Source organism: Micromys minutus (genome assembly GCF_963924665.1).
Source record: "Micromys minutus genome assembly, chromosome: 1".
Taxonomy (NCBI): Eukaryota; Metazoa; Chordata; class Mammalia; order Rodentia; family Muridae; genus Micromys; species Micromys minutus.
Window position 1 is genome coordinate 15,883,155 of NC_137969.1, and position 226,105 is coordinate 16,109,259.

Here is a 226,105-nt window from a genome sequence, read left to right on the forward strand (position 1 = left end):
CACTTTTTTTTTTTTTAATTCTTGCTGCTTTTGTAGATGAGGCTAGAAGTTCCCAAACCATTTTTGAGTCAAAGGCCATGAGAGGGTTGAAAATGGATTCTAAAAGCCAGTTCTTCTGAAAGTGTGTATCATTGACCGTAACTCCCATTGGTCTCGGCTATGATAAAGAGGAAGAAAAAGATACCAGTTTGCCAGGAGCAAATTTTCCAGCATATACCAGCATACTTTTTAAGGATACTTTTTTGAGGCCCTGGGTTAGTAATATCCAGTTTTAGACAAAGAGAAAGAAAGGGAAAGAAAGGGGGCATTTTCTTTCACTGGAAAAAAGAAAAGAAAAAGAAAGTCACAGTTAATGAGTGGCGACGAGCAGAGAGAGAGCTAGAAGCAGGGATTCCCAGTTCTCTTATTTCACATTTATTTTTCTTGTGCGGCCATCTTTTCTATGTGCTGCCATTGTTTTCCTTGATCATGGGTATGACATACTTCACAAAAACCACTTCAAAATCTCCTTAGTATCACTGAGAAGTTAAATTTCAAGCTTTTTGTCACTTCGTGCAACAGAAGAAGAGCCAGGTTTTAATTCACATTGATTAAAAAGTGAAAGATTAGCTTTAGGTGCTCTTAGTATTCTATTATTTCATGTCATTAAAAGCAAATGAACAAGTTAAGATAGAAACAGGACTTCTGTATTTAGTCTCATCAACAATTTGGATAAAAGGAAATGTTGGTTATTCATGTTAGTGTCAGGATGCTAGCAAGGCTTTGGGAGGTGGTGTAGAATTAGCACCTTAGATTACAAAGAGGTTTGGAGTCTCCATAATGGCAGCTATTGAGACATTGTTTTTGCCTTGTGTTTGTTTTGTTGTTGTTATTTAAAACAATTTCCTCTCCAATGTTCCTCTCCAATGTCCACTTATTGACTTGCATGAAATGTAATGATTTTTTAAAACAATCATTTGAAGTAATGATTGTGTTTTTTGTCTTCACCTTTAATTACATTTGTTTATGTGTCTTGTGCTCATATGTGAAGGTCAGAAACTCACAGGAGTCGGTTGTCACTTTCTACCATATACTTAACTTAAACTTGTCAGGCTTAGTGGCAAGTTTCTTTACTCTGAGCCATTTCATTTGACCTCTAACAGTTTTTAATAGTCTTCAGGTATCAGTGAGAAACCCTTATGAGTTCAAGTGATTATAAACTAGAATATAGATTTATATTGCTCTTCAAAACAATCTTTATTTTTTTTTTATTTTCTGGATTCGTTCATGCACAGGATCATGCGTCATGTCTCATGTTCAAGCTACAAGCTCTCTGAGGACAAGATGTATGCCAACATGTCTCCAACCTTTCCAGAGCCTGTACAGATCCACTCAACACAAAGCAAACCTCTTGGTTTAGAATCACTGTCTAACATGAGTTTTGATTACTTTCCTGATGCCACTCAAACAACATAATCTAGTCTCCTGTTTTGTGAAATATTGGTGAGGGTTCTGTGGCTAGCTTGTCCTATACCAGAATGTGAAATATGCTTGACTATGCACACACTTGGCTTCTAGATTTGAAATCATTAGAGCTCCTTGGCTTGTGTAGCTAACTCATGCTTATAACCTACCTTGTTTCTTAAGTTCCCATCTTCTTATTTCTTCTTAATGAATTAATTAATCAAGAAAGAAAGAGGAAATAAAGAAGAAAGAAAGGAAGGAAGGAAGGAAGGAAGGAAGGAAGGAAGGAAGGAAGAAAGAAGATATTTGAAGCCCCTAGTTCTGTGGGCAACAAACATCCTGGTTGCATTGTTCCACCCCATCGTCAATCCTCTACAATAAAATAATTAAAGAATCTCTCCAGTTAAGATTCACATGGGACCATTGGTATTTTGAAGGTTTATGAACACAGAAGCTGTCCTCTTGTATCCCTGCTAATGTTAAGACACTGGAAACCTTCACTTCTTCCAAGTACTTTGTTTCCCTCTACTCCTCTGTTCCCGGTGCTGACCTCACAGTGGCTGACTGCACTCAGGAAATGTTGGTCAGTAAGGACTTCAGTTGAGTCACTGCTTGTTTATCCTTGCTTTACAATTGAACATCTGGACTTCTTAAGGAAGCTCTGACAAAAGTAATATCCAGGAAATTATTCGGTCAGTGTAGTCTTACATTACCCAGCAGGAGACATATAAAGGTATAGATTTATGTTAAGGCAATACATGATAGACAGGGAGAGGAGGTGGGGAAAAGGAGAGGAAACAGAAGAGGAGAAGTCAGGGAGAGGGAGGAAGAGGAGGAGTCGAGAGAGGGAGGGGAGAACGGCTCAGGAACAGGAGGACTGTTCATGGCAAGTGAGAGGGTTTCTTAGGAGGGGAATAGAGAGTATAATGGTAAATCTGCCCAAAATAGACCGCAGTTTGTTTTACTAATCACTGAGTCATGTTTTCATTGAATGGGTTTATTTGGGTTGAAGAGAAAAATGCAACAGATTGGGGACGGGTTGAAAAGAATATTGCAACATAAAGGAAAGGAGAAGGAAAGAAGGAAGGAGATAGAAAGGGGAGGAAAGAAGAAAAATTCTTGTGGTTAAAAAAAAAAAAAAAAACCCAACCAACAGTACAATAATAATTCCACAATACATAGAGAGATTACATTTCATATTACACCTTAAATTCATATAACTTTTATTTGACCCTCAGTACCAACGTGTGGAAAGTAAAATTGCTGTCATTTTGCTGCAGAAACAGTGAGAAACTGCAGGGAATATCTGCAACAGGTTTTCACAAGCCTTAACTCCCAGATGGGAGACAAGGTGATTTCTAGTGCCACAAAGCAGACATTTGGGTCTGGCCAGCGACAGCTGCTTGACAACTGTTTGTTGGTTAGAAAAATTAGATGCATATTCAAAACAAAACAGTGAAAAGAATGACAGCTCAGTGTTTTTATTTTCAGTTTTGCTTCACCTGGATTTACCTAAATGTGTTTGAACAGTGGACACTACTTTTCAAGGATTATCTTCAAATAAAGAATAGTCTTTCATGGATCAAATTCCAGGAAATGTCGCCATGCACAGTGAGTTGCGCCAAAGAAAACCCACATTGCTCTACAGGTTGGAAAATATTGTTCGAATTCTCTAGCACATTCTGAGGTCCTGAAGGCTCTCAGATTCATTCAGTGGCCTGAATAAATTTTAGCCAGAAGGATTAAAGAAGAAAGTAGAGATCATAAAAGATTTAAAAGTTCTGTTATTTCCTGACATTGTGGGCATATTAACCTGCTAAGTAGTTTGGAGAATATCATGGCTCAAAGTTCCCTCATAGTCTATTTTTCTCACACAGAATGAAAATCAATTTGCCATCTTTATCACATTTTCAAGGTACAAATACAACTCTTTAGCTCAAATATCAACAGATTTTCTTAGAGTTTAGGAACAGAAAGCAATCTCGAACACTGCTCAGTGACCTAGTTTTATAAGCACAGAAAGGTTCAGGAATTCTAAAACGTTTTGAACTCAAAATATCTGTTTTATATTTTGGAAAGCAACTATTTTTTAAAAGTTCCATTCCTTCAGAAATGTTGACAATGGCCAAATTATGGAGTCATCTTTAATGCTTATCAATAAGTTAAAGGAGTAAAAAAAAAAGTGATATATGCAGACAGACAGACAGATAGACAGAAGGACAAAGAGGGATGGAATTGGGGAGATAGATAAAAGGGAGAGAGAGAGAGAGAGAGAGAGAGAGAGAGAGAGAATTGTTTTTATTCAGCCACAAACAACAATGAAATCATAACATCTTCAGGAAAATGGAAAAAACTCGGATTATCATGCTAAGTGAAATAAGCCAGAGTAATAACCAAAGCAGTCGCATGTTTTCTCCTATGTGGAATCAAGAGACAAATAAAAGAACATAAAAGAGGAAACAGAACTACTATGGCTGTGGAAGGGGAAAGGGGGAAAAGAGATGAAGCTTAAGGTAAGAGAGAGGGAAGAAGTAAATGTAATCAGTGTGTAATATAAGCATATACAAAACTGCCAGAAAAAAAACCTGTTACTCTCTGTGGGTCATAAATGCCAAAAAAATTGTTAACCATGATCTTATTCATATTTAGTCATCTGTTTTTTCATGAGCAATTCAGATAACTCTGGTTTCTCAAAAGAGGTGTCACAAGTAGTTATGATTATTGATTCTCGCTTAGTATGAAAAGTATTAAGAAAGAAATAAACAAACATCAGAGTATCTCCCAATAGTCTAAGAATGTCCTCATCTTTGGGCTATAGAGATAGCTGCATCTGTAAATGCCAACCATGCAAGCATGAAGACCTGAATCTGAATCTCACGCACCTACGTAAACAGTTGGCATGGCAACAAGCCCCTCCTTTGCCATCATTCTTCTCATTTATACATTCTCACACACATATCACCACCACATTCTGCTCATTCATATACTCTACACACACCACTACCACCACCACCATCACAACCACCTTCTGCTCATTCATATACTCTACACACACACACATACACACACACACACACACCACCACCACCACCACCACCACCACCACCACCACCACCACCTTCTGCTCATTCATATACTCTACACACACACACACACACACACACACACACACACACCACCACCACCACCACCACCACCACCACCTTCTGCTCATTCATTCATTCCCACATACACACCACTACCACCACATTTTTCTCATTCATACATTCTCACACACACACACACACACACACACACACACACACACACACACACACACACACACGACCACCAACACCACTACCTTCTGCTCATTCATACATTTTCCCCACAATACCACTACCACGACATTCTTCTCATCCATACATCACACACATACCACCACCACCACCACCAGCACCACCACCACATTCCGCTCATTCACACATTTTCTCTCCCCACCCCCAGTTTCTGAGACTGGATCTAACTGTGTATCACGAGCTTTCTTTCAACTTGTGATCAATTTCCATGCCTCCTCCTACTGAGGGTTGGAAATATAAACACAAGCCACCATACCCAACTTGAATTTCTCTTTTAACATTTCAAGGGAACTACAGAATCTTTATGCTAACAATATAAATGTTATTTGGACTTGTCAGTCTATTATCTCCCTATAACATAACCCAAATGTTAGTCAGAAGATTCTTTTCTTTCTTTACACTCTACCTCCCCAGAAAAGTATCTGCTCTCATTACTGCAGCGATCTAGGTGGATAACAGTCTTGACTCCTTTCATGCACTCCTATATTTAACCTGATGACTCCAGATATTTCTGTGTGAATGTCACACTAGTGTGCTTTCATTTGTCGTGACTAAAATGTCAGTCACTGTTGACCCACTGTAGCCTCTGCTCATCACCTTCCGTCTTTCTAAGTAAAAGAAACAAAGTCCCACTTCAAGCAGGAAATGAACTGATTCTAAGACTCCGTGGCCTAGAACCCTGGATCACTAGGATCTCTGGAGGAGCAGCCTCAAGAGAATTAGCAGAAACCAATGGAAACTACATCTCTACTATAGACCCAGTCTGCCAAGGAAGCCGGCTTTCTACCATGCAAAGTGAATGCTTGCTTTTGTGTCTCTAATTCCATAACTCTGCCACAGATAAAGGTCTCTGACTATCCAGTGATTCTTTCCATCACTGAGCTAAAATTCCAGACGAGAACATCGGACGGGCTGGGTTAGGGCACAGACTTACCTACTGCGTGCAGACGTTTAGAGAGGGATGATCTGCTCGGAGCATATACTTGCACCTATTATGGGCAAATACAAGGATATTAACAAGTTTACTATACAGTAGAGCAGAACACACACACATGCACATGTACACGTGCACACATCTTACGATGGAGTCTGGGAAATTCCTACGATTTGCTATCCACAAGTGGGAGGCTCAGAAAATCCAACAATGTGGCTCCATTCTACATCAGAAAGCATAGGAACCAGGCATTGGCAGTGTAATTTCTAATCCAAAGACAGGAAAGACCAAATTTCAGGTCTTAGGCAAGTGGACACATGAAATTATTCTTTCCTTTTCTTTATTCTCCTCTATTACTGACCTTGACAGACTAGATGATCTCAAAGACCAATCTCGTATCACATTTCAGGTCATCTGCTTTACCAAATCCATGGGCTAAACTGTTTAATAACTGTTTAAGAAACACTTTTAATTACATACCCAAAAATAATGTTCAGATAATACAACTAAGTCAGACCGACCCATGCAATTACCAGTAACAATAGAACCTTGTCGTTTTAGATGATAAGCATTCAAATTAATTCATGTCTACCTTTCCCCATGACTAATTTTCCCTCTTGACCACCTTCCTTTTGTTATTCTCAAATCTGCTTGCAGCTGGTTGATGATGCTACTATATACTAGTCAAAACATGGAGAGTAAGTAATTAGTTCCAGTTATTACAGTTACAACCCATATACCTAAGACCCAAGAAACACTGTAGAAGAAGGGATGATACTCTGAGAACCAGAGGAAAGGGATGCCTGCTACAAGATAATACCTTCTAGACATGACTGGGACTTCATTTTTTGTTATCCCCCCACACACACTCCTTGCTATGTGCATAGGAAAGTATGATATGGAGAGGGGAAGTTCTATGTCGTTCACCAATTTGAATCAAAGCACCAGTATTGTAGATAGCCAACACTGATTAAACAGATGGTTGTATCTTCTGACCCTCCTCTGTTCTGTTAGCACCCAAAACATTTTGAGATATATATATATATATATATATATCCTTGTTAACACTCTTAAAACAGTATCTTGTCATCCAGACTCTCCACCACTATTAGTGTGGACTCTTTGTGTACCTCTTAAAGACATTATACCAATGTGGCAAAGCACTGAAATCCAACTTTTTCTCTGTTCTTCTGCTGAGAGTCCTGGCCTATGTCTACTCGGAAAGAGTATTCTTCCTTTCTTGGGTATTTTAGATAGAATAATAAAGGCCCTTTCTTGACTGAATTTATTTCCAGTCTTGAGTCTATGCACTATTTTACATGTTGTCATGGCATGAGATATGTTTCCTTAAAAAGATAAACTGAAGGCTAAGCCCCACAAATGTGACCTTATTTTGAAAGCGTTGTTTCAGAGGTAACTAGCAAAATATTATAAAGACCATCATGTGAAGCCAGAGACACAAAGAAAGAATACCCACGATAATGAAGGTGGGTACTGTAGTTAAGAGATCATGAGCCAATCATCTTCAGAAACTGATAGCAGAGACCTCAAATCCAGGAGAGGTAAAGCAGGACTCCCCTTGAAGTTTCACACTTAGTATAGTCCTGTCAGTGACTTGCTTTGCTGACTTTTGGCTTCCAGAACTGGGAGATGTTATGCCACATCAAGATATTATGTTATGCATCTAGAGAATATCATCCTGAGTGAGATAACCCAGTCACAAAAGAACAGACATAATATGCAGTCACTGATAGTGGGATGCTAACCCCAGAGGCTCGCACTGCCCCAGAAACAACTCACAGACTGTGTGAAGTCCAAGAAAAAAACAAAACAAACAAAAAAAAATTCATGCTCAATCCTTACACACCAAGAACACATTGACAAATTCCGGGTTACACCCTGTATTACATATACTTTTTGCTCACTGTAAAAAAAAAAAAAAAAGAAAAAAAGAAAAAAATTTATATTGATTGATATTTTCTACAACATTCTTTTCTTTCTGTTAAACTCTCTAAAATGTTTTTCTAAAGTCTTGGACAACCAGGGGACTATTGCCTGCAAATTTTTCACTGCCTTATTTACCATGTGGAAAGAGTTTGGTTAAATTTGGTGTACTAGAAACACTGTGCTTCTCCTTTAGATGTTTTGTGTACTATTGTTCTTTATAGGAAACCATATTGTGCTTTTTATTGTTTCTATGTGCCCTTTTACCAATAAAAGATGGTCTATAAAAAAAAGATATTATGTTATACCAGTTTTTGAAAACGTATACATGAGCCTATTTTCATATTTTTCACTTTGTCACGTCATGTTGAGAAAGGAGTGGGGGGAGACACAGAGATAGGGTAAGTGTAATACCTTGCCCAGCATGCTTAGCGACCATCTCTCTTGCTACTACATCCTTCTTTTCCCTTCATTGTTAACTAGAAATATTCAATTGCAAAACAGAAAATACATGGAATTTGAGAAAATCATCTCTATGCATCCAGGGCTACCTGACTGGGGTGTGTGTGTGTGTGTGTGTGTGTGTGTGATTGTACAAAGAAACTTGTAAGATAATTTTTTTCTTTATTGTATCTTACTTTTAAAACATGTGTATATGTGGACAATGAACTATGTATGCACAAGCATATACAGGGGCTCATGGAAGACAGAGAGGGTTTAAGAGCTTTAGCTATAGATGGTTAATAGCCACTTAACTTGGGTTCATGGAATTGAACTTGGGTCCTCTGAAAGAACAGCTTAAAAGACATCTTTGAAAGAATTTTTAACTGCCAGGCCATCTTTCCAGGCCCCTGTGGAATTACTATTAAGCTCAATAGTTTAAACATTATGGAAAAAGAAAACCTTGTTGTCTACAATGTGTAACCATTCATTTGCAATAAATTCAGAGATTTATATAGTAATGGCTGTCAAAATGTGCTTTGGAATTCTGTGGATAGTAAGTTAATTGTTGAGCTACAACTCTAACATGAAACATCTCATAACAACAAAAACTTCTCTGTAAAATCTTTCCATTTCTCTAAATTTTTATCCCAGAACTAACTAATAAAACAGGAACTACAAAGAGACAATATGGAATATCAGTCGAGATGCGATTATAAGCCTCGTTGGTCATCCAGCACTAATCTCCCACCAAGAGAGTGAGAAGATGATTTCAAGTAAATGAGACAGTGAGGTGAAGTTATATACTTGAGAGTGGATACTCTACTTCTGCCGTATGAACGTGCATTTCATAGATATTATGAGATCATGGAATTACCGAATGCATCATTTTATAACAAAGAAAACTTCAAGTGAAAAAAAAAACCAAATGAAATTTCTTGGAATAGCCATTCATTTGGCTTTATTACATGAATGAAATCCATGACCTTTGGCCCAAAGAACTTTTGAAATTATTCATCTTTGCTAAGAAGCTTAATCAAAGGATTTACTTTAAATGCAAATTTTTTATCTAATAACCACTTTAAACTTTTTAAGGAAGAAGAGCATCATGCTTTTGGATTTTATAGTGTTCACAAAGTCAGGCTAAAGCTGAAGCCAGTAGGCACCATCCAGCAAGAACAGAAGAAAGTGGCTACCTTTTCCTACATGCTTTTGGCCAATGTCTTTGACGTAAGAAGCTTGATACACATTTATTTTTTTAAGCGTGATGATGTGTTGTATTTTCTCCTTAAGTCTATAGCAACTGTTCTTGTTCCTAAATTTTCCAACCATCCTGAATGGTAGTTTTAGAGAAAAATAAATAAATAAAATTAATATGTGTATAATGCAATGTACAAAACTGAATGTTTTCCACATAGTTTCTGAATTTAATAGGAGAATTAATAGAGGGCAAATGATGTGTATTTATACTCGTGATTCTAAAACATATCAAATATTTGGAATAAAAAGCATAAACACCTCTAAAGTAACAGATCATTTCCAGCACTGCTTTAAAATACTGTTTTAAAAAAATGTGTTATGTGTTTACCACAGCACAAAAAGTAGAGCTGACAACCTACAGAAATCATGCTCTCTTTCTGAACCAAGCTCAGGTCATCAGGTATTGAGAAATTACCTTCCTTGCTGAGTTGTCTCACAGGTTCTTCCTACCATCACCTCATTTACTTATTGCATGTTACCACCATATTCCTCCTGCTTTATATAAGGGACTTTGAGAGATTGTCGCTTTACTCTTATGTGACTGAGCTCCTTTCCTCAAATGTGTGATTTTATTAAGAATAAGAAGCCTGTTGTTTTCCTAGTGTTCCTCTCCAATGAAACTGAGCAAATGATTCATGGGAAACTATGGCAATTAAACACAGCTATGGGTACCCATGGGAAGCTGACAATTCTTTCTTCCCTCTTCTCAGTACTTGCCAGGTTTCTTCATAAGTGGACTATGTATTGTATCTCACTGTCTTCGGTCTTGGCCGTGTAACTTAACTGTGGCAGTGGAATGAAGTGGATATGACTAAGGAGAAAGACCTCCTATGGACTCTGCTGTCTTGCCTGTCTTCGGGTACTTCTGTAATCTCCATGATGAGAATGAGCCCCATTAGTCACAAATCTCACAATGAGACATAGGGAAAATGCATATACCAAGACTTCTAGAACCTATAAAACCAACAGGTCCAAGCTGAGAGAGAGAGAGAGAGAGAGAGAGAGAGAGAGAGAGAGAGAGAGAGAGAGAGAGAGAGAGAGAAACAGAGACAGAGACAGAGAGAGAGACAGAGAGAGACAGAGAAATTTGGTGTTGTCATAAGTCAGAGCTGTTGGGAGCTAAGTATTATACATCTGAATTATTGAGATATGTAAACCTCTACACTCCGGCATACCAGCTCAACTAAATGTAGAGGTTGCCAAGTGAAAAAGCCAGTGTTAGAAAAAGTGCTATACTTCCCAAAAGGGGGGGTGTCCTAGTTGATAGGGTGGTACTATTGGAACTTTAATAAGTAAATCTTAAGACTCCTTGGGGTCATTGAGAACATGCCTTTGAATGAGATTGTAGGACCTGAGCTCACTGTGTCGCTTTCCTGGTGGAAAGATCAGCATTTCATTCAGCAATGTATTTCCATTATGAACAGTCTGTCTCAAGCCAAAAATGATGGGTACAGTTGATTACGAACCACAACCTACAGAACAATGAGTTAGAATAAATTTTTCTCTTTACAAGTAGATCAATCATGTGTATTTGTTTCAATGATAAAATGCTACTAGTCTATGAAACAATATTTTCTCCAGTTTTTATAATGCCTCCTTATTAAGCATATGCATATGTAAAAGAGTTCTCCGGCTGTTTAAGGAAACTGTAAACAAGAACGTGAGAGAAAAACATTTATTTCAATAGAAGACAGAAGGATCCCAGAGGAAGCAGCCGAGGATAAAGAACTTAAATGTAAAACAAGTTTAATGGCTATTCTCACACACATTTAAAAGGAAGACATAACATAAATCAAGAATGTGATGCTCTAAAAAGAATAATCATTTCATAAGCAATGTATGTATGAATAATAAAACCATGTTTCTGAACGAACAAGAGTCATTGCAATAATGTAGAGTACAGATGATTCTTTCACAGTGTAGGAAAAAGGACAACTATGAAAAATATGAGAGAAAAGGCTTTTAAGCCAGAACATGAACCCCTGATAAGAGTGTAAAATAGGAAAAGGAGGGAGAGATTTCAAAATAAAAGAGAATTTCCCAAAGCAGAACTATATGATTGTTTAAACTGAAAGACTGTTTTCAGTCTTCTGTGAAACGTATGTTATTTACTTTCTTCTTGATTCGGATATAGTATTAAATTTTAAATAAATATTTTTAAAATTCCAGAGATTTTCTTGTTAGATGGTTTTGCAAGTGAACAAAACATTTAGATGACACAAAACTTCCACCAGGGGTTCAGGATGCTAACAGACATCAGCAAGGCAAACCTCAAAGTTCTAAGTAAACAGTTTTGCAAAGTAAAGGTAGAATAAAAATATTTAAAATAGAAAGACTGAGAACATTTCATTTCCCAAGGCAAACATTTCAAGACATTCCTGCAGGATATGTTCCCACTACATGAAGGGGTAAACCAGGAAAAGGGAGGCATGGGATCAAAGAGTAATGGTTCCTGGCAAGCTTGGCAAAGGCAGGAAGTATTGCCTGGATCATCTCCCTGGAAGACAAAGAAAGCTGCCAGAAGACTATTCTGGGGAAGAGCAAAGTGGTGAGATTTGTATCCTCAAAAATTATTTAAATTTTGTTAGCATTCATAATGCATAAGGATGACAAGGGAATTATCAACCTAGAGGAAATGACAAATAAACCTCTTGACTTTTCAGAGAACATCGACAGATGATGTAAGCATCTATTGTTCCCAGATTTTAGGATCAAACTAAAGAAAGATTAAATCGTGTTAGGGAAGGGATGTTGAAGGTTATCTGATGGGAAAGCACAGAAGCGGAGAGGTGGAACACAAGTGGGCACAAAAGAGCAAGCGGAGAGGAAAGGTAAGGGTGGGCTTAAAAAATAATAGTCAAAATCAAAGCAAACAAGCAACCATAAACAACCTTGTCCTGCTAAGTGGAGAGTCAAACGTATGTGTTACTGGTGAAACAAGTCCTAACTGTACATTTCCTTTTTTAAAATTTTATTGAATATTCTCTGTATTTACATTTCAAATGTTACACCCTTTCCTCCACTCTCCTCCCTCCTCCCCCTCAATTTGCTTCCATGAAGTTGCTCCCTCTCCCAATAACCCTCTCCATCTCAGTGCCTTGGCTGGTTGATGATGTTCTTCATCCCATGGGGTTGCAGACCCTTTCAGCTCCTTCAGTCCTTGGTCTAGCTCTTTCATGGGGTCCCCTTGTTCAGTCCAATGGTTAGCTGCAAACATCCTCATCTGTATCTATAAGACTTGGACAGAGCCTCAGAGGAGACAACCATATCTGTTTCCTGCCAGAAAACACTTCTGAGGAACTGCCAAACTGATTTCCAGAGTGGTTGTACCAGTTTACAACCCCACCAACAGTGGAGGAATGTTCCTCTTTCTCTGCATCCTCGACAGCATCTGTTGTCACCTGAGTTTTTGATCTTAGCCATTCTGACTGGTGTGTGGTAGAAACTTAGGGTTGTTTTGATTTGCATTTCCCTGATGACTAAGGATGTTGAGCATTTCTTTAGGTGCTTCTTGGCCATTTGATATTCCTCTATTGAGACATCTCTGTGTACATCTGTACCCCATTTTTAAATAGGATTCTTTGATTCTCTAGAGTCTAATTTCTTGAGTTCATTATATATATATATATATATATTGGAAATTAGCCCTCTATTAGATGTAGGATTTCCATTGAATGTTTTTAGCTCCTTTGTCAAAGATCAAGTGACCATGGGTGTGTGGGTTCCTTTCTGGGTCTTCAATTCTATTCCATTGGTCTACCTGCCTGTCTCTGTACCACTACCAGGCAGTTTTTAATCATAATTGATCTGTAATGCAGCTTGAGGTCAGGGATGGTGATTCCCCCAGAAGTTTTTTTATTGTTGAGAATGATTTTTGCTATCTTGGGTTTTTTATTATCCCAAATGGATTTGCAAATTGCTCTTTATAACTCTATGAGGAATTAAGTTGGAATTATGATGGGGATTGCATTGAATTTGTAGATTGCCCTGGGCAAGATGGCCATTTTTACTATATTAATCCTTCCAATCTATGAGCATGGGAGATCTTTCCATCTTCTGATGTCTTCTTCAATTTTATTCTTCAGAGACTTGAAGTTCTTGTTTTACAGATCCTTCACTTGCTTGGTTAGGGTCACACCAAGGTATTTTATATTCTTTGTGACTATTGTGAAGGGTGTCGATTCTCTAATTTCTTTCTCAGCCTGTTTGTCTTTTGAGTAGAGGAAGGCTGCTGATTTATTTGAGTTAATTTTATATCCATCCACTTTGCTGAAGTTGTTTATCAGATGTGAAAGTTCTCTGGTGGAATTTTGGGGTCACTTAAGTATACTATCATATCATCTGCAAATAGTGATATTTTTACTTCTTCCTTCTCAGTTTGTATCTTTTTTACCTCTTTTCGCTATCTGATTGTTCTGGCTAGTACTTCTAATACTATATTGAATAGGTAGGGAGAGAGTGGGCAGCCTTGTCTGGTCTCTGATTTTAGTGGGATTGCTTTAAGGTTCTCACCATTTAGCTTGATGTTGGCTACTAGTTTGCTGTATTTTGCTTTTACTATGTTTAAGTATGAGCCTTAAATTCCTGACCTTTCCAAGACTTTTAATATGAAGCTATGTTGAATTTTGTAAAATACTTTCTCAGCATTTAGTGATATGATCACTTTTTTTCTTTGAGATTGTTTCTATAGTGGGTGACATTGATGGATTTCTATATATTGAACCATACTTGCATCCCTGGGATGAAGCTTACTTGATCATGGCGAATGGTCTTTTTGATGAGTTCTTGGATTTGGTTTGCAATAATTTCATTGAGTATTTTTGTATCAATGTTCATAAGGAAATTGGTCTAAAGTTCTCTTTATTTGTATGGTCTTTGTGTGGTTTAGGAATGAGCATAATTGTGGTTTCGAAGAATGAATTGGGTAGTGTTCCCTCTGCTTTTATTTTGTGGAATAGTTTGGAGAGTATTGGTATTAGGTCTATTAGGTCTATTATGAAGGTATGACAGAATTCTGCACTAAACCCATATGGTCCTTGGGTTTTTTTTTTTTTTGTTTTGTTTTGTTTTTTTTTTTTTTTTGTTATGTTTTGTTTTGTTTTGGGGGGTTTTTTGGGGGAGGTTTTTGAAGACTGCTTCTATTTCTTTAAGGGTTATGGGGCTGTTTAGATAGTTTATCTGATCCTGATTTAACTTTGGTACCTGGTATGTGTCTCGAAAATTGTCCATTTCCTCTAGATTTTCTAGTTTTGTTAAGTATAGGTTTTTCTAGTAGGATCTGATGATTTCTTGAATTTCCTCAGTTTCTGTTGTCATGTCTCTTCTCTCATTTCTGATTTTGTTAATTTGTATACTCTCTCTGTGCCCTCTAGTTAGTCTGGCTAAGGGTTTATCAATCTTGTTGATTTTCTCAAAGTACCAGCTCTTGGTTTTGCTGATTCTTTTTAGTTCTATTTGGTTGGTTTCAGCTCTAAATTTGATTATTTCCTGCTGTCTACTTCTCCTGGCTATATCTGCTTCTTTTTGTTTTAGAACTTTTAGTTGTACTTTCAAGTTGTTAGTGTATGCTCTCTCCAGTTTCTTTTTGGAGGTGCTCAGCGCTATGAGTTTTTCTTTTAGTACAGCTTTCACTGTGTCCCATAATTTTGGGTATCTTGTGCTTTCATTTTTGTTAATTTCTGAAAAGTCTTTGGTTTCTTCCTTAACCAAGCTATTATTGAATAGAACACTGTTTAACTTTCTTGTGTATGTGGGCTTTCTGTTGTTTTTGTTGTTATTAAAGAATAGCTTTAGTCCGTGGTGATCTGATAGAATGCATGAAATTATTTCTTTCTTCTTGTATCTGTTGAGGCCTGTTTTGTGACCGACTATATGGTCAGTTTTGGAGAAGGTGCCATGAGGCTGAGAATAAGGTACATTCTTTTATTTTAGGATGACACTTTCTATAGATGTCTGTTAAATCCATTTGGTTCAGAACTTCTGCTATTTTCACTGTGTCTCTGTTCAGTTTCTGCATCCATGATCTGTCCATTGATGAGAGTGTTCATCGTGGTTTGCTAGTGCTGTTGTGGAAACAGAAATTAAACACTTCTCACACCTCTAAGGCTCAGCAGAGGTGGTGTCACTCTGAAGCTTCTTTTGTTCCTTGGCTTGTGGAAGGTTGGTCTTTCACAGAGCCCCTAATGATCTGTTGTCAGTGGGCTCACATCCCAGTATTTATGTGATCAAATTTCTTCTTCTTATAAAGACGCCATCCATATTGGGCCATGGCCTATTTAATGACCTCACTTTGACTGAACTCTTATCTCTGAATAGTCATAGTCTGAGGTACTTGGACTATGAACTTCACATGAACATGGGCAGTGTTTTAGCTATAGCAATCACAAATTTATTTTTGATATGCACAAAAATAATGTTATAGTTATTGTACTGGGTTGTTTTGTATGACTTGACACAAGCTAGAGTTAGTCATCAGAGAGGAAGTAGCCTCAGTTGAGGAAATACCTAAATGAAAACCAGCTCTAAGGGTTTTTGTCTTTTCAATTAGTGATCAATGGGGAGGTCGCAGCCCATTGTGGGTAGTGCCATCCTTGGGCTGGTGGTCCTTGGTTCTATAAGGAAATAGGCTGAACAAGCAAGGAAGAGCAAGCCAGTACAGTAAGCAGCACCCCATCATGGCCTATGCATCAGCTCCTGCATCCAGGTTCATTCCCTGTTTTAGTTTTTGTCATGACTTTCTCCAATGATAAACAGGAATGTGAAAGTGTAAGCAAAATAGAATAAACATTTCCTCCAAACTTGCTTTCTGGTCATGATGGGGGTTTTTGCAGCAATAAAAACCATAACTGTACTGGCTGATTTTGTGTTGTTAGCACAGAGAAAGGACCCTCAGTAGAGGAAATCTCCATGAGATCCAGCTGTAAGGCATTTTCTCAACTAGTGATCAAGGGGGGGGGGGGGAGGGTTAGGGTTAGGGAGAAAGGAGCAGAGGGAAAGAGGAAGGGAGGAAGAAGCTAGTCTGACAGGCTTCCTCCTTCCTCTGTTTTGTTACTTCCAGGTCCCCAGCCTATTGGAGAGTAACACAGTGACAGCTGCTGTCCCCATACTGATCTTTGGAACCACCTTCATGGCCTCATTCAGTATACTAACTAACAACATTCTATGTGTCCTTTTTTTTCCTTTTTTTTTAAATTGGAATTTTTTTGCATTTACATTTCAGATGTTATCCCTTTCCCATAATCCCATCCTCCTCCCCCTCCCATTGCCTCCATGAAGGTGCTCCCGAACCTGACCAACAGCAGGTGACCAAAGTGTTTACTGAATTTTTATGCGATAGGTGTTGCTTTCTGACTAAAATACCTTTTATAATGACATATAAATCTGAAATAGTGACCTTTTGAGATTAAAGCACCAAGATTATACTGATGCATGCTATGTTCATGTAAAAGAATAGTTTTAGAATTGTACATGAATTCTAATCATATTAAATTATGCAAAATGAGACCATATTACACTCCAGTTCATTTTCTAGTTCGGTTTGAATTGAGAAAAAGCCATTCCAAAATACTGACATTTGGAATGTATTATTTTAGTTTTTTTTTTTTTTTCCATCTTTCTCAGTAAGTACTTGGGAAACCACTTAAGCTGAAAGTTGTGCATAATTCCTGATGTACCAAGCAAGCATTACAATCTAGGGTTACATAATAAAACACAACCTTTTTTTAATATACAGAAAAACACACATGAAGGCTTTTGAATTTTGGACTTTTTGTTTTGTTTATTTTGTTTCATTTCGTTTTCCTCTCAAAAGCCAGTGCTTGCAAAACTGACATGTCTTGGGATACAGGTATGGTAAGGGTGAGTCTGCCTTAGTATCTGCGCATTCCCCCAGTGTATGATGCAATTCTTTCATTAACTGTGTATGAGTAACTCGATGCCTCTACCTCTCCCTAGTCTTTGTAGAATTTCTCCGGGCAGCTATCTAATGCTACTAAGCCAAATTCCTTCTTCACTTGTTCCTGCCAAGTAGTACCATAATTGTCATCACGATATGTCATCTGTTTCCCATTGCTGTCACTCAGGCAGAAGGAAAGCTTCGGTGCCACTTGCCATTCCAGTTCCGTTCTTATTCTTGAAAAGTAGAAAACACGCAAACACTTCTTATCCCATTACGCTGGGAATACATTAGCATTATCCTTCTTGATTGGAGAGAGAAAGCCAAGCAGAGAAGGGGAAGGTTTTGAAGACAAGAACTGGTTGAGGGATGGATGGAAAATGAGGACTCTATCTAGTAGTTTATAATGGCTTCCACAGTCCAGAACTGCCCAGCCCAGTAGAATAATCTCTGTGCATAGTGACTGTCAAATGTGGCCAATCTAAGTTGAACTCTCTATAATTAAAAATACACATACATTTCAAGCACTATATAAAAGAGAATGAAAAACATTTCATTAAACTTTTATACTGACTATATGCTGAAATGGTGCATTTTTAGAGGAAGGAGATTAATTAATTCTTAAAATTAATTTCACTCCTACTTTCTAATGACAGTACTTGAAAATTTAGAATTCCAGATTGACTTTTTGTCTTATATTTCTGCTGAAGATGAACACTCCTCACATATCAAGTACAATGCATAGATGTTGGAATGCTCAGTGGTCACAAGCATTTTCCGTTTTGAATTGTTTATCTGGAGAAATAAGATGTTTTAGTTACTGTTGCTGAAATAGATAGTCTGGCCTGACAGAAATAACTTACTGGAGGGAAACTTTAGTTTAGCTTACAGTTGAAGTGACAGTACATCATGGCAAAGAAATCACGGCAGCAGGACCTCAAGGCAGCTTGCTACACTTCATAAACAGTGAGGAAGCAGAGAGTGATGAATGTTCACTCTCAGCCCATTTCCTTCTTTTTATGTAGCTTGAGGCTCAAATCCAGAGGATGGTGCTGTCCCCTTTAACGTGGGTTTGTCAGTCTCAGCCTAACTGAGACAATCCTTCACAAGCATGCCCAGAGCTAGCCTGTTTGAAATAATCCCTCACAGTTGTCTCTTAGGTGAGTCCAGAGACCATCAGGATAACAATACTATTTTTTTTTTGGGGGGGGGGAATGTTGTTCCTTTTTTTCTGTCTGGGTCTCTATATTCTTTTTTTTCCTGGTAATTATAACCTGAAATCTCCTCACCCCCTTGATTCTTAGTCCATGTTCTTTGAACAAAGATGATCTGTGATACTAGAGCTGAGCATATGATTCTGATTTAACCAATCAGGTTATTCCCTTCCTGTAACCACAATAATTGTCTCAAAAAATAGATAAAATACCTTAAATGAATTGGAATTGGCTCTATCAATTTGAGTAGTTACATCAAAAGTAGTGTTGTAAATCTAGGGGGTTAAGTGAGCAATGACTCATGGCTGCCTTTGCCGGAATAGCTCAGAAACAAATAAGTCAGAAGAGAAATAACAAGAGTAAGCAGAAGATTCGAGTTAAAACAGGTCCATTTCAAGTTCCTGGGTCCATGGTATGACTGAAGCCACCAGTTAGGATATTTTCCCCTAAAATTTTAATAAATTCCTATTTTTGATGAAAAAATTAATTTAACTTCAATTTTTCAGAACTGAGGAGCCTGATTAATCTGGAGGGATCAATACACAATTAAGTAAACAGCCTGAATGTATACACTTCAATACTCATTCAACAGATTTTGCATATGTTCAAGTAAATGCAATGGGTGCTGATGGAAGGGATCAGAAGGTTGTTTATTAACATTATTCCCCATGTATCCGTGCAGCAAGCACTCACTGAATTCCTTCTGTGTCAGGTGCTGCCAACAGGCACGGGATGAGGAAAGATAAAAGTGACGGATCATAACCATCTCTTTTTACTTTCTAAATTACCCAAGTATCTTCTGTTCTTGATCTCCCCAGGAGTCATCCAACATTCCACTTCCCACTGCTTGTTTGCTTAATTTTCTCTTAGGAAGTTCTTTCTCGGGCCCCCTCTATCATCCTTCCTGCGCGTGGACTTGTTTTTTTTTGGGTCTGTTTTTGGCATTCACCTCTGCCTGTTCTTCCTCAACGTTCGGGTTCTTTGAGCTTTCTCTTGAATTGTTTTCTTTGCTTTATCCCTAGCTCAGGCTGACATTGAACTCACGATTCTTCCGTCTTAGCCATCCACTGTGGAAAGCAAAGGCACATACCACCGTCTAGGCTCCTCCACTTTGCTCTAAAAAAGCGCCTCACGGTAGTATTCTGAAAGGGAACTTCTGGCAGTCAGTGTTCTAATTCAGACAATGGACTATTGATGTAACACGTCTTAGAACTTCAAGTTAGTGATCATTTTCTGACACAGTTTCAAAGAAATTGCTTCATTGTCATCTACCAAGAAGCCCATTTCTCTCGGGAAGTTTCTGGAATCTTCTCATTATTAATAGGATATAGCATTTTCATTCTAATACATTTCTCTCAGCTCTGGAAACCTTCTTTTCACTATTTCCTTGGTAATACCCTTCCTTCAACTCATATACGGCCTTCCTGAAATTAACAGCAGTCAGATCTGTATTGATCTTGAAAATTTTCTAATCTCCTGTGATTTCTTACCATGTCCTTTCTTTTAAAAATGCTGCTTCGAAGAAATGTCCTCATCTTCATCTCTCCATGCTTCTTCTGAATGTTAAATTTTCATCGGACATAGTTTTAATTTCCACAGCTTTTGGCTTTCTCATTGTTCTCTGTTGCTATAGCATCTCCATTTAAAGCCGTTCTTGTTTTGATGATACAAAGTCTTGGCCCTTTGATGATGTTAACCATAATAGAACTTGTCTTCTGTTCCCTGTAATGTCCCCATTCTTCTCCGAATTCTTTTATCGGTTGCTTTGTTCTCTCTGGGCCTTTCAAGCTAGATGTTTTCTGCAAATGTGTATGACTGAAGTCTTTCACTGCTTAGGGCAAGCTCTGTGTAGGTGAGAACGATTTGATAACTGCGCGTTGTTTGGCTTTACTGAAGTGTAATCAGACCAAGGCCAGCTCTGCATCAGAGGGACAGCCAAATGTCAGTATCTGTGAGTCTTTTCTGCAAATCTGTTGAAGCTGCCTCCAAATGGGTCTCTAGATTCCCAGTGAAAGGTACAGACCTAGTTACATGTTTTCTGGGAACAAAATTGAAGGAAAAAAAAAACCTGCAAATTTTTTCTTCAGTATCTGTGTTCAGTGTGCATTAGCTCCGTTCTATACGATGCACAACAGCCTCAAGTTCATAGACATTCTGTGTGACTCTTTCAGGAGTAATTTGAGACAGAAGGCTAAATCCTGTTCCCAAAAGCATTAGAAAATAGCTGTCAGATCCATAAATGGTGCACAGTTCTGCTACATCAAGGCATTCAGCATGTAAAATGACATAAAATGAAATTATACCCTAGTTTATATAAGACATTTTAATATGAAAAAGGTTAAATGTGTTAACTCTCTACTTTAAAACGTAACTTCTATTAGTATGTGGTCATGTCCCATTTCCACTCCTGTCTCGATACTGGGAATGACATAAGTTGGGTTAGGGGTCCTTGGAGTCATATGGCTATGATCCACAGCAGGGGACAAGGCGTGGCAGCATCCAGGAAGTGGTAATGTTCTGTGGCTACTTGTTCACATGACTAGTGGATGGGTTGATGGGGAGCAGAGAAAGCAGGCCAACACCAGGGGCAGGTACGACCTCCACTGACTTGACCTTAGTGACAGCTTCTGCCTGCTAATCCCCACCTCATACGATCTCCACAGTATTCAAAGTAGCTAGTGCCATATACTACAAACCGACCATTAAAAATAGGAATCTATAAGAGAGACTTTGGATTTAAACCATAACCATAAGGATAGTGAGTTTGGGCTTTGAATTCATAACCTACGAGGTGGTTGAGTGTATAATATGTCCTCAGATAATTTTAAGGCACGGAAAGATATGATTAAAGTCTGCGAGGAAAAGTTTGAAAACAGTGTTTTGCAAATACAGAAAGTAATCATCAGTCAGCTGGGAGTGCTGAGCAGGCCCATCAGAGAAGGGCTCATGGGAGACAGCAGGGAAGAGGCACAGCAAAAAGACCATTTGGCTGAATGAAGCTTAGGTGGTTGGGGGCGTGACGAGATGGTAGATGTATATGTTTGTTCATATCATTAAGGAAATACAGTGGGATCATCAGTAGCTCCCTCTGCCTCCTCCTCCCAGAAAAACAAAAACAAAAAGCAGATATAGCTCAAATTCCTGAATTCTTTCTAAGCAGCTTTGTCATTTTGTTGTTTGTTTATTTGTTTATTTCCTTTTCTCTAAGGAAAAGTAAGAGTTAAATTTGAGAAGACAGAGATTCAAATAGTAGATTCACCACTAACTAGCTATATAATTCAATTAATTCAACTGGTCAACTAATTTAACTTATCTGTACCAATTTATATTTTTTCTCCCTAATATGAATATATCAAATACGCTCATTTAAGGTTATGGCAAATGAATTAATAAAGAAAATTATATGGAACAACTGATACCTTTTATTAGAGCCAAAAAATGTCAAGAACCAAGTCTGCTTTTGCCATCTTGCAATTACAAGCCTAGTACTTGAGGTACAGCTCCAGCTGTGTCCCGTGAATTGTCCATAAACTCTCTGGCCAGTGCCATCCTCACACTACCAGACGTAGCTCTAGTCACACACAGCCCGAAAAAGCTTTTTTAATGATAAGTCTTCGAAACCCAAATTTGCATTCAGTATTCCCATACTCCCAGGCCCGGATAAAGACTCACAGCTCCTGTGCCCACCTAGCCTGAGACAGGTTGGCATCTCATATCACACACATAACCAAGGGAAAAAGTCCTCATATCTAGGTCACATTGAAAACACACCAGCAATATTTAAGGCCAAAATAGTACATTTTCCCTCCGAGTTCATCAGTCTTACAGAAATATTCTCCAATGCAATTACTCGGATGAACCCCAAGATACAGAATTTAAAAGAACCAATTATAAATTTGATCAAACCTTCAAGGTGTCTATCGAAGGCAGGAACAAACAACTCCTTGAACTGAAAGAAAATAGTTAACAGTAAACACCTTAGTGATGTCTATGTAAATAGAAGTATACAAATGAATGGAATGAAGACAATCCAGGATTTGAAAACTGAATTCAGTAAAGATAGGGGAATACTGGGAAGCAGGCATTTGTACACACTCATGCACATGTGTGCATAATGACAGAAATTAAAGAAGGAAACTGAGCTCTGGTAGGTAATCTCGTAAGGTTTTGGACTTGCATAAATTGCTCATTCTCTCAGGATCCCAATCTCCCTATCTATAAAACTAGGCGTTGACTTGGATAATCTGTATGTCCGCTACAGTAATAGTTTAGGCATCATAGACCTCATTTTTATTTGACTTTGATACCGAGCCATACAATTTGACTAAATTAGATAAAATTGTCATTATAGGGCTTCTAATACATTGCGATTTTATTAAAAGACTGAAAATGAAAGAGATACCAATGCATTAGTCCATGGGAGTGATTTCTAATGGACACAAAATGTAATGATCTCTCAGGTTCTATTATCATAACTGGATGCAATAGAGAAAAGATGGCAACTGACATTATATTCAAATCCCAATCTCAGAGGTGGATAACTTTACTTTTTAAAAACACTGGGAAAATATCCAATTTCAGCATTGGGGATACTGGCAGTTCATCAGCGAGGTAGACATTAGATGACTAACTACATGGTATTTATTATGACAATGATAACGGAACATCACAGTGATGTCTTTAAAACATTCTGCAGTTGCAGGGATTCTAGGGTTCAAGGACTATACTTTTTGAGAAACCACCCTGAGACGACAGAATTGGAGGAGCTCTTAGGCCTGTTCTTATGTCTATGCAGGTTAGCCTTGGGACAGGAAGGAGGTAGATATTACAATCTAAGAAACACATTTCATCGCCTTTATGCATCTGTTTCTCCATTGAAATTTTGTCCTTGTTCCTACAAAATGTACAGGAAGCTGTTGACACAAAAATGCATTTGGGATGTATTAAGAAAACAAAGGTGTCTTTACAATCCAACTGCAGTACTGATAACAAATGAGTTAGATGTATACATCTGATATGATACTGACCATGGACTGTGCTCTTATAAGATAAAAGGAAACTAGGAAATCTTTTGTTCATGAATTCAGATGGATCTAAGATACTTGCATAATGTTTAAAATGACATATGTGGTGATGAGAAATGTTGTGGACAAGGGCTAAGGTCCAGGTTCTAAATAACTGAATAATCAAATTTCTCCCTGATTTTTCTCTTTTAGTTGTACTTTTAATTGTGCATTATTCACAGAGCATAGTGTGCTAATTGGGCACAAGTATACAATGTAGAGTGATACAATCAGCTTGTCTCTGATTCCTTTCAAATTTTCAATCAGTGCAACATACTACAGTCCAGTACTAAAGGAAATAAAGTATGATTGTCAAAATAGTGCTTATCAGCACTGTAATGTTTGCTGTGGTTAATTAAGGCATACCTTATACTTCATAATTACAGGTATTATATAATGCACACACGTGTTTACATTTTATTAAATTGTAAAGTTCTTGTGTTATATATTAATACATTTGCAATCGAATGGTATTTTTACAGTCCTACCAGCATGCTAGATTCTGTAGAGTTGTAATAACGCTGAAGGATGTTTCTCGCTTTAGGTTAGTAGTTTTAAAAACATGACTAGTGACCTGCAGCTTTACTCTTCTAGTGTGGGAATAGATTGCAAACTGCTCAGTTTAATCTACGTTGCATCACGCTTTCCTAAAATGTGCCTTAAATTGGATGGTTAAAGAGCCAAATGGATAATACATTAGTGGTCGGCCACACAGACATCAGATGTGTACTGATGTACTTTTGGTGCACCCTAGGGAAACTGGGTGGATATTCATGACAGTTTGGTTTCAGCAGTGACACCTTTATGAAGTCGGTTTGGTAGTATCCTTCCACTCACATCTTGGGCTTGTTTATTGTATTTCCTTCGACCACCAGAAGAATGGCAAGCAAGTGTGAAAAACATCTGCATGCCAGTATTTACGATCTTGTGCATCACGTGCTGGCTTTACATAGATAACTTCCGGCACTGGCCATCCCAGACAAGATTTGCAGAGCTTCCCCAGATCAGCTCAACAGCCCATCTGACCCATACAGTTAAGAGTAGTAAAGAAGGATTGTGCTTTTAAGGCACTGTTAAAGATTGGCTTGTTACATAGTAACAGATGATTGCTACAATAGGTACAAGAAGGACATGGCACAAGACTGTCTTTTTACAGTCTCAGTAGCTTCATATCACATAATTGCTATGTTAAAGTCTGTTGCAGGTGAATTTTTGGTGTAAAAGACAATATTAGATATGGCCCTCTTTCTCCTGCTGGCTTTATAGATATTCTAATTATTCATCAAATCAATAAATAACAGTTAATTTTCAACTGAGTATCAGGAACATTAGATGCTTAGACTGTAATGGCTGTTACGTTTATGGGGGTGGTTATAATGGACTGTTATGAAAGGTTCCATGCTGTTGTCAATGAAACTGATTCCCAAAGTTATTTCCATTTATATGTGCCATTGTATCTAGTTATGATTTCCCCCTTTTCTCAAAAAGTCTAGTGATCTATTCTATTCCTCCCTGTATTTTCTCTTTATTTGGGAGAAACACTTAATTCTCCCTTTCATGTGACTTACACATCTTCCTACTGTGTAGCATAATATATTCTTCATATTGACACCGGGCTTGGCCATGTTACTTGTTTTAACCATTGAGACCTAAATGTGATCCATGTTGAGACTTAATGGGCCAGGGTGGGGGGATATCCATCCTCTCAGAGGAGAAAGGGAGGAGAGGGACTGTGAGGGGACAGAGATCTGGATGTGAAGTGAATAAATAAAAGCTGCTATGAATGGGGCTTTTAGCCCTCATGCTGCTGTTTGGAACCCTGTGACAGCCACCATCTGAACAAGTCAGGGTAGCCCCTTGAAGAGTAGGAAAGCTGGTTTCTGTGATCCTGGCGGACAGCCATCCCACAGAAATGAAAGTCCCTTTACCTGCTAAACCACCTCTTGGGCCCATAGGTGATATTTTAAGCTGTTAAATTTTGGGTGGTTTGTTAGGCTGCAGTAGTTATTTAACCCGCCTTTCAAGTTAGCATGAACACATACTTTCACTGAGAATCCACTTTAGTCGGAAGCTTCTCAAAGCTGGGCCATGCTTTTGTGTCCTGTCTTTGCATCTTGTCGTGATGTCTGATGAGTTTGTAGATGGAACCATTCCATCTGCCCACTCTAAACTATGGAGACAAATCATTCCTCTTTGAAATTTCGGTTACCGAAACAGCATCTAGGCTATCTCTATTCTACATGTAATCTTACTCTAGCCTCCCAGAAGGTAGGTCGCAAACATGTATTGGTAAACACGAGGAGTCAAACTTCACATTCAAAAAATTTTTGATGAAGTTGTAATGCTACATTTTTAGTACGGAGGCAACCCTGAGCAGTAAACTATTCTAAGAAGAAAAAAGAATGACAGATGAGGAGATACCACAAAATAGAGGGTACTACAGAAATGAGAATTTGAGTTCCCAAGAATTGAAATATTTTTCTCCACAGAGGTGAACATAAATGCCCAGTAATGTACAGTATTTCTCTGTAAACTCTGGATTGCTTACAAGCTTTTGGTCCCCTGTGGCTATACAGAAATAAATGTAGAAATGGCTCTGGTGCAAAAGTTTTTTTTTTTTTTTTAAGGTAATTTAAGGTATATCCTCAATCAAAAGATTCTCCTCTCCCCAAGGAAATTTTCTCTCCCACAGTGCAGGATCTATCAGTAACAATTACAAAGTGCTAAATCCCATGCCAAGTTAGGCAGGAGAAAGAAAAGTCAAGGCACCAAAGTCTGAGTGAGTCATCGTCCTAATAAAGTTGACATTTTGAGGAGTATGTGAGATGTCCTTCCCGGAGTTTTCAACCAGTTATACCCATTATATACGGCCAAAAGCCTCTTCAGCGGTCCCGGATCTTTGTAACTATTCTCACTTTTCAACATCTCTTAGCTTCACCAACTGATGTCCCTGCACATCTTTCCTGGATCCAGGGGGAATGACTGGCGTGCGCTTTCGCTGAAGGTAGATGACATTGACCATGAAAACTTTCTGGCACTTAAAGAGCTGCTTGGTCGGCTGTTCAAGACAGAGGCAACTCTAGAGGCTTTCACCGAACTCCCCTCGCGGAACTAGAGAAAGATAAAGTTAGGCCAGGGCAAGGATAGTCCTGCCCAGCAGGCGTTTGGGGCCAAGCATTTGAAGTCTGGGGTTAGGCTGTCAGCTGGAAAAGTGCGAACTGGATAGGAGAGCGCTCAACGCAGTGGACTACAAAGCCCAGAGTGCACAGCGTCGCTCTCTTCAGCTTCCCGACGGGACTGGCGCGCGATGGAGGCTGGGGAATGAAGTCCGGCCTTCCAGAGCCCCCGCGCGAGGGCAGAAGGGAGGCGTTGCTAGTCGGCTCCTTCAGCACGCGGGTTCCTGGCTGGCCTCGGGGTTTCTCGCTCCCGCTCAGGGTTTTCGTGGACGGCGGGAGCAGTATGGCTTGCCTGAGTAAACTCCGGGGGGAGGAGGGGAAGGGAGTGGATGAGGAGGCGGGGTCAGCGGAAGCGGCAGGTTGCTTCCTTCTCTTCGCGTTCCCTCCCGCCTCTCCCTGAGGGAGCGGTGGGAAGGGGGAGGGGAGGGCAGGAGGAAGGTAGTGACACGTGTCAATCAACCCCCCTCCGGGGGGCGCGCGCTCCGGGGCTCGCGCCGAGGGCTCGCGCCCCTGCCTCGTGCCTGCGCCGCTCGTATGTAAATGAGGGCGCGTGACGCGGGACGCAGATGGACAAGGGAAGAGAGAGAATGGCCGCTGCCGCCGCTGCTGCCGCCGCCGCCGCTGCCGCTCAGTGCCGGAGCCCTCGGTGCGCGGCGGAGAGGAGAGGATTCCGGCGGGAACTCGACTCTTGGCGCCACCGCCTCATGCACTGTGTAGGTAAGAGAGACACGGGCCGGGCCGGGCTCCGCGCCGCTGTGCGGCTGCCGGCGGAGTTTGTGGCTGAGGGGTGTAGTTGGAGCTCCGGTTCGGGTCAGTTCAATGGGGAGCGATGGGAGCGGCGGCGGCGCGGCGGACCCGGCGGCGCCTTTTGTCTCGGGGCTCCCTGCCCGGCGCGGTCCGCGCCCCGCCGCCCGCCTGCCCGGCTCCCGGCTCCCGGGGAACTGTTAGTTCGGACCCCACTCTCCGAGCACCCCGCGGAAGCAGCCCGCCCGCTCGCGCTGCCCCGCAACTCCGCGGCGCCCGTGGCCACCCGCCGGTGCCCCTGTCACCGCGGCTCTTCCCCACCGGGGCGGAGGGGGACCCCGGAGCGGCGGGCCGGTCCGCGCCCCCGCCGGGCGCTCACACACCCCCTTCCTGCCGCCGGGGGCTGTAGGGGAAGACGCTGCCTAGTTGTTGGGACGCGGGACCAGGGGTTGCGGGGCGCTCGCGGGGCTGGGGCCGGAGAGGGCCGAGGGGCGATGGGGGGCGGCGCCTGAGGGGCGGGGGGCGGCCGCCTCTGCCCTCTCGCGCGCGGCCTCGGATCTGTGTGTACCCCTTTAAGAAGGAGCCGCTCGAGCGCTGACGGTTGGGATTTGAAGTTCTTCCTCCCTCTTTGGAAGTCTGGACGGATGGGGGGTGTTGCTATGGCGACGGCACCCTCCCCACGCCCCCCCCCCCTTTTCCTTGAGGACGCCCCGACGACTCTAGTCCTCTTTCGCTGTCATGTGATGGACTCGCGTAGCCCTCCCCACCTCCCATTCCGGGTTCAAAAGCAACCCAGTTTTCCGTTTTGGTGGGGTCTGATTGGTTTTGCTTCAAACTTCCGCGCTCCGGGCTGTCATTCAGTGGGCTGCTCTGGGTAGCGGGAAGTACTGGGACTCCCTACCTCGTTGCGGTCACCGCTTTTCCCTCAACAGTGAGACGTGTCCCCACAGCTGTTCCCCGGCAGGTTGGTTCGGTGCAAGAGAGGGGCTTGCGGAGGGTGTGCTTCGGAAGGGGTCACAGGGTCGCCTTTGAAGAGGTGGGAGTGGAGGCTGGCCGGTGTTAGGAGTGGGTGGTCGCGTGGTGGTTTTCTTTTCTGAGGAGTAGGTGTCAGCATTTGGAGTTGAGTATAGTAAGCTTAGTTCCTTGGGAAGACAACTCTCTTCTACCTTGTTTTCATCTGTTCTTGCGCCACCTCGCGCCCTGTCCCCCCATGCTGCCCACCCCTCTCAGATTTGTTTGGGTAGAGCCCAAAGGTCTGTCTGTCTTGTTTTCACTGATCATAGTAAAGGAAACCAGAAGCAGCTTCAGTTCAGTAATGTGCTGTACAGAATAGGATGTATATAGGAAAACGGAAGGGTGCTCTGGTTTAGGAACATCGGTGATGTTTAAGGAGTTTAGTCTTAAGATCAGTGTGTTACCTCTATAAAATGTTTTTAGGGTTGATCTGTGGCAAAGTTATTAGGAAGGGGGTGTGTGGAAAAAAAAAACAAAAAACCTCATACTAAATGTGTCCGTACTTGTACTTCATGAATGCAGAGTGGACTCGTTTTGACAGTTACTTATGTTTAGATCTGCTCCTTTGAAAACCCGCCTAGAAATTGTCACCTTCCTTCTTGTGGAGTCCAACAAATAGCACTGACTGCATCGTAGTACCGGCTCACGGAACTGTTAGGCACCCAGAGATTTGAAGATGACCATGCTTAAGTTTTGTTTTACAGTATTTGACGATTTTTTTTCCTCATGACGTGTCACTAAATATAGTCAGTATGTCTTTGAAATAACAAAAATGTGTACTTTTGAAAGTCAAATTTTAACAAAGTGAAACAAATTAATCTGATTTAGTGGGAAATGAGGTAAGATTTTTGAATATTTAGTATTCTGTAATCCGTATTATACTTTCAGTGTTATACACAATTATATTGTACGGTACATGAGAACGTTTTCCTGGGCAACAGCCATATTTGAAAAATTGTTTCACAGTCCCAGTTTTTGTCTAGAGACTTGCTGAGATCCATTTGGTGTATTGTTTTCTCATTGCTATTTTTAAGTAACAAACCCTTCTAAATAGAATACACACCTGTTGGTTGGGGAGTGGTCTTGTTTAATTGTTGTGTGGATAGGTGATAAAAGCCATTTTAAGCTACCCTTTGCTATGATACGTACTTTGTAGAAAATCTTCCTGCTCCTTATATGTATGTGTGTGATGTATGTGCAGTATATAGATGTATAAATATATACATTTCTATATTTAATAGTCAGTGCTCTTATGGATTAAAATACCTTTTTATATAAGACATTCTTCTGGCTATTGAGAAAGAAAATGATTTAAGTCTTGGGTTTCAGTAAGAGTTGGAAATCATAAAGTATATTCAGCTTACACAGCTGAATTCATATTCAGTTATACAGATAATTGACATTAAATCTCAAATGAAGGTTTTTGAAATCTCTTGTTAAACAAATATGATTCATCTTTTTGTTATATATATTGTATAAAAATTTTGGGAAGAAAGTTTATCTTATCCAGTGAATGATTATAATGATCGAGAAGGGAAAGTGTTTGAACCCATCTAGAATATTTTCTTTATAGTTGTGGGACTCATGGCCTTTCCTTAGATTTATTCCTCTGATTCATTTCTGGTTTTGTTTTAAATTAAACAGGTGTCCTTCAAGTTTCATCCCAATTGATAGCTTTGTTTATAATGGGCTTTTTATAATCTTTGTATGCTAGAGTATACTTTACTTTTGAATATTCTGTAACAAATGCTCAGTGCATATTGGATATGGGAATGTTATTCTAGTGTTCAGGATTACATTGAGCATTGAAAGACACAGTTTCATATTTTATAGAGTGTATAATTAGTATTTACTAACCAGGATGACACTGAACATTATTCCTTATGGAATAAATAATTAGTATCTAATGATTTATAAAATTAAAAGCCAGCTAAGTATAACAAAATAAATATATTAATACTGTTTAAAACATTATTTGGACTTGAAAAGTAATTAAAATATTTAAGCTAGGACAGGCCAGTTCTTTAAAAAAATTAATTTTGGTATAATTTGAATAAGAAAATAATAATTACACTTGATTTTGTAAACCAGTTGTTTCATATCTTGTTGTATTTTCATTTTTCTTGTCCTAAAGTCACACACAAACACACAAGCATACACACAGATACAAACACACACACACACACACACACACACACACACACACAGCAATTTGAGAGTAATTTGGACCTAAGATTTTCATTATTCCAAAAAGCAAGGACACTCACCGTCCAGCATATATTACCTAATTTATACTTCATTTTCAAATTTTATCTATTTTCTCTATCCATCTCTTGTCTGAGATAATGAAGTGCATTTATTGGTTATCATGTCTCTAGTCCTTTTTAATTGGGAATATTTCTTTAATTTTTCTTTGTATTTCTTTGTTTTGACATTTAAAAAAAATACAGAGCATTTTTTTTGATGATGTCCCTCAAAATGGAATTGTTGTTTTCTCATGATTAGATTGTTATGCATTTGGTAGGAATACTATTGAAGAAATGTTCTGTTTTTCTCAGTACATCGTATTTTGAAGTTCAAAGTGTTTGTGTGTTTTAACCTTAAAATTTGGTTAAGATATTTACTATATTTCTCCCTGAAAATTATTCATCATTTTGTAACGAATATGCACCTTATGGGAAAGTGTTTTCAAGAACAAGGTATTGCCATCGTCTCATCAAAATTTAGCATCTGTCAGTATTCTGGTTTTGCCCCTTCTTTTGAAGGATTGATACTTACTCAATTATACTTTCTGTGATTTCATGAATTCTTATTCAAAGATAAAAATATATCACCGTCATTATTTTTTGATTCTCCAATTATGGCAGATTTAACTAAACTTAAAGCTCCCCCCCCCTGTGTCTGTGTGTGTGTGTGTGTGTGTGTGTGTGTGTGTGTGTGTGTGTGTGTTGTGGTGCACACATGCTCATATTTGTAAACGAGATAGTCCACATTTCTATATTTTATTGTCCCAGGTTTTGTATTAGTTACTTCACCAAAATGACCTTTAATTTTTTTTTTTTAGAGGAAAAAGTAAATTTAGATACCAAACTAAGCAGAAGGTTCTGGATCTGTTTTTAATTAATCCCTGTTTTTTGTATATATATACAAAATCTTATGATTACAAAATAAAACAAGGAAAAGATTGGCTTAGAAACATTCTATAAAACAATGGTGTCTTTCCTATAAAAGACTCGTTCAGTAGTAATTGGAACCAAATATGAAATGTTAAATCTTCTGCTCAAAGATTAAATTGTTAATCTACCTCATTAAAACACATACAGTCTGTTATCTTTTTATTAAAAAGACTGATTTTTTTTTGGCCTTTTTTCTTTCTTTCTATTTTACACTCCAGGTTTTAGTCTCCTCCAGGTCCACCCTCTCACTGTTCCACATCTCATACTTCCCACCACCCCTGTCTCCAGGAGGATGTCCTCATTCCACCCCAACCCTCCCCAAAAGACCTCTAAACTCCCTGGGGTCTCTTGAGGGTTAAATGCATCTTCCCTGACTGAACCCAGACCCGGCAGTTTCCTGCTGTATATAAGTGTTGGGGGCCTCATATCAGCTGCTGTATGCTGCCTGATTGTTGATCCATGTCTGAGAGATCCTGGGGGTCCAGGTTAAATTGAAACTGCTGGTCTTCCTATAGGGTCACCCTCCTCAGCTTCTTCCAGCTTTTCCCTAATTCAATGACAGGGGTCAGCAGCCTCTGTTGATTGGTTGGATGCAAATAGCTAACTCAGCTGCTTGTTGGGTCATAATAGGTCCCTTTTTGTGAGCACTCCATAGCCTCTGTAATTGTGTCAGGCCTTGGGGCCTCCCCTTGAGCTGGATCCCACTTTGGGCCTGTCACTGGATCTTGTTTTCTTCAGGCTGTTCTACATTTCCATCCCAGCAGTTCTTTCAGACAGGAACAATTATGGGTCAGAGTTTTGACTGTGGGATAGCAACCGCATCCCACACTAAATGCCCTACAAGAAGATGGGCTCTACAAGTTCCCTCTTCCCACTGTAGGGCATTTCACTTAAGGTTTCTCCCTTTGAATTCTGAGAGTCTTTCACCTCCCAGGTCTCTGGTATATTCTGGAGGGTCCTCCCAACCTCCTACTTCCCCTGAGGTTGCCTTTTGCATTCTTTCTGCTGGCCCTCAGGGCTTCAGTCTAGATCCTGTTCCCCTCTCCCTCCCTCCCTTTTCCTCTCAGGTTCCTCCCTCTCTCCCTCCCTCCCTCCCTCCCTCCTTCCCTCCCTCCCTTCCTCCCCACTTGTGGTTGCTTTCTTCTCCCTCCCAAGTGGGACTGAGTTGTCTATACTTGGGCCCTTCAGCTTGTTGGGGAAAAAAAAATATCATTTTTGTACTAATCCATGTAGATATTGTTGAGAACTTGAGTTACTACTATTTATGTTTTAGAATTGGGGATTTTACATTTGTGGTACATCTCAGTTTGAAGACTATTGAACTGTAACAGATGGCAAGTGCACTTAATTGCAGTTTGGTTTTCTTGGTACCAATTACTTTAAAAACCTCTTCATAATAAACAAATGTACTCTTTTATTTGTTTAGTACAGAATAAACATCATGAGAAAATAAGCTCTGGAGCTCGAGTTTGGAACCTAGTGGCACTATCTACCAAGGTTTGCTTGTTGTTGTTTTGTTTTTTTGTTTGTATTTTATCTTTCAGTTGTTTTATCAGTAATTTGGGAAGAGCTAGGTTGCTAGAGACAGTTTGTTGATTTGTGCTAATGCTTATCTCCTGTATAGAAAGCATTCAATAAATGCTAACTATCATCAGCGATGTTTTTCCCTGTGTTCTTGAATGCTTGGGCTTTATAATTTTGTCAGTAGACTTGGTGGAAATGATGCTGGATGATTTAAAAAGATTAAGGAGCATGCTAAAGTAAAAACAAGAGTTTAAATTAACTGTATTTTTTAGTTTTCTATAGCTATAGTGTTACGAAGTTTTAAAAGTCAAGTAATTTAGTATTGATTTTTTTGTATGATGAGAGCATTTGCCATTCTACATTCTAAGGAATCTTTGGTAGTAGATATAAGGCATTAGTTTGTAGCTCATCAAAAACTTTATTACTAACTGGTTGTGGTGCACACATTACCTTTAGTAACAACATTCTGGAGGCAGAGCAGAGGAACTGTTTTCAGGTCAGTCTTATGTACATAGCAAGTTCTAGATCAGCCAGAAGTTCATAACAATAATCTGTGTCCAATAAAATAAAATAATAACAGTAACAATAATGATGAGACACTATTGTATTAAATCATCTTGAGGTTGTTTTTTGTTGATATGAAGCTTTCTGTTAGTCATTTTGATGTTTTTCTTCTGGTTTCTTTTTGTGTGCTCTTCTGTTATTTTACCACAGCATTCTCCTTTATCACTGTTAGCATCTAAATCACAGAAGAGTGAACTTCCTTAGAAATTTGTATTAATGGGTCACTGACTGTTTTTTTGGGGGGCAGCTGTCAAAGAGTGTTGGCTGTACAACTTGTTTCAACTTGTCCATTTATTTTAAGTAATGGCAGTTGTGATACCCATACATCAAACAGTTGGAATCTGTTGAATAGGTTAAAACATGTATCAAGATTATCTTTTTTTTTTTTTTTTTAAAATAGACGTTTTGGATACTTTTGCATTTTTTGGCAAATATGTAGATAGGCTTCAGACAGGTGTGTGTGTGTGTGTGTGTGTGTGTGTGTGTGTCTGTCTGTCTGTCTGTCTGTCTGTCTGTCTCCCTGTCTTTCTTTCTGCCTGTCTGTATTTCTGCCTATGCCATATGTGCTAGTGTCCACTGAGGCCAGAGTAAGGCGTGGAATCCTGGAGTTAGAGGAGATTGTGAACTTTATCTGAAGAGCAGTAAGTGCTCTTAACCACTTAGTCATCTTTCATCCTGCAGAATCATAGGCCTTGGGCTGGCTACAGGTGTCCCACCTTCCCAAGCTTGGCAGCACATGCGATTAGTTTCTGTTATGTGTCTGCATATTCCTCTGACCTTCACTACCAGCCTTTATTTCTGCCTCAGTTCACTCTTAGGAGTGGCAACAAGATACATGCTTTTTGTTTTGGTCATATATGTATTTTTCCTTTAATAAGTCTTAAGTTAAAAGTATCCTACTTTGTGTGTGTTCATAGTCTTCTTTGATAATATCCTTTACTTAAGATATACAGGTTACACTTAAAGTGGCTAAGCATAAGATTCTATATTTTATGACATAAAAGTGGTACATACTTGGCAGATATCATTCAAATTTTGAATTTTGTGTCCTATGACAAGTAATACACAGTATGATATTCCTGATGTGTCAGGTGGTAGCTTGAACCACAGCTTCAAGTTAGCCACATATTTATTAGTGTAAACAATTGACATTTTTGCAATGTGCTTCTACCATAGTATCCAATAAGTTACATGAAATATCCCACTATTTGTTATTTAAAATAGGTTTTGAATTTTTTTTTTTACAACCGTGGGCAGTGAAAGTGTCCTAAGCATGTTTAGGCTAAGCTGTGATCCGGTTGGACAAGACGTATCTACTGTACATAGACTAGCATGCATCACGCACAAAACATGTAATTCTACAATATTGAGAATCTTATTACAGTACATATTTAGGATTACATTTGTAATCAATGAATTATTTGCAACAATGTAGCTTTTATTTGTTACAACATAGATAAGAAATGGTGATGGGTTCAACCCAGCCTGCTGCTACTACAGAAATGTAATTAAGAAAATATGCTTTTCTTTGAAGAATAGCACATTGTTCTTAGTTAAGCTAAATAAAAATTTTGTAAGAATTTTTGTGTTTGCTACAAAATAAAAGAATAAAATGAATCTTCTCTGTCTCTCTCTTTTCTGTATCTGCTCTGCTTTTGTAGTTGCCAATAACTTCATCCTGCTTACATTTTTCCTGTTTGGTTTCTTTAATCTGCTGCCAAGTTATTTTCCTTGTGCTAGTTCACGGATTCAGTTTTTGTGATAGTGCAAGCTCTTGGGCAGATTCAGATAAGGTTTTGCATTACTGATTTTACTTTCTCCTGTGTGACTTTTAAGTTAAAACATACGGTAAATTATTATGCAGCTGCTTCGATTTCATAGTTGACTAGGTATTCATGTCTCTCATTCGTCTTTGTTATCAAGTAAAAGCTCTTACCCATATTTAGCTATTTAGTCAGAGATTATCAGACAGCTTCTTCCATATTGGTTAGACCAACGATCCTCTTCATCTGCTTTTATTTATTACATATTTCTCCAAATTCTTGGGTATCTTTGTAGCTATATCTAATGCCTTGGATCCTTAGTCACCTTTAAATTTTAACTTGGCCCTAGATTCTTTTATGAATACTACCTTGATATATTTCTCTATTAGTTCAAATTGGATTTTTCTACTCTAATGTGTGCATGCAAGGTGTGTCTATATTGGAAGTAACTTTGTTCATTAGACATCATGTTTCCCACACTGATGATAGACAGGGGACTAAATCTTCATAAATGGTAGAAAGGGCTAGATGGAACACTACCTTCTTAGCACTTATAATCAGGTATTATTCATCTTTTACAGGGAATGTTATGGGACTGAGATAATACCATTCCTCTTGTGTTTGCTATTTTTTGGCTTAATGAAAAGTGTTAAAATATTTATATAGTAGTATTTTGGTGCCAAAGATATTAGTTAAAGAACTATATGAGCAAAAATATATTTAAATCTATGCAGATGAATAAGAGGAACTAGGGACATAGGATAGACTATTAGACAGTAAAGGATTTGGCACCACTTTAAGATATGTTAAAATTCTTTAGGTGGAGAAAGGAACCTCACACTTCTCCCAGTTTTATACTGAAAAGTAAGGCAATTAGGTAGATATGCAGTAAACCAGAACAGACAGCTAGCACTATTCGAGAGGAAAAAAGACTTCCAGATTACTGTACATATGTGAAACATGGAATGTGCAATATTTTGGCAACATGAGGGTTCCAGGTGAATTTTAGTGGAGTGATGGAGACGCAACTGTATCGTAACAGGTTAGATAGTGATTCAGATATGTCCAAGTGAAGATAATGTACTCATATTGAATGGGACATGTTTTAAGGACTGTCGAATGTCTCCATGGGTAAAAACACTTTACATATGATCCTGATGACCTGAGTTCCGTCCCCAGTGACACCTATCTCATGATCCCTTTTCTTTATCTTGTTCTGAGCAGGTATATATATACAGGTATGTGTCTATGCATAGACACATGAGGATAGCAAGCATGCATGTATGTGCATATGATGTAGAGTTTAGACATCAACATTGGATATCTTCCTAAGTTGTTCTCCTTGGTTTTTGAAAGAGGATCTTTGTAAATTCGGAGTTTCCATATCTTGTTAAACTAGCTCCAGAGATTCTTCTGTTTCTGCCTTCCCTGATCTCTGTGATTCCAGACATGAACCCTGCTTCCAACCACTGGTGCTCCACCTTGACATCACACTGAAGTCGTCATGCTTGTATACCAAGCACTTCACAGTCTGAGCCATCTCCATAATTCTTGCGTATATTGAGTTTAATAAACTTATTTATTTAACAAATAAATCTCGATAAACAGAATATTGAGATTTAGACATTAAGGAATGGGATAGACTTGGTTTGAATTATTGAATGAATATCAATTCTAAATTTATCTCTCTAAGAAATTTAAAGAAATATTTTCTTAATCAAGTTAATGATTAGATTTATGACATCATTCTGTTATACACTTTAAAGGTATGATTCCTCCCCAAACTTACTTTTCTCATACTTTTCTCAGTTTACCATCAAATCTTTTGAGTCCTATGTGCCAGTTGTTGGAGGTTATAATTCTGCTTTTTTTCCAAACTGGGTTCTGAATCTCCACAGACTAAAAAATACAGAATCAAAATACTAGCCTTAAGTAGGGTTGTATTGAAATTTGACTTAGAACTGTGGTTAAAAATGTGTCATTGCTAATGTGGATGAGAGAAGCTCACAAGGCCTCAACTTTACACAAAGAACTATAGGAAACTAAGGAATACTGATAGAGGGAGAAGTAGTCATGCACAGGGAGAGCACAATAATTCCTTATTCAATACCAATGGTCAGTCCTAAGAACATACTTACAGGTAACATTATACAGACTGAGCAAGTTGTATTTATGTATTTAGGAATACATACACCATCACCACCACCATCACCACCACCAACAACAACAAAGAAAAAAGAGGCCATGAATTTGAAAGAGAGCCAGGTAGGAGTGATTAAGAAAATTTGGCGGGAGGAAAGAGAAGGGGAGATGATGTAATTTGTAATCTCAAAAAGTAAAACATTACCAAAAATAATAACAAAGTTAAATTTAAAAAATGAGCGTTGTACTTCTTACCCCTCAGCTTCTTAAACTGAACTAACTTACCAACTTATGAGAAGTACAGCTGGGCTAGCAGGCTTCTTTTGAATATAAGGAGGCACAGCTACCCTAATGAGGCAGATGAACAAAGAGGGTTGGTCCTGTGTAGAAAACAAAGCTGTTGTCAGTGTTAGTTTTTTGGTTTTTGGTTTTTTTTTTTTTTTTTTTTTTTTTTGGTCTTCTTTAAGAAGACCAAATAAAATATAAGGAACAGAAGTTTCTTCCTAAATATTTTCCCTAAGAATGTGAACTTTGGGGCAGGGAGAGTTCTGTTTTATGTGAAATGCAAGTCCGTGGGGGTGGAGTTAAAATGCTTAACTTTTACTGTAGGTTTGTATTTATTTAGATTTTGTTTATGAAGACTGAACTATGATTAATGGTGCTGAGTATTAGACAGACATGTTATAAGCTAATGGAAAGAGAGGAAGAACAATTAATTAATTGAAAGGTCTGAAATGACTAGGTTCCATGGGAGGGAAAGCAAGGATTGGGAATCTTTAACTAATTGGGAATAGTTAGTAAATATTAGGCTAAGCCAAGTCAGAGCAGTAGTCAGTTAAGCAGGCTTATGCAGCCTTTCCTCTAGTCAGTGATAGATATACTAGAGAAACACACTGTAATGTGAGCGTGCTACAGGTATGTTCTGCCTGGATAGTTTACTCCCAAGGGTCACCTGGTCTCTGCTGGAGTTAGGCACCTCTGCTGTTGTAATACAAAAGTAACAGTAAAATGAATAAGCATGTTTGGTTGTGTTTCAACAAAAACTTATTTTTATAAAAAAGTAAATTTAGCTTTATAGGCCATAGTTTGCTGATCTTAGTTTCAAAGATGCAATTTAAACTGATTTAGGGACAAGTTGAGAGGGTAGTACAGGCAAACACAAATGACAGATCCTGAAAACATTTAGCATGGGATCCCTGAGTGTAGGGTGGGTGTGGAGCGGGAGTGCAAGTATGAATTATGATCTTGACCAGGAAGAAATACGAACCTTTGATAATTTTTGTTAACATGTAATAAGCGTGATCAAATAAGTCAGTTACTTTTCATTTTGAATATTCATTGTTGATAAGTTTTAGGTTTTTTAATTTTTGTTTGCTTTTTTTTGTTTACAATAGTTTTAAAGACACTTAATTGAAGCAGGTATTTTAAGTCAAAACTAGGAAAATGGGCAGTCTAATGTACTAATAAAAACATTTGATATTCAGATTCCTTTTTTTACTTTAACTTTTAACAATTTGAAAATTTAAACAGGGTGAAAGATGGAGCCCAAATAATCATTTCTCCTGTGACTAGAAGCCAAGTTAGAATAGAGTCAAAGGGGCTAAGACACTTGGGGGACACTCATATACCATCTCTTCAGGCTTATTTTCCCTTGGTGGTTCTCCCCTAAAGCAAGAGAAGCAAAACTAGACTCTGCCTGTTCAGTGACTCCTTTTAAATTCAGTGATCAGAGAAGCCATGTCCCTTGTCTATGGATGAAGAAAGGTTCAAATCCTTTTCACTGAAGCATCCTTTCTGGTAGAAACCAGGAAGAAGGAGAAGGTTGTAAAACCTCTAATACTTGGGTTTTTAGGACTTTTTTTTTTTTGCAAAATCCTATCTGTGGATAATTATACCAGAAACAATGCAACTATTACTATATAGAATACAAACTTACATATTCTGGATATTTAATTTTTTTTAAATTTTAGTATTCTGAAAAACCTTGTTTTAAAATTTCTTTAATGAATAAATATTAACTACGCCTATATTTTTCGTTATTTACTTACTCACTTTACATCTTTCCTGCAGCCCCTCTTCCTCTCCTCCCAGTACCATCCTCACAAGTCTCCTCCTTGGGTACCACCTAGCCCTGGGACAACAAGTTGCAGCAGGACTGAGCATATCCTCTCCCACTGAGACCAGACAAGGCAGCCTAGGTGGGGAAAGGGGATCCAATGGCAGGCAACAGATGAGGGACAGCCTTCCCTCCAATTATTAAGGGACCCACATGCAGATCAAGCTGCATATCTGCCACAAATGTGTAAGGGGCCTAGCTCCAGCCCTGCATGAAGTTTGATTGGTGGTTCATTCTGTGATCCCTCATAGGCCCAGGTTAATTGGCTCTCTGCAGGTCTTCTTATGAGGTCCTTGACCCCTTTGTCTTGTTTAGTCCTATGGATTACCATTCCACACAAGTCCCTGAGATCTGCTTGATGTTTGGCTGTGGGTCTCTGCATATGCACCCATCTGCTGCTAAATGAAGCCTCTCAGGAGACATTTATGCTAGGCTCCTGTTTGCAAGCATAGCATTAATAGTGTCAGGGTTGGCTCTCTCCCATGAGATAGGTCTCACGTTGCACCAGTCATTGGTTGGCCCTTTCCTCAATCTTGGCTCTATCTTTATGCCTGTGTATCTTGTAGGTAGGACAAATTTTGGATTGAAGATTTTGTTGGAAGGTTGATGTCTATTTTCTTTCCTTTCCTTCACCTACAATGTCTATTTTATTCCCACTTGTGAGTGGGATTCATGCATCCTCCTTGAGGCCCTCCTTATTACTTAGTTTCTTTAGGTCTAAGAATTGTTGCATGGTTATTCTGTACTTCACGGCTAATGTCCACTGATAAGTGAGTACATAGCATGGGTGTCTGGGTCTGTCTTGCCTCACTCAAGATGTTATTTTCGATTCCATCCATTTGCCTAGGAATTTTGTAAAGTTATTGTTTTTAATAGTTGAGTAGTACTCCATTGTGTAAATGTACCACAATTTCTGTATCCATTCATCTACTGAAGGACATCTGGGTTCTTCCCAGCTTCTGGCTATTATAAATAAGAATGCAAAACTTTCAAAGCTAATTTTAAAGTTTTTTTTTCATTTTTCTTGTGTGTGTGTGTGTGTGTGTGTGTGTGTGTGTGTGTGTTTGGCTGTATGTAAGCATTTAGCATACTTTCAAGACTGTTTTCAGAGCGGAGTTTAGTAACATTGTGTGTGTGTTTCTACAATAGGTTGCTATGACTTTTTTGAGATGCCTTGAGTGTTAGTTATCCCCCCACATTTCCTTCTCTGACTTGCCCTCCTATCCCACTCCCCATTTATCCATCCCCTATTTCATTATTTCCCTTTATCTCTTTATACCAGTATGTTCTGTATCCCCTCCCTTGAAATACCATCCCCATGGCTCCTCCCTGATTTCCTGACTATTTCTTTTTCACTGTAGTCTATACTACTTGCTGTTTAAATGGTCTCTTCATAAATAATCCTAACTCTGTAGTACTTGAAGAGTTAATATGAATATTTCATTCTTGTTTTGGAATAAAAACAATTTGCCACAGTATGCCAGACTCTTCAGTATCCATGTCTGTACATCTTTATTAGCCATCTATATTGTCTTTCTTTCATATTACATTCATTACTTCTACCACATCTTTTCAATTTTTATATAACTTTCTAAATTAATCAAAACTAGTAATTATAGATTAGTTATAGATGGATTCCTTAAAGTCCTATGTCTAGAATGTGTGGTATCTTCAGCAATAGGGTCTTACCTATTCTGGAAGGCAGTCTCTGAAAGTCGCAGTATTGTTTTGAGAGTTTCTTGGATTCCCTTGACCAACAACTTGAATTGACATTTTCTATGTCTGGTACTGGGGTTTTTGTTAGGTAATCTATGGCTATGAGGAGGAGCATTATCACCATGTGTGACATAACTTCATTCAAAATGTAAACCTACATATTATATTTGTATTTTTAAGCAATATAAAATAATGTTTCTTTGTTAATGTTTATTAATGTTTCTGTGGCTTTTCCAAGTGCCCTTTGTGTTACTTCTGCCTACCTTAGCTTGTGCATTGTTCCCTCATCCCTCACATTTGTGCCATTTCCCACTTCATAGCAGCTATGTCTGACTGCTTTCATTCCCAGAATCTCTCTAGCACTTGGCCCTTTTTAACTTTCCTGATTTTAGCAGTTTCTCCAGGTTATGTACTCACACTCTAAAGATCCAGAGCTAGGACCAACAGCATTTTCCACTCTTATCTGAGTTACCTCACTTGCTAGTCCATGTACTAGTTTCATCCATTCACTAGTTTCATGATTTCATCGTTATTTACAACTGAATAGTCTTCTATATTGCATCTGTACAAAATCATTATTCATTCTTAGTTGAAGAACATTTAGGTTGCTTCCATTTCTTGGCTCTTGTGAATAGAGCAACAAAGAATGTGGCTGAGAAAGCATCTAACCTCAACTTTTAGTCTATTTAAGAAAAGTGAGTCTTTTGTATATTAGATTATCTACCCTTTTCTTCCTAGGATTGGAATCACACTCAGAACAGCTTTTTACATTCTAAGTGGAGGACAGACTGTACTTTTAACAACCAGACTAAAGTGTATTTTTGACAAATAACCTGAAGTGTACTTAGCTTAAGTATAATGGAAAAGAATTAATGGTGGATGTTATGTTTTTAAACAAAACTAATATACTCATCTAATGATGTAAACACTACCAGTTGTTTGTCAGCCCACATCTTAGTTGCGTAACATTGGGTATTCTGAAGGAAAAGAATGGATTCTACATATGGTTAAGATTGATGATGGTACACTCAGTTTGCTCTTGCTTGACTTGGGCAAGTAGATTTTTTTTTTTTTTACTTCTTTGTCTCATGTTACCATTTTTAACTAAAGTAAGATTTACAAAATGGACAGGTAGCTTTTACAGAGATATTTACAATGAACTTTAGATTAAAGATAGTTGTATAAGTGAACAAGTCAAAGCTATATAGGAATATTATGGGGTAATAGTAATGCAACTCTAATATTTGAAAAAGGATAAAAGAAGCATAAAGATAGAAATCTAATGATTTATGCATGATTTTCATTAATAATGAACCTTATCTTAAATGTATATCATACTGGGCAAAATTCTAAGATGGTTATATTAGAAGGCACAGTTGACATTTAAGAAGCATATTATCCAGGTGATCCTGATATAATCAAATGAGCCCTTTAAAAGCACAGAATTTCCTCCTGCTAGTGGAAGAAAGGTAAATGAGATATTTGCATTTTGTATGGAATTGCTAGATAAACTATGCCAGATGGTGGTACTGGGGTAAACATATAGGACCTTGAACAGGCTAGGCAAACATGTCATCACTGAGCCAGACTTACAGTTCCCAAACATTTTTGAATGTTGTCTTTTTAAAACATTTGAATATTAAGGGTATATAGTCAAATTTTTACTAAGTAGGGATTCAGATTCCAAATTTATAGAAGATACATAAATGCTGCACATAGAATTGTGTATCATCTACCACACTATTACTTAATAAATTTCTCTCATCAGAATATCTGGTCCTTAAGATTATCTGTCTCCAGCTCCCAAGTTCTGTTTACTCTGGGAAAATGAAATAAAAAGAAATACTTGTGATTTTAAAGATACATTATTTAGCAGAAACTCATACTGAGCATTACATGTAATATTAAAATTGGAGTTTTATGTCCTTCCTAAATATCTGTCTGCCACCCTGCCCACCCACTTGCTAACTAGCTTGCTATCTCAAGAAATTTGAACAGAGTCCAAATGGGAACACCAGATAGGATTTGGGACTTGGGACAGCTTGGTATCTGACCTGAAATCCTTGTTAGCAACATCTAGAGCCACCCCCCCCTTCCTGCTGGCCTACAAGTCATTCTACATATTATGTAGAGAATATAGGAGGTGGAAATTTATAGGATTTATACATGGAACCTTAAAGTATATAAAGTTCCATGTATATTTATACATGGATCCCCAAGACTGAAAACAAACCATTATTCAGTTGATCCACAACATTACTAGCTGGGGTAACAGAAAACAAAGGTCCAAATGCCCACCCAATAAAAGCAAGTCTCGATAGCCATACAGAGAGACACTTCATACACTAAATCTAGATTATATTTTAATATCACATTAAAAATATACAAACAAACATAAATAAAAAAACCACTAAGAACATGAATAGTCAAGATGGTATATCTCACTGAAAGTAGTAACCCTAGTTTCCCAAGAAAAGCAAATTGGCTGATGCACAAGACATGGATTTCTATTGCAGTAAATATTAAAAGGATGGCTTATTTTTTATTGGCCCCTGCAGTCTCACTTTTCAGATGCTGCTCTATGCGGAGCCTAGCACACAAACACGTCACCATACCACTTGGCACTCCAGGTTGCCTCTAAGAACTCAGGTGCAGTTCACTGCCCCTGTTGTTTCTGTCCCAGGTGGATACCACATCCCTGGCACGTTTTTCACTCACTTCCCCTTGGTGTGTTGTTGCCAAGCCTTAGACATACACATCCCAACTTTGTGACAGGCTTTATGCATTCTGCCACTACACCCTTTGAACTCAAGTAGTCACATCAAAGAAAACAACAAACTCTGACCCAATAGGTATAATATAATTTGCTAACCTTTATAAGTCAAATGATCTTGTACAATTCCATCCTTTATAAAACATTCAAACAACCTTATTATGAAGAGAGGAACTGAGAGAAACATCTCCAAAAAAATCTGCCTCCATCTTTGTTCCTCCTGGCATCTCCTCCTCCTCTCCTCCTAGCCTTTTTCCACCTACCTCTTCACTGTTCAATCAAGTATCACCTTAACTTCAACTCACAGACTTCAAAATAGCAATTATAAATATGTTCAAGGAACTCAGTGGGTATGACCAAATTCCTGAATGAAGACCACAGAAACACACAGTTTAATGGAATAATAAAAACGATTGAGGTATGAAAATAAAATTTAATAGATATAGAATCTTTGAAGCAAAGTCTAATTGAAATTTGAGAGGAATTTTAATCTATAAACATGGTTGTTCTGGAAAGGAATCACATTCCAAAGACCTTCTAGATCTATGTGATCTGGATGGAATAAAGACATGCCCTTAGCACACACCTTTAATTCCAAACAATGAAGGTAACTTTGGTATGTAGAAAGAAGCATGTTTGAAAGTCTAGTTGAGGGGCAGACAAAGTGACAGATCATGAGTCAGAGATAGGATATGCCCAACTCTCATGAGAACAGAGAAGAAAGAGAGGTTACTCAAGAGAACTGCAGAGGAAAGGGAGGCAACTTAAAAGAGCAGCATAAAGCGGATGGAGGGGGGACGAGAGGGAGGAGTGGGAAGAGGCAGTTTTATTGGTACAGTTTTTCATAGACAAGTTGCAGGTGAGGACAGAATGATCCAGAGACAACGTGGGCTCCAAGCAGATGCAGCAGATCCGCATGTCCCTCCGAGGGAAGGCTGTGGTGCTGATGGGCAAGAACACCATGATGTGCAAGGCCATCAGGGAGCACCTGGAGAACCACCCAGCTCTGGAGAAACTGCTGCCTCACATCCGGGGGAACGTGGGCGTTGTGTTCACCAAGGAGGACCTCACTGAGATTAGGGACATGCTTCTGGCCAACAAGGTGCCTGCTGCTGCTCGAGCTGGTGCCATCGCCCCATGTGAGGTCACTGTGCCTGCTCAGAACACTGGTCTGGGGCCTGAGAAGACCTCTTTCTTCCAAGTTCTAGGTATCACCTCTAAAATCTCCAGAGGTACCATTGAAATTCTGAGTGATGTACAGCTGATCAAAACTGGAGACAAGGTAGGAGCCAGTGAAGCCACACTGCTGAACATGCTGAACATCTCCCCCTTCTCCTTTGGGCTGATCATCCAGCAGGTGTTGACAATGGCAGCATTTACAACCCTGAAGTGCTGGACATCACTGAGCAGACCCTGCACTCTCGCTTCCTAGAGGGCGTCTGCAATGTGGCCAGCGTCTGTCTGCAGATTGGCTACCTGACTGTTGCCTCAGTGCCTCACTCCATCATCAATGGGTACAAGTGGGTCCTGGCTTTGTCTGTGGAGACTGAGTATACCTTCCCACTTGAAGAAGAGGTCAAGGCCTTCCTGGCTGATCCATCTGCATTTGAAGCTGCTGAGCCGCCCCCCCCCCCCCCCCCAAGGCTGAAGCAAAGGAAGAATCCGAGGAATCAGACGGTGATATGGGATTTGGTCTCTTCGACTAATGTCTTCAATGCAGCCAAGTCAGCTGCTTAATTTGAGAAAGATGGAAATAAAGGCTTCTCTTAAAAAAAGAAAAGAAAGTTAAAAGAGAAAGAAAAAATATTCCATTTTAAAATCATTTGAGAAATTTATGTTTACCAACCAAGGTCTACAAAGGATAGAAGAAACAAGAGTAAAAGGAAGATTAAGTATACCCAAGAGGATACAATACATAGATAAATTGATAAATAATCCCAAAAACATTTCACCAAAAGAGATAGAAGAAAGCTACAACAACTGAATGATATAAATACTTCAGTAGTAACTTAATATTAACAGACTTGATACCTCAATAGAAAATTCAGACTAACAAATTAGGAAAAAAGAATCTTTTTTTTTTTTTTTGCTCTAAGAGACATACTTTACCATCTGGGACAGAGTAAAATTAAAAAAAAAAAAATGGAAAAGGGTAGTTCAAGCAAATGGAACTAAGAACCAAGCAGCCATAGATATCCTAATATCTGAAAAAAATAGACTTGAAATCAAAATTAGTCAATAGGGTTAGGGAAGGGTACTTAATTTCTAAAAGAAAAATCCACCTAGAGGATATTCTAAACAATTTATGTGCCAAACACACCCCACTCAGTTTCATAAAAGAAACATTAAGTTTAAAATTACATAGAAATAGAAGGTGATTTTAATTCTCTATCCCTGCCAGTGTCTAGATAGGACATATGGAGGAGAGGGGGAAAAAACCAAACAAAACAAAAAACCCTAAATAGAAACTCGAGAATTAAATGACATATATCAAATAGGTCTAATAGATACCTACAGATCATTCCACTCAAACCCAAAAAACACACCTTCATAGCCTGTGAAACATTCTCTAAAGTTTACCACATGTTAGCACACAAAGGTCTCAACAAATATAGGAAAATTGCAATAACATCCTGTGTCTTGTTTCTACACAGGGACTAAAGCTGCTTATTAACAACAATCAGAATGGTAGAAACAACATTCCTGACTGAAAATTTGTATCAAGGGAAAAAGCAAGAATGATGTTTAAGAATTTCTAGATTTGAATGGAAATGAAAACACAACATATTAAAGTCTATGGGTCATGTTGGAGTAGGTCTAATAGTTAAGTTTATAGCACTGAATGCCTACATAAATAAAGCTGGAAAGATACCTTATTAATAAGTTTGTGACTCACTTGAAAAGCTTTAGAAAAATCAAAACCATCCAAAATGAAAAACAAAAACAAACTCAGTGTTGCAATTAATAAAATGGAAATAGATGATATAATTAATGAAATTAAAAGTTGGTTCCTGAAAAAATTAACAAAAATTGATGAACTTTTTGCCAAATAAACTCAAAGAAAGAGAATGCAAATCAATAAATGTAGAGATGAAAAGAAAGACATTGAAGCAGGGCCTGAAAGTTCAGACATTTATAAGGTCATACTTTAAGAATTTATATTAATCCACTAAACTAGAAAACCTAAAAGGAAGAGATAAATTTCTAGATGTAAATGAAATATTCTATTCTAACTAATCCCTATAAAAGACACAAAAACCTGGTATTTTATTTATAAGCAGTAAGCCTAGGTTGGGCAGGATATATACTATTCTCACATATCCAAACCATATACTATTTGCTCTTTGAGTCTTGCTCCGACTGCTTTTGTTCCATCAGTCTGTCTTTCAGGGTACATTTCTCTGGGCTGTGTGCTCTTGATCCATCCTCCTGTCTAATGGAGACCTCCTGCTTTCCTTTTTTCCAGTCCTGTGCTCTCTCTTGAGACCCCTCAGTCAATTCTCAGGTTCTGCCTTTCTCTCTCTACTGCCCAATCACAGGTTCTAGCCTTTTATTAACCAATAGCTTTAAATTCAGGATTAAGGTCTACACAACAAAGGCTAGTATACATGAGAATTCAGTCATCTGGGGGCAACCAGATCTTGGGGTTCAGAATTTACCATCTATATGCATAGCATCAGACCAAACCCCATATTATATATATAATCAAAGCTAAATCAAGAAGTAAATTAAGTAAATCTTAATATTTAATAAGACAGAAATTATAGTTAAAATCTTCCAACTGAAAAAAGCCCAGGGTTAGATGATTAAGCACAGATTCCTATCAGACCTTCAAACGTAACACTAGTACTTCTCAAGTTATTCTGTAAAATAGAAACTGAAGAATCATTTTAATTTACTTTTTACAGAGCCAAAATTACCCTGATACTCAACAACAGAAATATTGTCCAATATCTTTGATGAACACAGATTCAAAATTTTTCTGTAAAGTACTTGAAAACTGAATTACGTACATATTAAAAAATTATTCAGTGTGACCAAGTTGGCTTCATCTCATTACATAAGTAGAATAAAAGACAGAAACCATATGAAACCATCTAATTAAATACAGAAAAGACCTTTGACACAATCTGGCATTCCTTCATGATTAAAGTCACAGAGTTACAGAGACACTAGAGATACAAAGGACATACCTCAATTTAATAAAGGCAGTATGCATGCCCACAGACGAGATCACACTAAACATAAATAAACTCAAAGCTTTTCTTATAAGAAGCAGGAACAAGATAAGGATGTTCACACCATTACAGTTTAGTATAGTGCTTAAAATCTTAACTAAAGCAGTATGACAAGTAAGAGAGATTAAAGACATACATATAGAAATGGAAGAAGTCAATATACCTTTAATTACAGGTGATATGAATTATACATAAAATGTTCTAAAATCCCCACTAAGAAACTGTTGCTTCTATCTCAATGAATCTGGGCTGGTGAAACAAGATGTACAAATACTCAAAGAGCTCTGGGGGAATCTCCAACATACTATGCTTCCAACACCCATACCCCTTGGTACACTAACCTTTTGGTAACTTGGCTTCTTCCCCTCCTTGGTCCCGAACTAGCCATTGGAGCCTTGCTTCTTTCGGCATCCTGCCTCATCCAGTTTCTAAAGCAGCAGATGAGTAACGCTGCAAAGATACTCAATCAGGTTCAGTTTCAAACCGTTTCCAACAGGAGACAGTTATTCTGATACACCTCTCCTTTATAATAAGAAAAGGAGGAGTTATGGGGCAATAGATCATGCTAAGAAACTTGATAAGGTTGAGTGGGTTCAGAAGTCCTGACACTTGAAACCAGATGACTTGGCTATACCATTCTTTCTTAGTGCTCCTTTCCCCTCCAAACTGTACATTTTGTTTTCTCCACTTGGTTTTTCCTTTTTCATTGTAGATTTGCATGTGAGCTATTAGTAACAACCATCCCATAGAAGTTAGCCTCAGGCAATTTCTTCAAACATGGGCAGAGTGCAGGCTTGATTCATTGCCAGAATGTCACACAAATGTCTGGTAGCCCAGAACACACTGTAAATATTGGTCTCTTCTGAAAGTGCTTCAGCACAATCCATTTGGAGTACTACTGTCTACCAATATTCTACTAGAATGGCCCATTAAGCACTGCTTACAGCATTCATCTATTTTTATGGTCTTTCAAAAAACATGATCAGGTTCTTCAAGAAACAGCCTATTCTCTGGTACCAGTTTCTGCATTAGTATTTTCTATTTTGTGATAAAATGGTATGACGAGTTTCAGTTTGTTCAATTTCAACTTGAGGAAGAGTTTATTTTGACTCATTATTGTAGATCATCAATCCTCTACACTAAAATATACCTCTCTAAACAGTGCCACCAACTGTTTAAATAGATGTCTGAGCCTATGTGGCGTATGTGGGTGTGTGTGTGTGTGGGGGGGTGTTCATTTTGTTGGTTCATTCAAACCACTAAAGAGCTTAATACAGACAACTTCAACCAGTCAGCATGTGGAGAATAAGGGACTGTGGAGTGCTCAGCTAGCTCTAAATAGGACATTTGTATCATACACCTCTAGCCTAACTCTCACCTCTAGTTCTTAGGAATCAATATGGAAGAAGAAATGGAAAGATATTAAGAGTTAAAGGTAGTATTCATCTGCAGTTAAACAGTGTTTTCTGACTCACAGCAACTAGGACTACATGCACAATACTTGCCCTATATCAAGTTAACAAGAATCTCAGATGGGGGGGGGGGGGGCTTATGAAATTACACTGAGGAACTACTAGCAGTTGCCATTGAAAGATAAGAGTAAGCTTTCTTTTTTTAAAATCACACACACACACACACACACACACACACACACACACACACACACACACACACACACACACACTGTAGCTGTCTTCAGACACACCAGAAGAGGACATCAGATCTCATTACAGATGGTTGTGAGCCACCATGTAGTTGCTGGGATTTGAATTCAGGACCTCTGGAAGAGCAGTCAGTGCTCTTAACCACTGAGCCATCTCTCCAACCCCCAAGAGTAAATTTTCTTTAGGGATGTGGCCTCTGAGCAACTGCTTATGCTTCAATTGGTGCCCTTCCACCTATGAACATACAGATGGCTTTGAGTGAGCTTAGGGGATTTAAAACTAAAAAAGTACATGAAAGTTGGAGGGAAGAGTAGGAAAGGGAGATAGGAATTGGACTGTGAGGAAAGGAATAGTGGATTAGAGCAAAGCACATATTAAGTGTTTTATGAATATTAAGTAAAATATTTTAAAACATAAAAATAAGCAAAAAGGTAAAATTTATTAGATAAGCTAACTCTAAGTAGTATGTAACACTTGAATTAAGAAAACGGTAAAATGTCAAAGATGATTTTAGTATCTTAGGGAGTAGTAATCTTTGACCTAGTTAGGAATAAGTGTACAGAAAGATGGAAAGTCTAAAATCAAGTCCATGAAGAAAAAGTAGATTGACTGGATTTACAGTCAAAATGCTTGTGCTTGAAAATGAAGTCCATGAGCTTGAAACAAAACGTTTGTATAGCTGACCAGGAATTTTTATTCCCCCCCCCCCCCGAAAATTCTTACAACTTCATAGGAGAAAAAAAAGTCAAAACTGATCAAAAGGTTTGAATATGTATTTCACTAGAACATACATAGATTGCTAGTATTGTTGAACAAGAAAATAAACTGGACATCGTTAGTCACTAAGGAAACAAGGCAACCTTTAGCACCCTTAGAATGACTAATAAAATACAAAAATCTTGGTGAAGAATTGTTGATCTGATTGCAAAGTTGTATCTCTATTTTGGTAAAGAACTTGGCAGTTTTTCAAAATGTTAAACATAGGATTAAATTACCACAAAACTCACTGGGTTCTTTGCTGTGTAACTATTTGGTAAAATGAAGATATTTCTGTACAAAGATTTGTGCAGTATTCATAGCCACACCATTCATAAAAAGTCCGATAGTGTGAGCCACTTAGTTCCATTAGCTAGCAAATTGCTAAACAAATGTGGCATGCCTATACAATGAAATACTGTTTCCTAATAAAGATATAACAACATGCTATAAAGTGATATAATCAGGAATAGAAATAGACACTGAAGAACACATAAGGCATTCTATTAACATGAAATATCTAGATAATACAAATTTACAATGATAGAAAACAAGTAAATTTATTTATAGTAGTGAACTTTGTTTTAGGTTACAAAAGCATTACATCTATAAGATGATAGTTTAAGGTGAAATCTTCCTAAGAATATTTGTCATTTCTGGGATAAAATCCAACTGAGAGGAAAAAAAAAAATACTGGAGAGAATATTTTTTAGTTTTTAGCTCATGTTGTGTTAACAAAGTTAGCACATCAAGTGAAGCAAAATTTGTAGTTCACATAAGAGGTCTGGCTCGTGCAAACTACAGATTCCAGTTTAACAATATTTGTATGGTTTGTCTTTCAAGCCTTGTGTCTTTGACATGAAATTGTCCCTTTAACCTTGAATATTTACTTTTTTTTCCTTGTTTTGTCAATATATGTATATTTTTTGTTTTCTTTATTTCTTGGACTTCATACAGTCTGTGAGTTGTTTCTGGGGGAGTGCAAGCCTCTGGGGTTAGCATCCCACTATCAGTGACTGCATATTATGTCTGTTCTTTTGTGACTGGGTTATCTCACTCAGGATGATCCTCTCTAGATGCAGCCATTTTCTTAAGAATTTGGTTAAGTCATTGTTTCTGGTGGCTGAGTAGTATTCCATTGTGTATATGTACCACAATTTTTGTATCCATTCGTCTTCTGAAGGACATCTGGGTTCCTTCCAGCTTCTGGCTATTATAAATAGAGCCGCTATGAACATTGTGGTGCATATATCTTTGTTGTGTATTAAAGTGTCTCTGGGGTATATGCCCAGAAGTGGAATAGCTGGGTCTTCAGGTAGTACTATATCCAATTTTCTGAGGTATCGCCAGACAGATTTCCAGAGTGGTTGTATTAGCTTGCAACCCCACCAACAGTGGAGAAGTGTTCCTCTTTCTCCGCAGCCTCGCCAGCATCTGCTGTCATCTGAGTTTTGGATCTTGGCCAATCTGACTGGTGTGAGGTGGAATCTTAGGGTTGTTTTGATTTGCATTTCCCTGATGGCTAAGGATGTTGAGCACTTCCTCAGATGTTTCTCGGCCATTCGGTGTTCCTCAACTGAAAACGATTTGTTTAGCTCTGTACCCCATTTTTTAATAGGGTTATTTGATTCTCTGGTGTCTAGCTTTTTGAGTTCCTTGTACACCTTGGATATTAGGCCTCTATCTGATGTGGTGTTGGTAAAGATCTTTTCCCAGGCTGAGCAACTGGTGAGTGGGAGACCTAGGCTGCTGGGGAGCAGAGGGATCTCTGCGGAGTGCACACGGAAAGGGCACCCCCTGCCCTGACCAGCCCTGTCCTCCCCGATCCAGTGACCGGGAACAGATCTTAGGAACTTCTGTTCCTACCCGGAGACGACTTCAGGACGCAGAGCAGAGCCTGGCCCACCTGCCAGCCGGAAAGGTGGCTCGGAGAGGCTGAGCATCTGTGACCAGGAAAAGATCTTAGGAACGTCTGTTCCCACCCGGAGGCGACTTCAGGACGCAGAGCGGAGCCTGGCCCAGCTGCCACCCAGAACCTGGGCTGCCGGGGAGTAGAGAGATCTCTGCGGAGTGCACACGGAAAGTGTACCAGGGACACAGACCAGATACAAGGGAAAGGCAAGAACATATCACTGACAACAAAATGGCAAGAGGAAAGAGAAAGAATATATCCCAAGGAAACCAAGACAATCTAGCAACACCAGAACCCAGCTCTCCGATAGTAGCAAACATCGGAATTCCAAACACTCCAGAGAAAGAAGACACAGACCTGAAATCATGCCTCAAGACGCTGATAGAGTTACTTAAACAAGAAAGGGAGGAAAAGCAAAAAGAGTCAGAAGCTTTTAAAGAAGAAACAAGAAAAACACTCAAAGAACTCAAAGAACGAGACGAAAACAGAACCAAAGAAATAACGGAATGGAAGAGGGAAATTAAAACAGAAATTGACACAATAAAGAAAGCGCTAAAAGAGATAACCCTAGAGTCAGAACACCAAAAAAAGAAATCAGGAGTCACAGAAGCAAGCATTTCCAACAGATTACAAGAGATTGAGGAGAGAATCTCGGGGGCAGAAGACAACATTGCAAACATAGACAAAACAGCCAGAGAAGATGCAAAAAACAAAAAGCTCCTAACCCAAAATGTCCAGGAAATACAAGACACAATGAGAAGACCGAACCTAAGGATAATAGGAATAGAAGAGGGAGAAGAGTATCAACTAAGAGGCACAGTAAATATCTTCAACAAAATCATAGAAGAAAACTTCCCTACCCTCAAGAATGAGATGACCACGAGCATAAAAGTAGTGAACTTTATGTTTATAAAACCATTAAATATATACAAACATAACATGTTTTAACACTTCGGAATTTATGGTAATAAAGATGGCCAAAGAGTCACAATTAATGTCTTGATATAAAATTGTTTCTCTATTATACTATTCATTAAAAATGAATTGTCATGGGTTAAAGAACTACTTGTTAAAATCAAATTCATACTGACACATAAATTGTTTTACCTACAAAAAGAAAATCAAAAAGCGAGACAAAGTTTGATTATACATATGAGTATAAAACATCTGTATGAAGAATATTTGTGCTTTTTGAAGTTGGTAATTATTACTTAAGATATATGAATACTGTCTTGGAATTCTTAAAAGGTTCAAAGCCTAAGTGCTAAAAGGACATTCTGAATATAGAATATGTGAAAATACTACACTATACCTCAGTAATAGGAAACTTCGAACTAAAATGGCAATTGTATAATTCTATATTTGATAAATTTTATATCAGCTTTAGATGATCGTTTAATAAAAAACAGGATGTCAAACTTAAATTGACTTAATTTCATATCCCAGAACCTTCTAGTTCCTCTTACAAATTTCTACCTGGAAGAAAACTCTTAACACTTGAACACAGCAAGCATTTATGAAATAAATGAAAGCGAGTTTGGCTGTCTAGCAAATTTGTACCTTGTACTAATTAAGAAATTTCAAGCCACAGTATTAGTCTAACCCACGTTTTAGTTTCCTTTTGCTATTGTAACAAAGATCACAGGTTTGGTGGCATAATACAGTATATCTTACATCTTATAATTCTAGTGGTTGGAGCCTGAAATGAGAGTCACAGGCTATGTTCATTTTCTGTATCTCAATCATTTAGAGGCAGCCAACTATCAATGGCATTGATCTCCTTTACATGGTAAGGAGCCACTAGTAGCTGTTAAGTTTTATAACACAATTTCATACTTAAAGGAATAAATGATAGTACTAAATATTTTCAAAGAAAAAAACTAATAAAAAGCAAATATTTGAAAAGAACTGAACAAAATTTGAATGCACAAAATTCAAACTAACAAACCAGAGAGAATAAACTTCCTTCTCTGACTATGAGGAAGTAGTAAGATTTGGATTATCTTCTGCAGACACCTAGTAAACTAGAACCCATGAAAACACACACACACACACACACACACACACATACACACACACACACACACAAATTATTTTTAACCTTTGCTTATTGTATGCTTATGGGTTTCTGCATGTGAGTGTGCCATGGTGCACACATATGGACAGAGAAAACTAGTGGTTTTGGTTCTTCTCTTTCACCATGTAGGCTTCAGAGATACAGCTCAATCAATAGCTCAGACTTTTCAGCAAATACCTTTGACCTCTGAGCCATTTCACACATCTTGGAGCAAATATTTACAGAAAATTTGCAACAGTGAAAAAGAAAGGACAGGGAGTTGTGATGCATAGGTTAGGAGGGTATGATATAAACAAAGTATAATTGCATATGGGAGAAAATGTCACACTGAAACCTATTAAATTGAATAGTAATTTCAAAATTCTAATTTAAAGAAAAGAAAATCAGGACTATGAGTCATGGACCCTGAGAGACAGAAAACTAAAAGGACCCGGTGGTCTCACTGACTTAAGACTAGCAGTCAAAGGAGTAATGAAACAAAGTTAACTCTTTGAAAAAGATGAACAAGGTTGATAAATCTTAGTAACCCAAAATGGAGAAAGACCTTTATTTATAAAACTTAGGACATGTTTCAACAGATGTACAGATATAGGATATTTTGAAAATGTGGATTTCAACAGATTCAAAATCTACAGGGAATGGATAAATTACTAAACATGTGGCCTATAAAAATTAAACCATTAGAATAAATTCAGTCTAACAGATTTACAAAGAACAATGATATTTAAATACTAATAATTTTCCAACAAAGATAAATCTAGAACTGGATGGTCTTATTGCTGAATTCTGTTAGACCTTGTATTGATTAACATTGTCAACTTCATAGACTCTGGAACTCCTTGGTGATAGATAACTTTCTGGAACAATTGTAAGGTATTGTCTAGTTTAAGTTAAATGAGGTTGGAAGACCCTCTATAATTGCCAGAATGAGCAACTGAGTAAAAGTGAAAGGAGAACTGAACTCTTAGAGTTCCTTTCTGCTTCCTGACAGCAGGTGTGCTGTGAGTAACTGCCTCAAGCCCCTCTGCCATGACTTCCTTACCATGATGGAATGTATATACCTTAAATCTGTGAATGAAACAAATCCTTCCTTAAGTATTTCTGTCAGCATGTTTTATCATAGCCATAGGAAAGATAATATAAACCTGGGCCTACATTAGTTACAGTTCTATTGCTGTGAAGAGACACTGTGACCAAGGCAACTCTTAGTTAACATTTTGTCAGGTATATTTTATTTACATATCAAATGTTATCCCCTTTCCCGGTTTATAATTTGCTGAGTAGTACTCTATTGTGTAAATGTACCATATATTTTATACCCATTCCTTTGTGAAAGAACGTCTGGGTTCTTTCCAGCTTCTGGCTATTATAAATAAGGCTGCTATGAACATAGTGGAGCATGTGTCCTTGTTATATGTTGGAGCATCTTTTGGGTATATGCCCAAGAGTGGTATAGCTATGTTCACTTTTCTTAGGAACCACCGGACTGATTTCATGAGTGGTTGTACCAGCTTGCAATCCCACCAACAATGGAGGAGTGTTCCCCTTTCTCTGCATCCTCACCAGCATCTGCTGTGACCTGTGGTTTTGATCTTAGCCATTCTGACTGGTGTGATGTGGAATCTCAGGGTTGTTTTGATTTACATTTCCCTGATGAATAAGGATGTTGAGCATGTCATTAGGTGCTTCTCAGCTATTCAATATTCCTCAGTTGAGATTTCTTTGTTTAGCTGTTTGCCTTTTTAAAATACAGTTATTTATTCTGTACAGTCTACCTTCTTTGTATTTATTGGATATTACCCCATTATTGCATGTAGAATTGGCAAAGATCTTTGTTGTTTTATCCTATAAACAGTGCTCTTTGCCTTACAGAAGCTTTTCAATTTTATGAGATCCCATTTGTCAATTCTTGATCTTAGAGCATAAGCCATTAGTGTTCTGTTCAGCAAATTTCCCCAAGTGCCATGTGTTCAAGGCTCTTCCCTACTTTCTCTTCTATTAGTTTCAGTGTATCTGGTTTTGTGCAGGAGGTCCTTGATCCACTTGGGCTTGAGTTTTGTACAGGGTAATAAGAAAGAATGATGCCATCTGCATTCTTCTGCGTGCTGACTGCCAGTTGGACCAGCACCATTTGTTGAAGAGGCTGTCCTTTTTCCACTGAATGGTTTTAGGTTCTTTGTCAAGATCAAGTGACCATAGGTATGTGTTTAATTCTATTCCATAGATCCACCTATCTTCCTGTCTCTGTACCAGTACCATACAGCTTTTGTTGTTGTTTTTATCACTATTGCTTTGTAATACAGCTTGAGGTAAGGGAGGTGATTCCCCCAGAAATTTTTATTGCTGAGAATAGTTGTTTGATATCCTGGGTTTTAGCATTTCAAATGAAATTGCAAATTGTTCTTTCTAAGTCAATAAACAATTGAGTTGGAATTTTGATGGGATTGCATTGACTGTAGATTGCTTTTGTCAAGATGGCCATTTTTACTTTATTAATCCTGCCAATCTTTCTTCAGACACTTGAAGTTCGTGTCATACAGATCTTTCACTTGCTTGGTTAGGGTCACACCAAGGTATTTGATATTATTTGTGACTATTGTAAAGGGTGTCGTTTCTCTAATTTCGTTCTCAGCCTGTTTATCCTTTGAATAGAGAGAGGAAGGCTGCTGATTTGTTTGAGTTAATTTTATATCCAGCCACTTTAATGAAGTTGTTTATTTGGTTTAGGATTTCTCTGGAGGAATTTTAGGGGTCACTTAAGTATACTATCACATCATCTGCAAATAGTGATATTTTGATTTCTTATTCTCCATTTGGATCCCTTTGACCTCCTCTTGTTGTCTAATCACTCTGGCTAGGACTTCTAATATATTATATTGAATAGGTAGAGAGACTGTGGGCATCCTTGTCTGGTCCCAGATTTTAGTGTGATTGCTTTTAGTTTCTCTCCATTTAGTTTGATGTTGGCTACTGGTTTGCTGATTATTGCTTTTATTATGTTTAGGTATGGGCCTTGATTTCTTGATCTTTTCAAGACTTTTAACATAAAGAGTTGTTGAATTTTGTGAAATGCTTTCTCAGCATCTAATGAAATGATCTTTTTTTTTTTTTTATTGAGTTTGTTTATATAGTGGATTACATTGATGGATTTCCATATGTTGAGAAGTCTCTGTGTAGCTCTGTATCCCATTTTAAAAATAGGATTCTTTGATTCTCCGGAGTCTTAATTTCTTGAGTTCCTTGTATATATTGGATACTAGCCCTCTGTCAGATGTAGGATTTGTAAATATCTTTTCCCAATCTGTTGGTTGCCCTTTTGGCCTTTTGACAGTGTCCTTGGCCTTAAAGAAGCTTTGCAATTTCGTGAGGTCCCATTTGTCGATTCTTGATCTTAGAACAAAAGCCATTGGCGTTCTGTTCAGGAAATTTTCCCCTATGCCTATGTGTTCTAAGTTCGTCCCCACTTTCTGTTATATTAGTTTCAGTGTACATGGTTTTATGTGGAGGTCTTTAATCCACTTGGACTTGAGCTTTGTACAAGGAGATAAGAAGGGATCGATTTGCAATCTTCTGCATGCTGACTGACTGCCAGTTGAACCAACATCTTTATTGAAGGAGCTGACCTTTTTCCATTGAATGTTTTTAGCTCCTTGTCAAAGATCAAGTGACCATAGGTGTGTGGGTTCATTTCTGGGTCTTTGATTCTATTTCATTGGTCTACCTGCCTGTCTCTATACCAATACCAGGCAGGTTTTTTGTTTGTTTGTTTGTTTGTTTGTTTTGTTTTGTTTTGTTTTGCTTTGTTTTTAATCAAAGTTGATCTGTAATACAGCTTGAGGTCAGGGATAGTGATTTTCCCCGAAAGTTTTTTTATTGTTGAGAATGGTTTTTGCTATTCTGGGTTTTTTATTATTCCAAATGAATTTGCAAATTGCTCTTTCTAACTCTATGAAGAATTGAGTTGGAATTTTGATGGGGGTTGCATTGAATTTGTAGATTGCCGTAGGCATGATGGCCATTTTTACAAAGCTGATCCTTCTAATCTATGAGCACGAGAGATCTTACCATCTTCTGAGGTCTTCTTAAATTTTCTCAAAGAACCAGTTTTTGGTTTTGTTGATTCCTTGTATAGTTCTTTTTGTCTCTGGTTGACTTCAGCTCTGAGGTTATTTTCTGCCGTCTACTCCTCTTGGGTGTATCTGCTTCTTTTTGTTTTAGACCTTTCAGTTGTGCTGTCAAGTTGTTAGTGTATGCTCTCTCCAGTTTCCTTTTGTGGAAGCACTCAGTGCTATGAGTTTTCCTCTTAGCACTGTTTTCATTGTGTCCCATAAGTTTGGGTATGTTGTCCCTTCATTTTCTTTAAATTCTTACAATGTCTTTGATTTCTCTATTTCTTCCTTGAATAAGCCATCATTGAGTAGAACATTGTTTAGCTTTCATATGTCTGTGGGCTTTTTGTTGTTGTTATTATTATTATTGGAGACCAGCCTTAGTCCATGGTGATGTGATAGAATGTATGGAATTACTTCGATCTTCTTGTGTCTGTTGAGGCCTCTTTTGTTTTAGGATGACATATTCTATAGATGTTTGTTAAATCCATTTGGTTCATAACTTCTGTTAGTTTCACTGTGTTTCTGTTCAGTTTCTGCATCCATGATCTGTCTGTTGATGAGAGTAGGGTGTTGAAGTCTCCCACTATTCTTGTATGTGGTGCAATATATGCTCTGAGATTTAGTAGAGTTTCTTTTATGAATGTGGGTGCTCTTGTATTTGGAGCATAAATGTTCAGGATTGAGAGTTCATCTTGACAGATTTTTCCTTTGAGGAGTAAAAAGTGTCCTTCCTTGTCTTTTTTGATGACTTTTGATTGAAAATCTATCTTATTCAATAATAGGATAGCTACTCCAGCTTGTTTCTTGGGACTATTTGCATGGAAAACTTTTTTCCCTAATCTTTTACTCTGAGGTAGTGCCTGTCTTTGTTGCTGAGATGAGTGTCCTGTATGCAGCAAAATGCTAGATCCTGTTTACTTATCCAGTCTGATAGTCTATGTCTTTTTATTGGGGAATTGAGTCCATTGATATTAAGGGATATTAAGGAATAGTGATTTTGTTTCCTGCTCTTTTTGTTATTTGAGGTAGAGTTATGTTTGTGTGCTTTTCTTCTTTGGTGTTTGTTGCAAGAAGATTAGTTTCTTGATTATTTTTTTAGGGTAAAGTTTTTCTCTTTTTGGCAGAGTTTTCCATCTATTATCCTTTGTAGGGCTGGATTTGTAGACAGATATTGTGTAAATTTGTTTTTCTTTTGGTATATCTTGGTTTCTCCATCTAAGGTAATTGAGAGTTTTACTGGATATAGTAACCTGGGCTGGAACTTTGTAACCTGGGCTGGAACTTTGTTCCCTTAGGATCTGTGTAATGTCAGTCCAGGACCTTCTAGCTTTCATAGTCTCTGTTGAAAAGTCTGGTATAATTCTGATCGATTTTACCCGTCCTTTTTTTCTTACTGCTTTTAGTATTCTTTCTTTGTTTTGAGCATTTGTTGTTTGTTTGACTGTTACATGTCGGGAAGAAATTCTTTTCTGGTCCAGTCTATTTGGAGTTTTATAGGCTTCTTAATATGTCTGTGATCATCTCTTTTTATAGGTTAGAGAAGTTTTCTTCTATAATTTTGTTGAAGATACTTATTATGCCTATCAGTTGAGATTCTTCACCCTCTCCTACACCTATTATCCGTAGATTTGGTGTTCTCATTGTATCCTGGATTTCCTGGATGTTTTGGGTTAGAATCTTTTTGATTTTTGCATTTTCTCTGACTATTGCGTCAATGATTTCTATGGTATCTTCTGCCCTTGAGATTCTCTCCTCCATCCTTTGTATTCTGTTGGTGATGCTAACATCTATGGCTACAATATCTTTCCTAGGTTTTTCAACTTTGGGGATGTTTCCTTTTGTGATTTCTTTATTGTTAATATTTCTGTTTTTAGTTAACTTCAGGGATGTCTCCTTTTGTGATTTTTTTTCGTTTTTTCTATTTCTGTTTTTAGTTAACTTCAGGGACGTCTCCTTTTGTGATTTCTTCATTGTTTCTATTTCTGTTTTTAGTTCCTTCATCTGGTTGTTTGTGCTTTCCTCTAGCTCTTTAAGTGATCTTTGTGTTTTTTGTGTTTCAACTTGTTTGCGTGTATTCTCTTGGTTTTCCTGTACTTTTTAAAGTATGTTCTTTATGCTCTTCTCAAAGATCTTTATCATCATTGTGAAGTATGATTTTTAAGTTGAAATCTTGCTTTTCTGGTGAGTTGGGATATCTACTGTTTGCCATGGTGGGAGAACTGTGTTCTGGTGTTGCCAGGTTGTCTTGGTTTCCGTTTCTTAGAGTCTTGCGTTTGCCTATTGCCATCTTGATATAGGTGATCCTAGGTGATCTTATTGTCTCTTACTGGAGCTTGCCTCTCTTATAGGTCTGTGGGCCCATGGTCTCCCAGAGGGAGATTGTTCCTGGGTGTTCCTCTCTCAGGCTAGGCTGTGGGTTATGGCAGAGCCCAGTCCTGTTATTCCTGGGCCGGTTCTAGCCTTGGGCTGGAATTGTGCACTCCCAGGCAGTACTGCTGCTTGTATTGTGAGAGTTCTGGGCAGCCTCTCCAGGGTGGACAGTGGGTAAAAGAAGTTGACTCACCCTTCCACTTAGGATGAAGAGTGCTCCTGCACCTCTTCCGAGCTTCCCTCAACCTGTGGGTGGGCAGCCTCTAGTCCTGATGAAACTGGGCTGGGTCTGGCCTTGGGCTGGAAGTGTGCACTTCTAGGCAGTACCACTGCTTGTATCTTGAGAGTTCTGGGTGGCCTCTCCCTTCTATTTAGGATGGAGAGTGCTCCTGCAGCTCTTCCATGCTCCCAGAGACCTGTGGATGAACAGCCTTTTAATTCAAGAAAAGTTGGGCTATCTTCATGTTGCTATAAGGGAGGTCACCTAAGGATGTCAGACCACTTTTGCCAAGTTTTTGTTGGTCTACCACTTAAAGAATTAATAGATAGACAGAAGATCAACAAGCAAAAGTCTTATATTATTGAGGATGTAATTGAGAAAACAAATATATGTTAAGTCTAGTGAACAACAGTGCAAGAACCTTGCCAGTGAAGACTGTGTTGGGGTTATTTGAGACTTTGATTTTTAAGGGCACACAAGTTGATACGGGGTCTTATGGTAAACCAAATAACAGACTATAATCATGTTGTGGGTACACAGAGATTACTGATTTGACATTAGGATATGTATTGTGGGATAAATTTTCTCCTGTCAATCATGTCAGTAAAATGTCATATGCCATTCATCTAATCAGAGTTGGGATAACTGACCATTTTCGGGGCTTTGCACTTGGCAGTGATTTTTCAGGATTCTGAAGAGGATCTGGAAAGACTGGGGTCCTTTTTCCTCCTGATTGGAGGAGAGGGACAAGCAATTTGTCTCTTTGTATGTAACATAAGGAAGGGATAATGAGAATTGGCCATGGTCCCCAGTTCCTGACTTCCTAGCTAGTCATCCTTTGTCATTTGTAGAAGAATGAAATTAGATCCACTTCTCATCTATACAAAAATCAACTCAAAATTAATAAAAGACCTTAAAATAAAAGTTAAATATTTGATACTACTAGAGACAACCATGAGGGAAATGCTTGAAAGTATAAGGACAGGCAATGGTGTTCTGAATAGGACTCCTGTATGTAGCTCAGGAATAGAATTGAGAAATTGACTATCATGAAGTTAAAAGCTTTGGCAGTAAAGGAAACAGTTACCAGAGTGAAGATAGAACCTGCATGAGAGCAGAAAATCTTTGGCATCTGTTCTTCTGACAGGGGATTAATATTCAAAACATAAAGAATGCCAAACTTAGACACCAAATAAATAAAATTCAGTCTATAAATGGCATATAAACTGAACAGATACTTTTTGATAGAAGTAAAAAAAGGTCATCAAATATATAAAAACATGTTTTGACATCTCTGTCTTTCAGAAAAATGCAGATTAGTACTACATTATATCATCTCATCTCTCAGTCAGAAGGACTATATCACTAATTTAAAAAAATGTTGGTGAGAATACCCTAAAAGAGAAACCATTATGCACTGTTACAAAGTAGGTGAATTGTTCTAGACACCATGGAAAGCAGTTTGAAGTTCCCTCAAACAAACAAACAAACAAAACACCACTGAAATAAAGCTACCATGTCCTTTATCTATACATTTCTTGAATGTGTCAATCAGCATAAAATACCCTACGCACATATCTGTATTAATCAGTTAACAAAACTTATAGAATGATTCTCAATTTCTCTCTCCATACACAAAGAGAGAGGTGAGTCACTGCTATCAGAACTCACTGCTTGCCCACCAAAAGCCAAACACTCAGAATCAGTTTTCTTCCTGAAACCCCGGGCCCTCAGGTACACTGGAGAGATGGGTACCAATCACTGAAAACAAGACCACGTATAATCACGGACAACAAAATGGCAAGAGGAAAACGAAAAAACTTAAACAATGGAAACCAAGACACCTTGGCAACATCAGAACCCAGCTCTCTCATCACAGCAAGCAGTGAAATGCCAAACACTACAGAAAAAGAAGACTCAGACCAGAAATCATACCTCAAGATGATGATGGAGATTTTTGAGAAGAGCATGACTAACTCAAACAAGAACAGGAGGACAACCATAAACAAACAGCTTTTAAAGAAGAAACACAAAAAACACTCAGAGAAATCAAAGAACTAGAGGAAAACAAAACCAAACAGATGAAGGAATTGAAAATGGAAATAGAAATAATAAAGAAAACACTAAAAGTGACAACCATGGAGGTGGAAAACCAAAAAAAGAAATTAGGAGTCACAGATGCAAGCATCTCCAACAGACTACAAGATATGGAAGAGAGAATCTCGGGGGCCGAAGACAACATTGAAAACATAGACAAAACAGTCAGAGAAGATGCAAAAGCCAAAAAGTTCCTAACCCAAAATATTCAGGAGATCCAGGATACACTGAGAAGACCAAATGTAAAGATAATAGGGAATAGAAGAGGGCAAAGAATATCAACTAAGAGGCACAGTAAATATCTTCAAGAAAATCTTAGAAGAAAACTTCCCTACCCTTAAGAATGAGATGACTGTGAGCATAAAAGAAGCCTACAGAACTCCAAATAGAGTGGACTAGAAAAGAAATTCTTCCTGACACATAATAGTCAAAACGCCAAGTGTTCAAAACAAAGAAAGAATATTAAAAGCAGTAAGGGGAAAAGGTCATGTAACATAAAGGCAGAACAATCAAAATCACACCGACTTCTCAACTGAGACTATGAAAGCTAGAAGATCCTGGACAGATACCATACAGACCCTACGAGAACACAAGTATCAGCCCAGGCTGCTATACCCAGCAAAACTCTCTATCACCATAAATGGAGAGACCAAGATATTCCAGGACAAAACTAAATTTATACAATATCTGACCACAAATCCAGCACTACAAAGAGTAATATGTGGAAAACCCAATACAAGGAGAGAAACCACATCCTAGTAAAAACAAGAAAATAACTAAGCAACAAAACCAAAAGAAGAAAGACACACAGATGCAATTTTACCTCTAAAAGCAAAAATAGCAGGAAACAGTAACCACTATTCCTTAATATCTGTTAACATAAATGAACTCAATTCCCCAAAGAAGATATAGGCTATCAGACTGGATACATAAACAGAATCCAGCGTTTTGCTGCATACAGGAAACTCATCTCAGATACAAAGACAGACACTATCTCAGAGTAAAAGGTTGGGAAAAAAAACCTTCCAAGTAAAAGGCCTCTGGAAACAAGCTGGAGTAGCCATTCTAATATCTAAAAAAGTAGATTTTTCAACCAAAAGTTATCAAAAAAATATAAGAAAGGACACTTTTTACTCATTACAGGGAAAATTTATCTGGAGGAACTCTCAATTCGTAAAATATATGCTCCAAATACAAGAGCACCCATATTTATAAAATCAACCCTACTAAAGCTAAAAAAATACATTGCACCACACACAATAATAGTGGGAGACCTCAACAACCCACTCTCATCAATAGACAGATCATGGAAGCAGGAACTGAACAAGGACACAGTGAAACTAGCAGAGGTTATGAAGCAATAGGAATTAATAGACATCTACAGAACATTTCACCCTAAAACGAAAGAAAACACCTTCTTTTCAGCACCTCAGGGCACCTTCTCTAAAATTGACCATATAATCGGTCACAAAACAAGCCTTAATAGATATAAGAAGATTGAAATACTCCCATGCATCTCATCAGATCACCATGGACTAAGGCTGGTCTTTAATAACAAGGACAACAAAAAACCCATATACACAAGGAAACTGAACAATTCTTTATTAACTAATAACATGGTCTAAGAAGAAGTAAAGAAATTAAGATTTTTATAGAGCCTAATGAATATGAAAACACAATATACTCAAACCTATGGGATGCAATGAAAGCAGTACTGAGAGGAAAACTCATAGCTCTGAGTGCTTCCAAAAAGAAACCTGAGACAGCATACACTAGGAACTTGACACCACAGTTGAAAGCTCTAGAACAAAAGGAAGCATATACACCCAAGAGGAGCAGACGGCAAGAAATGATCAAACTCAGAGCAGAAATTGACCAAATAGAAAGAAACAGAACCATTCAAAGAATCAACAATCCAAGAGCTGGTTCTTTGAGAAAATTAACAAACCCTTAGTTAGATTGATAAACCCTTAGTCAGAGTAACTGAGAGTAAAGAGAGTGTATCCATATTAACAAAATCTGAAAGGAAAGTGGAGACAATATAACTGAAACTGAGGAAATTCAAGAAATCATCAGATCCTACTACAAAAGCCTATACTCAACAAAGATGGAAAATTAGGAGGAAATGGATGAATTCCTAGACAGATACCAGATGCTAAAGTTAAACCAGGACCAAGTAAACCATCTAAATAATCCAATAACACCTAAAGAAATAGAAGCAGTCATCAAAAGCCTCCCAACCAAAAAAAGCCCAGATCCAGATGAGTTCAGTGCAGAATTTTATCAGACATTTATTGACGACTGAATTCCAATACCCTCCAAACTATTCCACAAGATAGAATCAGATGGAATACTACCTAACTCATTTTTCAAGGCCACAATAACCCTCGTTCCTAAACCACACAAAGACCCTACAAGAAAAAAAGAACTTTAGACCAATCTCACTTATGAACATTGATGCAAAAATACTCAACAAAATCCTTGCAAACCGAATCCAAGAACACATCAAAATGATGATCATTCACCATGATCAAGTAGGCTTCATCCCTGGGATGCAGGGATGGTTTAATATATGGAAATCCATCAATGTAAGCCACCATATAAACATACTCAAAGAAAAAAACCACATGGTCATCTCACAGGTACACTGAAACTATTAGAAGAGAAAGTAGGGAAAACCTTAGAACACATAGGCACAGGAGAAAATTTCCTAAACAGAATACCAATGGCTTGTGTTCTTAGATCAAATATCGACAAATGGCACTTATTGAGATTGCAAAATTTGTGTAAGGCTAAGGACTCTGTCAAGAAAACAAAACGACAGCCAACTGATTGGTAAAAGATCTTTACCAACCCCACATCTGATAGAAGCCTAATATCTAAGGTATATAAAGAACTCAAGAAGTTAGACACTAGAGAATCAAACAATCCTATTAAAAATGGGGTACAGAGCTAATCAAAAAATTCTCAATTGAGGAATATCGAATGGCTGAGAAACATCATCAGGGAAATGCAAATCAAAACAACCCTGAGATTCCACCTCATACTAGTCAGAATGGCTAAGATCAAAAACTCAGATGACAGCAGATGCTGGCGAGGATGAGGTGAAAGAGGAACACTCCTTCACTGTTGGTGGGATTGTAAACTGTTACAACCAGTCTGGAAATCATTCTGGCAGTTCCTCAGAAAATTGGACATAGTACTACCTGAAGACCCAGTTATTCCACTTCTGGGCATATACCCCAGAGACACTCCAACATACGGTAAAGACACATGTACCACAATGTTCATAGCAGCCCGATTTATAATAGCCAGAAGCTGGAAAGAACCCAGATGTCCTTCAGTAGATGAATGGATACAAAAATTGTGGTATATTTACACAATGGAGTATACTCAGCTATCAGAAACAACGACTTTATGAAATTCTTAAGAAAATGAATGCATCTAAAGGATATCATCCTGAGTGAGGTAACCCAGTCACAAAAGAACAGACATAATATGCAGTCACTGATAATTGTATACTAACCCAAGAAAGCTCTGAACACCCCAGAAACAACTCACAGGCTATTTGAATCTCAATAAAACAAAGGCCAAAAAAAAAAAAAAAAAAAAAAGAAAGCCTCAGTCCCTTTTAGGAAAAAATAAATGTATAGCACCCTCTCAGAGTGTGGTACACCTGGACCTTAAATCATTAATAATCCAAGAGCTAAGATAATAGCCTTGTGGCAATTTTTGGTATTCACAGATCATTACGCTTAATCTGTACTCAACAAGAAATTGTTTCCATGTTACATTCTGTCCTTCATGTACGTCATGCTTATGGTAACTAGCGTGATTTCAATACATGTTATCAGACCTCTAAATGAATTAAGTACTGACAAAAATATTCATATAATGTCATGCCAAAATGCTTTCAAAAATCTGTATGTGTATCCCTCTTTTTATTTTAAATAAAGTGGTAAGAAAAAAAATCACAAGAATTCTCTCTAGACCACTTAATAATATTTTTTCCCTTGGAACTTGAGCTGCATAGTTCCAGTCACTTTCAGCACCATTCTCTTTGTAGTGTGACCCATTAAGACCCATCCAAAAGCATTCAATGGGTTTTCTAGTTCAAAGTCAACATTCAAAGTCAAGCAAGCAGCATGGTCAGGCCTGTCACAGCAATACCCTACTACTATTGGTATCAGCTTCTTAGTTACTGTCTTGTTGCTGAAAAGAGATGCCATGGCCAAGGTAATTTTTATAAAAGCCTTTAATCTGGGTCTTGCCTACAGTTTCAGAAACTTAGTCCGTTATTGTGGCATGCATCATAGCATCACAGAGGTAGACTTTGTACTAGAGAAGTACTTAGAGTTCTACATCCTGTATGCAGAAAATGGGAAGGAAAGAAAGAAACATTGGGCCTTTATATATTTCAGGAAGTTTCTACTATACTGGGGGGGGGGGTTTCACACTACCCCTCAAATTCCCCTCCACTATAGCTGTTTCTCCCTGCATTCCTTCTCTCAACTCATCTTCCCTCCACACTTACCACCTGTTCTCCTGTTCCAATTCTTCTTGCCCCCAGTCTACCCTATGTGTTCCTTCCTAGTCCCTTTCTCTTTACCTAACCTTGTTGGATTATATAGCTTGATTACCATTTATTTCATGGCTAATATCCACATATAGGTGTATAATACCATACTTATCTTTCTGGGTCTGAGTTATCTCACTCACAATGATTTTTTAAAAAAAAATCTAGTTCTGTAAATTTAATGATGTCATTTTTTTTAAGCTGCTGAATAATACTTAGACTTCTTGATCATCACTCAACCAAGGATCCTCCAGTTCCATCTGCCCAGTGATGAGGTTGTAGTGTGCTGTGACACCCAGCTTTTTATGTGAATACTGGGTCTACAGCATATCAGGCCTGCTGTTTACAAAGCACTTTACCCTCAGAACCATGTCTTTATCCTAAATTCAACTTTAAATGCAGTAAACATTATATTTTAAAAGTACAGATTTTGAGCATAGCTTAATAATAAAAATCTAAATACAGGTAATAAATAATTTTATGCTGATAGAAGAGGAAGAAAATGGGATAGTCAGTTCAAAAGTTTGTAAGAATGGAGAAAATAAAGTAGAACTTAACAGAAAGAGCAAAAATAGATTAGATACTGAGCTTAAGCTCAAAACATTGGTAATGTAAATATAATTTATGGAACTCAGAAAACGTGGTACAGTTTGAAATAAAAGTATGTTGTAAAATGGCAACTGAAAAGATAGTTATGTAAAAAGTAACAGAATGTACTAAAAGTATGTAGTCTTAATTAGTTGATATGTTGTGAGGCCCAAACTGCCAAAGCAAATTATGGTTTCTAGTAATCAGAACTGTACATTATATACTGTGTTATATGTGATGAGGAGTCTTTGGAATGTGTAACACAAAATTTCTTAGTTGTCAAAAGAAATAGAGAAACCCACAACTTAATGGAAGAATTTACATACTTTACTCAACAATCGATAACACCAGACCAACATAAAAAGGAGCCAGGTTATATATTAGTTTAAAATTAGTGTTAATGTAGTGGACAAATATGGAACACTGCATTTAACATTTTGTAATAGATATTCCTTTCAGGCGCTTTGAAATGTTTGTATAGAAACAGTGCAAGCAAAGTTTAAAGGGTTGGAATTAAATTAACACTTCCTTTGACTAAAATGCAGTGAAGTTACTAACTAGTTTTAAAAAGAGACAACTGTTCTTACTTAGTTGGAAATTAGGAGATAGGCTTCTAAATGTCCCATGGCTCTAAGCAGATACTATTATGAAAGTCAGAAATATTCTGATTAATAAAATGTACACCTGTAATGTTGTAGGCTACTTAGAGGTATATAGCTTTAAATGCCTGTGTCACAAAAAAGAAATGCTGAATTTGATGCAGTAAGTAAATGGGAACAAAACGCCTGACAAAGAGAACAGAAAGAAATAAAAACAAAAACAAAAACTAATGAATAAGGATGTGAGCCAAATAAGGTCTGGAGAGGTGATTCTGCATTAAGAGCACTGACTGCTCTCATTTCTTTTTTTTTTTTTTTTTTTTTTGAGAAAGTGTTTAAATGCAACAAGTTCACAAGGAGACAGCAATGACATCAGATGATATTGTAATAGGTAGCCATTACTCACACAGTTCAATGAATCCATTGTTTTAAGATCTTATTATTCTTTTTTTTAAATGACTTTATTTTACAAAACAAAGATAAATGTACAGATTTTAAACATTTTTTGCTTAAAATTATACTTTTTTGTCAGTACTGTTTTTTCAGACATTAAAATAATTTTTACATAAAACCATGTGAATATATTTTTTTTAGTCAGTACTTGATTTTTTTCAAGGGCTTGACAGTATGCATTGAAAACCTAATAGTTACCATGAGCATAAAGTACATGCAAAACAAAAGGCAACATGGAAATAGTCAAAGTCTTCTTGTTTTGTAAATATATGTATATTTTTTTTTGTTTTCTTTATTTCTTGGACTTCATACAGTCTGTGAGTTGTTTCTGGGGGAGTGCAAGCCTCTGGGGTTAGCATCCCACTATCAGTGACTGCATATTATGTCTGTTCTTTTGTGACTGGGTTATCTCACTCAGAATGATATTCTCTAGATGCAGCCATTTTCTTAAGAATTTGGTTAAGTCATTGTTTCTGGTGGCTGAGTAGTGCTCCATTGTGTATATGTACCACAATTTTTGTATCCATTCGTCTTCTGAAGGACAACTGGGTTCCTTCCAGCTTCTGGCTATTATAAATAGAGCCGCTATGAACATTGTGGTGCATATATCTTTGTTGTGTATTAAAGTGTCTCTGGGGTATATGCCCAGAAGTGGAATAGCTGGGTCTTCAGGTAGTACTATATCCAATTTTCTGAGGTATCGCCAGACAGATTTCCAGAGTGGTTGTATTAGCTTGCAACCCCACCAACAGTGGAGAAGTGTTCCTCTTTCTCCGCAGCCTCGCCAGCATCTGCTGTCATCTGAGTTTTGGATCTTGGCCAATCTGACTGGTGTGAGGTGGAATCTTAGGGTTGTTTTGATTTGCATTTCCCTGATGGCTAAGGATGTCGAGCACTTCCTCAGATGTTTCTCGGCCATTCGGTGTTCCTCAACTGAAAACGTTTTGTTTAGCTCTGTACCCCATTTTTTAATAGGGTTATTTGATTCTCTGGTGTCTAGCTTTTTGAGTTCCTTGTAAACCTTGGATATTAGGCCTCTATCTGATGTGGTGTTGGTAAAGATCTTTTCCCATTCTGTTGGTTGCTGTTTTGTTTTCTTGACGATGTCTTTAGCCTTACAGAAACTTTGCAATCTCATTAAGGCCCATTTGTTAATATTTGACCTTAGAGCTTGAGCCATTGGTGTTTTGTTCAGGAAATTTTCTCCTGTACCTATGTGTTCTAAGGTTTTCCCTACTTTCTCATCTAATAGTTTCAGTGTATCTGGTTTAATGTGGAGATCTTTGATCCACTTACACTTGAGCTTTGTACAAGGAGATAAGAACGGGTCTATTTTCATTCTTTTGCATGCTGAGTGCCAGTTGGACCAGCACCATTTGTTGAATAGGCTGTCCTTTTTCCATTGAATGTTTACTGCTCCTTTGTCAAAAATCAGGTGACCATATACATGAGGGCTCATTTCTGGATCTTCTATTCCATTCCATTGATCCACATGCCTATTTCTGTACCAGTACCATGCAGTTTTCAGCACAATTGCCTTGTAATATAGCTTGAGGTTAGGGATAGTGATTCCCACAGATGTTTTTTTGTTGTTGAGGATGGATTTCGCTATTCTAGGTCTTTTGTTATTCCATATGAAATTGCACATTGATCTTTCCAATTCCATGAAGAACTGGGTTGGAATTTTGATGGGGATTGCATTGAATCTGTAGATTGCTTTTGGTAGGATGGCCGTTTTTAAGATGTTGATTTTTCCAATCCATGAGCATGGGAGATCTTTCCATTTTCTGAGATCCTCCTCAATTTCTTTCTTTAGAGGTTTGAAGTTCTTGTCATACAGGTCCTTCACTTGCTTAGTTAGAGTCACACCAAGGTATTTCATAGTTTTTGTGATTATTATGAAGGGTACCTTTTCCCTAATTTCTTTCTCCACATGTTTGTCCTTTGAGTATAGGAAGGCTACTGATTTGTTTGAGTTAATTTTGTATCCAGCCACTTTGCTGAACTTGTTTATCAGCTGTAGGAGTTCTCTGGTGGAATTTTTGGGGTCACTCAAGTACACTATCATGTCATCGGCAAAGAGTGATGTTTTTATCTCTTCCTTTCCGATTTGTATCCCCTTGATCTCCTTTTGCTGTCTAATTGCTCCAGCCAGGACTTCCAGTACTATGTTGAATAGGTAGGGGGACAGTGGGCAGCCTTGTCGAGTCCCTGATTTTAGTGGGATTGCTTCAAGTTTCTCGCCATTAAGTTTGATGTTGGCTGTTGGCTTGCTGTATATTGCTTTTATTATATTTAAGTATGGGCCTTGGATTCCTGTTCTTTCCAGGACTTTTAACATGAAGGGGTGTTGGATTTTGTCGAATGCTTTCTCAGCATCTAGTGAGATGACCATGTGATTTTGGTCTTTGAGTTTGTTTATATGGTGGATTACGTTGATGGATTTACTTATGTTAAACTATCCCTGCATCCCAGGGATGAAGCCTACTTGGTCATGATGAATGATCATTTTGATGTGTTCTAGGATTTGGTTTGCAAGGATTTTGTTGAGTATTTTTGCAGCAATGTTCATAAGTGAGATTGGTCTGAAGTTCTCTTTCTTTGTAGGGTCTTTGTGTGGTTTAGGTATGAGGGTTATTGTAGCCTCAAAAAATGAGTTGGGTAATATTCCATCTGATTCTATCTTTTGGAATAGTTTGGCGAGTATTGGTGTTATATCTTCAATAAAAGTCTGATAAAATTCTGCACTGAACCCGTCTGGACCTGGGCTTTTTTTGGTTGGGAGGCTTTTGATGACTTCTTCTATTTCTTTAGGTGTTATAGGGTTATTTAGATGGTTTACTTGGTCCTGGTTTAACTTTGGGATCTTGTATATGTCTAGGAATTCATCCATTTCCTCCAGATTTTCTAATTTTGTGGAGTATAAGTTTTTGTAGTAGGATCTGATGATTTCTTGAATTTTCTCAGTTTCAGTTGTTATGACCCACTTTCCTTTCTGATTTTGTTAATTTGGATACTCTCTCTTTGCCCTCTAGTTAGTCTGGCTAGGGGTTTATCAATCTTGTTGATTTTCTCAAAGAACCAACTCTTGGTTTTGTTGATTTTTTTCAATGGTTCTTTTTGTTTCTATTTGGTCTATTTCTGCCCTAATTTTGATTATTTCTTGCCATCTACTCTTTTTGGGTATATCTGCTTCCTTTTGTTCTAGGACTTTTAGCTGTGCTGTCAGGTTGCTGATGTGAGCTCTCTCCAGTTTCTTTTTGGAAGCACTTAGGGCTATGAGTTTTCCTCTCAATACTGCTTTCATTGCACCCCATAGGTTTGGGTATGTTGTGTTTTCGTTTTCGTTGAATTCTAGAAAATCCTTAATTTCTTTCTTTATTTCTTTTTTGACCCTGCTATCCTTTAACAGAGCATTGTTTAGTTTCCATGTGTATGTGGGCTTTTTGTTGTCTTTGTTGTTGTTAAAGACCAGCCATAGACCATGGTGATCTGAGAGGATGCATGGGAGTATTTCAATCTTCTTATATCGATGGAGGCTCGTTCTGTGTCCAATTATGTGGTCAATTTTCGAGAAGGTGCCATGGGGTGGTGAGAAGAAGGTGTATTCTTTTAATTTGGGATAGTATGTTCTGTATATATCTATTAATTCTAGTTGGTTCAAAGTCTCTGCTAGTTTTGCAGTGTCCTTGTTCAGTTTCTGTTTCCCTGATCTGTCCATTGGTGAGAGTGGGGTATTAAAGTCTCCCACTATTATTGTGTGGGGTGAAATGTATTTTTTGAGCTTTAGTAGGGTTTCTTTTATGAATGTGGGTGATTTTTTATTTGGAGCATATAAGTTAAGGATTGAGAGTTCCTCCTGACAGATTTCCCCGGTAATGAGTAAAAAGTGTCCTTCCTTATCTTTTTTGATAACTTTTGGTTGGAAATTTACTTTATTCGATATTAGAATAGCCACTCCAGCTTGCTTCTTGAAGCTGTTTGCTTGGAAGTTTTTTTCCCACCCTTTTACTCTGAGATAGTGTCTGTCTTTGTCTCTGAGATGAGTTTCCTGTATGCAGCAAAAGGCTGGATTTTTTTTATGTATCCAGTCTGATAGTCTATGTCTCTTTATTGGGGAGTTAAGACCATTTATGTTAATAGATATCAAGGAATAGTTGTTTCTGTTTCCTGCCATTATTGCTTTTTTGGGTTGAGTTGTGTCTGTGTTTTTTTTCTTCTTTTAGTTTTCTTGTTTAGGAGTTTTCTTGTTCTTACTAGGCTGTATTTTCCCTCATTGTATTGGGTTTTCCACCTATAATTCGTTGTAGTGCTGGGTTTGTGGTCAGATATTGTGTGAATTTTGATTTGTCTTGAAATATCTTTGTCTCTCCATCGATGGTGATTGATAGTTTTGCTGGGTATAGCAGCTTGGGCTGGCACTTGTGCTCTCTTAAGGAGTGCATGATGTCTGTCCAGGCTCTTCTTGCTTTCATAGTCTCTGTTGAGAAATCGGGTGTGAGTCTGATTGGTCTGCCTTTATATGTTACTTGACCTTTTTCCCTTACTGCTTTTAGTATTCTTTCTTTACTTTGGGCACTTGATGTTTTTACTATTATGTGTTGGGAGGTATTTCTTTTCTGGTCCAACCTATTTGGAGTTCTGAAGGCTTCTTTTATGCTCGTGGTCATCACATTCTTGAGGGTAGGGAAGCTTTCTTCTATGATTTTGTTGAAGATATTTACTGTGCCCCTTAGTTGATACTCTTCTCCCTCTTCTATTCCTATTATCCTTAGGTTCGGTCTTCTCATTGTGTCTTGGATTTCCTGGACATTTTGGATTAGGAGCTTTTTGTTTTTTTGCATCTTCTCTGGCTGTTTTGTCTATGTTTGCAATGTTGCCTTCTGCCCCCGAGATTCTCTCTTCGATCTCTTGTAATCTATTGGAAATGCTTGCTTCTGTGACTCCTGATTTCTTTTTTTGGTGTTCTGACTCTAGGGTTATCTCTTTTAGTGTTTTCTTTATTGTGTCAATCTCTGTTTTAATTTCCTTCTTCCATTCCTTTATTTCTTTGATTCTGTTTTCCTCTCGTTCTTTGAGTTTTTTGAGTGTTTTTCTTGTTTCTTCTTTAAAAGCTTCTGAATCTTTTTGCTTTTCCTCCCTTTCTTGTTTAAGTAACTCTATCAGAGGCATGATTTCAGGTCTGTGTCTTCTTTTTCTGGAGTGTTTGGAGTTCAGATGTTTGCTGTTATGGGAGAGCTGGGCTCTGGTGTTGCTAGATTGTCTTGGTTCCCTTGGAATATACTCTTTCTCTTTCCTCTTGCCATTTTGTTGTCAGTGATATGTTCTTACCTTTCCCTTGTATCTGGTCTGTGTCCCTGGTCCTCCACTGGTTGAGGTGTCAGATGGGTCGAGCCCTGTTTTATGCCTCAGAGTCGCCGGGTGTGAGCAGAAGTTCCAAAGTTCTGTTTCTGTTTGCTGGATCAGGCAAGGCAGGGCAGGGCAAGGCAGGGGGTGCACTTTCCTTGTGTACTCCACAGAGATCTTTCTGCTCCCCTTCAGCCTCTATGAGCCGCCGTTCCGCGTGGCAGGTAGGCCAGGCTCTGCTCTGCGTCCGGTCGCCTCCGGGTGGAAACAGAAGTTCTAATTTTCTGTTCCCAATTTCAGTCGCCCAGCTTCTATGAGCCGCCTTTCCGCCTGGCAGGTAGCCAGGCTCCGCTCTGCTTCCAGAAGTTACTGTTTATTTTTGACACGTTAAGTATTTGGGGTATTTTATTTTATCTTCGCTTTTGCCTTTTAATGTTTTTTTTTTTTTTTTTTTTTTGTAGAGAGCTCATGTTTGTATTGATAATAATAATATGCATCTTTAAATGCATCACAGTCTTTTTCAAATAATATATTTCTTAACTATGAAAATTGAATTTGTGATGTAGACCAGGCTAGTTTTAAACTCACAGAGCCCTGCCTTCCTCTTCCTCTCAAGTGCTGATATTAAAGGTGTGTGCCCCCATGGACTCCCTTGAGCTAGAGTAAAGGGCAGTGAGGCGGCTCTCAATGAGGGTTCTGGGATCGGAACTATGGTGCTTTGTAAGAGCAGTGTATGCTCAGAGCCACTGATCTGTCTCCCCAGCCGATTTAAAACATGCTTTTGACATTGTGTGTGTGTGTGTTTGCCTGTGTACACTTGTACATTATCCTAGGGATGAAGCCTAGAGCCCAGCACATGCTCACTCCACCACTGAGTTGAATCTCTAGTTTTATTTTTACTCTGTATTTACAAATAGCATCTCATTTTGTTGCCAGGCTAGTTTTGAATTCACTCTGTAGCCAAGGAGGGCTGCTGGGTCCTCGGTCCTCAGAGGCTGCAGGAGAGCTGGTCACGTGTCTCCTCTCCTCTTGGGGCTTAGCGGGAGGGGGAGTGTCGGGCAACCCAGGTCCCACATCCTCAGTGCCACTGAGTCAGGAGTCTTGTCGAAGCAGGATCTCGGTTTATTGCATCAGCCCCATGCTTATATAGAAAAGGGGTAGGGGGCCGGGCTCTGGGAGTGGTATGAGATGACGTAGTGCAAGATGACGTAGTGTGAGATGACGTGATGTAGGATGGGGTGGGGCTGTGTGGCTCCAGCAGTAACTGGGCAGAGGGGGTTTGAAGCAGGTCCTGCAGTCACTCCTGTGTGGAAGTGATCTGTCCAAAACAGGTCTCTAAACTTGAGTCAGGCTCAGGAAGCTGCATTAGGCCTCGCATCCAGGTCCAGCCCAAGAGAGCCCAACAGAGGGCCTTGAATTTGTGATCAAGAGATGTGGTCCCTTGACTTTGGATCAAAATTATCCTCTTTTATTAATAACTTAGTCATTGGCATTGTGTCGTTAGCGTTAGAAAACAGACTTAGGACAGAGTGGCTCCTTCCTCTGTCTCCCCTTTCTTCATGCCTGCCTTCCCACCTTGGTTCATTTCAAGTGGATGAGGTTTGGCCATGTAGCCCAGGCTGCCCTCCAACTCCTGCCTAAGTTTACTATTATTTCAGGTGTGCACCACAACTTCCGGCTGTTTCTTTCCTTAAATTACCAGTAACTGTGGACATTGTAGACAAAAGTCTTGCTTGTGTCCCGCTCCTATCAGCTGCGGGATTAGCTCCCTGTAAAACCTGGGTATGTAAGAGTTCCGGGTAGACTGAATTCAGGAAAGCACTCTGAAGTTGACAAGTCTCCATTGCATGGAATCCCCTTCTCAGGGGCGATTTGACTCTTATATTTGAAAGCACTGGTCTCTTTACTTGTATCCTTGACCTTGTGGTTGCTTTCCCCTCTGCCTGAGGAGGGAAAACGTGTGCTTCTGCTGAAATCGCACAGGGTCACTTTGAGCTGATCGGAGCTGAACAGAGCACATTGCTTTCTGCCCTTCTGCCCTCTGCTCTGCGGTGACTGTTTTTTCACGGTAGCCCACATGACCCTGAGTCTATGAGAAAGTTTATTAATGCTTAAAGTTACTGCTGACAGCAGTTGACATCTCTGCCTGTAGGACTTTTACTTCACTTTAGAGCTACCTGTCAAGGCACGGAGGAAATTATGATTGAGTCTATGTACCAGAAAGGTTTGCTGCATGACATCAAAAAGTACCTTTTCTTTATGCCAAACGTCATTGCAGCTGAGTGTTTTCACTAGCTGTTACAGTGTGAGTGGTGTTCACAGCAGATTTAGTTTCCAGACCAGTAAGCATGATAAACTAGAATTTGTTCACTGAAAGATCCTGTGAATGAGAAGCTAATTATTGAAATTATTGTTGTTATTGTTATTACTATTATTATTATTATTATTATTATTATTATTATTATTATTAGAGAGAGAGAGAGGGAAAGAAGGGGGGAAGGTTTTACTAAGGAATTCAGATGGCACCTTAGTTTATTCAACTTATTTAGTAGCAAAGAGTAATTTATATATTGTCTTTAAGAAGCAAACACTCCCAAACAGGAAATCCCGAAGAGGATAGCATGGGTTGACTGAAGAGAGATCAGATGTAAGTTGCCATATCATTCAGCCCTAATAATCTAATTACAAGTTCTTTTAGACTTTCAAAAAAATTATTGACTCCCCACCCCACCCCCCAAGGGACAGTGCTAAGGGCTACCCCAGGGCTGGCTGGTCTAGTCTAGGAGCTACCCCAGGGCTGGCTGGTCTAGTCTAGGGGCTACCCCAGGGCTGGCTGGTCTAGTCTAGGGGCTACCCCAGGGCTGGCTGGTCTAGTCTAGGCTTGGTCCTACAGAGCATGTAAAGGTGCCGTGCAGGCAATCAGTAGCACATACCTTTAGGTGTTCAAATCAGAAACCTGGGAATCAAAAGGGACTTCTCTCTACTCTTCATATTTAACATACGAGTATGAGCATTCTGTTCTCTTCTGATAGCCCCAGAATATCTGCACATCCTTCGTGCCCTCAACGGTTCCAGGTGGACCTGGTCAGCCTCTGTGATTTGATGGACCATGTCATAACCTGTCTGCTTCCGTCGGTTTCACCTCAGACCATTCAATCCATTCTAGTGGCATCTTGTGCCAGCTACTCACAGCTCCCTGCCACCACAGGAGTGACCTTCGAGCTCCCTCCCATAGTTCCTCAAATCCTGCAGAAACATACTTCTGTCTGCTTCCCCTGCCTCCATCTACTCTGCCTTTTGGCTTTTTGTCCCTCATTGTCTCTGCGTTCCTTCTCTTTGGGCCTCTGCATCTATCCCCCCTCCTCACTCTCGAATCTACCTAGTTTTTTCTGATCTCAGCCATCCTTGGCTTGAATGTTTATCTTTCCTCAAGCCTTACCTGCCTGGCTCTGTGATGCTGGGGAGAAATATATAGCTCCCTATCCCTATATTGGGGTTTACCAGAAGATAACGCTTGTAATTTCTGTTCACTGTGTTCCCCCACTACACTGCCTGGTCCTCTAATAGCGGACATGTTGCAGCCAGTTCAGACTGGCTCAGGGGGCAGATGTCACACTTGTTTTTAGTTTCGTACATCACTGTAATAATTAGACACTGACCACAATAAAAGTAGTTATACCCCTGGGTGGTGCATTCCAGTGAATGCCTTTAGTTAGAGCACTCAGAGAGGCAGAGGCCGGTGGATCTCTGAGTTCAAGGCCAGCCTTGGTCTACAGACCGAGTTCCAGGACAGACACAGCTATACAGAGAAATCCTGCCTTGGAAAACCAAAAAAAAAAAAAAAAAAAAAAAAAGTAATTATACCATGGAAACTAAGAAATACTACCATGAATGTGTTGTTATCCGTTAATTTATATACTTGAGTAGTCAATTGCTAAACATGCACCAACATGCACTGACTGTATCAGTAACTGCTTATCCTAGGAATTAGCACACTGTAGCTGTTCTGTTTGGGTAAATGGATACATGGCAGTGTTCTGTCTGACACCCATGGTTGCTCCAGTACAAACCTCTGTCTACAGATTCCAGTGCTGTCCCTCCTGTAAAAAGGCAGCGCTACTTTGTGTGGCTTCTTTGCCCTGCTTTGGGTACCCGGGTGTTCTCTCAGCTTCTCAGCAGCAGACATGAGAAACTCTCCAGGTGAGCAGGTATCTGAATTAAGAGCCATGTTCCCTATAGGAAATCATCAGCGATGCTTCAACCGATCCATGTTTTCCTGGTTCCAACCTTGTCCTGTCCGCTTACTGCAGGAATAACCTCATGCAAGTCTCTGCACGTCTCTCCGCCTTATTTCCTCTTTTTATGTAATAAGCACTAGTAGTAGAACCAAACCCAGAGGGCTTTCATAAAAATCTGGGAAGGACTCATCTGGGAAGGGTGGGCATGAATGCTAATTACTTGGTAAACGTCAGCTACATTTATTACACCATCCGCTCTGTTAGACCAGAAAGGCCCAGAACCAGTGTAGAACTTCTAATCCCCAGCCTTTCAGACACTACAGCCTCGAACTGCAGGTTAGAGGGACCTGGGGCTTGGGTTGGACCTCTTATGCTTGTTCTAATTTTATTCATTTTTAAGTATGGGTCTGTGTGTGTGTGTGTGTGTGTGTGTGTGTGTGTGTGTGTGTGTGTGTGTGTGTAGAACACAGAAAAGGGTATCAGATCCCCTGGGACTGAAGTTACAGTTGTGAGCCACCATGTTCGTGCTAGAGACCAAACTGTGGTCCTTCTCAAGAATGTCCAGTGTTCTTAACCACTGAGCCATCTCCTTTCAATAAGTCCTATCAGCCTGCATTCCAAACAAGTCTACCTAGCTACTCTCCTGTACAGCCACATTGTCACCATGGGCCCACCTGCCTCCCACTCTCACTCAGAAGCCACCTTCTCTTATAGCATTTCTTTGGGCAAAGGACCCAACATATTGGCTCCTACCTCTAGCCCTGCTTAGCCTTTTTTCTGCTTTATTGTTTCTCTGTCTCACATAGTGTTTATCATACTGTACCTATTAACTTTTTTGTTTGTTACATTTAAATTTAAGCATGTGAGGACTTTTTCCTTTTTAAACTCTAGCTCGGAGCATAGCGCCCAGCATGCGGTACAACTCAGTAAAGATTTATTGGATGAATGAATGATACACTATCTAAAGTCCAGCTAAGAGCCTGCTTACACTGCCTGTTCCTCTCCTCTTAATACTTAGATGCTTTCTCTACAAACTACATCATATTGGAAAAGCTTGGCATCCCTAGAAGCGATTATTGAGCTCTTTCTGTGTTAAGCATGTGGTTACACAGTTTTGTAGTCCCATCAACAAGGAGTGACTGTTTCCCTCTTCAGACATTCTCACCAGAAGTTTCTTTCTTTCTTTTTATTGGATATTCTCTGTATTTACATTTCAAATGTTAGCACCTTTCCCCCAGTCCCATCCCCCCCCCCCATTGCCTCCATGAAAGTGCTCCCTCTCCCAACTACCCTCTCCCACCTCACCGCCTTGGCATTCCCCTACATTGGGAAAATAAGCCTAACTGGACCAAAATCTCTCTCTCCGTTGATGCCAGAGAATGCTATCCTGGCATATGCACCTGGGGCTCTGGGGCTCTCCATGTGAACTCATTGGTTTCTCGCCAGCATTCTTGACTCACATATTAGGTTGTGCTTGACAGTACTTTCTTTAGCTTGGGTTAATATATGCATTTCAGTATCCTAATTACTTTACAATCTTAATTTCACAGTCACTATATAATTAGTATATTAGCTAGTTCACTTTATTTTTTAATTGAACAACTTTATTTAAAAAAACAGACATAAATGTATAGATTTTAAAAGCATTTTTGCATAAAAGTATATGAACACATTTTTGTCAGTACTTGATTTTTTAAAAGGTTTGATAGTATGCCTTAAAATCTTACTAGTTACAATGAGCATAAAGTACATGTAAAACAAGATGTAACCTGGAAATAGTCAAAGTTTTCTTGGTGTGTAAAGATTAAGCATAATGGCTTTTCATTTTCTTTTCTTTTCTTTTTTTGGCCTTTGTTTTTTTTTGAACTTCATATAGCCTGTGATTTGTTTCTGGGGTGTTCAGAGCTTTCTTGGGTTAGTATACAATTATCAGTGACTGCATATTATGTCTGTTCTTTTGTGACTGGGTTACCTCACTCAGGATGATATTTTCTAGATGCATCCATTTTCTTAAGAATTTCATAAAGTCATTGTTTCTGACAGCTGAGTATACTCCATTGTATAAATATACCACAATTTTTGTATCCATTCATCTACTGAAGGACATCTGGGTTCTTTCCAGCTTCTGGCTATTATAAATAGGGCTGCTATGAACATTGTGGTGCATGTGTCTTTATTGTATATTGCAGCTTCTCTGGGGTAAATGCCCAGAAGTGGAATAACTGGGTCTTCAGGTAGTACTATGTCCAATTTTCTGAGGAACCGCCAGACTGATTTCCAAAGTGGTTGTACCAGTTTACAATCCCACCAACAGTGGAGAAGTGTTCCTCTTTCTCTGCATCCTCTCCAGCATCTGCTGTCATCTGAATTTTTGATCTTAGCCATTCTGACTAGTGTGAGGTGGAATCTCAGGGTTGTTTTGATTTGCTTTCCCTGATGACTAAGGATGTCGAGCACTTCCTTAGATGCTTATCAGCCATTCGATATTCCTCAACTGAGAACTTTTTATTTAACTCTGTACCCCATTTTTAATAGGATTGTTTGATTCTCTTGTGTCTAACTTCTTGAGTTCTTTGTATACCATGGATATTAGGCCTCTATCAGATGTGGGGTTGGTAAAGATCTTTTCCCAATCTGTTGGCTGCCGTTTTGTTCACTTTAAACTGGGTGAAAATAATAGTTATACTATGATAAGTTGTTGATTGACATAAAGTTTAGATGTTTTGATCATTAAAAAAATAAAGCTTCTCTAGCAGCTAATATGCTTTCTCTCTTTGAAAACACAGGTTTTGAGAGTATTTTAGAAGGGCTTTATGGACCACGGCTACGAAGAGACCTCAGTTTATTTGAAGGTAATTAACATTTTTTATTTTCAAGTTAAAACCTATTCTGATTAATAAAGTTTTTCTAGCAAAACTATATATTAACTGTAAATATATGAACACTTTGAATTTGACAATGTTTTAAATAAATAAAACAGCCAATATTCTTCATTATATATTTTATAACATGATATGTATTATACAATTTTAAAGGCATAGTAGCTTAAAATAGAAAATGAAATTTGTCTTCAGCTTAGTAATTTAGTTTTATTTTTATGTGTCTAGTTTATAAATTTTATATCCTAACCTATTTTTAAGTAGGATTTAAATTTAAAAATGACACAGACATCAAATCAGTTAAACTAATGAAATTATTACGATATGTACTTCAGTTGAAGTAAGTACGTGTTCTGTGAAATGTCTGCTAAAAGCTGTTATTCCAATTTTTATTTTAATTGGAAAAAGTTCCCATATAGTTTATATTGTTCAGCACATTCCTTACCCCTGTGCCAGTGACCCTCCATTTTTATTTCCCTTCTCACTCCTGTTAGTCTCCTTGTTCCCCTAGACAGGCAGTTTTGCATTATTTTATTTTTAAATTATTTGAAAGTACATTATATAAATTCTAGGAATGACAAATGAAAGAACATACAATTTTGTCTTTCTGAGACTGGGTAAACTTACTCAAGATAATTAACTCTGATATCCATTTTCTTTTCTGCAAATGACATAGTTTTGTCCTTTATGGCTGGAAACAACTATAGTGTGTATACCTACCACATTTTATTGTACCTCTATTATTGGGCACCTAGGTTGGTTCTCTAACTTACTGTGGAAAGTGCTTCAGTAGTCATTGATCTATAAGTATTCTTGCGATATCTTGATACGATTTTGTTTCTGTTTTGGTAAATATCCAAGAGTGAAGTAACTGAGTCACAGGTAGAGTGAATTTTATTTTGAGGAATCATCCTACTGACTTCTGTAATGTGTGGATTACTTTGTATTCCCACCAGCAATTTTGTCCATATCCTCATCAGTATCTGTTCTTCCTTTTTTTGAGATTTATTTTTATTCTTTTTAATTATGTATTCTGCATGTGGGTATGTCCACATGAGTGCAAATGCCCTCCAAGGCCAGAGCACTGGAAAGCTGGAGTTAGAGATGGTTATCAACCTCCTGACATAAGTGATAGGAATCAAACTCTAGAAGAGCAGCAAGTGTTCTTAGCTGTGCTGCTGTCTTTTTAGTCTGTTACTTATTTTTGTAATGACTGCTGTTTCGATGAGGAAGGTGGAATCTCGGTGTAGTTTTGATTTACATTTTTCTGATGGCGCATGAGGCTGAGCATTTTAAAGCATTTTATTGGATATTTGTGTCTCATCTTTTGAGAACTGTTTAATTAGTCCTTTTTTCTGAGAACTTTCATGTTTTGCACACTAACCCTCTGAAATAGACAGCCTGCGAAGACTCCCTCCCATTCCACTGGGCCCTTTGACTTATTTGCTTCTTTTACTTTGATGGTGTCCTATTTTATTGTTGACTTTATTCCTTAGTGGTTGGACTTCTGTTTCACTACGCTAGTCAGGTTTTTCCCAAGACTGAATGGATTTTTCTGATTTCTTAACATGTTCTTTACTGGTTTATATATAATAATTTTATATTCTGCCACTTTTTAAAAACTGTTTATTAGGTATAAGCATTTTTCTGGTGGAGTAATTAGGATTTTTTTTTTATAGTCACACAATCTGAAAATAAGGATATTTTTCTGCTTTCTTTTCTGTTTGTATCTCTTTTATTTACTTCTCTTACTGCTCCTAAGACTTTAGCCAACATTTTGAACAAGAGTAGATAAACTGGACAACCCTTTTCCATTTCTAATTTTAGTGGAAATTCTTAGAGTGTTTTCCTGTGTGTTATAATATTGTCTGTAGGCTTATCATTTACAGCTTTTATTATGTTAAGTTACTTCTAGTCCTGGTCTCTTTGGGACTTTTATAGTGAAGGGATGCTCAGTTTTATGAAAAGACTTTTCTGTATTTATTGAGAAGATCACATAATTTCTGTTTTTTTGAATCACAGCTATTTATTTTTTATTTTGGTGGAGCTTAGGAATGTCTAGTTCTGAATAAATCATTATAAAACCAATTCCCATACTGCCACTGGCTCCATTATCTCAGTGTACAATGATTTCAGCAGGCTACTCTCTCCTACTCTGCAGCCTTCTCCCTATAAGCCCTTTCCGTGGAGACCAAAGAAGAGATGGGTCCAAACACCTATCACTTGGATCCAGTGTTAATAAGAAGGCCCCCGGGTGATTAACTCTTGTCTCCCTTCTCATCCTATAGCCATAGGTGAGACCTCCATTCCTCAGGACCTCAGCATGGCTGTTATTCTTCTTTCCTACCCCAAAGACTTGGGGTATGGGATCATGCTGTGCTAGAGGGCATGAAAACAGGCCTGGCCTTCCAAAGTCAAGCTTATAGTAGATGAGAAGCTAAAAAAATACCTTAAAGTATATTTCATTTCTTTCACAGTTCTCGAACCCTAGAATCATTTGCATGGAAATATTATACATTTTCTAGAATGAGATGTGGGAAGGAAGGGAACCCCAGCCCTCTATCCAACAGCTGAGTCCGTCCAGTGCAGGATGATAGTTTGGAGATCCAGACCTAGGAACAAAGGAAAGTCAGGGTTTCTGCATGTACATGGGAAACTGGTGTGGCCAGAGTGTGCTGCCTGAAAAAGAAAGAAGCCATTTTAAAATTAAAAAAAAAAAAAAAAAAAAAAAAAAAAAAAAAAAAAAAAAAGACTAGATACCTGTCTTCTGCCTCCTGCCTGACCACCACTTCTGTAACTTCACAAATTCTCTGATCTGTTCTTCTGATAGTACCTACTCTACATAGTTTTTCTAAATATCCCAATTGAGGTACAACACTAAGATAGGACCCCATTGTTCCAACTAAGGTGGCAGTGATTTGGGACCTGTTCCTTGGATGTTAAACCAAAAGTGCTTCTTCAGAAATTATTGTTCTTAGCCTCAGATTTATTCAGAAAGGTCCTCTTCCCAGATTGACAATATTTAGATTTTGACTAGACAAGGAGACCCTATGAACCTGTTACCCAAAGATAATACCCAAATTCTTGATTAGCCAAGAGACACCCTGATTGATTGGAAGACACACTATTATTAAGGTTCTATTTGTCTAAAAAGTACTCCAGCTAGTCTGGATTGGTCACAAAATGTCCATGGTTGAATGGCTGTGTCCAGAGTCATTTCCTATTGTCCCTCCAGGATTTCATGGACAGGAGGGATAGATCCAGGGTGGTGAGATAAGGTGATGCCATCAAGGTGGGCCCAGGACAAGAAGCCTCTCTTAACAGGTAATGAAGTGGTGTTTGTAGCTATGTTAGACATGGACAAGGCATCTATCCTGTCCCTGTCCAGCATGTCACATTCTGCTGCAATCAAAACGGAGCCTATGCGTAGCCACAAATGGGACATTTTCCTCTCCTTGACAATTTCACCCTGGAAGAGGTCTTTAAACTGTTACATACAGTTAGCAGCAATAACATAGGCCTTTCATATTGGAGAACATGAGGCCTGCTCACTGGGTGAAGCAGCCTGATCAGAGTTAATGATTAGGTATTCTGAATGTGATTAATATGCACTATAGTGAGAACTGTTGTATCTGTTCATCATTGAGATTGCTCTGTAATTTCTTTTTTCTCTTTTGTCTATTTGGTTTTGTAATTGGTATTATTGACTTCATAAAGTAAGTTTGATAGTATTCTTTTCCTTTCTGTCTCAGAATAGTTTGTGAACCATTTGGTGGTAGTTTTTTTTAGCATTACACATAGTCTGTGTGGACCTAGACTTCATTTAGAACAATAATTTGTTTAAAATTATTATTACTGATTCAGTACCTCTTTGTTTGCTGTATGTCTTTTCAAATTACTTCATAGGTTATATGTATTTATTTCTTTTACATTTTCCAGTTTAGTCAAATATATTTTAAAAATATGTCCTAGTTGTTTTTATCCATTTAATTGGTATCTGTCCAAGTTACTTTTTTTTTTTAAAAAAAATCTCAAAGTCTATTCATTTAAGTCTTTCTCTTTCAAAGAGTTGGCCTAAGTGTCTTAGTTAGGGTTTCTATTGCACTGAAGAGACACTGTGACCACAGCAACTATTATAAAGGAACAAATCTAGTTAGGGCTGGTTTAATTGGGGAGGTTTAGTCTGTGCAGGAAGCATATAGGCAGACATAGGCTGGAGAAAGAGCTGAGAGTTTTACATCTGAATCTACACGCAGCAGGAAGAGAGTGACATTGAGCCTGACTTGAGCTTCTGAAACATCAAAGCCCACCTCCAATGATACACTTCCTCCAACAAGACCACATCTACCAAAAGATCATACCTCCAGTAATGCCACTCCCTGTGAGTGTGTGTGCAGAGGGTGCATTCTCATTTAAACTACCACACTAAAGGGTATTCAATCTCCACCAGGGCTGGAGAGATGGACGAACAGATCTGTTCTGCTAAATTGACATTAGGTATTAAAATAAAGTAAGAGAATATCAAGAGCAGAGGGCTAGTCCACGGTATGTCTTATGAATGCAGTTTGACCTGTTTGCCCAGTGTTAAGACCCTCACATTCCCGCCTTGATTCTCAGATGCCTACCATATCCCTGGGCCTTCTTTGTCTCAGATGCTGGTTATATATACCAAGGAATTTTTAGGTGCTGTTCTTATCTCCAGATTGTACTTTGGGAAATCAGGTTATAGATGCTGGTTTAGTAAATGGGCCTTTCTTCATAAGTGTAGTCACAGATGCTGGCCATACCTATAGGCAGTACTTCAGGACTATGTTTAGGAATACTGGCTTTGCCCTTGAATAGTCATTTTTCCCCAAGGTTGGGTCTAGGTCTTTGAAACTTTAGTGTGTTCACCTGAAGACCTAGATCTCTACCTCTGTAGCTGATGAATAGTGTGTGGTTTCAGTTTTGTCCTGTTTCCAAACTATTCTGCTGGCCTGGTTTCAGTTTATAGTCTTCTGATACTTTTGCTGAGCTTGCTCAGAATATAGATCATAGATCTCTTTTTAACATGTTCTTACATGGTTGTTCCAGGTGAGTCCTGAGTGCCAAGAGGTTTTCTTGCCATCTCTACTCTCTGTTAGTGCCAACGAGCATCTCTAGTTTGGCTCTGTCTTCTTTTCTGCTTCTTAATAGTCTCATTAGTGTAAGTATAGTACAGATTTTCTAAGTCTCTCTGTCTTAAGCCCTGGATCTGGCCATATGCTCTTGGCATTCCTTTCACTGCCAGCCGGGAGCTCCCAAAACTAAAACAGTCCTGCCTGGATGGACGTTTAGCTTTTTTATCCTACTTTATAATTTTCCTTATTTTACTATACTGTTGAAGTTAGAGATAGTTCATAGTCTTTTAAACTATGCTTGCCTGTTAACTCTAGGAATTATAGATTTTAAGTGGATAATCTAGTGAGTTTTGTCAGATATATGTCAGTTTTTATTTACTTTTCTTATTTATATGGATTTGTTTCTGCTTGGAAAGGAACACACTTGGCTTGGTGAATTGATGCACTGAATTTGCTTGCTCTCCTCTCTCTCTCTCTCTCTCTCTCTCTCTCTCTCTCTCTCTCTCTCTCTCTCTCTCCCCCTCCCTCCCTCCCTCCCTCCCTCCCTCCCTCCCTCCCTCCCTCCCTCCCTCCCTCTCTCTGTGTCAGGGCATCTCTTCTGGTATAGATTATGGGCTTTACTGAGACAGTGTTTAGATAAAATTTCTAAAGAAAAACAATGGCTAGCTGTCAGGAAGCAGGTTGTTGGTTTTTGTCTTTTGGTTTTTTTTTTTTTTTTTTTTTTTTTTTTCTCTTGTTTCTTGTTTCTATTGAGTTTTAGGATGTCACTTGTGTCTGTAATGATATATTTAAAAATTATAAATTCGGCCCTTCCTAGCATAGGTTCTGAAAACTGTAGAGTCTTTTATTGTAATTTGTCTGGGGAGGAAAGTCCCTCTTGGTAGTACTGGCATTAATGATTTTGGTAATGAATAATAATAGGAAAAGTGTTTCTATTTAACAAAAATGTATTTATTTTTTATTTAAAGTAGATTTTTTCACATAATGTGTCCTTATTACACTTTCCCTCCCTCTGCTCCTCACAGTTCTCTCCACTTGCTCTCCCATCCAGATGTGCTCCTCTTCTGTCTCTCATAAGAAAACTAAGGTTTCTAAGGTGTAACAAAAAAAAAAAAAATGAAATAAAACAAAAGTTAACACATCAAATTACACAAAATAGACAGAAGGAAAAGAACCAGAAGACACAAGAACCAGAGAGCCCACTCATCCCTACATCTAGGAATCGCATAAAAACAGTGGACTGGAAGCCATAACATATGCACAGAGAGCCGGTGTAGACCCATGCAGACCCCTGCATGCTGCCTCAGGCTGTTAGTTATATGATCATGCTGATTTTGAAAGGCTTGTTTTAGTATTCTCCTTCCCCTCTGGCTCTGAATGCTCTTCTGCCTTGTCTTCTACATGGTTCCCTGAACACTGATGGCAACATTTGAAGGGGACATTCCATTTAGGGCTGAGTGTACCAAGGGCTCTGACTTTGCATAGTGTCTGCATGTGAGATTCTGTATTTGTTTCTCTTTGCTGTAAGAAGAATTTTGTCTTTGACTGCTGAGCAACGCACTGAACTATGAATATGGCAGAATGTCAATAGGAGTTACTTTATAGATTTTTTTTTTCTAAATAAAAATGGTATTTAGTTTTCCTCATAGGTTCCTGGGCTATCTAGTCTCAAGTTCTTGGTTACCTAATCAGTTAGGTATAGGTTTCATTTCGTGGAGTGAGCCTTAGGTCAGATCAAACACTATTGGTTGGTTACCCCCACAGTTTTGTGTCATTGTTGCACTAGCATATCTTGCAGACAGGACACTATTGTAGATTGAAGGGTTTGTGGCTAGGTTGGTGTTTGCATTTCACTTTTAATAGTACACAGAGTACTTTCCTGTACCACGTCAGCATGCATGGGTAAGACCTTATGTAGGTACTAGCTAGACTTCTCCATGTTCAGTGAGCTGTATATGTCTTGGCAACAGCCTGGGTTGTTTGGAGATTCCTATGGGACCCCTTTGGCCAACAGCTCAATCAGATGTACCCAATCCCAGGTCCAGAAGTTTCATGATGGCAAAGAGATGACCAGTTGGTGCTTTCTCCCTCATCATTTGGTGATTTCATTTAGATGGCCTTCATATATGTATATATTTTAGGAAGCTTCTGCTATTATGTTTCCATACTATCTCTCAGATGGCCCTTAATTTTAGCTGTCTCTCCCTGTATTCTTTCCTTTGCTCCCCTCCCAACTTGGTCTTCCTGCACCACTTTCCATCCATCCAGCCATCTGTCCATCCATCCATCCATCCATCCATCCATCCATCCATCCATCCATCCATAACTATTCTATTTCCCTATCCTGACCAGATCTATCCCCCCCATCCTCTAGTAAGTTACCCTATAACTAGCCTCTGTGGTTCTATAACATGATTATTATTGACTTAACAGCTAATATTCATATATCAGTGAATACATATTACATTTGTGTTTCTGGGTCTGGAGTACATCACTCAGAATGATTTTTCCCCCTAGTTTACCCATTTATCTACAAATTTCATGACCCACCCCCCTGCAAGTATCCATTTTTCTGTTGAGGGATGTCTAGGTTATTTCCAATTTCTGGTTGTTATGAATATATCATCAATGAACAAGATTCAACAAGTATTTCTGTGGTAGAATGAAGCATCCTTTTGTTATGTGTCCAATAATTATATAGCTGGATCTTGAGGTCAGTTGAATCTATCTTCCTGAGGAACTGTCACATTGATCTCAGTAGTGGCTCTATGAGTTTGCACTCCCACCAGCAATGGAGGTGTGTTCTCATTGTTTCATGTCCTCACCCACATGAGCTATCACTTGTGTTGTTGTTCTTAGCTGGCAGTATTAGAGAATCTTACAGTATTTTTGACTTGCATTTCCCTGATGGCTAAAAATGTTAAATTTTTCATTAAGTGTTTATCAGTCATTTGAATTTTCTAATTTTAGAATCATTTTTAGACCTGTACCACATTTTTAGTTGGCTTGTTATCTTGAGTCCTAGTTTTTTGAGTTCTTTATATATTTTGGATATTTGGGCCCTAATCTGATGTTTAATTAATAAAAATTGTTTCTAATTCTGTAGCCTGCCTCATTATCCGAACAACAGTGTTCTTTACCAGGTCGAAGCTTCTAGGTTTCATGATGTCCCTTTTATTTTTGTTGATTTTAATGCCTGTGCTATTGGTGTTCTATTCAGAAACTCTTACTTTGCCATAGACTTCAAGGCTCTTCCCCACTTTGTCTTCTATCAGGTTCAATGTATCTGGCTTTATGTTGAGGCCTTTGGTCTATGTGGACTTGAATTTTGTGCAGGGTGGTAAGTATGGGTCAGTTTAGATTTTCTTCTACATGTAGTCATAGCCATCCACTTTGACTAGCACTGTTTGGTTAAGATGCTGGCTTTTTTCTAATGTGTATTTCTGGATTCTTTATCAAAAATCAGCTGGTCATATGTGTGTATGTATGTCTAGGTCTTCAGTTTGATTCCATTGATTAATGTGTCTCTTTTTCTGCCAACACCATGCTGTTTTTATGACTGTAGATCTGTAATACGACTTGAAATTACTAATAGTGATACCTCCTACATTTTTGTTTTAAAATTCTTGATATTTTTAACTATACTAGGATGTTTTGTTTATTTTTGTTTGGTGTGTGTGTGTGTGTGTGTGTCTGTGTTCTGAAAACCAAACTTGTACTTTCAAGATTTGTGAAAAATTTTGTTGAAATTTTGATGGGGATTGCATTGAATCTGTAGATTGCTTTTGGTAGAGTGGCCCCTTTTACTGTATTAATCCTACTAATCTATTGAGCATAGGAGACCTTCCCAGCTTCTGATATCTTCTTTAATTTCTTTCTTCAATGTCTTGAAGTTCTTGCCATGCAAGTGTTTCATTTACTTGGTTAGAGTTACTCTAAGATACTATTTATTATTTAAGGCTGTTGTTCCCTGGTTTCTTTCTCAGTACATTTGTCATTTGTATATAGGAGGGCTGCTGTTTTTTTGTGAGTTAATTTTGTATGCAACTACTTGCTAAATGTGTTTATCGCTGGGTCACTTATATATATTATTATTACATCTGTAAGTAGGTATACTTTGATCACTGTTTCTTCCTTTCCAGTTTGTATCCTCCTTAGTATCCTTCAGTTGTCTTACTGCTCTAGCTAAGACTCTAAGTACCATATTGAATAGGTATATAGAGAGTGGACAACATTGCTGCTTTCCTGATTTTAATAAAATTGCTTTTGAGTTTCTCTTCATTTAAGTTGATATTATCTATATGTTTGGTGTTAATTGCCTTTATTGGGTAAAGGTATTTCCTTTGTATCCCTATTTTCTTCAGAATTTTTAATCACAAAGGCTATTGAATTTTGTCAAAGGCCTTTTCTTCATCTAATGAGTTGATCATGTAATTTTTGTCTTTTGGTTTATTTATGTGCATAGATTACATTTATTGATATATGTATGTTGAACCATCCCTGAATTTCTAGAATGAAGCCTTTTTGATCATGGTGGTTGATCCTTTTGATGTATTTTTTGATTCAGCTTGCAAGTATTATATTGAGCCTTTTGTATTTATGTTCATAAGGGAAATCCATCTGTAATTCATTCTCTCTTAACCCCTCCCTCTCTTTCTCCCATTGGTTCTTGGTGTAATTTGGCTATCAGGGCAACTGCCCTTGTAGAGAGATTTGGGCAGTGTTACTTCTGTTTCTGTTTTGTAGAATATTTTGAGGAGTATTGGTATTGACTCTATGAAAGTCTTATAGAAGTCTGCGCTTAAACCAGCTGGTCTTGGACTTGTTTTGATTGGGAGAATTTTAATTTCTGCTTTTATTACTCTTAGGGTTATAGTCTGTTTAAATTTGCTTATTATCTTGATTTAACTTTGCTAAGTCATAATGTATCAAGAAAATTATTCCTTTTAAAATTTCCAGCTTGGTGGATATGATAGTTAGGGTTTTGCTGCTATGAAGAGACACCATGACCAAGGCAACTCTTGTAAGAATAACAATTAATTGGGGCTGGCTTACAGGTTCAGAGATTCAGTCCATTATCATCAAGGTGGGAGCATGGCAGCATCCAGGCAACATAGTACAGTAGTAGCAGAGAGTTTCACATCTTCATGTAAAGGAAGCCAAGAGGAGACTGGCTTCCATGCAGCTAGGATGAGGGTCTTTAAGCTCACGCCCACAGTGACACACCTACTCCAACAAGACCACACCTCCTAGTAGTGCCACTTCCTGGGCCAAACATATTAAAACACCATAGTGGATTATAGGTTTTTTTAAGTGTATCTTTATGATTCTCTGGACTGTTTTCTCATAGTGTTCTTGACCCCTCTGGCTCCTACAGTTGTTCCTAACCCTCTTCCTTGGGACTCCCCAGATTCTGTCTAATGTTCAGCTGTAAGTCTCTATATCCTCTCCTATCAGTTGTTCTGTAAAACCATGGCCATGGCCACATTACCCTGAATTCACCCGGTCTTATCTCCATTTAGTTTTTTTCTGAATGACTTGTATATTGGCAAGAGTATAATATTGAAATTTTCCACTATCAGTAAGTGAGAAATTTAAGTGGAAGTGTATTTCTTTTCTTTCTTTCTTTTTTTTTTTTTTTTTTTTTTTTTTTTGATATTTTCTTTATTTACATTTCAGATGTTATTCCCTTTCCCATTTCCCCCCTGGAATTCCCCTGTTCCTTCCCCTATATGAGAGTATTCTCCACCCACCTACTCCCTCCCATCTCCCCGCCCTGGCATTCCCCTACACTGGGGCATTGGGCCTTCACAGGGACAAGAGCCTCTCCTCTTGTTCATGCCTGATAAGACCATCCTCTGCTACATATGTATCTGGAGCCATGGATTTGTCCATGTGTCCTCTTTGGTTCTTTTATGACCCTTAGTGCTATTGTGTTTGGTGCCTAGATATTAAAAATTGCAGTGTCTTATCTTGAATCTTTCCTTTGATGAATATATAGTGTCCTTCCCTGTCTCTTCTGATTAGTTTTGGTTTAAAGTCTGTTTTGTCAGATATTAAAATAGCTACACCTACTTGCTTCCTAGGTCTATTTGTTTGGATTTTTTTTTTCAATCCTTCTACTTTGAGCTAGTATCTATCCTTGATGTTAAAGTGTGTTTCTTGGATCTAACAGAAGGATGGATTTTGTTTTCTAATCTGTTTTGTTAGCCTGTACCTTTTTATTGGGAAATTGAGACCATTCATGTTTAGAGATGTCAATAATCACTGTTCATTGATTCCTGTTTTTTGTTGTTGTGATGGTGGAGGGGGTATTGCTGTGTGTGTGTGTGTGTGTGTGTGTGTGTGTGTGTGTGTGTGTGTGTGTGTGTTCTTGTGTGTGTGTTCTTATGTGTGTACACATTTTTCATGGTTAACTTCTTTAGGCTTGAGTTTTCCTTCTAGTGCCTTCTGTAGGACTGAATTTGTGCGTGGATATTGCTTAAATTTGGTTTTAACATGGAATGTCTTACTCTCTCAGTCTATTGTGAGTGAAAGTTTTGCTAGTTATAGTAGTGTGTGCTAGCATCTGTAGCACATCTGTCCAGGCCCTCTGGCTTTTAGACAATTTAGGTGTAATTCTGATAGGTCTGCCTTTATATGTTAATTATTTTTCCCTGGCATCTTTTAATAGTCTTTTTGGTTGTGTACATTTAGTGTTATGAATCTTATGTGCTGAGGGAACTTTCTTTACTAGTCCAGTCTATTTGGTGTTTTGTATGCTTCTTGTACCTTGATAAATATTTCATTGTCTAGATTACAGAAATTTTTAAGTGATTTTATTGAAAATGTTTTATTTTCCTTCAGTGTGTGTTTCTTCTCCTTTGTGTATTCCAACTATTAGATTTTGTAGTGTCCCAGATTTTCTTAATATTTTATACCGAGAGATTTTTAGATTAAACTAGTTCTTAACTGAGATACCTATTTCTTCTATTGTGTTTACAATGCCTGAGATTCTTTCTTCCATCTCTTATATTCTGTTGATGAGGCTTCCCTCCAAGATTGCTGTTTAAATTCCTAATTTCTCTGTTTGGTTTATTTCAGGATTTTGTTTTGTTTTGTTTTTATAAATTTACAGTTTCAATTCTTGTGCTGTTTTATTTATTTCCTTCCATTGTGGTTTCATAAATTTATGTAAGGAATTTATTCATTTCTTCTTTAACAGCCTCTATCATATTCATTGATGCTATTTTAAGGTCTTTTTCTTACGCTACAGCTGTATTGTAATACTTAGTGGCCTGTTGAGATAGGGTTGCTGGGCTCTAGTAGGGATATTGCATGTCTGTTACTGATTATGTTTTTATGTTAGAGTCTAGGCATCTAAACTTGGCAAAATTGTAATTCTAAATGGTTCTATCTGGTTTCTTTCTTTCTTTCTTTCTTTCTTTTTTTTTTTTTTTTTTTTTTTTGTTTGTTGGTTTCTGTTGCCCCTCTCTGATTTTTAGGAGATTGTGGTGATTGTATGTGACTTGTTTAAAAAATTCTTCTCCAATCCTGATATCTGTGACCATTGCAAGTTCTAGGTAAAAAGCGTTTCTGTGTATTGGGTTCTGACACTTAAAAATGGGAATGGGCTTGGAGGGGCAAGGCTGAGGGAGTCCATTACAGGTAGGAAAGCAGAGTGGGAATGGGGTCAGAGGATACTGAGAGCTGGGAATGAGACTAGGGGATTGGATTGAGAGAGAGGCAAAGATCTTCAGTTAGCCTCTTGCTTCATGGCCAAAGTGGATTCCCAATGAATACCTGTGAGAGTCGTACCTGGGATAAGCATAGAGTGGAGCCGAAGTTTGGAGGGGAAGATCTGTGTACCCCACTGGAGATGGGGACAGAGAGGAAGAGGGTACTACAGCAGGTGATATGCTGAGGAACTGGGGATTACACTAGGGTTGGATTTGGGAGAGGAGAGAGAGAACAGTGAAGATCTGTAATTAACCTGTCTACCCCCTAACTAGGATGGCTTGTGGAATCCTAGGAAATGCCTCCAGGACTTACGGGCATGGATAAAGCAATGAGTGGAGAGAGAGCAGTTAGGATTGGAAGGTCTGTATGTTCCGTTGGAGATGGGAGAGGTGCAGCCAGTGATCTACAGAGCTGGGGATGAGACTGGGGGTTAGATTTGGAAACCTAGAGGGACAGGTGAAGATCTGCAGTTAGTCTGCTCACTACTCTGGCAGGAATGGTCTGCAGGTTCCTGGTAATACATTTCTTACTGATTATGTTTGATCTTCATTTGAACAGCAGTGTCCAAGGGATATCCTAATTGTTTATATCATAGCAACATTGCTATCTTGAATTCAAACTGATAAACTTTTTCCCACATGTGCCAAAAATTATGATAATTTGTAAGGTTCCCTTAATGTTTCTTTTTAATAATTTCCATTTGTCTGTTTAAGGGTACCTGGGAGTAAATCACATATGCCACTACATACATGGGGAGGTGAGAGGATAATTTGAGGTAAAAATTCCCTTTTTCACTTTTGAGATTGGATCTCTTTGTTGTCTGCTGCTGCGTTAGCTAAGCTGGCTGCACCATGAGCTTCAGAGGATCCTCTTGTCTCTGCCTCCCGTCTCATTGTAGGTATACTGAAATCACAGACACTCAACTTTCTGTAGGTTCTGAAGATTCAGCCTGAGCTCCTCATGCCTTGTGTTGTGAGCCACCTCCCCAGCCTACCTCCTTTAGATTAACATATAACATACTGTCTTTTATAATGTCACTTTTATGCATTGTGTTATGCATTATACTTTGCTTATATTCAGGAATTTCCACTACCTTTCTCCCATATGATTTTTGGAAATTGAGTACCTGTATTATTTCTGTATTTGATTATAATCAGCTGTTACAACATGCTTATAAATGTTTAAGGAATAATCATCATATTTTGTTTTGAATTATTCTAAAGAACAAAAATTTATTATCAAATTGTAAAGACTTATTTTTAATGATAAAACCTTGTGTTTATCAAGATTAAGTTAGTATACTTTGGGGGGGGACCCTGTATATTATCAGCACAACATTCCTGAGTTTATTAGTGTTAAAAGTTTAAAAGATAGTATTTATACAGTAATAACTTTTTAAGGGATTTCCAGAAAATAGATTTGCAGGCGATTTTATTTATTTATATATATATATATATATATATATATATATATATATATATATATATATATATATATATATACAGGGCTGTTTGTTACAGGTTTTTAAGGATAGTTTCCATTTTTGCTACAATAATGGGCTGTTGAATAATTTTGTGTTAGTAATTGAAATGTATTTAGTTATTAAGAGTTATGTTGACTAAATTAACAACATAAGTGGATTATTGAGTTGAAAAATAAAATTGTTGTTAATGTGGTATGTATGTGTTTTATTTCCTATTCCTTCGACAAAAGCAATTTAAGGAAGAAACTTTCTTGGCTCATCCTTGTAGCTTACTGTGTAGTAACTAGCTGCTGTTTCTGAGTACAGTAGCCACGCATGCACAAAAGACAGTATTTCACAGCACTCTTCCCCATTCTCTGTCCTACAACTCTTTCCACCCCATCTTCGTGATGTTCCTTAGCCTCAGTGGAGGGGAGTTGATATAGATGTCTCATTTAGGGCTGAGCACCCAGTAGTCACTCCAACACTTTAACTTCTGACCACTGAATTAAGGTGTAGAGTAAAGCTTCCTTGGCCAAATTGAGGACAGTACAAATCTGTTTATGTAAAAGCAAGTATTTTGAAGGCAATTTGACAAGATGTACCTGTAACAAGACAAGAGTAATAGGTTCCTCTGTAGGACCTAGGACCTTTTAAGTTTACAGTAGCAGACACAAATTCCCTCTTTCAAGAAGACTTTGAAATCCAATTAAAAGGTAGCTGGTTACCCAGACAACACACTTGTGCCAGTTCTGAATCTGTAGATATATCTTGCCTGGTGGGTCAGTATTGTAGCTGTCAAGTTTGCTAGTAATGCGGTTGACAGCTTTTCCTTCCTAGTGCCCTTAAAGTACTTTCCAGCACTCTGAAAACCAGCCAGCAGAAAGGGAAGTTTTGGGTCAGTTCCAACTTGATTTCTGTATGTCTTAAAACCAAAGTGTGTTGAATTTTCAACAATAGGATATAAAAGTATTTTATTGAAAATGTACTATGAAGAAGAGATACCAAAATGGTAATTATTTTTTAGATTGTAGATTAAGAATGATTTTATATATTTTCTCTGCTGAAAATAAATAATTTAAAATACAAAAATATTTTTGAGGGATCATTTTGTAGTTTTCTTGCAAAGACTCTTGATTAGAGACAAGTTTATAGCTAAGTAAATTAAAATCATTTTGAATTTTTTATTGCTATTGATCATATTGCCTAGTCTAGTTCTTATTAGATGAACTTTACATGTAATTTTATAGAATTTTAGAACCATAAAGGAAATTTTATTTTATTGGTGTTTTCAAACTTATTCTCATTTTATGTCAGGTCTTTATATTCTTTTAAGTAATCCTGGTATGGGGATGGGTCTTAACACAGGTATACAGAGGAATTCCATTGTTTCCTATCCGGCTTTCAAAGCACCTCTTGTTGATGCCAGATGTATTATTATCTGATGTTTTAAGGTCTTTGGGGTCTTTAAACTTAGAAATCAAAACTGTGGTGTATTCCTCAACCTTCATTTCTTATCAGCTTCCCTTTTAGGGTCATATTTGTAATTAGTGTTAAACTTGATTGTTTTCTGCTAACCCAAGTGGAATGATGAGACTTGTAGCCTGATCTGTTTTGTATACATATTTGCATAAATACTTACATTCCTCTAGAAATTGTTTGTTACACACATTAGGTTCCTGCATGCTGTCGCTACCATTGCAGTACACAATGCTGCCACTGTCCTCTCTGTCTCCTCTACTCGACCTTTCCTTCGCCTTCCTTCTCCCAACCTGTAGGAAACATTCTACATTTTAACTGTCTCTCAGGTTTGGCTCTTCTCAAAATGTCACATAGTTAGATTGGGTTTGTATGTAGTTAACAGTATGCATTTGTGGATCTTTTTTTGTGGCTCAGTAGTATTTTTTTATGTGTCTCTTAATATTTTTGCCTAGTGAGAAGCTGCCTAGTGTTTGCTTATATGTTTACTTACTGAAGCATATTTTGATCACTTTGAAAATTTGGCAACTTTAAATAAGGATTCTCTAAATATTTATAGGTTTGGGGATAAAAGTTTTCAGTTTTCTGTAATTAGCATAAATGACTAACAACATCATTGGTAGATCATTGGGAAGACTATGTTTGTGTATTTTAGAAACTGCTAGCCTTTTTTTAAAAAAGTGGCTGGTCTAACTCAAATTCCTGCCAGCAGTGAATGCCCTTGCTGTCCCCTTAGTGTTTCTAGTCCTACTAACTAGCCTTTGATACCTGCGTTTGGGTTTTTTCTGTTCTAATAGGTCTGTACTGGTATCTTGTTTGCTCAGTATGTAGATCCCTAATGACATTTGATATTGACTACTTTGTCACACACATATTTGAATATTTGTATCTTCTGGGTGGGATGTGTTTGGATTGATCTTGGTATTTGGGTAGTGATAGAACCATAATGAGGAAGTATTTCTTTTGTTTCAGTTTTCTGGAATGAATGGTAGAGAACCATATGGGCTGGTGTTTTCTAGTAGGTGTTTATTTCTTCGTCTATTTTTAATAGCTCCAGCCACCCTGAGGTTATCTGTTGTTCTTGCCTGAGCTTTGGTTGCCTTGCTGTTAGAGTTGATCATTTCCCTCAGGTTATCAAATTTCTCGACATAATGTCATTTGTAGTATTACTTTATTCTTCTAATGTCTCTAACTTATTAAGGAATGACATTTGTTCTGATACTTGTTTTTTTTTTTTTTTTCCTTTTTTTTCTAATTAGAGATTTATGGATTATATTATCTCTTCAAAGTACCAGTTGGTGTTAATTTTTAAAAAGGCCTATACTACAAGTTGGGAGGATATGTAGCAAATGTTGCAATCACTATCTTCCAGTAGTGCAGTTTGTAGATGAAATTTTTCCCCCTTGGTACTTTAGTTCTTTGATTTTTTTTTTTTTTTTTTCTGGGCAAAATGGCTTTATTAGTGTGGCAGGGTCACAACAGACTTAGGAATTAGCATTGGGGCCCTTCTTCTTGCCAAAAGTGGACACAACATTGACAAAACGTCGGTTGTACTGCATTCGCCTCTTGGCCTGTCTTCTTCTTCTTCTTCTTTTCCTGTTTGGCCACCTTGGGAGTCTGACCTCTCACTTTTCCAGCACGAGCCAGGGAACCATGAACTTTGCCTCCCAGCATGCTGCCAGCTACTTCCAGAGCGGTCAGGGCCTCTACACCGCACTGGCCTAGGGTGGCCTCATCCTCGAGCGGCGAGCCTGCCAGAAGCACGACTTGATCTTCGGGGGCAATGCCTTCCAGTGAGGCCACCTGAGCCTTGATCTGGGCGACCGTCTCCTGGCTGGTCACCTCAAGGGTGTGTAGTTTCTGGGCGCGATCAAAGAGCTGCATGTTGGCTAACCCGCGGACGCCGATGCCGCTACCGCGACGTTGGAGTCAAGAAAGAGCTGATTTTTTTTTTTTTTTTTTTTTTTTTTTTTTAAATACAATGTATTGTGGTCATACTCTTTCCCTCTCCCAACTTTTCCCAGATTCTCCCTCGGCTTCATGAGAAAAAAAAAAAAACTAAGCAAACAAAACAAAAAACCAAAATAAACACAAAACCAGAACCAAAAATAAATAAATAAATCAAGCAAGCACAACTTTGTGTGTGTGTGTATGTGTGTGTGTACAGTCGAGAAAAGGATAACTTTCAGGAGTGTTAATTCTTTACCTTTTTGAAACAGTCTCTTGTTTGTACTGCTGTACATCATACTCCAGACTAGCTTGCCACAAGCTTTCAAATGGCTCTCCTGCCTCTACCTCTCATCTTCCTGTAGGAGTGGTAAGATTACACTTTCATGCCACCACATTGACTTTTTTTTTCAAGAATCAAACATTTTATTTTGAATATAAGATGCATACTTGCAAGGAAGACAAGGCTGGCTTTGAATTCACCAATATTTCATGAACCATAGAATTTATTATTTTATTCAGTATATGTTTGCTTAATATTTGAGAGTGCTGAATTTTGGTAATATAACTACTAATCAAACCATCAATATCTGTATCATGCCCAGTGTGATAATGGCTGTGGTTTAGAATGTCTTAGTATGATAGAGGAATGAACTTATTTTTTTGTTTGTTTGTTTTCTTTCAACTTTATTTTTTTTAAAAAAGAAAAACATATACAGATTTTTAAAGGCATTTTGGCATAACACTATATGAATGTTTTTGTCAGTACTTAATTCTTTTAGAGGTTTGATAGTATGCTTTGAAATCTTACTAGTTACCATAAGTTTAAAGTACATGTAGAACAGAACATAACATGGAAACAGAGTTTTCTTGGTGTGTATAGATTAAACATAATGATTTTTGAATACCAAAAAATTGCCACAAGGCTATATTCTTAGCTCTTGAATTATTAATGATTTAAGGTCCAGGTGTACCTACCACATTCTGAGAGGTTGCTATACACTTTTTTTTCTAAGAAGGACTGAGGCTTTGACTTTTTGACCTTTTTTTTTTTGAGCTTCATATGGCCTGTGAGTTGTTTCTTGGGTATTCAGAGCTTTCTGGAGTTAGTATCCAATTATCAGTGACTGCATATTATGTCTGTTCTTTTGTGACTGGGTTATCACACTCAGGATGATATTTTCTAGATACATCCATTTTCCTAAGAATTTCATAAAGTCATTGTTTCTGATAGCTGAGTAGTACTCCATTGTGTAAATGTACCACAATTTTTGTATCCATTTATCTACTGAAAGACATCTGGATTCTTTCCAGCTTCTGGCTATTATAAATAGGGCTGCTATGAACATTGTGGTGCATGTGTCCTTATTGTATGTTGACTTTTTAAATGTGGCTTCTGGGGATCAAACATGAGTTGTGAGATGTGTCTTTTTACCCTGTGAGATATCTCTCAAGCCCAGGAAGGAACTGTTTTTAATTGTTAGATTTTTGACAGTTTTTGTATGTGAGGTTGTCTGTAGAATAATGAGCATGTAGTCTTAAGCAGGCATTTAATTTTCTATAAAATAATGTTATCAATACATGTTTGGTATATGAATTTAGAAAAACACATCATTTGGTAATTCTGTTATATGGAGTTAGGTTTTGTAACATTTTTCTCTGTCTGTAAATTAGGTAATATAATCCATATTACATGCATAAGGTGATTGAAACAAAACTCTGTGTCCTGAAAAGTCACAGCTAGTAAATGTGTTTCCAGTCCAGATCTCCAGTCTTCAGATATCTTTACATTACTCTGTACTGGGTCTTATGTTCCCATTTACTGCTCTTTGCAAATGTATGTAAGTATTAATACTATTTCTGTGCTACTGACAAGATCTTTCTGTACATTTTTATGATCCTCCACTCTGTGTTTGGAGTAATGTAGAAGGGAACTCTAAGAGTGACCCTAATAAGATTGTTCATTATACCAGGGACAGGACACTTTTATTTTCTGTATAACTTAGAAGAGATACATCTTTAGCTCTATTGAGCCTTTTAAAAGAATTTTTGTAGCACACTGATGGTTTTCCTATTAGCCATTGTGTAGTTGTCTAAGATAGTAAAAGTTTTGCATGTAAAGTTGTGCGTGCAGATTTATTTAGGGAAAAATTGGAAGGACCTTCTGTTATCAATGATTTAAAAATTCACTCTATCTACTACATGTAAAGGACAGTGTCGCCATGCCTTCTTAACATGTCCTTAGCAGACAGGTGTTTTTGTGTTCCAGAAACTTTTTCAGTATATTAGAACTGGTAGACTCTAAGGAATATCATTCAGAAAAAAAAATCCATTTTAAATGTTTTGTTTAAATGTGTCCCATAGGTCATATATCATAGATGTACATGATGTCTTGATTCTATTACTCCTGCCCATTTTATCCTCACTTAACCCTCCCAAGTCTGCCCAAGTCTTGAGTTATTTATTTGAGCAAAGTGGAAAGGACTTCCCCTCAGCCAGCACCCACTAAGTGCCTTTAGCTCTTCATGGAAGAATAGGGCCTAATAAGCCCCTCTGCATTTATCATAGAATGTGGATGAGTCCTGTCTTGTGCAGGTAACCACTGCCTCTGAGCTCATAGGCCCAACAGTTGTCTCAGGTCCAGAAAACAACACTTCTCTTCGTGATCCAGCTCTTAATTCTGTTTCCTCTTCCAAGATGTCCCTGAGTCTCAGAGTGTAGAATGGGATAGAGATATCCTATAGGGCTGAGCATTCGACCGTCATTTGTTTTCAACACTTTTTGCCCACTTATGAATCTCTGTATTAACTGTCCACACTGTAAACAGGAGTTTCTCTGACCAAGACTGAGCAACACTAGTCTCTACATGATTTGTATTGGATGACAAAACCTGTTTTGTTTACTCCATCTTTTTTTTTTGTAATCAAGCTGTTAGAAATAAAAAGGGTCTGACCTTAATTTTGATTTACAAATTGGATTGTTCCTTGGTTTTGTAGAAATAATTCTATTTTCCCAAGTTTGAGTATTCTCAATACCTTTGGTCCTTTCTTCTGTTTCTCTATATTTTCTTTCATATTGTGCAAAATTTATTCCTGTCTTTTCTCATATCTATCCCTTTGGTCTCACTGTGATAATGAAAATTAAAAAATAATGATTAGTAATCATTAAATCTTTGAAGTGATTAGATGATACTTAGAACTATATTGTTAGAAAATTTTAACCTATTACCAGCTCATAATTCTTGATATTTTGTCTCCATATGGCCTATTCTGTTTTTTGTGGGGTGTATATATATATCAAGAGGTTAACTTGAAAGGTAGACTTTCTCCCATTATTGTTACTAGTTAGGTTTTATTTTGTTTTTTCATTTTTTTTCTTTGCCATTGCTGTGGAAGATGGTGATTTTGCTGGTTTTAATAAAGTTAGTATATTTAATGAATATTTTCCTTCTTTTAAAGACTGTGAACCAGAAGAGCTGACTGACTGGTCTATGGATGAAAAATGTTCATTTTGTAATCTACAGAGAGAAGCAGTCAGTGTAAGTGTTAGTGCCATGAAGTTATTTTTAAAATAATAATACAATTGTAACAGAGTTCTTTTTTTTAACTTAAGTTGTTCTGATAATTTGTGACTCAGTGAAAATTTAAATAGTTCATTTTGTTGAATGGAGTATGTCCAACATTTAATTTAGTTTTTTTTTTTTAAAGAAACTTTTTTTTCTTTTTCTTCCCTTCTATCTTTCCTGTTTGTTTTTGGTTTGGTTTTCTTCCATATTTATTTCTTACTACTTTCTGATTCTTGAGCTTTACTTTAATGTCAGGTTGGTATTTATGTATCCAGGGTGAGCGTGGAGACCTAGCTTTATATAAGAACACATTGCAGTCTTGTTTCTTAGCAGTCATATGTTTATAACCCTTTCACTACTTTTAAAGTTTTTGGCTGTCAGAAATATTCCCCGTGTTAATGATGAAATACGTGCCTACTGTCTTAAAGGACATAGATGTGTGTAACCAGCACTTCTTGTGTGGTAAGAAATTCTGATTCCTAATCTGTTTTAGTGAGCAGAGCTAAGAAGAATTTGAAAACCTTTTAAGCTCCCCAGCTTTGCTAAACTCCATTGTATGCATATAGTAAACTTCTCAGCAGTGCCTGCCCACCCTCACTCCCAACCCCAGATACACACAGATTTTACCAAACTTTGGTAAGGAATAAGGGTATTTTGGTCCTCTATTAGAAGTATATTATTCCCCTGAATCCTATCGCAACTTTTATATTCTTTTGTTATAATTTGAGATTTTATGAAAGGCAGAGCAATTAAACATTAAAACAATTTTTACATATTAATTAGACTTAGATTTAACTAAAAAGTAACTAGGTATGTTACTTTCTTATAATTTTAGGATTGTATACCATCTCTTGATTCTTCACAGTCAACGCCAACAGAGGAACTATCATCTCAGGGCCAGTCCCACACTGATAAGATTGAATGCCAAGCAGAAAATTACCTAAATGCACTCTTTCGAAAGAAAGGTAATACTGGCATGCTTTGTCATTTAAGTTTTGCAATGTTTAGACTTTTCTCATGGGAGATTTTTTTTTTATGTCAGTCCCTACTTTATTGTTAACTACTTCCTTCTTTGTCTTACTAGATTATCAGCTCTCTAGTGCTAACCATTTGTTTTTAGCTTCCTGTTCTCCTTCATGGGTACCTCTCAAAATATTTTTGTGCTTCTCACTTTTATTATTTTGGCTTTATTCTTAAGTCTGTAAAGAGTGTTGGACAATAAAGTTATAGATAGGTTATATTACAGGCCTATCCCTAACAATGTCTCTCTTACATCATTTTCCAGCTGGGGTACCACACTAGTATTTGTCAGCTTGAGTATGCATGCTTGACATTATGAAGTCTGTTCCTTATTCGTCTCTCTCCAGCGCCTTTCAACCAAATGGGTCTTATTCCTCCACTTGTTATATATCCATAAGGAAAAGTAGTTTTTTATATATAAACTGCTTGGGAAGATCATAGTCTTTGGCTTTTGTACCTAACCATGTAGGTTGTCTGTCCTAAACCCCTAGATAGAAGTTTAGAGGAAGGAACATACAGGTTTGGGTGGAGTGTGGTTACCTTCTTTATCTTCAACTTGTAGAGATTGAGAAAGCACTTCTGTATTCTTCTTAGCTTGGTATTGATTCTATTCCACTGCTCTTGATATTTAGGTTCTAGCATATATTTTCTACTAAATTGAAAACTTCATATTTTAACAACATAAAACAGTAATATTAAAAGTACTGTTCACTTTTGAATCTTTCACTTAGTTAATTTTTGAAGTTCTTTGTGTTCTATTAGGAGAATCCTTATTACAAAAATCACTAGCATAATTAAAAGACCTAAAGAACTGTATTTTCTTTTTTTACTTTAACTTCATTTATTTTATGCTGAATTTATTCCCGTGCCATGAGCTTTTGCTTCTTCAGTTTCTTCTGGGATATCTTTTTCAAGAACTGTATTTTTAAAAAATTAAAGTAACCAAAATGAAAATAAAAGTCTTTCCCCATGTGTTACTGGAATAGTGTTGGAGAGTTCTTATTATCTTTGAATAGTGTATTTCTTCACAGGTCTTAAAGAGCTAATGTTAAAATATTATTTTCTTAGAAGATTTATACTGTGCTCATTTAGAGAAGTTGTTCTGCCAGTGTGTGTACAATTCTTAAATGTTAGACCTGAATCACTGAGAAAGTTAACACACATGCAGTATAATTTTGCTTACTTCAGATTGCACTATTTTTTCCTTTTGAGACGTTTGTACTGGTAGGAAGTAAAATTGTCAGTATGAATAACTGTCAGTTTTTTTTATAGTATGGAGTTTTAGCCTATTCTCCATTGCTTTTAAAAAAGAGTACTCAGTAAAAAAACTTGATACTATTTCATCTGATTCAAGCATCTGGGTCTCCAAGAGGTTTCCTACCAATAGTTGGGTGAGTGTTGCTGAATATTTAGTGACCTCTCAGTTTGGGAATTTCTTAGTTTTCTTCAAGGTCTTGAAAACTGTGGAGATTTTAAATGAAAAAAATCTTATTAGTATAGCACTTTTGCCTTGTATCAGGTCTTATCCTTGGTCATTTCTTTCTGTGTGTAATATATCATCATTTTCTGAATTTACCTAGGGTTTTATTGTTAGAATTTTTGTTTTAGTATTTTTCTTCAATAGAACCATTTTATAAATTTTCAGTATGGTTTAACCAAAATGAGGACAGGAAATAATACCTTTTAATGGTATTGACTTTGTTAGCTAATTAGTTTGTCACTTTTGAAAGAATATAATTAACTATACTTTGAGATAATAGACAATAAATGTGTTTTTAAAGACAGAAAATACATGTTCTTTAGAGTAGCAACTAAGATTTTGATAAAGCTTTTGTTTTCTGAAATTTTCCTTAATTTGATTATTTTTAAGTATTCTGAATATTGACAGCAGTAATATTGATACTTTGCCACTTACTGAGAACAACAGGTTTTTATTGATCATCTTATTGAAATGTAAAGTAAGACTTTAATACTCTATTTGAACTTATTTATTGTGTTTCTAACAGTATTTTCAGAATTATGTTAATGATAAATATAAACTTAATATTTGGGTTAATAATGTCATCCAGTAAGATTGAACATTAAAGCCTTTTTATGCCTGTTACTTTTCTCATTTCAGTGACAGAAGTACTTGAGAGAAGGCTTATTTGATTCACTGTTTTAGATTTCAGTCCTTCATGGTAGGCTGAAGCAACTTGAGCTTTCAAGTTCTGTATAGGAAAACGAGGCACAGCTCCTAACACAGCAGCCAGACAAATTCTGATACCAGCAATGCTAGTCCCCAGGCAGGAGGCTTTCAGGTTAGCATTAACTTGTGTCCAGAGTGTACTCAGCAATAGGAACACACTTCAGCCGTTTGGAGGCAACAGTGGACAACAGCAGTAGTCTTTGGTTTTTGATTCTTTTAGATAGCCCTGCCCAACAACCCAAAGGGGCTTAATCTGAACCTCACGAAGAGCACTGTCAGTCCAGATGCAAACGCTCATTTAAACTGTGTATGCATGTCTGTACACAGACACAAGGATCATGTATAAACTCACATATTTGTGAGTTCTTGTAATTTTCTTTTTCTGTCATTTCTGTCATTGTGACATTTACTGTCATTTTACTTTCCCCTTCTTTTTGTATTAGGTTTTTTTTTCCTCCTCCCTAATTAAAGCTTCTTCTGAAAAAAATTTTTTGAATGAATGAGTTTTTAATAAAATAAATTATGTTCAGTTATCTAAATTTCTCTAGGCATTTAATGGTATTCGTGCTTTGTTTTATTTAAAGAAGTAAAGTATTTAGTACCTATATATAGTATGACTATTAACCCATGGTTTCATTATATTTTGTTTTGGTAGTGCTAGGATACAAGCCCAAGGCCCTACCTATGCTAGGCAGGCAATCTACCAATGAGCTGTATCCCTAACCCTTGGTCAGTTTGTTTGTTTGGTTTTCTTTTCTTTTCTTTTTTAACTTTCTTATTTTTTAGATTATATTTTAAATTATGTGCATATATGTATATACACATGTATTCAGGTGTTTTATGTGTATAAACATCTTGTAGATGTCCTAGATCTCAGCAATTGGGTTTTTAGCTTTTGTTTCTGTTTTAAGACAGGGTTTCTTTCTCTCTTTTGTCCTGTGTGTCGTGGAACTCACCCTGCAGACCATGCTGTCGGACCCACCTCTGGTGCTGGGAATAAAGCTTCCTCACTGCCCAGCTCACTTTGTGTCTTCAGTTTCTTTATGGCAGCCATGCCAGCAGAAAGGACTCTACGCCACTCCTCTTGGGCTGAGTTCTGCCACCACTTTGCAGTGCTCTAAGTGAACACCATTGGAAGTTACATTGAGATAAATGGGATCAATACAATCATACTTGGTAGCTCATTTTTATCACATGAGTTTTGTGGCCAGCTATAGAATTAGCATTTAATGGCACAGTTTATTAAGTGTTAGATTATATGTAAGACAGAAAGTTCTAGAAGACTGGTACTGCAGGACTCTTCTTGTAGTAAGGGCTCAGTTCAGTATGGTAAAACAAGGTTCAGCTTTACTAGACCTGCCTACTCTATCAAATAAGCATTAGTATTATTTAAGTGAAAACTAAATATAGGAGAGTTACAAAGGATCAAAAACCAAATTGTTTGCTAAATATACTCTGTATTATGTCTGTCATAGTTTTGTTGGAGATAAGAGTCTTACTAGCCCAGACTGTCCTGGAATTTACTTTATGGCCTAAAATAGCCGTGAACTCCTACTTTAGCCTCTCAGATGCTGTGATTACAGTTAAATTGCCATTACTGGCTTTATATCATGTCTTACTAATTAGAGACTGCATTTTTAAATTTGCAACTAGTGCCTAGAATGTCCTTTACCTCACCAGAGTAAAGAGATACTTAATTTTTTCCTTGTAGCATATTTTTTTTACTCTCAGTATTAACTGGAAAACATAGAGAAATTTAAAAATATAGTAACTTTTCCGTATAGTAAAATGAATTCTACAGAGATAAGCTATAATCCAAAGAAATTATGGGTCACCGAAATTATGACACCACAAAATCAAAGTGCAGGTCGTTTCTCCTTAGCGATAGGTATTTTGCTCACCTGAGAATACACACTCCAGTCTGTTGAGGACCTTTTTGAAAAATGATCCATACAGCCACTTGTGGTGGAGCACAACTTTAATCCCAGCACTCTGGAGGCGGAGGCAGGCAGGACAGCCAGGGCTCTGTTACACAGAGAAACCCTGCCTGGGGGATTGGGGTGGGAAGGGAGAAAAGAAAAGAAAAAAGTGGTCCATATAAAGTCAGACATCATGAGACCATGATTGTAATGATCTTTTAATGTCTAGTAATGTGTATTTTCACATGAAACTTACAGTCTGGTCTGGCAATAAATACATTTTATGTTAAGGGTTTTGATGGTAATCAGTTGAACTCTGTGATGGGGCACAATGGTAGAAAACTCCTGGCATGAGGAGGATCCTAGCTCAACTGTCAGCCCAGTAACAAAGGGATAGGTGAGGGACAGCTATAGGATATGTGCCCTACAGTAGTATGATCTAACAAGACAGGTTCTTGAATTCAGTGTGTCTCCAATTTCCTCCTGCTGGATTTTTAGGTATGTACCATAACATCCAGCCAGATAGCATTTTTCTGTCATGATTGAAATGGTCTGTGTTTTTCAGTACAGTAACCTGGAAGCAGCTTTCTGGTCAGCACTTAAAACAGTAAAAATTAAAGAATTGAGTTTTTATTCAGTTGCCTACGGATACTGCTCATATTAGGCAGCACAGCTCAACAATCAGAAAGCTCTGACGAGTAACTCTCCCTGGGGATTATTAAACCTCACACTGAAGTACATTAGTTTATAATTAAAATACATTTTAAACAACTCATCTTAAAGATTGAAAAAACAAATTAATTTGAAAATATTAATGATATATCTAATATAAACAGGCTGTTTAGCAGTAATTAGATAAAACCAAATATCTAAGTTTGAGTCTTCATGAGTTATTTGAGACTGATAATTATGTACTTTGCACTTTTTTGAACTTTTAAAAATTATTAACTTATTTAAATAACATTAGTTCATAATCCACTTTGCCCCAGGATAGAAATAAACAACTATTTCTGATATTATTCATTTCCACATGAACAATAACAGTAGACCTATATGATTGCTTTTCTATCTTTCAGAAATAACTATTGTTAAAAGTTGAGTCTTTCCTGGCTCAAATTACATTTAGAAACCCCCAAATCATTTCAGGGTAAAACAATAGTTTTCCATCAACTCTAGGTTTGATAAAAGTTTGGAAAATCATATTCCTGCATCCATCACAAGCTCTGCACCACCAAGTGTAAGTGTGCTGGAAATCCTTAGCATCATAGTAGTCACAAGATACTGAGAAGTTCTATTGTGTGTGTGTGCGTGTGTGTGAGTATGCGCACGCATGCACGTCCTATGAATATTAGTGGAAATGTTAAATATAAAAAGAAGAATCTTTCCAGTGTTTCTGGCCCCTGAGCTATAGGGGGTAGGATGATAACCCCTTAAGTTAAGAAAAAGGGTCTTTCATGTGTGTCACACTGGTTCTGAATGCTTAGTCTCTTGCTTTAGCCTCTAAGTAGTTAGGACTAAAAAGTAACAGATCATGACCATAAAGAGCCTTAATGCTTGATTTTTTTTTAGTAACTTTATTCATACAGATGAAAGGCAAGCTTTAGTTAAGATATAGCTTTCTGTCCTTGATCTTTTTAAAAATACTTGACAAACTTTAGTTAAGATATAGCTTTCTGTCTTTGCTCTTTTTAAAAACACTTATTAGTAATTGTTTGCCTTTAACTGGAGTCTTACATCATTCAGAATTGAAGATGGGAAGTTCAGAAAGCAGTGTTTGGAAGCGTGTTATTGGCAGATACTCCATAGACAAGAGTATAATATAAGTACAGAAATCACTGAGTATTAGACATCACTGTATCCTTTCTGCTGCTGCAGCGCTCGAACAGTGCACATGGGTTTTGCTGTTTTGCTTTTTTGTTTGTTTGTTGTGAGCAGTATGTGAACAGTATTTTAATTTCTGTAGTAGTTACTAAACTTGTTTAGAATAGACATTCTTAACCCTGGGTTTTTTGTTTTTATTTTTTATTTTTTTAATGTTATTTTTACACTCTAGATTTTTTTATTACACTCTACATTTTATTCCCCTCCTGGTCCATATCCCATACCCCCTCCCAACCCCCATCTCCAGAAGGATGTCCCCGCCTCACCTACCCCTCCAGACCTATAAACTCCCTGGAGACTCCAATCTCTTGAGGGTTGAGTGCATCTTCTGTGAGTGAACCCAGACCTTTGCTACATATATGTTGGGGGTCTCCTATCAGCTGGTTTATGCTGCCTGGTTGGTCATCCAGTGTCTGAGATCTTAGGGGTCCAGGTCCTCTTACAGGGTCACCCTGTTTCTTCCAGCTTTTTTCTAATTGAACCACAGGGATCAGCAGCTTCAGTCCATTGGTTAGGTTCAAATATCTGCATCTGACTCTTTTCAGCTGTTTGCTGGGTCTTTTTGAGATCAGTCATCATAGGTTCTTTTTGTTAGTGCTCCATAGCCTCAGTAATGGTGTCAGGCTTTGGGGCTTCCCTTTGGGCTGGATCCCCTTTTGGGCCTGTTGCTGGACCTCTTTTCCTTAGGCTCTCCTCCATTTCCATCCCCGCAGTTCTTTCGGACAGGAACAGTTGTGGATCAGAGTTTTGACTGTGGGATGGCAACCCAACCCTCACTTGAAGCCCTGTCTCTCTGCTGGAGATGAGCATTACAAGTTCCCTCTTCCCACTGTAGGCGTTTCATCTAAGGTCCTCCCACCCTTTGAGTCCTGAGGGCCTCTTACCTCCCTAGTCTCTGGTACATTCTGGAGGGTCCTCCCAATCTTCTATCTCCCTGAGGTCTCCTGTTTGCATTCTTTGTGCTGGCCTTCAGGGCTTCAATTCTTTTTCCCCACCCAGTGCCAAATCATGTTCCCCGTTCCCATCCCGTTTCCCTCCAGGATCTCTTCCTCCCTCCCCCCTTATGGTTGATTTCTTCTTTGTCCCACTTGGGACTAAGGTGTTCTCACTTGGGCCCTTCAGCTTGTTGACCTTTTTGAGTTCTGTGGACTGTATCTTGGGTATTCTGTACTTGTGTGTGGGCGAGAACATGCCTTGCATGCATGTTCTTTTGGGTCTGAGTTACCTCATTCAGGGTGATATTTTTAGTTCCATCTATTTGCCTGCAAAACTCAGGATGTCCTTATTCTTAGTGGCTGAATACTATTTCATTGTGTAAATGAACCACATTTTCTGTATCCATTCTTCTGTTGTGGGACATCTGGGTTGTTTCCAGCTTCTGGCTGTCATAAATAAAGCTGTTACGAAGTGTAACATGTGTCCCTGTGGCCTGGTGGGGCATTTTTTGGGTATATTTCTAAGAGTGCCATTGCTGGCTCTTTAGGTAGGTTTGTTTACAATTTTCTAAGGAAGCTTCAAATTGATTTCCAGAGTGGTGTACCAGTTTGCAATCCCAGCAACAACGGAGGAGTGTTCCTATTTCTCCACATCCTCTCCAGTGTGTGTTGTCACCTGAGGTTTTGATCTTCGTCATTCTGGTTGGTGTAAGGTGGAATCTCAGAGTCATTTGATTTTCATTTCTCTGAACATTATGTACGTTGAGCATTTCTTTAGGTGCTTCTCAGCCATTTAAGATTCCTCTGTTGAGAATTCTCGGTTTAGTTCTATACCCCATTTTTCTGATTGGATTGTTTGGTATTTTGGTGGTTAGCTTCTTGAGTTCTTTATATATTTTGGTTATTAGCCCTTTATTGGATGTGAGGTTAGTGATGACTTTTTTCTGACAGTCGATTTGGGGTTGCCAATTTATCTTATTGACTATGTCCTTTGCCTTACAGAAGTTTTTCAGTTCCATGAGGCCCCATTTATTTATTCTTGATCTTAGAGCGTGAGCCATTGGAGTTCTATTTAGGAAATCCCCTCCTATGCCAATGAGTTCAGGGCTCTTCCCCACTTTCTCTTCCATTAAAGTCAAGTGTGCGTAAGTGTGTGATTTTATTTCTGGGTCTTTAGTTCTGTTCTATTGATCAACCTGTCTGTGTACCAATACCATGCAGTTTTTATCACTGTTGCTCTGTAGCAGAGCCTGAGGTCAGGATGGCGATTCTCCAGCTGTTCTTTTATTGTTGAGGGTTGTTTTCGCTATTCTGGGTGTTTTGCCTTTCCAGATGAATTTGAGAATTGCTTTTTCCATGTCTTTGAAGAATTGTGTTGGAATTTTGATGAGGATTGCATTGAATCTGAAGATCATCTTTGATAGGATGGACATTTTTACTATGTTAATTCTGCCAATCCATGAGCATGTGAGGTTTCTCCATTTTCTGAGATCTCTGATTTTTTTCTTGAGAAGCTTGAAATTATTGTTGTACAGATATTTCACTTGTTTGGTTAGAGTTACCCCAAGATATTTTATATTATTTGTGGCTGTTGTGAAGGGAGTTGTTTCCCTAATTTCTTTCTCAGCCTGTTTATCGTTTGTATAAAGGAAGCCTACTGATTTATTTGAGTCAATTTTATATCCTGCCACTCTGCTGAACTTGTTTATCAGCTGGAAACATTCTCTGGCAGAATTTTGGGGTTGCTTATGTATACTATCATATCATCTGCAGATAGTGATACCTTTGTTTCTTTCTTGCCAAATTGTATCCCCCTGACCTTTTGTTGTTGTTGTCGTACTGTTCTAGCCAGCACTCCGTACTATATTGAGTAGATATGGGGAGAGTGGGCAATCTTGTCTAGTCCCTGATTTTAGTGGGATTGCTTCAAGTATCTCTCCATTTAGTTTGATGTTGGCTGTTGGTTTGCAGTAAATTGTTCTTATTATGTTTAGGTATGGACCTTGAATTCCTGATTTCTCCAATACTTTTAACATGAAGGGATGTTGTGTTCTGTCAAATGCTTTTTCTGCAGCTAAAGAAATGATCATGTGATTTTTTTCCTTTGAGCTTGTTTATGTAGTGGATTATGTTAATAGATTTTCATATATTAAACTAACCTTACATCCCTGGGATGAAGCCTACTTGATCATGGCAAATGATGGTTTTGATGTGTTCTTGGATTCTGAGAGCAAGAAATTTATTGAATTATTTTTGCATTGATACTCATAAGTGAGATTGGTCTGAAGTTCTCTTTTTTGGTTGGGTCCTTGTGTGGTTTAGGTATCAGAGTAATTGTAGCTTTATAGAATGAATTAAGTAATGTTCCCTCTGTTTCTATTTTATGAATTAGTTTGAGTAATATTGGTATCAGGTCTTGTTTGAAGGTCTGATAGAATTCTGAACTAAATCCATCTGGCCCTGGGCTTTTTTTGGCTGGGAAGTTTTTAATGACTTCTATTTCTTGCAGGATATGGGCCTGTTCAGATAATTGACCTGCTCTTGATTTAATTTTGGTATATGGTATCTGTCTAGAAAACCATTCATTTCATCTAGATTTTTTAATTGAGTATAGGCCTTGTTTTTAAGTACAACATTGTACTTGGTTTTATGTCTTTCCTACAAGTAGCCCAGCCAAAGTGCAACTCATGCAGTGTTGAGCACTATTATTTGTTAGAGTAGGTAAGTTGACAACTGCTAGACCATTCTCTCAAAGGTGATGCTTTTGTTTCCTTAGCGGAGCATGAGGTTTCCTGTTACTCCATGCCCACTGCTGCTATCCTCATGAGTGTGGATGTTGTGAGCAAATTTGGACACTTGTCTTTTTAAAGTGTTTGCTTAAGTTACTGGGCCATATTTAACTGAGTTGCCTACTATCCTTGGTGTAGATATTCTTTATAAATTTTCAACAGAAATTCTTTATCACATAATTATCAATGTTCTGTATTTGCTAAATACTGATTTTTTTTCTGAAGGAATTTTATGTATTGTATGTACTTAGTTGTTGGGTAAATTAACATTATTATGCTTAGTATAGGCTAGTTTATGTTCTTCATTTAGTAGTAGAGAAATTAGCTACTTAGACCTACAGAAAATGAACATGATCGGAGCTCTGAAGGCTTAAAGAGGCTTGACAAATTTACCTTTAGAGTAAAAAAATTATAAATCATATATTTTAAATGTTTTGTATAACAAATTAAGCTTTTGACACATATATAAAACAATTGTAGTTGTAAGATGATTATGGGATTTATAAGGTCAACATGGTCTAGATAGGAGTAATCCTTCCATAGAGTAATAAATAAATCACCATTTGCTCTCATGATAGCTACAGACCTGGGCCATAGTCTCTTCTGCTCTATCATCCTTTAGTGAAAATACATACCTAGGATTACCAGCAGTTGGTAATGATAGATAATACACATATCCTTTCTATATATGTGAGTGTATTTCTTACTTGTGAAAAAAATTATGTGTACTTTGTCTTTTAGTATTCTTTGAATCATACTTGTTAATATAGTTCGCTGGGAATGTCTTATATTTTTCATTAATCCCTTTATCACATGAGATTTTGAGCAAGGGAAAGGGGAAGTTAAAAGGTTTATTAATGTGAGTGATGTAAGTAACCAACCTATTTTTACATTCTACTCTGAAAAAATGTTTTAAATGGTTAAATTAATACTACCATTCACCATGAAGTGTTACTGCAGTCTGCTGGTGTAAATCATGATTGTAGAAAATGACCCATCGCTTTTAGAGTTCTTTTCAATTCGTGTAGTGTAGTAGGAATTTTAATGCTTCTTGTGTTAAGTGTACCTACCACACATGCTAGAAGTGTATTTGTAATAGTTATCAACACTTTGGAGCCCTCCAGTGATCTAAAGTCATGTGTATGTTAACATTAACATACAAGATAGATAAAAAAAAAAAAACAGCCTAATGTATATCTCTGGATTGTTTGGGAGAATTTAAAGTTTAAATTTTTTACATCATAAAAATTATTTTAAATTCTATCAAGGTCAGAGGATAACTTGAAAAGTGGGTTTTCCTTCTGGATCCTGGGGATCAAACTCTTGGTGTCAGGCACTTTTTACCTGCTGAACCCTCATGCATAGGGTTCATGCACATACATCTACACACTGGCCCTCAGGCAATAACTGTTAGCCCTGTGTGTAAATTATGCAAGATCAAACATACAGCAGTTGTGAAATTAAAGTAAAATAGTTGGTACCTAGTAACCATATTGATACATTGAATGTATTTGCTTGACATAATGTGTACTGTAAGTTGTTCCCCTGAATTCATGGTTTTACTTTCTGGTTCAGTTGCACATGGTCAAGCACGATCTAAGAATAATAAGTGAAAGATAATAGAAATAATACATGAGTATTAAGTAACCTCACTGTACTGCATTACTACAGAAGAGTATTTGGCATTAAGAGAGCCAGGAGTAGTAGAAACAAGCCTTAAGTGAAAGTGAGTGTCAGGGGTACCTGCCTCGCCCACCGGGCTCTGGATCCCCGAGTTCCTAGACCGGGCCAGCGGGAGCGCGCACCTGGTCAAAGCTGCGAGTAGCGTCCTTCGTCGCCTCGCCGAATGGTGACGAGACAGTAAAGAACAGGTCCAAAAAAGGTTCAAAGAAAGCGAACAGTGGCGGCAGCTGTGGGGGCAGCAAGTTGCCCACAGTTTGTTATGAAATAATTACCTTGAAGACTAAAAAGAAGAAGAAGATGGCTGCTGATATATTCCCCTGTAAGAAGCCAGCCAACTCCAGCAGCACCACTGTCCAGCAGCAGCACCAGCACAATCTCTGTAACAACAACCTCATCCCGGCCCTCAACTGGCAGGGTCTTTATCCAACCATCAGAGAAAGAAATATGGTGATGTTCAATAATGACCTGATGGCAGACGTACATTCTGTGGTTGGGCCACCAGGTGGTACTCAGTGGTTGCCAGAACACAAATACGTCTTAGCAGTCGGGAGCTCGGTGTTCCATGCAGTGTTTTATGGAGAACTTGCTGAGGACAAAGATGAAATCCGAATTCCAGACGTCGAACCTGCCGTCTTCCTTGCCATGCTGAAATACATCTATTGTGATGAAATTGACTTGGCTGCAGACACAGTGCTGGCCACACTGTATGCTGCCAAAAAGTACATAGTTTCTCACCTTGCCAGAGCCTGTGTTAATTTCCTGGAGACCAGCCTAAGCGCCAAGAACGCCTGCGTTCTCCTCTCTCAGAGCTGCCTGTTTGAGGAGCTGGACCTGACACAGCGTTGCTGGGAGGTGATAGATGCCCAAGCTGAGGTAGTGCTCAATTCTGAGGGATTCTGTGACATCGACTTCCAGACACTGGAAAGTATCCTCCTCAGGGAAATGCTGAATGCCAAAGAAATAGTGGTTTTTGAAGCAGCCCTGAATTGGGCTGAGGTGGAATGCCAGCGGCAAGATCTGGCCTTGAGCATTGAAAATAAACGCAAGGTCCTAGGAAAGGCACTGTACTTGATCCGCATCCCCATCATGGCCCTGGATGACTTTGCAAATGGTGCTGCACAGTCCGGGGTATTAACTCTCAATGAAACCAATGACATCTTCCTCTGGTACACCGGATCCAAAAAACTGGAGCTGCAGTTTGTGAGTAAGGCCTGCAAGGGCCTGGTCCCCCAGCGTTGTCACCGATTCCAGTCATGTGCCTATCGGAGCAACCAGTGGCGCTATCGGGGTCACTGTGACCGCATCCAGTTTGCAGTTGATAAGAGGGTGTTCATCGCAGGCTTCGGGCTGTATGGCTCCAGCTGTGGCTCTGCAGAGTACAGTGCTAAGATTGAACTCAAACGGCAGGGCGTTATCCTGGGCCAGAACTTGAGCAAGTACTTCTCAGATGGATCCAGCAATACCTTCCCTGTGTGGTTTGAATACCCAGTGCAGATTGAGCCAGACACCTTCTACACAGCCAGTGTGGTGCTGGATGGCAATGAACTCAGCTACTTTGGACAAGAAGGCATGACGGAAGTTCAGTGTGGCAAGGTGACTGTCCAGTTCCAGTGCTCCTCAGACAGCACCAATGGCACTGGTGTACAGGGAGGGCAGATCCCTGAGCTCATATTCTATGCCTGAACTTTTCTCTTATGCAGCACGAGGTGCCCACATGGGCCCTCCTTGCCTGACGCTTAGCTCATCTGCAGACGTGTGGTCAGCACAGGTAATTTGTAATGAATGAAGCAGTAGGCAGTTTCTAATGTCTTTGAACCTTTTCATTATGTACAGGCTAAAATGCAACATTCCGCTTTTAACTATATGCTTAGAAGAGCCAAGTTCTTATTCGGGCTTTGTGGATTTTGAGTTGCATCTGCACACCTAGGGAGATCATGTGCTTTTCCAAGTGCCCCCCAACCTCCTACTTCTGTACCTCTGAAGAAGATTTTGGATCAACTTGAATTTCCTTTAATGAATGGGAATTTGTATCCTAAAGTAGTATCATTATTTTTAAACAGAACCATTTTCTCTCAATAAATAAAAACGAAAACAAAAAAAACCAGGTAAACCTCAGTGTACAAATTTGAAAGAATATTTGCTTTTTAACAAGTAAACTTAGAAAGTAAACAGTAGACCAGTCGTCATGTTTGGCTCTGTTCTTTTTTACATTTTTTGCTTTTAAATTCTTTGTGGCATAAGTCCATATATGTGCTACCCACTGAGCAGCTCTCACCCTTGGTGTAAGGAATTAGGTGTTTGTTTAGTCCACGACGTCTACTACAAGGCCGACTTATATTCTTTCAGGTTAGAAGACAAGATACCAGAATGCAGACACTTCTTTCAGAAGTGATGAAGTTAGAAAATGTCATTGTTGATAGGAAGAAAGGTTGCAGACTTGTTAATTTACACCACAGTAGGTTAAAGGGAAGCCTGAAAATGCCCGTTTACCAGTGAGAAGCAAACACAAGTCAGAAAAGCCACTCTTGCCTGGTAGTTTTGGGCCCCCCCACCCCCCGCAACATACACACAAATACACACTCACCTGCATTATTGGCTTGTTCTTAAGTCTTACTACATAGGAGTCCTGTTTCTCCTCCGCCTCCCCTGTTAAAAGAGGACCACACAGTCCTTTAGAGGTATGGAGTAACGGTTTTGTAGCACTACTTGTCAATGTGATAAAGTGCTCTATATGCTTTTTCTTTTAAATCCAAAACATTCCTTATCTGATCTTTGACCATAGACGATCTTATTTGTTGGTTATGAACAAGCTTCTGGACTGCTAGAACCTGGCCTCTGGCCATCTTGAAGTGCCAATATATGACTGCAGGGTATTTGAGAAATGGTTTGGAGTGACACTGGGTTATACCAAGTATTGACCTCATCAGCATCACATGCAGTTCTTATTTCTCCATGATAACATAAGCAAAGGGGAAAGCTCGCAGACAACTTCTTTCTCATGAAGGCTCGTGTTGGCTCAGTGCCTGTGGCCCTGGTAGTGTCCAGTGTAGTCACTTAAATCTTAAATATCCATGTGTTTCTGGGCAGCTTTTCTGCTCAGTGTGATCCTGACATGGCTCCCACCAACCAGAGTGTGGTCCCTGGCCTCCTCCTTCTCCTGCTCTGTAAGCCAAAGTTAGCTTACCTGGAACAGGGGCTAGTCCTGGGGTGTGTGTGCCTGTGCAATATGTGTATGCAAGTGTGCTTGCCAACTCAGGAACTGCCTCCTCCCTGCCTGGCTAGTGGTGGGTGTGTCAGAAGTAACCCCCCCCCCCCCCCGCTGGTGCCAGCAAGGCTCAGTGAGTGACTGCTGCCACTCACTGGGCTTCTGGGCCATTTCTTCACCTACAGATATGGGCTTGTGACCTTTGGCCAGCTTACCTGGTGGAGGAGAGCACTGGATTATGGGAAATGTTTTAATCTTTTTGCCATTACATACATCTGTTAACATAGGTGACCAAACGCTGTTATTGATGACTAGAAGAATATTCCTAGGACAACTTTGCAAAGTGATCTTGCAATTGCTCTCTAACAAAGGGAATGACAGGTTGTAGTTTTGGCAAAGCATCAATGAGATGAAGGTACATAGTCAATTAAAATTACTTCAACAAAGGTTTTTGCTTTACAGTTATGGTTAAACATTTCAGTAACTCATAGCTACCATACAGATTGGTATGGTACATGCAAAGTGACTGGAAGGCACTTACTTTTAAGCCAGAGGAGAAGGAACTTTGTTTAGCACAGATTGAGTCCTATGAGATAGTTGGGCTGGGTGTGATAGCGTTAAAGGGGCAGTGTCTACTCCTAACTCGCTCTTACTGTGACTGAGACACCCTCCATGTGGCTGGGCAGGTGCAGATCACTGAGGATGGAAGAACTTAACTTTATATTAATTATTATTATGTTTCCAAAAAGATATATCCACTTTCTGACTTGGCCTATGCCAGGAACTGTGGGTAAGATTGAACAGCTATACCTAAAATAAGAAAGTTTATGTTCTGAACCTATTCTCCTGTATGCATTTTTCCAGCAAAATGAAAGATAATGCGCTTGCCTTGGTTTTCTTTGGTAATTTTGAACTTTGTAGTTTGTAAGAATAAAAACCATCATTCTGACAGGGCTGGCAGCTCTAGTGTATAAACACAACTTCATTAAGCAGAAAACGCTGTAGATGCTTTGCCCAGCATACTGGCAGTCTTCATCATTGTTCATACTGGGGATAAGGGTAACTAGGCTAGCCGTTCTAATGCAACATTCTTTAATCATATCTTAAGATAGTATTTAAGTAAATGGTCTAATTTCTACATAATTATTGCACCAAACTGTCTTTTTTTTTTTTTAAAGGTGTTTAAATAAGCTCATCTAATTCAGGACACTGTAGTTGATCGTGCATCAGTGTGCTTGACTTTAGCAGCTTACAGCATTATTTATGAAGGAAAATATATATGTACCTCATGTTGAATGTTATTGTACTATATTTTTAATGTAACAGTGCAGATCTTGTTAGACACATAAATGTGTATAATTATGTTAAATGCAAATAAAATAAAATTGGTTCATAGGAAAAAAAAGAAAGTGGGTGTCAGAATTAGTCAGTGGGATTATAAATGTGTTTAACATATACTATGTTATATTCTAATTTTTATATTAATTGTTCTGTTTCTTTTTATTTATTTTTTTAGTTTACTACTATACCACGTTGATAAAGTTTTTAATCATAAACATGTATGTATGAGCAAAAACAAAAAAATAAAACCAGTTTACAGGGTTTTATAACTTTAGACATCTAAAGGGAATCTTGGAATACATCACATATGAATAAAGGAAAATATTCCATAGATTTTTGCTTGTACTAATCAGGATTCTTCCACAATATTTTATGTTAATTATTCCATTCCAGCTGAGAAAAAGTAATAGAAACATTGTTATAGTTTGACTTTCAAATCAACACAAGTAACAGAAACATGCACAAAGTGGGAAATGATGAGTCAAGGTGATATGCTGTTTTACAATGCAGGTATCCTTTAAACACTTATGATCTGAACCCAGGAAATAAATTCAAATAAGTGCACATATTTATTGCCTTTGAACCAAATAAGTTCAGATTATACAGTTTCTTTTGCCTTCTCAACCTGCCTTTCAAACTGTATGAACCCAAGAACCAAATTGATTTGAGTTTGATCATATACTATGATTTATATTACTGATACCACATGTCTTGCTTTAAGAGATAAGCTGGTATTGGGAGCTCTGTCACTATCCCCGACATGTTCTTTCTCCTTTTGTTTTTCATTCTCTGTAGAAATACAGTTATGTTAAATACTATTTATATTTGGTAGATCTAAAGGTCTTGTCCTGTAAAGCCAAATATAATGATGATGCCTGTAATCTTAGCACTTCTGAGGTGCAGTAAGAAGGATCAGGAGTTCAGAGTCATCCTTGGCTGCACAGGGAGTTTGAAGCTAACTTACACTACCTAAGACCCTATTCCAAAAATATCTATAAGACATGTTCATATTCATATGGAGTACATGTATATGTACACCTATATTCCTATATTTCCCTACCTTTTTGTTTTGTATGACTGACAAATAGTCTTCTATTGGTGCCTGGTTATTTTGCACTATACTCCCTATTTGTGTGTGTGTGTGTGTGTCTGTCTGTCTATCTGTGTATGTGTGTATACACACACATACACACACACACACACACTCACAAAATTGTTCAGTCAGAAGTCATAAATGACCATGCTTCTCAGCCCTTACTGTCATATCTTTGTTTTAAAATATAGAGGTAGGGAGATTGCTTAATCATTACCTACCATGTAAGCATTAGCACCTGATTTTAGATCCTTACAATGCATAGGAAAGCTGGGTGTGTAAACCATGGAGATATTCAGACTGGATGAGCTCCAGGTTCAGTAAAATCTATGTCTTTAAAAAATGATATGGAAAGTGATCACATGATACCCAGTATCAGCCTCTGATCTCCACACATGCATACACGAACAAATACATGCATCAGACAACCAGACATACACAGACACAAAAATGAAAATTTGATGCTACATATTGCCAAGGTATAGGTGAACACTTGTACTTATAAATCAAAATTAATACAATCTTTCTGTGTAGTCAAATATATGAATACCCACATTTTGTGTAACTCACATATAGTAGAGACTCACTTCATAAAATGGATCATTTTTACATTATTATATATTAAGCTTCATTTGATTCCTTTTTTACCAATTTCTAGTTAATTTGTGTTCTAAAAGTTTATTAATTTGGAACTTTTGACTAGTAGTTGTAGATGAAAATAGATGCCAACATGAATTCTAATGCAGCAAAAGTCTATACTGGTCATCAATGGTGAATTTTTATTTGCTGTCATAATTTGTCTACTGAGAATTTGAGTTTTTTATCTAGAAGAATAAGAGTTTATTTCTATTCTCTCTCTAGGTAATACTCCAATTCCTTCCTGTCTTTTCCTAGACCCACCAAAGTGTCTTATTTAGTATAATTTACTCCTTCCTCGGGTAGTATACTGCAAAATAACCAGACACCTATGTTGAAGCCACTTGTCAGTTATCTAAAATAAAAAGATGAGGTGAGTTGTCTTATAACTCAGAGGTGCTGCATTTGTTGTCCGTAGAAGTGCATACCATGTTTATCCCATGAACTCCCATGGCTGAATGACTCGTTGCTTGAAGAATTATTAAGGAGCTCCCTTTCCATTTTTTTCCTTATATTCATTTTTAAATTTCGTATACGTATACTACATTTGCATCATTTCTCCCTCTTCTCTCTTCAACTCCTACCCCTAAGAAACATTGTCTCAGCCTGAAGACAATAGAAACCTTAAAATATGTTCATGCCATGTTTAGTGAATGCTTTTCAGTATGAAGAAAGAAGTTTACTGGTATTCTTGCTAGTGGCTGGAAAGTGTTGGATGGAACTGCTGTGCGCATGCTGCAGTGTGAGTTAGAACTTGGCTTGCACATAGCATCATATGGCACCTTCTCGATTTACCTGAAGTATACTGGAACTGTCCAATAGTTCTCCAAATTATAATTTCTACATTATAAAGATTAGCCACCTAACTATAGGATGAAATAACTTGTGATAGACTCTTTCTTAGAGCTTTAATTTTAATACTTATTAGTGAGTAAAGAGAATTTTAAAAGCTTTTTCAAACTACATATTATGAGGAGCATTGTGCGTCTTGTCTTTATTGTGAAGCAGTGTTTCTCTACCTGTGGTCACGAACTCTTTGAAAGTCTAATGATTTTCATAGGGGTTGGGTCACCTAAGATAATCAGAAAACACATATTTCCAATGGTCTTAGGAACAGAGACACCACTCCCCTGTCCCCAGACAGATCCGCTACATGTAGATAAGCCACATATAGCTATCTGGACACAGACAGCCCAAACATATGCAGAGGTATGTGCTAGGGCTGACACCATAAGGTACTTTGGCAGACCAATCACAAGTGTGTAGAGGACAGCTATTGTGTTGAAAGCAGCAGTATTATAGGTTAAAATACACTGTAAATTACAATTGCTGAGAGAATGTAAAATCATTAACTAATTAAAAATAATATCTGTACCATGGGAACTTATTTTTTAAAGTCCCATTGTGAATGCTGCCCCCTTGTGAAAATTACAGGTATATAAAGGGGAAAAAAAGGAAAGGTAAATAAATCATAGGAAACAATAATGAACTATACTGACTGAACTATACCATATATGATCTTTTGTAGTAAAGCTATTCTTATATATTATTTTCATTAGAAAACCATCCCATTACAGTGGATCGTGTAGAAAAGAACATTAAGAAAAGAAAATATAGTAAGAATTTTTTCACAGTATGGTTTGACCTCAATAATTACAGCTGGAGTTGAGAAACCATAATGTGGTATTTGATGTGACGTTGAACAAACTAAAAAAGCTGGTTTGATAGCAAGCATCTGAGCTTTGCTGGCAAGGATGCCAGCTATTTTAGAAGCAAAGGTGATGGATTCAAGAAAACCAAACATGACACAAGTGGCAGGTACCACAAACAAAATGTAGCAGCTGTGGAAGCTTCATATTTGGTGACACTCAGACTTGTTAGAGCTGTGAACTATCATACTACTGGTGAAGATTTACTGTTAGCAGTGGCCAAAGACATTGTTCAAGTTATTATTGGAGATGAATTTGTTACACTGTTTAGTGCAATTTCCTTATTTAATGACACCATCTACTGAAGAATAGATGGCATGTCTGCTGGTATTCTTGGTCAGGTAATCCAAGAAATTAAATATATTCTTCTTCCAATATTCAGTATCCAGCTTTATCAATCTACAGACATTTTAAATTGTTCACAATAACTGATTTATGTAAGTTATATTAATGATGGCGACTCTAAAGATGAATTTCTTTTTTGCAAATATCCAAAAACAGTTCTGCATGTGACTTATTTAACACGGTTGGTTTATTTTTGAAAGAACACAAGATCTCTTGGGGAAAGGTTTCTGTCTTAGCTATGCTAGGATGGTGATCTGGATTTCAGTGTTTGGTACTGAATGGATCACCAGAAGTTATCGGAACTCTAATTTATTGGCACATATTACCAATGAAGACACTGCCACAAGAGTTACAAGCTGTAATGAGAAGGACCATCAGTCAAAGTGAGTTCTCTAAACAGACCACTGTTTTCAGAACAGTGCAATGAGTTGGATGCACCAAACAAAGCTCTGTTGTTTCACACAGAAGTGAATGGTTCAAGATGAAAAGTTTTGAAATGTGTTTTTGAGCTTTGTGATGAACTTAAAATGTTTTTTAATGAGAAAGCAAGGCCGTAGATTGAAACACTTTTCAGCAATAAAACAGAAGCACTGAAGATAGCTTTACTTTGTTGACATCTTTACCATCTTAATAACTTAAATTTATCACAAAATGCAACATGCCTTGATTTGTTTGAAAAGGTCCAAAAATTTTTATTCCAAATGAAAACTTCAGGTTTGACCGGTGGGGGGGGGGGGGGGTAGGGGAGGGGATAAAAATGAAATTTACATGTATCTGCTTTAGCGGCTTTCTTTAAGGAGCATGATATTAAACCAGACAAAAGGATTATGATGGTAATTTTTGTGAAAAACCACTTGCACATGCTTGCAGATGAAATTTTATTGTATTTTCTAAATCTCCATGACACCCATTTGCACTTCCAGGAAGCTCTTTCACAGTGAAAGTTGAAGGTGTTCCTGAGACAGTATAAAAGAGTTCACTGAGCTTATTAACAGCAGTGTAGGAAGAACTGATTTCTCCCCAGTGCTAGTTACAAACTTCTGGAGCAAATATTTCCAGTCATGTCCTGTTCTGTCTGAGACCGTGTGTTGCAATGCCTTCTTCCATTTCCAGCACCATGTCTCTGTGAAACAGGGCTCTCGGCTTGTTGGTTATCAAGGTTAAATATATAAGTAGACTGGTAGAAAATAATCTTCATTGTCCTCTTGCAAAGTCTACCCCAAGAATTCTTGATCCGGTCAGAAAGAAGTCATCTCATCTTTTGCACTGACATTAGATTTTTACACATGTTTTGTCACAAATGAAGCAATACAGTTCACTGTTGTTATATTAAGACTGTGAACCATCCTGCTTCAAAACAAATTTTTTTATTTATTTGTAATTAGAAATAAATATTGCACAATATATAATTACATGCTGTTTTGTGATTAATCACTGTGCTTCAATTATGTTCAATTTGTAACAGTGAACATATATCCTGAATATCAGATATTTACATCACTATAACAGTATCAAGATTAAAGTTATAAAATGGCAACAAAAATAATTTTATAGTTAGGGTGTCACCACTTCAGGAACTCCTAAAGGGTTTCAGTATTAGGAAGGTTCAGAGACCCACTATTCTAAAGTTTCTCTGGTGCCACCTATTGAATGATATTTTAAGAAAGACTGTGGTGGGGTATAGATTTTCATTTAATCTTTAATATTTTATATTTTCAGATGGGGGTCTCACTGTTTTATTTATGCTGGCCATCAACTTTAAATTTTTTACCTCAGTCTTCTGAATATTAGTACTAAAGGCATATATACCACCATACCTAGTATAATCTGCTTTTTTTTTTTTTTAGTGTAAATTTAAGTTTGTAGATGGAGCTGAAAGATCAGTGTTCTCATATTTTCCCCACATTCTTTAAATTTTCAGTATAAACATAATATATCTTGTATAATTGATAAATAATTGATGAACATTATAGTCAAAAGTAACATGGGGATGAAAGAGTTTATTTCATTTTAGAGTTTCAGGTGGCTGCCCAGCACTGAGAAAAGTCAGAGCAGGAACTCAAGCAGGGAAGAAACCTGAAGGCAGGAACTGATGTTGAAGCCACTGAAGAGTATGTAGCCTTGGCTGCCCTGGACCTCACTCTGTAGACTAGTCTGGACTTGAACTCAGAGATCTGCCTGCCTCTCCCTCCGAGTGCTGGGATTAAAGGCATACAGTACTATGGCCTGTGTTTCCTTGCATGTTTTGGCAGATTGCTTTCCAAGAAATCAATCTATTCCCAACTATTAGTAAATTTTGAGCATGAACTTAGTCATAATTTTTATTTCTCTTTTTAATTAATGGGCATCTACAATAATAATTCATTTTATTTTTGATTCTAGTAAACTTGTATATTTTTTCTTGACTATCAAACTGATTATTTTTTCAAAGAACTAAAGAAACTTGGTTTTTTAATATTCTAAATTTTTTAGATATATTTATTTATCTTGTTTTTATGTATATGAGTACACTGTTGCTCTCCTCAGACACATCAGAAGAGAGCATTCCAGTGTGGTTGGTGGGAATTGAACTCAGGACCTCTGGAAGAGCAGTCAATGCTCTTAACCGCTGAGCCATCTCTCCAGCCCTGAACTTGGTTTTTTGTTTCTTTGTTTGTTGTTTTTAAGGTGTAAAATACAAACAGTTTATTTATTTATTTATTTATTTATTTATTTATTCCCTTTACATTTTGATCATGGCCCCCCTCTCCTCCTAGTCCCCCTTCACGCAGCTCCTCTTCCATCCCTTTATTTTCTCCTTTGAGAAGGGGGAAGTGCCCCCCTGTATCAACCTGCTCTGGCACATCAAGCTACTGCAGCACTAGGCAAATCCTCTTCCTGAGGCCAGACAAGGCAGACTAGTTAGGGGAACCGAGGCGGGGATTCAGAGGCAGGGCTAGCCCATTCTGCAGTTGTTAGAAGACCTACATGAAGATGAAGCCGCACATCTGCTATGTAACGTGTGGGTGTGGGGAGGGTGGTCTAGCCCATGTGTGCTCCTTGGTTGGTAGTTCAGTCTCTCGGTGCCTCCAAGGGTCCAGGTTAGTTGATTCTATTGGTCTTGCTATAGAATTTCTATCCTCTCTGGGGCCCCTCGGTCCTCCCAACTCTTCCACAGAGCTCCCCAAGCTCCCTCTAATGTGAAACTATGTTCTTTATTCCAGTATTAGGCAGTATAAACTTTTGATGACTTTAAAGCAAGTGAAGTTCTAAAACAATGCGAGTTTTCCCCTTAATCCAGTCCTTGCTCTCATTGTTTCTATAAGCTCTTTAGCCTTATTGACACTAGAGCATAGGGGCATAAAGAAGTGGAATACAAAGGTGCTTCTTTCAGGGTAAATGAATGGCCCAAGAGTTTTACTCTGGGGTTTATCACATCTGAATGAATTGTGAATTTACAATATAGGGAATATGGAAATTATGGTTTTAAATGAATCATCAGTTTGGGAAAATGCTTAAGAATTTTGAATGGTGAATTTAAAATATCCTTTAATTAAAATTTATTATCAAGGAAGTCTTTTGTTCTAAAAATTAATAATATTAGAACTGTAAGAGTCTCACTAAAACAAAATGCTGGGGCAAAAGCAAAATAAAACTACAAATTAGACAAGAAAGAAATCTGTATCCAAAGGAGGAAGTCCTCCTTGGGAATTTATCAGGAAGGACAAATGAGCCTTCTGGGTGTTCTCATCTTTTCATCTTGTTTGATCAGGTTTTCTTTGCTACTATAAAACTAGGTTAGCCTCCCCAAAAACTTTTGCAGAGTCCCTTGTTCCTGTGTCCTGTCTCCTTACAGACCCTACTGGTTACAGATGCTTATGTTACTGTGTCCAGGGTTTCTATTCATTCTGGGCATCTGAACTCAGGTCATTAGGCTTGTTTAGGAAGTGCCTTGACAGCTGAGATTCTAAGTACACACAGAAATCTGAAGTTTATTTTATAATTATGGGTCAATCAACTCCAGGAACCTGATATAGCAAAGCAGACAAAGAACACATCCAAAATTAATCTCAAAATGTTCCCAAATACAAAGTTCTCTGGAATGTTTGCTTTCCCCCAAATAAATAGATAATATACAAAAATAAAATCATTGCAAAAGTATAAGAAGAAAATAATAAAGAGCAAGACCAGACCATCAAAGACTGAAATAGAAAAATGAGAAGCTTTGGGCCTAGAGTGATGGCTCAACACTTGTTCTTGAGAAGTAACCGGGTTAGATTTCCAGCCCCCACATAATGGCACAAAACAATCTGTAAATCCAGTTTGGAGTACCTGACATGCTCTCTAACCTCCATGAGCATCAAGCGTGCGCATGGTATATTGCACATTCATGTGGGCAAAATACTGTGTATATAAAATAAATAAAAACAAAAAAAAGAGGACTAGAGCCAAGATGGCGGACAGTGAGAGTCCGCCACCGGCTACCCCATCAACGGCTCCGATTTCTTTCGGTTTCACTTGCACGTCTGTTCGGAGGCGACTGGCAGACCTCGGAGAGGGCAAAGAACAGGCCCCAGAGGAGAAAGATTTCTTGAAGACCGTGGAAGGGAGGGAGCTGTAGAGTGTGAACCCTCCAGAAGCCCCCAAGGAGCTGGTTATCCCATTGATCCAGAATGGCTCTCGCAGGCAACCACTGTCCAAGAACCCTAAGCCATCCTCAGAAACTAGCACCGTGTTGATGTCAGATGGTGTGTTGTCCCAGGCCGTGAAGGAACTCATTGAAGAATCCAAGAAGTCTCTGGAGGAGAGGGAGAACGCAGGTGTTGACCCCACGCTCACTATCCCCATGATCCAGAAAGGATGTACTCCCAGTGGGGAAGGAACAGACAGCGAACCTCAGGCTGAAACAGTGCCAGAGGACGCCGACTATGAGGCAGCCCCTGTGGAGGCCTATGGGCTGGCCATGTTGCAAGGCATGGGATGGAAACCTGGCAAGGGCATCGGCAATACTTTCAGTCAGGTAGTGAAGCCCCGAATCAACTCCATAAGGCCAAATGGCTTAGGGCTGGGTGCCAACCTGATGGAGGCTCAGGCATTGGTTTCCACTGGTTCTCACTACCCACTAAGACCAGATGGGGATCGCGAGAAAGCTAAGGAAGGCCAACCTCAAGGGCTGATGCATGGAGGAGCTGTGGTTGTCCTTTCTGGCCCCTACCGCGGCCTCTATGGGAAGGTAGAAGGCCTAGATCCTGACAATGTACGGGCCATGGTTCGGCTGGCAGTAGGCAACCACTTTGTGACTGTTAGTGAGTACTGCCTGCAGCCTGTTTCCCAGCAGGAGTTTGACAGCCACACCTCCAAACCAGGCCATGTGAGCAAAACTTCCACAGAGCAGCAAAAGAGAGCAACTGGAACAGCCTCATCTTTGAAGGCCCTGCAGAATGGGGAAGACTCAAAGAGGAGGCAGAAAGATTCAGAGAAGAAGCGGAAACACTCTCCTGACAGACAAGATGGACCTGATCCCAAGACTGAGAAAGCAAGCTCTAGAAACAAGCACTGGTTGCACAGGGACCTACGTGTGCGATTCATTGACAAACTGCACTAGGGTGGCCGCTATTATAACACCAAGATGACAGTTGAAGATGTCCTGAGCCCAGACACGTGTGTGTGTGTGTGTGTGTGTGTGTGTGTGTGTCGGACGGATGAAGGCCGAGTTCTGGAAGGTGTGAGAGAAGACATGCTGGAGACCCTGGTTCCTAAGGGAGATGGCCACCGTGTGATGGTGGTGCTGGGACCACATGCTGGAAAGGTTGGACTTCTTCTGAGTCATGACAGAGTACAGAGTCACGCTTTGGTCCAACTTAGGAGAGAGAATCGGGTGGTGGAACTCTACTATGACGCCATCTTCCAGTACATGGGCCCCAGTGACTCAGATGAAGACTGACACATGGACCACTGCCCGTCACTCAGGCTGTCACTACTTTTGTTACAATCTATAACAGATGCCAGGGAGAAGATAGGAGATAATTTTTCTGTCCTTTGTGATGCAAGGATGGGGATGTGACTTAGATAGAGCAAACTATTCACCAAAATTTAGAGTGTAATAACGTTTTAAATAGTGGAAGGATGAAATTCAAACCAGCATGTGAACTGTAAATTTGGGTGGGAACTGAGATAACAGAAGTGGAAATACTTCAATTCTTAGCCTCATTTCCCTGCTGAAGGTCCAGGACAAGTTAAATTACCCATTCAATACATGGCTCATCCTTAGAAGATAAAAACTATGAAGTCTGTCCCCAGACAAACTATAGAATCTGCTGCATCTCAAAAAAACTTCCTAAGTTTGGATCTTGAATGGCCTTCAATGGCCCATATTTTTTTCTAAGATTTATTGTATTTTGTTGGTGTTATTGTTGTTTTATGTGAGTGAGAGAAAGAGTATGTGATTGTGAATACAAATGCCTCGGCAGAGAGAGAATATGTGTTATCAATACAAATGAACTCTTTTAGAGACCATGAATGTTGAGTTCCCCTGGAGTTGAAGTTACAGGCAATTGCAAGCTGCCCTGCATGGGTGCTAGAAACCAAACTTGGGTCCATGGGAAGCGCGGTAAGCACTCTTAACCACTGAGCCACCTCTCCAGCTCATATGCCTATATGGTAAAGGATTCTTGCTCAGGATTGTGCTACTAGCACATACTTTTGAACTTTAAACAATACAGGCCTGGCAGAGATTACTTAGGTTATGACTTAGAACCTCCAAAACTGATCCAAATGAGACCTTTCCTCCTTAAAATTTAATTATGGCTGATAGTTTGTCAGAGGTAGGGGAAACTAACTGTTGTGCCCATTGACAACTCTAGTAGGGACATGTTTCATCCTTGACCCAGGGAAGAAATCCAGGATTGTCCCTGAGCTGATGATGCACTGAAGAAAAAGAGGGACTTTTTCACGAATAGAATGGGTTAGTTTCAATTTCCAATGGAGCTAGTCACTTTTACTCCCAGAATGTTACTTAGGTTAAAAAGTATATATGACTCATACAACTTCTCTGCTTGCCCTAGGTGATTATATTCTTTAAAAAAAGTTGAGGATTATGAACCATTTTCCTGCTTAATGGTTGTAGAAGAAAAGTCAGAGCCTTAGACACAATTGTTTCTAAATCATCCCTAAATTTTACACACACACACACACACACACACACACACACACACACACACGATGTTTGACTTAGATCTGGGCCACAGGTTAAAAAAAAAAAAAAAAAAAAAACCTAACTTGTCAGCACACACTGAAAAGAATCAAAACACTCTAGAACAGGTTGATACTGGTAAATGTGGCTAGAACTAGGGCTCAGTATTGGTATATTTGCCTCGCATATGTAAATCCCTGGGTTCCACATTCAGTACCATCAGGGGGAAGAAGGAAATTGCTGTCTCTGTTGAAGTCAAACTGAACTCTTTCTGGCCAAATTGAACAGAAAAAGGGACATGAGTTACACCGAGTGCGGTGGCCCATATCTGTAATCTAGCACTTGAGAGGCTGAGAAAAGTTCATGAGTCCCAGGACTCTGAGCTTCACTGAAATAACCTTTCTTCAAAACCTAACAGGAAGTATGCTAGGTGTAGTAGCACACACCTTTGATCTTAGCACACAGGAGACAAAAGTAGGCAGACTGGAGAGATGGTTCAGCAAGTTAAGAGCACTGACTATTCTTCCAAAGGTCCTGAGTTCAATTCCCAGCAACCATATGGTGGCTCATAACCATCTGTAATGGGATATAATGTCCTCTTCTGGTGTGTCAGCAGCAGTGTACTCATAACATAAAGATTAAATGTTTAAAAAAAAGGTAGGCAGACCTCTATGAGTTTGAAGCCAGCCTGGTCTACATAAGCTCCAGGCCACCCAGAAGTTATAGTAAGAACCTGTCTCAAAAAAACAAATAAGGATGGTGTGGCTTTTTCCCTTCCTATTATCCCTTTTATGTCTCTCTTATCTAATTGCTATAATCTAAGACTTTATTGATACTTTATGAAATAAGATAGGAGAGAGTGAATATCTCATTCCTGATTTTAGAGGAAATGCTCAGTGTGTGTATTTAATATAATGTTGGCTATAGATTTATTGTATGTGGCCATTATTATTTTGACATATTTCCATGCATTCCTACAGTCTCCAGAGCTTTTATCACAAAAACATGTTGGACGTTGTCAAAGGGGTTTTCAGCATTCACTGAAATAATTCAAGTTTTATTGTCCTTGAGTTTGTTTATATGCTCTATTCCATTTACTGGTTTATGTATGTTGAAACACCTTTGCCTTTAGGGAATGAAGCCTACTTGTTCATAATCTTCTCCATATGTTCCTAGATTCAGTTTGTAAACATTTTGTTAGAAATTTTTTAACATATTTTTATTGACTCTCCAGGAATTTCACATCATACACCCTGATCACACTTCAGTCCTTCCATGTTTGTCCTACTTTGTGACCTCCCTGCCAAAACAAGTTAAAATAAAAATAACAATAATTTAAAATTAGAAAATAAAAAAAATGAGAGTTTCTTTAAAACAATAAAAAGTTAAGAACAACAACAACAACAAAAATATGGGTTAAAAGCTAGTACAGTGTGGGGCAATAGAGATGGTTCAGCAGAGAGGACCTGGATTTTATTCCCAGTACCAACATGGTGGTATTTCCAAACATCCGTAACTCTAGTTCTGGGGATATGATGCCCTTCTGATCACCCTGAACACCAGGCATGCTTTGATGTGCATACATTTATATAGACTAAACACTCATACACATAAAAAAATAAATAGAGCGAGGTATAGCGTCACACAGTGAGGTTCAAGCCAGCCAGAGATACAAGTAACCAAGCAGAATATTAAAAATAAAAATCACTACAGTGGAATTTAAAACATAAACTTTTACACAATATGTTGCATATAGTAAGAGTTTCTGAAAATCTGAAATTTGAAGAAGCCATGAATATTCAGCTGTAAGTTGGAAATGTTAATGGCACTAAGAAAGGTCAGGTAGAACAAATGCTTAAGGAGAGAGAATATTTTCGAAGAAAAACTGATATTTAATGAGGAAAGTATAAATGAAAATATCAATTATTTAATCTGTTAAGATGGGTTATCAAGTATCATAAAAATCACTACTTAAATATTCTTCACATAGGTTTCTGCATAGATAAAAAACTAGACAAAAATAAAGACTGCTGGGGGGTAGAGATAATGCTCAGTGGTTAACGTGTTTGCTGCTCTTGCAGAAGACCTGAGTTTCATTCCCAGCATTCACAACCACCTGTAAATCCAGCTGTAGGGGATGTGACATTCTCTTCTGGCTTCCATGGGTACCTGCATTCCAGTGTACCAAACTACACAGAGGCATGCATATACACAACTTTAGATAAGTAGGTCTATAAAATGTAAATAAGTTCTGAGACTGACCATTCATATATAATGTTAGCACTGAACATAATGAATTTCAAATACAAAGGGAAATATTGCCCATCAGCGAATCCATGACAGTTCTGAATCTGTGAATCAAAAATGATAGTGACTAAAAATAACATCCAGAATGTTAGGAATGAATGTTTGCCATAAAGAGTTTGATATTTTTATTAAGTCCCAACAGATCATTATTTGAAAAGGTACTGTGGCCTATAGCCTATTTCTTTAATTTACCCAGGAGTTTGAAAATACAGAAAACTTGCAGGAAGATTGCAAATTCACATCTAACAGTTACATCGTGAGACTGTCTCACAAAGAAATGAAACTATCCCTTCCTCAGAGCAAAAAGCCAACACAATGTTACTTACGTTGTGTGGATTGAAGTAGTTGTCTTCTGTGCTTAGTCAAAACTTTTGATGCTTTTAATATCAAAGCTTGTTATGTGTTTTTTTTTTCCCTGCATTTATGGTGATGGTGCTTTTTTGTGTATGGTACATTATGTTAATAAATAGTTTTATAATAACTAAGTGATTCTCATTTTTTAACCCAAGCTCCAATTCATGGGATAATAAGCCCATATCGTTCAGAGTCCTTTTTATGTATTGCTGAACTCTATTTGGTACCATTTTGCTGATATATCCAGCGTGTGTGTGTGTGTGTGTGTGTATACATGTGTATGTAAACCTTAATTTTTTTATAGTATTATATGAATGTTTTGTCTGTCTTCCTATAAGATCAATAGCCTTACAGGATGAGATAGAAGTACAGCTGCTTTCGACTTAAAGAGTTTAAAACAGTTGGAATTAATTCTTATCTAAATGTCTGATGGCAAAGTAGCATTGAACCCATCTGTTTCTGCATTTTTTTATCTTTACTTGTTTTAAGACTTTCTATTGTTTCTTGAGTCACCTAGTCAGCTTGTGTTCTTCTATGAATTAGATTATTTTGCCTAGGTTTTCTAATTGAAATATCATTTTATAGTATTTCCTAATATTTCTGTATTCTTTTAAAATTGGTGATGTTACTTGTCATCCCAATTTTAGCAATTTTGAATTTTTCTTGTTTTTTTTTTTTGTTATAAGTCTTGTTAATGTTTTACTGTTGTTTTTCTCTGTTTTTTTGGTTTGTACCTTTTAGTATTACTGATCTCTATTTTTCCAATCTGTATCTCATTGATTTCTCCACTGGCTGTTTATTTATATTCTGCTTGCTTTGATTTAGATTTTAGTTTATTTACTTTTAATGTGGGACATGAAGTTACTGATTTGGAACAGCTCACACTTCTGAGGAAAGAAAGAAAATAGACAGAGTGAGGTCAGAACCAAGCAGGTGACAGAATAAGACACTACATAAAGAGTACCAATATGAGCTATGTCAGTACAAACTAATGTCTAATAGCACACCTCCACAGTGTGCTGTCGATCACCTAGGCTGCCCGTTACAACATTGGAGTGGACCACACAACATTCAAGTGTCCAACAGTACAGGAATCTGCAAACACACAAAATATGGGGTTTTTTTGGGGGGGGTGGTTAACTTTGAAAAATGAAGAGATGAGGCAAAAACTTAGTAAGTCCATCTTGGGTAGGAGCAGTAAACCCTTTTGTAGGTGGCAACATTCTTTTCTAGCCAAATCACACCTTTAATTTATATGGAGGACTGCTTTGTAGACCGTCCTTGCCACAGCTGCTTATGTCCTAAAGCAGCATGCTATTTATATATAACCGGACACGTCATCTCAGATGTCGCTTACCTATAAACAGAGCTTAAGCTTCCTGACAGAGATCTTACGTTGTGCTTTTTGTTTTTGTCTGTTTTGTCATGGTGTGTTGTTGTTGTTATTGTTGTTATTTTGAGTTATAACAGATTTGCACAAGTGATTTGAGAAGCATATTATGTAATCAACAGCTGAGAAACATATCTCTGTCTTTCCCACTTCACCTGTACATATTCCGTAGTAAAGACACAAAAGAGACAAAACATGATATAGTAAATAAGACAGAATTTAAACTTAGCTTCAAACTTAGGTGTAATTCTAGTTGTACATTGAATTGTTTTTGTTTCTTGTATGATAAATTTTATTGAGAATTGGTGAATGATACTGATCAATAAACTGCACAGCAGTTATCAAAAATACTTAAGTTGAAAACTACCATCTTATATAAACAGATAATGTGAGGCAACATTCAATGTTTAATAGTGAGGAATTTTTATAGAAGCCATTCATTTATGAAGGTAATAATTAAGAAACGTGTTTGTAACTTCTGTGTCCAATAAAGAAACTATTTATTTTCATAATTAGGAAGCATGTGATAAGACCATATCTTTTAATAACAACTAAATACTCAGTGGAGTTTGTATGTTGTCACCTCAGGTGTGCAAACTGACTTTCCACTTGACTCTGATGTATAATGTCACTTCTGATGACAGATCACACTTAACTGAGCTGTTTATATATCCGAGACAGTTAAATATTTTAGCTACAACTGTATAATTTCTGCACCATTTTATGGTAAAGCCCTCTTATGACTTTCCACTGTCTATTATTGCTATATTAATAAACATGAAGACAGAAAACATAGGTGGTATGTGGCTAGCTTAAATTCACAAAGGTTGCTAAGAGTCCCACCTGTAGCTAGATCTTCCAGTTCATAGCAGACAGTTATAAACAGAGTGAAAGCGAAGACTAAAGTCTTCTCTTACATTCCCATGGTCCCTTCTCTCAAATGTTTCATAAGTGAAAAATATTTGCTTTGAAATAAATACTGTATTATGCAGTATTTCCACCAGATCTGAACGAATATCTATGGTTAGATAATATGTTGCCTCAAGTTGAATTTTGTTAACAAAAAGTAATAAAGGACATGATAGAAGTAGGATTTTTTCCTTTTCTCCCTGTAAATTCTATATTTTCAAACCCTCTTATGTTATAGTCATGACCATATATGACTTGTCATGCTGGGATGGCTGTCCTTTGTTTTTCCAGGTATTCTAACTAATTCTGAACTGAAATGGGGAGCACTGCCCCTCTATTATCAGACAGCTCTGGGCAGAACTTTATGTATGTAGTGCTAGTCTGTGTAAGGAAGTGTCTCTAGAAGTAGGTCTGTTTCAAAGAAGCCGGAAACCTTCCCAAGTGTGATTATCTATCCTTCATGGCTTTTCATTCCTTCTACCTCTGAAGGCCAGAGAGACCAGAACTGTATGTAAAAAGTTACGGCTAAACAGAGTATCTTGCTGGTACTCAGCTGATTTATAGATGACCTTGTGAGTAACCTATATTTGATACAGTAAAGTTGTTTAGTTGATCCTCCTCCTTATTTTACATTTTGCCAGACTGGAGTGGGGGTGATGAATGCAGGCCTGTTTGAGAGCTTCACTATGGCTGTCTCTGATCAGCATGTCTTGTATGGTCAAGATTTCAGTAGTAAATAATACTGCCCTTTTATAGGACACAGTTGAATGGCACTTGCTGCAATTTTTCTTTCATAAATGAAATACCATAATAATTCTAGACAGCTTGCTTTCTTCACTGGCTGTACAAATTTAAAGAAGCAATGTGTCAAGATAATAGCAAATCTTGAATCTTGATGGCCACTATCTAGGTCACTGTATTTGCTTGCTGCTCTCTACAGTAACCATTGTTCTGTGTAAAAAAAAGTAAATCTTTGATGACAATTGAATGTAGTACACGAAACATATTTGATAGGATGAATGTAAAAAAAATAACTTGGTAGAGTGTTCTAAAGCTCAGATGTCTTCTTAGTCATTGATGTATATTATATATTGTATACCTTTGGCTCACATACAAGATTTGTATTCAAATACTAAATGTAGTTTTAATATCTAATAAAATGTTTGAATGAACATTTAATTGTGGAGGTAAGTCCTGCTCCTGTGCCTGATTCTTTGATCTGTACTTTTGTATTGGATAGTAATAAAAATTGAAGTTACTCTTGGAAGAATAATTACTATTTTTGAGTCACAGAGACTACTGGTCACTGCGTACTGCTACTAGATACTAATAATGTCATTTCTTTGTAAAACCCTCAGGTTCATATTTGTCTTTTAATGATACATTTATTTCTTCCCCAGATCTTCCTCAGAACTGTGATCCTAACATTCCCTTAGTTGCTCAGGAATTAATGAAAAAGATGATACGTCAGTTTGCAATTGAATACATCTCAAAAAGCGGTAAAATTCAAGACAATAGAAATGGTTCAATTGGAGCAAGTCTCGTATGTAAAAGTATCCAAATGAACCAAGCAGAGAACTGCCTTCAGGATGAGCAAGAAGGCCCCTTAGACCTCACTGTGACTCGGACGCAAGAGCAAACTGCTCAGCAAGGTAAGTTGTTTGTTTACCACGTAATACACACATTTTGTTCTAAAATATTTAAACATGAATATGTTTTGTGTTCATAGGGAAAGTTACCTTTTCCCCTCGTTTCATTTATACAGCATAGACCAGAGAGATAAAAATATACAAATTTGTGATGCAGTTTTTAATAATTTGTCTTTTATTTTTACTTGTGTATGTATGGTGGCAATGCACATGTGTGCAGGTGCTCAGGAGGGCCAGAAGGAGTCAGAATCTGTAGCTGGTATTACAAGAAGTTGTGAGCCTGCTGGGTGGTGGGTGCTGGGATGTCTCCCCAGTGCTCTGGGGAGCATGCTCTCAACTACTGAGTGGTTTCTCCAGCCCCCTGTAGTACATTTTTAATAGTTTATAAAAAGAAATTTTGAATGTCTCTTGTTTTTTTTCGAAATGGAGTACACAGTAAGAATCTCATTGAGCAACTTAAAAATCAAGTATGTGTATAAAGAGATACTATGAGAAGGAATTGTTTTTCTAGTAGACAGTCAAAAATATTAGCATTTGCTCTTCAATTTCTGAACTGAGATGAGAAAGAAATAGATAATTTACCATTGGGATTTTTTTCTTTATTTTTTATATTAATTTGTTTTTTATATATGAATGTTTTCCCTATGTGTATATCAGTGTAACACATGCAAGCCACGTGACTTCAGAAGTCAGAAGAAGGTGTAGGACCCTCTGGAAATGGAGTTAGAGATGGCTGTGAGCCACCATGTGGGTACTGAGGCTCATACCAGGTCATTTTTAGAGCATCAATTGCTCTTAAGCCACTGTTCCATCTCGCCACCATCCCCCACCTCCCAGGTTTGTTTTTTTATGATATAACTAGAAAGGGTTAAATTGTACATACGGAGATACCTTTATTCGTTGAATTTATAGAGTTTATTTGTAATATATCTGTGTCTTCACAGAAAAAAAAAGCCTATTTAAGAATGTGGGAAGATTCCACATAAATGTCTATGTGGAGATGAGGGAACAGTAAGTTTTTATTCAAACGATTTAGGGATTATACCACTTCTTGGGAAAAAAACAAGAACAAAATAAACAAAGGGTAGTGTCATTCCTGATCTATCCCATGCTTGATCAGAGATAAGATACAGGTAATGATCCAGTGATGTTCACAAAAGATGACTCAGACTGAAAAGATTGAGTAAGTGGTATTGAAATGATTCTAGAATGCATTTATTTGTGTTAGAACTCAAGAGATGAACACAGCAATCTGTGTAGAAGAAACAGTTTCTGTAGACTCATCAGTACTGAAAGATGGAAGTAATCCACCTTATTTGAAACCTGATTTTAGACTGTATTAGTTATGCTTATGAGAAATATGAAATTATTAGGCTATAAGAAAGGTAAAATATGTGACATAAGAAAAAATTTGTATCTTTTGACTCGGACACTGTGAAGCATGGGGATTTACGTGTTTATTTGCTATCTGTGCTGCGTATCTCCACTCCTTTTATAGAAGCAGTGTAGCATTCTATAGGCTAGAACATGAACCTTGGTATCTGACAGACTTATGGTTGCAAATAGGAAAAGATGGCAAAAGAAAGTAAAATTGAAACTTATGAATGTAAGTTCAAATCTTAAATAAATCTCATCAAATTAAATACAGTAAGATATTGTACAAGTCCATAATCTCAGCACTTAGAAGGGAAAGGCAGGGCCAGCCTGGACTACAAGAGCCCTATCTTGAAAGAAAAAGTAAAATCATAAGCAAATACCAAAAAAAAAAAAAAAGAAAAGAAAAGAAAAAAAAGAAACCAATAGACTGTGTAAGACCTAACAGAGAACATTATAACACTTTTTGATAGGCAAAAATAATATTTCAAAGCAACTTATATCTCAGCTGATTAGGAATGCTTTGCATATTTAATGTCCGGTCAGAATTTTACTAGTTTGTTGGTTTTACTAAAATGAAACTATTTCTTGATCTTAAAATTGACAAGTAAGTCTTAAAGAGACAAGAATTATATAATCAAGGCAATGAGAAGCTTGCTTTAAGACCCATGAAGGACTTTAAGTACAGTAATTAAAAGTGGGTCTTGTTAATCAGAATATAAATCAGTAAAAGCTCAGAAATTTCCTAGGCATTGCTGAAATCTCAGTAAAATGCAGGAGTCAATAGAAATCACTGGGGAAGATGTCCTATTCTGCAACTGGTTACACACCCAGAAGGAGGTTGACAATAGGTCTCTACCTTACGCTGCCCATAACAATGGTATGGGGTAAATATGAAAAGCACATTTGCTGTTCAGAACCAGACAGAATAGAATTTTGACTGATGAAGTTTCTAGAACATGACTTAGATAAGAGAATGCAGTTTTCATCACTTGTAACCTTGTGAACTTTGCAGCCTAACTGACCATCAATCATTTTGTCTTGTAATTAGAAAATTAATATCAATAAAGCAGTAATTCTATCATATAAACTTTAATATTAAGTTACAGCACTGTCCTTGTTGTTTCTGTTGCTCTGGTAAACATGATGACCAAAAGCAACTTAGGCAGAGAGGGTGTATTTGGCTTAAACACTCTGATTATTCAGAAAAATCAGGACAGGAAGTCAAGCAAGAGAAGAGGCAGGGACCATGGTTGCTTGTTTTCTGTGGCATGTTCAGTTTCCTTCTTAAATAACCCAGGATCATCTACCCAGAGTTATACTGCCCACAGTAGTCTGAGCTCTCCCAGATCAATCATTAATCAAGAAAATTTCCCACAGACATTCCCACAGGCCAGTCAGATTGAGGAGATTTCTTAGTTAAGGTTTTCTCTTTCTGAGGTAACACTAGTTTATATCAAGTTAACACCCAAGATTAGCTGTCATAATTACACCCTTGTCAGTTTGACAACCATTTGCTTTTCCTTGCATTGCACTTAGTTTCCATATGTAAGCAGTAACCAGGATATAATTCAGCCTAACATAACTATCCAATGTATGACCACAAGTGTATTATATATGTTAGAGTAGGTGGCAGCACCCTTTGAAGAATACTTAGTCTTTTAACTTCACATAACTTAAAAATAATAATACAGATTTACAAAAACCACTAATTATACCTTAATCAAAGGTACATTCCACGATAAATAGAGGAAAGAAAACAGATATTGGCTTAATATATGTGTATTTGTGCATAAACATGTTCTTAACAAAGTAAGACAGAAAAATTCATTATTTCTGCAGTGTGTCATATGGCTTTCCTCTCCTATACATTCTGTATTTTCTCTACCCTCAGCAAGCACCTTAGCAGCTCTTCCTTCCTTTACTGGAGGGGTGACCCATCTTCATTCTTGAGGGCTCATCTGTGCCCTTTGTCATCCTGCATAGATTGTTTCCCACTGACTTTATTCATAGGGCATGGTAGCATCAAGAGACACCATAAAGGATCGCCTACACTCCAGAGTAATCTTCCCTACTTTCATTATAGAGGAGCACTCCAATTTCTCCCTGTAGTCTGGATCAATCACCTGTTCTAACACCTTTTCTTTTCTTCCCTCCTTCCCTTTCTCACATTCTTTTCTCCTCCTTCTTAAATATTTCTGTATATGTATGGGTGTTTTGCCTGTATATATGTCTATGTATGATATGTGTACTTTTGAAGAAGTCAGAGTGAGCATTGATGGCCTTGGAACTTGGATTACTGATTGTTTTTAGCCACCATATACGTGATCAGAACCTAACCCAGGTCTTCTAGAGAACAGCAGGTGTTCTTACAAACACTAGGCCATCTCTAGTTGCTGTTGTTCCTTTCTTATCAGTCTGTTGACTTAAAGGACAGCAAAAGCCCCAAATGGCCAGTAGGGAGGCTTAGTGTCCAGTTCAGTGGAATATTTGTAGTGTTTCCTAGTAGAAGTATTCCCTCCTCTAAAGCCAAAACTTCTAGGCCAGGAAAGTTTAGGAGCAAGAAGCAAAATTATTCTAGTGAGTCACTGGGGATGATGAATGGAACTCCTGTACCAATTAATCCTAGCTATAGGAGAAATAGTACCATATATTAGACAGTGACTCAAAGCATATACTTGCCTTCTAGATGGTTCTCCAGAGCTCCAGGATATTGCCATCTAAAATAGTGCTGTCATTAAACAGCGTTTAATGTTCCACCGTTCTATTAAGCCAGTGCTTAAAGATTAGAAAGAACATGGTATGGCCAGTGGAGTCCACACTGTCATGTATACTGACACATTTTGATGGCTGGAAAATTAGTTCCTTTGTCAAAAGTGTTGCTGTGTAGAATACTGTGCTAATGGATAGTGTTTTGGACAGAGATGCATTATATGAAGGTAATGAAAACCCATAACCAGAATAAATATATACTTCAGTAAGGACAAACATTACCCTCTCCATGAAGGAAGTGGCCTGGTGCAGTTTACCTACCACTGGCTGGCCATGCCAAGGAATGGTACCATATTAGGGGCTCAGTGTTGATCTCTGCTGCAGGATGATTTGGCACTTAGCAGCAGCTCTAACCAGGCCAGCCTTGTTGAGTGGAAGTCCATGTTGTTGAGGTTGTGTATAACCTTCATCTCTCCACCATGGCCACTATGCTCATGGGCCCATTGGGCAGTTAACAAACAGGGATACTAGGCAAAGGCTGATGGCACAAAATGGGTCATCCTGCCTACTTGGTTGTTAAATTCCTCTATTAAAGCTTAACCTTTTAAAAAGTGTTTGCTTGGAATAGAAATATCCTCATGTTCTTTGACCATTTAAAGAGGTCTAAGCATGTTCCTCGAGTGTCTTTCTCACCAGTTTTCCAATCATGCTTCTTTCAAGTCCTTTAGCCACACAATCAAATGCAGCAAAAGCACTTTGCATACTTTCCATCACAGAAAAGAATTACAGCTTTTCATATGTTTGACTTTATGAAACTAAAAGTATGTTCTGGCAGTCAGTTAAATATTCATGATTAGCAGCTGAAACCATAAAACTTCCCCTAATAGTTCTGTAAGAAACAGTGCAGAACCAATGACTTCCTAAGCAATTAGGTGAGGAGGAGAGAAAAGGTCCTATGTGGAGAGGTAAAGTATGACGAGAGAGGTGAGAAGAAAAGGCCATGAGGCATAGTAACGATACTGACATTACTGTGTTTAAGCAGTGATGAGGACAACTTTTATTAGTGATAATTTTTACAATTTTTGTACACTGTATTTTTTCTTTGTAGATAAATTTTTTCTTTGTCCAGACAATATTTCTTTTTATTTATAGTCATTGTCCGTCATATAATGAGTCATAATTTGTTTTGTTATGTTTAATATTTATGATAGATAATGTGGCTTCAAAGACTTTTGAACTTGTGTTCATAACGAAGTATGAACACAATGATTTGCGTTGTATAGTAACTAGAAACCAATAATACTGTGAGGAGCTAAGACATGTTTTTTCACTCAGTATTCAAATTCAACTAATCATTAATGATTATCTTGACATTTCTGAAGAAAGTTTTGATTGCTTCCCTTTTAAAAAGGGAATTGGTTAAAAGTCACTTTCAGCTCGTTGAGTGAAAGTGCTAACACCTTTTCCCAGGTGAGCATTACTGATTAGTGAACAAACTTCACTGAACTCAGTACTACTCATTAGTCAGTAAGGATCTCCTGTATAGAATGCTATATTCTGGTTATATGTGCTGGCTGTTCCCAGCATTGAGTAAGCCAATGCTCTGCTAATTAATGAAGGTAATCATGAATTACTACCACTTTTATGCCATTATTTTTTTCTTACAACTTTATTTAATGAAGAGAGATACATATACAGATTTTTAAAAGCATTTTGGCAATTCTTTTAGAGGTTTGATAGTATGCATTGAAATCCTATTAGTTACCATAGCATAAAGTACATGTAAAACAGAACGTAACATGGAAACAGTCAGAGTTTTTTTTTTTTTTTTTTTTTTTTTTTTTTTTTTGGTGTGTATAGATTAAACATAATGATCTTTGGATACCAAACTTCAGGTTTCTCAGAAAATTGGACATAGTCCTACCTGAAGACCCAGTTATGCCATTATTTTAAGAGATGAATACTGTAGAAAATCTGTTAAGTAGTTTTGCTTTATTAACAATAAATGTTAAATAGATTCTAACCCATACCACTCAAATAACTACTGAGAGTTTATGTCTTTAGACTAGGCAAATCACATGAAAGTGACATAGTATAGAATTGGCATAAATGATACTCTATAAAGTTGTGTAAGACTACTAGGTAGGAGATGAAGCTGAAAGTGTAGAAGTTAACAAGGCTAGTAGAGTGCCATCTAACAGCAACAGACGCTGAAAAGAGATGAGAAATGACCTTAGAAGAGTAGAAAAGAATTTTGTGTTACAAAAGTGTCAATAATTTCGGGGAAAAAAATGAGATCAGTTTGGAAACTTTTTTTTTTTTTTTTTTTTTTTTTTTTGTCAGAAGACCTGAGAGGACATTGATGCTGAAAAAATTGTTCAGAATTGTCATGGCTTAAATTTTCAAACATCAGTCTACTTTTGAATTTGTCTTTGGTGGTATAATATGTACAATTAATTATATGTTCTTATTAACAACTTATGTTGACCTGCTTTTACTTTTGAGTATTTTCAGTAGGGTTTGGTCATAGGCAATTAAATTCTGATATTAAATGGAAGTCTGCTACTAGTAAATAAAAAGTATTGTGTTTATTCTTTGGGTAATTTTTAAACATACAGAAAAACATTGTATAATAATCATGTACAAGTCACTTAAAATCAGCTAATGTTGTAGTATTGACTCACGTATTTGTAATTTATTTTCTCATGAAGGACAAATACATGTCTCATAATATGTTTAAGATCTCTTTAAATACTTTTAAGTTCTCTGACTAATTTGCCGTTATCACTAATTTATGCATTTATGTGGGAAGTAGTTTTTTTGTGCTTTAAAAATTCACATAAATTGCATGTTAAATGCACAATTTTTAATTATGAATATTTGGAATACCTATTAACATTGAAAATACACATGGATCATTGTCTACCACTTTGACTTTGAGGTGTTAAGTTAGAAAAGGTCCTTATAACTTGAACATAAGATGACATACTTACTAAGGTGCTTCCTACAGCATTCGGACAGTATCTAAGACAATAGATACCTAGAATGGAAAACTAAACATGGATACCTACTAACAGGTGAATGCAAAGTAAACTACCATATATTAAAGAGAATACAGCGTTACTTATTCAAGTGTATCATTGTGAGAGCACAGTGAATAGATAGTTCTTATCTACTGAGTTAGTCATTAGTACTTTAGATATGTACATCCATAAAAGTGCAGTAACAGTAGGTGGAGCTACCATTTGACAACATACAAATTATCCTTGGGGTCCAGAAAATGCTCTGCCTCCATTTCTGATCTTCCCAATCTGTCCTCCTTACCCATTGTTCTTACTACATTTCTCTTTTTCAGTTTAGACAGTTCAAGGAGTGAAAATTTTCTCCAGCTCTTAATCTACAGACTTGATTCTTGAAAAAGTAGTAGAAGCAAAATGTTTTAATATAAATGGTAACTCTTAAGAAAATGGGATATTCTGTGTGGATTTTTAAAATGTATCTAAAGGATAGAATAAGACTTAGAAGTAGTTCATCCAGTTTGAAAACAGGTATAATTTTACTTTCTCTATGTGATGGTGTTGAAAAAGAAGAAGAAAGCTTAATGACCCCAGCTAGAATGTCACTGCTTACTACACTATCTATGAAGGACCTCTCCTTTGAAGGATTAATGGATTTAATTAAACACATCAGAACTCTATAGACAAATTTAAAATTATACAGACGTACTAATTTGTTCTTAAACTTTGGCTAACAGAGTTCTGAGGAAAGTGGACCCCCTCCCCACTTTTTAAAACCTAACTTGAAAGGGGGTCAGGCAGTAGTCAACATCTTTATAGAAAATGCTATAAAAAGTTTTTAAAATAGTAAACCTTCGATTTATAATGAACAGAAATGAGATAGTAAAACAAAAAGTATTATTTATTCATTAATTTTAATGAATACTAATTTAATTATCTTAAAGAATTATACCCACATGGTGACTCATCACCATGTGTAACTCCCATAGCAGGCATGTGGTGCTCAGACATACATGTAAGCATAATATCTGTAACTCTAAGATTTGTTTTAAAACATAATTTTTGCTCACAGGAAGAAAAGCTAAGTCTATAAGTACACAATAATGTGTTGCAAGATGCTGCTAGCACGTGGGCAAGAAGCCTTTGCTTGCAGAGATCTGTGCCTCGGGAACAGCTGTACATAAAGTTAAGCAGATGTAAAGAAGATCGTAGACAGAGGGAGTGCTCTTCTGCAATTTAAGAAATAACTGCATCCTGTAGCATTTTTGAAGAACTAAGTACAAGTGGTTAGACACATGAAAAATATAAGATTTTAGTGAAAACTACGCATAAAATTAGGCTGAGTGGGTAAACTTGTCAAGGTACTTGGAATAATAATTTTTATGTAGCAAGAACTTTGTCTCCTTTACTTTTCTGATCTAAGTGTTCTAACCTGTAGCTCAACACTAAGGTGTTTTCAGTTTTGTTTATTTAGCAGATATTTTCTGATCACTTTGGCCAGGCAGAGTGATGTATTACTGAATAAAATAGATTTGCTAGTTGTATAACCATAGCAACTAGAAGATGACCTGCTAAATGGTGAATGATACTGTAACAGTGCTGTAATGGAAACCTAGAATGATGACAACTCCCCCCCCCCCCCGTCCAGCTGAGGCCCACAGTGACTGAGTGATGTATAAGATCTGAGAGGGTGGGTGTGATTCCAAGGGGAGAAGAGTAGGACTCCTCTAAGAAAAGAAAGGGGCTGAAGTGAGGAACCTTCGTGATGAAAAACAGCATGGAACTTTCCAGGTAGATTTCCCTATTCCACAGACCTGTGGTTTACTCAGCACAGCACCAATACTTTATAAAGATAAAACCCTGTCAGTCTGCTGGGATCCTCCAGTAATGTGCTGTGTCCCTCACAATAATACTCAGCTTGAAGCCATGGCCACTGTGTGGCCCTGTATGTCTTCTTCCTGCATTTCTTTCCTCAGTTTTAGCCTCCTTACTCTTTTCTGACTATCCTAGCCCCTGTTTGTTCCTCTAAAACCTCAAGTAATTTTATAAGGCAGTCCTTCTATACAAACCATTTCATCTGCTTAGTTGGTATTCCTCACCTTGTTCAAGATCCTATTAGATAACAGTCCTACAACAGTAATGTAAAACTGCCTCCTATGCTAAGTGTCTTAGTTAGGATTTTACTTCTGTGAAGAGGCGTCATGGCCAAGGCATGACTCTTAAAAGGGAAAACATTTCATTGGAACTAGCTTAGTTTCAGAGGTTCAGCTCGTTACCATGGCAGGAAGCATGGCAGCATCCAGGCAGATATGGTGCTGGAGGAGCTGAGAGTTCTGCATCTTAATCCAAAAGCAACCAGGAGGAGACTTTCTTCTGCATTGTGTGGAATTTGAGCTGTAAGAGCCCTGGAAACCAGCTCACGCAGTGACACACACAAAACCACGTCTATTCCAATAAGGTTACACCTCCTAATAGTGCCACTTCAAATGAGCCAGGCATATTCAGACTGCCACAGCTACGTATGTTTGTCCACACACGTAATCCTAGCCCTCAGATGTTTTTAAATATGTGGGCACATGAGCTTAATCGATTAACTCTCAGGCTGACCCACTATCACTTGCTCTGCAGTGTCTTCCTAAGCCACTGGCCGTAGCACTATGTATTGTCTCATTTGATACCAAGCGCCTTAAGAATGGGCACTTTGTGTAGTTTTTTTTGGGGGGGGGGTGTTTGCTTTCCTGCTGCCACTCTGTCCCATTGATTTTACACAATAAGCATGTACTGCATGATTATTTGTTTCTACAAAAGAGGTTATGAATATGGTGTTTTATTCGTTCTATTCTTTGTCCCCCTAGACATTTAATTGCTTATGTGTGGATTGATTTCGTGTCCGTGAAAGCTAGTAAATTTTCTTTAGTCTTGTTAGGCTTTTAGTTTTAAGGGGGTATATATTTTTCTCTCCGTGATTCCTTTCCAAAGGCTTACCTTTTTAGTTTTTGAGCAAATAGATGTTTGTTCCTGGTATTATTTATTGTTGGATTTTAAGTTAATAGTGCATTTTGTGCTGACCTCAACTTGTTAACAATTTCTGAATTATTTATATTTTTTAATTATGAAAATTCAATATTATATTTGTGGTAACTACATTTTAATAAAAAATACTGAAAAGTGTGTTTCATAGCAGTTGGCTTTCCTGGTTCTATATTGTTGTATATAGTATCTTTATCTAGTCTGAGATATAACATAGGCACAGGTTCAACTGTTGTGTGTTCCAGCAGTTTGAAATAGTAACGTAGGTATTCATTCTCATGCCTAACATTCTAGTCTTTCCTTTATAACTTGGACTTCTTCAGATCTCCCAAGGTGCCAGCCTTGAGAGAAACCAATCATGGATGAGCTGTCAAATTGACATAACACTGCACAATGGTGGGAAAGTGACCAAAGTTCATTTTAAACAAGTCATGTATTTGATTGTTTTCTTATCCCACCTCGCAGTAACAACTCTTCTGTGCTTTGTCCTTATGCAGTGCCTTCCCAGTCATGTCCTAAAATCAAACCCGTGTGGAATTCATATCATTCATACATAGAAAGATAGGGCAGGAAATGTAAGGACTAGTGTTCTGTGCAAATATAAAGTGTTTTCTCTTGCAATAATTATAGGGGATGGAGTGTTAGATCTCTCTACAAAGAGAACCAGCATGACATCTGAAGAGTCATCCATATGTGATCCTTCTTCTGAAAGTGCTGTGGCTGGGTAAGCAATATCTAGGAAATATAATTCAATATTAATATAAATGACCTCTGCAGAGAACACTTAATTCTGTGCTGAGTAGGACTGACATAGCTTTCTCAGAATTTTTGTCACTCATAAGTTTGTCTCTCTCATACCTTCATTTGTCCCTTCTCTTTCTTTTTTCTTTCTGTTAAAGAAAAGTTATCAGAACAATCACCAAACTTCAATTCATGTTACTAAAATGAACTATCAATTTAATCATGGGATACAAATTAAGAAGCAGGACAAGTAAGAAAACTTGAAATATTCAAGAGGCAATTTTAAGGGAAATAAGTAACTTCAATAGTTTTTAAAATTGATGAACCATTTCTAAAACTGCTGTAGTTACTAATTCTAAAACTAGCATATAGCTTTACAGGTTTGCTTTAGTGTGGTGACAACTTAGCATTTATCTAGTGTCACCACAAAAAAAGTCCTTTCATGTCTTAAAACTGTCAATAAATTAACTTAATAAATAATTACTAGTGAAATGCTGTTCTGTTGGATTTTTGGATTTTTGTAACTTTTGCATCTTCTCATTAACTGCATAGAAATCTCTTTTTTTTTTTCTCTCTCTCTCTTTTTGGTCCCACTTAAATCTGAGATGAATTTCTTCAGCTAAGGCTGTAATAGAGCTGGGGTCACAGGTGTAACAGACTTAGATCACAAAGCTGCATTTGAAATGTAGTAACACTCTAAAATGAAATTGTTCATATACATCCTTTTTCAGATTTTAAGTTTTCATGTAGAGGACAAATGAGTCTGTGGAACTGAGATGTCTGTTTGGAAGTTTTCTTGCTGCTGCAAATTTCCTTTAAATGGGTTGACTCTTTTATTACTTGTTTAGCGGTAACGTCACGTTTCTACTAACAAAAACTCCTCTAGGGTTTGGGTATTTTTATAATGGAACTCTAATTGTAAATAAAAATTATAAGTGTTGCTCTGCAAGCAGCTTTCAGAGGAAAAGCAACATCATGAGAATATTTTTACAAATACTCGGTTAGGACTTTATGTTCTTGGAAGGTCTGCCCATTGGGGCCACCGTATCATTGACACATTGTCCTACCAGGACTGTAGCGTTTGCTTTATAAGGAGTAACTACCACATCTCAGAAACCTAAAGTACAATGAGCAGTGATGTTACCTAAGCAAGGAGTATAATAAAGGAGTGGACCCTCCCCTTCCATAGCTGTGTGAGACTCTCATACATCAGTTTACCATCGTTTCATTCCATCCATCCAGGAGACTACACAGAAACAGAGAGGACTATGTGGAAAGAAGTGCTGAGTTTGCAGATGGTTTGCTCTCAAAAGCTTTGAAAGACATTCAGTCTGGAGCACTGGACATAAATAAAGCAGGCATACTTTATGGCATACCTCAAAAAACTTTACTTCTCCACTTAGAAGCCTTACCAGCAGGGAAGCCTGCATCTTTTAAAAACAAAACTCGAGAGTTCAATGATAGTTACTCATATAAAGAAAGTAAAGAAACTTGTGCTGTGCTGCAAAAAGTAGCCTTGTGGGCAAGAGCTCAAACAGAGCGCACAGAAAAAAGTAAACTCAACCTACTTGAAACCTCAGAATTAAAATTCCCAACAGCTTCCAGTTACCTCCACCAGTTAACTCTACAGAAAATGGTTACTCAGTTCAAAGACAAAAATGAAAGCCTTCAATATGAAACTTCAAATCCCACTGTACAGTTAAAAATTCCTCAGCTACGAGTAAATTCAGTTCCAAAATCACAACCTGATGGTTCTGGTCTGCTGGATGTCATGTATCAAGTTTCCAAAACCTCTTCAGTCCTTGAAGGATCAGCACTCCAAAAACTGAAAAATATACTCCCTAAACAGAACAAAATAGAATGTTCTGGGCCTGTAACTCACTCAAGTGTTGACTCTTACTTTCTACACGGGGACCTCTCTCCTTTGTGTCTTAATTCTAAAAATGGAACAGTTGATGGAACCTCTGAGAACACTGAAGATGGACTGGACAAGAAAGATAATAAGCAGCCCAGGAAAAAACGTGGCCGCTATCGACAGTATGATCATGAAATAATGGAAGAGGCCATTGCAATGGTAATGAGTGGAAAAATGAGTGTTTCCAAAGCACAAGGAATCTATGGGGTACCTCACAGCACTTTAGAATACAAGGTAAAGGAAAGATCTGGAACACTGAAGACTCCTCCGAAGAAGAAACTACGATTACCAGACACTGGGTTATATATGACAGATTCAGGGACTGGCAGCTGCAGAAACAGCAGCAAGCCTGTATAGATTACTGTTAGAGAACATGTGTGCGTGTGTGCGTGTGTGTGTGTGTGTGTGTGTGTGTGTGTTTGTGTGTGTGTGTGTGTGTTTGTGTGTGTGTGTGAGTGTGCATGCCTGTTTGTGTGTGTGTACGCAAGGGTATATGTGTACAGGGGTGTGGGAGTCTTTGTGTGTGTGTGTGTGTGTGTGTGTGTATCTACATACACACGTGGAAATTACAAATGCTCACTCTGACAGGAGACATGAAATTTTACAGTTCAAAAACCACTTACATGCCTTTTGAAAAAGTTTTATTCAGGGTTTTCACTGTGGACAGGATTATAGAGTTGCTTATTAATTCTGATAGTTTGTATTTAATCCTTGTATAAATAGGTGAAAAAAAGATTCAGGTTTTCTTTAGTAGTCAACAGCATAACACGTGGGGAAACAAGTAATTGTCAAGTGGAACCTTTTTATTGGTAAAAAGATTCTAGCCGTTCAGTTGGACCATCTTATGATGGAGAGATGATATCACTATAGGTTTGTGAACACTCATGTAACAAACCTACAATGACTGTGAGTATGTCAAAGAACCAATCAAAGTTAAGTAGTTACCTCTGTACCAAGAGTAACTGATAGACACAGTATTAATACACTACAGTGCAGTCTATGAAATACAGAAGGCACTAAAGTGCATCCGCCAGGATAGCAGAGAAAACCTTAAAGGATATGTATAGTAAAATTTAATATTTATCATTTAATTGTTGAGTTAGCAGGAAGTTGGGGTTATTAAGTATATAATTTAAATTTTTAAAAAAGCTGACATAGTTAACCCCAGAAGCTATAGAATCCTTTAATATAAGATGGAATACTAAAACAAAAAGTAATTTAAATTTAATTATTAAAGTAATTTAATTTTGTTTTTCATTTGAAAAATAAGCTAATGTGTAAGGTTAGAAAAGAAAGTTGGAATGCAACTTAGAGCATGTTTATAATGTGCACAGAACAAGCTTGAGAATGGTCATTTTGGTTAAATGTGCTGGTTAGTTGATGTTATGACTACTTTAAGGATTGTGACACACTCCTACTGAAAAACCTCAGTGTAACTTTTAATATATTTGCTGCTGTGACATTTCAAAACATTTTCAGTTTATCAAGATGAATTACAGATTTCATTTTGGTGGGTGATACATTATCATTTTGCTAATAACCAAACTTGCAGTTTGTTCAGGGTCTTGAATAGATTTACAGATATTTAACACTGATGCTGTTTTGAACTTTCAGTAATGTAAACTCTTTACTACTTAGATATTTAGAAGCTGGGCAGTGCATTTTAACTTTTACTAGACTCATATAAAACCAGTAATTTTTATAAAACAGTTTTAAAACTATGGGTCAGAGTATTCATGTGGGTTTATGAAGTATGCAGTTTTGGTAGTAAAATGTAATAAAGCATGTACCTCCATGTAAAGAAAGGAGATTTGCTTTATAAATGAGAGTCCTCTCTTATACCCCTTTTCTCTATTAGAATTCAGGTTCTGGTCATGTTCCTAAGCCACTTTTTATAAATCCAAAAGGAAATCTTACAGCTGAATTTAAATATAAGTGCACCTTGTCAAATACTTGTGTTGCTACACTTGTGTTTGTGTGTGTTTAATAATCACATGAACATGTGATTGTTCAGCTACTAAACTTTAAAACTGCTTGCATGTATTTAAAGAAACTGAAGAATGAGAAAATGTATGACCAGGTAATTACTTGGTTTCTGAGATCTGTACTGAACATTTTCAGCTGTTAGTTTTACATTACCTGCATACTAGGGTATGAATCCTCTTGATCTTTTTCTTCCCCCAAGAAAATATACTTAATAGATTACAAGACAGCATTTGTCAGGGTCATCTTTCTTTTTAAAGAATTAAGCCATACTTTGTGAGGACCGGAACATGGATTATTTATTATATTTCCCCCTCCTCCCATTGAAAAACGAAGTTAAAAAGTAAATACTTCAAAAACAATTTTCTTGACCTCTTTATACAGAATTTTACTTGCAAAACTTTGGGAGCTCGATTGCATTACATAATATTTATATTGTATTGAGCTTTTTTATTCCTCACACTATATTTACATTGATAAATTGATTGAGAAGTTTATAGTAAAGGGAAACTTACAGAACACTTTTATATCATTTAAAAGATGACCTGACCAAAAACTTTACAGGATTCATGAATCAGGGATCATTTTGCTATTGACTTCACAGTGATCAGTAGTTTTATAGGTAATATTATAGTTAATTTGCAGCATTTTAGTACTTATTATTTATTTTTGGTCAAATAGTAAATTAAAATATTTTTTGATAGTTTATAGGTAATGATCAACCCATAACTTTTAAAAGAAACATAATGTTTGTATTACTGAGTTGACTTTTTAATTATACAAACTAGGAAAGGCAGGGAAGTTTATGGGTTCCCCTCTCCCCACTGGTTCCATTGAAATGTGCTTTATGTTGAACTTTTGGAATCCTTTATAAATTTAGTTACCAGTTACTTCTTAATTGACAGTTTCTGAAAAATCCAGTTTAAGCTGACTTTTAATGAATATGAAAGCAACCCTTATATGCTTTCTACTTATTTGAATGTTCCTCAAGTATTTTATATTTAAAATTTTAAAAAAGGAAGGAAAAGAAAAAAAACAGTGCCTCTGTTTTTAGAAAACTACTGCTCAGTAAAGTTGTTTAAACCATTTCTGGTAGCTGATGACAATTTTATATTAAACTGTATACTGACTTTAGTGAAACTGATTTCTTTCTTAGTTGTTTACAGTGCAGATACTTGTGGGGTTTTTTTAATTGCAGTATTTCCATTGTCGCAGTAATTTAGTAAAACTCTGTGGCTGCCTTGATTTTGACAGATTTTGTTAATATAAACTGATTGTTAGGCAATTAGTTATATTTATGCATAAATCAATTGCACTATAATTCATGAATTATTTATTACAATATTTTCTAATGAATTCATGTATCTGTCTTGTGTTGTACATGTACTGTAATTTTGTTCCTACTTTGTGTTGTTATATATCTAAATCTGATTGTATGAATTTTAATTGTTCAGTTAACGTGTTTCTAGGTTGTAATTTGTAGTAAAGCACTTCAATGCTTTTGCACTTAAATTTACAACACTGTCGGTGTGTGGTTAATTTACTCATTCAGTAAAAGTAAAGTAAAACTTGACTATGCGGAATTCTTTGACTTTTTGTAAGGAGGCTGTTCTCACCGCCACCCCTATTGATTTTGATTTGTTTAAATAGTATTAGAATTTGACATTTCCAAAGAAATATTCGACAAATTTCTAACAAAAGGGGGCGTAGAAACAAAAAAATGCTGTTTGTGCTTATAAATAAACAGGGAGAACTAGAATTGATCTAAAGAAAAAACATGATAGCCAATTAGACTAAGGTAGCCTATAATCTCAGTATTTAGGAGGTAGAGGCAGGTGGATCTCTGTGAGTTCTAGGCCAGCTTAGTCTACATAGTGAATTCCAGCCCCACCCAAAGCTACATTGTGAGACTGTCTTAAAGTTGTAGTTTTAGCATTTTTATGTAATTACTTGGGAATAAATTGTGGTTTGGAGATTCACACATATATCTGTTCACTCATGTTTTTCTTAAAAGGAAAAAATGAGGGGGGAATAAAACCTTGAAATGAAATAAGTATATTTTGAAATTTTGTATTTAATTAATTTAGTTGTCCTCCATACTGTCAAAGGTAGAATCCAATACCTGGAAATCTGATCTATTAATCTATTGTTCATATTATTGGGTTAGTATCAGCAACCCTGGAACTTTTTAATATCCAGTATCAAAGCTAGCAGACTGAATAAGAAAACTCTTTAAAACAAAGGTTTCCTTAGAATGTCAGAAAAGGTAGATAGAAGTCGGTGGTTTTCACAGTTTTATAAAATTAATCGAAGTGAAATAAGCTGTTTATATTACTAAACACAAACTGCTTCTTATCATTTTTATGTTGAGACTTGCACCTTGGGCTTTAGACATGGTAATAAATTAGCACACTCTCCCAGGTCCTCACTACTTCTGTACAAATCATTTCATTAACGGAAAAATGCCTTTGAGCACTTGAGGAACTTCGAAGACAGGATACTAATCTTTGAGATAGAGTATAACGTTCTAAAACCTTGCAGGCTCTCCCTTTATTACTAGTTAGAAATATGCTTAACAGGCCATAACATGACTTCAGGAACTCTCTGAAGTATACTCCTCAGGGTATGTTGGCTACTTTTTTTTTGTTTGTTTATCAGAAGTCATAAATTTGAGTTGCTGGAAAATGATATAATTATCTAATATTTGGTAGTTATCATTTCATGTTGCCTTTGCTCTACATTTTAAGAATAAGTTTTGATATTGAATATTGAATTATTTATATCATTTTACACTCTACAATTACAAAATTAATTTTAAAAAATAATTACTGAAGAGACTGATACTGCAGTTATATCTTTTGTCTAGTTATAGCACTGAACGTAAAAGATTTTATTTATTTTGGTGTATTTTTGCTTTGTGTGATCCTTTATGTCAAATTGTGTGTTAGTCTTACTAAAACATTGTTAAATCTGATAGTTATATTTCTCCGTGAAGTTTTGATTACATGCTCAGAACTTTTTTTGGTATTTTTAGTACTCAGACAAAATAATTGTATACAACTCGATAAATTATTTTGTAGTATCTGTAGATTCCAATGTCAGGGAACAATATAAAAATACAGATTTCACTGCTTATTTTAAAAGAAAGTTTTAATTTTTAGTATCATGAACATACTAACCCTTATTTTAAAAAGTACATTCTTCTTTTAGATCAGTTTTGTAAGCTGTATATCTCAATTCCAACCCTAAATAACATTTTTGCCAACTAGAAACAAATGAAAGGCACATGGAGTTAGGAGAGGAGGGCTATTCCCACTACAGAGTTTGGTGATGTTTCATTAAAATGGATACTTTTCTGAAACAGAATTCCTTTAATATATTTTATTCTTCTTGCTACTGGTATTGAATTAGAAAATTTGAGCGTCTTTGTTGTTGATTAGCAAACGTGGGTCTTAGCTAAAGCTAGATGTGTGTTAGTTTCTGTGGTGGGGCATTGTCCAGCACCTGAAATTTAGTATTTAGGTAAGTAATACCTTTAGTTTTCCTGTGCTTTTCCATGGTTTTTAAAACCAGTTAAAAGTAGATTTAATTTTTAAATAGCTTTCTTTTTCTTTTATATTCTTACTAGGTTATTATGCCTTCAGCTTAATCTCAGAAAAAGATACTCTCTTATTTTTATGGAACTTAAATTTGATAATTTTCTTCATGATTATGCAAACTTTTTATATTAAATATCCTTTTTACTATGTAGCAAAGTATTTTAAATAAAAATAAGATTTCACTCCTTATCTTCCTTATTTGAACTAACAAGGACTGATTATATAAAATGGCAAACTGTCCTACTTTACAAAAACTTTTATTCCTTCTGAAGCATTTTTTATTAAAGGTTATTAATATTTCCAGAAATGTTAATATTGCCAATGTATTGATACAATAGTAATAATATACAATCAACTGCTTTTGTATTGCAAAAGGCTTTGCTTTGACTCCTGTACTTTGTTATAGAAAATTATTTACCAGTGCTTCATTCTGTTTCTGCTAAAAAGTAACCAAGATGTCCTTGCAGTTCCGCCTATAGGAGTCAGGAGTCCAGCAATATCACGCTGTCAAGAATTATAACTCCTTATGGTATTTTTGCTGTAATTCATTTTTTTTGTTTGATTTTTATTTTTAGTTCTACTGTTGATGCAAAGTCAGAGGAAGCTACTAAAATGGAAAAAGGAAAATCAGCATTAAGCAAAGTTTTGGAATCTTTGTGCATACATCACCATCAACAAGTTTTGGCTATGTTGAAATTTCTAGTCCAAGAGCAGAATGCTGCTTCTCTTTGCTGTTGTAATTCATCATGTGATATGTCTTCAGAATCTCAAAAGCCCCTATTGGAGGATGGTTGTCATGGTCTGTTCTGTAGCTGTGAATATAGACTGGCAGAAAGAGGGTGTTTACACAATGAGAGACAAAGCCCTGGGCTAGCACCTCTGCCAGTCTGTATTAAAGAATTACATTGTTTGTCTTGTCAAACTGTAACTGTTGAACACATTCAGACAGTAATGAATAGAGGGATTGAAAACGGTTCTAGTCCACACAGGTGCTCTTGTGGACAGTTAGCAAAGTTTCACTCTACAAACTCAGCCTGTTACAGTCCTCTTTTGTCAGGGGAAGTTTGTGATCTTTCAGTCAGTCTTCAAGATGCCTGTAGATCTCGAAGTCCCTCGCCCCCACCATTATCACCTGTGGAGACTGGAGGATTTGAGAAATGGAAAGACGTCGTCTCAGAGCTCTCCGCCTTAGAGAATAACAAACTTGAAGCAAGCATTAACCAGCCTCCATGTCTTACACCAGCAGAAATAAACATTCACAAATGTGGCCACGACAGCAAAATACATCAAACTAAGAAGTCTAGTAACTCTGATTCTGTGCTCTTGGGTGCCAGCGGTAGCTATGCTACAAATCATGAAAAGGGTGAAACAGCAGTCATTTTTCAAGATTTAATGGACCGTATCAATGAAAAACTAAAATCAATAGAGACCACAGATATATCAAACCTCATAAAATTATCTAGTACTGATTGTGATTCAGACAATGATTTTAAGTTGGGAGACTTAATAACATCTCTCTTGCATAGCGCAAAAGCCAGTGATTATAGTTTTATGGAATTGCTGAGTCAACATGATAAAAAGGTAGAAAATAAATTTATTCAGACAAGGTTTCGAAAACGTCAACAAACATTATTTGCAATGCACAACTCGCCTGACTCACCTGTGATCAGAAGGCAATCTTTACAGATAAAAAGAGAACTTGCCAGTTTTGATGAAAACTTTCTGAGAAAAAGGTACAGTGAAAAAAATTCAAGGAAATTGTCATACAATGATAAGTTGCTTTCAGTGAACAAAGAATTTCAGCCTTGTCAAGAGCCTTTAAAAAATTCTAAAAGCTTGCAAAATGAAAATCAAGCAGAAACATTGTTTACACCAAATGACATAGCACCATCACTTCAGATACCTCTTGGGAGTTTAGAAACTAACTTGGCTCTTGATCACTTTTCAGAAAACTTTAAAGCAACTTCATTTGAGAAAATGAGCCAAAGAAAATCACAGGAGAGGTCTATAGCTGAGAAACTAACTGTACAAAATAATAGGGAAAATACAAAACTAGGAAATACTCCAGCCCTTTTGAGAATGGATGCTCCTCTTCTGAGCAGAACTAAACGAACTATTGTGCCTCCAGGGTGGTACTCTATATATGTAACAAATGATTCTGTGTCCAAAAAGTTCCTTGAGGGCAAAACAGTATCAGACTCTGCGCATAGAAAAGATCCAGTCAGAGATCCAACTGAAAGTTTTCAAAATATAGACTTAAATAAAATTGCAATGAATTCTAGTTTGCAAGTTGTTGTGGAGCGTTTAGAAGACACAATAAGTATGGCTCAAAGGTCTTGGACTAGTCAAGAACTATCTGAAGGATGTAAAGCATCCAAGAAGTTGATAGAAACAGGTGATAAAGATGAAAATGCTGGGAGAGATCTGACTTTAAGTAGAATGGTTTGTAAAAATCAGAGTTCATCAAAATCTGTGTTAGCATCTAGCAATAAAAGAAGTCATGGCATGTCTGTAATGGATTTGACCATGACACTTGATAATCCAAAGACATCACCCATTTTAGAGAGAGGTAGCTCAACAACCCACAGTGTTGAAAGTTTGCCAACAAAATGTGAAGGTATAGAAAGTTCGTTTTCTAACTATTCTAGTCCTATCAAACTCATGTTTTTATCTGAGATTAAAAGCAGTGAAGGAATCAAATACACTTTAACTTCAGTCAGCACATCGAAGTCAACTGCTGATTTTGATTCTTACAAACATAAAACTCGTCAGATGATTGGGAAAAAAAGAGAAGTAAATGAAGACATGCCAAACACTAGCTTTGAAGATTATAGTTCTAATCATCATGCTACTTATGTGCAAAATGAATTGAACCAATTTAACTGTGTACATGAGGCTACACCATCATCTGCAGAGTTTACTGACAGTTTAAACAATGATAAGCCACAAGAAGACCCTAAGGGAAAGTCAAGTGGTGCTGTTGACTTACCATTTAAAAGAAAGCCAGGTAGACCTAAAAAAATTGGTCCCCAAGTTGTGAAACAGATTAAACGGCCAATTGGAAGACCACCAAAACCTAAAGCTGGTCAAACAGATGTCAGTGTTTGCCAAAATGAATCTTTTAACCTTAGAAAGGAAAATCCAGAGTCTTTCATAGTCAAAGATGGTGTTTGCAGAAAGAGTATTATTGTCACTGTTGTTTTTGGAAGGTCAAGAAGAACCAAAAGATGTGTTTCTGAAGGAAGCATGAACATCAGTAACAACTCGCTGAACGGTGATGTCACTGACTTTTCAGTTAACTCTAGTGGTCTCAGAAATACTAAGGCTCATGAAATTGGCTATAGTGAAAGTCTTAGTGCTGAGTCAAGATTAACAACTCAAAGTGGGGTTTTTTATTCTGACTTTGAGTATGTTAGACCTATCAAGAGCAAGTCTATGATAACTCAGACATCCAAGAACATTATTCGACCAAACCAAAAGCCTTTGTCAATTGTTAGGAAACCTGGTAGGCCTGCAAAAGTGAAAATTTCTGGTATATCTGTGACTGTTAATAGAATTTCACCTCAGGAAAGAGAAGTATGTGTTAGCAGCTGTTTACCTCCTTTAGATCAGGAGATAATGTTAGAGAAAACTTGCCCAGAAGAAAAGCTTGACCAACAGTGCAGTAATGTGGATAACATCAAACACACCAGTGTTGACAAACTTAAGAATAAATCAAATAGTACCATTACATCTATACCTCTGAAGCATTCTATTAGGGCTAGAAAACCTTCTTTGCATTTCTTACATTCATTTGCATCTTCTGGCTCACTTACTTACAAAAATGCTCTCCGTCATAAATCATGTAAACTTCATTTGCATAAATGCAAAAATCCAAAGAAAACATACAGGCAGTCAAGTTTTAGACTAGCTCCCAAAGGTATCCCAGGATCTAGATGCTCAAAGAAAGCAAAAAAGTATTTGGAAGATAAAAAATTAATGCCTGTTTCTGAAGTATCCTTGAACCCTTTGATTTCATCCAACCCTTTACTAAGGTGGTGGGCTACTTCTGCTTCAAGTGATTCCTTGTTAGAGGAGTTAAACAATAGATTTGAACAAATAACAAATGCATGGGTGCAGGTGAGTAGAGATGAAGCTCAAAATTTAGTTAATAAAACAGAATACACTAAAGGTGATCATTTCAAAGCAGCAAGCCCTTTGGAAACTTGTCTTCTAGAACTTGAAGTTTCACCTGTAAAAATGCTTTTTCAGAAAAAGTATAATTTGAATGAACTCTGTACATGGTTTATGCAAACTACAGAAACACAATCCCTTTCACTAGTTAGAAAAGCAAATGCTCGAAACCCTTTGGAAGTGATAAACACCAAGGGCGTTAAGTTGGGGGTGAAATGCTGTGGATTTAATGCCAGCCCCTTCAGGAAGCACTTTAAAAAATTTGCAGTCTCTTCTCCTTCAAAACCAGCTGGGAAATTTCATATACTACATAAAATGGTTGGCTCACCACTCTTAAATGTGAAACGTAATTTAACATTAGCGAGGTTGAAAAGGACTGAGCTTAAGAGTTTGCACTGTGAACGGTGGAGAAGAGAGGAAAGGCCATACAACCACAGAACAGTTGATTGGAGCTCAAAAAGAAGGAATTTAAGATTATTCTGCCAAAATCAGTCTTGGACTAACACGGAAGGGCAGACAAATGCAGAAACATCACTCAATGGGAAAAGCACAGTAGGTAACCAGTGGGCCTCGCCCCCGGAACCCAGAGTCACCTTTGCTAAAAAGAGGGTGGCTGTACATGACTTCATAACACAGGCTAGTTTAGAGAGTAAATTTAAGTCAGAAACAAAGGAGAATGGAACAGGGTGTGGCCAAATTGAAAAGGGACAGACACTAGAAAATGTATCCTCCCATAATTGGAGGTCAAAAACTTTAAAAGACTGTAGGATATTTTTGAGGAAGATCAACTGTTTTGAACACAGAAATACTTTTAAGCTGAATACAATAATTTATTCACCTGAATCTGTTGACAGTGGAGGTAATCACGCACAACCAGAAGAATCAAAGCGTTTTAGTTTAAGATCCCATTCTGCAAGGCAGAATAACCTTAAAAAGCAAGATGAAGAAAGAGAAAATCCCAAAGCAAATAGTCCTGCAAGTGATAGATTGACTGAACTCAACAGTAGTCAGTTAAGTAAGCATGTTAACTTTGACAAGAATCCCAATAATTCTGAGGCTCTTAGCAAATTAAACAAAAGAAAAAGACCACCATGGAAGACCACAGAAATGTCAGCAAAAAGACATAAACGACAGTCTTACAACAGTGGAAAAATGGCAAACCATTGTACAAAATCCCAAGTAGGTAAGTTTTTCTCTCCTTAATTTTAAAGTTTCATTGTAGGTGCCTTGAGTAAAACATAAGCTAGTAGGTAGAAAATGAGCTAATTCAGTTCTAATTTATTTCTAAAACATTTGAGTAACTTTATTTCTCGGCACCTAGTATGAAACTCATGAAATTAGGTGCTACCAGATGTAGTGCACTTAACCACTAAGTTTCTGACATTCAAACACAAATACATTTAGAAGGGACATGAAGAGCATCGTGAAAATAGGCCATGAATATATATTGATAGGTGACTGTGAGCAGCTAACTAAAAATTGACTACTGCAGGCTAATACTTGCTTATTCTCCTCAAAAATGCCAACTATGAGGATATACAGAAAACAACTAGGGTTGTCTCATTTAGAGACTGTAACATTGTAATCCTAATCCTCCTCATTAAACTGTTACTCTATTTGATACTGTTTTGAAAGGGTACAGCAAGAAAGTGGTATAATACATTTCTTTCAATGATCAGCAAGTATATTAAGTGGACTTCTATGAATCAGAACCCACTTGTGCAGATATAAAGAGGAGAATTCCCATATGTAGCTCAGCAAGTCATTATTAGGGTCTTTTCACATTGAGAATGGAATCAGAAATTAAGTGGTAGTGACGTACCCTATGAAATTACACTGACATAGCTTCGGAACCCTGGGAGATTATTGGATTATTGCCCTTTGAATGTAGTAATAATATGAGTGTGGTAGTTTCCCGGATAGCCATTTTCCACTGCTTATTTGGTAGGTACTGAACAGTGCAGGGTATTACATAGGAGACTTTACAGATTCTGTCTTCACCGTGAAAGAATGCCAAGCTATACATTTAGAAAGAAAAATATTTTAGGGCTTGTGTTCATTTTTACAAGTATTAGTGTCTTACTAGAGTCAATAACATTAGGTCTCATTACAGTAAGTTGAAAAGTTTTATATAGACTTTATGTGTATCCCCAACCCCAGTTCAATTAACTGAATAATTTTAATATGCATAATTCAGTACTTTGTAACATACAATGATTAAAATTTTAAATACCTGGCATGAAATTAATAAGTGCTTAAAGGAGGTCAAAGTAGAATCTCCATTACAAAAGGTAAATGGAAACTATAAAGAATAACTTATGTGTGATCAAGAAGGCTAAAAATATAACAGAATCTTTGTCAGAAAAAATACCTAATAACAAATTTTAAGCTTATAATTCACCTAAAGTATGTAAATGAGTTTCACAAAGAATAAAATATTGTTTCATTTTACTTCTGTTTCATTTTCATCTCATGCTGTTACAGATTTCTCGAAGTAATTTGCATTAATTCCTTTGACAACAGAACCGTATTTTATCCTTGAAGCTTCTTACCCCTTGTATTTTCCTAACAACCAAACACAATCTTTCTTCTAATATTATTATTCACCCCGCCAAATGTAAGATTCCTAAAATAAGATGAAGTATGTTTAAATATTACTTTTGCAATTTAATTTTAAAAATCCTTTGTGAATATTTTAAAAATTAGTAACATATAAAGAATTGTTTTTCACCTTTTCCATTTAAAATTTGCTAGTGCTGTTCTGCTTGAAGTTTATTCATCTTTACTGATAACTTTCCTTCTTTATTTTTAACATTTTTTAAATCAATGAGATTGTTATTTTTCCAGTTATATTTATAACAGTATTTGTTATGTTTATGTGATTTTTAAATGTTTCTTACAATGTTGTTGTGTTCCTCATTATTTTTGGTAGTCCATGCTTCTTTTTGCCTTTTTGGAAGTAACACTAAAACTCATCATTAGTTTTATATGTGTTTTTGTTTTTCATAAATACTTAGTGACTGAAGACATAAGACTGTTGACTACAGGACTTTTCCAAACAAATTCTGAGGACAGTGTATACTATAAATTTTGGAATATTTCTATTGGTAGAAAATAATTGTTTCTATCATGAATGTCTTGCATTTGTACGTATTAACTGCCCAAATGTGATTTAATGCATAAGATTTCACTGCAGTTTCTGTACTCTGTGTTACATGTAGACATGGGAAGAAGGTACGTGCAGTTCTGTGCTATTGTCTTTCTCCTTTTGAAGGAATGGCTACACTATATTCTTAATGTGGAAGGTCTAGGAAGTTTCAGTTCATCAAAGTGAGAAAATGTGTACACATTAATATAAAGTTATTATTATATATTGTAAGCAGGATACTTCATGTTCAAAGGAAACGGTGATTAATGCCATGGGTTTTTCCCTTAGGAAGCACAGAAAGGTAAAACTTACTGAAGGCTAAGTAATGTGACCAGGGAGAAGTTACCTAAAGGAACATGAAGGAGGGACATGGAATTTCATATTTATTCAACATTGTTGTTTACATAGCGAGAATTGTAAGACTCTCAAATACTAGAAGCTAACAAGTGGTTGGAGGGGCTCAGGGAGAACAGATTACATGCAGAAAATGTAGGTGATAATGCTGGCTTATTTGGGACATTGAATAATTTGTAAGAGCTAAGGTACAAAATAGAGACTCTGCAGTGGTCAGTCAGAGATACAAAATCTCAGAAGACAGAATCACTGGAGAGGCATTGTTCAAATGCTGAGGCAACATCAATTAATTGGGGGGGGGGGGTGTTAAGCCCTAACAAGAAAGTAAGAAAGATAATTTTTACAGAAGTCCATGAAGTAAAATCACACCTCTTTTTTCCTTCTCTTATATAATACATCCCAACTGCAGTTTCCCCTTCCCTGGCTCTTCCCAGTCTTCCCCCACCTCTCTTTCAAAGATCCACTCCTCCCTTCAAAAACAAAAAAACAAAAAAGAAAAAAAAAAGAAAAAAAAAAAAAAAAAAAAAAAACAAGTGCAGGCCTCCCAGAGGCATCATCCAAATGTGGCATAACAGTTTACAGTAAGACTAGGCACAAACACGTATGTCAAGGCTGGACACAGGAACCCCAGTAGGAGGAAAAGGTCCCAAGCCCAGGCAAAAGAGTCAAAGACAGCCCCGACTCCCACTGTTAGGAGTCCCACAGGAACACCAAGCTACAGGACCATAACTTACACAGAGGACCCAGCTCAGACCCATACAAGGTTTGTGATTGTCACTTCGGTTTCTGTGAAAGTCATTGTCTTAATAGACTAGGGGAATGAGGGGAAACATCCAGAATTTTGCCTTGAGCATCAAGAACATTTCAAAGAGTTTAGTTTTAGCTTTAAGAGTTTAGATGAAGCTAGCGGAATGTCTATAAAAGATGTTAAAGAAGCAGGTAGGTAATATGAGTCCTGTACAGAGATGGGGCTTGAACTGAGACAGATTTGGAAAGTCAGAAAAGTCACTGGAGTAGGAGAGACTCCTCAGTGTAAGATTGCAGGGTACTAGACTCAGAGTCACCCCAGGATGCAAAAACTAGGTGTGCATTTAATGAGAGTGATGAAAGTAGTCAAAGGAGAGAAGCAGGCAAAGACTGGAGGAAAATGTCTTTTAAACGCAGTGTGCACAAGTCAGCCATGATGAGCATGGAAGTGGTTCTCGTAATGCAGCAAGAGGCCATCCTCGTGACAGAGAGCACCTGTGTGGACAAATAGTCCTAAAAGCCAGCTTCAATGCCAGATGCTAGTGGTCAAAGAGGAAGTGAAAAACATAACTGCAAAATAAAAAGCAACAGCTGTGAGTGATCAGGGGTTAGAAAGGTAGGTGCCATCTGCTAAAATTAAAGTGAGCCTACAGTGTCTAATGCCAAAGCCAGTGAGTAGTAAAAAGGCTGAGCTGGAGGGAAGTCCTGGGACTGGTTACTGACTATGGATCTGGGGTGGGGCAGGGGTGGGTAGAACTTGTTCCTGACCAGAAGTTCCTACTCCTCTTAAAACAACATGGGGAAATAGTATGTTGGGGAAAAAAAAAAGTCAGTAATCCATGGTGGGAATCTTGAGATACTCAAGTTCTTGCTTTATGAATCAAGAGGGAATCTGGGTCTAGGGAATGACTCAGGAAAGTATCTACTGTGTAAGCATGCAGACATAGGTTGAGATCTCCAGACCCCATGTTAAATGTGGCCAAAGATGCGCACATCTACACCTAAGCATTAAGAAGACAGAGAAGAGTGAATGCCTAGAGCTCACTGGACTCCTGTCACATTAGCCAGATTATGAGTTCCAGTTTCAGTGAGAGATGCTGTCTCAGAAAATAAGGTGGAAAACTGTTAGAGGAAGGGACCCCGTTTTGACCTCTACTGTCACATGCATGTGCACAAGCATGTACACCCATCCATATCCCATGCTCATACTACACAAACATGTATATTGCACACAAATATTCAGTGTGGTAGGATTAGGAGACATGAGGTTTGAATAGCTGTCTCCATAATCATAGTACTGAATAGTGCATTTCATCTCAGCTGCCAGAGTGTGCAGGGTTCATCGTGTGTAAGTGAGAAGGCTCAAGGAACCAGTCCAGTGTGAACAGCATTCTGTAGACCATAAGGAGCCCTGTGAGCAAACTGAATCTCTGCTACTCTCTAAAAGTATAAAATGGACGTGAGAAGTGGATAAGGAAATGAGCATCCAATTAAATGTAGTTCCATGTGTAATACAGTGCTAGAGCTTGAACACTGCCCAAGTACATAATAGGCACACTACCACTGAGCTACAGCCCCACCTTTAAAACAGGCTGTGGAAGGGCCAGGTTCTGAGGATTTTAGGTAATATTGGCCCAGATAATCTGTAATTACCAAAAAATAGTAATACTGACATTTGCTAATGTCCATGTTTCTCAACGCTAGAGCAAATATACCTCTTCCTAGTTGGTAAATATCTGGGTGTACATACACTAACTCCAGATATATGTGAGTAACTTGGAAAGATTATACCTCCTATGGACTTGGGAATACTGTAGACTCATTTAATTTATCATAAAAAATTTCTTCTATAAATATTCAAGAATTTGGGTTGACACGTAACTTTTAAAATATTCAATTTGTCAGTTTCTATTTTGTCTTCTATCCTGAGAAAGTGACTGAAGTTTTTTATGTATTTTGTGTTCTGAATGCTGCTTTCTACCAAAAAAAAAAAAAAAAAAAAAAAGAAAAAAAAAACCTATCACTTCTGTGTGACTTTTAAATGATCGACCTCTTGAGCTACCTGAGACCAGGGCTAAAACTGTAACGCACTCTCTCGTTCCCTTAGGACATTCATACATTCATTCACTCTGATGATTGAGCACAAGATGTTCTATCAGATTCGTGGGGCTGAGGTACCTCATTACAGGGTAGTATTGGACGTTATCATGGTTTATATTGTTCATCAACACAATTGTCACTTAATGGAAAACTCTTAGGTTCATAGTGGATTGTCCTAACTTTAATCTTGGTAGAGAAGTATTCCTACGTGGCTCAGTCATGTGAGCTGCACTTTCTATACAAGCTTCCAAAGGGGGATTCCAAGGGACATCAGCTGCAGTGACACTCTCATGGTCACCCTTAAGGTACTCTCCACCAAATATGACTGGAATGGATTGATTTTTCCTCTCATTTCCCCTAAGGCACAGTTCCTTCTCAGCACCTTAAATTGCATTTCCTAAACGTTGTCACTTTTTCTATCCATATTTGAAAGCACTCCTTTTCTGATAAGAGTTTCAGAAAAGAATGTGGCTGTAAAGATAAGTTATATGCTGTATTTAACTCTGTTCTGCTTAAAATAGAAAAAGTCCAAATGACAAGGGCTTTGTAACAGGCCACAGTAAAGAAATGCTGTGTCAAAAACCATGAAGAGCAAAATAATCACATTCTGGTACCCAATTTTGCTGTTTAGATATTAGCTCAGGTGACTTTACTATTGTATTTTTGATAGATTATAGCTAGAAAACATAAATTTATGGCTAGTTAAGGGGGGGGGGAGATCAAAATGATTTTTGTTCACTCCCAATTCTGCAGCTACATCTCCCAAAAGCAGCTGCTTTAGCTCTGTGACTGTCACAAAAGCAGTGTGTATCCATTCTTACCCTGCTACATGGTGCTGGAGGTATCATGTTTTCCATTTTATAGATCCGCATTATCTCCCTTCAGACTGTTAGCGTTGTTTTCCTAGCTGAGGTAAGTTCAGCAGTTGTCCTCCTCTCTGATGGCTGCTGCTGACATGTGGGAAGCTAATTCCATCGTCACATCTGCCACATAGGGTCTTGTTGCCCCAATCATGCTTCAAGTGGTCTCCACCTTTGGTAGGTTTTTTTGTTTTGTTTTAATTTGACTTTCTTGAGACAGAGATGCTGTGGTACACAGGCTAAGTTGAAATCCTGCCCATGAAGTGACTGTCGTCCAGAACATGGCCATTGATCTTCACTTAAGAATTCAGTATTTTGACTGTGGCCATGACAACAGTAAGATGCACTGACTGTTCTTCCATAGCACCCGAAATTCCCAGCACATGCATGAAAGCTCAAACCAGCTCTAACTGCATTCCCAGGGGGTCTGACACACTCTTCTGCCCTCTGTTGATACTGCACATAAAATAAATAAAATACCCTCCCAAGAGAGGAGAGGAAGGAAGAAAGCAAGGAAACCCAAATTTGGGGGGGGGGGGGGGCTCCCAGTGTTCCCTTGCAGAGTGCTCAATAACTTGTCTTTTCCTACTCTGATCTAAGAGTAATAACAGTACAAAGAACTCAGAACTCTGTCCAGCTACCCCACTTCCTGGTTCCTTCCCTTGATAGACCATAACCTGTTTTCTTCACTGTGCCTCTGAGCATCCTGGTCTCTCAACACTAAACCTGATGCAGTTGCTTGTCAGTGCTTTACACCTCCACCACTCCCAAAAAAAGCCAAAACACAGTAGGTGTCCAAATGATGCCTCTCCATCTTTTTTTGTTTATATTAGTTTAATTTTCTGTCAAACATTGGCTTCTTCCCCCTCCTAGTTCTTGGCAACACTGGGAAGTTGATTGTTTATGTTGTCTCTCTGATAGAAGAATGTAGAAAATCTTGGCCCTTGGAAAACTGAGGACGAACCCAACTTTGAGGACAGGCTGGGCAGCATAGCAAACTCAAGACCTAGTCCCCAAAACAAGTTTGTCTTCTATTTGCTAGCTTGTATAATAAATGCATGGGAAACAATGGAAGGTTAAACCAAATGCAGTTTCTACTTCTGTTTTTACATTTACTAAATGAGGCAGACATCATGCAAATGTGCAGAACTCATAAGCTCTCAATTACTGTGTGGTGCTATGAGAGTTTACTGTGCAAAAAATATGTCTGATCTAGAAAATGCCCATTACTTAATTTCAAGGATACAATACATACTAATTAGACCAAGCAACAGATAACTAATGATTTTCCAGGAAGTGGATGGGAAAATAGATAAAGTTCTGCTAAGTTACAAACATAAGGCTTGGCCAGTGTGTTTCAAGTCTAGAGAAAGAGGGGAAAACATGATACTGGATATGGTTAGATCTGAAGAATAGATGAAGGATCCTCAGTGAGCCATGAACAGATTTAGTTTACACTCTAGAATCATTTGGGGAAGGGGGGAGTAAGGAGGAAAGGATTTATTTTGCTTATGTTTCCATATCACAGTTCATTATCAAAGGAAGTCAGAACAGGAACTCAAACGGCAGGAACCTGGGAGCAGGAGCTGACACGGGCCATGGACAGGTGCTACTTACTGTCTTGCTCATCATGGCTCATTTAGCCTGTTATAGAACATTGGTCACTAACTCAGGGACAGCACCACCCACAATGGGCTGGGCCCTGCTCCATCAATCGCTGATTAAGAAAATGCCCTACCGGCTTGGTTGGCTATAGATCTTATGGAGGCATTTTTCTCAACTGAGGCTCCTTCCTCTGATGACCCTAGCTTGTGTCATGCTGACGTAAAACTAGCAGTTCAATATTCAGACAGACATCATTCAAAAGAATGTCAACTAAAATAGAACTTATGAATCTTATTTATTGCATGTTATTTGTTTATTTACCTGTGTGTGGTTGTGTGGTCATGTGTGCATAGATGGTACACATGAAGAGCAGAGGACACCTTGTGGGAGTGAGTGCTCTCCTTCCAATGGACTCATACTCAGGACATCAACTGCCTGTTGGACCTTCTTGGCTCACCTCCAGATCCATTTAAGTGTTCTAAAAGATCCCTGTTCCTGAGGATAGCGTGGAGGCTCCATGTGCTGAGGGCCCTGTGAATGACCCTGCTGTTCCAGTTTACTCTCGCTGAACTTCAGTCTTGTCTGTTCCTTAAAGAAGTGTCAGTCTGCAACACAGTTGTGGGTCTTTCTGTATATTCTTTCAAGTCTCACTTCACACATTGTATAGCACTGAATTGGAATCATTAACTGCTTTGTTAAATTGGTGGTTTTCTAAATTGTGGAATGAACATGATCCCTAAAAAAAAATCCCTGTACTGTAGACTCTATTTTGTAATGATCATCTGGCTTACTTTTCACTATGTGTATAGTATATCTTTTCTGTAATTTTATTTCTTATAATTATGATTTTATATTTACATGGGTTTCCCTTAAACAACATATGGCTGAGGCCTAGTCTTTTCCCCCCAATTTGATAATATCTGCCTATTACTAAGCCACTTACATTTTACATTATTAATATGATTCAGTTTAAATCAGCTGAAACATTTGCTTTTTCTATTTTAGCCTAATATTTTCCCTCGGGGTCCATATATTTTAATAGTCCATTTAGTCTCTTAATTCACTCTTTTTAAAAAGTGGTTGCTATACTGGGCCTGTTGACACAAGCTTGAAAGCCCAAATACCTGGGAAACAGAGGCAAAAGGATCCCAAGTATGAGACCTTCCTGGATAACTCAGTGATGCTCTTTCTTGAAATGTTGAAAAGAGGACTGGGGATGTATCATAGAGTACATGGGTGTCACCCCAGATTGCATCACCAGGGCCACAAATAAAACGTAAAATGGAGCACTTAGGTTTACACTGTATATCATTCTCTTGCCTTCAAATATTATACCACTTCATGAGTAAGTTTTATTACATCTCCACTTCCTCCCCAAGTCTTTGTGCCGTTGCTGACATTTTACATATCTATATATGAATTATACAAATACTATTTTTAGAATGCTAATTCCACTGTTCCTGCTTTTTGTTTAAACACTATATTGCATTTTCTGTTGCTATTAAAAAAATAATACCTGAGGTGGACACTTTTTTTGTCTTGAGTAAAAGCTAGAGACCAAGCAGCCCCGACTGTTTAGACTTCGTCAAAGCAAGGGCCCCAAAATCAGAGGCAGAAAGTGAAATGATTACTTATGGCAGCTGGGCCTTGTGAAAGCTGCATGAATCCCTCAGAGGATAGGGTCATCCCACTGGACAACACAATGGAAGGTTCTACCACCTTCAATTCCATGGCACTTCTAAAGACATGAACCCTTGGGGGACACAAAAACCACATCAGTCTGAAGCATATAGTCATCTTCCAAGCACATTAAAAATTTAAGCTTTTATTTTTGTGAATTTTATTTTTGTGCTTTTTCTTTTTCTTAAACCAAGATTTCTGTTCAAATTCATTCTTCCTGTGTCTTTCTCTCAATTCTCCAGTAGTCCAGTTCTACCGTGTTATTTCCCTCATCCTTTTAGGTGACATTCCTTTTCAGAATTATGTGGTTCCCGGATGCTATGATTAGAAATTTTTCCATCTTAACACTCACATAGACTCTTAAAAGATCCAAAATCTGATAAGTGGGGTTGCAAATTATATCCAGACCTGAGAGGCTTCATAATTTTCACAGCCTTGGGAAAGATTCGTGCCCTGATCTCTACATCACCATGTGTCTAAACACCTAGAAACACTCTATTGTAGTTCCAGAATATACACTAGTAAATATTCCTGTTCTCAAAAAATTTCTCTCAGCAGCTCTCAACTGTCTCCTGTACTCTCAACTCTATCTATGCCTCCTGTGTTCCCCTCCCAACCGTGCAGCCTGGAAATCTGCCAGGTGGCAAACCAGTTGTAGGGCTTTGTCTTTATTCAGGAATTATTTGTCCTGCCCTGCCCTGTATATTTTAACTTTTGGTTTAAGCTGTTTCAAAGCAAGAAAGCAAATCTGGTTCCTATTTATTGTGACTAAAGCAGACATCCCAGATAAGCAAGCATTTGTCTAGTTTTTATGTGCTAGCTGCTGGAAAGAAATGGTGAACCAAACATCAAGGATCTCTACTCTCCTTGTATTTGTTGTATTCAATGGAAGAACAAAATAGAACCATGAAGCAGTGGTAGGATGCTGAACTCTAGAATGAATTTCTTAGGGGACAACTTTGGGTTAAGAGAGAGGGAAATCTTTTGTGACACTGGGGGTTAAGATTACAAACACAACAGAACGGGTAGGATCTTGAAGGAGAACTTGCAGAGTGAGAAGCAAAGCCTGGAACTCAACTTTGAGAATCCCAACCTTTATCTTCCAGATAAGTGGCTTGCAGTGGGAAAGGCAGCAAAGTAGCTTGTCTGGTCTTAAAGGCCTAACTTTCAGAAGGGAAGATTGGGCAGCTTAGTCTGGTTGACACAAATACTACAAAGTTAATGGTTTAAACAGCCATTTGCTTTCAGTTCTGGAGGCTGGGGTCCCACAAGTACCAGCAGGATTTGGTTTCTGGTGACTGTTTCCTGGATTACAGAATAGCAGCCTTACTGTGTGCTCTTACATTGCAAAGAAGGCTCTGGTATCTCTTCCTCCAAGGAGGATAATAATATACTCTGTACAACTCTGATTTATCTTAATTACTTTCTAAAAACCCTATCCCTGGGGTGGAAACACAGCAGGGACCAACAGGATTGAATGGTAAGAAAACAAGATGGTACTTAAAGATGATCAGGGGTGACTTGAGTAAGAAGTACTATTTTCATGGAGTACTGGAAGCCAGATAGGTTTATCTACTGAAGACATGAGATTATAATACCAAGCACAGGATTACTCATTGATGGCACCTATGTCTAAAGGATGAATGAGGAACGTGAGTTACAGTAAATTCTTATTCAAGGTTAAAACTGCACTGATTCAAACCATGATGGTAACAAATGATCTTTTATGAAATACCCAGGAGCACCAACACACACACCCAACCCCAAGTAGCTACTCAGAGTCTGGTTGGCAAGACTACCTCACTACACTCACTACCTCACTCAGCTGGCTTATCTCTGGTTCGTGAGACTTGCATACCCTCCCAGTAAGTTCATCTATCAGCTGCTATCACCATTGCCAACAAACCACTTAACAGCAGTCACCCTAATGATTTGGTTATAGGGTGGACAAAGGGTGAATTTAGGAACAGGTAAAGAAATTTAGCTATGAGGCCATTCAGTTTGCCATAAGAGAAATAATATTAAGATCAGTAATAACTCCTGAGAAAGATGGAAACATAGTACAAGAACATTCTAAGTCATGGCAGAACCTCAAACTAGAATTTTAACCCAAACTTTGTTTCTAGAGCCTCTTTAACACACCAAACCTAATATGTGCTATCCATGTACATATTTGGGTTTGGGGGCATCTACTGGAAAGCACAGTTGCGCTATTAGGAGCCACACCTTTAAAGAAAACCCCCCTCAGAAGCCATCAACTGTCCATAGGTCCTCAGTTATGTGTAGGGATTATCTTTTTTTTTTTTAATATCCAGTCACACCCAATCTCCTAGGCTTTACCAGAAATCCCTAGACTGTGGGTGGAAACAGCATCCCGACACCTAGGATCAAATGGTTTATATGGGGGCTGTAACCTCAGAACAAACATCTTTATCAAAGATTCTCACCCAAAACAAACACCTGGCCTTTGTTTGGGAGGGGGCTAACTCTGGCATGGTTTCAATTCAGCTAGAAGGTCCTGGACCCAGATAGACAACTGTAGTTGGATATTCACATAGTCCAGAAGAAATTTTTCCAGCAGAGGATAGGGGGAAACAGTCCCCACATGGCCAGAAAAGACCTGGGCCACCACCTGGGGACTCAATTTCTGGGTTCAGCACTATCTGCTAGTTTCTCTGCCAGTGAAATGAGCCAATTCAAGCCAGATTATGTTAAATGCAGGTTTATTGGGAAGCTGCTCTTGGGTAATGTCTTAGGGTTTCTATTGCTGCACAAAACATCATGACCAAGAAGCAAGTTGGGGAGGAAAGGGTTTATTCAGCTCACACTTCCACATTGCTGTTCATCACCAAAGGAAGTCAGGACCGGAACTCAAGCAGGTCAGGAAGCAGGAGCTGATGCAGAGGCCATTGGAGGGATGTTCCTTACTGGCTTGCTCAACCTGTTTTCATATAGAACCCAGGTCTACCAGCCCAGGGCCCTCCCCCTTTATCACTAGTTGAGAAAATGCCTTACAGCTGGATCTCATGGAAGCATTTCCTCAAGGGAGGCTGCTTTCTCTGTGATAACTCCAGCTTGTGTCAAGTTGACACAAAACTAGTCAGTGCAGATGAGTTCACTGGCCCCAGGGAAAGAGGCCAGAGAAGTCACCATGGTGAGAGGAAAGAAAAAGGAAGTCTGCACATAGAAAGAGTGACTGCAGAGGGAGACCAATTGTCTGGATTATATAGGGAATGGCAGCCCAAACCCCTAGGCTGTGAACAGGACTGGGGGCAAGGTATGCCAGGTAGGGACTGAGGGATGCTGGGAGAACCTGGAAGCCAAGTCTGTTTTGGGACGTAATATACCCACCTCAGTTCCCTGTCCCAGGATCTAAAAATCAAACATGAACCACTTCCCCTTCATGCTACCATGTTGACAGGCTTGATTTTCTGTGGAAAAACACAGTGAGTACTGCAGTCTTGTCATGTCCAGAAGATGCTGTTTGACTCTGATCCTCCCCGACCTCTGGCTTAAAATTCTTCCCTCTCCACTTTCATGATGCCTGCTGAACATTGCAGAGGTAAGAGGTGATACAGATGTCCCATTTGTGGCTCAACACTCAACAGACTATTCTTTGCAGTTTAACTAGTTACAAATGCCTGTGTTAATCACTGTCCACTTCACAAATCGACATCTCTGATGTGGTCTGAGAGCTGCAATAATCAAAGGGTATAAAAGTAAAAATTTAGAAAGCAGTTTGAGATATCCATTTACCAGAACAATAATAGGTTTGTCCTGTGAACTACCTAACCATGGGTTCTTGACACAATTTATACTAACATATGCTTCCTCCTACAAATGAAGTCTTAAATCCAACCAGCAAATCCATAATATATGTGCCATTTATTGTCCATGTGCTTATCCCGCCACACCAGTCATTGAATCTCACAGGGCTCACAGCTGGGTAAAACTGTTGATAACTACCCACTGCTACCATCAACACCCTGTGCCTTACATAGCACATTCCAGTAAGAGCAAGCAAGAGGAGATTCATGGTCAGTACCAAGATGATTTCTCCATGTTCCTTGGCCAATGAGTGGTATTCAGGAATGTTTATGGTCTTACCATCAAGTTCTGGTGGGCACAACCAACAGCAATGACAATAGCCTATGTGGTTTGAGGAAGGGAGGGGTAGTTTAAGATAACTCTTAGAAACAGTTTAAGGAGGGAGCATCCCACACTGGCACTGGACTTTTTATTTGGCAGCCCATGGCTTCTAAGAACATATTCCCTATGTAGCATAACGCCAATTCAAATTACATGAACACATGTATGTGTGCTTATAAAATAATAGGTTTCCATAAGTTTTTTTTGAACGATCTTTAGTATTGCTTATCCTCAGTACCACCGCCATCTCTAACCTACCCTCCTGCCCCTCTTCCCATCTGTCTCTTGATAACACCTGTGTTCTTCTAGGTCCCCTCCTCTAAAACACTTCTCCCTGCACCAATAGTCTTTCTAGCTTCTCCAGTCCTACAAATACTCCAAATTAAAGACATAAGTCCAAAAATTTCACAGTAAGATCCACATAGGTGTCTGCTTTTCTGGGTCTGCTACTTCACTTGGCAGAAAAGAAAAGTAGCACTTTATTCTAGACTTGTTGTGAGTTTCTTTACTGTCAGTACTGTGGTTTACTAGTATGACAGGCTTTGTGCCACCTTTATACATGAACATTTGAAACATATTTCTAAAACGTGCTTGAACTCGAGTTCACTCACACCACTTGCCAAACACAGCATTCTTATTTTCAGCCCCCACCCAGTAACACAACAAAACAGAAAATAAGATCCTCTAATAACAAAAGAAGTGGGTTTCTGTAGCTAGAGATGATAGTTTAGATGTACAGGGGACATATTCCTCTCAGAGGACCCAAATTTAAGTTCCATATGCAAATCAGGCACCTCACAAAGAACTGTAACTATTTCCAGACAATCTGATAACATCTTCTGAAAGACAGTACTCACATATGCACTGTACTTATCTGCACAAACCCACACAAAACACATACATAATTTAAACAAAACAAGATTACAGGTAATAAAAATATTTTTATTTTTCTTAAAACTGGTAGCAATTCTTATAGTAAGAAAAACACCACTGTCTTGGATAAAAATAAATACCCAGGTGCCTCAGTCTAACAAATAAACCAAAAATTTTAAATTTAACATTTCAGGTAATTGTCATTTAGATCTGTCATTTATTAATTGAAATTTTATGTAATTTCAACTTTTTTCCCTAAAAATAAAGTAGAAAAGGACTGTCTGGAGGGAATTAAAAAAAAAAAAGACAAGCACTGAGACCGTCAGCCAGTATTGGCAAAACATAGTAAAGGAAGAAATCCAAGGAAGGATGGGTGGGTGGGTGGGTGGGTGGTGGGCAAGAAAAGAAGAGCTGTATGTCATCGGTAAGCAGGATGCTGACTGTCCTGTAGGTGCTGCCTGTGTTCCTCTATTACACTGGCCGCTAGAGAAGACTGGATGGACAATGCAACCCTCCTACCAAACAGGCCTACTTTTTGTCTAGTCTTAGTGATAATCGGTCCACTAGAAAGCTAAACAGACGAAGCAAGAGAAGAGGAAAATGTTTCTAATTCCACACTAGTCACAGTATTACATCACTCCTATTTGTACTTAACTTTCAGAGACTCAATGTATCACTGATGAAGAACAACTGTTCTTCATTGGTTTATATCATTGCCATATCTGCCTTTTCCTGAAATTAAAATTATTGCCATGTATATGAGCTTAGATCACAGCAGAAATTAACAAATGTTCATTCTCTTAAAAGTATTTCTGATGCTAAAGGGTTGAACCTTGTCACTAAGTTAAATGCCTTTCTTATGTAAATTAATGCAATGCACTTGACTGATGGCTTTGTATTGAGGTACCTGAGTGCACATGACATGATTACACATGATACAGTTCATCACACTCACTTCACTAAGACAGCTATAGAACTAGTGGTGTTCCAAAATTTTCTACAAGGTTGATAATGTAAAATGTAAACTTAAAATGCCTTACACTTTTTTTTTTACAGCATGCTACAAATGAAAACTGATGAGAAAGTGGATCTGTCTGATGGGAACACAGCAAGCTGCCCATTGAGCCCCATTAAGATGTGCCTTAATCGTCCTATTGAATGGAATCTAACAGCAGCATCTCTAGCAAACTGTACAGTCCATAACCAAAATCTCAAAAATGAAGACAATTAGTCTGCAGTCCTTGCACTGGTCTTTATTTTCTATGTCAATATTCTTTCTCATGAAAACCAAGTGATACTAAAATATTTCTGGTCTTGTGATGTCTTTATATTAGGTCATTAGCATTAATCATTTTATTATAACTGTTTTTACATACATTAAACAAGACCATTGTGGGATTTTGCAACAAAAGCAGATTTTGATGTTCTCTTTTTATCGGTGAATTTTTTAATGCCCTCGGCTTAAATATGTAATTGCCCAGTTCTATTTCTGTGCAGTTTTCACATATAACAAATTCTGTAATTTAGAAAGCTAGTATTGTAAAGGTATGTGATAATGACCTAACCCATGAACAGTTGTGTAACAGGTGGATGCTAACTACCTCGAAGCAAACTGGGAAAGGCAAAGGTATCAGTTAGAAGTTTATCTCTTCTAAAGTTATATATGTATAGAAAAAAGATTAGCTTATCAAATAGCATGTTTTCATTCATTTAAAAAAAATGGGTTTCTGTAATTTAAACCTCTCATCTGTGGGCCATAAGAGCAATGGCACAATTGCATGTTTACTCTTGAGCAAACCTGTGCCTCAATGGTAAATAAGAACACTGGTTAAGTTCAAAATTTTCAATGAAAAAATAAAAGGTAACTGTTTTTATACCTGTAGATTTTATTGTATTTTAGCAGTTTGGTCCTAAGTTTACAGGGATATCCTGTAGAAGCAGGACAATATTCCTTAGTAATGCTAATGATGCTATGTACACCTGCAGCCACAGCTATTGTCTAAAATCAGAGTAGTAAAACTACTACTAATAGGTCAGTGCTTAAAGGCAGAGAAAAGCAAATTTTGGAAGTGTCTACGTGATCATTGCTTCTTTCCTCTTGGCTACTCTGCACATGTATGAATGAGATGATAGTTCATTCCTAGCGGCTTTCCCTTACACCACACTAATGTGCCATTTTAGCCCTGCTTACTTCCTATTCCCCACGAATTTAAGACAGGGATTTAACAAGAGCTATAACAATATATGAAGCACAGGAGAAGACATAAAGCCAAGAGATGAAGAACAAGTGTTTTTCATTGGTTTCTATCAATACCATATCTGCCTTTTCCTTTTGCTTAATAAGCATTTTTGCTTTGTCACTTTGACTCCTTTTCTGAGTTCTATAAAGCACATATTATGTATATAGAACAGCCTTTTGGTTCTAAAAGCCAGCAATATTACCTTTCACTCCATCTCAGAACATCTGTTAAAATAAATGGTCCCTGATAAATAAATTCAAAGAAGCAGAAGCACAATTAATAAAAATTTATGTTAGGACATTTTTATCCAAATGAAAGATGTTTCTTTGGGTATTGCAGAAATAAAAGAGGACTACTTTTATACAGTGTGAGTTTCAAAATATTTATGTTTCATAACAGTAACAATTTCAAAAGACAGTTGAAATAACAATGAAGAAACTGCTCATAATCAGTATATAGATGACTTCTTAGAAAGTTTATTTACCATTAGTATTGTTTATTTAAAGTGGAGTATATTTTGATGTGCCAAGACCTAATGTACCTTTCATGATTAATGTGTGTGTGGACCCCTCCCTAGTCTAGAATCATTCATAAACTGGTGTTCATATATGGAAGGATTTAAGAAGGGGAATTACACATTGAGGTAACATTATCAACAGGAATGACACGAGTCTCAAAGCCATTCTTTAATGTAAATAAGAAGTGTTTTGGTTCATTACACTGGTCCTCAGTGGTCATAAGCAACCTTCTGAGTAACTATATGTACTTCTGCCTTCAAGTGCCATTTGTTTGGTATCTGACATATCACCTACATTAGAGCTAATCTAAGCTTCTCAAATATAAGCTACTGGGCTAATTATAAATCTTTCCAAAACGTCATAGTTTCATAGGGTTCACCTAGAGACCCTATTTTAAAGCAGGTTTCTAGGCCCACCTAACACTTTGATATAAACTGATAGATCACACTAACAGATGCTGAAGGCATGTGGCATCATTCATGTTTCCAAAAACAGAGCAGTCATTTCTGATTTTACCAAAATAACTATTAAAGCAAAGATATAAGCACAACTTCAAAGGACTCCATCCTTATCAGCTCTCTTTACTTGGATCTTCATTAAACTCTGCAAGCTTGAGTTTACTTTTCTGTAGCGCAGCTGTTTTGGCTCGTCTGGGTAATCTCCTCTTCATTTCTGACGGTGGTTCATAATCACTAAACAAATGTTAACAATGCATTCATTTAGATATAAGCTTTAAAAATCAGAATATTTATAAATAAAACTTTTGGTTTCTGACATTCCATTATTATGTAATAGATAGCCTGAGTCTAATAACTAAGCTTAAAACTACAATTTCAAGCAATAACCAAAAAACAATGGCTGGATGGCTGTCCTGCCAAGTGAATCAGAAAACCTAACTAATCCGGTAGTTTATAATCTACTGGTAATACCTGGTGTCATACATACAGGGAAAGAAGCAAAGCACCAAGCAGTGCTTCAATTACAGTGAGGGCTGTAATTACAGAGACCATACAATCACCCTGAAGAAGGATTTAGAATTCAAGTAAAAAAAAAGTACAATGTTATCTTAATTTAGTACATTACTAAAACATTGTATAGTCCCCCACAAAAGAACTTTAACCAAGGCTTAATCCAAGGAAACATGCAGGGTCCAATACCAATGACTAAACAAATGCAATACAGCTACAAACTCTTCAAGCTCAACCATAGCCTGACAGTGACTGACAAAAAAAAAAAAAAAAAAAAAAAAAAAAAACAAAAAACCTGTTACCACAAAGCACTAATACATTAACATTACAAGCAGAATTGTTATTGAAAGAACGCAAATGTTATCTAAATCAAGATAAGAGTCACATATATAAGGTCATATAAACAGAATACATGGAAATATATTAAACTACTACTAAAGCCAATGCCAACTAATAAAAATATAAACCTCTTCATAATTCAAATGTTCTAGATAATTTTAGACTGTTTACCAAGATCACAGATAAATTATATTGTTTTTACTATCTTGTAATATACATTTCTCTCAGAAGAAAATCACAATATTCTATTTCTGAGCAAAATGAAACTGATTGGCATCTACTATGCCTTACAGAAATACATAACATACCTTTCAGAGTCAGTCCCAGCAGTCGGGCGTCTCCTGTTGGTCTTAGATGAAACTGGCGCTTTTCTACGTCCTTAAAGACAGTATAACTTATTGGCAAAATTTGTAATTGTTTCATGTTTTTAAATCTAGTTTCCGAGTCATCTAAATCTTTTACTTTCAGCACAACAATCTTTCTCAACACATTTCCTTATTCCTATCCACTCTGATGCTCACAATACATAGTGGAGGGCAACTACTAAGATGTATGTAAATCTCTTTGGATGAGCAGTACAAACATGCGGCAAAGAAGCTATTTTTAGGTCACCACATGTGGTGACAAAAACATCTCAGGCTGGGTGTATAAGCTCATCTGATAAAGTTCTGGCTTTCTTAAAGATAGAGTTTAAGTGCCAGAACCCAAATAACAGTGAGGTGTGGTGGCACAAGCTTGTAATCCCAGCACTGGGAAGGCAAAGACAAGCAGGGGGGCTCTGCCTAGATTCCCTAGGTGGCCACCTAGCTTGGAGAGCTTCAGAACAGTGAGAAACTCTTCTCAAATACAAGTAAACTGTGACTAAGGAGTTACATGAACACTTATGCACACATAAATGAATGATCACACATATATAAAAATTTTCTCTTACAGCAGAGGTAGAGTTAATATGGAAAAACTAACAAAATATTAATTACAAGGGCAAGCTCAATCAATGAACGGTTTCTAAATGGAACTGTATTTTTATTATATACATATTTATCTTTGAAGCACTACACTGCTTAGCTAGTCTGGCCTCAAACTGATGGACTCAAGCTATCCTCACACGGCCTCTGGAACAGCCGTTATTAACTAACGTTATCGTGCCTGGCTTCAAAAAAAATTTCAACAACAAGTTACAGTTTGCTTGTAAAATACTTAAATTTATACACAGAAAAATCAAATGTGTTCATAAATATAATTCAGTGTTTTAAAATAAATAAGAACCTTTATTCACCACGGTTTACTTGTTCTACTCTACAAGGATGAGAAGGACTAGGGACTCTGCTCAGTGGGTTTGCGTAGTGTGTACAAAGTCTGGTTTGCTCAACGAAGTAAAATGGAGCACGGTGATACAACACCTATATTCCCAGCTTATAATCAAGTTCAAGGTCAAAATATTGACCTTGAAGCTAGCCTAGGATATTTAAGAACCTATTCTGAAAAAAGAGACATAATAAATTTGGCCTGCAATGCCCTTCATTTATAAGGAATGAAGTATAGCATATATACATTAAGTTCAGACTATAAAAATGGAGTTTTCATACTTTATTCTGTCACTAAAGTAATCTGATCAAAATCAATTGTTCCTCTGACAATTTATTTGAAAACTGTATATCCTATTCATTGTTATATATTTCCCCTCATATTTTATTTATTTGCTTTCAATAATGTATTTATCCCCAAGAAAACATCCAAAAATATGGAAGTAATTTGAAACAATATGCAGTAATTGGTGTTTAAATAACTGGTTTGTTACGAAACAATGTTATGGCCAGATTCTATTCTAGAAAAGATTAAATATACTTAGAACAGAGCCATAAAACTATTTTCAATAATTAAAATCATATGTGGCTCATGGGTGGGACTATTAGTGTTCTTGATGGTAGGTCTGCCTGGATGTACTTTCTTATTCTTCTGTAATAAGCATGCATTGCTTTTGTAATAAGGAATTAATAAAACAATTTAAAAAGCCTTGAATTTCAGATGTTTTTCAAAATGGCCCCCTACTATTAAACATGTATTTATTCTAACAAATATTCTACTGTTGGATACCCCTTGGAAAACTGACTGGAGAAAAATGAAATTAGATTGGGGAAAGGAAGTAAAAAGAAATACAAAAATTCAGAAGAAGAAAAAAAATGTTCATTCACACAAAAAATACTAATATTTTTTAACACTACTACTAATACAGTTCTTACTTAACTTTGTTTTTCTTTCCTTTTTTAGTTGATACCAGGCTCTCTATATAACTCTGGCTGTCCAAGAATTCCTTTGTAGACCAGGCTGGCCTAAAAACTCATAGAGATCTGCCTGCTTCTGCCTCCCAAGTGCTGGGATTAAAGGTGTGTACTCCATGCCTAGCAATTTAACTTATCCCCAAAGAGCCCTTTATTGTATAATTTTTTTGTATATTTTTTATTCAAAAGCAATCCTTACAATCTTCAGAAAAATAATCGCCATCATCTGAAGGAAATAAAACAGTTCTGCATTCCCAAGACATTCAGAAATTATTATTCCTAAGAAAGAAAAGATGAGGAAACTTGCAAAGTTAGTATTTTCACTTGAAAACAACTGTACTTCAGGATGCAGTCAATGTACAAATTACCTCTGTTAGTTTTTCCTTGTGTAGATTTTGATGCTTTTGTTCCTTTCACATCCCTCACAGGAGTCATATATTCTTCTATACATGGAATCATACAAAAGTACAAATGGTTATAATGAATCATCATTTCAAAAGTGTGTCTACTACAAAGTAAAAGCTCCTGGCAGGACGGTTAGTAAGAAATGTACTCAAGTACATTGAGAGGTGGAATAAACACATGAGAAATAGCTTTTATCAAAAGGATTATTAAGAAAAGGTTTTTGTTTCTGAAATTCAAACTAAGTAAAAGTCTCAGTAAAATAAAAATACACTTGTATAGATACTCAGATCAGTATGTACTTACCATTTTCATTCTGAAGAACCACTGTAGTTGAGTTGGCATCCTGTGTTACCACACCTTGGTCAGATTCGTTACTTCCTTTTCCTAACCGAATCTTAATCTTCTCCACTGCTCTCAGACATGTCCTATCTGTTACTTGCTGGGCATTGGGGATGTGGGAAATAAAAAGTAAGTCATCTTTCAAAGTTATATGTCAGTATCAAGTTTGAAAACACTTTTAAATTACATGAAATTAATGAAGAAACTATATATTTCAAATGAATATACAGAATATATAACATATTACTTAATACACCCATCTAAATTCCACCTTGAGATATATAAACACAAACTACTCAAAGAGTATTAAAAATCTGCTTTACCTTCAGAATCTCATCCAATAGAAGTAGGAGATCTTTTGTAACACTGCTACTGAGTTCTACCGAACTCAAAGCTTTTGCATAAATCCGATTTTCTGGTAAGCATGGACTTGTTAAGATCTCGTTGCAAATTTTTATAGCCAAGTTGTCATGCACTGTGAAGTTCTAAAAAGTTTTAAAAAAAAAAAAAAAAAAAAAAAAGCTCTATTAAAAAATACTTCACAATACATACAGTTCTATATATCAAATAATATTTCTAGGTATCTTGCAAAGGTCTCATTTGCATAGTATCTAAACCTAAATTTAGAACTCTCTGCCTCCAAAAGAAGCTCCTTCCTTCCTTTATTACAAGGACCAGGTCTACCCCCTTTAGGATTGAAGTATCATCCGGTTGTTAATGATCCATGCTGATAAAAGTGGGTCCTTTCCAAACTTACAGCACCCCCTAAAGGTCAGTGCACACAGTGACTAGCCAGCCACTGCAGGGGTACCACGGCACAGCTCCCTTCAGGTTTCAGCAATTCAAAGAACATCTTAGGTCTGGAACTCTCTACAATCAACCGAAACTCTTATTTACATGCCAAATTCAATCCAGCCTATGCCCCAGCCTACTTTGCCTACTTTCCCAAGAATTCTATGAAATCTACTATTAAGACTGTAGACTTTTCTCAGATTTCACTATCTTGTTTGCCTCTCAAACTTTCTCCAAATCTCACCACTTCATCTCATATAACCATTAGTGACCATTAAACAAGTCTTCTTGGTAACTAAATCTCATCCTGTTAACCCTTTAATACTAAGTCAGTTAGGGCCAACTTCAGCCTTTGTATAATCATTTACATTTATTATCTTTATATGTCCATCTTTCCTTTCTACTCAAACCACTTCTCAAATCCCAACCAGACCCAAGTAAATTTTTAAAATTCAAATGAGTTTTAAAACTAGTAACACAGCCAAGTCTGATGGCACACGGCTATAACCCTATCTACTTGGGAGCCAAGTCTGATGGCACACAGCTATAACCCTATCTACTTGGGAGGCAGAAGTAGTAAAGCTGCAAATTCGAGGCCTGCCTGAGCATCCTGGCTCACAATAAGTTAAAAGAGGGCTGGAGATAGAGTTCAGCAGTAAAACATAGTTGTCTAGCACCTGTAAGACTTAATACCAATATCATCTTCCTAATAACATATGTGACAAAAGCAGAACAGTCACTAAATAGTAAATAAAGATGCAAACAGATCAAAACTGTCCACTTGCAGTTGCAGTTGGTATCTGAACTCATTAGCACATCAAATTTCTAAGTGTTCAAACAAATGTCATTAAGGAATTGTAAAAGCCAGTTCAATTATAATTTATAGATGAGTTTCTAGTTCACTTATGTGCTTCACTTAAGACAAAACAAACAAAAAATAGAGATAAACATCTTTAAATTGTCCTCCCTCCTCAGCATTAACAGCATAACAAGCAAGCCAACATTTGCAGGTGTATAACAGAGGTCATTACTTGCTAAGTGGAAAAAATGGTAATGAAATGATGAAGTTTTAGTAACTTGTAGATTGCAAACATTTGCAATGATCACTTCTAATTTTATGATTTCTCCACATTTACCCATAGACATCCTTCCCCGCCTCCCATAACTGTTTTATATGCAAGAAAAACAAAGGGCTCAAAATATAAATGTGAATTTAAGTATTTTATAAATAAAATATAAAATATCATGATTTCCAAAAGCCCAGAAGGACTCTTTAATCAGCAACAGCAATCTTCATGCAGTTTCCATTTGCTGCCACAGGCTACCATACACACCTGATAATCCTGACAATTCTTTGCCTGAGGATTTAATCCACTTGGTCTTGTCAGATCAACAAGCAATTCAGCAACATTTGTGATATCTACTTCAGCTAAAGGGGATGACACTGGGGCATTGGCCAGTGTTTGCACAGTTGGGATGAAGGCTTCTTCAAAGTGCTCCTGATTAGACCTATTGAAAACAATCAGAACTTTGAGTACAAGGCCAAGGACATCTGCCCTGCAGAAGAGTTCAGATCCCACTAACATTAAGTTGCCATTTTCAGCTTAAACTGCTGAATGAAATAATTTGACCAAAAAAACTACTCCAATTCAAGCAGGTTGGCAAAACATTTGAGAGAAAAGTTTTAATTCTAAAATATGCACAAAATGTCTCTATTGACGAGGTGTATTTCTTTGTATACCTTATATATGCAGTAAAGTTAAAAAAAATCTGGGTATATAAAATGTCGTTACATTCTTATCATTCATCGACAGAAAAGTGTATCAAGAACAAAATGGCATAGACATAACTCAGATGGGGAAGAGCTGAACCTGATTTTAAATAAGATATTATCAGTGACTCACTACCTGCTTGCATAAGCAAACACAGGGAAAAACACTCCTAGGCAATGTCGAAGTTGAAAATCCTCTTCAGTCACAGGATTATACCATAGCAAAATAAGACGAGAAAGAATCCTGCTGCTGACCAAAAGCCCAGAGAACATCAGCTTGGCTAGTCCTTCTGCAGCTCCTGTCCTGAGTTCAGATTCCTAGCAAAAATGACATTCATTAGAAAGTTTTTATCTCTAGTTTCCTTTTAAGGTTATGTGATATTTTAAAATAACTATCCTAAAACCATTAATTTGACTATGCATGTGATAAAAGTGAGATCTCTGCAGATTTATTTGAAGCTAGACTTGACTAAACAGTAAGTTCTAAATCAACCTGGGCTACAGAATGTCACTGTCTCAGAAATCAGAACTAAAATAAAATATTCATAGTATTACAATGAATAGTGCTAAGGGAAGTTCTACAGTAATATCTCCATTTTAAAAAAATCAAATCAATAACCTACATTATACCTTAACGACAAGAAAAGAGCAGTTAATCTGACTAAAAGGGAAACAAACTTCAGAATTTAGGTAAACAATAGAAAATATGGTTAAAGAAAAGAAGATATCACAGGAAAACCAGGATGACAATCATTTGTGAAAGTAATTGAAAACTTTTCTATCAAAATAGTAACAAACCAAATTCATCAACACAGTGAAAGTACTATGATCATAAATGAGCATGATCACCACTGATGGTGCATATGAAAATCAAGTAATGTTTCAACATATCAGAATAAATTCCCTCATGATCATATTGACTGAAGCATAAAGAACATTAGACAAAATTAAACATCTTTTTATTAAGACAAAAATGCAAAATAGCCAGGGATATTCACTGTCAAGAAAACAATACAGCAGCCAACAGACTGGGAAAAGATTTTTATCAATCCCACATCTGATAGAGGTCTAATATCCAATATATACAAAGAACTCAAGAAGTTAGACTCCAGACTCAAACAATCCTATTTAAAAAATGAGGTACAGAGCTAAACAAAACGTTCTCAATTGAGGAATATCGAATGGCTGAGAAGCATCTAAGGAAGTGCTCGACATCATTAGTCATCAGGGAAATGCAAATCAAAACAACCCTGAGATTCTACCTCACACCAGTCAGAATGGCTAAGATCAAAAACTCAGATGACAGCAGATGTTGGCAAGGCTGTGGAGAAAGGAACACTTCTCCACTGTTGGTGGGGTTGTAAACTGATACAACCACTCTGGAAATCAGTCTGGCGATTCCTCAGAAAATTGGACATAGTACTACCTGAAGATCCAGCTATTCCACTTCTGGGCATATACCCCAGAGACACTCCAATATACAACAAAGATGCTCCAACATACAACAAGGACACATGCACCACAATGTTCATAGCAACCTTATTTATAATAGCCAGAAGCTGAAAAGAACCCAGATGTCCTTCAGTAGATAAATTGATACAAAAAAATTGTGGTTCAAAAAAATTGTGGTTTATTTACACAATGGAGTACTACTCAGCTATCAGAAACAATGACTTGATGAAATTCCTAGGAAAATGGATGTATCCAGAAAGTATCATCCTGAGTGAGGTAACCCAATCACAAAAGAACAGATATAATATGCAGTCACTGATAATTGGATACTAGCCCCAGAAAGCTCTGAATACCCCAGAAACAAGTCACAGATCACATGAAGCTCAAAAAAAAAAAAAAAAAAAAAAAAAAAGACCAAAAAGTGGAAGCCTCAGTCCATAGGGAATTAAAAAAAACCACCAACAACAAATGTATAGCGCCGACTCAGAGTGGGGTACACCTAGACCTTAAATCACTAATAACTCAAGAGCTAAGAAGATAGCCTTGTGGCAATTTTTGGTATTTAAAAAATCATTATGTCTAATCTATATACACCAAGAAAACTTTGACTATTTCCATGTTACGTTTTGTTTTACATGTACTTTATGCTTATGATAACTAGTAATATTTCAATGCATACTATCAAACCTTTTAAAAAATCAAGTACTGTTAAAAAATGTTCATATAGTTTTATGCCAAAATGCTTTTAAAATGTATCTCTTTTTAAAATAAAGCTGTAAGAAAAAAAACCAAAAAAACAAAACAAACAAAAAAAGAATAAAAAGTAATCCTCTCAAAATGATAAATGGTATTTATTAAAAACCCTGTAACTAATACCACATTTATTAACAAAATTCACAACTTTTCCCCTGAACTCACAAATATGACAAAGACATCTGCTTTAAACACTTAACGGCTGATGTTCAACACTATTCTAAATGAAGAAAAACAATTAAATAAGAAATAAAAGACAAGAAATTAATACTGTACCTATTCAGAAATGACATGATTTTACACAGAGAAAAATCCAAAAATTCGCTTTCTAAAATTACTTGTTAATAAGCCAATTCAACAAAGTTATAAAGTTAAACACAAACACACACACACACACACACACACACACACATATACAAATCTCAGCTGAATTTCTATACTACAGCAGTGAACAATCCAAAAAGAAAATTAAGAAAAAATAAATTAAATACTTGTTTTAAATAATAAATATATTTAAAAAAGAAAAACTATGGCATTTGCAATACAACTTGTTCTAATTTCATTTCTGTTACTGTAATAAAAACACTGACAAAAACTTTCAGTTCTTTGAACATTAATTTGATAATGAAAATTATAGCAGATGTGAAATTTAAATTTTAAATTAAGATTTTTTTTAAAACAAAATAAAATTGTGTCCAAAGTAAACAAGTAGAAATTAAAGCAAAGAACATAAACACATGCTGCAAATGCTTCTCAACTGTAGAACTGGATGATCTCTTACCTCACTGTCTAAGAAGTCAGAGAGAAGTTTCAGAACATTCTTAGCTGTGGCAGTCTCTTCAGCATCATTTTCTTCTTGTTTATCATTACTGTTAATTTCTGCACCTTCACACTGAATGGCCTTAGCTTTCTGAGTTTTAAATGGCTCAATTCCAAACATCATCAATTGGTCAATGATTGCCTTTAAAGCACTTATTTTTATTGTGACATCATCAATTTGTAAAACCTACAATTAGATATGACCCACACACACAGTAATTTCAGTAAAACAACTTAATTCTATAACCTACACAAAATCTTTTTTAGTTAAATCTCAATGAGTGTTAAATGTGAACATTTTTCAGAATTATAATTAAAGTTTTAATTTTAAAAAATAAGTATTTTTATTTCATAACATCTGGAGCTTTAGTCCTTACTTAATTTTTGCAGTGGTAAAACGTTTTAGAGTGTCTAATTGGATTATTTGGTCCATTCATTATAAAAAAAAAGAAAAAAAAGAAAAAAAAAGAAATCCAACTATAATAAAGCTTTATCATTTTCCTAAGATCCAGAAAAACTACACTGTCATATAGAAAAAAATTTTGCCTGCCTATCAAAACTTAATACAGTACATTCTAATCAATTTAAACCTTTGTTACAATGGCAATACTGTTACATTTCTTTGAAGAAAAAAATTTTTCATCACTTAGAAAATTCAGATTTCATTAATAGTGAATTCAGTTACCAAGTAAACTCTTTTTTAAGCAGTTTAGGGAGCTAGAGAAATGACCTGGTTGGTAAAGTGCCTGTCACACATTAGCGTGAGGACCTCACTTCAGATAACCAGCAACCACAGAGGAAGCTAGGTGCACAGTAACACACAATGATAACCCTAGCACTGGGGGCACAGAGACAAGGGATCCCTGGAATTCATTAGCCAACCAACCTAACAAAATCAAGGTGGTCCTGGTTCAGTGAGAGATCCTTGTCAGTCAGAAGAGAGACTGAGGAAAATAGCCAACAAAGATCTCTGTACATGCACACAAATGGTTCATGTCTATCTTAAGTTAAAAACTGCACAGCAAATTCCAAAACTATGGGGGCAGAGTGAATCTATTATAAAAGATTAACTAATTATTACAATGTAACTTGGCCTTTAAAATAAACAAAAATCACTTATATGTTGGTCAAATTATTTTAATTATAAAAATGATTTATTTTCAAAACTTTGGAGAAAATATCAAGAACATATCCATTCCATGTTGAGAATGAGCCCTGTAAATCTGACAAAACCAAATTCTCTTAGTATGTCGTTTTGATGGCTCTAGAAACTCCAAACTTGCCGTTAGCTCAACATCAACAATTCCTCAACACTCTCCCTGACCTTTACATGCAGCAGCAGCCGCCAATAGTCAATCCTAACAATCTAACAATCCTAACAATCTTCTGCCTTTCTAACGGACCTTTAGACATTATATCAGTTCTTATTACTAATAGTTTAACAACTTTTCTTATCCAAAAATAGACTAACCTTCAAATGAAGCCTTGAGAATACTTATTTAAAAAAAAAAAAAAAAGGTTATAGAGCTGGGCATGGTGGCACACACCTTTGATACCAGCACACTGAGGACAGAGGCAGGTATGTCTCTAAGTTCAAGGCCAGCCTAGTCTATAAAGCAAGGTCCAGGATAGCCAAGGCTACAGAGAAAAACCTTGTCTCTAAATAAATAAATTTTTAAAAAGCTGTTATAAAGATTGCAAGATTGAATCTGGTTAGCAGTTATCTTCTTTTGATCATAGACCCTGTTGTATAGCTTTTGAAAAAAAAACTAGACAATAAATTAAAAAATTGTTTAAATTAAAATCACCTCAGAATTGTATACAAAATACAGGCAAACTTCAGGTTTTCTGCCATTGAATCTGCTAACATTCAAATACTTTTAACTTAAAAAAAAAGCCAGATCCAACAATTGTATTAACTGACTTAAGTTATTAGACTTTCATATCCCAAGATAACAGTATTTATATCTAGGTATATAAGTGTGGCAGGGCTATGCACAAGAAAGAAAAGTGAAGGTTTGGGAAAACACAAAGACACATGAAAGGAGGCTGTAAGAGGAAAAAGGGAATGCGGTGGGTACACTGGGGACAAGAATAAAAACAAAACAGTTTCTTCCCTGAATTATTCTGTATTTTTACAGTGTAAGTCCTTGGAGCACAAGGAGATCCCGCAGGCTTTGTTCGGTTAGACTACTTTGCTTACTTCCCTAGCCACATGCCCTTTTGTTCATCAAACAGGCCAAGGAAAGTCCTAACTCCTCAAGTCCTAACACAAGTTCAGTCCACGTGAGCATCTATGTCAGGCAGCTGACCTGTAACCACAACAGAGGTGGTCCAGTGACCTCTTTGGGCCTCCATGAGTACCTAAACAAACATGGCATACACACACACACACACACACACACACACACAGAGCATACCTAAGAAAATAAAGACAGTATTCTTTCTAGCACTTATGAGGATTACTCCTTTACCTTTCCTGAGTCTGAGTCAAAGTGCAACTCAGGCCACTCAGCCTCACCTGGGAGTGCCTAGGACTGCTGCTGTGCTCGGCCTATGCATGCCTGCCACATACATGCTGTTCTGTTTCCCCTTCAGGACAAGAAGCTCCAACAGCACAAACTCAGGCTGGTTCTCCTCATCATTTACCTGCTATATTTATCCTAAGCCAATAACAGTGATAGCACATAGTATGCACTCATAAAAGCTACTTGATATCTTAAATTGTTACTTCATTTCTTTTTGATGAAGACATCTTTATAAACTATAAAGATAAAAATTGAAACCCTATAGATTATCCACAATCATCAATTAAGCATCTGAACACACCTAGATTTTTAAGATATCACCAGATACAGAGCATTTCAAGAAATAGATAGTCATAATTCCTACCTGTAATAACAACATAAAGTGTTTACTTGCAAAATCCCAATTCTGTAGTCCACAGCATCCCAAGCACAAAACAGCCAAGTTTCTTACTATAGGATGAACACTTACTATTCCAGGAAGAATCTACAACAAATAAAAAATTAAGATAATTTTAACCAAGGCAAGAAATTTACAGTGCCATATTATATTAAAATCATGGTCAAAATGATGATTTCCATATGATTTTGTAAGGGCATTTCATTTCCACACTGATTATTAACCAAGTTTCACCAGTTTAAAAAAAAAAAAAAAAAAAAAGGAAGAAAGAAAAAAAGAAAAGACGCAAGTATAAAGTTGACAAAAGAGAACAATTTTCCTTCCTATCAATATGTGACACTCCCTATCTGCTAAAACTGATTCAAGGATTCTCAGTGCTAACAGGAGGAGACAAAACTCCTTTAATGTAATGTGCAGTACTACCTCCAGTCTCACTGCAGACCACGCTTCACCTTGTTTTTAGCATTGCTCAACTATTCAGATTTTGCTGCCTAGTTTATTTTTATACTCAAAATATTGCTATAGACTGTAAATAAGAAAAATTAGTAGTGGGATAAATTTATATTCTCCCATCTTTAAAACTACTATTTAGAGATGGGAGAATATAAATCCTAAAACTGCATATATCAATGTAAGTTTTAACAGTTACACATTGTTTTTGTAACTACTTTTGTATGTCTTCTTCCCTCTTTTTCACATAGTATCTTTTAAATGTCATAGCAGGCTCATTTTCCGAATAGGTCAAACCTGCAATGATTAAGCAAACTCATGAGCATATAACCAGTATCCACAGCCTAAGTAACGATATTTACTTTAATTACATCACTTTTCCCACTTCCCTTTGCTCCCTTCAACCCTTTCATGTGCCCTCCCTCCCATCACATGACTCTCTTACCCCCACTAGAGGCCTCTATTTTGTTATATTACACACATATAAGTGCATAATATATATAGTATCTATTTTTTTAGCAATGTCGCCCTCACTTAAGCAGAAGATCCAGGAAGGCTATCTGTAGTTTTGCATTTTATTTACACTATATATTTCAAGCATTTCTTAGATAATATGCATTCAATAAACATATGCTATGAATAGCTTATGTTTTATTTAAAAGTTACTTTATAAAAATGTATTATTTCAAGTATTCCTCATACTATGAAGTAGTCACTATTGATATATATAGTACAGTATTTATCTGATGTTTAAAGTGGTTTTCTTTTAATTATTGATTTTTAAGTTATTAATTAACAATGAACATTATTATAGTAAGGTAGAAGAATATAAGGTCTCAAAGGCCAGTAGTGTACCAAAGATTCAATGATCCCATTCATGGTTGCACCGATTCCATTTGAAATGGACATCTGTTTCAACAGTTCATAACACAGAGTAAGACACTTCTGTAATGTTTCCACATCGTTCTACAATAAAGAACAAAATATCCATCATTAGCAAAAATATCTTTTGCCCATCCCTTAAACAATTGTTCTATTGAAACTTTTTTTTAACTAGACACATGAATAAAACTAACATGTTAGACTTTTCATTGTTGTGAGATACTAACTAAGAAAACAGTTGGGAGGTGTCTTAAAGTTTTAGTGCTGTGAACAGACACCATGGTTAAGGCAAGTCTTATAAAGACATTTAACTGGGGCTGGCTTACATATGTAAGACATTTTTTTCTTAACAACAGAAAGTCTACAGACCTCCCTCAAAAAGGGAAAGATAGATGTAATTTTTTTAAACCATTCAAGAAAAATAAATTAACACTTCCAAGTAAGCCACTAGAAAACTAGTTTCCCCAAGAAGGAAGAAACTATTCAAATCCCAGGGATAAAAATTAAATGTATTTTTTCAAAGTCCAAAATTGCCTGGCCTGGTGTGGTGGCATACCCCTTTATCCAAGCACCAGGAAGGCAGAGGCACAGACAAGTAGGTAGCTGTTACTTTGTGGCCAAGTTGGTCTACATAATGAGTTCCAGACCAGCAAAAGCTAAATAGTGAAACTGGCTCACACACCACAGACTAGAAATATAAAACAAGTTTTAAGAGTAAAGTTTATTTTTTTCACTTTTATTCATGGTATTGTCACAACTCCCTCCAAAGTAAATAAATTCTGGCAATTTAATGAATCAACAAAAATAAAGTTTGTTAAGAATAGTTAAAATTTAGTATGAAAATTGACATATACCTTTTCTGTGTGGACTTCTTTAATTTCAAGTTGCTCTGTCTCTTTTAACAGGTTTATTCTGGCATCTTCCAATGTTTTTATTTCTTGTTTTAATTTTGATGCCTGATCAAAATCTTGTACAGTAATGCAATTTTCCAAAGCTTCTTTAGCCTCAATAATTTTAACTTTTATTCCAGCCATCTAAAATAAGAAAGAAATTGGTCATCTTCACAAAATAAAAATACAAAAATTTGTCACAATATCTCAAAGTCTCAGGATTTAAGCAATCAAACTTTAAGACTTCACTTTCCTGAAACAGATCAGAAAACTTGTTATAATCTGGTAACAATCTGTACGCCCTTATAGTATAATACCTACTGACTTGGTTTATGAGAACACTTCAAAACAGTACAGCAAGAGGAAACAACGACACTACTAAAGCACCTCTTTCATTCAGAAGAGACTTACTTACCTTGAGTTCTTTCTTTCTTGTATCAGATGGATCAACATGAACAGTAACAATGGGTGCTCGAATCTCTGAGATAATCTCTGTGACCTGATAAAAGGAATAATTCAAAGTATAAACTGTAATCTATGCTTTATGTATGCAAATGGGAACTGCTACACCAAATTCTAAACAATAATAGAGACATACATATAACACTATAGGTTGACCTACATTGCTAACCTGGCTGGATTTGGAATCACTCAGGAAACACACCTTTTGACATGCCAGTGAGAGGGTTTTCTAAGAGGTTTAACTGAGGGAAGACTAAATTTGGGCATGCCACCCCACAAATTGCAGTACTATGCTGAGTAAAAAGGCAAAAAGAAAAAAAGTCTGGGCACTAAATTCATCTCTCTGGTCCTTGCGAACAAAATGTGAGTGACAAATTACCTCATGTTCCTGTCTCAAGTAGAACTTTTCTCAATATCACACCTTTGCCACCATGATAGACTGTTCCCTGGTGCCAAAAACAAACCCTCCCTCCCTCTTTTTCTTTCCTTTCCCCACTTCCTCCCTAAGTTGCTTCTTGTCAGTTGTACTAGTTACTTTTTCTCATTGCTGTGGAAAAACAATTAAATCATTCATTTTGGCTCACAGTTTGGAATTAGCAATCCACCATAGAGAAGATGGAGTGGCCAAAGGAACAAGATGTACCTAGTCATAGTGCACCACAGTCTAAAATAAAGTAAAGGAAGGACGGAAGGAAGGAAGGAAGGAAGGAAGGAAGGAAGGAAGGAAGGAAGGAAGGAAGGAAGGAAGGAAAAAAAGAGCACATTAATACTCAGTTTACTTTCTCCTTTGTAAGCTCAGAACCTAGCCCATAAAATGGGCCACTCACACCTCACCCAATCTAGAATCTCTCACAGACATACCCAGGTTTGTCCTCGAATTTATTCTCGCTCTTGTCAAGTTGACAATAGTAATTATTTATTTTGACTAAAAGGTAACAATTTTTAAATTGCAAAGATACAAAAGACAAATTATCCCTAGTGCAGTAAAAATAAAATATTGTACCTTAAGATCACTCTCTATAGCTAAAATTTTCTGCCTAAAATTCTTAACTCCTTCCTTAGTTCTGTAAAAAAAAGCATAACAAATATGTAAGTAATTATAAGCAATGATAAAATGACCTTCCTTTCAGAGTTGCTTGTTCACTGTTTCAGAATGACTGCTCCCCACCTGAGAATAACTAAGCAAACCTCTTGTTCCTTCCTCCACCTGCTGTGCAGACTCAAGAACATGACAGGCTAAGAAGCATGCTAAGAAAGACATTTTAAACTGCGTGCAAGAAAGATCTTTTTCATTAACTATAGTAATACACTAAAGAGGAGGGTGCTGAAGAGAAATTAATACTCCTAATATCACTAACCAAACTTATCTTCACAAAAAGAAAAGCACTTACAATCTGTATCCTTTTATTATCATCTGTGATGATGTGGAGGAGTCTCTGAACAATAAAAGAAACTAAGGATATTGGGGTTGTAGGCAGAATAAGAATCTCTTGCAAAATAGCCAGCAGTCGTTTCCTGTAATCAAAATGGTCTATTTTAATTTAACTATCATTACGACAAAATGTATTACATATATTTTTTTAAACCTTTTTTCCTTATTTTCTGTGTGTGTTTATGAGAGTGAGCACACTCATGCCTTGACCTGAATGTGGAGATCAGAGAAGAAATTACAGAATTTTAGTTTTCTCCTTCTACCCTGGGATCATAAGGATCAAATGAAAGTCATCAGTTTGGCAGCAAGCACCTTTACCCAATGAACCATCTTGCCATCTGAAAATACATTTTTTTCTAACATTTCCCTTTCTTTGTCTTAGTTTTTTACTTCTGTTTGTAAGTATAGATATAAATTCTATACATACAGACTTTAGGTTAAAAAATTCTCATATTCTGCAAATTTATTTATAAATACACATAAAAATTATAAATATAGTTCTATATCATGATCTTTTAAAAGAAATTAAGCCAAAAAACTGAAATTATTTATTCTGAAGTAATTATACTAGAATTATATACATAAATGCCCATATATATACATACATATCCCATCATGTGGCACATATGATGTTTCTGTAAACATTAGACCATGAATCTGATGGAGGTCCTGGAAAATCATTATAGAGGTAGAATTATGTAATGATATAATAAATAGCCCTGGTAATGCTGTACTTCAGTACATTTTTCTGGTAATGCTGGTATAAACAAACATATATTGCCATATGTATACAAGTATAGTACAAACAAACAAGTATATACAGTTTTGGAGAACTAAGATAGTTACAATTAATCATCTCATAACAAAACTGTCCTTAAATATAAGAAATTAGCCAGATGGGGAGAATAATGCCACCCTCTAGATAAACTGTAACTGTTATACTCATGAACGCACAGTAAGTCTGGTTAACTGCGTAAGAGCTGCCTGTCAGCATTAAAGCATGGATGGGGTAGGGACCCCAGTTGAGAAGGTGTTGGCAGTTAATAGCTACCAGAGGAGAATCATTTTTCTTCTGGGATGTCTAGGCTCTGGTGGAAGGCCACATACCCAGGCACATTCAGACAATTGTAATTGGACTCAAGTCATTTTTAAAAAGTGTGGGGGAGCTTAAGGTAGAAGGAACATGCTGAGCATCAAAGGAGTTGGAAGAGCCTTAAGGTAGATATGTTCAAGATATATAATATATATGTATAAAATTATCAAATAAAAATGATTGTTTAAAAAAACCTAATTAATCAAAGGATATAATATCACCTTCATTGTTGGTATTTACACTAAAACTAAAATCAAAATCATTATCTTTTAAAAATTAAACCAAAGTAGATCCCTAAATATATGAAACTAAAGAAAATTAGATCAAATGTTAACATTTAGACATACCTTCCCCCTTCTTCACTAGTATCCAAAGACTGTATATTTAGAATTAATTGTTGACCTATGAATTCTCTTGTCATCAAATTTCCAATGTAGGTAAAATCACTTTTCTGTTCTTCATTAACTACTGGGAAGCCCTTGATGAAACTAAAGCAATTAATAAAGTTGGTGTCAATCAGTGGAAGAGCATGTACAGAGCACATATGAGGAACTACAAAATAATACAATACCATACATAACACATGATTTTACATAAAGTTCAAAACTTTTAAAAACCAGAAAACAGTACACATATAATATGCTATATTTTCAAAACAGAAACCTACATATGCATTTAAAACAATGGACATCCCTAATTATTTAGCTGATTAACTCTACAATGATTGATGGGACTAGGGACTAGGGAAGCAAAAATTAAATTTACCTCTACATTTGAATTCTGACAATTTATATTTTTTAATAAAATTTTACAATGAAGTAGAAATTATACTGTCTTAGTTGAGCTTCTATTGTGATAAACACCATGACCAAAAGAAACCTGGGAAGGGAATGGCTTACTTTATGTTTCATATCACAGTCCATCACTGAAGGAAATCAGCCAGGGCAGGAATTTGGAGGCAGGAGCTGACACAGAGGCTATAGAAGAATGTGGCTTTACTTGCTTGCTCCCCAAGGCTTGCTCAGCCTGATCTCCTATTGAACCCAACATCACGGGACAAAGGATAGTATCACCCACGGTGAACTGGGCTCACCCAAATCTAACATCAATCAAGAAAACGGGCTTGCCCACAGGACAGTCTACTGGGGGCATTCTCCAGCTAACGTTCTCTCTTCCAAAAAGACTCCAGTTGGGGTTAAATTCACATATAATTGGCTAGCATGTATATCAAGACAGGTAATTTTAAAAACATAAAACTTTTAAAGTTATACAGGTTCTTTTATTTCATTTTTAGTATGTTACTAATTTAAAAGTACCTATACTATAATAAAACTGGCCATACATATATACCCTTGATGATATGATTCTGAAACTAGTTGTGATGGTGTGTACATACATGCTTGGCTCAGGGAATGGCACTATTAAAAGACATGCCCCTGTCAGAGTAGGTGTGGCCTTGTTGGAGGAGGTGTGTTACTGTGGGCGTGGGCTTTAAGACCCTCACCCTAGGTGCCTGGAAGCTAGTATTCTGCTAGCAGCCTTCAGATGAAGATGTAGAACTCTCAGGATGCTGCCATGCTCCTGTTTTGAGGGTAATAGACTGAACCTGTAAGCCAGTCCCAAACAAATGTTGTCCTTATAAGAGTTGCCTTGGTCGTGGTGTCTCTTCCTAGCAGTAAAACCCTAACTATGATGATGTCTATGCACCAAATCCAATCACCATGATACCTGTTTTGCATAGCTTGCAAATAAAGAATAAAACTTTGTTATATATGAATATTAGATAAAACCCAAGGAAAAAAATGAAATTTTATCAGGGAAAGGTTGTACTAATCAGCTGCTAATATTGAGTCACTGTGACAGGGATAGTAAGGCCCTAACTATACACTTTCAGTAACAGAAACCACGCAACAGATTCTTCAAAACATTCAATAAACATACCATTCATACCTACTTAATACAAAAATTGTTTCTAAATTGTTTCCTCTGATGACTTTGAATAAAAAGACTATAAAATTGGTAAATAAAGCAAATAAAGCAACATAAGTACAGTTCAAACCAAAAGGAAAACTTTACCTCAGTAAGTACTCTGCATATACTGCAGGCTCTGGCAAAATCTGCTCTAAAAGTTCTTCACCCTCATCTCCCTTAGATTTCAAATATTCACAAAGGGTACACCAGTACAAAGCAATTTCAGGAGTTAATGTTTCCACTGGAATCAACTTCCTTCATGTGCAAGAGAATAAGAGAAACAGAACAAGAATGGACATAAGAGGAAGATTTCTTACAATTATTGAGCCTTTTAATTACTAAGTCATTAATTCACCCACCCAAAAAGAATGAGAAGAAAATGAAAAAAGTTAGATTGAAAAGAGGCAGAAGAGAAAGCTTCAAATGAGTTAATATGGCAAGAATGTATATTTGGGGTGCTTTTCAGTGGCTGTAATGCAAAAATCAAAGTTGCAAAATTAAAGGGCACAACTTGACAAAAGTACTGATTCCTTGTACCAGAAGAAAGGCACTCATTAAAGAGAAGAGGGACAGATAAAAGGTACTGAGGAAACCTGAAAATACAGAGAAGAAAAACGCATTTTAAGTGAATAGGTTCAATTTAAATACTCCATACAATTTAAATAATGAAGTCTTTATATACCTGCCATCATCAATTTTACAAATTCCCACCAGCTCACTGAGAGGAGTCACTGAGAATAAGGAATGGAGAACAGAGACTGCTACATCAGAAGAATTTTCCACATCTAAGCGATGAAGCAACTCTAGAATATTTCCTTTAGTGAAACTCAACCAGCCTTGGAGAAGGTGCTTCTGCACTTCTTGCTTCACAGCATCTGGTGAGTCATTTAAATAGTTAGACAATTCACATTCCAGACCTTTGTTCCTGTATTATCACCATCTTAACTTTCCAAAATCATTGTTAACATTGAATTTACAATCCAAATAGAAATTATACATAGAACAAAGCAGACTTCAGTATTACTAAAGCCATGATAATGCTTATTTCAAAATGCAAATGGAGCTCAGCATTTAAAAACCAAACTCCTATAACGCCTAAGGAAAAATGTCTTTATATTTTCTCCCACTGAACATCATGCATAGATTATGTGAGATCTATCATTTCAACTGTTGATTGACTCCAACTATTACATGAATTCTATATGCAGTACTGAATCACAGAACACATTTATGTTAAGTTATAAAAAAGCAGGACAGTAATGTTTAAGAAAAATGAGGTAAAAAGATTCTGTCAGACTTTTACAGAAGTAACTGCATAAGATTTAGAATAGTGGTCACCTCTGTCCTGGCTGGTTTTGTGTCAACTTGATACAAGCTGGAGTTATCACAGAGAAAGGAGCCTCAGTTGGGGAAATGCCTCCATGAGATCCAGCTGTGAGGCATTTCTCAACTAGTGATCAAGTGGGGAGGGCCCAGCCCATTGTGGGTGGTGCCATCCCTGGGCTGGTAGACCTGGGTTCTATAAGAAAGCAGGCAGAGCAAGCCAGGGGAAGCAAGCCAGTAAGTAACATCCCTCCATGGCCTCTGCATCAGCTCCTGCTTCCTGACCTGCTTGAGTTCCAGTCCTGACTTTCTTTGGTGATGAACAGAAATGTGGAAGTGAAGGCTGAATAAACCCTTTCCTCCCCAACTTGCTTCTTGGTCATGATGTTTTGTGCAGGAACAGAAACCCTGACTAACACACCCTCCCAAAAGCACAGAAGTCTGAAAGAAATGCCTTGCTCCTTCAAACAATCAATGTCTTTAACCCCAAAATATTTCAACTTATTTATGAAAATGATGGTTTTATTAAACTCAAATCTCATTTCAAAATCCAGTGTTTACAAAGATGTGTATCTTACCTGATCTGTCATTAAGACCTTGCTGAAGAAGCAGTACTCTCTGAGCAATGGACATAGCTCTCATATGAACTTTTTCAGCTAACACCTTAAAGAGGTAAAAGATGGCATTAATTTCAATAAACTTTAGAGATGTATTAGTTATGGATACTGCATTCTTCTGTAAATTAACCCAATTTTTATATTGTTTTTTAATATGCTTAATGTAAGAATACTCTAAGTTACCTATACTCTTCAAAAGTCCTAATTGGAAAAAGAAAATCCCTTTTACCAAGTTTTTTCCAAAATGCCAAAAAATGGCTCATCTTGCCAAAACGTGCCTACAGAAGACATTGAACTTATTTACCTGATAAGCCATCTTTCTGACAGTGTCCTTTATATCCTTTGTACGTCCTACAATTTTTGGCAAAGTCTTTGCTGATGGTGCAATACAAGATAACACTGCACGCCTAACTTCTGGATTTGAATCATTTTCAATCAAAGTAAGATACGCTAAAAATGAAGTGATATATTTTAACATTAATAATCTTAAGTCATAGAAGTTCCATATTTTTTCATTTTCTAAATAGCAGAGATATTACTTTCATATATTCACTTGTAGCAAAAAATAGCATTTTCTTCTGAAAATAAAACTAAAAATTATTAAATATAATGTGATTGAAAATTAATGTCAAGTCATGACGATTAGAGTAGGTAATATATTTTAAGTTGATATGACTTTATATAAGGACCTATTATTTTGATTTATTTTAAATTTTACTATAAAATGTTACAAATACACACACACACACAGAAAGAGAGGAGAAAGGGAAATTAACCAGACCCAAAGACTATATAGTTCAATCAACTTCTATACAGTTAGAACAACTATTCAGAAGGAAACTATGAAGGCTCACACTTAACTTTACACTTTTAATTTTGAGAATGTATAGATTCATGTGTTTATATACTTTTACCATTGTTTGCGTATACTCCTCCTATAGTTAAAAAAGGAGGCTGACTATAGAGTAAGGCAGATTATCCTTATGCTGGCAGTGGTCTTGTACCTGTTTAGTGACTCTTTAGACTGCACCAGAAGACACACTGAGTGATTAAACTTTACCATCCATTTGTCCAGGAATACACTTTTTAGCACTACAAAAATACATAGTAATAACACTCTAAAAATGCAACATAATCCTTAAAATAATTCAGGATGATCAGATGCTAAATTTATGATGCTGGGTAACAATGATAACAATTACAAAATAGAGCATCAAACTTTAAAATGTGCTCAAACTAAAGAGGCTATAGATCAATGCATACCTTTATGTCCTGTTACTGACAATATTAGAGAGTAAATAACTTTTTTATAATACTTTACCTACTCTAATAAAGTGGAACCCATATAAGTCTATCTCTAAGCATAACTTTACAAACCCTTTCATCTATACACCAAATAAGAAAAGTCCTAATATTGGATTTTTTCTTTTGTTTCTTTGGGCTTTTGAGATAGTTTCTCTGTGTAACCATGTCTGTCTGAATTCACTCTATAAACTAGTCTATCTGCCTCAGCCTTCAGGGTTCTGGGATTAAAGGCATGGCACACCTGCCTCTTACACTTGCTTTTAAAGCAAAGTAATTGCAAACAACTAGAAGGGCCATCACCATTCAGAATAAACTATATAAAATAAAATATTGATAGCAAAAACAAAAATATCATCCTAAATGAATGCTAAAATTAGAAATAAATTTGAGGGGAAAAAGACACAAAAATAGTTTAGCTCACAAATAAATGCAGACAAAATTTGACACTGAGACAAACGTGATTGTTTAAAATGTATTTTTTATGTAAACAGGAGAATTAATTCAAAATTCACTGTAATGATTTGTACCTGTGAAAGAAATAAATACAACTGAAGAGCAGAGTCAAACGTGCTGGTAACATGCTTTCATAAGTTGTCTGACTGATACTTCCATAACCTACAGACATATAACTAACTAGTAAAATCTCAGAACTAGGTTAGGAAAGTGGGTCTATTGGTAGAGTGCTTGCTGCACAAGCATGAGCCCCAATGTTTCAATGCCCCGTACTCTCAGGAAAACCAGCCCCAGTAGCATGCACATATGATCTTAGCACTGGGGATAAGGAACCGGGGGATTCCTGGGGCTTACTGGCCAGCTAATCTGAGATGAGCTCTAGATTTAATCAGAGAACAAGGTGTAGAGCAACTGAGGACATCTGATTATAACCTCTGACTTCCACGTGAATTACACATTCATGCATACACACAAATGAAATCCCAATAATGAAAAATTAACAGTCAACATACTGAAACAAGATTTAGAAAACCATACATACCATCAACTACTGGGCATTCATCATCCTTGGGATCTTGGAGTCGAGACAGAGCCAAAACTGCTTGTATTCTTACATTTGAAATCTTATCCTTCAATCTAATAAGCATGGCTTCATTAATTTTATCAAATAAGTCATCATCAATTTGGGCATTTTCTGGCATATTCCCAAGAAGTTTATTAATGAGCTGGCATACTCTAAATCTGACTGCACTGCTGTTTGCTTCATGAGACTTCAAAAAACAAATCAAAAATTACTTAGTCACATTCCATTCTTAAACAGACGGTATCATTTTAACTCAACCTTCAAAATTAAAAGTTGACAATACACCCAGGTAGTGTAGGCCTACAATACCAGAGAGAACCACAAGTTCAAAGACAATATGGGCAACTTAAAGAAATCCTGTCTCAAAACAGAGTAAAAAGATAGGTAGACCAGTGTACCAGCAAGTTATGTTTAATCCCTAGCACTACTGAAAAAAAAAAAGACGATAATAACTCATTACTTGCAGAGAAGTTATACTGTATATCCATACTTGATTGACTTTATATACTCTCAAGTAGTCTGAAAAAAAATTTACTGTCACAAAATTAACATATTCCTTTCTGTAGGATTTTTTTTTTACTTAATCGCAGAGAACATTTACAACAAAAGTGAGAATTTAAACAGTTAAAATTTTAATGCTGGAGTTATCCTTTTATCTTAATGACAGTTGAGGTTTCCATAAAAGACTTATTCACATCGCTGTGAGACTTATTCTCTATCGCTGATATTCCACTGTGGAAAACAACGCACATAGCCAAATATGTTACTTCCCCCAAAGTACTAGCTTTCACAGTACCTTTAAGAGAAAAGTAAACAAATAATTTAAAATGCCACCATCTTTCTCTTCATCTTCTTCTTCCTCATCAGACTGGTGAAATGAAGTAACAAACTTGGCTGTGAAGTCCACGAGCCTCTCCACGGCAGGCTCACGTTTATTTACCACCATAGCATATTTAAGGTAATGAACAAACTCCTCCTGAAAAGCTGTTTTATCATCCGTCTGAAAGACAGAAGAAATGACTCCATAAGCTGCATTAATAAAAATTCTTTATTCCCAACACTGCCATAATACAGCTTAAAGTGTTACCCTTAGGTCAAACAATAATACTTAATAAACTACCAATTATCCAAATCAAGGGGAAATAAATGTGCACAAACTTCTCTTCAGCATATACATACATACATAATTTGTAACTCTGAGAAAGCACAAAGCATAAATTTGAACAATGTAAAATGTTCTCGTTTTTCTCTCAACACCTTTGGATTACCGATATTTTTCTTACCGTATTCATGCAAAAACAAGAATGAATAACTCAAAAGCAACATCTTTGTGTTTACTTTCTTTAGGCCTTCCTAACATCCATCAATTTCTTTTTGGTGTAACATCCTGCTCTATACCATTAATCACTTTTATATGTCCTTACCTTTCCTTGAACTCCAAAACAATCTATCTTTCTCACATTTGCTGTCCTGTAATTGGCACCACTCCACTCAATGCACAATTAACATGAACGGGAAAGACTAGGTCCTAAAGATTTTGCTAGTTTGAAATGAACTTGATCTTAGGCTGAGAAGTTGATTGTAACAACCTGATAGATTTCCTGAGACCACAAAGAAAATAAAAGCATCTGAGATTCACTGCGCAAACCAAGTCACAGAGGAACTGAGGATAACGGACGGCATGGGGGGGGGGGGGGGATGGAGAAAACTGGATCCGAGTGGCCGACGCCAGGAGTTCCGATCACTGGCTGAGGCCAGGAGACCTCGGGCAAGCCTCAGAACATGACCCTCGGGTCACCCCGTCGAGGGTCGCGCAAGGGCAGAAGGCTGAGCCCGGAGCCGAGGCCAGGCCGCTTACCGCGCCGTACGTGCGGCTCAACGCCACTACCAGCTTCGCCTGGTTCTGGTGCGACTTCTGCGCCAGCTGAAAAGCCTCTTTCACAGAAAGCCGCTTCTTCTGCGCTGCCATGGCGCCGGGACCAGAACTCCCCGAAAGTGGCTGCAGCTCCCAACCCTCGAAGGACTTGGTCTCCCTCCGCTTTCTAGCCCGCGGGGATACGAGTGAGGAGTTGCCGCCAGAGTTTTCAAACAACTCTCGCTGGAGGAGATCTCGCGAGACCCGCGCCGTAGGCGGTGTCGGAAAGCTGGAGACTATCCACGATCTGACTCCACCCTCCGCTCCGCCCCGCTGCTTGGGACGCATGCGCGTGGGGTGTGGCCTGCCGCTCTCCCAATAGGAAGAGGTGTTTATGTGAAAGCGTGGGCACGACCGGAAGTGGTGCCGAGAGGGCGCCCACCTGAAGTGGGCGTTCAACTTTCTGAATTAAACTGAGAGCGCCACCGGTGTTGCGTGGTCCTGCGGATGTGAGTGAAGTGAGAAAGAGGAGAACTGCCGCGTCCAGAAGGAGCTTGCCCCGGCTGCCGGATGGGTAAATCCCGAGCGAAGGAGACTGAGGATGTCAAAGTTTTCGAAGGGCGTCCTTGGACTAGGATGTTTACTGGTCTCTTTACAAACTCCGAGGGTATAAAAGGAATTTGCGGTCTTAATTAAGGTCACGTACTGGATATATAAAGTTATTTCAAAATGAATGCCTCAGCTGGGGCATAGGACATAGCACTCCAAAACGCATTTGGCGTGTTGCCAGATAACTTGGAAAAACGTACATGCAGCCACCTATTCCGTATATACAGGAAATCTACATTGGTGATGTAGGACTGCCCCCAGACGAAATTATCAACGGTAAACTTCATCTGTTTGTTCAGACTCTTTTTACCTTTCCATAAGTTGTGCCACACACGTGGTATCATTTGATATATTCCTCCCCTTTTTAAATTGGATATTTACTTACATTTCAAATGTTATCCCCTTTCCCAGTTTTCTCTGCAGAATCTCCCAATCCCACCCCCTCTCCCCCTGCTTCTATGAGGATGCTCCCCTTCCCAACCACCCACTCTTACCGCCCTGGCATTCCCCTACACTGGGGAAATAGAGCCTTCACTGGACCAAGTGCCTCTCCTCTCCCATTGATGTCCAATAAGGCCATCCTCTGCTACATATGCAGCTAGAGCCATGGGTCCCTCCATGTGTACTTTTTGGTTGGTGGGTTAGACTCTGTGAGCTCTGAGGGTTCTAGTTGGTTGATTATTGTTGTTCTTCCTATGGCGTTGACAACCCCTTCAGCTCCTTCAGTCCTTTTTCAAACTCCTCCATTGAAGACCCCTTTCTCAGTCCAACGGTTGGCTACAAGCATCCACCTCTGTATTTGTCAGGCTCTGGCAGAGCATCCTGATCTCTCTGATTTCATGTTTGCCAGCAATCCTGTGTCAATGTTTGGAGGTTGTTTTTTTTTTTTTTTTTTTTTGTTTTTTTTTTTGTTTTGTTGTTGTTGTTTTATCTCGATTTAGTTCATAATTCAAAGAACTTAGACTTCCCTTAGAATGGACTTCTTTCCTTCCCTGCGCTTCATCCACTGGGAGCAGAACAGAACATTTCAAAACCCATTGGATGCCTTTTTCTCCTTTCCAGTTACTGCCTTCCACCATCACGTTTAAAATGTATTCTTTCGTTTCCATCACCCAGATGTTTACATATATCCACATGAGTAAAGTCCTGAATGAGTATTGCACTGTTTTTTTTTTTTAATTTAACCTTCCACTGTATAAATACCCATAAATGCAATGACATTTTTTAATCCCTACTGGTTTTGAGCTTTATCCATACATGTTTACTGACTTCTTGCATGTGCCTGACGCCATTCAAAGCTCTTTCCTTCATTCAAGTATTTCTATCACCTTTTAAGATGAGTAAAGTGAGGCAGAGACAGGGCGCCACAGGGCTCCATCCAAGGACTGTGCCATAGTAGCTCTCCGGTGTCATTCCTAGTCCCTGAAAACTTATACACAGATTAACGCTGGTTACAGCGATGAATATGGTGGTGATACCTGCCTGTAATTTAAAATCAACATGTCTAATTTGAAAAAGTTACTTCAGATTAATCTTTTGGAACAAAAAACAAGCTAAGAATGTGCATTCTGAGAGACACAGAGATAGGGCACCTAGGAAACTAATATTTTTTAAGGAAATATGCAAAATTTCTAGCTATGTACTCGTTATACATTATTAAGATGGCTTACATCTTCTGTTGCCTTGCTAAGACTTTGCACCTGCAGGTGTTACTTTGCACTAGTGTCAGTTCAGATGATGATTAGATTCCTGTGGCTGGTGAAGCAACACACAGAACTGTGTTGTTCTGTAGGTACTCCGGGAATCTCTAGAGACACTGGGGAGATGATTCATGCTTGCTGGACAAGCATGAGGATCTGAATTCACATACCTGATATTTCACATACAAATATCAGGTGGTGCAGCGGTCTGTAGCTCTGGCACTTGAGGGTGCATGAGATCCAGACAGTGGATCTTGGGTTCAATGATCTACCAAAATAGCAAGCTTCAGGGTCGCTGAAAGCCTGTCTCAAACAGTCAGGTCTAAAGTAATCAGTGAAAACACTCTCAGTCTCTGACCTAAACATGCATGTACCACATATACAAGATAAATAAAATGATAGCCAGTGAGTGTGTCATTTGTTTTTAATGTAAGCAGACAAACTAAAACTTAGAATATATTAATATTTTGTGACCTTTCATTGGCTCTACGTTTTAGGTGCTTGCTGATTTTTTTTTTTTTTTTAAATGTCTCATGATACAGCCTTACAATATTTTATCTGGCTATTTCTCCATTGGTGAAATATAAGGAATCTGACCACTAGAGGTCAGTATGACTATGTTTTGATTAGAGCTGTGGATTTTTAGTAATGAATGCTGTATGGGCTTATGCTTCTGACATCCAAACTTAGAACTTTTCCGTTATGCTATTTTAATTCAAACAGCATTGTCTCATTGTAAAGCTTACATAGTTCTTGACTGTTACTCTTATTCTGTGAAAAAAAAACCAAATACATATAGTAATAAATTTGTGTCTTTGGTAAACTTTAGAAACTAACAAAAACTAAAGGATATATACCGTAAGGTTATTGAATTCCAAATTTTAGATCACTAATTCTCCAAAACAGTTATATATAAAAATTTTTAAAATAAATGTGGTTAGCTTGTTTTGGTATGGAAACATATACATTAAATATAAAAGAAAATTACTTGTATATGTAGAGTTTGTATGTCTTTGGATTTATTCTGTATTCTTTATTTTGCCTACTTTTAATTTCAGAACAAAATAAAACAAACAACCACAATACACAACACCCAACCCTGCTGTTTTGTGGAAGAGGAAATTCCTGCCTTTAGGCACAAGGACAGGATAGAAGAGATTCTTGTAGACATGAACAGAAAGCTAGGTGGGTCTGGGCCAGTCAAGGCTGTTGGGGGAGCCACCGGGATTCTATACAGAGGCCATGGACTTACCAGGAGCCTTTAATCCACTTCTTCCATTCCAGAGGCATCTTCATTACCCTCCAGTGGGGGGGGGGGGGATCTCATCAGGAACAGTAGCACTGGGCTCTTCGGTGGTGACCTCATCTTCATTAATGCCCAGGCCTAGTTTAATTATAGGGTAGATGTGGTTTTAGAGGTTTGGGATCCTCAAGTGAGAAACCAGAGGAAAGCAGAACAACACCACCAGGTCCTTGACAGCTTTGTTGTTTTTGTCTGCCTCAGCTTTCTGCTGCAGGGTCTCCTCAATGGGGTGGTCAGGGTTGATCTCTAGGTGTTTCTTGGCTGTCATATAGCCCATTGTACAGTTGTCTTTCAGTGCCTGTGCCTTCATGATTCATTCCATGTTGGCTTTCCAGCCATAGGTGCTTGCCACCATGCAGCAGGGTGAAGGCATAAGCTTATCGGAGATTATCACTTTCAACTATGTTCATGATCTCTTTCATGCACTTGCAGAGACTCTCAAACATTGCCTTGCTCTTCTCCACTTTTTTTCTCACTCTCATCCCTGCCCTCCTTAGTCACTAAGACCAGGCTCTTTCCATCAAATTTCTTGAGCTGCTGCACACAGTACTCATCAATAGGCTCAGTCACACACACCGCCTCAGAGACCCGTTTCCGAATATGCTCCACAAAGGCAGAGTTGGCCATTTGTTCTCACCGGCAATATAGTAGATGGACTTCTGTGTCCTCTTCATTCGAGACACATACTCTGACAGGGAAGGTGTCTCATCTCCAGACTGAGAGGTATGATAGCGAAGGAACTCAGAGAGGCAGTGATGGTTAGTGAAATCTTCGTGGATTCTAAGCTTTAAATTCTTGGAGAACACCTCATAAAATTTCTTGTCATTCTCTTTGTCTTCAGCCAACTCAGAGAAGAACTCAGGGCACTACTTCACAGTGTTTTTGAGGATGACTTTCAGTATCTTGCTCTGCTGGAGCATTTCTCAGGAAATGTTCAGGGGAAGGTCCTGGGAATCAACCACACCACAGATAAAGTTGAGGGACTCATCACAGCTGTCCATGATGAACACATGATGGAAATACAATTTGATGTTCTTCTTGCTGTAAAAAAAAGTCAAAGGGATCTCGCCCAGAATTCCAACTGACCTTCTACAGAGAAGTGCTTGACTGCCAAGTGGTCTTCCCAATCATTGAGGCTCTTATAGAGAATTCACCCATATTCCTCTTGAGTGATGTCATCCAGATTTCTGGTCCAAACAGGCTTCGTCTTATTCAGCTCTTCCTGGTCACTGTACTTCAGTTGTAGTAACCTCTTTAACCTGAACAAACCATTTCAATGAAAACACAACTCAGTAAATGAATACAAGCTACATGCCTAGATTAGGATCTACCACTACATTACTCTATTCTCCAGCTATGAGATCCCTTATAACTTGTGGTTTCTGCAGGTCATGTGGTAAATGATAAGGTGTCTATTTCCTTAAAATCCATCCCTGTCAGACCATTCAAAATATCATCCCATAAAGCCCAAAATATAATTATTGTATGTATCATCTTTAAGTATTAAAATACCAGATATGGAGCCCTTTGTACATTTTTCTCTCTGTGCTGTTCAATTCAGAACACTGTGGTCCTCTCCAATTCTTTATTCTTAGAGAGGGGGCCTCTTTGGGTTGTAGCTGGCAGTGCTTGTTTGTGTGATGGTCTCAGGCAACCTGTAGTCTGGAGATCTAGTCTGATTGTCCATTTCCTGTGTAGATGTGGGGGTGGGGAGAGATCAAGGAGCAGAAGTAAAGGCAGGAGGCAGAGGAGAGAGGGGAGAAATCAAGATGGAGCTCAAGAAGAGTAATCTGGATCCCGGTGGACTTAATTGGCCTTAGGTAGATATGAATATTTTTAAGGGTTTCTGTAAGTCTTTTTATCTCATATAGAAGGGCAGTTTGTATCTTTGTCCATTGTATATAATCTAATTGTGTAGAGGATTTGTGGATTGAGAATTTAATATATAAACCTGCATGAAAAACCAACTGGGCTTTGGAGTCATGTTTGTGCTGGGTGGTTTGTATGAAAATACCAGGTTGGTCATATCCACCTGGGACAGAAGCAACAGGGCAGGGAGAGTGAGCAGCCTGGGAAGGGAATCTCATGGCGAGTGCAGCTTACAGACCGAGTGACAGAGACCATGCACTTGGCTCCACACTAGAGTGGCATCTGTGGAGTGAGACATGGGGGCCAATAAAAGGTTAAACCATCCATTTAATATTTACTGCAACATACTTCTCCTTGATCATCTTTATTTTCTTTTTCTTATCTTTGCCGCTCTCATCCTCCTCATCAGATCCCACATCCTCAATCTTAGGCTTCTCTTCCTCTTTATCCTCTTTTGTCGCGCGCCCCACCTTTATTGTACAACACTCTGAGCAGGGGACTCCCACGTGGAAGAAAAATGCACTGCTTATATATGCCTAAGAGACTTGTGTTGCTACCTGATTGGTGCATCTTCCAGTAGCTCATTAGCATGCCCGAGAGCAGGCTGTGACGTATGTGACACATGCACACTAAGTCTCTTGGCTGGGCAACAGCTCTGTTTGCTGAGTCCTTGGCGGGAAGCCGGCACCATGTTTGGGTGAGGCACAAACGGCTCTCTACATCTCCCCCTTCTTTCTTAAATAAAAACATGGCCGATCAACCATCAGGCTCTTGTTGGACCTTTAGGGTTCAAGACCATGATCAGCAATAATTTTGAGTAAGGCACCTTCCTGCGTGCAATGGGAACGAGCCCTGCAAGGTGCAAAGGCTGCCTACGTGTCGGATACCCATTCCTGGTGCAATGCCTCAAAGGCTCAGGGTGCAGGGGCTATCCAGACACAGACCCAACACTTTTCCTAAAGCATATCTTATAATTTTGGGTAAGGCACCTTCCTGCGTGCAATGGGAACGAGCACTGCAGGGTGCAAAGGCTGCCTATGTGTAGGATACCCATTCCTGGTGCAATGCCTCAAAGGCTCAGAGTGCAGGGGCTATCCATACACAGACCCATCACTTTTTCTGAAGCATACTAAGCCAAATAGAGGGAGAGGTGCCCATTTCGAGTGCAGCAAGAGCTTGTGCTATGACCACTTTGTCACATTATTGTTGAGTACGGAGTTTGCACACCATCCAGAGCAGAAACACAGTCTCTCCGCACAAAAGCATGCCAAAAATTACTTGATAAGGCAAGAGTTCTATAATCCCCTAACCCTGCTATCTCTGTGTCTAAGGGCAAGTACAGTACATCAAAGGTTTTAATGGTGTCAAACAAAGGAGGAAAAAGTTTTGCATTAAGGCAAATGGGCATCAGTTTTGGAAACACCGACAGAGTCTCCCATCTTGGTTCTGCTTGAATCGTCAAGCAGGACAGGCTCATCAGAAGCAGGTGGAACAGCTTCTTGTTCTGGTAGCACTCGACGTGTTAGACATTCTGGGATCCAAATCGGGCTTTCTTCTCCCTGTGGAAACACACAGATAGCTCCCCTGGATTGTATTAAAATAGGATCTGGACCTTTTCAATTACCAGTGAGGACATCTTTCCATTTTACTAACTCTTTAGGTGGAACAGGCCATTGTCCATGGCGCTCGGCAGCTGAATGGCCATGAACATCCAAATTTTAAAAATTTAAGGTAAGAAGTATAGTAGAAATGGCCATTTTGGGTGTGGGGGGCACCTCTTCAATTCCCCCTTTTTGTTTGTTTAAATAAGCCTTTAGAGTGCAATGAGCACGTTCAATGATGCCTTGACCCTGAGGATTATAAGGCAATCTTGTCAGGAGTGAAACTCCCATGTGATAGCAAAATTGCTTGAATTTTGCTGAAGTATAGGCAGGACCATTGTCTGTTTTTAACACTTTAGGTATGCCCCCATGCACTCCACGCTTCAAGACAATGAGTAATAACATGAGAAGCCTTTTCTCCGGATAAAGGAGAAGCAAAAATGACTCCTGAACAGGTATCAATGGACACATGTAAAAGATACTGAGATAATTGTTTAGAATAATTTGCAGCTTTAGTAAAATTTTCATACTGAATACTGGTCACACATAATCTTGAGAACTTCCATTGGCAGCCCAGCTGGGCAACCTGCCACAATATATCTATCTGTTTTGAACCAGATCAATTCTCTAAGGTATTATTATAAACAGTTCTTCTATTAGGAGAAAAGTTAAAGAGGCCCTTAACCATGTTTGGGTGCGGCACAAACGGCTCTCTACACTCTTTTTTTTCTTTTCTCTTTCTCTTCCTCATCATCACTGATCTCCTTCTCTCATTCCTTCTCCAAGTAGAGGATGATGGGATAGCCTATGAACTGTGAGTGTTTCTTCACCACTTCCTTGACCCTTCTCTCCTCCGAGTACTCTGTCTGGCCTTCTTTGAGGTGAAGGATCACTTTGGTACCTTGTGGTACCAAAATGGGCATCTTGACAAGAAAGCCAAGTAGTAGTACAGAGCAGGGTGAGCCCAGACAGACTCGTATGGCAAGCCTAGGCTGTGCAGGGGTGACTCTAGAGTTTGTATGTCGTGTAATATATCTCTTGCTGATTTTTTAAAGGGGATGAGATAGCCTTTTGAAGAGTACTTTTTTGAGTAGTTTGAGTAATCTAACACATGGAATCTGTTTGAAATAAAAACAACAAAAATATAAAAGGACAGGAAAATTGAAAGCTATCCTCTCCTGTCTCAGTAAAATGACAGAGTATAACAAAATATTCTTTTTGAAATATAATAAAGTAGATAATATACACTAGGTTTGAGAGCACTTTTATGTTTGTTGCTTAAAGTCAAAATAGGAAGCATTTTGCTTTTTTTTCCTGTAGAAGCAAATACTTCCCTTATTCCTCCATTCATAGAAAGTTGGTGTCTTTATAATATTCATTTATTCTATCTGATAGCATGGAATATGTGCTCATTGGTTCCTGTGACCTTTGTAGACTTGGTGTTCGATTGTTTGTTTTTTTTTTTTTTTTTTTTTTTTTTCCTGTGAAACTGTTACCTTTATTTAAAGCATTGACTAAGGTTTCCAGTAATATGTCTTAGACTGTCAATCATCAAGATTTTGGTCAGCCTTGTTTGCCAGGGTCCCGCCCCAGACAGTCAGGTACCTTGGAAAGGCAGTAAGGATGGTATTGGCAGGGGCCAAAGTGTGATGACTTCTGGCAATTAACTCTTGCTGATCGTAGCAGAGGGATTAAGAAAACTTAGTTACTTGGGCCCTTTACTCTTTGGCTTAGGCTGCTTGCTGACTAGGCAAGAGACTTGAAGTTCCTTAACTCCACATGAGCCAGAGAGAAAGGGAAAGAAGAAGAAAATCAGGCACACACAGAGCCACATGCATACTGGATGAAGCAGAAAAGGGCTACACCACCACTTTATTGTTGGTCTTAGTTTTTATACCTTCTCAGGATAATTGATCACATGATTTTTTAAGCATTTTTACATTCCATAACTTCATAGTTTAAAGCAACAGTTCATGTCATAGGTCAGTAAAGGTTTAAGGAGTTACAGCAAAATTGTTTACATGACTTTCTGTTAAGACTAATATCTGACCAAACATTATCTTTTTCTAGCACCACAAATTCATTGTAAGTTTAAAGCAATAATTTTTATATCATAAATTAGCATAGTTTTGTCAAGAGATAAATTGCTTTGTGGTTTATTATTTTGAAGTCTTATATAAATTAGTCCATCATTTATTTTCTGTCCTCGCACCTATTCCAAGTTTGTGTTCTTTAGTTACCAGATAGTGGCCTCATTCAATCTAGGAGTGTTCTCCTGGATTGTAAATTTGTTATAGGCCTGCTTTTGTTCCCTAATGCAATTAGCCCTTGACATGTGAAGGTTTATAGAATTCTATCTGCAGCTTTTATTCTACAGGGGGTTTTTAATTACTTGTATCAACTTAGTTCTAGAAAATCATTATCTGGGGTTATGAAATTATCAATTCATCTATACACTACTACATTGAAAGTGCATTTTCATGTTGATCTGCAGGATATTTGCCCAACAGGGTTGGCTGATGCCCAGGAATCATTAGGCTATGTAGTAGAGGTGGGAAAGGTACATCAGCATTGAGAAGCTATCCTGGGGTGAAGTCTCTGAGGACCCTGCATCCCAGAGTGCACCCATTGCAACCATTGGGCCATTTCCAGAAAACTCACTTGCTTGTCATAACCTTTCCTAGATGGCTTCTGACACATACTAATTGCAAAGAAGTTACATTTTCTCTTAGGTAACCCTTATTTGAAAATGACATTCAACTTCATTCTGTTAAGTAGTATTAAGAGCTTTGTAATTAAAAAACGAGCCTATCTTTATTTGATCTGCCTCTAGAGTTACATTTAATGTGTTTTCCTTTAGAAATATCTGGTGAACATTTGTGCCTCCCTCACATCTCAGCTGTTTATATAACATTGATCATATGACAACTACTTCAGATATCACTACAAGAATTAACAACTTTACCTCCAGGACAGGTTCCCTAAAACATCCCAACAAACACATCTAAAGGCAAAAAGATTAACCCTTTCTTTAGAGTTTGGGCCATAAGGGATGTTCCCTTAAACAAATAATTTGTGGTAAGAGGACAAACTGGTCCAGAAAACAACAAAGGCATAAAATAGCTCAAACTCTTAACCCGTTTTGTGATTGTGAGAACTATTCACAACAGCAAAGCATCCTTAGCCTATAAGATGAAATGGGACCTTTATGTGGTGGCAGCGGCCTTTGATCCCCACACTTTGGAGGCAGAGGCAAGCGCATCTCTGAGTTTGAGGGCAGCCTAATCTACACAGTGAGTTCCAGGCCTGTAGGGGCAACAAAGGGAGAAGTGGCTGCTTCAGAAAGGGTACAGGGTGTAAACTCTTACCAATGAGACCTATAGATGGACTTTTACAATTACAACTTTGATAAGCAGATATTTTGGCAGAGTATTTGCTCTGGTAACACAAACAAGGGAACAACTACTACATAAAGAATCAAAATTCCTTTATTCATTGAAGGCTATTAATGTTGGCCTCAACCCAAGGAATTTCTTGGGGAAATTTGATGAAGTACATTACATGTTGGCCCCTAGATTCCTATGAAGTGAAAACTTCATAGTAGCTAAAAGCTATGATTCAGAGTCAAATTTCTTTCTTGGGACACAACTTGACTATGTTGGTCATATTTACTTAGTATATGCATTTTTAAGTGTGTAAGGCTTCAAAAAATAGCATAGTAAAATAAAGTGTTTAGGGGAGAAAGTACAGTACACACAAATAAGTTTGAATGCTGTTGGGAATCACCTTTTCTCATTGTATTAAGGTGTGTCTATATTTTCACTTGTTGATTCTGTACTGGCAAGACTTTGTTATTGTGATTTCTATGGCCCATCGGGTTTCCTATTTTGTAAATATTCATCCTTTCTCACCTGCCTAAAGGCAATCTGGAGATACCTCTGAGATTGTCTTGCTGCTGATTAGTTGTGATAAGCATCTGACAGCCAATAGCAAGGGCAGGAAGGAGGCGGGTGGGACATCCAGGCAGAAGTGATGCAGGGAGACAAAAGCAGATGTGGCAGAATCGAAAGCAGACAAGGAGGGGAACAGACAGGACCAGAGTGGAACAGAGAGGTATAGAGCTAGGATAATCAAGTTAAGTTCAAACCATAGCTGGGAGACTGCCCCCGTGAAAGGCTGTAAGGTATGATGTGGTAATGGCTAAATGACAGTTTTGGTTGTGGAGCACTGTCACCCTGAATAATGCATCTCTGGCTTTCTAGAATACAGAGATGGTGTTGTTTATTCTTGTATGGTTATCTGTTTTGCCTTTTTGTCTATCATATTTGTCCTCAAATACAACTCTGGTAAAATATTCTGCGAAAGGGATTTGGGGCATTACTAGAGAAGGAAATGGCTCAGATGTGTATTAGGAACAAACTGCTCCGGCTCTGGCCATCCAAGCAGTCAACCCAGGCATACCTCTCTCTGAATAGAGAGGCTGACTACCCAGGCATACCAGGGCTTCTGAATAGAGAGGCTGACTGCCCAGGCATACCGGGGCTTCTGAATAGAGAGGCTGACTGCCCTCATTGTTCTCTAGGAGATTTTAGCCAACTCATCATTAAGTTGTACCAGGAAATATTTGAAGCAGGAAATGTTTTTGAGAAACCTGAAATTTTAGTAGTTAAGAGAAATAAAGATTCCCCCAAGGAAAAAGGACATTGGGCCTAGGTCACTAAGGACAGGGATGGTCATAAAAAATATGAAACAAGATAGAGGAAGAAATAGTTGGTCTACTGGATTAGGGAGCAATAGTGAAAGCCTACCCAAAGGAAAGATCTCTAATAATAGAACATATGATCCAGAAACATAGCTGGAGAAAGTTGGCAGATGCATGTATAATAAAAAGATAAAGAATGGGTAGAAGTGTGTGGACCCCACAGGGAGACATAAGATTAGTGAACCAACCAACCTTCCTGGGAAGATTGGAACTTGCTGATTTGACCCCCTGGCATTGCCTGTCTGTGGAAACTAGGGAACAGTTAGTTCTAAGAGATAGATTTCAGGCTTGTGAAGACGCCCTGGGGGAAGCTGCAAGAGGAATTAATATTACATATAAAAAAGAGTTTGAAAAGCATTGTAGAATTAAATACTAGGATAAGCTCAATAACCTAGAGGAAGAAATTCTGCAAATTTAGACAAGCTAAAATTATTAATATTACCCTAACCTGATTAGCACCTTTCTGTTCATGCTAATGCTGTAGCCACAAGTTTGTGCCCAGATGACCTTTGATTTGGAGGCTTTTCCAAGAGTTAAAAGCTAACGTATAACTTGTTTTTTGCAGACACTAAACTATGACTTTGTGTGAGCATTGTGCTTTCTGGTGACATAGTTACATAGGGGTTTCAGTAAAAATAATGAGTCTTAGGAAGTTCGTGAAAAGGCTTTTGATTATGTATTATTGTATAACAAGAAAGTGTGTGACCAATAAAAGGCTGAGGAGAACTCAGAGAGGGGAGGAGAGGGAGGAGGGAGAGAGAGAGAGAGAGAGAGAGAAAGAGAGGGAGAGGGAGAGGGAGAGAGAGAGATTTAGTGCCTGCTATTAAAAATCAAGGACAGAACAGGTTCAGGAGATAAAAAATTCATGAAAGACAAAAATAAAATTGGAAAACTGCTATAAATGATAAGAGACCAGAACTAAAAATACAAATAAATGATATTGAAATTGAGGATTCAGTGACACAGGAACAGATGTAACACTATTTTCACCAAATTATTGGCATCTAGACTGCTCTCTTCAGGAAGTAAATATTCACCTTCTAAGGATTGAAACTTTATCTCAGGTGAAACAAAGTGCAAGATGGGTAGAGTGGCTAGGACCTAAAGGACAAATAGGAAAATTAAAGCCATATATGGCTAATCCAGCCATAAATTTATGGGGACATGATTTGTTGCAGTAATGGAAAACAGAGATGATCATTCCTCCAATCTCAGAAGCAAACGATAAAAATAAAGAATGCTTCTGAGGAAAATATTGAAAGGCATTATTAAGAATATTCACAGACCATCCGGGTTGTGCATAAGCAGGACACAACAGCTGATGGTCTTTCAAAGATATCCACCACACTACCTCTAAAATGGTTAACTGACAAATCTGTGTGAGTTAAAAAAAAAATGGCCTTTAACATCAGAAAATTTACAGGCACCAGGCAGCTAGGACAGGAGCAAATAATGCTCAACATGTCGAAGAATCGATCAGTCTTTGGAATTCTCCTATATTTGTCATTAAAAAAGAAATCTGGAAAATTTAAAAGATTTAAGAGCCATAAATAAAATGATTCAGCCAGTGGGCTCTTTACAGCCTGGAATTACTGTGCCTCTTTACTACATAAGGGATTGTCTATTAGAATGATTTATTTAAAAGACTGCTTTTTACTACACAAGAACAGGATAAAGGAAATTTTGCCTTCATAGTGCCTACTTATAATTTTCTCAATCTATTAAAAGGTATCACTAGAAAATTCTTCCAACAAGGAATGTTAAATAGTGTCAGCACTGTGTCAATATTTTATACAGTAGCATTAGAAATAATTCATAAACAGATTTCTCAATCCAAATTTATCATTATATGGATGACATTTTACTGGACAATTCAAACACAGATACTCTAGAAAAAAGTTTGATTAAGTAAAGAGAATTTTGCTTTGCTAGGGATTACAAATTATTCCTAAAAAATATAAAGAGGAGATTCTATCAATTATCTAGACTATAAGACACATTTACAAAACATTTAACCACAGAAAGTACAAATCAGAAGAAATGAATTACAAACTCTTGATGATTTTCATAATTTGTTGGGAGATATTAACTGGCTAAGGCTCATAATTGGACTAACCACTCAGGAGCTAAGTAGTTAATTTCAAATCATACAAGGTGATAAGGACTTAAATAGTCCAAGAAAGAAATCAGCTGAAGCTGAGGGAGAATTGGTTCAGATAGAAAAGAAATTACAGGACTCTCAAAGTTTCATTATCTTTTAGTTATTACACCTTCTACTATTTTAGCACACCAACAAAATACAAAGTTAAAGACATATGTTTAAAAGGCTTCTGAATTGGTTTTGAAAAAGAAAATGAAGACTTTATCAATAAGTAGGAATACCTTGCAGAAATTGTAGTACCTTTTACTAGTGCTGAAATTGCCTCATTAGGGGCAGAAAATGAACACTGGTGAAAAGCTTACAGTAATTATTTCAAAGAAATAAACAATAAATATCTCCAAAGCAAGTAACCAGTTTATAAAAAGAACTAGTTGTATACTCCACATATTGTGAAAATGGCACTATTTCTGGAACCCCTACATTCTATACCAATGCAAATAAATCAGGAAAGGTAAATTATAAATCAGAAAAACTAAAGTGACTCAAAGCCCTTATGATTCAGTTAAAATATCAGAGCTGTATACCATTTTATGTTGTTATTAGATTGTACTGAATCTCTTTTTTTAATTAAACACCTTTATTTTTAAAAAAACAGAGATAAATGTACAGACTTTAAAAGCATTTGTACATAAAACTATATGAATATATTTTTGTCAGTGCTTGATTTTTTTCAGGTTTGATAGTATGCACTGAAATCTTACTAGTTACAATGAGCATAAAGTACATATAAAACAAAATGTAACATGGAAATAGTCAAAGTTTTCTTGGTGTGTGAAGATTAAACATAATGATTTTTTATGCTCAATATACAGACAGCATTGTTTTACATATTATAACTGCAGACTTTACCTGGATGATTCAGAATTAGCTTTGCTATCCATTCAACTACAGCAAGTAATCAGAAATAGAAATCATCCATTGTATATAACTCATATTAGATCCCATCCAGGTCCATCAGGCCCTATAGCACATGGTAATGATGAAATTGATTGGATATTGATAAGAAATGTGCTAGAAGCCTCAGAATTTCATAACAAACACCATGTTAACAGCAAAGGCTTAAAGAAGGGCTTTCTATTACTTGGCAACAAGCAAGGAAATTATAGTGTGTTCTATTTGTTCTTTGTATAACACAACTCCATTACCTGCAGAAAGCAACTCAAAAGGTACTTTTTAGTTAGGGTTTCCATTGCTTTGAAGGACACCAGGACCAAGGCAACTCTTATAAAAAGCAACATTTAATTGGGGCTGGCTTACAGGTTCTGTGGTTCAGTCCATAATCATCATGACAGGAAAAATGTCAGCATCCAGGCAGGCATTGCACCGAAGGAGCTGAGAGTTCTACATCTTCATCCAAAAGAAGCCAGGAGCAGAATGTATTCCTGGCAGCTAGCAGAGGGTCTCAAAGTCCAACCCCACATGACACACTTCTTCCAACAAGGCAACATCTAATAGTGCCACTCTCTGAACCCCTATATTCTATGCCCTGGCTGCCATAGGCTTGTTCAAACACACAAGTCTATGGGGGCCATATATAGCCATAGCCTAATGCAAAATACAGTTTTTCCATATTCAAAAGCCACATCGTCTATAACAGTCTCAAAACTGTTGAAAATTCAAAGTCTCCTCTGAGATTCATCCAATCACTTAACTGTAATCCCCTATAAAATTAAAATCAAAAGGCAGATTGCATACCTCCAACATCACAGGCTATACATTACCATTCCAAAACATAATAGTGAGGAAATATTAAACCAAAGCAAGCCCAAAAGCCAGCTGAAAAAACTCCAAAATATGTATCTCCATGCCTGATGTAAAAGCACTCATCAGATCTCCAACTCCTTCCATTTTTGTTGGCTACTGTTAGAAGATATGCCATTCAATAGCAACAAACTGTTCTCTTGGTTCCACTCCCTGTTAGCACCTTTCCTCAGCAGGCATCCCACAGCTCTAACAACTATAACATCTTGGGGTATCCAAGGCAACATCAACCCTAAAGCTTCTTGTTCCAATGTCTGGGATCCACACATGATCTTCTGGGCTCCTCCAAAGGGCTTGGGTCATATCTCCAACTCTGCCTTCTGTAGCATTCTAGGGTCTGGTTGACTCCACTCCATGGCTGCTGCTGTTCCTGGTGGTCATCCCATGGTACTGGCATCTCCAACACACTGGAGCTTCTCATTGCAACTAGGCTTTACCAATAGTCTCATATAGGCTCCCTTTTTGGTGCCAACCCTCAGCTTCTTTGCCTGATCCCTCAGTCCTAGGCCATCAACTGCAACTGAGGCTTCACTTTCACTGCAGACCTTTGCCTTTCCTGACTCTCACAGTGCCAAGACTCAGCTGTTCTCCCTTATGCCTTCAAACCCAGTACCACCTGGGAAATTCTTATTCATTACTAAGTCCTGATGCAGCAAGAGGTACAACCTTGGCTATCTCTGTGTTCTCAGAAAACACTTCCCACAGAATTTCACTAGACTGATGCTGGTCTCTTCTTAATCACTGCTAATTTCTTAGCTCCAGCTAACCAGCATCAATTGTACCAGTAGTTCTTTCTATTTTTGACTCTAAAGCCAGAGCCACATGGCCAAAGCTGCCAAGTTCTGCTGTTTGCTGGAGCAAGAACACATCCCCACCCCCTTGTTCTATTACATTGCCTAGGATTGGCTGTCCTGTAAATTCAAGGTCTGTAAACTGACCTTGAACTCAAATCTACTTGCCTTTTTCTCCTGGGTACTAAGATTAAAAGTGTATACCACCACACTTGGACCTACTTTTTTTCTACTTGATTCTTGCTCTGTACAAAATCTTTTGAGATTTGTTTGCCTTTATCTCCTGGGCTTAAAGGTGTGTACCACCTTTTATCCTTTCATGGCCACAATTCCTCAAGATCCAAATCAAAAGCCTATGTCTTCCATTATGGATTGTAGTTCATTACAGATTAAAAGTCTAAATAAAAGTAATAACTCAAAATAATAATGCCTAGATATAACTATTTTTGTTCAGTGGCAAATGCATAAACAATAAGCTTACCTGGGTGGGATCTTGCTTCAAAGTCACTATTCCCTTAAAATGTTTATCTCCTCGAACACAAGATTTAGCTCCATTGTTCTTCCTGGTACCCTTTTATTACTTGAACTCTTCATTTTGAATTTTTTTTCAAAGATTTCTAAAACACTTTTCATGAGACTAAACCACAGCACAGAGTTTAAACTGGTTGTTTTGAGACGTTCTGTGTCAATGCAATTAATTTGACTCTCTTCCTCTTAGCCTCAGGCAGACTCTTCAGACAATGGCAAGAAGGAGCTACATTCTTCACCAAAATATCACAGGATCAGTCTCTTGGTCATATACTAAAATTCCCCTTAGACACCTCTAGAGCCAGGCTTCTACAGTTCAAATCACCCTCAGCACCAATGTCTTTCATATTCCTACTAGGTTGGTCCACCAAGCCCTACTTAAAGTTTCCCAGACAAAACCATAGTCAGGCCTGCCACAGCAATCCTGGAGTCCCTGGTACCAACTATCTTAGTTGGGATTTTACTGCTGTGAACAGACACCATTACCAAGGCAACTCTTATAAAGAGCAACATTTAGTTGGGGCTGGCTTACAAGTTCTGTGGTTCAGTCCATGATCATCATGGCAGATAGCATGGTGGCATCCAGGCAGGCATGGCATTGAAGAAGCTGAAAGTTCTACAGCTTCCTTTAAAGGATGCCAGGAGCAGACTGTATTCCAAGCAGTGAGGAGAAGGGTTGAAAAGCCCAACCCCACAGTGATGCACTTCCTCCAACAAGGCAAAGCTTAACAGTGCCACTCCCTGGGCCAGGCATATTCAAAGCACCACAGGTACCCAAAGAAATGAAATTTGGCAAATGGCTATATTTTATCTTTCAGAGTTTGGAAAGTTTAAATATGTGTACCATACTATAGATATATATTCAGAATTACATTGGGCAATTGCTTTTATTTCTGAAAAGACTGATTCTGTAATTATACATTTATTAGAAGTTGTGGCTTTTATAGGGTTACATGTACAAATTAAGACTAGCTATGCTCTAACCTATCTCTCTAGAATAATAAAACAGGTTTTTTGCATAGCACAACCATAAAGCATATTACAGGTATATCACACAATCCTACAAGAAAAAATAGTTATAAAAAGATCTAATTGCACCTTTAAAGATGTATTCAATAAGCAGAAAGGCGAAATAAAGATCCCCCAAGAGATTCTTTATTAACTTCAAATTTTTTAAATGCTAGTGAGAAAGAACAACAGCCAGGGAGAGACAGTGTGTAATAGAAAAAGACCTGCTGAATTAAATCAGCCTGTATATTTTAAAGATGTGTGGATGTGTATATCACATAGTGTATGTCCCTCAGAATGGAGACCTGGATGTTACATTGGGAAAGAGGTTTCGTCTCTGTTTCCACAGAAGAAAAGGTATGGATACTATCAAGATTGATAAAGATGAGATTCAAAAGAAAAGACCTCCTGAATAAGGAGAACTATTTCCTTATTCATCAGACATTTTGGTCATTCAGTCTAAATAAACTTAAAAAGACTAACAAATGTCTTTCACTTGGCCAGGCATGAAAAAGAGAAAAATACAAAATAATAACATTTTCAAATGATAATTTACCAAAAGCACACTTGCCTTACTGGCATGAAATGAAAACTGGGTTTTTAATTCTTGGTGCTTCTTCACAAATGTATAATGTCAAGATTATATCAAGATACATACACTCAAAATATAGCACAAAATTTCTGATTCCACAGAATTCCAAAATTGCTACTTTTATAAAGGTCAGTTAGTACTGTTTTTCCTCAAACCTCATGTGAATTGGATCATTCACTATGTGATATATTACAGTCTTCTTCCTTCAACATTCTACTCCATTATTCCTGTAACTTATCATATGTATTACCACCGTTAAGAACCCAAGAGTGGTATGTTAAACACTCTTCTAGTTACTGTGGCTTTAGTAGTCCATGAAACAGATAAGAATTCATAAAATTTACATTTTATGTCCATACACAGAATGTCACCTTTGTTTAAAAGAAGGCTAAGTTGTTTGCCACAGTCGTATGTTCATCAAAAACATGTCCTTCACCCTTTTGGAGTAGAATTATGAGAAATTTGTTTTATTTCTATTTAGTGAGCAGTATTTATTACAAACAGAACTTCAGGTTTATTCCCTCTTTGGGTGTTGGAGAGTTCAGCTTACTTGAATTCTAGAAAAAGGCCAGAAATGAAACTATATTAATGGTGGATTCATCCCTCCCTGTGTACTCTAAAGTCAAGGGTACTTTGCAAACTGATTGTGTTACCTGTGCTGAGACAATGCTTGTGCCAGTGTGCCGGACTCTCCTTTTGTCACTGGGTTCCACACCTATTGCCACTAGCACGGTTTTAAGGTAGGAAACTGGAATTAATATTACCAGACACTTATAGGAGACCATTTTCAAAACATTGTGGTCCTCCTAATGATCATATTCATCTTTTATATAACCTGGTTGTGTTTTTGCCTCAACACATTTGATTACAAAATGACATATTCTGTGCTGTTATGTGAATATACTTAATGAAATCTCAGTGCAACTGTTGCCATTTTGTGACAAGGTCCTCTGTTTTTGTAGCTCTCTTGGGAGAGAAGATTGAGAAATTCTGGTCCTGGCTCAAAGGGCTTGAATTTCAGAAGTTTACCACCAAATCAGTCCAAGACATTTCAAGAATTGGTTTAATTTTTTGACCTTAATGCAAAGAAGAAATGAAATGGATGAAATTAAATAGTATCCCTTCCCACATATAAATTATGAACAACTTCATGACATTGTAATACTCAGGTGCTTCCATATTAGGAGACTCACCACCAATGTGGCAAATGTGTGTTCACACTCAAATACCATAAGTCACAATGCCACTGATGTGATAATCCAAAATAGTGAATAATTTTTGGTTCAATATTCTTGGTCCACGAAGGCTAATTTTCTTCTTATTTGCACAGTGGTTGAATTTCTGTAAAAGTATATTACTTATATACTAAAAAATGGCATCCTATACAATTTGGAAATAAATAGGGAGCTTGTATTTAATACATGGATTCCCGTGACTCTGATCACCAGCGACTTTGTCCCAAGGAGTTGTGAGACAGACCTAAGGTTCTCTTGGTTGATCTTCTGGGTGCCCTGTGATGCCTGGTGAGGTGGACAGGAGTTCACAGTAATTGTATCAGTGTCTCCACCTGATCAAATAGTTATTCTTTCTCATCTATAAAAATGAGTATTGTCACCTCAAGGGCGAGAAGTTTATAAAATAAAATATATTGGCCAGGCAAACTCATACTAATGACACTATTCCCACTTCAGAAAAATCTGACCAGGGTTCTGTCTTGTTTTTCAAAGTCTATTGTAAAAAAAAAAAAAAAAAAAAAAAAAAAAAGGCTTCCTACCTACCCCCTTTCCCAAACTAAGGGCAGCAATCAGCAATTTCAGAATGTGACAAGATTCAGTCTCCGGTCTGTCTGAGGTCAAATGGTAGCACAGGTTTGATGAACCCCTTCACTTTAACTGTGTAGGCTTAGCTTCTTAGACCCATCCAGAAACTCCTTGTGCCTTCCTTTCCCACTACCAACCTTTCTAGCTATTGCAGGACTAACCCTTTCCCTATTCTGAGTTATGTGCCTCATCCCGACCCCCGAGTATCCGTCACTAGTGACCTTAGAGTGGACAATGCTGGGAGATCTCTAGCATTTGGCACTGAGCAGGTTCCTATCCAAGGTCCGGAAGGGGACTTCCAATTAGTCCCACTGTGTAGCTCTGAGGTTCCAGCTCTATTCCACTTTGAGCTCCAGATCCCAACCTCCTAGAATCTGAGTGGTTAGTTCCCTCATCCCCACCCCAGCCCTTCAGCATCCCTCTTTTCGCCCTCAGCTCTAAACATTAGGGCTGAAGGAATTAGAC

The 226,105-nt window shown here is 37.6% G+C and overlaps 4 protein-coding genes and 2 pseudogenes across 8 annotated transcripts; 4 read left to right on the forward strand and 2 right to left on the reverse strand.

Annotated features, from left to right (window-relative positions):
- Nucleotides 1–27,273: 27,273 nt before the first annotated feature.
- Nucleotides 27,274–177,450, forward strand: LCORL (ligand dependent nuclear receptor corepressor like; the record flags this gene model as incomplete). Of its 3 annotated transcripts, none has more annotated exons than XM_080925225.1 (7): nt 27,274–27,424; nt 82,272–82,337; nt 103,529–103,608; nt 104,471–104,600; nt 137,911–138,162; nt 148,923–149,016; nt 177,276–177,450. In XM_080925225.1, 7 exons carry the CDS (start codon nt 27,274–27,276, stop codon nt 177,448–177,450), a joined length of 948 nt encoding a protein of 315 aa, XP_080781351.1. The 3 variants fall into 3 exon arrangements, with proteins under 3 accessions (XP_080781351.1, XP_080781350.1, XP_080781352.1); XM_080925224.1 differs by lacking the exon at nt 177,276–177,450 and adding an exon at nt 150,276–151,386; XM_080925226.1 differs by lacking the exons at nt 148,923–149,016; nt 177,276–177,450 and adding an exon at nt 150,276–150,352.
- Nucleotides 45,126–45,945, forward strand: LOC308438570 (large ribosomal subunit protein uL10-like; annotated as a pseudogene). The gene has a single exon. The product of its transcript is annotated as a large ribosomal subunit protein uL10-like (transcript).
- Nucleotides 99,608–100,008, reverse strand: LOC308416523 (ubiquitin-like FUBI-ribosomal protein eS30 fusion protein; annotated as a pseudogene). The gene has a single exon. The product of its transcript is annotated as a ubiquitin-like FUBI-ribosomal protein eS30 fusion protein (transcript).
- LOC308421308 (BTB/POZ domain-containing protein 3-like) lies at nt 116,333–117,733 on the forward strand (the record flags this gene model as incomplete). Its single annotated transcript, XM_080917626.1, has 1 exon — nt 116,333–117,733. The coding sequence occupies exon 1, from the start codon at nt 116,348–116,350 to the stop codon at nt 117,731–117,733; it is 1,386 nt and encodes a 461-aa protein (XP_080773752.1). The 5' UTR covers nt 116,333–116,347.
- Nucleotides 128,812–130,302, forward strand: LOC308421565 (G-patch domain and KOW motifs-containing protein-like; the record flags this gene model as incomplete). Its single annotated transcript, XM_080917970.1, is given in 3 exon segments — nt 128,812–128,976; nt 128,980–129,960; nt 129,964–130,302. Coding segments are annotated over 3 exon segments (1,485 nt in total).
- Nucleotides 177,451–179,548: 2,098 nt separating the features above from the next.
- NCAPG (non-SMC condensin I complex subunit G) lies at nt 179,549–205,249 on the reverse strand (the record flags this gene model as incomplete). The annotated part of the gene is made up of 21 exons (XM_080940674.1): nt 179,549–179,669; nt 180,593–180,655; nt 182,925–183,006; nt 183,272–183,407; nt 183,631–183,792; nt 185,434–185,608; nt 186,007–186,188; nt 188,857–189,081; nt 191,787–191,906; nt 193,125–193,235; nt 194,006–194,185; nt 194,457–194,540; nt 195,895–196,018; nt 197,376–197,516; nt 199,105–199,254; nt 199,682–199,874; nt 200,901–200,985; nt 201,244–201,389; nt 203,239–203,467; nt 204,077–204,280; nt 205,139–205,249. The coding sequence occupies 21 exons, from the start codon at nt 205,247–205,249 to the stop codon at nt 179,549–179,551; spliced, it is 3,024 nt and encodes a 1,007-aa protein (XP_080796800.1).
- Nucleotides 205,250–226,105: the final 20,856 nt, after the last annotated feature.